Below are 288,358 nucleotides of genomic sequence, written 5' to 3'. Positions count from 1 at the left end.
TCACTGCTGCCACCAGTACCACCACCAATACCACATGTGCATATGCGTCACATTTGCCCAATCTTGGTGCCCAGGTGTGCAAATTGAGTCAGTGTATCTACAGTTGCACACATGGACCCAAAAGAGGCCCCAGCCTTATTCAGTCTCGTCAAATATCCTGGCCTTACAAAATGGATCCTAAACAGAATTCCTCCTTTTGGGGTCAGCCCGAGAAAAAAAACCTGACATTGTCATTGACTTCCACTTGGCAGATATAAATAAGAATGAGAGATGCCAATCCCCTCCCTTTTATCCCTCATCCCTTTGCTCCCTCTCTTCCCAGCTTGCTCCTTCTACTGCATGAGGTTAATAAATGATTATTTTCATGAAAGCAAACCTGCTGAAAGCTTCAAAAATCTCGCAAGAAATTGTTATTGTGATTCAATCTTTCAAACTTTGCTGTGTTAATAATCCCCTTAGACTTATAAAGAGCTTATTGGAACCAGCATTGGAATTAATTGAATTTGTAGTCTCACCAAACAGAGACAGCAACTCTATTATTAGTATTAAGATAATTATGGTAGGTTTTGATATTTTCACATTCTTTATATTAAAGGGGCAGTGTCAAGTTAAACACAAAGCAGCCTCAAGTCTATTCTTATGTCCTCATTCATAGCTCTTCCTGTGGCTCAATCAAAAGCAGCATATAAACAATATATTTATTTGATGTCTGTATCTTTGTTATTAATGGCTCTAAATTAGAACAATAAAGTCTTCTCATTCCCCAGTTTATTTTTAGACATTCTTGTTCCCAATTAGAATTCTGTTCTTTATGGAAGGCTTACTTTTTGTGTCCTAGTTCATTTTTTATTTAGGAATATTTTCCAACTCAGCTTCCTTTCCAGATTCTAAGTCCTTACATAGTTTGGCTTCAGAATCTAGTATAGAAAGATCAACTTCTAAATCCCAGGCACAGCTTGCAATGATAGTTCTACTGCGAGATGTTAACAGGATGGACTCAGAACCAGGAGACCCGAGTTCTGGGCCCAGCTCACTAGTAACCAGCTGGGTCATTCCTTAGCATCAGTATTTTTCCTTCATTTAAAAAAAAAAAAGAACCACAACAAAAAGAGGAAGGATGATTTTTAATACCACTATCATCTCTGAACTTTTTCTAAGTCTTTACCTTTTATAATTATAATAACATGACATTATAAAAGACTATAAATACCTCTCTCACAAGTGAATCATAAATAGTTCCTGTTTTTTCAAATTTATTGTACTCCTTTTTATTGCTTTATAAGGATGAGAAAGACTTTTTTCCCACAATTACTTGTTGTCTAGCATAAGGTATTTTTGGTAAAGATTTTTGCCTTAGAATCTGAATTTGTGCATGTGTGTTTGATGTGTGGGATATGTGTGTTTATAACGGGTATGTATTTGTATGTATGTTGGAGGAGATGGTTATAGTGAGGAGTACTATTTCTGGGCATTTTGTTTAACCACTACTGTTCTGAGATTCAACAGGTTAAAAAAATATTGAGGAGATACACTTATATGCTTTGAGAATCAAAACTATGTCCCATTCTTGATGGCGCTCCTAGATGATAAATAATCATATAAACAAGCCAGTCTTATCAATCACTTCAATCGTGGACTCTTCAGTGAACAGCTTTGGCAGTAGGTGTTATATCTAAGTCATAGTTCCTTACCCTCGAGACGTTGAGGAAATACAGAATCGTAGAATTTTAGGGTTGAAAGAGTTATCAAAGTTCTTCTGGTCCAACCTTTATCCCATGAAATCGTTACAAAGATTCAATGCTTTAACTCAAAAGAGATAATCTTATAGTGGAAAATCCAGGCATTCTGCACAAGGCAGGGGAGATTTGAAGAAGAGCCATTTATTCCCTCATTCCATCATTCAACCACATCTGTGCTGTGCTTAGTGAGGTTTGTAAAAATAAGAAAATAATATCCACACCATAACCCCACTGAACTTAAAAGATGGGGCTGATATGCATTGATGAAACACATTCCCCTACATTTCTGTTCCTCAAAAAGCCAAAGAAAATCATTTTCTACTCTAGGCTGATCTTTTGTGAAGACCAGGGTGAAGAGGCAAAGGGGACTGTGTGGTTTGAAATAAACCACCCCCTGGCTTAGTAATTCCACGTAGTTGCCCTCCCTCTAGTGGTCAAAGTAGAGATGGCAGCTCTTGTTTCAGCCTTAAGAGTCTGCATGGAAGAAGGAATAGGGGTTACCCAACCCCCAAAGTTTTGCCTGTCTGTTTCAGAACCTCAGTGCTAAGTTATAGAACAAGTTGCCTTACAAAGACTCCTTCTTAATTAGAACATCTTGCTTGTTTATAATGATCATGGCACTTACAAAAGACCATATGTCTTTGAGACGCTGCTTGGCAAGACTTTTCCAATGTTTACCAAATCTATTTTGTATCCCATGCTAATAATAGTCCAGTGGGTCCCCAGGCAGAGCCATGGAGACTGAGCACTTCTTGTTTCTTCTATTACTCAGTATTCCGCCTTCAGAATGTGAAGGACCTCTTAGTTCCTGTGAAAGGACTAAAACAGAGCTCAAAGTTTCCCAAATGCTGTTATTTTGGGAAACATTTATTTCAAGGGCTAAATTGTAATCTTTTGACAAATCAACATTGAGCAATGCTCTGCACTTTGTTACACTCATACTTTAAACTATTCCTTTAAAAAGAAACTTTAAAGTAAGCGGCAAACCGTTTTCCTATAGTATCCATAATATAATTCTATTCTCTAGAGGCAGGCATTTTAGTTCAGGAAGGAACAGTAGAAGTACACTCCGATTTTAGAGGGTAGAACTGATGCCCAGTGTTGGTGATAACTGGGTCAAGGTCACACAGCTAGACTCTCCCCACTGTAACACCCTGACCACACTGTATGATTAAAAATAAATTGGGAGCAAGTGGCTGCACCGCTTACATTATCTATCACCAACATAAACACAACAAACAATTAAGCAATTTGTTTTATTTTGTTTTTGTAGCAATAAATACTATGCTCAGTTTATTTTTTCACTCCTTAGGCCTGATTTCGGTCATTCAGAAGACTCAGCTCCTGTTATTCATTTTGGCACAAAGTTATATGTCCATTTATATAGGGATCGGGGAACTAACTGGTCAGGTTAGGTACTGTGCCTCATCCAAGATCTGCTTAATTTCTATGAGTCTTTGAAAGTCCATCAGATATGTGCAGAATGCACGTTTGATGCTAAAGTTCTCTTCCAATAGCTAAGTTGTTACGAACATACAATGAAGCCTTCAGAATTTTTCTTTTCTTAATTGTGATAGCTCTATAGCTCTAGGTGGCATAATCTTTCATTGTAACATATTCTATGTACTTAGAATGACTGTTACCAATTGTCATTACAATAATATTACTATTATTATTTCTATATACTTGGGAAATTATGGCAATATAGCAACTGTTTGTATAGAGCTTTGAAATAGCTCATAGAGATGAGAAGTGATCATTGAAAATAACTAGCACATATTGACTAGTATGTGCCAAACAGTGTTCCAAATGCCTTATCTCTAACTCATTTATTTCATACAATAAACCTATGATGTAACTACCATTGATATCCCCACTCAACAGAAATGTTCACTTTCATCAAGGTATCTCCAAGATTTTAAGCACATTATCTCACTAAATGTGAAAATATTCTTGTGAGACTAGTAAATGCTTTATTTTCCATTTTCTTTATAATACCTATATTATATTCCTTTTGACACTGTACCTTGTCAATTTTTTAATATCTGTTGATGCCTTAAGTTCCGTGGGGGCAGGGTCCGTGCTTTATTTCTTTGGATTTTCTTGTTATAAATAACTTTATTAGGTGCAGTGGGTGAATTTTCTGAATAGAATTTGTTTCTTTACATCTAAATTTACTACTGAAGTTTTATTAATCAATTGGAAGAGTTTGTGCCATAAAGCTCCCTTATTTCCCAAAGAGGAAAGCAGAATTTCATTGAAAGTTTATGAAACAGCAATTAAATTTAACTCCAAGAGTATAGAACTCTTTCCTTCAGCTATAAAAGTAGTTTGAAATTAGTGAGCACTGAGGGGAAAGAAGTTGGAGAAAGTTCTTCTCTGATGTGACTGTGTATTCTTTGGAGACAAAAAAAAGTCACAATACATGTGCTGGTGCCAGAAAATTTAACAAGAGTGAACAGTGGTGAGTCAGCACCTAAGGAGCAGAGCTGTAACACTAGGAAATTTGAATTGAAGCCAAACGTAGAGGCATGATCTGTGTCTCGGATTTCAGAGAACACGAAGGCAACCTTTCCCAGGACACAAAATACTTTGCATAAAATAACAGGCCACACACACCACGAGGTTATTGTTATTTTTTAATCAATTTGCCAAAACTTCAACTTATGTTTACCCCAAAGCACAGGCCTACACCTATAAACACACTTGTTCTTTATACTTGTGATTCTGGTGGTTTACATATAGTGTCTTGGGAAGAGGGGGAAACTATTTTGCATTGTTCAGCTGGGTGTCTATGTAATTTCAAAATCCAGTTGAAAAATGGGGGAAAAAATTTAGTCTAGTAAACAGATCATTTTATTCCAACGTGTATTTATTTGTGCCTTCATTCAATAAACTTTTTTGAGCCCCTTCACTAAGAGGGCTCCTGATTGGAACCATCGAGGAAGTAAAGTCCTGACTCTTAAAATGCTTACAGCCTAGGAATACTAGGAGATGACTACCAAGGCACATAGGATAATACACTGCAGTGTGTGGTGATGGCCATGAGGCGTCGTGGGGTGGCTATGGGACTGCAGTGAAGGGTGAGTGTGTCTCCAGCTACAAGAATCCAGAAAGATTTCACAGAGAGGGTGAACTACTAGCTGATCATTGAAGAATGGTTAGAAATTCTAACAGGCTGAACTGGGAGAAGACCTTCTAGGTAGAGTGAATCACTCAAGCAAAGGCACAGAGAGGAGAATGCTTGGTCTAGACAGGAAAAATAGTCACGCTTGAAAGAGAGTAATGAGACGTGAGAATGGAAAAGTAATTTTAGAGTCAGTCTAAATTTTTCAATCCATTTTTACAATGTTCTGTAGCCACAGCTGAAAACTCGTAGGAGTAAAGAGGTAGTGAAAAGCCAGGTCCAGAAAGGATCCGACATGCAACAGGAGTTCAGATCGCTTGGAGAGCTAGTGACACAACAAAGAAAAAAGAAGCTTTCCAAACAAGTTAAATTAAAGTTCTGAGACGTTAATACAAACAAGGCAATTAGGACAAATGCTGCTTAAGAGCTTGTCTCTGTCTCTTGAGACGTAGCAAGAAGACTCAGCTAATGATACCAAGCTAATGATACCAAGCTGAACTCTAAAGAATTGGATGTGGGCATTTTAAATGGGGAACCTCCGACTCTGGAACTATCTCTATATGACTGTAACTTTATTGGTCCTTGGGTCACAAGGTCAAGACCTAATTTTTCTATCTAGTCCTTTACAGTTATAATGAGGATTCTTGTTATTTAGTAATGTCGTGGTTTAATTTTGAGTGAAGGCACTCAGTGGTTGGCATGATAATGAGAGCATCTTCCACTAATCAAACAAAGAAACACAACAAGGGATTCACTCCTTTCCCAGAAAAAAAGAAAAGTTTGGTTTTCATGTGATTTTTAAATGACTTAATTTAGAAATCAACGACAAAAAACCCTAGTACAATGTGTGAGCACAATGAGACAAACAGAAAATTGAGAGGATCCTTGGTTAATTCCTTGGTTTCAATGCTCTTTTTCCTGAAAAAAATATTACTCTTCCAAACCTAAAGAGTATAAAACATTTAATATAAAGAAGAATAAAAACATGAACAAGATTTTGAGGCCAAAATATCACTTGTACAGCTCAAACCATGACCCATGACACTACTTACTTAAAGTTCATATCAAGTCCAGTCAGCTCTATTGTGTTCTCGAAGGTCCTCTCTGAGCTTCAGAAGGACAGACTGCATCAGTTTGAGATTAAATCCTACACATGGCATTTTGTGACCTTTATTCCTTAATGCCATAGAAGCAATCAAGTTTGGTCTATACATATGCTTCCTCACTGCTGCCTTTGTTTTTGTATTTGTGTTCAGTATCCACATTCATTTATAAAGCTCATAGCTATTGAGCACCCACTATGTGCCAGATACTCAATGTACTTGTTCATTATCTCTCCGTTATTCTTAAAACTCAAAATTCTGCAGATATTCCTATTGACATAATTTGCAATTTAATTTTCAAGCGATCCAAGATACATTTCACATTTTGCTCCAAGTAGTACTTGATTAGGGAATGGATGGAGAGAAAGTGAAGAGACATGTAGAGTAAAAGATAAGAAGGAAGGCTATGCCACCATTTTATACACAAAGATATTACCTTTTTAACAGAATTGCTCAAAAGCACTGAATTTTACCCCCTCTAGCTTTAAGCAAATAATTAATTTGGGGGAGCATCAAAGTATTCATCTTATTATGATTTTTATATTCAAGTAAGCATATTACCAAGGGTAATACTGGGTTAGCCTGAGTTATCTGTCATCAAGATAGGAAAGAATGCACTACCTTTTCTCCATCTACATGGAATGAAGTAAGATAGACATCTAGCAGTGAGCTGCTTCGTTTACTGATCAATGTAGAGGACCACACAAAAGGGAAAATTTCAGGATCAGCTGATTCTCTGCACGGATAAAATAAACTGATGATTCCTCATCTTTCTCCTTCACAATCTCAGAGCTCATATTCATCCTAACCAGGTTTGTTAGTAAATACCGACTCAATGTGTTAACTATTCTTACAGTCCAGTTCTCCTTAGCTCTGCTCAAAACACCTGAACATTCCCAGTATTTTTATATTTGCTTCCAAAAGACAAAATCAAGAATTAGATATAACCAAGGAAAAATGGATAGATTTCACATGGACCAAAAAACTGTGGAGCTATAAATGGCCAGTGATTTTTAAATATATTACTAGTAACTGTTAATAAACAGTTATTGAATGCCTGCCATATATAGCGTTGGGGGAAAAACATATTTATCTTTTTCTTCAGCAGATAAATATTGACAACCAATTATGTTCCAGACTGTGCTGTGCTAGATGCCGGGGAGATGAGAGACAATCTTTATCTTCGAAAGGACTTCAAGCTGATTGGAGACTTGAATACAGACCACATTCCAATTAACATAGAAGAGACTTAGACAATAAATGCCTCAGGACTTCTGAGGAAGTCTCCCAAGGCCCACAAAGCTGAGAACAATTTTGTGCACAAAATGAGACTAGAGCTCAGTTGGTGGGCAAAAGAGACGTTGCTCTGCTCTGCCTCCTTCCACCTGCTCCCCAATGAAACATGCCCATCCTGGAATTTTGTTTTCACCGTAGGACAGATTTCAAGGTTCTTCTCTGATTGTTCCAAACTCTCTGGCAGGGAGAACTGAGCCAAGCACAACTATGCTGAGGGGAGAACAACAGACAAACCGACCAGAGAGTAAAAAATAGACGAGAAAGGCTTTTGGGGACTGCCATCTGCTCACCCACCAGAACCCATGGACTTGCTGACGAAAATGAAGAAGAAATGAGTAAATAAGCAAATCTTAATGGTTTATAAACCTATATCCTAGGAATAGGCATTTATGCAGTCTGGGATTGCCACAAAAGTCAAAATACAAGTTGCAAAACCATAAAAAAAAATACAAATTACAAAACATAAGGATACAGATTGAAATCCCAGTACAAACTTTTCAACCGTTAGCAAAGCAAAAATAAATGAAAGAATTATGAAAAAGAGAAAAAAAAAAAGACATTAACAAAGTAAATGTTCAATAGTAGAAGAAATATGAAATGGAAATTTTAGGAGGATGCACAGGGAAATCTGTGGGCAGATCTAAACCTCAACCCACATCCCTCCCAACCTCTCTGAGAAAACTATGAGAAAAAGAATAATGCTTGTGAAGATAGGTAGAAGAGTAAGGACATTTCAGATTTAAAGGGTCCAATCTACCATGAAGATTTTGAATGAAGAGCAAAGTTCAGATCAAAAATAGAAATAAGCTGCAAAACTGGGCCGTCACTGTTGACTCAACTATACTTTTTAAAATGTTAAAAATAGCAAAGAGAAGGATGTAGTCTCAAACATGTTTTTAAAAACTGGAAGCAAATGCCAACTGAATTCAAAGAGACAAATTCCAACAAAAAAAAAGGACAACATAATCCACAGATTCAAATGTAGTTGATTAGAAAAAATAAGGTTGTTGAGGCATAGAGTACTTTTGAAAACCCTTAGCAGTAGTGAAAACTATACAGATGGCAGGCCACCGGAGGGCAATAATATTCTGGCAGTGGTAAAGAGAATTGCAGGTACTTGAAGGAACATACATAGAGTAGAGGGATCTATAATACATCTTCAGCCTTATAACTCCAATTCTTATGGAGGGATAGCTTTTTCAAGTTGATTAATAGTCTCTCCCCCCCCACACACACACACACAAACCCTGATACTCAACTTCCCATTCCTTTGAGTAAATTCACTTGTCTTGCCCATTCCCACTTCTATGCCAAATGTTTTCTGATAATGACATTGTATTCTAGTTAGCCATAATGTTCCTGCAAAATTAATTGATTAGTTCCTTAAAAACAGCTAGGTCCAGAGGATTGGTACCTGGGACAGATATGTTTTGATAAAGTGAGAGAAGGAGAAAAAGGGGAAAATGTGAAGTGTTGTCCACACCCACAGTATCAGTCGTTGCTTTTCTTAGCCCTGTTCAGAGGAATTCACAGAGGTCTGATTGCCCCAGGTCTGGCCTTGTTTGGGTCCTGAGCCAGTCCTGACAAGGAGAGGAAGCATCTTAGTTGGGGGATCCCCTCCAGCAGGGAAACCGCTAGAATCAGTTACTCTGCTGTAGAGTATCCACCCAAACAAGCTTCTGATCCAAGAGCAATAGGAAGGATTTGAAAATAGTGATGCTTGTCTCTCTGAAACCTTATATTCCCACTTGTTCTGAGCCTAACCAAGAATGGCAAAACAGAACACCTTCCCAGGCACAAAGGACCCTCGCTGACACAATGGCTCAAAGCCTTTCCACATTAGGCTTTGAATCCATGTCTCTCTACCTTTCCCCCGTGGATTTTCATATATCTCTTCCTCCATGCTCCTACCCCTCTCCTTGCATGCTTCAGTCCTGCATAACCCTCTCTCAAATACACATGCCCAGTTGGGTATCTTCCTCTACCTCTGACATGATACTCACTGAGCTCAGGTGTAGTGTCTACTCTATAGCCATGTCACTCTGTTAAACTGGTCTATGGACAGTGATCATATGATTATTTTTATTGCTGTGAACCCACGTGCCTCCTGGCATAATCAGCTTCTGAGCAATAATTTGCTTGTGCTGGTTTCCTTCTTTGAGGTTTATCTCCTGACCCATCAGTTGTTCCCATAGCATTCACATGCTCAGAATATGCCCCTGTTTGTCTGACAGTGGCTACACCAAACATGTCCTTACAGACTTGGAGATACCCCAGCTCTTGCCCCAAGGAGACCTTCTTCTCATATGGACATTCCTTCTTTACCATCTCCCTAAATGGCCCTCCCTCATCTGCTTTATGAAGCCTCAAATCCTTTGCCCAAGACTAGACTCTTCAAAGAAAAGTGACAGGAAAGAATTCAGATATTCACAAGAATAGAAACACATTGGCTGAAATTCACATGAAGTCTCTGATCAGGTCATCATCATCCTCTGAGAGCAGGTTGTGGGGAAAGGAAGGTGAGACGATGGAAGTCCTGTGTACATCAAGAGTGGGATGGATAATTTGCCCCTTGCCTAGCATGGAATCGTACTCACTCCTACACTTGATCGCAGATATCAGGGCAACGTGACACAGAGGCACAAGCCCCAGACTGGCTTGGGTTCTAGTCTCAGCTCTGAACTAACTATGTGATTTCACCTCTGTCAGCCTCTGTTTCCCAATCTGTGAAACAAGGGCTTAGAAAAGATGATCTCTAAGGTCTTTTCCATCATTAAAAAATCTGCAATTCTGTTGATTTTTTAGGGGAAGAGGTAAGAGATTTGCATAAAGCCTTTGAGGTCACTGTGGAGGGGGAATGCACCCTTTAATACATGAAGATAGCAATTTTTCTTATTTTCTTTGTTATTTATTTATTTGTTTTTATTTTTTTAATTTATTAAAGGATGCCCTATTCACATTTCCTGGAAGACATGAGAGAGTCTTCAAACATGGAAGATTCTCACATGGACACCCTCTTCCTTAAGTAGAATTGTTCTATGTAAACCCATAAGGCAGAACTGAAACCAATGGGTAGAAGACAGGTTTCAGTTTAATATAGGACAAATGTTTTATTCATTTTGGGGATGGTCCATATATGGAATCAACTGAAAAAACGCCACAAACGCGTTGCTTTCTCCCAAGGAAATCTCTGAGCATGGGAGTGTTTGACTCTGCAAGTATTATTTGCTGATTGCTCTTGCACTGACTTTCTTGGATAAAGGATCCTTCCCAATGCTTCTTACTGCTGCCTGCCCCAGCCAACATCCTGTCCAACAGAAGAGCTTTTTAGCTCTCAGATCAAAGCCTCCCTGTGTGCAAAGTGCCCATTGTTCATTAGTGAAATGTGACTTGCACCTGCTCCACTGAGGTGTACCGCTTTCACTGTGTCCCTCTCGGTTTCCAGCAGCCTGTAGCAAGATCACAGGGCCAGTCACTTTGGTGACGAAGGAAGCCATGCTCTGCCAGTCAAAAGCTGGACCAGCTGTGCTGGTCCTGTGTGAACCAGGTGCCTACTGCTTCCCCAGGAGCCTGCTGCCAACGCTTGGCAGCAGGGTGGACCAGCAGCTGCTCCTGCAGCTTCAGTCTTGTCTCTCTCTCTCCTCCGTCTGAGAACCCAAGTGCCGTCCCCTGGGAGGCCCATTACAAAGAGGAGGAAAGAGAACTTTGAAAGCAGGAGATGCAAGGGTGATGATTACAGAAGGTTGACCTAGGGCACAAAAAGCAGGAAAAACAGTCGATGTGCGAACTAAGACAAATTTCAACTGGACTAAGCTTCCCGTATTCTGAACGGCGTCATCCGCAAGATTAGGAGAAATTCATAACAGAGTAGTAGAGACCACAGTGAGAAAATAGTTTATTAATAATATCATTGATATTGTTATTTATTGATCATAGATTTTAAATTCGTGCCAACATTGATCCAAATAAAACGTTAATAATGATAAAAACTAACAGCCTCAATTTAGATTATCAGGCAGTACCCTTCCCCCTGCAAGGATGCTCATTTTCACAAAGTTTCTTGAATTAATATGGACAACAGCAGCAGAGAAAAAGATTACCCTTTTGGCTAATTGGTTAGCCAATTGGTTCCTATGAGCTTTCCTGGTTATAGGTTCACTCTGTTTCATGACTCAGGAAACACTATTAGACTATAACTAAATTGTGTGGATTTGGGTCTTGAATTGTATGTCATGTGTCCTTTTTCTAGAAGATATTGAAACACCACTAAGCCACCCATCCAGTTCTCTGTGCCCCTTAAATCCTACCATCTCTTCATTAGATCTAAATGGTATTACTCAACTAGGTGGAGCAGGAGTGAACAACCCGTTTGCCAAGTGAGTTACTTTCTCCCCCGAAAGCCTCTTCCTTGCACATTGCCCTTGGAGATGTGGCAAAGGGCTCGTTCTCAAGCAGTAAATCCCAGTTAGGAGGAGGTGGGGGTGGAGGAGTGGGGGTGAGGATGGAGGCAAGTGTAAATGACACTGTTGTGCAGTGACTCATCCCTTCACTGACTTCATCCACTTCTGTGTTTGCAGCCAGTTGGACAGCTGTGTCGGCCATGTGAAGTCAGAGAATTTTTTTGTTCCAAAGACAGGAAGATGGGGGTGGGGGGTGCAGATAAAACAGTGAATGCATGTGTGTGGAGCCATAATTGCTGCATGACTTCAGCTTCTCTGACCAGCTAATAGTCACCGTATTAGTCACCAGTCCTCAAAGGACAAGACGGGCCTGGGTAGATTCAACTCAAAGTGACACAGGCCTGGCAATCACGTCTGAGGTCCAGGAAAGTGTTCTCACTGTATTGTAGTGAGGTGAGGGGTAAATGCCTACAGCTAAAGGATATGGTTGTCACCCGGAAACTGAGGAAAATCAGGCTATTACAAAAATAGATAAGACAAGGACCTTGCCCTCAAGATGTCCACAATTTAGGGGGAGGGACACCTATGATTAGCCAGAAGTGTAAGCGATGATCTCAAATCACAGAGAAGGAAGTAACTCAGAATTACTATAAACGTGGGAGTGCATCTAACTCATCAAAATCTTGTTTTCATTTCCTTTTGGTATATACCCAGAAGTGGAATTTCTGGATCATATGGTAGATCTATTTTTAATTTTTGGGGGGACCTCCATCTTGTTTTCCATAGTGGTTGGACCAATTTACATTTCCAGCAACAATGTCTAAGGGTTCCCTTTTTACCACAGCCTCGCCAGAGCCTGTTGTCTCTTTTCTTCTTGAGGATAGCTATTCTAACAGATGTGAGGTGATATCTCACTGTGGTTTTGATTTGCATTTCCCTGATGATTAGTGATGTTGAGCCATAGAGATCTAATGCACAATATCATGAATATAGACAATAATATTGTACTATAATTATGTAATGTGATAAACCATCGCTACCTTGGCAGTCATATTACACTATATAAGTGTATCAAAGTAACACCTTAAGGTTGTTCACCTTAAACTTACACAATGTTACAAGTCAAATTTATTCAATAAAAACAAAATTTTTTTTAATAAAAAGATAAAGATTTGCTAGAGGCTTGCAAAACAATGCAAATGGGGCCACGGCCAACGTATTCTTTCCAATGTCAGTTGGACCCTCGGCTCCACCTGTATGCTCTTCCTTGTCACCCAGCAACTCTCTCCCATTTCCCACAAAGACTATTCCAAACCTCCAGCATTTCCTTCAAACCTGCAGCCCAAGCCTCAACCCTCTAATACAAGGGTCAGCAAACTATGGCTCACAGAACAAATTCAGCCCACCACCTCTCTTGTAAATAAAGTTTTGTTGGAACACAGAATTCATTTCAGGTAATGTCTGTGGCTGCTTTCCTGCTTGAATGGCAGAGTGAAGTAGTTATGACAGAGACCACAACACCTGCAAAGTATAATCTACTGGCTCTCTGGCCTTTCAGAAAAATAGTTTGCTGACCCCGGCTCTAATGCATAGCAGAAAACAATGTCTCTTACTTCACCAAGAAAATGTGAAGGTGGAGCCAGCCCTGATGCCTAGTGGTTAAAGTCTGGTGGCCTGGGTTTGGTTCCCCAGCACAGAACCACACCACTCATCAGTCAGTAGCCAGGCTGTGGTGGCAGCTCACAAAAAAGAACTAGAAAGACCTACAAGTAGAATATACAGCTATGTACTGGGGCTCTGGGGAGGAAAAAAAAAAGAGAGAGGAAGATTGGTCACAGAGGTTAGCTCAGGGCGAATCTTTCCCAGCAAAAAAAAAAGAAAAAGAAATCTCAAAGGTTAAAAAAAAAAGAAAATGTGAAGGTGAATTCCTTCAAGCTTTTGACCCAACACGACCTATAGTTGTTCCTGTTCCCATCCAGGCCCCCCCACTCAGTGGATGCAGGTCCCTCCTCTCCTGGTCAAGACCAATCTGCCCACTCTGGCCCTTGATTCCATCCACTCTTCTTCTTCAAGTGTTTGCTTTCGTGTCTTTAATCTAAAATCAGCTTCAGCCCACTTTTCATTCTCTCTCCTCTCTCAGGGTGAGACCCTGTCTTCTCTGATAGATCTTCCAGGTTATCTCTATGCTCTTCCTTCCTGTAGTTTTTGGCTTGTAGTATCAATGGATTGGCAAGCTCTGCACTTAGATATCCTATGAGAACCACCAAAGTATCATGTTCAAAACTAAATCAACATCTTTCTCTTGAAAACTTCTTCTCACTTGGACCTCCCTACCTCTGCTGCTGACACCACCATCCACCTAGAAATCTGCAAGTCAACTTTGACTCTCCCCTTTCCCTCATACCATGCATACAGTACGACAAAGATGCTATTGAAGCTACCTTCTAAATTTGCCCACCCTCAACTAAATGTCCCTACTGCCTGCCCTAGTCAGTCCCCTCTTCTCTCACCTACACAACTACAATAGCCTCTTAACCAGGGGTCCTCCTGTCTCATTCTGCACCAGTCCACCTCCACACAGTTACTTGAAGGCTCCCGTTTGTGCAAATCGCACCATTTATCGTTCCTGTTTAAAGTCAAGAATTCTTCACAATGTGATCTATAGCTCTCTTGGCAACCTTATCTCCCATATGTTTGCCCTGCCCTAGGCCTGTGACACAACCTAATCTCACCATGGTTCCTTTTTGAACCTACCAGTTCATGAAGATGAATCACAACACTAGGTTTTAGAACTCTGGACCTGAGCCCCTTTAAATGATCCCTACCCAGCTTTGCTCCAATGTCATCTTCTCCTGGTGTTATGTTTTTCGCTCTGTAACTTCAACTTGGATTCTACTCTAGCCTTCTGAGCTTGGTATTTTTAGTTCATCTTTCTGGTGAATCAACACTTCCTTCTAACAGTCTTTGACTTAGGTTGATGTTCCAGACCTTAGAACCTTTGTTTGCTTTGGGCATGAACATCACACACCAACTCTCAAAAACTCTTACGATCCAGTTCTAAGTTGTAACTCAACCAACACCTAACAAGACTAGCCCCAACACACAGAAATGAGACATTAATACACTGTCTTCAATACGCCCCCTCATTACCAAATTATTTATAGTTCCCTTAATGCTCCCATGGTATTTTATGCCAATGCTCTGTCTAGAATGATATTTTAACTCTTGTTCACTTGGATAAACAATACTAGATCTTTCATATTCATTCAAGTGTCCCCTCACTCATATAACCTGCAGATTAATGGAAAGTATTGATCAGAGGAGAAATACTGGAGAAATCCAGGATGTAGGAAGGGAAGGCACCAATGTGTTAAATTAATAAATTTGGGAGAAACTACAAGGCAGCCACACCTTGAGATGAGAGAAGGAGAATGAGAACAAGCAGAAAAAGTCGTAACTGTGGAATAGCTTACAAGTTTTTAATTTTAAAAAACTGAAATTAACAAAATACCACAAGGACTCTGGCAAAGCACAGGTAAAGAATGAGGTTAGGGCTAAACTAACATTTTCCCAGTCAATAGGATACAAACCTTAGAGTAATGGCATTGTACCGAGAAAAAAAACAAATGTATATGAATGCAGAGTAACCAGAGGCAGTATGTTTTCCAATTAGCTCTATCTTACAGGAAGATCTAGAGGGAAATTTGTGAGGTGTTAGGAACATAGACAATATGGAAATAGAAAAGAATAAGACATACATAAAAGAGTTAATTTAAGATTATTTATTCAAAATATCTTTCAGATATACATAACTTCTCTGGCTGACTTTGTCCAAGTGGTGCTAAGTAAAAAATCATGAAGCTGCATATCCTCAATCTCTCATCTGGTCTTTCAGGCATCATAGCTTGAAAGAAATCTCCAGCTATCAGGAACCTGGACTGAGAAAAAAGGGAATGTTTGGTCTTTGGTTTCTTGCTCACAGTAATCCAGGCAGACTACTGCTTAGAGTGGCCCTCTCTCCCGTGGCATCTCCTTAAGGTTGAGCCCAGGAATGGAAAGGAAGGATGGGAAAAGATGAATTAGAACCAAGAAGTCACGTCTTCCCTAAAGACTCCCCACCCAGGATGAGTTCACTGCCCCTCCTCAATGCTCCAAAAGCATCCTGTCATTATTCCTTTATAGCACTTTGCACATTTTCTTGGTACTATCTGTTTATATACACATACCCATTTCCTTCAAGGATAGCATACTATAATAGTTTAGGATAGGATTGGATAAGATAGAATAGGGTGCAATGCAAACAAGAGTTTGTTTGCAAAAACAAACTCTGAGATTTCAGCAGCTTAGCACAAGTTTTTTTCTCAGTCATACAAAGTCTGATGCAAGTTGGTAGGAATTTCCTCCATCTGGCAATCATGGGCCCAGGCTCCCTCCACCGAGTGACACTGTCAGGTCAACACAACATTCCCGGGTCATGGCAGCATGGGAAGAGAGAGAGGAAGTAGTGTACTGTCTCTTAAATATTAGTTCCAGGATTTGTATTCACATCATTTGCATTCACATCTCCTGGCTGGGACTAGTTATATAGCCCCATCTCCTGCAAGGGGCTGAGCGATATAACCTCCTGTGTGTTCAAGAAGCAGAGAAGAATTCAATACAATAAGCACTGGGAGTTCCTACCCCTCTAATCTCCTTGTGACCCCAATACCTGGAAGATGGGCAAATGTGTGCTGGGTACTGAACAAAGTTTTGCTGAACTGCGTTGACACTCCCTGATAAACTTAAGGGAAGTCTTCACTGAAGATGAGATCAGGAAGTGTGGAAAAGGCCCCTTCAAAATCATAACCCCAGGAAAGGGGTCTAAAACAAAAGAAGAACCAGGAGAGAGAGCGTTGTTGAGGAATCCAAATGAATGAATTAAGAATAGTCAATAGCATCACATGCCACAGAGGAAATAAATAAGAACATGACTGAAAACAGGCTATTAGATTTGACAATTAGGTCATTAATGGCTTTTCTCTGGTGCAGGCCAAATCTCATTATGGTGAGTTTTAAGAGGGAATCCAAATCATTTCAGTGAGCTAGAGTTTCAGAGTATGAATGTTGCTCGAAACAGATGGCTGTTTGAGATGTGTGGATGTTTTGTTTCTCTGAGATTTTTAACCCTAATAAAATTTCTTGCCATGCGATAGTAATAATAAGCATAGCTACCATTCATCATGCACTTGCTATGTGTCCAGCACTCTGCTAAGTACTTTACTCACATTATTGCTAATATTTAACAACAATCCTAGAAAAAAACTACTGTTATATTCTGGTCCCACAGTTAGTACACACTGCAGTGAGGATTGGGGCTCAGTTCTGCTTGGTTCCAAAGTTTGTGCTCTTTCAACTACGTCACAATCTTGTTCCCCAAAACATGCAGTAGTTAAAGCTGCAGATATTAGATCTGGGGGACTTCTTAAAGAATAAAATAATATGTCAAGGTGGAATGGCTCTCTCATGTTGAATTAGACTATCCTTTATCTCCAGCCTCAGAATCATTCCATAGTGAGGCATAGCAACTGTTACAGATATTCTGAATTATCATGCTGAAATTGCCCTCACTTAAAGAGATAAATTATATAATGTATAGGGTATCCAAATTTTCTATAGTTCTTTCCTGTTTTGCTTACTTTTTGGCACCTCAGCCTTCCTTTCACTTACGTAAGTAATAATTTGGCAACCACACATTATTTTTGACACTGGCTAATCCTCAGATGCTTTCTCTTTCACACAAAATTGTTAACAGAGTGCTATATTTGGATAATGACATTTTCACAGTAAATTAACAACAAAGTAAAATGTATACTTCTCAAATGTTGTAGGGAAAACAGCGTCAAGTGTATAATGGCTTAATTGCAGTTGGATTGAGAGAATATCTTTGGGAAATTCTCTTTGAGTCAGTAGGGAACTGGTAAGGAAGACTTGGAAATGCTGTCCTGGCCATACCAATCAGCAAACAATTCAACCAGAGTTCATTTAAAGCTCCCAGAGAAGATAATGCTTTTCTCACCCTTGGTTAGTATAGTCCTACAGTTCTATGGTGCTTGATTCTTTAACGATCATAAAATGACCTGCCAAGTAGCCTTTTTAAATTCATATCTGCTATTGAATCAGTACCTAGTTGGTCTATCTAGAGTATGACTTAAGAACATGGTGTTCCATAGACTCTTTCATATACGGCTTTTTATTTTCTTAAAAAATTCACTGGACTTTCTGGATGAGAAACATTGAGACACATCTTACACCTTGGCCTATTAGATCAGAAATGTATGCAGTTTCACATTTATGAATTTCGTTGTAATATTTATTCTAAGCTTCACCAGGAATTTCAAGTTTGTATATTAATTTCTCAGAAACTAAACAATTATTAAAGGTAAGAATATTTCAGGTGGATCTTTAAGGATGAGTATTTGAAAATAAAGGTTAAGCAGAGTGGAATATTATAGTATGTTTCAATTATTAGTTTATCAAATCTTTGTTGAATGAACACCTGAAGTGGACTGAGTGCAATAAGATAGATGCTCCTTACCCTCAATGTGTCATAACATAGCAGAAAAAGTGTAACATAGCATAGCAAAGCAGAAAAAAAACCACAGCATAACTAATGAATGGATGTGCACAAGAAATATGCAAAGTAATATATCCACAGGTGCAAAGTAATATAAATGTCTGTCCTAAACTTCTGTATACTATTCAGCATCTAATTTACAGAGTAAATAAATTCAGGTATCTCAACGTAAATAGTTCCCTTTTAACAGATTCGTTGCACGTTTTCCTTAAACAGCAAACTCTCTTACATATCTCTACTATGATCCTCTAGAGGCTTGATCTCCCATTCTGTTCCATACTTCTTTTCCCTTCCACTGCTGACCCTTACCCTAGTCCTAGCCCCCTACTTTCAGTAGATGGACTTGACTTTTACTGCACAGAGAAAACAAAAACCATCTTCCTGTATCAAATCAGCTTTTCCTTCTTCTCTTTGTACAATGAAGGGAGTATCTTACCTCCAATCAAGGTTTATTCCTTGCAAAGATATTCTGGATCTTACCCCCTTCACAGCTTTTAGACTTGACCCCTTGGGGTTCCCCTCTTTCACCTTGGACTTAAATCTGCAATTAAAAACATTTAATGCTTATTGCTAGTCTTTTCACCAGTTTCCCCAAGCCATCCTTTAGTTGACGGAAGTTCATCTTCTAATCATTTCCTCAAAAAGGAACTTATATGAATAACATTTCCTGGGTTCTTGCACATTCAAAACTGGTTTTCTGTAGTCTTTCGAATATGAAAGACATCTTGGCGGTATACAAAATCTCTGGCTCATTCTTTCTTCTCTTGCATACCTTGTAAAGGTTATTCCCCTGTCTTCTGGGATTGATTTGTATCCTTAGAAAAGTCTGATGCCTGCCCAAATTCATTCCACCACAAGTGAAGATATTTTTACCTGCTCACCCAAAATTTCTTTCTTTATTCTAACCACTTTAGGATATGTCTTGATGTTGCCTTTTCTAGATCAATTTTCCTGGTACATGGTAAGCCCTCAAAATATATAGATTCATACCTTATTTTATTTTTAGAAATTTTCCCTTGAATTGTAGTTTTAAATATTTGCTCTGTTCTTTTGTTTTGGCTTTCTTCTTGGGAGACTCCATATGTATATATTTGCTTGTGTTTTTTTTCTGTAATTGTGTCCCTAACCCTTTTTATCTCTGTATTTCTTGTTCATTTCAGTCACTTTTCTCATATCTATCTACTTTGTCCCCTACTGTGCTTTCAATGGTATCTATTCTTCTTGTGTTCTATCTAATTTAGTCTTTACTTCTGAAAAAAATTTGTCTTTTTCTTGTATTTCTTTCATGATTTCTGCCAAATCTCATTTCACTTCCTCCTATAATTCATTCATCATCTCCTGTTGTCCAGTCCTGAGTACTTACATTTCTGCTCAGTATACCTTCATTAATTACACTTATTACTCGACTAAGTTTTTTTTTAATACTCGGAATGTTAAATTACAATTTTCACCTGCTTTTTGGCAATAGTTTTCTGGTGCGTTTCATTCGGCTATAGGAAAATTTTTTAATTCTTTTCCTCTGTACAGACGCTCTTCCAACTACTTTTTTTGTTACTCATATTTGAATGAGTTTAGTTTTCCTGGACCAGCTATTTTCAAAGGTTACTAGTGGGTAGAAAGGAAGGACTGAGAGCTCCAGTCTGCCAAGCTTTATAGCTCATGGGCTTCCTCTGTTCCAGCCTGTTGCAACAGACTATTTCCTTTTAAAATGATGTCTCAATTCAACCACATTCCCTTTGCCTTTAAGGTTCAGAATGGCTTCTACTGATGTGATCCTCTAGTTTCTTCACCAGCCACTGCCACATGGGACACATCTCTTATCTTCCAAGGTAGCAGCCCCACTTTTTTTGGTGCATTTTGGCTTGTACTTTCTGTAGTCTGCCACCAGTGTGATCTTTGGGCCCTTCCCACCTCCCCACCCAATGCCACATCCTGTTTCATCTCATCTAGGGCGAACAACATCCCAGTTTGCCCAGCGTTGAGGAGGTTCCTAGGATATGGGACTTTCAGTGCTAAAGCTAGGGAAGGTCCAGGCAACCTGGGACAATTTGGACACCCTGAATTCATCCTTGCTCACTGCATTTGCCATTCAGAAGGGGATCCTTCCCTTCTGGAAGTGAATACTTACTATGTTTACTGAAGTTCACCACAGCTGACGCCCTCCTCATCATCCTTCTTATAGCCCATCACCATTTGCCGTGCAGCTTCTTGCCTTCTTCCATTGGTCTCGGTTGCTTTTGGCAGCATGTATACCTAATTTGTAGACAAAGAGATATCTGGGTCTCCTGGTTTCACTGAAAATGAAATTTAAGAATTTTTTTTTCATTAAGCTTCTTGCTCTGTATAATTTCCAAGAGAAAGAGTGGAAAAAAATCAAACTAAGCCTCTACTGTGTTTACTTGGAGCTCAAAAGATGTTTTCTATTGTCTGCATAGAGTTCCAGGTTGAAGAGCCCCACTTCTGTGATAACTGAATTTCTTGACTAAGTGAACTCTGCAGTTAAGACTGTGATGTTCAGAATAAGCAGATCATGTAAGCCATACCCCATCCAGAATGATGAGCCCACAAGATGAATTTGTAATGTGTATGTTACACATTACGAAAATACATTAAGGCACACAAAAGCACATTATAAGCATCAAGTGCTATGAGGATAAAAAGTAATAATAAAAATAGTATAGGAAACACTGATAACTAAGAAATCATAATGGGACTTAAATAACAGCCTATATAGAGCATAGGCAGAACACAGAACTAGGTTTTGAATAAGCCCTTTTGAATAAGAAATTACTGTTTCTTGATTATGGCCAAATTCATAGATACAAGTATAAAAAGTAGGCAGAATGAGTGCTTCTAGATGCAAATTGTTGTGCCAGATGCAGTTGCATGGGTTATTTTATTTAATCCTAACAACTCATCAAGATAAGTGTAATGATATTGAGTGTCAGAAAAGTTAAATGGCCAAGATCATTCAGCTAGCAAATGCCGGAGCTAGAATTCAAACTTGGGCATCTCTGGGACCAATGCCCATACTCTTCTTCCTACACCTCTTTTCAACCAAAGACAGGAATTAATGGAAGTTTAATGCATGGAAGAGAAACCTGGAGGGAGACAGTAACTTAAAGCAGGGGGAATAGGGAGGGCAGTCTTTGAGTTCTAACCAGATGTGGCAAAAGCTCTAGTGTAAATAGCATAACTGCAGCAAGAATACAAAGGGAGCAAGAAAGTCAGCAACCATATTTATTAAGATCTTTAGTGCAATTACTTCAACAAGCTGGAGAGACATTTAAGACTTGAGCAACTCAGTGCATCTGGTTTCATCCCCTGATAGAAGCCCATTTTGACGAAGTGGGAATTAAATTCACAAATCTAAGAAACTAGAATAGTTTATCAAATTTCTTCCTGCTGTTATGAAAAATAATGTTGTGATAGGGAATGAGATTAAATCTCTCAAAAATCAAATGTAGGTTAAAAAAAGAGAGAATGGCAGGCTAACTGGTCTACCAGAGGGAACAGAAGTATCAGGTATAATTCTCAGAAAACGATTTGCAGAAAGAAAGTCTGATTCTTCATGTCACTGAAAAGCTATTAAAATTAGATAAGTTCCAAGCATTTGAAAACTGTTAGCTTATAGCCCTTTCCGAAATTATAGACAAAATGCATCCAAAGACTCAGGTGGCCAGGATGACATCATTGGAATCATTTTCATCTTCAGTCAACCCTCATAGAGACCCCACTGGGAGCAAACCCCTGTGCATGTTTGACCTTGGCTTCTGCATAGTACCCCCATGAATAAGAAGAAATTTGGGATTGCAAGCCTTCGGCTGATAGTAGAAAAGTGCACCATGTAGGAAGCTAAGTTACTTGTGGGGTAGAGGTAGCCTTGACCAGAATTTCTTTGCAATGTAAATCTTAATTTCATTAATTTTCAGCTATTCCAGTAAGTTATTCAATAAGGAAATTAAATATTAACCTTTATCTCCAGGTACATTTGGATTCCTTTAATCTTTCTCTAGCTACTCCAGATCATATTGACCTCTTCTTTCTCTGAAAACTATTCCTGTGGCTGATATAATATAATTTGACTCTTAATACTTTTTTTGTGATTGTTTTTTTAGGTAAACTTTGACTCAAACTAGAGGATAAGTTATTTAAGCATTAGATCCAAACATCATGATAAGCCAGAGCAAATACTTAACATATATTAATTCATTGATCATAAGGGAAGGGAAATTTCAATGGGAGGATCGAAGGGAAGGAGATAATGAAATGCAAAGCATGAAGCATACTGGGGAAGGGGAAGCCTTCATGAAGCATCACAGCATTGGATTTTGGGCAGCCAATGATTTATAAGAAATATTGAACACCTAGGAGAAGGAAGGGCAGAAGTACCGATAGATAGAGGAAGGCATGAGAAAGTTGACTGGTGTGTCTAGCTATTTGTATACACTTAACTAAACACTGAATTGAAGGTCATTCTCTTCAGTAGAACATGCAGCTTCAGAAGGAAGATACACAGATATCAAAGAAAGAAAAGCACATTCCTCTATCCAGAATGCTCAACCATAGCAATCAATGTGGTGACAGTTGCCAAAGCCAACTTATTTTTTTATTCCGGAAAGGAATATGAGAATATACCAAAGACAAAAGTAATTTGTCCAAGAAAATAAAAATCAAGGCCTGGTTATATCTTAGGCCACAGAATTGAATGTGTGGTCTTTTTTTCATTGAGGTTACTCCATCCTCAACCTTAATTGTTGCCTCTAGTTTCCAGGTTTAAGAAAGAAAATTAGCATTTACAAATGGTAGAGTGGGGACTTCATATAATACATATATAAAGCCATTCTCCATTTTAATGATTTCCTTAAGTACAAAGCATTATTAACACTTTTGTTAAATGAGCAAATATGTTAAGGAATAGACAAGTCAGACTAGGTGCTGACTGAGATCCCTCCCTTTGGAACACTGACAAGTCTGCCACACCCTTAACAACTGGGACCTATTAAGAATAAATAAGGCTGCTTAAACAATCACAAAGGTTCCAGAGACAACCAAGAGCTAGGGCAAGGTTGAACAATAAGATTCGTCTTCTATACAGGGCCATTCCTTCAAGACTGGGAGAGATAGCTGTTTCACCTAATATGTAGAAAAAAATACAGAGTGTCAAGCAAAATGAGGAAAGAAGCAATATGTTCCAAACAAAAGAACAAGATAAAACCTCAAAAAAAACCTTAATGGAATGGAGATAAGTAATTTACCTGATAAAGAGTTCAAATTAACGGTCATAAAGATGCTCACCAAACTCAGGAGAAGAATGGATGAACACAGTGAGAACTTTAACAAAGAGATAGAAAATACAAGAAAGTACCAAACAGAAGTCACAGAGGTGAAGAACACAATAACTGAACTGAAAAATACACTAGAGGGATTCAACAGCACACTAGATGAAGCAGAAGAAAGGATCAGTGAACTCCAAGACAGGGCAGTGGAACTCACCCAAAAAGAGCAGCAAAAAGAAAAGGAATTTTAGGGCCAGCCCTGTGGCACCGTGGTTAGATGCACGTGCTCGGCTTTGGCAGCCCAGAGTTCACAGGTTCAGATCCTGGGTGTGCACCGATGCACCACTTGTCAAGCCATGCTGTGGTGGTGTCCCATATAAAGTAAAGGAAGATGGGCACAGATGTTAGCCCAGGGCAAATCTTCCTCAGCAAAAAAGAGGAGGATTGGCATCAGATGTTAGCTCAGGGCTGATCTTCCTCACAAAAAAAAAAGAAAAAGAAAAAGAATTTTAAAAATTTAAGACAGCTTAAGGGACCTATGGGACAACCTCAAGTGGAATAACACTCAATTTCTAGGGGTCCCAGAAGGACAAGAGACATAGAAAGGGGTAAAAAAATTATTTAAAGAAATAATGGTGGAAAACTTCCCTAACCTAGGGAAGGAAACAGACATCCAGATCCAGGAAGCCCATAGAGTTTCAAATAAGAAGAACTCAAAGAGATCCACACCAAGACACATTATAATTAAAATGTCAAAAGTTTAACATAAAGAGAGAATCTTAAAAGCAGCAAGAGAAAAATAACTTGTTACATACAAGGGAACTCCCATAGTATATGAGAAGATTTCTCAGCAGAAACTTTGCAGGCCAGAAGGAAGTGACGTGATATATTCAAAGTGCTGAAAGGAAAAAACTTGTAATCAAGAATACTCTACCTGGCAAAATTGTCTAGAATTGAAGAAGAATTAAAGACTTTTCCAGACAAGCAACATCTAAAGGAGTTTATCACCACTAAACCAGCCTTATAAGAAATGTTAAAGGGACTTCTTTAAGCTGAAAAGAAAGGGTACTAATTAATAAGAAGAAAACGTGAAAGTAAAAATCTCATTGCTGGATCGGCCCCGTGGCTTAGCAGTTAAGTGTGTGCGCTCCGCTACTGGCGGCCTGGGTTCAGATCCCGGGTGTGCACTGACGCACTGCTTCCCCGGCCATACTGAGGCCACGTCCCACATACAGCAACTAGAAGGATGTGCAACTATGACATACAACTATCTACTGGGGCTTTGGGGAAAAAAAAAGGAGGAGAATTGGCAATAGATGTTAGCTCAGAGCCAGTCTTCCTCAGCAAAAAGAGGAGGATTGGCATGGATGTTAGCTCAGGGCCGATCTTCCTCACAAAAAAAAAAAAGTCTCACTGGTAAAGATATATATACAGTAAAAGTAGTGGATTCATCACTTATAAAGCTAGTATGAAGGTTAAAAGACAAAAGTAGTAAAAATAACTATAACTACAATCACTAGTTAAGGGATACACAAAATAAAAAGATGTGAAACGTGACAGCAAAAACATAAAACATAAGAGGGGAGTAAAAATGTAGAGTTTTAAAATGTGATCAAAATTAAGTTGCTATCAACTTAAAATAAACTCTTATCGATAAATAGGCTGTTATATGTGAGCCTCATGGTAACCATAAGGCAAAAACCTATAGTAGATACACACAAGATAATGAGAAAAGAATCTAAGCATAACACTAAAGAAAGTCATCAAACCACAAGGGAAGAGAGCAAGAGGAGAAGAAAGGAACAGAGAGGAATGACAAAGCAGCCAGAAAACAATTAACAAAATGGCACTAAGTACATATCTATCAATAATTACTTTAAATGTAAATGGACTAAATAAATGGAAAGATATTCTGTTCTCATGGATCGAAAAAATTAATACTGTTAAAATGTCTATAATACCCAAAGCAATCTACAGATTCAATACAATCTCTATCAAAATTCCAATGGCATTTTTCACAGAAATAGAACAAACAATCCTAAAATTTCTATGGAACCACAAAAGGCTCTGAATAGCCAAAGCAATCTTGAGAAAGAAGAACAAAGCTGGAGGCATCACGCTTCCTGATTTGAAACTATATTACGAAGCTATGTAATCAAAGCAGTATGGTAGTGCCATAAAAACAGACACATGGATCAATGGAACAGAATAGGAAAGCCCAGAATTAAACCCACATATATATGGTCAATTAATTTACAACAAAAGAGGCAAGAATATACAATAGGGAAAGGACAGTCTCTTCAATAAATGGTGTCAAGAAAACTGGACAGCCACCTGCAAAAGAATGAAACTAGACTACTATCTTACACCATACACAAAAACTAACTCAAAATGAATTAAAGACATGAATGTAATCATAAAACTCCTAGAAAAAAGATAGGTGGTAAGCTCCTTGACATTGGTCTCAGCAATGATTTTTTGGATCTGACTCCAAAAGCAAGGGCAACAAAAGCAAAAATAACAAGTGGTACCACATTAAACTAAAAAGTCTCTGCACAGCAAAAGAAACCATCAACAAAATGAAAAGTCAACCTGCTGAATGAGAGAAAATATTTGCAAATCATATATCCAATAAGGGGTGTAAAGACCTCATACAACTCAACAGCAAAAAAAAAAAATCCAATTAAAAAAAGGGCAGAGGAACTGAATAGACATTTTTCCAAAGAAGACATGCAAATGGCCAACGGGCACATGAAACGATGCTGAACATCACTAATCATCAGAGAAATGCAAATCAAAACCATGATGATCGGGCCAGCCCCGTGGCTTAGCGGTTAAGTGCCCACGCTCCGCTGCTGGCGGACCAGGTTCAGATCCCGGGCGCACACCGACACACTGCTTCTCCGGCCATGCTGAGGCCGCGTCCCACATACAGCAACTAGAAGGATGTGCAGCTACGACATACAACTATCTACTGGGGCTTTGGGGGAAAAAATAAATAAATAAAAATTATAAAAAAAAAAAAAAACCATGATGAGATATCACCTCACACCTATAGCATGCCTATTTTCAAAAATATGAGAAATAACACGTGCTGGCAAGGACGTGGAGAAAAGGTAACGCTTGTATAGTGCTGGTGGGAACATAAAGAGGTGCAGCTACTATGAAAAACGGTATGAAGTTTCCTCAAAAACTTAAAAATAGAATGACCATATGATCCAACATTTCACTTCTGGGTATTTATCCAAAGAAAACAAAAACATTAATTCAAAAAGATATATGCACCCCTATGTTCATCACAGCATTATCTATAATAGTCAAGATACGCAAACAGCCTAAGTGTCCATTGATGGATGAATGCATAAAGAAGATGTGGCGCATATATATATATAAAGGAATACTAGTAAGCCACAAAAAAGAATGAAATCTTGCCATTTGCAACAACATGGATGGACCTTGAGGGTATTACGCTAAGTGAAATAAGTCAGAGAGATAAAGTTAAATACCATATGTTTTCACTTACATGTGGAATCTAAAAAAACAAAACAAATGACCAAATAAAACAAAAGTCATAGATACAGAGAACAGAATGATGGTTGCCAGAGGGAAGGGGGTTGAGGGGGTGGGCAAAATGAGTGAAGAGGGTCAAAAGGTACAAAATTCCAGTTATAGAATAAATAGTCATGGAAGTGTAACATACAGCATGGTGACTACAGTCAATAATATCGTAGTGTGTATTTGAAAATTGCCAAGAGAGTAAATCTTAAAGATTCTCATCACAAGAAAAAAAAATTTTTTCTAACTTTGTGTGGTGACAGATAGTAACTAGACATATTGTGGTGAACTTTTCTCAGTGCATACAAATATTGAATCATTATGTTGTACACCTGAAACTAATGTAATATTATATATCAATTATACCTCAGTAAAAATAAATAAACTAGATTGTGGTGATGCTGCACACTCTGTGAATATACTGAAAACCACAACTGTAAATGGATGCATATTATAGTATGTGTATTATATCTCAATTAAAAGAAGGACTTATGCCACTCAGTGATGCCATATGTAGGTATATATTCTATGGAGAAATTCTCACAAGGAGACATGTACAAGAATGTTTATTTTTGCATTGTCTGGGAAAAATTTTTAAAATTAAATATCCATCTAGAAGAGAATGATAAATTGCGATCTTTTTATACAATTGAATACTCTATAACAGTTTAAATGCACTAGATGAGGTATATTAATGCATATTGAGTGAGAAGTTAGAGAATCATAGAATATATTATTTAATAAAATAGAAAACAGGTAAAGCAATGCTATAAATTATTTATGGACACACATATAGTATAAGCATAAAATATTCACAGGAATTAAAACTCCAAGTTCGGGATACTTGTTACCTCTGCAGATGGCAGGAGAGGAATGGGATCAGGTTAGTTATAAGGGCTTCAACTATATTAGTAAGAATTTAACTTGGAAGGGAGAAGGCAGGAAAGGAGAGAGGGACAGATGGAGGGAGGAAGGGAGGGAGGGAGGGAGGAAAGGAAGGAGGGAGGGAGGAAGATAGACCCGAAGCAAATAAGGAAAAATTTTACTATATAAATGAGCTGGGTGGTAATACATGACTGTTTGTTATATTATTGTCTCTACTTTTCTCTATGTGTGAAATATACTATAATAAAATGAAAGATATGCTAATCTTTAAATATATATTTATGTATATATCGATAGATACAGATATAAGAAAACATGATCAGATTTAATTTGACTGTAACTCACTGGCAATTCTAAGTGTAAAGACCAGAGAAATTAGAGCTGAAAGTGGCTTACTAGTCCACTGATGTATCTTGCTCATTAATTTTCTATGAGATCTCTAGAGAGATCTCCTTTTTATCTTAAGATGACTTTTTTTACTGTTTGAAAAATCAATTTATAATTATTCTCAATATTTGGAAATTACAACAAATATAAATAATGCAATATGAAATTGTACATAATCATACTGCTGAGAGAGAACCGCTGGATATATATTCTGGGTATATATTCTTTCAGTCTTTTCTTTATGCAGACATATATCTTCTTATATAAAATTAGGACCATGTTACTCACATGTAAATTAGATTGTCACTTGTCTGCTGAAAACCTCCAATGGCTTTCTAGTACCCTTGTATAAAAGCTAACCTCTTTACCTAACCTTGGCCTCAGAGACCTTATATGATCTAGGTCTGCTTGCCTCATCTCTTCCCACTCTCATCCCTGCAAATTCTATTTAAACCTCACTAGCCTTCTTGTTGGACCAACCTTGCTTCCAACATAGTACCTTGGTACAAGCTCTTCTCTCTTCCTGGGATGCTCTCCCTCACGTGATTGTTGAGTTATTGTTCATCAAATATTCATTCACCTTCCTCTCCTACTCTGGATGGAATATGCATCCTTGTCCCATTGATATTGGGCTTGTCAGCATGATTTGCTTTGGTCAATGGAATATTAGCAAACATGACACAAATAATGGTTTGCAATATGCTTGCGTAGCGGGATTTGCTCTCTTGTGCCTCTGTCATCACCATGAGAGGAAGACGCCCCAGCTGACCTGCTAGTCCAAGAAGAATGAGACTCACACGACACAGGTCTGGGCATAATTTTCGACTTGATGCCAAGCCCAGTCAAGCTCAGACTGAATCAGCTAAACCCTGTCTACCTACCTCAGAGAGAATAAATTATGAGAGAGTAATTATTTTAATTTATCTTAAACCACTGAGTTTTGAGGTGGTTTGTGACTCAGTATTACTATGGCAATGGCAATTGTTCGTGGATATACCCCGTATCCTTGCAGAGTTTATTCTTCCACGTCATTCAGATCTTGATTCACGTTTTGAATCACTTTGAATCACTTTCTATCCCCTTGACTGCTTTACATTTATCCACAGTATTGATCATAACGCCATATCATATACGTGTTTGTTTGCTGCTTGTCTACCCCACTAGAATGTAAGCTCATGAGAGCAGAGACTTTAAATTGTTCACTGCTGTCTCTCCAATGCCTCGAGTGCTGCCTTGCACATTGTACAAGCTCCATAAATAACTGTTGAGTGAGTGAGTGAACATTTGGACCTCCAGCTTTTTTAAAACTTAATATCATATCATAAGTTTGTTTCCAATTATTCCCATTTCCAGATCATTAGACGTTTAGTTTGCTTACTTTTGCTACTATAAATAACATTATGATAAATATCCTAGTACACAAATCTTTCTCTCAGTATATCTATCCCTCATTATTTTCTTAGAATAAGTGTCTAAATGAAAGGTTTTGAGCAAATTTGGGATTCTAAATGCATTTGAACAAATTTTTCCCTCTAAAGTTTGCACAGATTTTTACATTGACCTATAATGAGAGAAAGATCTACTACACTTTTGCCAAAAGTCAGTTTTATAATTTTTTAATCAATCAGGGAGTTGAAAATGGTATGCCATTGTTTAATTTGCATTCCTTGTATTATTGGTGAGATTAAACATTTTTACATATATGACACATTGTTATTAATTCTTTGAGAAATAGATATTCATGTCTTTCGCCCAATTTTTCTATTAGTATGTTAAATTTTTTCTCATTGATTCCTCAGAACTCTTTATATCTTAAAGCTATTAAGCTTTGTGGATTGTCTCAAACATAGCAAATATTTTTTCCAACTGTTCATTTTTTTTCAACTTTAAGCCCTTGAAGCACAGGACATATGATATTGGCTTTTGTAGTCAGGAAGAACTGAATTTGAACCTCAGTTCTGCCTCTTCCTAACAGTATAATCTTGAGCAAATTACTTATCCTCACAAAGCTTCAGTTTCTCATCTGCAAAATGTGAGGAATAATACCTGCTGTTTGGATTGATATGAAAATTAAGATAGATAATATATGTCTAGTCAGTTAAGTTTCTTTGGTTTTAAGCAACATAAACTAACTCTGACTTATTTAAGCAAAACAATTGATGTATTGGAAAGATACTGAGATAGTGCACCAAATTACTGAGGATGTGAACAACTAGGCCTTAGAAAGGCACAAACCATAGGCAGCCCCAGGGGTCAACAGCAGGACCCCTTTCAAGGACTGCCCAGCTAAAGTCCAGTCATCACATGGATCCAGTTGCTTTTTGTCCCTACTATCTACACTCAACATTCAAATTCCTGGTTGAGAGAATTTGACTGGCTTCGTCTAGATCATATGTCCTCCTCCATAATCAGGGAGTGGGCTTGATTACAGAAAGAGGAGGTGGTAAATGCGGGAAGCACACAGCCCCTCCCAAATAGCAAAAAAGAGGGGAAGGAGGGAAAGAAGGTGAGAGAAGGATGGGGAGAGGGAGAGAAGAGGAAGGAAGGAAGGAAGGCGGGAAGGAAGGCGGGAAGGCGAGAAGGCAGGAAGGCAGGAAGGAAGGAAGGAAGGAGGGAGGGAGGGAGGGAGGGAGGGAGAGAGGGAAGCTACTCCTGTAAAGTGCTAAGCCCTGTATCTGCCCCTATAGTAATCTTGTAAAAATAGTCTTCATTTGTAATACTATGCAACATTCTTTTCTGGATTTTATACATATTTAGAAAAAAGAGATTCCATTGAAGTCAGAATCTTAAATAAGTTTCTTATGGTAAGTTATCTTTTGCTCTTATTGAACTCATTCCCAAGAGAGCCAGCCCTTGAATCAAGCTGAAAATCTTCTCAGCACTCCAAGGGTTTAATACTTAGTGGTGTCCATAAAGAAGCACCAGTCCTCTTCCTTGACTCCGCTTTCCTAGGAGATACTATGCATGTTTAATTGCATTCTTGAATAGAACAGAATCCTGAATGGAACAAGTATTTGAAGATGTCTTTTCAGAAGATCCAATATTTCAAAGCCAAAATAGAAATGCCAGAATATCAAGTTTTCCAATTTTATAATGTAACCACGAAGGAAAATCCTCCGAAGATATTATCCTGGAAGGAATTTAACTCTTCCAAGACTAATTTTCTGTCTTTAAAACGGGTTTAATAGTGTTACCTCTCATGATTACTCTGAAGATTAAAACAAGATGAAAATATGATTAAAATTGTAAGCACTTTATAGTAGAAATCCATATTCCCCTGTTTCTTTTCCCTTTGAGCCAATTGAAAGCACTATGGAAACTTTACCTGATTTTATTTACATATATATGTATATATAAATATATAAATATATAATATATAATGAATAGGAAGTATAATAATAAAGACCATAATGAAAGTATTTAAAAGGAGGCCTACAAAACATCCTGCTAGGATCCCAGCATGATGTCATTCCTCACAGCAATCCTTCAAGTTCCATTTGCAGATGAAGAAAGTAAAGCTCAGAAAGTTGAAGCAAGGGGCAAGTCACAATTCAAACTTAGCTCTGCCTCCAGGCCTCATGCTGTTTCCACCGCCCCACATTACCTCCCAGGAAGATATAATGAATCATAGAGAAATCATTACAGAACTAGACAGCACAGTAAACAACTGCCCAAGATGTGATTTCTTCAGGCAGTGCTCTGAAAGAACATGAAGCAACCAACAGGTCGTTTAAGTATTTAACCCCAGCACCTGACTTAGTTCACAGGAGATGTTCGATATGATCATATGGAATAAATCTTGTCTGCAGTTCTAGGGGAAGACTTCACAGAGGAGGAGGGATTCCAAATACCATCAGACACTTCTAGAAAAAGGATTTGAAAAAACCAACAAATTTTAGGTTGGTGAAATTCTTCCATTTCTCCTTCCTCCATCCATCCACCCAGCAATTCAGATTGTTATTTTTGTTGTCAACACAGAGGAAGAAAAATAAGAAAGAGTAAGAGAAGGAGGAAGAAGAAAAGGAGGAGGAAGAAGAGGAGGAGGAGGAGAAAGAAGGACCTCCCAATCTATTATCTACAAGGACCTACAAGTCTATCATCGGTAGTTTTCACGACTGGTATCCTTTGAGCTTTGATTTTCTCTCCAATGAGTCACAGTATTTGAAGTCAACCTTGCAAAGAATCTGATATGGCAAAGATAAAATGGAAACTACAGGTTGCCAAGTTTTAAAATTTTGTAGACATCAAATTATTTGTATGACATAAACATGTTGGAAAATCCTCCAAGGAGATTGATCCTAAAGTATGTCTGATTTGGATACATTCATAGCCCTGAAAGATATTTCCTCAAATTCTCTGGATTAGAGCTAAAGAAGCATATGTTACACATGCCTAACTTTTTTTTTAAATATTTGGATATGAATTTTTTTCAAGCAAGATTTGGAAATACAGTCAATCAGATTCTTACAGGGAACACCAAAAGGCTTCAAAATGCACATAGCAACTCTCCTCTCTCTCCAAGGCACACCACCCAGCTAAATTCTGAATGAGAGAGAGCTCCAACAGGATTGGCATCAGCCCCACCCATCCCTGGAGGAGTCTTGTTATTAAATTATTTTTCAAAGTCTCATCTTCCCCTAGTCTTCAGAGGCAGTACAGCTGGGAGTCATTAGCTGTAATCAGTGGGCAGCCAACAAAAAGAGGAAGCAGTGGGGGAATGCTCTGTCTTTCTGTAGCAGCCATCTGGGCAGAGGGAATTTAGTTTTAAACCCTAGGGGGTGGAGGAAGTTATTGGGATCTTGTTATATTTGGACTTGACTTCAGACCCTAAACAAAAGATCTTTTTTTCCCCTGAGCTTTGCTTTCTGGAAATAGGAGTAAAGGATAGCAGGAGTAAGCTAGTGGCCATCTCACAGGACTTTATGGTCAAAGCAGACAGACAGTTTGAATACAAAAGCCAAACACTAGCCGGTTGGGAGCCTTTCTGGCTCAGAGTGTTTGAAAGAAAGGAGAAGTTCATCCTACCGTGAGCAATCTCGTTTTCTCTTCCCTTCCTCCCCATGTTCACAAAGAAAAGCACACTCCTTCCACTCAAAAAAAAAAGCACACTTTCTTGTCTTTTAAGTTCTCCATAGAGAGAGACCACTTTTGACTTGTTTCAAAATAAGGGAAGAATCATGTTTTTTATTTCATCCCTTCTCTCTCTTTTCTGACGATGTTGGTGATATAGTGTAATAAGTAAAGAGCAAGAACACACTTTGAGGACAGAAACCTGGATTTGATCCTACTACTAACTGACTGTGTGGCCTTAGCAAATTAAGCCAGCTCTGGGCCTCAGCTCCCTCACCTATAAAACAAGGATAATAATAGATATCTCACAGAGTTGCTAGGAGAATTAGTGAGGATGTGTGTCAAGAACCTAGCATACTCCCTGGAACATAGCAGGCAACCAACAATTGGTTGCTATTCTTGTTTATGTTATTTATGCCACACTTTTAATAAAAGTGGCAAAATTCACCAAATCAGTTCATAGGATTTAACAGAGTTAGTTAAACATGGTTCATACCTCCAAATCAGAGGTCTCTAACTTGGGGATCTGTCGGACCAAACATCACCTATAGATGTGTGTTTTGGTCTCACAGGTTTTTAATTTTTTTTAATTTATTTTGACCATCTTAAAATGCAGATTTCACATTAAAATACATATTTCCAGCTTCTCTTGAAAAACTGAAAATTTAGCCACCCTGGGCCAGCATTCCTAAATGGCAACAGAGGGTGAGGACTGAATAGAAACTGTTCCTTTCAAATAGGATATGTGCTCTTCAATTTGCCACCATCCCCTCCCTCTTGATTGTAGAATTCTGACCCTGCTCCACCAACTTACCCGGCCTGACCCTTTTGGCATTTGAATCTGGCATACCTTCACTAACCCTCTGCCTCTGAGTGCAGATGGTTGAGAATAAGAGATACGTAAAGGTGCTTCATGCTGGAGTTAGTAGTCGTAGGGCGTGAAGTGAAAAGAAAATCATGCGGCATCTTGATTAGGGGATTAGTAAAACAAGAGGCACCAGACCGAGCAACAACTCCAGGAACTTGGAGACTTGTCACTTAACTTCAAGTCTCAAGTTCCTAACATATAAAAGGCAGCTAATATTTACTCCGACATTTCACAAGGTGGATATGAGGATCAAATAATATACTGCATGTGAGCACACCAGAAAATGCTATGTGTAAACATAAGGTAGATTATCAAACAGAATGCACACAATATTTAAAGGAAGAAAATTATTTACTGGCCCATCTCTAATATTATATCTTCCTTGGAAAGCAGACAACTAAAAGGGATCCTCGAGATAATTTAATCTAGCCCTCAACTTTACAGACGAGTAATCTGAAATACAAGAAGCTTATGATACAGTCAAGACAAAACATGAAAAGAATGCTCACTGAAGGGACCCCTAAAACTATGTGAGCCTCTATTAAGTCCAGGGGTGGAAATAGCAAGTCACTTGGAGCATATATTTTTTTAGGAACTGTTCTTGCCTTGGATTTCAAACTGTAAAAGTAATAGTCACCTCCTTGCTCTAAGGAAAGGATGTAACAGGACATCCATACCATAAACAGTCACAGAAGATGTATCTCCCCTTGACTGCTGAGCTCTATGGATGGGATGAGACAATTCACAGAAAGAAACTATGACTCTTCTGAGGAGGGAAAACTCAACCGAAACTCCCTGAGAGGCACAATTAGGATATCTGTCAGGAATGACCAGAATGTCCTTTACTGAATGTCCACTGGCAAGAAAGGGAAGTCCCAAAGGTGAGCTCACCAGGAGAGAAGGGGCGTAGGGTCAAAGCAAAGGTCTGAGACTTCTGGTAAGTACGAGGTGAGGCTGAAAAGACTTCCATGTCATTTTAGATCTTAAAAATGGATACTGAGACAGGATTAGATATGCAAGAGATTTCTTGGGGGAAATGAAGAAGATCCTCAAGAATAATGGGGGAAGGAACAAGAGAAGGTGAGGAAAGTCTTCAGACCATGATGCAGGACTGACCCCTGTGAAGGAAGAGAGGGGAACAAACAGGATTAAGTTCTGAGGAAGTCTCAGCCAGGCCAATGGGGTGTACCCATGCCAAAGTTGCCTGTTAGAAGCATCTCTGTTAGGCAGGCATGTCCCAGTTCTAGTACCCCCTCCCCACCCCCACCTCCATCAATCTAAAGGTGGGACAGGAGAGGCTATCAATAAGCTTTTCTTCCCACAGCGTGTTTTCTTGAAGGGAGGTTTGAGCAGGTCACCTCTATGGCTGCCAAAGACAATCTGGCTGAATGTCATGCTACCATGCTTGGGGACCCACAACTTCCTATGCCTACATAGGCATCTGGGCCTGCAAGAGGATTCTTCCTGAACGCAGACGTGTCCACCAAGCTTGACAAAACCAATGTTCAACAGGGGACTAACTGGAATTTTCAGTCCTCTCTCTCTGCCTTTCTTGTAGAAACAAGACTTGCCTTTTTCAGACTGATTAAACCCTTTGATTTTTAAACAATTAGGGAAGGGGGCTGTTGGGGAATTTCAAGAGGGAGATAACAGATTTCCTGCTGATAATAGTAGGTATGGAGAGTGGGGGAGAGAGTAAATCAAGCAATGAATTAGAAAAATATCATGTGATGTTGTATTTGTACCTTGACTGGTGAAGTGAGTTATATTGATTAAATATAAATATAGGAAGTGTTAAATAACAACAGAGGGTTTTGATAGAGTCAACCAATAACAGAGATCTCTAACAGCAGATATGATAACTTATACTTGTATAGGATTTTACAGACTACAACGACTTTTACATATATTACATTTATTAATCCCTAAGACAACCAAGAAGAGGAGACAGAATAGTTTGTCTCCATTTTAAGAATAATAAAATTGGGCCGGCCCTGTGGCTTAGCGGTTAAGTGAGTGCGCTCCGCTGCTGGCGGCCCGGGTTCAGATCCCGGGCACGCACCGACGCACTGCTTCTCCGGCCATGCTGAGGCCGTGTCCCACATACGGCAACTAGAAGGACGTGCAGCTATGACGTACAACTGTCTACTGGGGCTTTGGGGGAAAAATAAATAAATAAAATTATAAAAAAAAAAAAAAAGAATAATAAAATGGAATTCATTGGAGATTAACAAACTTATCCGAACTCCATTACCTGTAAGTAGCAAAGTTCATCCTGGAATCCTTTTTTGTTTCCAAACTCTCCTTTCTATTCTTTCGACTCCCTAGGTTGACTCCCTAGGTTGCCAAATCAATGCACTTGATAATAAATTCATAGGATGTTAAAGGAGGGAAAGATCTCATTTGACTGGAGGGCAGGGAAGGCTTTCCAGAGCAGGAGTGATGGCCTCTGCTTCTTGAGTGATGGGTGGCATTCAGAGAGATAGAGAGGAATGGAATGATGTTCCAGACAGGGAAAACATGGGACATTGTGCAGGGAGAACAAATAAAACAGCTTGATGGGCACAGAGGAACAGTAGAAAATTGGGAATGGCGAGTTGGGACTGGGCTGGGAACTCTATCCAGAAAGAAGTGGAAAGTATCAGGGTTTGAAGGAGTGGTGATACCATCAAAGCCGTTGGGAAGAGCACTGTGACCAGATCCCCATTCCTGGCAATTCAAAGGGGGAGAGATGGACCTAAGGGTTGTGGAATTAGTTTAGGCAAGCTAACAAAAGGACTGAGAAATGACTATAATAGTAATGAATACAGAAGAGTTGAGTGTTAAGGAAGTAGAGAACGAGCAAATTCCCACCACAGAGATGATTTCCAGAGAGAGGGACTCAAGAGACAGGATCAAAATACAGATAAGAAACCACTTTAAACAGTTTTTATTTTAAGGATTCTATATTTGGACCAATCCTGAAGCAAATGAGGTTAAGAAGTGTTTATGCTAGAAGATTTGCATGTAGAACACTGTTTTCCTCTTCTTGGTTTCAGGGCAGCCAGACAGAAGAAATTAAGTGTAATTAAATATAAAAAGTATCAATTAGCACTGATTCTCCCATCTACAGAGAGAAATGACCAGTTGGGAATGAGTGATCTAATCCTCTCTCAAGCCTCAGAAGGAGGCGGAAACCAGACATCCATCTAACCACATGGGAAGACATCATAGAAAAATAAAAGGTCCGCGATACACAAACAGATTTTTTTTTTCCAAAGTAGGCCATGTTCAGCTGGTCGTTATAAGCTCTAAAGGAATAATATTTGGTGTCCTGTTACAATTATACTCACACAAATCTGACATCCTTAGGTGAAACAGAATCTCAGCCTTGAGTGATATTTCAACCCATCACTGAATATTTAAAACCTTTATATCTCCAACAAAAATAAGCATGATAACCTGGCAGAATGAACACGTTTAGTGTCAATTCCCCCTTTCATTGTTTTTACCAACTAGCTTCAAACCAACCATTTCTCCATTCTCAAAATGACTTCCCATTTCGGTACTGAATGGGATATTCCTAGATTATAATTTTCTGTTCCTTCTGCAATCATCCACAATGGAGCCCCTGACACCTTTGCCATTCTGCCTGTCCCATTTCTCTCTGCTCGTTGTTCAATGAGAATCACATTTATGTACCACCAATCAATGGTTTCAAGGCATCTTCTAATTGGCACAGTTTCCCTCCACTTTCCCCAGTCCTTAACATCCACCCTCCCCAACAAATGTATACTTATATATACCCAGCCTTTCAGGAATATTCTGAATATAGGGCAGATGCTTTACCAAAGAGTTATATTGAGTGTAACAACATAAAACAATTAATTCAGTGCTTCGTATAATAACTTGATAAATCTCCCTCATTCAAGCACACCCAGACCCTACCCACCCACCCCGACTCCTGAGCGTATCTGATTTTATTCAGGTGCCTAGATATCGCCAGTCTGAATTACCCTCCATCCTTCCAGGAATAACCTTCCCTTTAATAGCTAGACAAAGCTCCCAGACCACGCATGGCAAGGGGTCTAGAGCTTCCCTCAGGATCTGCCTCTGCCTCCCCTGAATCAGTCCACTCTGCAGTCTGCCACCCCCAGCTCCTCTATCCTGGGTTCTGTGACAGACATCCTCTCACCAGCCACTTCTCCGAGCACACACTGGACATCATGGTTTGTCTGCATTTCCCGAAGCATCTCTAACTATAAGAAAATTGACAAGAAATTTTTCAGGAGCCAAGTTCCCCCATAGGCCACACACAGCCTTGCTCCACATTCCTGAAATTCTCCCTCTTCCTCTGTCCTCCTCACATACCCGCTTCCCTCTCCATTCACAGACCCTATCTCATTTGACTTTATCTACACAAAGCAATAAAGCATTATCTTTGTCTCATCCTGATTCCTCCTCAACATGCCCAGGAAGTCTTGTTTTTCTTGATCAAAAGGCCTTATTGGGGCTTTTCCCAAAGCAATAGAATCATTCTCTTGGGAATAATATATTATGCCATTTCCCTAGAAGATAGAAACAGTAACACATTTTTCAGTTGTTAGTAATTTTGTCGTGCTCTATCCACAATGGCTAAATATGTGGAAAGTCTTTTAATTAGGGCACCACTCCCTAACTCACACTGCAGTGTCCCGGGTATGCTCTCCTGCAGTCCGGAAAGATGTGGGACCCAGCAGAAGTCAAGAACCCTTCTAAGTGTGGGCTGACTTCACTCTGAAACCCATTCACAAGACCACCAACATCAATGATTTCCCCAAGGCAAGGGAAATTTATTTCCTGGCCAAGCCATCTTTGATTACTCTCCCATAGGTACCCTGTTCTAACCCTTTGCCAGATAGTAGAACATTGCTCCCACCTCCTGTGTTGGCCTTGTTCACCAAACAATCCACACGCACCTTTCCTTCAATTCTCCCACAACACCTGGCCACGAGCTTACTATTTACTCCAGTGTGACCTTTATTTGCAATCTGAAAAGCTCCGAAAAATTTTTGTATCTCCACTTTCCAGAGGACTCTCTGGGATGATCCTTGCCATCTGAACTTATCAGTCCTCATCTTCTAACCTGTCAGGTTCCATCTTTCTTCACCTAGAGCCCTGTGTTAGTTTCCCAGGGCTGCCAATGCAAACTACCACAAACTTGGTGGCTTAAAACAACAGGAATTTATTCTCTCACAGTTCTGGGGGCTAGGAGTCCAAAATCAAGATGTCAGCAGGACTGCACTCCGCTGAAGGCTCTTGGGAGAGAATCCTTCCTTGCCTCTTCCAGCGTCTGATGGCTCCAGGTGTTCCATGATTTTCATAATTCCAATCCCTGCATCCATCTTCACAGGGTCTTCTACTTTTGTCTCAACTCTACCTCTGCCTTTTCTCTTATAAGGATGCTTATTGTTGGATTTAGTGCCCAACCAGATAACCCACAATGATCTCATCTCAAAATCCTTAACTTTTACACCTGCAAATATTCTATTTCCAAATAAGGTCACATTAACAGGTTTCAGGTAGACGTATCTTTTGAGGGGGAGGAAGAACCATTCAGCCCACTGCAAGCCCCACACTTCTAAGAGCCCTGGCCTGACCCCTGGCTGTTAAGGACATCCTTCCCACAGCCTCCCCAGAGCCCCTAGGCTAAGGAAGGAGAGTCACGGTTTGCCCACTGTGCACTGCACAGGCTTGAGGGAACCCAATTCCCTTTACCCTGGGGCAGGTGAATACTATCTCTCCACAAAGAGAAATGCCGCTAGAGATCTAGTTTCTCATGCTAGAATTCTATGGGAGTGTAAGGTAGGGAATGTAATCAATCTCACTTGACTTTTTCATCTCCCCCAGCAGAATGGAAATTTTAGCTTTCTCTTCTCTCAGCTTCCCTGGAATTTGCACATAATACTGCACAGCATTTTCCAAACCAAGATCTGCAGGACAAGAGATATTGCGGAATATTCCACAAGTAGATGCTCTGACAGAGTGATCACACACACAAGCTTATTAGTGGCTGAGAAGCCTATGGTAAAGTAAGTAGGCTTTAGTACTTTAGTAAAGAAACCTGGTTAACATCATTTAACCCAATGTTTCCGAAACTCTCTTGATCTTAAAGACTTTTTTTTTAACAGAGTATCTTTTAAGATCTCATGGAATGCTAATGTCCTGTAGCACACAATTGGGAAATGTTTTTTTAAAATATTGAGTGTCATGAAATTAAAAGCAACAGTTATTGTCTTCTCATTCCTAACATTAGAATACACAGCTGTATTTTAATTCATCTTGGTATTATAGATCTAAAATTAAAGTCTTCATCTGACCAATTTTGGTTTTTCTACTTAGAGCCCAGCACCCTGAATTAGCTAGCATCTGTAGAGGATGAAGCACCAAACCAACACAGAATAACCCTCAAGATATTTTTGAAGGCAGTGACCCATCTTCTCTTCATCTTCTTTCTCCAGCCCCCTCCTAATACTGGTACCCGGTACGTAAAGGCCCTAACTGGCTGTCTACCAACTAAGAACGAAGCAGTGAGTTGTGATGCTCCCTCCTGCACTAATGTAATTTATATGTGAGAGGAATAAGCCGTAATTATTTTTCCTTTTGCAGACATAGTAGGATAAGATTTCAGTGAATATTTATGTGTTTTTAATATAAACAAGAAAAGTTATAAGTTACAAAATACATAACTTGCAAGAAAGTTTTCAATGAGTCATTTCAAATCATAGAACTTGATAGCTTTAAGCACAGATACCACACATTGTTCAAAAATAGGCATTATCTATGTGCTAATGAACCTGATTATAGGTTCCCCCTCCACTTCCTGAGAAGGCAGCCTGGGATGCTGGGACGGACACTGACCCAGATGTCAGAAGACCCAGGTTTCAATTCCACTTGGATGACCACAGACAAATCTTTCTGAACTCGGAGTTTCTTTCTGGAGTTTTCAAATACACAAAAAGGCCATGCTAATACAATCAATCCTCATTACTCAAGGATTTCATATTTGCAAACTCACCTACTTACTAATATTTGTTTGTAACCCCAAAATCAATACCCATGGTGCTTTCACAGTCATTCTCGCCCATCACAGAGTGGCAAAAAATTTGAGTTGCCCAACATGCATGTTCCCAGCTGAGACTGAACAAGGCGACACTCTGCCTTCTGGTTTCAGCTCTCATACTATAAACAAGTGTCCTTTTTGTGGTTTATTTAGTGCAACATTTTCACACTTTTCGTGCTTCTTGTTGGTGATTTCACTGTTTAAAATGATCCCCAAGTGTAGTGCTGACATGCTGTCTGTGTTCTTAAGTGCAAGAAGGCTGCGATGTGACTTAAACACGTGTGATGGATAAGCTTCATTCAGACATGAGTCATAGTAGTGTCGGCCATGAGTTCAATGTAAATGAATCAATAATATATATTAAATATAGTGTCTTTAAACAGGAACACACAGAAAACAAGGCACACAGGGACTTAACCCTGTATTTGCTTAGGAGCAATGGTTCAGTATTTACTAATTCAGTGTTCACAGTGACTTTATAGAATATAACTACCATGAATAACGAGAATCAACTATATATCTCCAGCCTCATAAAGCAGTTGTGATGCTTAAATGAGAAAATATATTTTTTCAGCAATATTTAACAACTATTTCTGAATGCCTGTTACACACCAGGCTCTGTGAAGACACCGTGGACAAATCTCTGAGATACCCTAGACAGGGTCCCTGTCCCACCAAGGGCCAATATAGGGGAACACTTGGAAGATGTTAATGCTTTAAACAACGTGTTATCATATTAAGTTAACTTTTATGTTAATATTAGCAAGTTTTCCTAATACTAAGGTCATTTAAAAATCCTTTGCCTTCAAAATGTAGGCTTTGTTTTTGTAGAACCAGAAATAGATTTGGAAAATTAATGTTTTTGCAAACCCCCTCCTAATTTTTTTTTTTTTTTTGTGAGGAAGATCAGCCCTGAGCTAACATCCGTGCTAATCCTCCTCTTTTTGCTGAGGAAGACCGGCTCTGAGCTAACATCTATTGCCAATCCTCCTCCTTTTTTTTCCCCAAAGCCCCAGTAGATAGCTGTATGTCATAGTTGCACATCCTCCTAGTTTCTGTATGTGGGACGTGGCCTCAGCATGGCCGGAGAAGCAGTGCCTTGTTGTGTGTCCGGATCTGAACCAGGGCCGCCAGTAGTGGAGCGTGCACACTTAACCCCTAAGCCACGGGGCCGGCCCCCACCTCCTAATTTAAACTATAAAGGTGAAGAAAGAAAACAAACAAAACATTTCAAGAAAATCTTAGTTATTAGATTTGAGCTTACAAAACCTTTATATTACAATAGTTACTAAGCACAAAATCTACAGAGCATTTTATAAAGAGAATAAAATCAAAATTCCCACCAGTCTTTAGAAAACTGAATTTGCACCAGGGAGAAAATGGATGAATAACAAAGGAATACTGGGTTACTGAAGGGTCACTTGGTCCTGGGTGCCCAGGAGGCTAATCAAATCCATAAAATAAGGACAATCTGATCAGAGTAGAGAGTTAGAAGCTACAAGAAGGTACAAAAGTAAAACTAAGACATTCACCTGGAATTAATTCCCTACTTCACACTATTCAAACTATAGTCACTGAAGCATGAGAGGAATAGCAGCAGCCAAGACAAACTAACCCAACCCAACCCTAAAATTTTATACCTGCATGGCCATTTGATTCTGTGCTCAGATAACACAATAATTTTATAAACCTCATTGTACATCCTTTAATGAATACAAGGCAGTAAGAATATGAATCCAAATGCCAGTAAGAGTATCTTAACTGCTGCTCCATTTTGGGGGGCCAGTTTCACCAATGAGACCATCAGCTCTTTGGAGAATGTGGCTAAAATGCTCCTGGTGTTAGACGGCCATATTGAATGGTTAGGCAGCTTCTCTCCATCTGTCTTCCTCAACGCCACTATCAACTGATTGAAAAGACTTAAGGTTTTGAAAACCTAATATGCCTCACTCCCCTGGGTGGGTGTGTTGCTATGTAACAAAGAACATGCCAGTTCATCTTCCCCGAGCACTAGGCACAGCTGGAAGGAAAGAAAAGGAAACCCATTTTAAAACATTTTAAAGCTACTCTCTATTCCAGACTATGAGACTGCTCTGTTTAGGATCTAAAATATGCTTACTTTAACCCATCTTTGTTGACACAGCCACAAACTTCAGCAAATACTGGAACCAGACTCAACTAGATTTCTTATAAACTTTCATATGTGAGCAAAATCCCCCTTTGATTTTGCCTAATGTTCATCTGCTATAATTTGTACCAAGTTCTAAAAAGGAAATCTTCTAGCATTCTCTATTCTGTATTTTACGGTAAAAAAAAAAAAAAAAATGCCAATTGGACAACACTTATCCATTTCAAGCTATAGTAAATTTTGTCTCTTCATTCTCTCAAAAGCTTTTTTCTGATCGTCATCATTTGTCTTTATATTTTATAAGCAGTCCTTCTAACCCATGGAACCCTCTCTGACTCCCAAAGTAATGAGGATAATTGGACTTGGACTTGTAGGAAAAAAAAACAAAAACAGAAGCCAAAGCTTCAGGTTAAGGGGGGTGGGCAGTTGTTGAGTTGGGGTAGACCATTGTTTTTCTCAAAGAACCCTAGATGTGTTCACAACCAGCTGACTGTCCACTGGGAGAAACGTGCTGGCCTGTGTGCAAAGCCAGGGGCTCCTGTCCTCTGGCCTTTGTCATCAGACCTTTTCTCTGACCTGGCGTCATGTGGAAAGCCAGGAACCCTGTCCAGAGAGATCTGAGCCTCTTTTTCCTCATGCAATAACTGGCTATGTAACCTTGGCCAATCTCTGGTAACTTCTCTGAGTTTCAGAATCTTCGTCAGGAAAATCTGAGTAATACCTTCTCTGCCTGAAAGCTTGGAAGTAGACCCTTCTCATTTTAGAGCTAAGCTCTTTAACCACGTCTTCAAGGTCCTAAACAGTCTGGTCTCAATGTGAACATCCCTAATACTCCTTTCCTCTCCCCACTTTTCCTCCCCCCCCCCCAGCTGCACTGCATGCAGCCCTGTCTCCAGCAGGCTGGCAGACTCCCAGACCCCCAAATATGCCCCCCATACTAACTCAACACCATGTCTCTGTTCCAGCTTCCCTTTCTTTCTAGATTAACCTCCTTCTACCTATAACATTCAGACCCAGTTTCCAAGGCACCTACTCCATCATGCCTTCTTTGATTTCCTCCAGTAACAAATTCTTTCTCCCTCCTGTCAACTCCTTCCTTACGGAACATCTCACATTGATTGTGGTATTAGAGTTATTTACATACAGCCTCATCTTCTCTATTAGATGTAGGCAGAAACCTCAGTTTACCCATATTTCTGTTTTCCTCTCCTCTACACCCCAAGGCCCAGACAGAGTCTCAACTTTTAATAGTCATTAAATATTTATTAGATTAATAAAGAAAGCTTGTAAATTTATTTCACTCTGCCAGTCTCTCTTCGTATATAAGTGGACATAGAAAGGGGAGATCATATTTGCTAACTAGCTTGAGACTATCTAAAGAAAAAGGAAAGCAAATATTCATTATAAAACTAACAGTATTATATGATAAGTTTAAGCCACAAATACAGGGACATCAAAATTTTATGGTCTCTTCCAGCCCCTTGATTCTAGTTATAAAAACTTTTGGGAAAAGCAGTGTGTGTGTCTTGCAGCTGGCCTCCCACGCTCATCCTTTAGTGCGCCAGTTCTTTGGCATGTCCCCTGGGCCAAGCTCAACCAGCATGGAGCATGCGGCTCTCCACCTAGAAGAGCTGAGACAACCTTAGCCTCTTTCGGTACCTGGAACTCCAAATTCTCTCTGGCATTATGATGAAGCACATTCACTTCTACAAGTCATGGGAGAAAGGAAAGAGACCTTAAACATGTGGTGAAATATAAACCTTGAAGTCATATGGGGGAACTCATAAATTTTAATGTGCCTCTTTTGTAAGATGACACTTTCCTACACAATAAGGAACAAGGTTGCAAAAGATATGTTTTCCTTTCTTAGAAACCAAACAACTTTCATCTTAAAAAGTCACAAAAGACTCCTCAAGTTTTACAAATCAGTTTCCTTGCAAATATGTGATGAAATATCCAAGAAACAAGGGCTTCAGGAAGGAGTGGGATCAGAGGATCTGTGTCTGAAGCCTCGAGCCTGCTGCACATTCATATTCTAGTTCTTCATGCAAAAGGCACAGCCCACGAGGCCCCCACGAGGCCCTCTCTGATCTGGCCCCAGTTACCCCCACATTCTTGAACACCTGATATGTTGAGCAGCTCACCAGTGTCTGTACATATTGGGCATCATCTCAGCTTTAGGCTTTTGCTCAGGCTTGACACCCTCCTTCCTCTTCTCTGCTAGATGAAGCCCTTTGAGTTTCTACTTTCTGAGTCCATCCCTGAGTGAAGTACTTGTCCCTGTATCTGTATCATATGTGACTTTATTTAGTACTTGGATGTCACGCTTAGTTAGGTGGGTACCTACGTGGCTCTTCCCACTTCCATGGTATAAAATTGTCACCTCCAACTATCTATGCAGCCCAAGACTAAGAATTTCACAAGCCCCTTTTCATCTAGGTGGGGCCATATATGCAGCTTTCCTCACTGTACATGAACTGAGTGACATTTGTCTCTTTCGGGCCAAGCTGGTTAAGAAATGACTGTGCCTTCTTCTCCCTCTGTTTCGCCGTCCACCAGCTGGAGGCAGAGGATTCCCAGGCCTGGCAGGGTCACAAGACGGAAGTAACCTGAGTCCTTGAGTCACTGTGTGGAGGAAAGCCTCCCACCACCTAGGAACACCCTCATTAGATTGTTACATAAGCAAGAAATAAACTTCTATTGCGTTAAGCCATTGACATTTGGGACTTTATTTATTACAGTAGCTTTACCCTAACTAATACAGATTAATGATCAAAAATGTATATTTTATTTAATTAAAAAATTCTGTGTAACAAACAATGCTTAGTCCCTCTAAGGTCTAAATCATAAAAGAGAAGGAAGGGAAGGAGGGGAGGGAGGAAAAGCAGGGAAGGGAAAAGGAAGGGAATGGAAGGGAAGAAAGGAAGGAGAGAGGAAGAAAAAAGATGTATACCATGAAACATTGTCATCAAACTGCCACGTCAAATGTAAGCTGCCTATATGCTCAACGTCAACTGAGTACACTACAACCAGGTCACTTGTTAATTTTGCTGCTGTATCCATAGAGCCTAAACATTCTCTGAGACAGCAGACAATCAATAACTGTGCTGAGTTAATTAGTAAATAAAATTATGAATTAATACCATGTCTTTGCTTCCTTATAAAATGACCCCAAGAATTCACATCTCCCTAAGCTTACAGATTATGGTATTTAATCAAGTATGAAATAATTTCTCTCCTCCAAAAGTTTAAAAAACAACACATAAGACTATAATATGCATCTGAATGCCTATGATGTGCCTGCCACGTGCCCCATGGAATCCAGGATCTTGGAAGCCTTCTTCTAAAATAACAGTGTATTGCTTGTCATTAAAGAGCTGATGCTTAATAGTTGGCTCTGAACTGGCTAAAAGGCAGCATTTTTCTCCCTTCCTTATCCTAATCTCCAAAAAAAACTTACTTATTATTATAAGAATTTTTAGAAAAACCTTCAGAAGATATTTCTGGGGAGGGAGATCAGGGGAAAGGAGAAATTTCTAAACCAGAAAATAAAATCCAACCTTAATATCAAGCAAAGGGAAAAGAGACCACATGTGGTGATGAGACCAATTTAATCTACATCCTATCATCCAATGGCCAATTATTGCAGTATATATATATAATGCTAAATTTTGCCCAGTCCCGCTAATCAGACAGCAGCTCACTGTGTCTGTTTATCTCTAAGCCATTACCCAGTTGTACAGTAAATCTGCATTTCCAGAGATGGTCTAAAATAGAAACCCATGCTGGCTAAATTTGTTTTGGGACATATCAGGCAACAGCTAGAAATTGTTAAATGACCAACTTGTATTCCACCAAGGCAATGAATGAATTGATTAGGGAAAAGCTAAAAATTGAATAGTATTTTCTGGAGTAGGCTAAGGTTAGTGCTGCCAGTGAAAATATGTAACTACCCAAGAGAACAGCTATCAATCAGAGCTGATTTTCAAATAGAAATGTGGAAAAAATGAAATTAAATGGGGAAGGGGAATGTCTTATTTTCCCCTCTATATGCCCCTTTGCAACTAGGTCAATAATATAATTAAGTCCTCAGGAATACACGCAAACTCTTACTAAAATTATGATAGGAAATAACAAGATTTCCCACCGGCCAGAGGTTATTTCTCAGTTGAGACAACCTTTGATGAGAAGATGGGCACATATATCCTGAAAGGGGCTGACACTTAATGGACCAATATTGTGTGATTGATTGGTTTCTAATATGGAGTGTGTGGTGCTGCCTCTGAAAAGAGGGCTCTCTTGAGACAAGCCTAGCTATTGTTTGGCTGCTCTCATGTTAGCGAGTGCCCTGCGGTAACCCTCGTGCTCTGAAATACTCATATTGGTTATTTCAAAGTTGGGTGCAGAATTGTGCTTTCCCGTGTCTGTCACTAATGACTTGCAGCTGTTGCTAATCTGTGCCTCTGATTTCCTTTGATTACTATGTGTATTGATGCCTGTGGTAAATAGGCATCTGCCAGGTGCCAGCACAATCAGGGGAAAAATATAAAAAGTTCCCTGTTTCAAATTCAATGTGACATTGTGCAAGTTGAGAGGCAGCCATTTAACTATTCAGAGGAAACAGCTTCCTGGGGCACCTCCGGCCTCCTGGCCAGGGGCATTCCTCCCATTCTCCCTCCTCCCCCGATGCTGCTGACTTTCTTTAGGATTGTTTTCAGCCATGAGAAGAGGGTTTCCATATCACATGACATCAGCAGAGGGAAATATCTAAGATATGTGGTACAACCCAAGTTTCTGGAGAGCGAGGGTCTCACGCCTTGGCCCATTAAGCTTTAAAGGACCTCAACTGCCCCATAGAGTTCCCAGAAGCTTCTCCTGTGATTTTCCTTCTGAGGAGCACATCTGACTCAGGAAGGGCTGGGCAGTATCACCTTCTCCTTCAGGAGAACCAGGTGATAATCTGGAAGAAAACAGAGCAAGATGGAGACTTTTCCATGATTGCAAAAGCAATCATGATCAAAAACCAACACCCGCAGGTTCAATGGAAAGTAGCTTCTCTCGAGCACATTTTTTTGTTCAGTTTTTGGTTTTTGGTTCTTAAGGAAGCTATAGACAGAGGTATAATTTATCCGTTTCTTACTCTTACACAGCAAATTTGTGCAATATGGAAGAAAGAAATGAGCTCTGGGTCCCCAGGCAGGGTTCTCCCTCATGGCTTCCTCGACCCTCCTTTCTCCAGCAGTAAGAGCGAAGTCCTTCTGGACAGCAGCAGACGCTGACTCTTCCCATTCAGCAATAGGAAATACTCTACTTGTCACTGGCATCTCCTTCCACCTGTATATCATGACGACAACAATGCTTTAGCCACACTTTGACAGGTTTGACCTTGTTTCCTGTTTTAAAAAGAAAAATCCTCAGTTGTTGATGCCTATCCATTATTCTGCCATTGCTAGGAAATAGAGCAAGAGTCAGGTCTACTTTGTAGTTAGTTCTTAAGTTGCAAAGTTAGGCACCCCAAGGAAGGGACCAAAGAATGAAGGATGACCAAATGAATTCTAGAATATTGGAAGAAAAGTCCATGAGATCCCAAGATATGTTGACATTAAATAAGTCATTTGAAATTTACAAAAACCTGATATGAAAATGAGCATCTGATGGATTTTTTTATAATTTTATTTATTTTTCCCCCAAAGCCCCAGTAGATAGTTGTATGTCATAGCTGCACATTCTTCTAGTTGCTGTATGTGGGACGCAGCCTCAGCATGGCTGGAGAAGCAGTGCGTCGGTGCGCACCCGGGATCCGAACCCAGGCCGCCAGCAGTGGAGCGCGCACACTTAACCGCTAAGCCATGGGGCCGGCCCTGATGGATTTTTTTAATCCTCGCTTGGACAATTTTAAAACCCAGACTATGGCTGGGACATTGATTTAAAAGCAGATCTCAAGAATGTTTGCTCTTCTTCCATCAAACTGGAACAAAGTGTCCACTCTCGACATTTAACTCCTATGGCTTCAAAAATCAATCAGAAAAACAGTATGCCCTAACAGTAGATAAAAGCAGTTAGAACATAAATGAAAGAGGACCTCATATCTAAGTCAGAAGAAATAATTATAAGTAAATGCCCCTTAGCCCAATGATTAAAAGAAACAGATGCATCATGTAATGATCTGGACATTGATTATAGGATTCAGAAAGAACCTCTGAGTCAAGCAAAGTACAAGATTAATAATAAGGGGACATAGGATAATAAATTAGCAAAATTGTGAGTCAATATTCTTGGAAAGAGGTATTATATCATTCCCTGGGTATCCAGACAACAAATACTTCAAAAATATTTTAGTACACTGCATTTTATTTATTTAAAGACAAGAGTAAAACAAAAAAATTCCCAGATCCAAACTAGAAGTAAGTCAACATCTAAAAGAGTCTTGATAGATTGAAAAAGGAAAAGACTTTCCTGAGATACAGAAAATGCTACCAACGGGACTAGTTGAAGTAAAGACATCAAAATATTTGACTGTGCCGCTGCCCTTTTAACCAAAGGTTCATGAAGTATGCAAAAGCACCTCTGTTCTCATGGATGGTCAGAGAACAGATGGAATGAGACGAGGTGTAGAGTTAACAATTGTCTAGAAAACCTGTAGGGAAAGGCTGGCTAGGGACATATATTACTCTATTAACACCAACCCACACAGCCACCTCCCCCATCCCCACTCCCCAAAGGAATGCAGTGTCAGGAACAACACACTCTCCGCCTCACAAACAAACTGCATGGCAGACAAATCCTTGGTATCCCAGCTCCTTGACATGACCTCTTATAATTACCAGTCATCTTAGTAGTTGGCTTTAAATTGCTGTCAACACATCTGAATACAGTATATTCCGGAGAGACTTGTAACAGGAGACGTCTTGTTGGAGCTCTGGCAGGGGTCTGGATCCCGCTCAGACAATGAGGTTGAGCAGAATCCTGCAGTGGCAGCAAGAGCTAACTGCAGCCAAATGAAGTAACCAGCTGGATCTTTCATCCAGCAACCTCCCTGCTCCATCCTCAACAAAAAGCTTGCCCAGTGACTTGAAGGAGTCAGAGAAGTCACAAAAGAAATCCACTAAATGTGAACTCAAAGTTGTCACCCTGAGTGTCACTTTCGTCACTGGGTGAAGTTATATACAGATCTAATGTATATAACGTTAGATCTATTGATTAACGTTACCAGTCTCACATTTAATTCAGGTCATTGGAATGACAATTGCCTCTTTTCCGAATATTTACACAGGAGTTTTGTGCCTGGATTCCCGAAGAGTGATGCAAGAGGAGTTACATTGTGAGCCGCTCTCCAAATTAAAATAAAATAACAAATAAAAAGAATTTTGAAAAAATTCTGAATATTGTGTGCTCCCTTTTAAAGATTCCTAAAATGCTTAAGCACATTATGGACTCTGAGGAGTCCTAAAGTTCAATAAAATTTAATACAGTTTAATCTAGAATTTTCTAAATATATTTGATGGAAAATTCCTTTATACAGGTATTATACTAAATACCTGTAAATATAACAGAAAAAGTATTTCATCGCCATGCTATTTTAATATATTCATTTGTCTATATCAAAACAGAACATTTTGTTATTTACAAATTGGCAAATGTAGGGAGTACTTCTATGATAGATTTTCATCTATATAATTTGGTCCACAAACTGGCCATAATACTTAATTAATAAACTTTGGCAATAATCAAGATGAAACAAAAATTACTGCTCAGTTGAAATCCTGTGGCATGATGAGTCAGTTTGGGTCTTTATTTCTTAATTGCTTATTATATGTTTTGTGAAATATTTCATTTGTATTAATGAACGTGGGCAATGTTATGATTTTTGCCACAAAAGAAAATTGTGATCTCAGGGAAATTCTAAAAGTGTTTCATAATAACATTCAGTCCTATGCCCCCACCCCCAAAATCTCTATGTAAGTAGCTAGTCAAATGAATTTTAAAGACCTTCCATGTGAAAAGCATGCAATAGAGACTGAGGGTCCTTGCTCCTTGTTTTGGAGTTTTTAAATTCAATAGATGAGGCAAGATAACTATGCTAATAATTAAAGGCGTAATGCTGTAAATGCCTTAATAAAAGAGGACTAGCTCTCAATTACAACTGGGAATAGCAGGCAAAGCTTCATGAAGTGGATGTCATTTGAGTAGAGCCCTGGAATGAGTTGATCATTAATAAGCAGAGATGAAGGAAGAAAGAGAAGAGTATTGCATGACTGAGGAGAAACACTGGGAAATGAAAGAGACAAGTTGCATTCAGATTATTTTTCACGGTCTTGAATACTAGGTAGGACACTGAAATGTGAAAGTAAATTTAGTAAACAATGAAGGGTCAGTGAAGGTTTTTGAGAAAAGAAGCACCCCCTAAAAGAGCTACACCCTGGGAGTAGCATGTGGAATGGATGAGAGGAGCAATCTAGAGCAATGGTTCTCAAAGTGTGGTCCTCAGGGCAGCAGCAGCAGCAGCAGCTGGGGCCATGTCAGAAATGCACATTCTCGGGCCCCACTCCAGACCTACTGAATCAGAAACTCTGAAAGTGGGTCCAGGAATCTGTGTTTTAACAAGTCCTTAAGGAGATTCTGATGCAAGCTCAAGTTTGAGAACCACTGGTCTAAAGATAAGAAAATCAATTAGAAGATAATTTTAATCATCCAGATAACTGGTAATGAAGAGTTAATCCAGGTAAAATGTTCATAGCAAGAAGGTAAAAGATAGAACAGATGGGGAAAAAGCAGCTGATTTCACCAAAACATCAGTGATCTGAAGGATGCAGATCACCACGTCTCTTCAAATGCTGTCCCAAATTTCCCAGACAGGTGATCACAGTTTCCTTCTTTCCCCCAGTTGTGTAACTGATATTGTAGAAGCACAACTGAACGACTTCTGAAGACTTACTAGATATAAGGAATGATAGATAGAGAGGATTTAAAATAACTCCACATTTTAAGCCTCAGAGATAGGCAGTTTAAAGATGCCTTTTATAAATAAACAAATAAGAAAAACAAGAGGATATGTGGATGGAAAAACGGATGGATCCACCTGTTTAGTTTTTACTTATTTATACCCCTCTCTAGTGAAAAAAGGATTTACAGAAGCTTACAAAAATGCATACTATACAGTAAGGTAAAATAACGTAAGATAAAATAAAAATAAGAAAGAAAAAAATGAAGCCAGAGAAAAATAACAGTAGAAAAGCAAGATGAAGTCATGAGGGAGAGCCACGACCTTGGCTTTAAGCTTCCTGGTAATCACAACCCAGAAAGATTCACAGGATCTATGAGAGCAAAGCAAATCAGTTACTTAGGAAAAGCCCATTTCTTCTTTGTACTGAAACCAGGAAGAAATATCCACCTTAGACCATCAAAGCGATTTATAATGTAGCAAACAATGTTCTCAATACTTCCCTGGGAGATAAACAATTCGGCTTGAGAACTTCACATGGAACCGTATGTGCCCTTAGAACAACGAAGTGAATGTCTCCTGCAGAAAGTTGAGAATGTGAATCCGAAGCTCAGGGAGAAAATAAGAAATAAAAATACAACGAATTTGGAATTTTCCCACAAGAATGAGATGCCTGGTGGGTAGATGGCAACACAGTAAGAGAAATAGAATTGAAACGATTCTGTTGCCATTAGGGTTTATGCCTATGGTATAGAAAACACTGCCTAAATAAAGACATAATATTGTCACTAAGATTATATATCAACAGGTGTCAAACATGAATTAATACTTAATTGAAAACATAAAAATGTTTCCCTCTTGGAAAAAAATAAATTCATCAAATTTTAAATTTATAAAACAGGTGAATGATTAGCATTCTAAAAGATTCAACATCGCACGTCAACACTGATTTTTATTGACAAGCAATCGCCCTTAGTGAAGTCAATTTATAAAATTTCATCATCACTAATTTTTGAACACATCTATTGATTAGATGTGGCAAACATATTTTAAAACTGTAATCCCAAAAATCTGTTGGAAAACAGTTTCTACAACTGATATCAGATCAACAAACTCTGTTGGTTAGATTAGCTATTCTGTTATGTCATGGAACAGTAGAACTTTCCGGTAAGGCTATTTCAAAAAAGTAAATATATTCCAAAGATCAATGTATAACTGAGGACTGTTTTGGTTGCAATTATTAGAAACTGATTCTAACTTTAAAAATAACATATATATGCATATATATATATATACACACACATACACATATACTTACATTTTATTGGAATGATATGTGAAGTGGCTCACAGATGAAAGGAAATGTTGAAGAGTAGGACCATAAGATCGGGACAGCATTATCTAATGAGAAGACCAGTCAGGGGGCACTACTGTCATCAGAATGAATCAGCCTACACCTTTTCCATCTTATACCACTTGAATCAAGATTCCAAGTCTTAGATATTTATCCAAAGAACACGAAAACAGTAATTCGAAAAGATATATGCACCCCTATGTTCATTGCAGCATTATTCACAATAGCCAAGTCTTGGAAGCAGCCTAAGTGCCCATCAATGGATGAACGGATAAAGAAGATGTGATATATATATATACAATGGAATACTACTCGGCCATAAAAAAAGAAGAAATCATGCCATTTGCGACAACATGGACGGACTTTGAGGGTATTATGCTAAGCGAATCAAATCAGGCGGAGAAAGACAATTACCGACTGTATGACTTCACTCGTATGTGGGAGATAAACAAACAAACACATAGACATAGAGAACAGATTGGTGTTTACCAGAGAGGAGGGGAAAGAGGGAGGATGAAAGGGATAAGGGGCACATATGTTTGGTGATAGATGGAAACTAGCATTTTGGTGGTGAAGATGATGCGGTCTGTACAGAAGTCAAAATATAACGATGCACACCTGAAATTTATGTAATGTTATAAACCAATGTGACCTCAATAAAATAAATTTAAAAATTAAAAAAAAAAAGATTCCCAATCTTAGGACAGAGAGCATTGTTTCACATGTCCATCTTTTGGCTAGAGAAAAGCAGGGTTCCTTGACCAACAGCCCCACTCAAGCTGCACACAGACTTCCTTACAGAGATGTCAAGGTGGCACTATGGCAAAAGATAATGGGCAGGGAAAAATACCAACAACAAATGTCCACCACATGCAACGAGTGTGCATTTCCGGTAGACAAGCAAAAACAAACATGGGCATTGACATATGACATGAATCCAATCATCATCCCGGAAACTGGAGGATTTTCCCATTCACGTCCCTTGAATATCTTAAGAAACCAGGAATTTACTGAAGGTTCTTATCAACTCAGGACTCCTCATCAGATCAGGAGGATTTTTTTTCTAACAAGAATGTGACAGGATCATTTTGTCCTGTTCTTACATTTAATAACAATTAAAATAAAATTAAAAGGAGCTAGGAGTATTGTTGACCTTGTGCTTGAAATAAGCTGACATTATACTAAAATATTAATGCAACCTTAGACAATGTTAATGGAAAATTAAGTCCAAATGACAGAAAGTACAGTCTCAGTGCCTTCTGTACTGTTTAGACAGAGCATTGTTTTGAATTCTGAGTTTTATAATTTAGAAAGGATGCAGCAAATTAAGAGTATGCTCAGAGGACATGACAGGATAGCAAAGAAACTATCAGAATAACAATGAAGGAAAATGGGAACGTTTTGTATACAAAGAAGAGGACTTAGGAAGTAAACGACAGTGGTCTTGAGTGTATACACTGTAATCAAAGAAAAACTAAACACGCTCCCCAAAGATCTAGAATCTAGTTCTCAATCTTTTCCTATTTTGCTGTGTGATCTGGAGCAAGTTGCTTACTGTCTCTGGGTCTCGGTCTTCACATCTTCAAATCTATAAAAGGAGGTGTTGTACTGTGTGTGTACTGTGGCTAATGGCAGAGATTTTAATCAGAGAGGCTCAGATCCAAATCCCACCTTCACCGCTTATTGTTTAAATGATTTTGGTCTGAGTGTCTATAAAATAAAGATAAATAAAGATGAAGTCTCGCTCAGAGTTTATTGTGAGGATTAAATAAAGTCATGTAAATAAGACTCCTGGTATAGTGCCTGATACACAGTAGATCATAAATTCAGAGTATTCCATTACCAATTACCTACAAATGGTCATTGTAACTATTCAATAATATGATTCTACGAAATATTTGGAGTGCCATTATGGGAAAAAAGTGACAAACTTTTCTGCAGTATTGTAGGACTAGTGGGTGAAGGTTATAGGTAAGTAGGTTTTTCTTTCATTAAAGAAATAACTTTCTAATAACTAGAACTAACAAGAGAAAAAGCTGACCTGTAAAGTAGCAAGCTTTCCAACACTGGAAATACGCAAATGGAGTAAGATGACTATCAACTGGGGATACTACAGAACAGCTTCATGTATCTTGTATGAGTATATACGTATATAAGTTTCCCTACTAACCCAAATGTCGATAAATTTCAGCTGAGTGTAGTACCAGTAAACTCATAGTTTGTAATATTAATGTACCACTGCCCTCTAGTGTATAACCTAAGAAGATAAAATCATAGATAGAAAAAAAGAAAGAAATTGCATCAGCACCATGCAAAATTATTTTTATTGGCAAAAAGTTACCGCACTAATCATTGAGTAGAACCTTCTCATTTTCAGATGCGGAAACTGAGAAATAAGCAAAATGATTAGCCCGAAGTCAGCTACAGAGCTGAGACTAGAATGCTGGCCTGCTCACGTTCAGGACAGGGTTTCTCCTGTTCCATCACGGTCCTGGTACTGCAGCGCAGAGCCAAGTCTTCCCCAGATAGCATCACTTATTTGAGCCGAAGTTCCTTGGTTCTAGCCATGTAACAAGTCAAGTTTCCCTTCGCACCATGAGCCCAGTGCATCCTCAATCACAAGTTCAAACCCTTACAACTATTTTGCTGAAAAAACAATGGTTAATGAGGCCTTGTTGACAGGAAAAGTCCGTTATCAGCAAGCTAATGACCACTCGGGCCGCAGTAGGGATGCCAGCCTACAATTAGGTCTGCAGTGATGTACACACAGAAAGGAACTCTAGTTATAATTAAACCTGATCCTTTAGTCCAATTGCTCATTAGGAAAGAAAATAAAACAAAACACAGACCCCACCACAAAACGACCCCAAACTAATACTTTGGTTGAGGGATGAAATTCTAGGCCATTGGTTTATTATTCCATGTCCAAGTATCTGTCTCTGGGTGGGCACTTAAGATTATATTCTTATTCAAAATGCTTTGTAAAGTAAGGGGATTGTCTTTTCATCTTCGTTATTTTAAAAGTCATGGTACATAGATGGCGGATAATCTTTTATTTTCTTCATTTTGCTTACGAGTATTTTCCAATTATTTTTACTATGAACATGTGTAACTTGTGTAATTAAGCATATTAAAAACATAGTAAATCTTGGCAAAATATCTTTAAGTGATGGAAAATACCTAGGGATTAAATACAAGAATACATAAAAGCACAAATCATTCAAAATTAGGAAGCTATACACTCCATTGAACAACAACATGACGTTGTAAAATGTCAGTGTGGTTCTGGATTCTGGAGCCAGACAGACCAGAGTTTGCATGACAGCTTTGCTACTTAATGCCTTTGAGACCTTGGACAAGGATCTAAAATCTTTAAGGAGGGTGATTATGATTAAATGAAAGATCTCATATAAAGATCCTAGCAGATGCAAAAGAAAAATTTTGTGATCCATAATTATAGGCTTCCTCCTCTTCCTCGTATTTCCCTGTATTACCATTCCTTTCTCCTCATAATTCCAAGAATATGTCTAAATTTGGAAAGAGAGATGCCTTACTAAGAAAGACCTACCTATTTAAATCTTTGGACATGAGGTAAGGAAAGTAGTAAGAAGAGGGGGAGAAGAGGAGGTAGGTGTTGACTGGAAAGAGGAGGGAACAGTTTCAACTGAATTTTAACTCTCTGGAGTGTTGAGAAGAAGGTAGTGAAGAAAAAGGAAGAGTGAAGCTAATGAGATTAGAAGACGCTGATTTTCTCCGTTTCTTCCTGTTCAGTCCCTTTCTTTCCTTAAGGCCTCTTTTAGATTTTCCTAAGGAAATAAATGATGCAGGGCTTTCTTATTCCTGTCCATTCACTCTACATCTGCAAGTTCTCCTTGCTCCTTACTAAGCCTGTCTTCTGCTCCTGTGTTTCTGAATCAATCTCACCAGCACCCTCTGGAACCACGTGTCATAAATTTTCTTTTCATTACATCATACTTTCTCACACATTCTTTCAATCTGTTCGTCTTTACTGGTCTCTTAACCATCTGTCTAAAAGCATTTCTTAGGCTTTCTCTATACCTAATATTCAATCCTGCAAGCCCTTAAATTGCCACGTTCTCCTTTCTGGGTAAGAGAAAGGGGAAGCATTGTGAAGAATATGTAATTTAAAAAAAAAAGTGTTCCTATGCTCAAGGGGCTTATAATGTAGTTGTAGAGACAAGAATACTACTTCACTAGCAACAATGGTGATCAATAAAAGGCAGTATATAATTAAGTACTAAATTGTGTTGTCAGGCTCTGAGTTTCTGTAGTTTAGGGGATGCACAAGGGGGAGTTCCCCAAGGTGATGTGGTCAGGGATGACTTGAAGGAGGTATCCAACCAGAATATTGCACATAGCAATTACTCAATAAATGTTTCTGATTTGATTTGAGATGAAATGTTAGCTAAACCTTGAAAATCATTATAAGACCATCAATTTTCCCATTTTTTTGACAATTACCCTCATTCATTGATTTTAAGGTGTATATTATTTCACATTTTAACAACTCTGAAACAAGGATGCGTCTTTTAATCGATATCTCAGCATGTGTCATAAATTAATTGGCAGTGCTTTTTCTTTCTTAGTGGTATATAAAATAATGGGATAGCTTACAACTGATGGCTTCGCAGATTCCATAAAATACAATATTTATTGAGTATCTAGTATATTCCACACTACTATTCTGGACCCTGGTGATATGTGAACAATAAATGTCAAGTTTCTGTCTTGTGGAGCTTGCATTGTGGTGAGGGAGATGGGTAAGAAACAAATGAGCAAATATATGATACATTGAAGCTGGGTACTGTGACAGAGACTGAGAGCAGGAAGCAGACTTAAGCCTAGATCCCGATCTACTGTATTAGAAAAGAAAAAATACTCAGAAGCAAATTTAAAAATTCAGATTTCTGAGCCAGCCCTGATGGCCTAGTGGTTCAAGTTTGGCACGTTTACCACTTCAGTGGCCCTGGTTCGTTTCCTGGTCACACAACCACACCAACCATCTGTCAGTTGCCGTGCTGTGGCAGCAGCTCACATAGACAAAGTAGAAGGACTTACACCTAGGATATATAACCATGCACTGGAGTTTTGGGGAGAAAAAAAAAAAGAGGAAGATTGACAACAGATGTTAGCTCAGGGCAAATCTTTCCCTGCAAAAAAAAAAAAAAAAATTCAGATTTCACGTAAGGAGAAATTACAAATTGGGAGGAATTGGATATAATGTGGTAATATAATATGTGAACTGGATGTGGTGATCAAAGTAGCTGATTAGGGGAAAGACATCAAACTTGGCAACTATCTTCAAAGCCATGGTACAGCCCTACACAGCCTGTCTTATTCAACAATTTTGTCAATGATTTGGGCAAATAAGAAATTACGTTCATATCCAATTTGCAGATGATAAATCTTGGAAGGATACAAGTGCATTGTATACAATACAAGTACATTGGATAATGGAGTTAAGACAAAAAGATCATGACAGAAAAAAACAACGAACTGAACTAATCTAATAAAAATAACGATGAAGTCCTGCTTTTAAATTAAAATTTTCATTTGCAAAAGAATAGAATAGAAGATATATGGTGAAACAATAGTATATGTAAAAAGATTTGGGGATTTTAGTTGCTGACAAAATCTACGAAAATAGTATGTTTTCGTATATACACGAAGGAGCGTGGCTGTGTTCCAACAAAACTTTATTTACAAAAACAGGGGGCAAGTCCGGTGGCGCAGCAGTTAAGTGTGCGCACTCTGTTTCAGCGGCCGGAGGGTTCGCAGGTTCCGATCCCCAGCGCGCACCGACACACCACTTATCAAGCCATGCTGTGGCAGCATCGCGTATAAAATGGAGGAAGATGGGCATGGATGTTAGCCCAGGGCCAGTCTTCCTCAGCAAAATGAGGAGGATTGGCATGGGTGTTAACTCAGGGCTGATCTTTCTCACAAAAAAAAAAAACAGGTCACAGGCTAATTGGCCCTGCATTGCAGTTTGCCAATCCCCAGACTGGATAGCTGCTCCTAAGAGCTCTAGAACTCTAGGATTTTTAGGAAGGCTACAAAAGCAAACAAACAAGAAAAGAGAGCAGGAATGTTTATGGTGTGTAGTGAGCAGAGATGAACCCATTTACAAATTTTTGCTCCAAGACCTAAAATTTTAACTCATCCCAACACAATATGGCCTTCCAGATAGATTCAGAGAATCCTGCACTAAAAAGAACAGGCCTTTTCACAGCCACAGGTAGGAGGTGAGCAGGTGATTAGTGAGGTCTGTATCCTCAGCCCTGGCTTGTTACGCTGTGGTCAATTACACAGCTGGTTACAAGTGTGTGTTTGCACCTGTTCAAGACTTCAAATGTGCTGATCTCATATTAATTAAACAACTCCTCAGAAGCAGGTTAAAAACAAATTAGACCCTGCCATCCTGTGCCTGTTCCCGCCTTCCCTCGGTGGCCCTTCATCTATAAGGGATCATCTGCAGAGGGTAAGGAGCAGTGTTTCTTTGTAATTAGGGAGGGGCTCGTTATCCCCCATTAATTAATGCTGCCACCACTTAGTGAAATTAGTTGTTGGTACATAGTACAGATTAGTGACTAATTAATAAGGGTTGATTAGCTAAGCTCCCTTACAAGGTAGAACAGACAACAGCCACCTTCCACATGGACCATTGATTGATTGATTGGAATGGGGACATCAAGAGTCTAAAATGAAAGACAGGCATGATGATGACTATCCTCATCTTTCTAAATGGGTTAGGAGACGGCAGTCCATAGCTAACCAGCACATCTTCCAAATGTAACATTTTCAAACGACTTGAGTTGTCAAGGATCTCTGGCTTAGAATTAGTGAAAAAGGGAGGGAACTAGAACTGTGAGAGATGAATATGGGAGTTTGTCTCAGGAAGGTAGAAAAACTGACCCTGTACAGGTAGGATACACAATATACTATAGAACACTGGAAGTGAATACTTACCTATTTCAATATTCCTGCTGATATTTTCAAATGTAATTTCTATTAAGAGCATGAAATAGTGGGTAGAAACAGGGGACTGAGATTTGGGATTTGATCGGTTTCAGATCAAGCAAAATGTTCGTGTTTCTATTATAGCAGTTATCATGGCATGTCATCATTACCTGTTTATATATACATCACTTTGTATATGTTTATAATACGTCATTACCTGTTTATATATACATCACTTACACAAGCACAGCATTGGAGCTGAGTCAATAGATTGATAACTTGCACACAAGACACTTTCCTATATTAATAACTACATAAATTACCATGATTAATCTTTAATTTTTGAAATTCTATGATCCTGGAAAGCAGATGGTTTGTAGCAGGTCTGCGTCCATTCTCTCCCTTTACCAGGGGCATCCCCAGAAAATAAAAAGAAAAATATATATTCATTGATCACTTACTATGTGCCAGCATCCTGCTAGGCACAGCAGCTTACTTTCTCTTGGGTAGAGCTTACATGGTAAAGTTAGTGTGAAAAAAATTCCAGACTTACATGTATACAGTTGCAAAGAGCAACTGAACTTCAACTACTGTAAATACTGAGATTTAAAATTGTCTATTCCTCCAGACTTTCAGTCACCCAGGCTTCAATGTGGATTTTTTTCTCCATTAGATGTCGTTATTATCTTTTAATTCTTTCTCTCTTCTTTCCTTTCTTTCTTCATATTTAATACTTTAGTAACATGCATATTATTTTATTGTTCTTTGCCTATCAATTTGATGATTTTTTTTAATTTATAATATTCAGTGTTGACAAGGGTGTGAGGATAAGGGTACACTAATACATTGCTGGAGGAGACGTATATTGCAGAACAATTTGAAAATGTGTTGAACCAGCATTTCTACTCCTAGGAACTTAGCCTTAAAAAGCACTCCCATCTATGCAAAGTTGATGAGTGAAAAGATGTAACTAGCACAAACTTCCTTCAGTACAAAGATGGTTAAATAAACCATGGATCATTTGTACAATGGAAAACTATGCAACTCTTGAACACAATGATGTACAATTAGATGTGTTCATATAAAAAGATGTCCAGGGGCTGGCCCCGTGGTACAAGCGGTTAAGTGCGCGTGCTCCACTGCGGCGGGCCGGGGTTCACCGGTCCGGATCCCAGGCGTGCACCTACGCACAGCTTGTCAGGCCATGCTGCGGTGGCGTCCCATATAAAGTGAAGGAAGATGGGCACGGATGTTAGCCCTGGGCCAGTCTTCCTCAGCAAAAAGAGGAGGATTGGCAGATGTTAGCACAGGGCTGATATTCCTAAATAAAAATAAAAATAAAAAATTTTAAAAATTAAAAAAAAATAAAAAGATGTCCAAGACATGTAGCTAAGTGAAAAAGCAAATTGCAAAAGAATGTTATTTCATTGTAATACCAATAAGGACAGTAAATATAGCAATAACAAATAAAACATTAATATATGTTCAAGGAAAAGAAAACAAGCTATAGAAAAATATCTCAAATGATTGAGCATGATCATCTTTGGGGAATGGTGGTACGAAGGACTTCTACTTTCTATGTTATTTATTAAATAAGTTAATATTTGTAAATTCTTAGAATACAGATTAAACATAATAGGTGGTCTATAAGGTTTACTGAATAAAACAAAAATATAAAAAATATATAATATTGTATTATGCTGTACTAAAAACAAAAATTAAAAAATGAAAACTTTGTTAGATCTCATACTTCTTTGTGTGGAAGACTGCCTCTTTTGAATGACCACTTTGAATCTTGCTAGAAATCCTAAATCATTGTTTTTAGCTTATCTTTCCAGTAGAAACACCACCAAAGGATTAAGAAGGTTTTGCACACCTATACCTTACTCAAGAAATGGTAGAACTCCGAGAAATGTTGTGAAAGGCAATGTTTAATTTGTTGTCCTAGGATGTTTGCTACTCCTCTGCTTAGGAGTCATTTTGGAAATAGGGCAAAAACACTTAGCTTGTCCTCACTCAAACATTCTTTCATGAACTTCTCTAGGCCAGAGACAAGGGTGGCTTGGCTAGGTGGATGACTGTGGGCATGAGGAAAGTGGATGGATTGTAGAACTATTTAGGAGGTTAAAAATAGCAGGACTTATGTAACTTTGCCGTTCAGAAGTAATCCTAGAGCCCTTGGGAAGCACAGTCTGCCAAAATAGCAACAACTGGACTTTGGCTACAGTTTTTGAAAAAGTAATAAGAAGGAGAGGGGAGGGGAAGGATGAGGAGGAGGCTCTAACAGCCAGTGACATCTTCAGGCAAACACAGCAGTGCTAGACACGCTTTCTCTCTGCATATAGAGACCAAACAAATGCTTCAAGATTTAAAAGTATCATTTTAAAAAAAGTAGAGAAAAATTGATGATATCCACCAACTCAATGTATCTATTTTTCAACGCTAGGAGATACTGACTAGAATACCTGGGTAACCCAGGGCTACTACAGCAAGATTCCTTGGGTCTGTCGCTGAGGGCAAGGCAAGTTTAGCACTTCTGTTGGCACTCCTGCAGCCAAGAAATTCCTTCTCTTTTTTTTCCAGGAAAAGAGATAAAGAGAAGCCAAGAAGTTAAGGGCAGAGAGCAGAAGAAATTTGTAGGAGAAATCCCAGAAGGTTTTCCTACCATTTTCAAATTTAAGTTGCCGTTGTTAACAGAGTAAAAAAATAGCATAAAAATCCACTGAGGAAAACATTCAGTGGAGCCCTAGGGAAGCTGGGACAAAGAAGTGGTTATCATCTCTAAGCTTCCAGGTTCTATGAAGGCAACTGATTTCATTGAGAAGTCTCAATACATGCGATATAATCATGAAAGTGCTTGACCTGTAATGGGAGTTTTACTAGATTTCTTAATGGTCAAAGTAAATGTTTTGTAACATCTCTCTAAAGTTTTGCAGGCTAAAATTGTAGCAGTATGGCCTTTGGCAATGGCCCAAATTTTTAAAGTGTGAGAACCTCTTCAACGTCAAAATACAGTTTTACAGATCCCTCACAAGAAGTAGTTCTGCCCTGAGTGTTCATTTATTTGAAAATATGTGACACACTCTAAGAGAATGTGTGCCAAATGCATGGATAGTACTCAAAAAATATTACTGAATGAATGAAAAAGATAGCATACATATACAATATTTAATCTACCGACAGTGCTTGTAAGGATTGGCTCCCAATCTACAGATTGGGCCATTCTCCTTGTAGTGGAAATTGAGGGCCTCCTTTGCCCATTTGTCTAGGTGTTAGAGCAAAACGGAAGCTATTAATCAAAAAGAGTTTAAGCCTTACCTGGGATCCACTCAAGTCCAAATGGAAACTGGGGAGCTTTCCATGTGGCATGTGTCCTATTAGGCTCCTCAACTTTCCCAAACTGTCAAACCCACTCTCTGCTCAGCTGTTAAGCATGTGGGTCTGCACTTAGCCAGCAACATGGTTCATCTGTTCTTCAGCTATCACCCTGTTAGCAAATTTCAAATATACAATACAGTATTGTATTAAGCACCGATGCTTAATTTTATCAAAAACTAGTTGAGAGATTTAATATTTATAAAGGACTACAGGGAAGTCTCTCTTTTCCTCTAATATAAGATTTATGCTCAGATCATTGATATCATTTATACACGGAATATAAAATAGTCAAACTCATAGAAGTAGAGAGTAGAATGATGGTTGCCACGAGCTGGGAGGAGGGAAAATGGGAAGGTCTTGGTGAAAGGTACAAAGCTTCAGTTATGCCACGTGAATGAGTTCTGGAGATCTAACATACAGCATGGTGACTATAGTTAACAATACTGTATGGTATATTTGAAATTTGCTAACAGGGTAGATTTTAAGTACTCTCACCACACACACACACAAAGATGAAGAAGAAGAAAATGGTAATTGTGTGAGGTGATGGATATGTTCATTAGCTTGGTTGTGGTGATGATTTCACAATGTATACATATATCAAAACACCAAGTTGTATACCTTTAATATATGCAATTTCTATTTGTCAGTGAACAATGTCTTCAATAATACCCTCACAGTTAACGTGTCACTGAGGTACACTGGGTTCTCTCTACAAGGGCCAAGGGAGCAGTTCATCTCAGGACCTGGAAAAGTTTTACTTCTTCTAAACAATTGCTTTTTCTCTTTAAAGATAAAATTTCTGTGAGTGATGGTATTTTCCTAATGTGTTAAGAAAACTCAGAGCCAATTTTGTGAATCTGCATTACCTCCGTACACATTTCGTGTACTCACTTCTCCCTAGTTTTTAATGTATTTTTTTCAGATCTTCTTTTTCATTAGTTCCAATTTCCAATGATGAGGTGAGTGACAGAACTGGTGACTAGACCCGCAGCTGAGAACAAGTCTCTAAGAAGAGCTTTTGGTGGGGACCACGATGTAGTCTATACAAAAATATAACAACGTACACCTGGATTTATAGTTTATCCAAAAAACACAAAAACACTTATTTGAAAAGATATATGCACCCCTATGTTCATTTCAGCATTATTCACAATACCAAGACTCGGAAACAACCTATGTGCCCATTGATGGATGAATGGATAAAGATGTGGTATATATATACAACGGAATAATACTCAGCCATAAAAAATAGCTTTTCTTTTTTTAACCAATTATTGAACTGTCTCAAAAGTGATCTCCAGCCCCCTTGCTGGACCAAGCACGGGAGGAACGTTGAACTTCGAGGTGGAGATGTTAACACTGCTTCTGCTGAATTGGTCGCTTTCAGGGAGCTCTTCCTGGAAGTGAGTGGCTGCAATACCTAGTGAGCCTCTGAACATCAAAATTTAAAGGTAAAAGACAAGCTAGGGAAATATCTGCAACATGTATAATAAAAATTCTTAATATAAAGAGATCCTATATGTCAATAAAAGAAGAAAACCATTTTGATTTTTTAATTAGCAAAAGGATATGACTAAGATTTAAGTTCTATTAGGGCAGGATTGGCAAGTATGTTTTTTAAAATAATATTCACTGCTGTCAGTATGTGGTGAAATGAGCACCTCATCTACTGCTACTATGAGTCTAAATCGGTTCAAACTCTCCAGAAAGCTATTTGTCAACACATATAAAAATCCCAAAGTTGTTTTAACCCTTCACCAATATTTTAATTTCTGGGAATTTATTCTGAGAAAATAATTGAAATACACACAAAAATATCAATCTCTCTAATCCTTGTAATGTTGTAACTTGGAAACAACTAATTGTTAAACATAGGGCATTGGCTAAATAATTATGTACATACGATATAATGTTATGAAAATATTTATAATTGTGACCGTGAATATTTAAGCATATGGAAAATTGTGTATTACAAAACAAGCTTAAAAGGACAAATATATACATATATGTTGATTTCCACTTTCTTTAAAATACGTGGATATGTATATGTTTACTTGGATAATAGCATATGTTTTTAAATTTTTTCCCATAAGAACTCATATTTCTCATATAATAAGACAAATTAGTTTTTTTAAAAAGTCCTCTCTTCTTTGAGGTTTGCAAGCTCTTCTTCACAGTTTGCAAGCTATTTGAATACATTCCATTGGAACAAAAAGAACTGGAATTAATATGTGCTCTAAATTGAAACTCTTCCTCCACCTCTGCGGTTAAGCAACCCTAACAATTCCAACGCACCATGGAGTCATTGGTGAGATCCGCATAGCCAGGTCCCTCCTGGGCTCACTCTACCCTAAGCTCCCTTACCCACCCTTGTTAACTCAATCACTGACACCTAGGAAATGCTTCTTGCTTAGCTTAGAAATTTAACCATTTAATGTGTGGGTTATTTCCACGTGAAATTTTAGTATGGCTCTGTGCATATTTTCTACCAGATGACAGTACACGCCCCCAAGTTATTTTTTCAGAACTGTGCTTGGTCAAAACTTTTGAGGCCTGTGAATTAAGCAGGAAATCCAGATATCTGTATTCCAATAAGATAGTTGAAGATACTAATCATCCTTCAAAAACTATGTCTTCAGGTCCTCTCTGAAACCTTGTTTTTCAGAGCCTTTCTACCTATCCTTGAATTTGTCATCACTATTCTCTACATCTCTATATATGCAAATAACATTGCCTTGATAATTACCATGAATCAAATCCCTTCCATCTCGCTACTGTAATTCTCTCTTAGACGCCAGTATCCTCATAATGTTGGATGCCTGCCTAAGAGGAAAATGTCAGGAGTTGAAAGATGGGCAATCCTGAGCAAGACAATCTCACTCTATAGCTGTGATACTGTGATTTATAATAAGAAATATATATTTGGTCTTCATCCCATTTCTGGCACAGAGCTCCCAAAACCCTTGGAATTTCCTAAGCATTGAGAGTGATAAAGGTGTCTTTTGTTATGTTAATGAGGTGGCTTTTGGAAAGTGCCTATGGATGAGGGCTGGTTGCCAATGGAGCCAACCTTGGAATTAGAGGATTGGAACTTTCAGTCCCATCCCCCGACCTCCTGGGGAGCAGAGAGCGGCTGGAGGCTGAGATCAATTGCCAATGGCCAACGATTTAATTAACCATGCCTATGTAATGAAGCCTCCATAAAAACCCAAAAGGGTTCGGGGAGCTTCCAGATTGGTGAATACATGGAGATGGGGGGAGAATGATGTGCTCAGAGAAGATGTGGAAGCTCCACACCCTTCAACATACCTTGCCCTATGCATCTCTTCATCTGACTGTTCCAGAGTTAGATCCCTTTACAACAAACTGGTGATCTAGCAAGTAAAATGTTTCTCTGAGTTCTGTGAGCTGTTCTAGCAAATTAATTGAACCCAAGGAGGGTGTCATGGTAACCTTTCATTTAGAGCCAGTCAGTCAGAAGCACAAGTAACAATTTGGACTTGCCATTGGCATCCTGAGTTGGAAGGGGTCATTGGAACGTCCAATCTACAGCCAGTTAGTCAGAAACACAGGTAATAGCCTGCCCTTGTGACTGACTGGCATCTGAGGTATGTGGGCTGGAGGGGCAATCTTGTAGAACTAAACCCTTAACCTGTGGAATCTGATGCTATCTCTGAGTAGATAGTGTCAGAATTGAGTTGAATTTTTGGGACACCATGCTGGTGCCGGAGAATTGCTTGTTGGTTTAGGGAACTCCCCTCCAACATTAGAGTTGGTACCAGAATCTATTAACTCTGTAACTTTGATCTAAAATACCATGAACCAAGAGGTATTTCATGAATCTTCCTTCCAACTGATAATTACAACCTCCATGACAGAGAATATATGTATCCAGTGCTGGATCAAGGAACCATAAAATTTGCCAGAATTTCTGTATCATGTAATCCCCTCTCTGTGGAGAGGAATTAATTCATATTCCTGAGTTTCCACTCATTATTTCATTTATTAAACATTAAAATGTGTGTATGATATGAGATCCCCACTCAAAAATGAATAAGAGCTAACATCATACAAAATGGTGAATGACTGAAAGCTTTCCACCTACGATCAGGAACAATGCAAGGATGTCTGCTTTCGCCACTTCTCGTCAACATGTACTGGAGATTCTATTCAATGTAACCAGAAAAAAATAAAGATGAAAGTCTTCCAGTTCGAAAGGAAGAAATAAAACTGTCTTCATTTGTAGATTATATGACTGTCTAGTAAAAAATTCTATGGAGTCCACCCGAAAAGGCTAATAGAATTAATAAGTTGAGTTTAACAAGGTTGCAAGGTCAATATACAAAAATTGTCAATATACTAGCAACAAACAATCAGAAATGGAAGTTTTTTAAAACATCATTTATAATACCATCTAAAAAATATTAAATACTTAAAAATAAATCTGACAAAACATGTGCAAGGCCAATACGCTGAAAACCACAAAACATTGCTGAGAAAAACTAAAGACTTAAATAAATGAAGAGAGACACTATGTTCATAGATGAGAGACATCAATATAGCTATGATGTCAATTCTCCTCAAATTGAGTTACAGATTCAATGTGATCCCAATCACAATCCCAGGAGGCTTTTTCTTAGACGTCGACAAGCTGATTCAGAAGTGTATATGAAAATTCAAAACAACTTTGGGAAAGAAAGAGACAGACGGCTTATACTGTCTGACTTCAAAACCTTTTTTAAAGCTATGTTAATCAAGACAGTGTAGAATTGGCATAAAAATAGATAAATCAACAAATGGATTAGAATAGAGCATAAACCCAAATATCTATGATTTTTGACAAACGTGCCAAGGCAATTCAAAAAAGAAAGATAATCTTTTTAATAAATGGTACTGGAACAACTGGATATCGATACGTATAAAAATGACCCTCAATTCTTACTTCATATTACATACAAAAATTAACTCAAAATGGATCATAAACCTAAATTTAAGAGCTAAAACTATAAAACTTCCAGAAGAAAATAGGAAAAAATCTTCATGACCTTAGTTTGGCAAAGATTTCTTAAATAGGACACAAAAAGAAAAAGAATCAATAAATTGGGTTTCACCCAAAGACACTTTTGATGAGGAAAAATTAAGCAACAGATTGGAAGAAGATCTTTACAAAGCATCTATCTGCCAGAAAACTGGTATCTGGAATATATAAAAAACTCTTACAACAACATAATTTTTTAAAAACAGGCAAAATATTTGAACAGATGCTTCACCAAAGAAGATATACAGATGGCAAATAATCACATGAAAAGATGTTCAACAACGTTAGTCACTAGGGCAATTAGTCTGAAGTAAAACCACAATGAGATACCACTACATATCCGTTAGAATGGCTAGAATTTAAAAGACTGATCTTACTGAGTGTTTTCCAGAATATGGAGCAACAGGAAATCTCATACACTACTAGTGGAAATATAAAATGGTTCCACCTCTTTGGAAAACAGTTTCTAAGATAGTAAACATATGCCTGCCATATGACCCAGCCATTCCACTCCTAGGTATCTGTCCAAGAGAAACAAAAGCACATCCACACAAAGACACACAAGAATGTTCATAGCAGCTGTGCTTGCAATAGCCAAAAACTGGAAACAAGCTAAATGTCCATCAATAGGTAAACAGATAAAAATTATGGTATATTCTTACAATGGAATACTACTCAGCAATAAAAAGGAATGCACTATGGATACACACAACTACATGGACTGATCTCAAAATAATTATTCTGAGTGAAAGAAGCCAGAAAAAATAAGATTCCAATTACATAAAATTCTCAAAAATGCAAACTAATCTATGGTAACAGAAAGCAATAGTTGCCTGGGGTGGGAGAGGGGCATAAGGAAATTTTTGCAAGTGATAACCATATTCATTTATTTGGTTTTGGTGATGGTTTCACAGATAATATATATAAATATAGTGAAACCATCACCAAAATCTAGTATATGTGTGTGTGTGTGTGTATATATATATGTATACTTATATGCATATATGTATACATAACTCATCAAATTGTATACTTTAAATAGGTGTGGTTTATTGTTTGTCAATTATACCTCAAAGAAGCTGTAAAAATAATTATAAAATTAAATAAAATCTATGGAGAAAAAATGAGTAAGAAATGTGTCCCTGCTCTTCAGTGAGACTACAGATAATAATTTTTCAATGTGGTACACCTAAAATTAAAAGTCCTTTTGCCCAGTGAGGGGAGCAACCTGACTGATGAACAGAGAACTGAACTGAGCCAGAGCAATTCCACATCTCTCATAAAGTGGGTATGTGATTTGGGTCTTAATTTTCACTCCTTCTCACAGCTATCTATGGGTGTTGACCCTCTGGATGCTTTTCTTTTCTTTTCTACATTTTTTTATGTTCCAAGCTCTCTATAATAGTCATATAATTCTTTCATAATAAAAATATTATTTTAAAAATAAATACTTAATGAAAAGAACTAATTTAAAAGATCTTATAAATGCTATAAACATTGTAAGTGTCAAATGCTTAACAATAGTTGAATACCAGGAGGAAATATGTGCCTGAATATTGATGTGGCTATATAGAAAGACTGAAGAAGAAACCATGCTAATCTAGAGAAAAGGGAATGAAGGAGAGCTTAGCAAATAATTAATTTTCTTCAATAATATTCTCAATTCAGCTTTGATATTATCTCCCACAAATCCTTTCCTTCTCCTAATATGGCATCATTAGTGGAGAATGAAGGTCATTCTGCTGCACCAGAGAAAGCCAAAGCAACCTCTTGCAGTTTGCCCAAAAAAATCCAGGGTGCACAAGAGTTAGTCAAGCAACTGCAGTCTTTGCTATTTGTGCACTATTTTAATGGGCACTGAGGCATGGCAAGGACAATCTGACCTTGACAGCAGCGACAGGCAAGCTGTAAAAGCAAGCAGCAGTGTACTGCTGCTCCACAGCTCTGAAATGCATGAAAAATCTTCATTAACCTCTTGGAATAATATCACCCTTTGGAGACACTGCTGCCTTTTTGCTATACTTTCACTACCCAAGTGCTGCCTGCCGACACAGCACAAACTTAATGACTCTGAATCAATTCACCTTTGAAGAGAGTTCCAGTTTCACGAGAGGCCACAGATCCGTCAAGGGAAAGAGAGACGCCTTCAGAGAGGGAAATGTGCGCTTTCCACTTTGGCATGCCCCCAACACATGGAGTTGCAGATCCTGGACCCCTAAAGGTGGTTGGGATCCAGTCCCGGCCCCTGGCTCTGGGGATTCCTCTCCCCTGCATCTGCATATTCCTAGCTACCATCCATCCAGATATATGTGCGAGAGAGGGGAGCACCACTACTGGCCTCAAGGTAACTAAAAGGCCAACTGGAATTTTGAAGACACAGAATTCTTTTCTCTTTCAAAGAAACATTAAAAGTTAGCCACACCCTCAACAAGTCATTTCATCAACCTGTTTGTCTCACTACTTCTAAAATGGAAAAAAAAGATTGTACACTTCAAAGTGCTAGAGATTAGGGAATCAACATCCCCTCCTACCTCACTTCCACTCCTCACAACTCTCACCCCGTGAACAAAGTTCACCAGCCCAAATGGCAATCAGAAGACCAGCTGCATTAATGGCTGATATTTCATCTTCTTTAAAAACACAATGAGGGGCCGGCCTCGTGGCTTAGCGGTTAAGTGCGCACTACGCTGCTGGCCGGGGTTTGGATCCCAGGCGCGCACCGACGCACCGCTTCTCCTGCCATGCTGAGGCGGCGTCCCACATACAGCAACTAAAAGGATGTGCAACTATGACATACAACTATCTACTGGGGCTTTGGGGGAAAAAATAAATAAATAAAATCTTTAAAAAAATAAAAAATAAAAACACAATGAAAGCAGAGCTCTAAGGCGAAAACTGTACTTCCTTCTTGCATCTTCTCCTTGAAATGCAGACACGTAGGCACCCAGACCTGCAATCGAGGTCGCCCTTATGTATATCCTGTCAGGTGCTGGTGAAGAAGCTGGGCCGGATGGCGAATCTGCTGATGCAGGTCCTGCTCAGCCCACTTACTTCACGGGGAATGGAGGTGCCAATCCCCTTCGCCATTCTTACAGATTTATAAGACAAGTAGAAAAAGAGTATAGTCATGCTTCGCACAATGACGTTTGGTCAATGATGGATCGCATATACGACAGTGGTTCCAAAAGATTATAATGGAGCTAAAAAATTCCTATCGCGTAGTGACACCGTAGCTGTCATAATGTCATAGCACAATGCATTATTCATGTGTTTGTGGCGATGCTGGTGTAAACAAACCTACTGCGCTACCAGTAGTATAAAGATATAGTACCTACAAATATGTACAGTACATAATACTTGATAATGATAAGAAACGACTATGTTACTGGTTTATGTTTTTACTATACTATACTTTTTATTGTTATTTTAGAGTGCACTCTACTTATTAAAAAAGTTTAGTGTAAAACAGTATGCCGTGTTATGCCAGCAGCAGCCTCATATATCTCTGTTTACCACAGCTCTTCATTGCACCATCTTCTCTTGTGCTTGATTTAATCTTACATTGTTTTGTTCATTATGGCCCCTAAGTGTACAAAATCCACTGCCAATGTTGCCAGTGAGAGGCCACGTTGAGTGATTGACCTGGAAATGAAATTAAAAGTGATTAAGGACTATGAAGATGGAAAATCAGTGATGGTTATTGATCGCCAGTCAGGCATATTTCATTCCACCATAGCTATGATCTTGAAGAACAAGAACAAAATAATGGAAGCTGTTAAAAGTTTTGCTTTCTTGAAGGCAACAAGACTAAGAAAAATTCGAAAAGCGCCTATATCAGACATGGAGAAACTTCCAATGACCTAGATTAAAGACCAGACACAGAAGCGTGTCCCTCTCAGCACCATGACGATCACGGCCAAAACAAAAAGTTTGTTTGCAATGTTGAAAGAAAAGGCTGGACTCAACATCAATACTGAATTTACTGCTAGCTCTGGGTGGTTTGAATGATTCAAGAATCATTATTCATTACATAATGTGAAAGTGAGTGGTGAGTCTGCGAGAGCTGATGTGAAAGCAGCTGAAGAATTTTTGGAAACTCCAGATAAGCTGATTGTGGAGGAAATTACTTGCCAGAGCAAATATTCAATATGGATGAAAACTCCCTATTCTGGAAACAGATCCCTGAAAGGAATTTCATCCATAAAGAAGCCAAGTCAATGCCAGGTTTCAAGGCTCTTAAGGACAGGATAACAGTCTTGCTTCAGGGCAATGTTGCAGGCTGCAAATTGAAGCCCTTTGTGATCTGGCACAGTGAGAACCCCAGGGCCTTCAAGCATATCAGTAAGCACACATTGCCAGTGTACTACAGGAGCGATAAGAAGTCACGGATGACCCAGCTCCTCTTCCAAGATGCCCTCCTGAATTGCCATGACAGCGAAATGGAGAAGTACTGTTTGGAGAATAACATACCTTTCAAGACTTGCTTATTGTTGATAATGCTCCCAAATATCCTCCTTTTATTGGTGATCTTCATCACAATATCAAAGTGATGTTTCTCCCTCCAAACACTACCTCTTTGATCCAACCAATGGATCAAGGTGTTACAGCAGCTCTTAAGGCCTAATACCTGAGGAGGACTTTTGCCCAGGCTATTGCTGCAACTGAAGAAGACACTGAGAGGACACTGATGCAATTCTGGAAGGATTACAACATCTATGACTGCATCAAGAAACTTGCTTGGGCTTGGGGTGATGTCAACAGGAGTGTATGAATGGCATCTGGAAGAAGACACTCAAGAAGTTTTTCCATGACTTCAAAGGATTTGCACAGGATGAGGAGATTGTAAAAATCCATAAGGCTGTGGTTGAGATGGCAAACAACTTGAACCTGGGTGAGGATGACATTGAGGAGCTCCTAAAGGCAGTTCCTGAGGAATTGACTAACGAGGAGTTGTTAGAACTGGAACAGAAATGCATAGCTGAAGAAACGGCAAGAGAAAAGGAAACTACAGGAGAAGAAAAAGAAGAATCCTCAAGAAAATTCACAGTGAAGGGTTTAGCAGGAGCTTTTGCAGACCTCAACAAGCTCCTTAAACAGTTTCAAAACATGGACTTCAACACCAAAAGGTTTTCATTAAGAGAGAGGAATGTTCATGGTACATTATCTACTTAGAAGCAAATCCATGATGAAAAAAAGAAACAAACCAAGCAAACCGCCATGAACATATTTCTGAAAACAGTGACACCTCCTCAAGAAGAGCCTCAGGCAGGTCCTTCAGGAGGTATTCCAGAAGAAGGCATTGTTATCACAGGAGATGACAGCTCCTGCGTGTTATTGCCCCTGAAGAACTTCCAGTGGGACAAGATGTGGAGACAGAAGACAGTGATATTGATGACCCTGACCCTGTCTAGGCCTAGGCCAATGTGTATGTTTGTGTCCTAGTTTTTAACAAAAAAGTTTAAAAAGTAAAAAAAAAAAATTTTAATTTTAAAAATAAAAAAACATTTATAGAATAAGGATATAAAGAAGGAAAATATTTTTGTATAGCTGTACAATGTGTTTGTGTTTTAAGCTAAGGGTTATTAAAAAAGAGTCAAAAAGTTTTTTAAAAACTTAATTTTATAAAGTAAAAAAGTTACAGTAAACTAAGGTTAATTTATTATTGAAGAAAGAAAAATGTTTTTTAATAAATTTAGTGTGCCTAAGTGTACAGTGTTGATAAAGTCTACAGTAGTGTACAGTAATGTCCTAGGCCTTCACATCACTCATCACTCACTCACTGACTCATCCAGAGCAAATTCCAGTCCTGCAAGCTCCATTCATGGTAAGTACTCTATACAGGTGTACCATTTTTTATCTTTTACACTATATTTTTATTGTACCTTTTCTATGTTTAGATAAACAAATAGTTACCATTGGGTTACAGTTGCCTACAGTATTCAGTACAGTAACATGCTGTACAGGTGTGTAGCCTATGAGCAGTAGGCTACACCATATGGCCTAGGTGTGTAGTAGGCTATACTATCTAGATTTGTGTAAGTACACTCTATGATGCTCACAAAGATTAAATCACCTAACGATGCATTTCTCAGAACATATGCCCGTTGTTAAGTGACGCATGACTGTAAAGTTGGATTCTTGCTTTGGGGCATAATAAAGAATACACTTTCAGCAAGTGTTAATAGAGAACATCAAGTTGGGGAGATCCTAGCGGAGGGAGAATTCTCAACTCTCCTCAGTTTCTGATAGGAGATGGGCTCAGGCTGGTGACAATGGTATTCTACTTGTCCAAGGAGAGACCCTGACAGATTGCAGGAAGGCCTTCCACCGTGAAGTTCTGAAAAATTGCTTCATGTGGCTGTAAAAACTAACATTAGTTATCCACATCACCTGGCTCTACCATCCAGTTCTAAGTGCATTTATTTACAACCCCATTGGCACCATCTTGCTTTATTGTCCAGTGACATTACAATAATAGATGGGCAGTCACGTCAGCTGTAACATGACCAGTCCATGCACTTGCCCAAACAGGTATCTATGAGGTCTAAAAAAAATTTAGCACAGTAGACCTAGCCCCTTTTATATTATGCCCATTGTACAGATGAATAAATCAAGGCAGAGGGTGGTTACACAACCCCCAACATCTCAGCTAGTATGTTGTAGAGCCAAAAATTGAACCCAAGTGATAGAGCTCCAGAGTTCATATCAATGACTGCACTGTGCTGTATTGGAAAACTATGTATAAATGTGTCTAGGGAAAACTACCCTACTCAAACCAAAACAAAGAGGGGGCTTTGCTCTGGTTAGAAAAAGAAAATTAGCCTCCACTCAGATTGTCACCTAAAGCTACAGGCTTAGAATTAACAAAAGGCTAAGCCATCATCTTGCCCAATCTCCAGTCCAGAGCATAAATCCTTTCTATAAACTGCCGACAGCACATACATCTCCTAGTACTGCCACAGATACCACAACCAATGAGATAGTATTTATTGAGCATAGACTCTGTGCATGACTCTCCATATCACCTTTAGTCCCTATCAGGTGAGAAGCACAGAATCCCCATCTTCAGATAAAAAATTTAAGGCTGAAAAGGTAAGCAATTTGTAGGATTGCACAACTTGTAACTAGCAGAGTTAAGACTGCCTATTGGAAAGGGGTCTAGGAGTCAAGGTTGGGGCGCAAGCCCTTGCCAGGGAGGGGCAGGGGTGCACCGGGCAGGACACAGCTGTGGTCTGAGCCCCACGGTGTGGCACGTGTGCTCAGCAGGGTTGCTGCTGATGTTCTCTGTGCCATCAGTTGATTTCTTTCTGTGAGCGGCCTTGTTGTCCCCTCTCTTCAGTTAATCTGCTTATTTTATCTTGCATTTACTCAACAGATATTTAATCAGCACCCAGTATGAGCCAGAGACTGATGTAGGCACTGAGAATAAAGCAATGAGGAAAACAGAAATTCTTCCTCTCATAGAGCTTATATTCTGCAGAGGCAAGAGACGAAATTTTTGAGAAAGACAGAGAGTGGGGTTGGGGAGAGAAACATATATAGAGAGAAAGATCTATATCTAAATATCTCTATCTAGACATCTATTATCTACATAGATGGATGGATGAATAGATAGACAATTGATAGATGAATAGATAGACAGACAGACAGAGAGGGAGAGGGGAAGCTTTGGCGGTAAGTATTATGATAAGACAATAAAGCAGAGAAAGAGGGATTGAGAGTGTAAGAGTATAGAGAGGGGGCTGGAATTTTTATCAGAGGGTGAGGGAAGGCTTTGCTAATAGAGCGATCTGTAAGCAGAGATTTCAAGTAGATATTTCGTGTACTTTGGGGTCCTTATATCAGGGAGGAGATGAGGTCAATATGTCTCATCTTAACATCCCCAGAGAAATGCCTACATGTCTTCATTCTTTCATCTTGGAGTATCTTAGACAGTGGTTTTGTTATGCTAGATTCTGTGGAAGACACAAAGATGAAGAACAACAACTAGCTGTCTTGAGTCGGGTTCTCTGGGAAATAGACACTGAGACTGAGATTTGTGTGCAGGAAGGAGTTTTATTGGAGAGTGCTCTGGGAACAACATTGTAAGAGAGTCAAGGAAGCAGCATTGGGCAGAGGGATGTGTTGACTGGTCTTATAAGGAGCTCGGGAGCCAGGATGGCCCTACAGAGGCCAGAAGGACAGGTCTTTGGACTCCTGCATCATCCAGTCACTGGATACAGGCTGTCGCCAAGGTCAGAGGGAACCATGGCTAGACTACTCCCTTCAGCTGAGGGCAACTGAAAGCTAGGGACTCCACAGGCAATAGCAGCCACACTCCCAGCCACTGCAGAAATCAGTGAATGAGTGCCTTGGTCCCGGAGGGAAGTCTGGGCGGCGCACCAGAGCATGCACCGCGCTAACTTTGCCCAATGCTTTCTCAGGAGGCGGTATCTTAGATGATTCAGAACACCTCGGGTCGAAGTGCCTTGGTAAATTTTTTTTCAATTAAATCCTATGACTGTTGGCAAGTTACCTAATCTCTCTGTGCCTGGGTTCCCTTGTCTGTAAAATTAAGGTGTTCATGGTGTCTATTTTCTAGGGTGGTTCTGAAGATTAGATGAATTAGTGTATGTAAAATGCTTAGAGAAGCACCCTGGTAAGCATTAAACAAACGCTAAGTAGGATATAAATTTTCTCTTTGACCCCCAAAACACTGCCTGTACATAATACTATTTCCATTTTAACAAACGAGTTTAGATAACTCAGTAGAGGGACCATATGTGCACTTGCCTGCTCAGCCTTTCTCTTCGCTGCCTTGCAAATCATGTGGTCTGGATGAAGCTGGCCCCACCCCTCAAGCCCCAGGGATGGGCACGTGACTTGGGCCTGGCCAATCAGAGCAGCACATCCCCAGCCTCAGATCCTGGAATGAACGTCCAACCTAAATTGAGACAAGGAAACTCTCTGTAGGGGCTTCTGCTGGACCTTCGTAAAAGCATCCTCTTTTTCCCTGAAAATTCTGGCTCCAAGGATCACATAAAAATTCTGAAGTGTCTAGGAATCATCTTTTTTAAATTTTGGAGAGAGCTGGCCTAAAAGTGAAGCCAACCACAAAGAAACAAAGCCGACAGGTCAGAAACAGATTCCTAATGACTGTGATTAAGTTCCTGGATCCTGCCATGCCTGAAATCAGAATCCTGGGTTTTGTAAGAACAGAAATCAAGAAATTCTTTTTTCTAGTTGGATTTGAGTAGGATTTTTTTCACAGGCAATACTTGCCTAGGTCAGCACAGCTGAGAGCACAACCCCAAGAGAAAAATCGGTAGTACTCTCCCCATCCTCCTTCACTCTCCCTCAGGCTGTGTCTGGTTTATTTCCTAACCCTGAGAAGATCATCCTTAATGTTCCTTTCCAACTTCTTTCAGCTGTATAACAACGTAGGTGTTTTGGAGGGAGTTGGCCTGAACTGGTTTCTCTCCTTAGCCTACATCCTTAATTCTCCCGACCTCATCCACACATTACTCAGGAGTTCTTAAACTTGAGCATGCATCACAGTCACCTGGAGGGCTTATTAAAACACAGATTGCTGAGTTCCACACCCAGAGTTTCTGATTCAGTTGGTCTGGGGTGGGGCACGAGAACTGAATTTCTAACAAGTTCCCAAGTGCATCACTTGGATGCTGCTGGTTCTGGACGACACTTTTCAGGACCCACTGCCTTACTTGACGGAGCTTCCTCATTCCACACTGAAGTGAAGAAATCAATAAATACTCAAATCCATTTTTCATCTATAAAGATTATCTGCCAAATGACCCCAATGTGTATATGATGACTCACAGCTGCCTGCCTGTTTGACACATATAAAGACAGAAAGCCAGCTGGATGCTTGTTGTGAAAAGCTTGGTTACCATGGGATTTTATGAGATATCACCCTGAGAAGCCCAAGCTAGGCTCTTTACTGGTATAGGAATCAAAACAGCAATTCTAAAGGGGGTTGAAGATGGAGGTTAGATTTTGATTTTAAAGAAAACGCATGAATTGAAATTCCTTTCCCAAACACTGTATCATGTTGCTGTGTGAAAAAAACAACTTGGCATATGATTTTCAAAAGTCATTAAACATACAAAATACTATTCTCCTTTTAACATACATAACTGTCAGCCAACATGGAAACCAGTGGATGCAGATTCCCTTTCTTCAGGAATTGGAGAAGTTGTGCAAACTCTCGTGAGTTGATTTTCTTAACTTCTCTACTTACAAGCCAGTTGCTAATTTCAAGATATCTCTTTTCCATACCCTTACATATTTTTTCCCAACTCTATTTCTCCATCTTTATAGTCTAGATTTTACCCAGTAAGTCCAGAAAAATCACTCCTTATTCTCTCTGTTTCAATCGTGAGAGAAGAAATGGCCAAATTTTATAAGTAAAAGCTAGTATAGATCTACTCAAACAGAAGAAACCTACACATTTTTAGCTTGACTGAGATAAAAAAAAATCAGTGCCACCAACATCCAAACTCTTGGAGTCCTTCGAGCTTTACAAAAGTCTTCTTCACGTTTCTCTAACACTGCATTTACTCAAACGTCTGAATAACCAAAAATTATTTCTGTTGAATTTTTTATCTCCTTTATACTTTTGAATATTCAAGCAGTATTCTTTTTACTTGTTTCAATTACAAATTTTATTATTTAACTTACATCATGAGTTTAATATATTTTGGAGAGTTGATGTGGAAACCTATCCTTGATTCACAATTTTATAAATAAAGGAGCATGTTTTTTGGCTCCATAAAGATCTACAAGGCAATCCATTTCTTGCTCAAGGACTAAATGAATTTCTGTAATCCCTTAAGCATGTAACATGTATTTAACAGAGGCCCTTGATGAACACATCTTGGCCAACTCACAGATTAGCAAGTTGAACTATGCAATTATTTACTTTACAAAATTCTTTGTAAAGAAAAATCTTTACAAGATTCTTTGCTTTTCAAAAAGACTAACATAGTTTCCTTTAAACTGTTGCAGATAAAAGCACATTTTGACTTACACACATTTTCATGCACACAGCTGTTGCTGAAAGCAAATGTAAAAATGAAATAGAAATGAAGGGTAAGTTAGTTTATCACTCTTATTTTAGGCCTGTAGACTCTGCCTGATTAAATTGACTCCCATTTCCTAACAGAAAGGCTCAAAGCATATGCCTTTCTATTTAGATATTAGACTGAATGTTAGCAGACTCTGCTACATGTCCTCGCCACAGCTCAATACGCGGCCAGGTGAAACCTACAGCTAGAGATGTTTGGTGATGCCTTACACATAGGGTTACCAACAGCAAGAATGAAAATGCCTGAAGAACAAACTATTCATTTCCAAGTATCTCTTCTCTAGCTCATCCTTAGAGGCCAAAGCTGTATCTCAGGAAGCTCTGCCTCACTGGAGAAATATTCTAAAATTAGAGCTCATTCCTGCCCCATCCCTCAACTAGGGTCCATGATTCTAACCCTAATTCTAGATATTAAGGATGGGGCCTATAAATGGAATTTAAACATTCTCTCTGTTTTATGCCTTACATGATCTTATCTGTTCATATGCCTTAACTATCGTTTAAAATCAAAATCCAGTCGTGTTTCTAGAAAAGAATGGTATTTGTCATTTAAAGGTGTGTGCTCGCCCCCGTTCCCCGTGCTCAGGCAACCTGCCTCCATGGAAATAAGTGAAGAATCCCATAACTCACTCACTATCTGAGAAGACTGCTAGGCAGCAGGATGTGCATCTTCCTCACCCAGATGCCACTGTGCCCAAAGTCGTGCCATCATTGATAGAGTGACTGTGTATTTATTGGTGCCTACTATGCGGCAGGTGTTTGCTAGGCTCGTGGCACGAAGATAACCAACTTGGTCCCTACCCTCGAGGGCCTCAGAGTCTATTAGAGGGATCCTTTCTTTGGGGTTAATTGTAGTTCCTTCTCTGTAGCCCTTGCAATGTGCAACTACTCATGGTTACAATTAATAAGACAGCATGCTATGAATTTGTCCATCAGATCTTTCCTCCCAATCCTAAAGTATCTGTGAGAGAAGACAACTTGCAAAGAAAACAATTCTCACAGACCTCTGGAAATAAATACAATGACTCATAGACCCCAGTTTGAGAAAAACTCAACTCTATCACCTTAAAGACTCACTGCGACATTGTCCCGTGACCAAGAGCTTTTCATCCACCGTTACTTCAACGAAGCACTAGATGGCACCAGAAAACTGCTGCATCAGAGTAACTGCGCCAGCATCCTTGGCTTACAATGTCTCCTTGCTCATCAAGGAGTCTTAGCATTTCACATATAGTGCCTCAAATTCACCCTCATAGGTATCATTTTCCTCAGAGAAGAGCTAAGGAAACAAACATAAACACTTCCTAACAAAAGAAGCAGCTACCATTGTCACTGTCAACAGTCTGATCTAATCCAAGGGGCCAGTAACGTGGCTTCGAGGCAACTTCATGGTTTTCCAAGCAACTCTGAGTTGTCATTTCCTCATATACTAATTAGAGTCAGAATTTCGTCTAGCTCCCTGAGGGGAATGTGAGAACCAAACGCCAGAGAGGACTTGAAAGGCTTTTGTAAACTGTGACGGGTTATTTATTAATTGCCATTAGCACACATTACCCCCTGAGATCAGAGCTTGTCCTGGGTCCGCACGGACTGAAGAGGGACAAGGAGTTTCTCTGCAGAAGGCGTGGGGTGCTCTGCCCGGGAATGCAGTGTTTCCATAGACCGTGGCCAACACACTCAATAGCACACAGTGAGGGAACAGAAGTCTTATTCAGTTTCTTTCTGGACACAGATTTGCTCTCCCTGCTCTCTGTTTAAAGTATCACCCCTAACTCAAATGCAGTCAGGCAGAAGCCCCGGCACACTCATTCCCTGTCCTCTCCGCAAACACCACGTGAAACCAAAGCCTAACTAAAATAGTGAAGTAAGTGAAAAGAGTCTCTAAAGTCCCCTTTTTCTTCCATACCCTGATTTTAACTTTTCCTCCCCAGATAATCCTGTGCCATCACTTTTACCCCGGGTGTTCCAGTCAGGCAGGGAAATGAACAAAAAAAGGAATAGATGGCTTAACATGTTACCTCTTCCAGAAACATCTATATTTTAAATGAGAATGGTAACAAAAGGACGATGTTTCATCCAAAGGAATAAACCTCTAGTGGTCAAACGGGAGGCATTGTGGAGAAAGATGTTGTAAGTTACTATCTCTTCCCACCAGAAAAGCTCTCTCTCATAGCTTTTAAGGGAAGGCCCAGCCAGATTTTCCTCCTTATGCCCCTCAACTTTTTCCCTCTGGTCTATGCAGCTGACCACACTCTGAAATGTACTTACTGTGCTCTTTCCTTCCCTCTATGCCCATCAGGAACCACACTATTAAATTTAGAGGATCTTTCTTTCTGACCCTAAACTCAGTGTTGAGGTTCTCCTCCCTCCCTATACACACATACTCAACAGAAATTAAGCTAGCTACCACGTAAGCAGCAGAACTTGGCAATAATACTTTAACTCTTTATACTACTTTATAATTAACATAGTGTTTCCATCCAACAGGTAGAAGGAGGAAAATGAGATGTGTGGTAAATTGTCTGAGGTCACTGGGATAACTGGCAGCAGGATTCAGACCTAAATGCAGACCCCTGACTCTTGGCAGCCCAAGGACTATTCTGGAAGCTATGGAATGGAGCCTGAAGAACAGAATGATGCTGCCATGAAATGCCCTAAAGCCCCACACCTCCACCTCCACACCCATAGACTTCCCATGGGGACCAATGACAAATCATATCCACAGCCATTATTGGTGACCTCACTATTACTGGGAGTGGGGAGGAGAAGGAAGATAGAAGTACTGTCTCAGCCCCTTGTCACTGTGATGTCTTTCAGATACCCTTGAATACATACAACAAATTCCACCGTGAGCTGAATATGACCCAGAGCACCATTCACTTATCCAGATTCAACTTTGGGCCTTGGATACCTTGAAAAACCATGAGATAGGCAAGGAAAGATGCTCTCTAGAAAGCAAAGAAATCAGGGCAGTGAAACCATGTTCTTGATTCCAGATTTCTTAATCCTCCCTGAGGATGGCCCTTGTGGAAAGTGCATTCCAGGCTGTTGTGAAAGAAGGGAACCACCACATACTTTTTGCATTTTTACTGAAATTCCCTATCATAACTTAACTGTACACCCACCAACACCCTTTCTTCCCGTTAGACCGTTCCCATTAGGGCTTCCTCTTTGGCCCACAACAGAGCTGCCCTGCTCTGCACTCCTTCCCCACTGGGAAGAGTCTTCATTCCCTGCCCTAAAACAGGAATGAAGCCCCCAGACAGCTTTCAGTCCTGAATGTTTCTACATGGAGAAGGAGGCTAATGGGGATTAAGATGAATGGAAGAGAGCTATTGAGAAGGGCCCCCCATCTTCTGAGGGTGCAGTCCTGTCAGTGGCCTCTCTAAAAACTCTTTTCAACATCCATACGAAGTGGTTTCATCTGAGAGCTGGGAAAGGGGCCGTGGCTCTCCAGGACACCCCACTCCCCACACTGCCTCCATGTTATATCCCATACCTAGAGATGATTTCCACAGAAGTCCTCCAAGGGCAGGAACAGAAACAAGGCCTGAAGCTCCTTCAGTCATCCTAAGAACATTCAGGAAGACTCGTCAGCACAAATGCGAGGCTGTGGTCACTACTGCCCTGGGACTTATCAACAACTGTGGTTAGTGGTTTCTCTCTGCATGGCATAGCGCTGCCCTAGCACATCCTTGCTTCCAAAGGCCTGGTGGATACTGGATATACATATACACACCTGTGTATATGTGCGTACATATATTTATATACATTTCTGTGTGTCTATGCAGATATATATATATACATACAAACACAATCCTTCATGAATGTGACTAAATGGGACTACAAAGGAAAAAAATAACAATACCCTACACTTCTATAAAACTTTCCACCTTCATCAAACACTTGTGCATCTATTACTATATTGTTCATTTCTAACTCATGAGGTCAACTTGGCAGATGTTATTAATAGCCCTATTTGACAGCTGAGGAAATTAAAATTCCAATACACTGTACTGGTTTGAATCAAACTAGACTCCAGATTTAATGATTTATCCATGTCACCCCGCACCCAACAGATATTGCTTAATAATTGTACAATATATATATTGTGCAGTTTGGTATATAAACTTTCAATGTTTTATAAATCCATCTTAAGAATTATTTTGCTGATAATCAACCCCGCCCCCCGCAAATCACTTTTTATGTCCACAGTAATTAAATTTAAAGTAGATCAGCAAAAATCATTTCGACGCTACTTATCTTATTTGGTCTATTATTCTCAACCCTACCGCATATTAGGAATCAGTTGAGGATCTTTTTAAAAATATCAATGCCTGGCCTTCACCTCTGACCGAGTGAAGCAGACTGTCTTGGGGTGGACAGAGCAAAGTAATTTTTTGAAGCTCCATGCAGGATTTTAATGTGCAACCATGGACTTAGATGGTATGGGAGTACACAAGGTCATCCAACGTACCACCTATTGCCAGATCATTTTGCACATTTTGTGTGTGCACATGTCCCATTTCTATAATCCAAATGTGTTCAAGTTCACCAGCTATTCAGGGGTCACCCTTTTCACTAATATTCAAATAAAATGACTTGAGCTACCAACTAACTTATGGTGAGAAATCCAATCACTTCCCTGATATTTTTGAGGAGTCCGGGGCACATGTTCTCCTGGTTCATCTCACTCCAGATTCCTGCTATTGCTGACTTCTCAGTCCTGCTTACCATCTTGCTTCCTGCAGATGCTGACCTGTTTCCTCATCTCATCCCCTCCGCTTTGGCCACCACCTGCCATCTCCTTTCAACACTCAAAGCAACTCTATCACCACTACTTCATGGAAAAAACTTTCACTAAAAACTTAGGTTTAACAGAAGGAGACTATAGCCCCTAAAGAAAAACTTCCCAAGGGATATTAGGCATCATTGTTCTTAAAGTTTCTCAGTTCTGCTGCAGAGGATTCCCACTGGCTGGTTTTTTCCCTTAGTCATCAACAACTTTCTATGTTGCTGTATCCAACTAGACTTTTCTACCATCCTTCCTCCCCATAGTCCCAGGGGTCCTCACCACCATTCTCCCAAGCTACAACTCAAGAAAGCTCACATTCCCTCAATTTTATCACATAAAATGGTTTAGCACTTTTGTTTCATCTTCTCTAGATCATTCCAAGAGGCATAACCTTTTTTTCCCCAAAAGGATCCATCCAGTCTTTTCCTAAACAAAAGATTCATCACCTTTAGCATCTGGTGGAAGCTTTGAAGTTAGTGTTTTTCTTTTACTTGTCATAGACTAAGTTCATAGACTGTGATCCCTTTCCCTCACCACTTTATTATATATATTTATTCATGTATTTATATACGTATATGTGTTGAGGCAGGAAATCTTTGGCTGTCATGTGGAAGAGTGGTTAGAACCTAAGAGAATAGGGGACATGTTGATAGGCAAGTTTTGGAGAGTCCAGAGAGAAGAAATAGCTCTAAAGCATAAGGAGGCAACCTGAAGGAATTAGGCAATCCCAAGCAGGAGCCAGAAAAGGCTAATTGGTGGGCCAAAGGTGAAGTGGTTGAGTGCTGAGCCATCAGAGAATGTCCCAAGGCCAGTTTCATTTAAGGCACCTAAGGTCTTGCCTCAAACAGTCACAGATATTTACCAAGGATCCTCCATGACCTCTACATGGTGACAGGCTCTGTGAGAGAGAGCAAGGCTACATTCCTAGGACAGCTATGCAGTGCCAGATACTGAGCTGGGTATTTTTATCACAACAAGGCTTTAAGACAAGGAATGAAGGAATTCTTTGGGCAAGATGCCTTCTGGACATCCCATATACCCCCAAATTGCAAAATCTTCCTAATCAGTTTTTGTTAGGAGAAGGAAGGCAATCTCCTACTCATGACCTTCAGGATGTCAACCAGCAAACCTGGCAAATCTGAATGTTATGTATTAGCATTGGTTGCACTGTTGGGCAGAGTACACAACCAAATCAGAATGATTTCAGGAACAGGGTATCTTGCCATGAGGGATGATCTAGGATTTGGGAGCCACAAGAGAACTCAAGAAGTCATCTAATTTACCTCTTCATGACGCTGATACAGAAATCTGGGTTCAAGGGGTTAGATATTACTTACTGGATGCTCTTGGCTTCTTAGTGGCACATCTGAGGCCATTTGGTCTCCTGGCTTCCTCTCGAGGGACCTTTTGTGAACTCAAAACCTGTCATAAGATATACCCTTAATTAATCTCCACTTTTCTTACTAGTAGAAGAAGCCTTAAGATGTGAAGTGGACATATATCAATAACAAAACCATGATGGAGAAGAAATGTATTTCCTGGCACAAGTGCCGTTTCTTTTCTGGCTACACTGCCCACTTCTTTCCTTCTCCCTACTACCACACCCACCCATCCAAGCTCACCCCAGCCCAATATATATGGCAATGCCCCAAGACAGAGTATCTCTTCATACAACTGCCCATGAAAACTGCCTAGATAAACAGTGTTTCACTCTGACCCCAGAATGAATTAATAACAAAATTCAGAGCCCTGAACAAAATATGGCCTTAGTTTTGTTGACTTAAGAGATTTTATCCCAGCACATTTTCTAAACTTTATTTATCACCTCTAGATCTGCTACTTGCCCTGCTAAAGAAGTGAAATCAATGCCAACCTTGTCTACTAAACTATGAGCTTATAAAATTCCCAGCATTGTGTTAAAATTCCAGGCAATCCTTAAAGGAAGGCTTTCTCAACCACAAAAAAATGCATAGACTTTCCATGCTGGTGCATAGTGAACAGGATAGCAAACTAAGCAGGAGTCAGAAGGCTAACATATAGTTCCAGCTCTTTTGCTGACTGACACAAGACACCACCCCAGTGGCCTTGCTTTCCCTTACCTGAAATCAAGAACTTTCGACTAACCATCCCTTAAATTCCTCCATCCACAACTCTCTATGATTCCATATAATCATCTGGATATCCTCTGTGATGTGACGAAGAGTGATGTGACTTACACTGGGTCATCCAGAAGGATACACATGCTTCCATGGACCACCTTGGCAAAGCATTTTAAGAAACTGAATGTTGGTAAGAAAAATTAATGTTAAAAAAAGTAGGGTCATCCTGCTAGGAATTTACTGGATCCTGCTTTACTTCAAAGAAAAGCCTCAGAAGCCCAGTGGCCATGGCCATTATTGAGGTTGTGGAATTCTTTCCTCACAGCCCAAGTGTTGTACAACAGAGTTGCCCTGTACAACAGAGCCTTTTCTGATAATGGCTCAGAGGGCACTCACCCTATCCAACCACCCACACTCTGTTTTGCTTGGAGCTTTCTTTATAAAAACTTAACTACAGTCCAGCCCAGCTTATCTTAGATGAATGTACCAGGCATGGCTCCTCCTGGTACAAAGCCAGGGAAATAAGGAGACAAACAACTCATGGCTACTTTATTTATGTCTTTCTCAGCAAGGAAGAAGAGGCAGAGGAGAAGGCTCAAATAGGAAGAGGTCATTGGAAATACTGAATGGAAGAGCCAAAGGAGAAAAAAAGTACCAATAATTTGTGGCTATCATTAAATCAGGGATAGGTAGTCAGTTGGGAAGGACCTAAGCAGTGGCCTCTCTACTACTCGTATGTTAGATTACTTGTAGAAGCTGATGGGGAAGTTGTATGATTTGCCTAACAAAGTATACGTTTCTCAAGTACTTGCATTCAAGAGTCCTTAATACTCAACGCATAAGTTGATGCATTGCACTATGGCAGCCTTCCAATTTAACATTCAGAGCCTCAATTTCAACTATGACAAAAATGTTGAAATCAGTGTAGCCTTGAAGGCAGTGAACACATCAAATGATAGAAGATTTAGGATGCATTCTCTCTATAGCAAAGCTCAAAGGCGGCAGAGGAGGTGGAAGCTCTACTATGCTTTTCCCTTTCTCCCTTTCATCACGGAACTTGAGCATACCAAGTGTTACGGACTGAACGTTTGTGTCCCCCCAAAATTTATATGTTGAAGCCTTAACCCCCCCGCTCAGTGTGATACTATTTGGAGATGGGGCATTTGGGAGATAATTAGGTTTAGACAAAGGCATGAGGGTGGGGCTCCCATGATGGGATTAATTTCCTTATAATAAGAGGAAGAGAGATAGATCAGAGCTCTCTCAAAGAAGAGATCACGTGAGATGACAATAGCCTACAAGACAAGAGAAGAGGCCTCAGAATGAAACTTACCTTGCCAGCACCTTGATTTTGGACTTCCCAGCCTCCAGAACTGTGAGAAATAAATTTCTATCATTTAAGCCACCCAGTCAGTCTATGGAATCTTATTATGGCAGCTTGAGCAGACTAATACACCAAGACTCAAAAGTACGGTCCTTCAATTTGATTCTTTACCAAGGACTTAGGTGTGTGTGCCTGGGATGTCTTGAAGCCTGAGTTTAATCAACAAAGCAGGTCAAATAAATCCCCAGGCTTGTAGGTTACTAGAGTTTTCCAGATAAACAGACCTCCACTGCCTCTTCATTCCTCTCTAATTTCCAACATGGAGTTTTTGTCACAGACCACAAGGCATGCCTGAGCTCCTCTGACTAATCTGACCATGTGGCTTTTCCCTCATGATCTGCAGCACGTCATGGAGCACCGTGTTACATGTCATTGTGGACTTTTCACATTTTTGTTTTGTTTTATTTTGTTTTTTTAATTTCTCTTCTCCTTGAAGATCAATTATAAGCGCCTAAAGTGCAGAAATCACATCTCACTTGTTTTCAGTCTCTGCAAAGCCTGGTACGATACTTAGCATATAATAGGGAATCTATATGTATTTGATTTATTGGTCAAATAAAGAGCAACAATTTTTGTGGTTGGGTAATCAGCAACAATTTATTACAGGCCCTGCTTGTGTCAAGGAGAGGCCTGCCATCTTTTACAGAGAGTTTTTGCTCTTTCTCAGCCTCACACCTAAAAGCAATAATTGCTCTTATTTGTCTAGCACTTCATAGCTCGCTAAGTGCCTTCAAAAAGATTATTCCTGCAGGTTTCCTCCCACACATTGGCAAGCATGATCCTGAGATGGGAGCCTCTCAGCGTGGATGGAATCATAAAGCCCACCTCGTCAAATACTACCTAGCTCTCTCCAATCCTACATGTTTGAGACCACCAAATCTAGCAAAATTTCAATGGTTGAAGTAAAAGAGCACTGGTTTAAAAGTTCTATTTACTCACAGGTAGGAGTCATAAGGAGAATCTCTATACCTGAGCTAGATGAAAAAAAATAATTTTAAAAAGCAGACATGATCCAGCTTCCTCATATTCAAAACTCCTCCTTGACTGAGGGCTGGCTGGAGCCCTTTGTTCCCAGGAAGGTGCCAGATGCAGAATCCATCCCTGGATGTGACCCTACACACAGCTAAAGTGAAAGTCTCTTGGAGACTGATAAATAGTTTTACCTATTTCTTGCATGAACAATAAAACCACACAGCCTTTATGGGAAAAATAAGTTATAGAAGGGTAACATTGTATCCTTAGCCAGAGGGGTTATGCAAAAGAGGAAAGAGGTTGTCAAAATTCCTTTGTCCAAACCTACAAACAAATCTTCAATTTGTTACACCCAATGAGTCTTTTCACTATGCAAGCCACCCCCAAACTGGACGGTCAGGAATGGCACTTTTTTTTTAATGGAATCAATAGAACAGATTATTTCAGTCGAAGAACAGAGCACTTCACATTTAGTAAATGAGAGAATTGCTTCATGAAACTTTCGAAATTTTATATATAAAACTGTACTGGGTCTTCCTGTCAAATATATTTCTAACTACAGTGGTGGCCAAAAAGTTTGACTATTTTGGTCTAGCAGTAGGAAGATTATTGGTGAAGCAGTACTGTTTGCACTTTCTCCTTTCCTGGTATTAGCACAATGAAAGAACAGCACTGTTTGTTTTCTGATAGAGCAGTACTCACCCCATGAGCAACTGAGCAGGGTGGTGTAAGCCTTGGATTCTGTCCTATGAATCATGGCTGCATCATTGCTGAGTGGATAGGCCTTGGGCAAGTTACTTCATCTCTCAGAGTCTCAGTTTCTTCATCATTATAGGAATACTACCTATTTCATTCAGGAGTCTTGAGGACTCAATATGATATTGCCTACAAAGTACCTAGCACAGCGCCCGGTGGATAAAGATATTCAATAAATGTGGCTTCCTGCCCTGTCCACACTCCCCACCTCCCACCACCCCTTCTGTAGGGCTTGTGCAGTCGCCTCTGCATTTTCCCGCTTTTCTTAGGAGATGCGTTGTTGACCCTAAAAATGCTACCTCACAATCCAACCAAGTCATCTCCAGAAGCAGTCACTGAATCAAAATGGGGTGAGCATGTAATTTACTCAAGTTTTTGGAAACACGTATCTCAAAGAATATACGAAATAAGACCTGAAGAAGAACGATTATTTGTCTTGGCTTACTCAGGGTAGTGGCCTAAGAGAAATGTTTTCTTGGGTGAATGGTTTCAGGACCTTCAGCGTCTCTGAAAAACATCAGTTTCATATTTTACCCAATAAAAATGACTTCTGTATCTCCTTCATCCGACTCCACATTCCTTGTGATCAGGGGGTTTCCACAGCACCCAGCAGGGACTCTCAATAAATATTAACTAAGAAAAGACAGACCAGAAAAAATGACTCTTCTTTTCTGGCGTAGCCATTTAATTCTGAATGGTCAGAGGCCTTGGTGTTTCACCCTTGCCTGTGGAAACCCACCCGTTTCAGACTCGCAGCCAAGGTTCAACTTCTCTAACTGTGAAAGAGCACTGTCCCAAATTCCAACACCTTGAGAGCAGCCAGTTAATCATAGGCGGCCGCTTGCTGTGTTGCTCATCCTGGCAGTCTGTGGAGCAACATTTCCTCTCAGAACATTCTAGTTCCTCGTCAGCAACAATACTGTCGATTCTTAATGTCACTGTCTTTCTCTTGCTCTCTTCATATCAATTCTTTCCTAACACCTTTCCCATGTCTCTTGTCAGAATATTTCTACTTGTCTATGCATTACCTGCTATTTTGTTTATACCTTTCCCAGATCACTTACTATGTCCTGACACGTGTAACAATTACTGGAAAAAGATGTTGTCCTCCCCCATAGATGGTGAGCACCTTGAGAGCAGAGACTGTTTTTTCTCATTTGTTTTCACCCCTTCCCTGACCTTCATCCATAATGCAATGCCTGGCCCATCATGAGCATTCAACATAGGCTGTTAAATTGGCTTGATCAGAGTTCTCCTTGCCATTTCAGTTGTTGATTTGTGCCTAAAACCAAGTCCCAGGGACTTCTTTCTTTGCCATAATATCAGGAGAGAGCATTTTAATAGACAGGAATGAAATAGAAGAACCAGAGAAGAAAGGAAGCTAGAGAGAAGACAGAAAATCTTTCATCAATACCATGCATAGCTGTACCTCATTTCTCTCTGTGCTGCACCCCCGCCTGTTTGCCTGGAGCTGCACTGCCCCTTCAACTCTGAGTGGGGACTGGTTTCACCTGAAAAGCAGCTCACTCACACTGGAGCTTTCAAAGGTTTCCTGAATCTCTATTGAGAATGACACCGCGTTTCAATGCGTAATCCTTTTTACCATAATCTCAAAGCATTTTCTAACTAAAGAACCAATCTTGATTAAATCACATCTTCAAGTTGCCATCCACCCACAATTCCTTCCATTCAGGCCTTTGGAGGCAGGCTGAGCTGAGACCCTGAAGAAGGGGAGGGTGTCTGCAATGTCGTGACTACCCACACTGCTATCCCCATGCATCTCCTCTTTTGGTCACTCGCAGGCAGGCTGGGCAGCTGCTACTGTCACCATTTTAATGCCTAGTGTTGTCCGGGAAGCAATGCTGGGAGCCTAATTGCAGAGGCTGGAACAATGTTTCTGGTATGTTCCCACGGTCGGAACAATGACAGGGCTCCTTTCAGTTCTCTTTCTTCCTCACAGGTTTGGAGAATGCTCTTTGTGAGGCCTGGCTGAGTCACAGATGGACACAGTGCTCTGGACGGCTCCCCTCATGTCCCTCACCACCTAGATGCCCAAGGTATTTGCATATGGTGAATTCCCCTGTCAGGCTTTTTACAAAAGCAAAAGAAAGCCATTTTCTCCCTTCAGGGCTGCCAGTGCCTTTGACCATTAGAATCTGTTCCATTAGCAAGAGCAGCTGGAGGAGATTAGACTGAAAGACCAGTTTTCCTCAACAGTGATTCCCAGTGGTTATCTGAAGAGGCTGAGTAGCCAGGGGACTGTGGCTGCACCTGAATCCAATCTGGCCAGAGCTCTGCACTTCTCCTCAGACACACTAGGACCCAAGGCTATTAACTGGTTACAGACGCTTGCAGAGACCCCACCCTGACTTGAGCAACTAGGAAACTGTCTAGGGACTGTCACCTCTACTAGGGTTCTCCTCATCCAATATGTCTGGAAAAATACACAATACAGCTGAGACTTTCACATACAAGTCCTCAAAAACAAAGGCACAGGGATGTTTATTCACCCATCACAGTTTATGGCCCCACCAGGCACCCAGCTGCTGAAATAGAAGCCCAGAAGTCATTCTGGTTGCTTCACTCTTCCCCAAATCCAGTAGGTTAATTCTATCTAAATGGCTCCCTTTCTCTTTCCCTCTTCTCCATCCTGTTGTCGTTGTGTTACACCCAGCTGATTGTATTGGGTTTATTGCTTTTCTCCCTGCTTCTCCCAGAACCTCCTTCCACAAAGCTATTGGAGTAATTTTTTTGACATTCAAGTCCGGTTTCATCACTCTCTTGCTCAAAATTCTTCAGCAATGCCCCATTCATCTTGGAGATAAAAACTAACTCCTTCAGGTGGCTTCAGGATTTGGTCCTTCCCTACCTGTTCATCCACCCTTGTATCACACCTTCTCCCTAGAGTCCAGTGACTCCAAATGGCTTTGGGCTCAGCGTACCTTGCTATAGCCTCTTGCATATCTCCAAGGGTGTGCCTTTCCCTAGAATGCATCTATTCTCTGGTTTGTTCCCAGTTTTCAAGACCACCAAATATTCAATTGAGTTGTCTAATTTTCTTCTACTCCCCATGCCCCAACCAGGACATGTTAGTCTATTCGTATCTACATTCTGTTTCTTTAATTGGCCAAGGTCAGCAAGAGTTTGAGGAGGAGTTCATTTTCCCCACTCCACCACCCCAAAGCAGGAAAACCATACGGGGTGCCCTAGGGGGTGGAATCTGAGAGTGAAGATGACCAAGTGGCAGGCAGAACAAAAGGGCAGAAGGAACTGGGTCCTCGGTAACTTTGAGTGAGTGAGTTAGAATTGGGTTTTCCATCTCTTGCAACCCAGCAAACCTTATCTGATATAGCAGAAATTAACAGTATTTTCTTTGAAAGAAGCAGCTTTCCTTAGAACAAATGATAAAATAATATAAAACCAAGAATGTTCAGTAAATGCATTCAATAGAGTTAAGAAGCTTGAATTCTAAATGAAAATTTGCATGCAACTTCTTGGGTCCCTACTTTCTCATGCCTTATTCTTCTATCTATAAATTGAGTCTATTCCTAACGACTCCTTTCTTAATTTATAACGCAATTAATAGTAATAAAGTCTGGAAAGATGTCTTAGTGTGTTCGGGCTGCTATTACAAAATACCACAGACTGGGTGACTTATAAACAACACAAATTTATTTCTCACTATTCTGGAGCTAGAAGTCCAAGATCGGGGTGCCAGCATGATAGGGTTCTGGTGAAAGCTCTCTTCTAGGTTGCAGACTGCCAACTTCTCTCTGTGTCCTCCCATGGTGGAAGGGAGAAAGCTAGCTCTCTGGGGTCACTTTTATAAGGGCACTAATTCCATTCATAAGGGCTCTGCCCTTATGACCTAACCACCTCCCAAAGGCCCCACCTCCTAATACCATTACCTTGGGTGTTAGGTTTCTAATCTGTGAATTTCAACATATGAATTCAGACCATAGCAAAAGAGTTCTGCTGTTCCTTCACATACACGTTAAGTCATTAAAAAAAGTTTATTGATCACGTACTATGTGTTTGGCAGTGGGTGTCATATACATAGAAAAACCTGAGAATCTTCTAGGCTAGTGTTTGGCAACCTATAGTTCACAGGCCAAATCTGGCCCCCACCTTGTCTTTGTAAATAAAGTTTTATTGGAACACAGCTGCAGCCATTTGTTTACATACTGTCTATGGCTGCTTTCGCACTACAACAGCAGGGTTGCGTAGTTGCCACAGAGACCATAGGGCCTGCAAAGCCTAAAATATTTGCTATCTGGCACTTTACAGAGAACGTTTGCCGACTTCTGCTCTAGGCTATTCACCACAGCTAAAAGTTCTGGTTACAATAAACCTCCCTTCTGTAAAGAGCTGTAGTGAAGTATACTTCACCAACTTTTGTGTAACACAGTCCCAAATACCAAATTACACTCCTTAAAATAAGCATGAGGAAGAAAAGAATTAAAAATAGAGATGCCCTATGATCCAGCCATCCCACTACTGGGAATCTATCCAATGCACCTGAAATCAACAATCCAAAGAGGCTTATGCACCCCTATGTTCATTGCAGCATTATTCACCACAGCCAAGAAGTGGAAGCAACCTAAGTGTCCCTCGACTGATGATTGGATCAAGAAAATGTGGTATATGTATACAATGGAATACTACTCAGCCATAAAAAAAGACAAAATCGTCCCATTTACAACAACATGGATGGGCCTGGAGCGTATTATGTTAAGTGAAATAAGCCAGAAAGAGAAAGACAAACACTGTATGATCTCACTCATATGTGGAATATAAACCAACACATGGACAGAGAAAACTGGACTGTGGTTACCAGGGCAGTGGGGGTGGGAGGTGGGCACAAGGGGTGAAGGGAGTCATATATGTGGTGATGGACAAACAAAAATGTACAACCCAAAATTTCACAATGTTAGAAACCATTAAAACATCAATTAAAAAAAAAAAAAAAGCATGAGGAAGAAAGAAAAAAATGTTTTTAAACATACATTCAGTTGAATGCACTTTGAGTTTCCAGAATTACTGGTACCACAAATGGGATGCAAGCCCTGTGAACCATCATTAGGACCCTCCTTGAGAGATGGGCAAAAACCACCCCAGCTGGTGTCAGTGAAAAACCAAATGCAGACAATGTGACTCATTAACAAAGAAGAGAGGTTTGTTGGTTTTTCTCCCCCATCCTTTCCTCTGGCACAGTTTACTTCTCGGAACAATGATCTGATCTGAAGAAACTATAGCCTAGGACTAGAAGAGAAAAATAAACGCCTGCCAATTTCTAAGTATTAACGCAAAAGCTGAAATCTAGAAATTAGGTCCCTGGTCTTATTTTTTCTATATTGGTCTACAGTGACCCATAGGTAAGCTTCTAGCCTAAGTAACCCTAATTCCATTGTGCACTAGAGGCCTTCGCAAAGCTCTTTTCAGCTACCAGAGGAGTTAACCCATAATGACTCACATCATTGTATGGTGGAGTGGAAATGGCATAGGCTATTGAATCCAACAGATACCTGTCAGAATTTGTTTGCCACTTATCATGAATACAATATAGAAAAATGTGTTTTTCTTCTCTGAACCGTGGTTTCCTTGACAGTATGCAGAATGCTGATTCCTATTTTCTCAAGTTGTTAGAGAAGTGAATGCGCTCACACGCAAAAGCATCTAACACGGTTGCAGGTACAGAGCTGTTTTTTGATAATATGGCTTTCTTTCCTCTTCCCTTCATCCTTCTAGACCTAAGAAAATGAAAAGCATACCTAGTCTGAGCAAGAGAATTACAATCTCCTACTATTTTGAGTCTTTCCTGTATTAAAGGAAAAACAAAAGTTAAAAATTGAGAGATATAAAGAGATTTAACTGGGGGCCGGCCCAGTGGCGTAGCGGTTAAGTGCGCGCACTCTGCTTGGGTGGCCTGGGGTTTGTAGGTTCGGATCCCAGGAGTGCACCGATGCACCGCTTATCAAGCCATGTTGTGGCGGTGTCCCATGTAAAGTAAAGGAAGATGGGCACAGATGTTAGCCCAGGGCCAATCTTCCTCAGCAAGACAAGAAGGATTGGCATCGGATGTTAGCTCAGGGCTGAACTTCCTCACATGAAAAAAAAGAGAGAGATTTAACTGTGTTCTGGGACTTTCTCTTCCCCATTACCTCAACTCCCAACTCCAAGATTAAAGATGAGAATAGGTTTCTATTTCTAAATGAACAGGATGCTGCAGGCATCAATCAGTAGTAACCACTAATGGAAACTTGGCCACTAGTATCCTCTCTGAGGCTGTCTGACACATTTGGATCTAATTGGCAATCTGCTTTAGAGCAGCCAAAAAATATAGTGTCATACACACCATGAATCAAAGCAGAGGCAAACTTGCTAGCGGCCACCAGGCTTTGATTGCCAAAATTAGGCAGGCAGGCCTGTGGGTTTTGTTTGGGGACAGGTAAATGCTCACTACCTTGTTTAGAGAAAACCTCTAGAAGACCCTGATTTAGCTAGCTTGGACCCAGAACATGAAGGAACAAGAAAAAGCATTCAGGGTAGCTGGCAGCTTGGGTGGTCAGAAGGGGAGACCAACTTATTTTCATCCTGCCACCAAGTATGTTGGAAATTAATTAATATTCTCTTCTGGGCTTCAATATAATGAGTGACTTAGGCTTTCCGGTAAGAAATATACCTCAGCCCTAAACTCAGAAATGTCAACAATACCTAAAAACACTCTTAAATCCATTATTTGTAGGAGAAAACAAAATTTCTCCTTTTAATAAAAACCAACAAAAAGAATGCTTCTTTCTAATTCCAACATTACACGGAAATATCTACCCACTAGAATTTAAATGATAAATGTTCCCATTGAACACTGTTACTCTTTTCAGTGTCACAGCCGCATGAAAATTATGGAAACCTCTTTCCAGAAAAACACATACACAGCACAATTTTGTGTTCAGTTAGTATTGAGAGAATTCCTGAGTACCTCGCCGGGATGCCATTGGTCTCTATACTTCTTAGGCTAAAGATTTCTGTATTAAATCTATTAAATGGAATGACAAAACCATTTACTAAATGATAGTTTACCTCTATAGGTCTGTCATTGCTTCTGTCTAATTTATGCCCCTCATAGCCCAAGGCCCATCCCTACAAGGACCTCCAGCTCACCAGTCAAAGACTACTACTTTCATCTGGTATCCTCCCGCTCTCAGAACCCCTTGGAATATCTTCTATACAGAACTAGGAGTGCTATGGCCCAAACTCCTAAATAATCTTAACATGAAATGATAAAAAGAAGACAGCGGAAAACATTCAGATATGGGAACCATCCATTTACTCAGCAAATATTTATCGTGCATCTATTATGCAAAAGACACTATTTCAAGACACTAAAGTACCAAGTTTACAAAACAGCTATGATATCTGCCTTCACAGAACTTATACCTAGGTTCAAAATTTGGCCCTGCATTTACCGTGTCAACTATTCTGAACTTTGTAAGACTCAGTTTTCTCATTAAAAATGATTATAATTTACACCTTGTAAATAGCAGTAAATATTGTTTTAAATCGTGGGGCCAAAGCACCTAGCACATAGCGGACATTCAAATGTTATCCATTATTATTACTATCATCACTACTATGGGAAAAATAAGATTACGTGGCAAGCATTAATTCCTCAGATTATGTATCACTGTTGACAGGTCTTACGATATCCTTACTCTTACTTGATTCATACATATTACCAAAGAATTCCTTAAGCATTGGAAAGAATGCCAGAGAGGAAGTTTGGGCTCAATTCTACAGTTCTGAACCTTTTCTGCCAACATCGGTTGGGTTACTATTTCTAGAATGTGCTTTCACTATTAGTCACGATCACTGTTGAATTACTCCTTGGTTACAATGGTTCTCTCAGCATGAATGCCACTTTACTTCTCTTTAAAGGCTGCCATCTTCCCTCTTCTAAGACATCAATGGCTTAGCCCCATATTTGCTAAAGAAAATCCCTTTTAATCAAGTTGCCAGTTGCAGATTCTCTGCTTCCATCTCTCCATCACTGAACTATCCTATGTCACAAGGTAGCTTTCATCACATAGGTGACTCCACACTACACCACATCACCTGCTAAACTTTCTTGAAACCAAGAAACAGAAAGTCTATAGTTCCCAAAGACCTGAAATCCAACTGCCAGGAAATATACAATATCTTGATTACAGGAAGTAAGTTTGTCTGATATTCAATGCCAGATATCACATTTGGAGTGTGTTCCATTTTAAAAAATACTTCTGGAGTATTCAAATAAATCCTGAGGAGGGGCTGGCCCCGTGGCGTAGTGGTTAAGTTTGCACGCTCTGCTTTGGCAGCTCAGGGTTTGTGGGTTTGGATCCAGGGCGTAGACTTACACACCACTCATGAAAACATGCTGTGGTGGCATACCACGTACAAAATAGAGGGAGACTGGCACAGATGTTAGCTCAGGGACAAGCTTCCTCAAGCAAAGGGCCCATCTTCCAAATAAATAAATAAATAAATAAAAATAAATCCTGAGGAACTAATAAAACTAATTCCAATTCCCTCCCATAAGAAGTCCTGGGCTCCTTCGACTGTCGAAAAGACTAAGGTTACAACATAAAATGAGAAGCGAGGGACCAGAGAAAGATAATCGTGACAAGAGTTACCACAGAGGGATTCAGTGAGAGATTGGACTAGCTAACAAAGGAACCACAAATTTAGGATTCTAGAAATAGAAAACCATGAAATCCCATTGTTCTATAAGGGCAGAGAAACAGCACCTTGAAGTCAGAAATGTCTCTGAATTTTAGTCCTCAAGGGAAACGTTAAAATGGAAATGTCAAAAATTTTCTAAGCAAATATTGGAAGAAAATAAACCAGTAGACCATCTGTAAAACATAAGGGATGAACATTGAAATGTGATCTGAATTTTCAAAGAGATGATCCATTTTAGAGAAGGAGTGACAAAAATCTATCCTGTGTTGTGTCAGTTATCAATTTATTTGCCTCTAAGCTCCAAATCCATCCTTCATTGCCTGTTCTGTAAAAATGAATAGGGGCCCTTTAAATATTTCTTCTTGCCAGCTGGCACAATGTTAAGATTTGTCAGTGGAGGGAGATGGAGGGACATTGGAGGAGAAAAGGTCTTTTTCTCTTCATGGTTCTGGTATGCTCCTCTTGCCAGGCTCCTACAGCTCCTGATTTCTCCAACACTGGGTACCTGCAACACATGGCTTCTACATTATCCAACTCTTACAATGAACAGTTCCTTCAATGGATGGCTTCCCCAGCACCTGGCTTCTGCAGCATAAGGCAGCCAACAGCACTCAGTGGCCAGTAGCTCCCCCAGCACCCCCTCAGTTGGTTTTGCAGTGAACTGCATGACATGGCACTTCTCTGTAGATGGCTTCCCCAGCACTTCAGAGGACATATCTCCAGCAAGTTCCACAAATGCAACATTACATGACTTCTCAGTATCCAGTGAGCCACACCTATGCCCACTACAATGAAGTCTGTATCTCAGTCCTGAGGGAGAAGGAATGTTCTCCCTCAGGTGCTAAATCTCAGTCCTAGATGTAATGACTGCTCCTTATATCTGTGATTCCTGAATTCTTCAGAGTTCTCTTTACTTCTTGCTACCCAGTCCCCCCATTACTCTAACTCCCTGTTATGGATAGAAATTCTTTATGTCAAATTTTCCTTATTCTAATTACTGCATGGCTGTGTTTTCTGATTGGATCTTGACTTATACACCTGGGTACCATCTGTGAATTCACTCTGGTGCACAAAGGCTATTGTTTTAAGGAAGTAAGGTGCTATTTCTCCAGGTTTGGTACCACAGAACTAGCGTGTCAGAAATTATAAGAATCTTTGCAATCAAGATAGAAAATTAGAGCCACAATTTTGTTACGCCATTTCTGTGCCAACTCAAGGAAAATTGATCACTCACTCATTTGTACCATCACTCCACCTACGATACACTCTATTATTGTGCTTAGGACACCGTATTAAATTATTTGATTACATGTTTATCTCCTCATTTAGATCATATTCAGGGCATAACTCATATTTTGTCTTTGTATCCCATACATCCAGTAAAGTGCTTAGTACAAGGTAGGAGCATGAATAACTTGTCTAAGGTAAAACAGCTAGCTAATTTTAGAAACAATGTATTTTGTTTTTCTTTCCAAGGCCACATTAACATCTATCCTTTAAATTTTAAAGCAATTGGATACTCTATAATTATTAAAATAGCTCTGGGATTGATGACATATTAAGCTTTCTCTATTATTAATACTGGACTCTTCCTCCAGATTGGTTGGGGTTTATCCTTCCCTATGAATACTATTACCAAAATTTCCCTGGTTATCTGCTAGAAACCATATTCCTCCTTGATCAGACGTGGTATTTATCTTAGTGTGAAAACTCTAAATATTTAATAATACTATGTATGAGGGGAAAGGGGGTAGGAGAACTCTCTGTAATGTCTGCTCAATATAATAAATAAAAGAAACTCTAAAGATTTAAAAATTATAGCAGTTAGCAAAAAAACGAAAGCTGCAATATTAATATCAAAGTTAAATTCAAGACAGAAAAGTATTAAAAGGGACAGAGAAAGAAATTTTGTTTATTATTATTATTATTTTTTTTTTTTTTGGTGAGGAAGATTGGCCCTGGGCTAACATCTGTGCCCATCTTCCTCTACTTTATATGTGGGACACCTACCACAGCATGGCTTGATAAACGGTGCATAGGTCCATGCCCAGAATCCAAACCTGCGGAACCCTGGGCCACCAAAGTGGAGCATGTGAACTTAACCACTATGCCACCGGGCCGGCCCCTGCAATTTTATTTTTGTATAAGGTAGGATGTAAATATAGGTGTAAGAGTCATGAACATTTTTGCACCAAAGGACATAGTATATGTGTGTGTTTAATTATATAAAACAGAACTCCATTTCAGAATGGTAGGTCTGGAGAAATATAAGTATCTCTTCTCTTTCTATGAGACTCCATTATAATTATAGTAGTAATTTTCTGAAGTATAAGCCTTCTAAAATAAAGAATAATGAGAGGGGGCCATCAGTAAATAAGAGAGTTCAATAAATTGCTAAACAACAGAATACGGATGGAAAAGCATTGATCGATGGATGAAGCAGAGCAAAGAAAGTAACCACTTAGTGTATAAACAAAGGAAGAAGGTGCTACTGCAATCAAGGGAATTAATTTGTTTGACAGAACCCAAAAGAGGATCTGGACTCAGGAGCAGCACATACAATATAGATGGGGAGCGAGAATTAGATTTGAAAATAGGAGAACTTATTGAAGGTCTCTATAAGGAATAGCCAACTATAGCTTCCATCTGGCTCCCCCTCTTCTGCCAGCATTTACCCCTAGGCCAAAATAGATGATTGATAGAGATAGAGAGATGATAGATGATAGATAGATAGATGGATGGATAGATAGATAGATCGATAGATACATAGATAGATAGATAGATTCTTCTCTAAAGAAAGCCAATAAAATGTCTATCTGGGGAGAACCAGGTCAACTAGTGTGGATATTGACACGTTAGAGAAATCTCCCCTAATTGTAGCACTCAGAGGCTACAGTATAAAGATCAATTCCCTGACAACTCAACTCAGAGAAGCCTCTCAAGTCAACAGAAGTCAATGCCTATACACAGAGCTCCTGATCATTCAATTCCCTCATTCTAAATATGAACAGACAACCAAGAAACATCAAACATTTGAGAGAAGCCACAGCACAGAAGAAATAAACTATGGAGAACTTTTTTTAAAGTAAAATTCTAATTAGTATCCTTAGAGAGATTAGAATAGATATTGCATCCATAACAGGATACTATGGAAAAGGAGAATATGAAAATAAAAAGGAACTCTTGGAGATTAAAAATGTGATTGCTAAGATACACAGTCTTAGGACATAGGACATAGGACAATTGAAAGGTAACAATAGGGCCGGCCCCGTGGCTTGGTGGTTAAGTGCTCGCGCTCCGCTGCTGGTGGCCCTTCGGATCCCAGGCGTGCACCGAAACACTGCTTCTCCGGCCATGCTGAGGCCGCATCCCACATACAGCAGCTAGAAGGATGTGCAGCTATGACATACAATTATCTACTGGGGCTTTGGAGGAAAAAATAAATAAATAAAATTATTAAAAAAAAAAAGGTAACAATAGAGGAAGTCTCCCATAAAGGAGAACAAAAAGACAAAGAGATGGAAAACATGAGAGGAAAGGTGAAACAGGTAGGATCAAAACAGAGGATTTAATATATAATAGGAGTTTTAGAAAGAGAAAATGGAGGCAAAGAAATAACAGAAGGAAATTTCCCAGGGCTTAAGAAGAAAACATGTCTTCACATTGAAAAGATTTACCAACTAACAAGAAGGATGAAGGAAAAGGACTCATAGAAATAAAGATTACTGTGAAAGTTAAAAACAGAAGAAAGCAAATCCCCTACAAACTAACTAGATATTGGAAGATATGGAATTAATGTCCTTCAAATTCTGAGGGAAAATCATCTGCAATCTAAAATTGACTACTCAGCCAAACTCCCTGTTAAATGTGAGGGAAGACTAAAAAATATTTCAGACGAACAAGGACTCAAAAATTTGCCTCCCACACATTTTAGTTGAGGATTTACTCCAGCAAAACAAGGGGATAAACCAAGAAAAAGAAGACATGGGATCCATGAAACAGTAGATCAGAATCAGAAGTAAGAAGAGACTCTCAGCATGACAGCTATGGAGCTGGCGGCCTGGAGGTACAAGTTGAGGCAGGAAGAAGGGGGGATCTGAGAAGGAAGTCACTGGGTGAAGGAGGAACACCACTGAATAGACAGAATTTGAGAAAGGAAGTACCTGAATATATGATAAAATTCACGAGTGCAATAAAAAAGATATAAAATACACTCAACAAAAAGCAAAGGGTTGTACAACAAAGTCATGTACCAATATAAAGGAAATTAACCAACTAGAACAGCACCTCAATGGATTCCGAAACAAAGAATAGAATAAGTTTCAAGCAAAATATAGACTGATTACAACTCTTAAAAATGATAATGATCTAATGATAGATAAATGTTTCTTTTATCAATTAGGGAAAGAAAAGGCAATTAGAAACTCCAAGATAAACAAAAATTATTCATCAAAGACATGTAAAAATGTAGCATTTTTAAACAATTTAGCAATTAGTAACATTTTTAACAATTAGTAAGAAAAAACAATCCACTTGGACATTCTCCTTTAAGTGATTCTCTTATTAAGGAAATATAATCATACCACACAGCTTGACTCTATAATGAAAATAAATATTCATAAAAATAAAAATATTTACTAGGTTTCAAAATTTAGAATCAATCTATTGGAAATGTAAGCATGAAGAATGATATTGAAAATAATTATCTATCTTGAAATGTATTAATAATAAAAAACTAATATTTAGAGAGCATTTACTATGTATCAGATATTAAACTTAGAACCAGCTTCTATTTCTATTTTATAGATAGACAAATAAGGCACAGTGAGGTTACATAACTTGCCCAAGGTCACACAGATAGTAATGGGTGGATCAAACCTAAAGATGGTCTGGCTTTAGAGGCAGAGTTCTTAGCCTCTTTTGTTTTTACTAAAAACATTAAAAGTACCACTGATAGATTTTACAAATTAAAATGGGGACAGCATGGGGTAAAGGTAGAGGAAAGGATAAGGATGTTAATAACTTTATTTTACAAAGTAAGGAGTCAAGAGATACTTTTTACAGTTGATGAAAGGAGAAATGGAGGTTTTAATTCTTAAGGTTGGAAAGGTAACCAAGAAAGAATTAAAAGTAATGAAGTAACAATATTGGGAAGATGTGGGGAGGGTAGGAAGGAGTTTGTACAAGTGAGTTAAATCCTCATAACTAGAGGAAAGGAATCAATTGATATTGTGGTTATATAAAAATGAAATTCCCAAACAAGAATCTGTGGTGTATACGTACTATTTAGACATACAGAGGCACCAACAGATGAACTCAAAACCAAACTGTTTAAAAGAGATTGCCTGGGGAGTGGAGTAAGATGGAGAGAAGAGGTCAGAGTCTCTGTTTTATTGTACACCATCATAAATTTTTAATTTTATGTTAACAATATGTGCTAACAATATGTTAAAATATGAATGTTATTTTGATTGAAACAAAATAATTTTTAAAACACGTAAGCAAAAACCACTAGAAATACAAGGGAATTGATAAAACTGAGAGCATAGAGGGAACTAATACCTTCCTCTCATGTAGATAAAGTAGACTAATAGTAAACAAAGATAAAATGGAATTGTATAATAGAATTAATAAGTATGATTTGATATTTATATATCAAACTCGGTACCCTTTGGAAGAAGAAGGTGTTTCCTGTCCAAAATGGTGACACAGGAGGCTCCTGAATTCGCCTCCTTCCACAGACACACCAAATGTACAGCTACACACACAGCAATTCCCTCTGAAAGAAATTCAGAAACTAACTGAGTGACTCCTATACACCAGGCAAACAACAAAATACCCACATCAAAACGGATAGGAAAGGCTGAGACACACTTTCACCATAAACCTTACCCCTGGCACAGTGACATACAATTGGGAGGGAATGCACAACTCCCAGCTTCTCCCTGAGGAGTGAGAGTTTGGACCCAACATCTAGTGCCCAACTCTCAGGACTTCCACCTGAGGGATGGCCCCCAAAACACCTCGCTCTGAAAGCCAATGGGGCTTGCATCTACAAGACCCCCTTAAGGGGGTTGTTCTTAAGGGGCTTGTGAAAAATCCCAGGGCTTAGCACAGAGGGAGCAAATAGAAATATCCATCATCCAGTTTCCATTAAAGAGGCCTATTTGCATAGTTTAAAAGCTGCTGCCTGAGTGTCAGGCTTCTAATTTAGCACATATCTAGGAGATGAATGCAATCCTCCCTGGAGACCAGAGACTGGGGAAGCCATCAAACACCATCTCCACGTTCTCCCTGTAGCCCACTCCAACTTGCCAATATCTCCCTAGAAGAACCTTATACCGACATCTGGCACACTAGTTTTTGTGGCTGCCACCCAGGGGATGCATCCCCAGATTGCCTGGCTCTGGTGGCCAGCAGGGCTTGTGTTTGCCAGTCCCACAGTACTATAGGAAACAAAAAACAGTTCTTAATTGGCTATCACTGCAGAGATCAGTACAGAAAGAGCAGACAGAAATGCCTATCTCCCAGGCTTTCCTTAGAAGAGATCTATTTGCATACTTTAAAAGCTGCTGGCTAAGGATCTGGCTTTCAATCAGCCTACACCTAGGTACTTGCTACAATCTTCTCCTTTGGGACACTAACAGATCTTGGCACAACCTCAACTACTGGGAGCCTCTGAGAAAAAAGAAGGCAACTTGGACAATCACAAAGGTTTGAGAGATAATCAAGAGCTCAGACTGGGCTGATTGATAAGGTTCATCTTCTACATGAGACCACTCCATCAAGACTGGGAGAAGTGGCTGTTTTATCTAATGCATAGAGACCAACACAGAGAGTCAAAGAAAATGAAGAAAGAGAGGAATATGTTCCAAACAGAAGAACAAGTTAAAACCACAGAAAAAGACCTTAATGAAATGGAGATTTATGAGGGATAAAGAGTTTAAAATAATGGACATAAAAATGCTCACCAAGGTCAGGAGAACAATGCATGAACAAAGTGAAAATTTCAGAAAAGAGATAGATAATATAAGAAAGTACCAAATAGAAATCACAAAGCTGAAGAATACAATAACTGAATTGAAAAACTCAACAGATGGGTTCAACATCAGACTAGATCAAGAGCAAGAAAGGATCAGCAAACTCGAAGACAAGGCAGTGGAATTCAACCAATCAGACAAGCACAAAGCAAAAAGAATGAAAAGGAGTGAAGATGGCTTAAGGGACTTATGGGATACCATCAAGAGGATCAATATACACCTATAGAGATCTCAGAAGGAGAAGAGAGAGAGAATAAGATAGAAAGCTTATTTAAAGAATTAATGGCTGAAAACTTCACTAACCTTGGGAAAGAAACAGATATTCAGATCCAGGAAGCCTAGAGATTCTAAATAAGATAAATCCAAAATCTTACACACACTGAGACACGTTATGATTAAACTGTCAAAAATTAAGGACAAGAAGAAAATCTTAAAAGCAGCAAGAGAAAAATAACTTGTTACATACAACCCCCCCGCCCTCCCCCCCCCCCCCCGCCAAGTAAGACCATCAGCAGATTTTTCAGCAGAAACTTTGCAGGACATAAGGGAGTGGCAGATATATTCAAAGTGCTGAAAGAAAAAAACTGGCAACCAAGAACAAATTTGTCCAGAATTGAAACAGAGTTAAAGAGTTTTCCAGAAAATCAAAAGCTGAAGGAAATCATCATTACTAGATGAGCCTTACAAGAAATGTTAAAGAGATTTCTTTAAACTGAAAGGAAGGTCACCAATTAGTAAAAGGAAAAGATAGGAAAGTATAAATCTCACTGGTAAAGGTAAATATACAGGTAAATTCAGAATACTCTAATGTTGTAACAGTGGTGGATAAATCACTTATAACTCTAATATGAAGGTTAAAAGACAAAATTATTAAAAATAAATAAAACTGGAATCATTTGTTAATGGATACACAGTGTAAAAAGATGTAAATTCTGATATCAAAAGCATAAAATGTATGTGGGGGGAGGTGTAAAAATGTCAAGCTCTACCATGTGTTTGAAGTTAAGTTGTTAGCAGCTTAAAATAGACTGTTATAAATATAAGATGTTTTATGCAAGCTTCCTGGTAACCACAAAACAAAAATCTATAGTAGATACACAAAGATAAAGAGAAGGAATTTAAGCATACCACTATAGAAAAATCATCAAATCACAAAGGAGGAGAGCAAGAAAAGAAGAAAGGAATAAAGGAATTAAAAAATAGCCATAAAACAGTGAACAAAAGGGCAATAGTAAGTCCATACATATCAATATTTACTTTAAATGTAAATCGACTAATTTCTCCAATCAAAACACATGGAGTGGCTGAATGGTTAAAAACAAAAAACAAGAGACATCTATATGCTATGTAGAAGAGACTCATTTCAGCTTTAAGAACACACACACACCCAAAGTAAAGGGATGGGAAAAGATATTCCGTGCAAATGGAAACCAAAAGAAAACAGGAGTAACTATAGTTATATCAGACAAAATAGACTTGAATACAAAGACTGTAATAAGAGAAAGAAGATCATTATATATTGATAAAGAGGTCAAGCCAAAAGAAAGGATATAACATTTGTAAATATTTATGCAGCCAACATAGGAGCACCTAAATACATAAAGCAAATATTAACAAACCTGAAGGCAGAAATTAGACAGCAATACAATAATAGTATGAGATTTCAATACCCCATTTTCAACAATGGACATATCATCCAGACAGAAAATCAATAAGAAAACATTGGACTTAAACTACATATTAGACCAAATAGACATAGTAGACACATACAGAATATTCTATCCAACAGCAGCAGAATACATATTCTTCTCAAGTCCACATGGAACATTCTCCAGAACAGATCATATGTTAGGCCACAAAACAATTCTTAATAAATTTAAGAAGAATGAAATCATATCAAGCATCTTTTCTCATAACAATGGTGTGAAACTGGATATCAATTACCAAGGAAAACTGGAAAATTCACAACTATGTGGAGATTAAACAACACGCTACTGAACAACAAATGGGTCAAAGAAAAAACAAAAGAGAAATCAAAAAATATCTTGAGATAAATGAAAATGAAAATACAACATACCAAAACTTATGAGATGCAACAAAAGCAGTTCTTAGAGAGAAGTTCATAGTGATAAACACCTATATTAAGAGAAAAAGAAACATCTCAAATAAATGACCTAACTTTACACCTCAACAAACTAGAAAAAGAAGAACAAACTATGCCCTAAGTTAGTGGAAGGAAGGACATAACAAAGATCAAGGCAGAAATAAATGAAATAGACAATAGAAAAGATCAATAAAATTAAGAGCTGGGTTTTTTAAAAGAAAAACAAAATAGATGAACATTTAGCTATACTTACCAAGAAACAAAGAGAAAGAACACTAATAAATAAAATTAGAAATGAAAGAGGAGAAATTATAACTGATACCACACAAATACAAAAGATCATAAGAGACAACTAATGAACAACTATACACTGACAAATTGGACAACCTAGAAGAAAAGGATAAATTTCAAGAAAAATAAAGCCACTAAAATTGAATCATGAAGAAATAGAAAATCTGAATAGACCAATAATGAGTAAGGAGATTAAATCAGTAGTCAAAAACCTCCCAACAAACAAATTTCCAGGACCAGATGGCTTCTCTGGTAAATTCTACCAAATATTTAAAGAAGCATTAACACCAAACCTCCTCAAACTCTTCCAAAAAACTGAAGAAGAGAGAACTCTTCCAAACTCACTTTATGAGGCCAGAATTGCCTTGCTACCAAAACTAGACAAGGACACTACAAGAAAAGAAAATTACAGGTCAATATCCCTGATGAACATAGATGCAAAAATCCTCACTGAAATATTAGCAAACTGAATTTAATACATTAAAAGGATCATACACCATGATCAACTGGGATTTATTTCAAGGATGCAAGAATGGTTCAATATCCACAAATCAATCTATGTGATACACCACATTAACAAAATGAAAGATAAAAACTATATGATCACCTCAATAGATGTAGAAAAAGCATTTGACAAAATTCAACATGCATTCATGATAAAATCTCTCAACAAAGTGGGTAAGGAGGGAACATACTCAACATAATAAAGGTCATATATGACATAGCCACAGCTATCATTATATTCAATGGTGAAAAGCTGAAAACTTTTTCTCTAAGATCAAGACAAGATAACATAGTACTAGAAGTCCTAGCCAGAGCAACTACGCAAGAAAAAGAAATAAAAGGGATTAAAATTAGAAAGGATGCTGTAAAACTGTCTCTATTTGCAAATGACATGATAGCATTTATAGAATACCCTAAAGAAAGACTCCACCAAAAAAAACTGTTAGAACTAGTCAACATATTCAATAAAGTTGTAAGATACAAAATCAACATACAGAAATCAGTTGCATTTCTATACACTAACAATGAAATATATGAAAAAGAAATAAAGAAAACAATCCCATTCACGATAGCATCAAAAGGGATACAATACCTAGGTATTAATTTAATCAAGGACATGAAAGATCTGTCCACTGAAAACTATAAGACATTGATAAAAGAAATTGAAGAAAACACAAATAAATGGAAAGATATTCCATGTTTATGCATTCTAAGAGTTAATATTTTTAAAATGTCCATAATACCTACAGCAATCTACAGATTCAATGCAATCTCCATTAAAATTCTAATGGCATTTTTCAGACAAACAGAAAAAAACAATCCTAAAATTTGTATGGAATCACAAAAGACTCCAAATAGGCAAAACAATCTTGAGAAAGAAGAACAAAACTGGAGGCATCACACTTCCTGATTTCAAACTATATTATAGAGCTACAGTAAATCAAAACAGTATGGTGTTAGCATAAAAACAGACACACAGATCAATGGAACAGAATAAAGAGCCCAGAAATAAACCCATGCATATATGGTCAATTAATTTATGACAGAGGAGCCAAGAATATATGATGAAGAAAGGATAATCTCTTCAGTAAATGGTGCTGCTAGGAAAACTGGACAGCCACGTGCTGAAGAATGAAACTGGACCATTATCTTACACCATAATCAACTCAAAATGGATTTAAAAGTTGGATATAAGATTGAGACTATAAAACTCCTAGAAGAAACATAGGCAGTAAGCTCCTTTTGTGTGTGTGTGTGTGTGTGAGGAGGACTAGCCCTGAGCTAACATCTGATGCCAATCCTCCCCTTTTTTCTTGACGAAGATTGGCCCTGAGCTAACATCCGTGCCCATCTTCCTCCACTTTATATGGGCACGCCGCCACAGCAGGGCTTAACAAGCAGTGCGTCAGTGCATGCCCGGGATCTGAACCGGCGAACCCCGGGCCACCGCAGCGGAGTGCACGCACCCAACGACTTGCACCACCAGGCCAGCCCCTAGTAAGCTCCTTGACATTGGTCTTGGCAATGGTTTTTTTGAATTTGACACCAAAAGCAAAGGCAACAAAAACAAAAATAAACAAGTGGGACTACATCAAACCAAAAATCTCCTGCACAATAAAGGAAACTATCAACAAGATGAAAAGGCAGACTACAAAATGGGAGAAAATATTTGCAAATCATGTATCGGATAAGGAGTTAATACCCAAAATATATACAGAGCTCATACAACTGAGCCAAAAAACAAACAATCTGATTAAAAAATGGGCAGGGGAACTAAATAGACATTTTTCCAAAGAAGACATACAGATGGCAAACAGGTACGTTAAAAGATGCGCAACGTTGCTAATCATCAGGGAAATACAAACCAAAACCGCTATGGGATATCATCTCACACCTGTTAGAATGGCTATGATCAAAAAGACAAGAAATAAGTGTTGGCGAGGATGTGGAGTAAAGGAACCCTTGTGCACTTTGGTGGGAATGTAAATTGGTGCAGCCGCTATGGAAAATGGTGTGGAGGTTCTTCAAAAATTTAAAATAGAACCATCATATTGACGTGGTCGAAACCTTGTCTACGACTTGTTTTACAACTTCTAATTCTTTCCATGAGACTTCATTCAGGCTCGCATTACTCAATTGCCTCTGGCTAGGAGCGAAGAAATTTACCTCAGGAGGTGATCGAGGACTTTAATCTCCTGACTATGTGTCCCTTGAGGCATACTGTACCTTGGAATGCAAGGACACATCTCATTCATCCGCCCCCACGCCCTAATCTTTGAGGCTAACCAGACCACCTAATACTTTCTCTTTTGACATTTCTATAGAACAGTAAAATAGCTAAAAATAGTATATAATGGCCCTGCACAGACCCTTGCACTGCAACTCTTTACTGCCCATGGGTCCTGTCCCCATGCTGAACACAAAATAAAGGTGCACAAATGAACGAGCGGCTCATGTCTGAAAATTCTTTTTAGACTTGTTGACTCAGCAGCCCCACATCAATATGATCCAGCAATCCCATTTCTGGGTATATCCAAAGGAAATGAAAACAGGATCTTGAAGAGATATCTGCATTCTCACGTTTATTGCAGCATTATTTATAATAGCCAAGATATGGAAAGAACCTGTGTTCATCAACGGGTGAATGGATAAAGAAGATGTGGCATATATATATATATATAATGGTATATTATTCAGCCATGATAAAGAAGGAAATCCAGTCATTTGCAACAACGTGGATGGACCTTAAAGGCACTGTACTAAGCAAAATAAGTCAGATGGAGAAAGACAAATACTGCATGGTATAACTTATACCATGTAATCTAAAAAACAAGTCAAACTCATAGAAGCAGGTAGTAGAGAAATGATTGCCAGAGGGCTGGGGGTGGAGGACATAGGGAGAGGTTGGTAAAAAGGTACAAACTCTGCTATATGATGAATAAGGTCTGAGGATCTAATGTAAAATATGGTGACTATGGTTGATAACACTGTGTGATATCATTGCAATTTACTAAGAGAGTAGGACATAAATTTTCTTGCCCCCCAAAAAAGATAAATACATGAGGTGATAGATGTGTTAATTAACTAGATGAGGAAAATCCTTTCACAATGTCTATGTGAAGCAGGATACCTGAGGGGTACTCTAGATATTAAACCAATTTGTTGTTTTTCCTGGTTAACTTGAGGGGTGACTCAGGGGTCTCAAGGATTTGTGAGCTTGTTTTGCAGGAGAAAGAAAATGCCTTTGGGGACATTGCATCACCGGATGGCCAGCCCTCAGCAGCCGTTGAAGTGCAGAAGTCAGATTGCCCGGGGGCTTATCCAGAGTGACCCCTTTGTTTCCCTGAAGCCCCTCCTGCCAAGCCCCTTAGCTCTATAAAACCCTGCTGCTTTCTGTTCTTGGGGATGTGGCTTTGAGTGAACCCAGACTCCCACCTATTCATTTTGGCCAATTCGAATAAATCTTTCTCTATCTCCAAGCATGTCTCCGTGTTTGGCTTGCTGGGCATGGGGCACAAGAACTTGAGATTAAGATATTCGGTATCATATGTATATCAAATCCCCACAACATACACTTAAAAATCTTACAATTTTATTTGTCAATTATACCTCGATAAATCTGAAATAAAAATAAATAAATACACTTGTACCCTTAGAGAAAATACTTGTTTATGGAATATCTTCTAATTTTTTCCCACAAAGAAATTCTCAGTAAATTCCCCAAAGCAGAAATTGTACAGGCTGCATGACTCCAATGCAAAACAAAACAAAACAAACACAATCTGTCATAGTTTTAAAGAAAAAGAAAATACACTTGGAAACCAGAGCCTATCTAACCCAAACCATTACAAGCGGAAGTAGAAATCTATATGGTGATTATTTTGTAGAAAAGACCAACAATGACAACATTATTTATTAAAATTTTTTGGATGCTATCAAAGTTATATTGAAAGGAAAAGTCATAGTTTTAAATGCTTTTATAACTAAACAAGAAAGAATGAAAATAAAGAAGCATTCAACCCAAGAAGTAAAAAAGACAATTTAAAAAAATTTTAAAAACCAGGAGAAAAAAATTAATAAATATTAAAAACAAATTAATGAATTAGAAAGCAAATTGAAATAATAAATCCAACAGCTCATTGTTTGAAGAGACCAAGAACAGACAAATACCTGGCTATTAAGAAACAACTGAGAATAAACCAGATAAAAACATCATTCCAAGAATCAAAGATTGTTTTTAATTATAAAAGTCTTCTCTATACAACCCAATTCTTCACCCTCTCAATACAATAAGAGTATTAACAGAATTGATAGAGGAACATTGGCATATACCAATATCAATGGAAGGACTTAGGAATACTGTCCAAGCATTTCTCCCAAGTTTCACTTTTCCTCCCTGAGCATCAGTTGATCAGCACACAATCTATAGGGGGCTGAATTCTCCTTCCACTATTTGTTTTAGGGAAGGCCATATGATCTCTGATCATTATACGCAGTTATTCCTTTTTCCCCTCCTAAGATAATGAGTATTGATTCACAGAAGTCCAAATTGGCCAGAATTCAGTCTCTCATCCCTGGTGTCTGTGTTCAGCTGCATTAAGCAGGGCTCCAACGGCTACCATGTCAGATGTACAGAGAGCACATGGTTTCTGTGAGCAAAGGGCAAAAGAATATTCTAATAAGAATGGGTTAGTTATCAATTATAAAATAGAATCCCTGAGTTAAGTGGTATCACTACAAGCTTTAGTTTTTCACATGCAAGATGGAAGGATATAGCATAAGATTACATCAGTTTATCTTATTAGCAGACAGAGTGGCAGCTAAGTAAGGGGATAGACACACCTTCTGCACTTTCAAAAGGAATTTCTTTCCAAGTAAATGAAAACAACATGGTCAATTTAACTTCCTCAAAGCACTTTCGGAACTCAGCTCCATTTCCGGTCTTTGTTAAGTTAGTTAAGTACTTCAGTGCTCCTGGCTTTCCCCCCCAAAAAAGGTAGCTGGGTTGAAAGAACTAATTAAACATCAGTGAATTCATTAATATAAGAAACTCTCCTGTGCCCCCTATTTTTATAAGAATTAGCTAAACTTATAAAACCAAGTAGAACTACATCTCCTACACAGTTTTTCTGCATTTGATCTGGCTGATCTTGCATTATGCCCTATGAGTAATTTTAATGTATTTTCTGCTTTGTTCCAGAAATGATTTAATGGTAAGTCCTATGAGTAAGGCTCATATTAACAAAACCCTTTCTAAGCTGGCTCTGGGTAAAGACTGATAGCAATTGTACGGAGGCTTTAAGATTTAATACGGTAATATGTTCAAGTAAGAAAATAATATAACGGAAAACTTTCAAAAAGCACTTATTCTGTAGATGATATAATCACTAAAGTGCTATTGACCTTTTGGTATATAACATCTTTCTCATTTGCTTTTTTTTTTTTTTTCTTTTTCTTTTTCCGCAGACACTTTTCTAGACTAGGCCTTCATTAGATAATATCTGGACAATTGCAGTAGTCCTCTAACGAGTCCTGCTGCTTCTAGCTTTCCCCCTTACAATTCAACCAATATACTGCTGTTAGATTAACCTGCTAAAATGTACCTTTGCAGATATCACCCCTCAAGCTCAGAACCAGTAAATGGCCCCCACTGTAACAAGAACCCACCAGCTCGTGAGCCTGGCAGTCAAGGGTCTCTCTTGCCTCGTTCTTTTCTGGCTCGCCTCTGCCCTACAAATGGTTTGTTTCAGCTTAATTAGGCTATTTATTGCTCCCCAAGCCACCTTGCTCTCATCATGCCCCCTCTCTGTAATGCCCTTGTCCCCTCTTTGCAATCACAATCCTAATAATCTTTCCTTTCAAAGCCCTGATCCAATACCAACTCTGCACACTCCTAACCAAAAAGTTTCAGCAATGTCTATCTTCCTCCCAAAGCTCATAATACAAATTTCTGCCACTCACCTGGCATTTATCAGGCATGACCTGATACGGTTATTCATCTTTCTTTAGCCCAACGTGTTCTTTCTCCTAAACCAAACTAAGCCACTTTGGGCAACTAACTGCCACATATTTGTTGTACAAAGAAGACACTGAATACATGCTTCATAATTAGAATGGTAACCTAATAGACTTGCCTTCTTCACTGTATTCAGCTATAGGCCTATAGCTGCTCAAATAAACTTAGGTGCACCCCAGGGGTACACTGTGGGTACTGGAGAAAACAAGATAAAGATGAAGCATCTTTAAGTTAATTTCACTTAGGTAATTTAAAATATTATCTTGAAAATTAAATCAAAATAATATGGAGTAGATTATAATTTTTAAATGAATTTTAAAGACACAATTTGAAAATAAAACTAGAGATGTCAAATAAGTTTTTAATCCTTAGCAGTTCGCTTTGGGCAGTGCTTCCATGTCATCTTCTCTTCCTTCTAGGCATGAATTCATGTTCCTACACCACTTGAGGATATTTATGTGGAAGCATTCGAGAAATGCCCTGCAGATTATGAATCGGTAATAGGGAAAGAATACACTCATTTCCTTTTTTTTTCCATCATTTCCATTTTCAGATGCAATCAACACGCATTTTTGTTTTCATTAAAATGGGTAACAGAAATTAAGCCTGAAGATTTTTTTCAAGTCTTTGTTTTACTTCCTTGATTAGGATATATTTGTGACATCAGATATAAATACTAGAAGTGAGATTTAGTATGACCACTCTAAAAATCACTTAAATGTTAAAAGCCCTAAGCGGAAACATTTTATCACAAATGGGAGCAATCAGTTGCAAGAATAGCTTATTGTGGGTTTCAAGTAATTCATGGAAAAATAAACACATTTTAGTTCAAAAATCAAAATAGTTTTTGAAGTATTCTTTGAATATTTAACTTTTACTTATTAATTTACTGTTTTTGAAATCCAGAAGTAGCCTTGTGTTCTACTTTTGAAAATAAAATTTATTCATTAAGCCTAAATGAAAACTTCTTTGTACCTAAGTAGATGTGCCTATCCATCCACTTATCTATCCACTACTCATTCACACACACAATGTATATATAAACTATCCTATATATCATCCATTAACAACATATACATATGTACCTTAAATTTAATTCAATTCACAGAACATGCAATGTGAACTGGAAACATAGAGAAAAATTAATTAATAACAAGCAACTGAATGTTAAAAAGAATCCTCAGACTGACACACTTAGAATAAATAGTCTATTGTGTGCTTCAAATAAGGATACTGAGGTTCTGATGTTTTTAATAGAATAGAGGAAACATGAACCTGGAAATTCCCCAAGTAACTTTTGTTGTAAGTCTTTTCAGCCATCAAGAGCTGCAAACAAACCATGAAGTTCAGCCATTGTTCTTTGAATTTGCTTATTTTAAATAAGCTGGTAATATATTTCATATGTTTCTGGAATTATCCATAATTTAGTGCCTGGAAGCTTCTTCTGGCAATTACCAGTTCCTTGTCTAATAAGAATTTCCCTTGTGCCAACTATTCTTGTGTATATGGGGTGCACAGTGGGTGCTGGAGACCTTTTTCATCTCACATAAAAGGTTAGATTTGAACTGGACCTAGAAAACAATCACTAACAATTTTCTAGATGAGGAAACTGAGGCCAAGATAAATTGTAACTTGTCCAAAGCCACAAGGGTCTAGTTGAGCTCTTATAGCTCCCCCTAGTCTTCTATTTCTAGTCAGAAGAATGGCCATTTTAGTTTAAAGCATCTAAAACATCTGGTCAGAGTCTGTATTCCTGCACTGGGGCAGGAAAGAGGGCGAGGTGATGACCGTGATCTTTGGTGCAGGCTTCTCAACAATAGGCAGCAATTGGTTAACTCGAATTCATTGCTTTCGGTCTGACTTGAGTGGAAACACCATCCTGTTCTTTAAACCAGCTCTTGAAAGGAGTTACCCTTCCTGAATCCAACACAAGAGTCAATCCAATTCTGAGTCTTCTGAAGGTTTGTTGAGAAAGATAAGATCAGGTTTTCTTCTAAGTCCATTTGGGAAAGTCTGTCTCATGTAAAGACCACGTGGGCCTCGCATGGACACCAGCCAGAGCAGGGTTGCTGCTAACACCTTGGCCATGCCAGGCTCAACTGAAACTTGAGATCAACAGTTCCCTTGTAGGAAGCTAGATGTTTCTCTTAATGCTTCCTGGAGTTCGTGATTTCTTCTAGCTGATAGTATCACAATATACTACCGATATATCTGCAAACTGTTTGGCTTCACAGGGCAGGGAAACAGAACCTCGAAAAGTTAAATTTCCTATTGAAAACGACAAACATAAACATGCTCCCATTGCCACTTTAAAATTTAAAATAATGGAAGTCAGACAGGTGCAGTAGAAGAGGAAGTCAAAGAGATCTGAAGTATGAGAAGGACTCGATGTGGCTTGAAGATGGAGGGGGCCACATCAAGGCATGAGAAGGAAGTGGATTCTGACAACCACCAGTGAGCTTAGAAGAGAGCCCTGAGGCTCGAAGGAGAACACACCTGACCAACACCTTCATCTTTAGCCCGGTGAGACCCCAAGCAGAGAACCCGGCTACATCATACCAACCTTCTGATGTACAGAAACTGAGGCTATTAAATGTATTGTTTTAAGCCACTTTTTAAAAAAATGAAAATAATGCAAAGAGGTCCTGGGCTGTCTCATGCAAGATGTGGGTTCAAACCCTAGCTTTGCCACTCACTCACTGCATGACTTTGTGCCACATCCCCTAGCCCCTGAGTCGCATCTCTCATCTGTCAACTGGGGGAGGAGCATATTAACATCCACTTCCTAGAGCAGTGTGCAGAGCAAAAGGATGTCTCTCTGAAACTCCTTTGCACACATTAAGGCATCTCATAAATGTATGTTTTTACAGTAAACCTCCCCCCAAAAATCATTGTGTTGATAAGAATTCTGCATTTCTCTCTCCACATATCCTCCATTTTAATTGAGCATGAAATGAGCTAAATGTTTTGTGAAATATTTGTGAAAAAGCGACATAAAGGAACTTTTAAAATCTAAAAAGACAATATATTTACTGAGGAGGTCATTCCTTCCTCAACACACATTCACAAGCTTGAAATGTATTTTGGGACACCCCCCCCCCCTTAGGCCCCTCTTCTCCTTTGGGAACAGTGTCTGGCTGAAAACTGGTCACCGCCGCTCACAGCTATAGCACACGGTACAGTGGCTCCCTCTCCTCTCATCTCCTAACAAACAACACTTAGAAGATCTTCAACATTCTTGATCTCACCCGATCCTCCTAAGCCTGAGCTAAGATGGATGAAATGACACTGTATGACAAATGGCTGGCCCAGGACCACATCACCAGTCAAGAGCCAAGAAGGCCTGGAACTGAAGCCATCCCATTGCAGAGCTAGGTGTCTCTCCCTCGACCCCACACCACCTGGAGAGGTCACTGAAAGCTTTTTCCGTGCCCAGGGTGACACAAGATTTGCCAACCTTCTCCCCACACTCCGTTCACGTGCTCTTATGATGCCAAAGTCCCAGGGCCAGGCTGGAATTCGGGACACACCACGCAGGGCGGTGTGTGGATTTCTGGACTTGTTTTGCTTTTAAACAAACTGGCTTGGCTTCAAAAAATAAGTCCATGTTGATCAATAATCAGAAGTCTCACAACTCACCTCGAGAAAACCTTCATGTTCTTTTTATTTGAATGTATTCAATAGCATCAATGTTAACCACTTATCCACTCCTCCAAAAAGAAAATATACCCCTGGAATCATGCCAGATCATTAAAGAACCACAAGATAAAATGGCTAACATTAGACTTAATATCCTTCTCATCAAGAGCCTGAATTCTAGCTTTAACACACAAAAAAAGGAAAGCTGATAAAATTGCACTGATAAAATTGAAAAACATAAAGGCAGACAATGAATTCAAAGCACAACTTCTTTATACACCTCAGAAAGTCATTAAGTTCATTATTTAGAGCCTCATTTCTTGCTTTTGAAACTGCCAGTCGATTGATTTATTTAATGAAAGGCCACAAATACAAATTAGTGTACAAGTTAGTAATGCTAATAGGAAAGGGTTTGATCTGAGTTCATCACTTTGAGTCTTGATTGTAAACATTAAAAGGAACCTGTGAGAACGTACTTTGTATTTGTGGGGAAGACGAACACTGGTTTCTGGAGTAAGTATATGGATCCAGGTATAATTCTTGCTGCAATATTAGCAAGTTGGATACACATCACCTAGTTATTTCTCTAATGAATCACTTTCCATCTCCTGCCCTTTTCCTCTAGCTGAACCCCAGGGAGTGACTGGGGTTGATCTCAGGGGGTGACCATCTGCCTTAGGCAAAAAGAATGCTGGCATTCTTTTTCTGGCTGCCACTCATCAGTAGTATGAACCCTAGCAAGGCAAGAACACAAAACCATTGCTTTCTCTATGAAAGGGATCTAATATCTGCTCCATTTATCTCATAGGATTATTCTAAAAAACTCTTTAAAAAGTATATGTAAAAATATACAAACAAAACATAGTATAATTGCTACTAAATTATTTGAAGAAATTCATTTCTTTCTCATAATATAGAGTTGGATACTACCTTTAGAGTCTAAAGAAAAACTAGATTATCTAACAAATGAAAATAATTGAATTACAGAAAAACCTAATTATAATTCTCCAAATTCACTAGGCTCATAATTTACATAGCAATGAGTTTGCTGGTTAGGGCATTGATTAAAATCACTGCTGTATAAAATGGTTCATTCGATAATTCTTTGGGAATGCAAATTCAAGTTCAGCAAACAATAAGTATGCTTCAAAAATGAAATAATGTTGACATTCTAGGAGATGATTAAGCAAATTAAGAAACCACATAACCCTAAAATGTTTTTAAATGATCTTATTGATTTCCTCAAAACTGAATGATTAGAAAATGAAATTTGAATTATAAGTCAATTGTTAACCTTTATACTCAGGTATCACATTAAAAGCACGTAACATTCAATAAAGAGGCATCAACACCAGTACAGGAATGGGATCTTTCAGGTTCGCAGAAACAGAAGTTCTAGTTGTTAGCCAACTTCTGGCACCCAACTTTAGGAGAGTCTTGCCTTGAATGCTAATCAAATGGAAATGACCTTAAGTTAACACTCTAATGTACATCCTTTCTTTAAATATCATAACCAGGAAACATATTCCTCTAACAGACTTTTGGAAGGTCAGAACTGACCTTAGAGAGCACAGAGTCCAACCCTTATTTTACAGAACTAGTGGCTTTGAAGCCTGGCAGCATTTTTTACTAGAATGAGCAAAGATCTAAATTATTGGTTCTTTCTCCAGATAACGATCAACGCCTGTGCACTGGCAGTGTGAAATATCACACACACAGCAAGAAAGTCGGCAACAAGTGAAGGCATTACACTTGCTTCCATTTCTTTTAAGAAACAAGGCAACAAGAGTTACTTCCATACATAGTATTGCAGATTTGGGTACTTTTTGTCAATTCTGAAGCCCAGATTTAATAGCGACTTGGTTGGCTCCTGGATGAAAACATTGAACGCATCTAGAAACGTGCAGCACAACAAAAGTTAACACACTTGATTTCCTGCTCCACATTTATTGGGGATAGAGAGACTACAACAGCTATTTTCCTCTCAAATAATTGGAAAAATATAATACAACAGCAATTTCTTAAATACATAACAAAACTTTCTGGATCATGATTTCAACATGAGATGTAATAGCCTATTAGATATCAATTGTGACAGCTTTATAAAATGTCATTCATCTAAGGCATTCTGAAATTGTCTTTAAAGCTACACATATGTACATGATTCTATATACACAAAGGCATCCATTCCTGAACAGAAAGTCTTTTAGAAGCACTGTGTAGGGAAGGCTAGAGTAATACATATTTAGATTCTGAAGAATGTTTAAGAGACAGTTTGGGGTTGTAAGAAACAGTGATTTACATTCAAATGAACACGTAGATTTTCAAACCTGGATAGGTAAAATTTTTTGATGCAGGCTACAAGAAAATTCACACTGTGAATTACTCCCTTTCCAAAGGCCTCTTTCAAAATAGAGATTTCAAGTCCAAAGCAAACATCCATGGCATGAACAAATAAGATGCCTAAGATTCTAAAATTTGCTTCCATATGGCTCCTCATCTCCCTACCTATTAACGAGAGAAAAATTCCTAGAAGGGGCAATGGCTAGATGCTGTGCCATTACATCCAATAGTGTTTCTGGATGGCGGGTTATTACACCCAGATTACAATTTGGTGAATGATTTCTTATTTCTATTTCGAGTGGACTATACTACTCCAAACGGAAAAAGATTTTTGCCACAACATCCAAACATTATCACGTAGACCTATATTTCTTCCTAGTACGGAAAGAGAATCACTAGGAAAGGATAAAGCTGACAAACAGAGGAAGGAGATAGATTAAACTCTTTCACTGCCCAATTATTCAAAACGAAAACATCAGTTTCTGTTATCAAATTGGTCAGCTCTCTCCTTTATAAACAAAATCTCCAGATCGGCTTGCGTCTCGCCCTCCGATGCACCAGAGATATATCTGGGTTTAACCTACCAACCTGTTCCTGTTGATTCAGACAATCTCACACAGGCCAATTCGTTTAGCTATTTAAGGAAGAAGTCACCATTTTTCAGGCACTTTGCAACATTTAAAAATTTAAATTATTTAAGTTATTTAAAATCTGTTTGACAAACAACCCTCATTCCCTATCCCCCACAAAAAAAGTAGCTAATTCTATTACCGTATGTCTGTGAGAAGACAAGTTCCTTCAGTTTTGCCAAGGAAATAGCAGAGATGTTTTCCTCCACCTTTACTCCAAATTCAGGAGCTCTGCCTCTGATAACACAGTATTTTAGGTTACTTGAAATCAGTCCCTGTTGGAAGATTCTTTGTGAAACCAAGCTTGGAGAGTTTACTAGTGGACAAGCACATTGCCACTACTGACATTCTTGAGAAAAAAATTCAATTTCACTTGAGTTCGTGTGATCCCCTGAGCAGTTAAAAATGCCCTTGACTCTAAGGAGGCAGTGTAAGACAAAGCAAATTATTCAAATATATGTACATTTATATTCACCCTAATATGAAATACATTGATAGAAGAAGGTATTGATTTTTTTTTTAAGAAGTGTTTAGAGTTTCGAAGGAAAATAAAGACACTTAACATTGAGAAATTCCTAATAAATGATTAAAAATGTTTTTGGTTGGTTGTCATTCAAAAGTTTTCCCAGAGTTCTCATCTATGTTCTGTACAAACTGTAAATAAAAATGTACATGACCACTAATGTACTATATATATATATCAGATATCAATATGTACGTGTGAATTAAAGTTCCTTAAATACACACATCCCCACTTAGGATACCTTCCCTGACATAGGTAAAGCATCATTCTTTAATAGTAGGTCCAGGATAGCAGCAATTTAATAATCTAGTTACCCAGTTGCCTCAGAAAATATCATAGGTCCTGATAGTTCCTGATGTGTATCCCTGGCTTCAAGGAGGGCTCTCTATCAACATTTCTATGTTACCATGAAGCACCAAGCTACACCGCTAATGGCAATTATGTAATCCTGTCATTGGAGAAAAAGTTATTGTCTTTTCAAAACTCGTTTCTTCAAAATCTGACTAAAGGTATACGGAAAAGTAAGTCACAACGAGGTGATACAAATCCAAACTACTTAAGATATATAAAGCATTTACATTTTACTTCTTACATATTGTTTGTCGTTGTTTTATCAGTGCCTTGTTCATACAGCAAGTATTCAGATCACCCTAACAGATCCTGAAAGAGCAAGACCAAACTTCACTGAGAGCTGCTCTAAATTGTGTTTTTACAAATCTGAGACAGCTATATCGTACTAAGTATTGTTTTAAAAGTGATGCTTATGAATCTATACTTTTGGGTAAGTTATGAACTTGCAACCAAAATTGACATATATAATATGCAAAAAATCTTTAGGTTGATTTATAATAAACCATATTAGTCACAGAAGGAAGGACAGAATGGCTTTTACGTAAACATTTATTTTGTGTGTCCTGCTGGGTATATCCATGCATGCCCAATGGATAGAAATTCTAGATAGGCAGCAAGTTACATGGATTCTAGATATACATATGGACTTTCCTACTCACTCGGTGTGTACTTTCATGTCCAATTCTAAATCTGTTTGGTGTATGAACACAGAGCTCAAGAAAGGTCCCTGTTATCTATGATGAAGTTTTGAACCTCTGCCACTCTACCCATACTTCATATAAAACAATCTTGTAGACCACAGCTCCTGGCTGTAAGAGAAGAGTTTATCACCTTAAAAAAGTTACATTTGTCAAGGGAGAGATACTAAATCAGACCATATTGTTTTATATGCTGCAACCCTTTTACTGGAAGGGACAACTCCCTCTGCACAGCAGTTTCTCCTGCTTGAAGCTGAGATCACACAAGAAGAAAACCATTGTGTTTCTGCCAAGTCACTGTGGGAATGTTGGGAAAGCACACCCGGTAGCTGGCAGCAGCAGAACCACCATATTGACGCCTAAGATAAGCAGCCTGCTTTATAGCTCTTATGAGAATTTTCCCTTAGACAGTCTTATCTTTCACCTCCTACACGGGAGTTTTCCCCCATGTTTCTCATGGTGGTCAAATCAACACAGAACAGATTTGGCTTCTCAGTTATCATGTATGTTGCCAACCATGGCAACGCATGTATTATGTTGAATATTCACTCAGGCTCCTTGAATTTGGCTGGAAGTTGAACAGTCCAGTGAGATCCTTCAGACGACAAAATGATGAGGTGTTAGTTCCTCCCCAGCATCCCCAAAGCTTCCCAACATGCTCCCGAGACACAGCCTGGACTGTAGAACCCGGTTCTCTTTACACGGGAACACACACACTAGGGCTTGGCCTTTTCTGATGCCGAAGGCAGGCAGGTAAGTTCGAAGTCTGGACACAGAGGCACTTCCAAAGTTTGGCAAAGAGAAGGAGGCAAGTTCAGTCAGTGGGGTTTTATCACTGTGCTGTCTCATATAACCCAGACATGTGGCACATGGACACAAACAGAGATCTTTATGTTGTGGATGGGTCATGCTTTTTCTTCTTGCCCCGACAGGACTTGCAGACACAACAGATTATACACGGGGAAGCCAGGAGCAGCAACGGTGAAGTCACCAAGGCAATGATGCCCAATCCCACAAGAATCCCGACCACCTGGAAATTCAGAGGAAAAGCCTATTTCAGCAGTTAAATCTTCCTATATGTATACTAAGCCATCAGCTATAGACTGAATGTTTGGTCCCTCCAAAATTCATGTGTTGAAACCCTAATCCCCAATATGATGATGTTTGGAAATGGGGGCTTTGGGAGGTAATTAGGACATGAGGGAGACCACATGATGGGATTAGTGCCCTTCTAAGAAGAGACACCAGAGAGCTTGCTTCCTCTCTCTCTGCTCTCTGCCATGTGAGAATGCCATTTGTAAACCAAGAAGACAGTCCTCACTAGAACCCAACCATACTGGCACCCTGATCTTGGACTTCCAGTCTCCAGAACTGTGAGAAATAAATTTCTGTTTTTTAAGCCACCCAGTCTATGATAATTTATTATAGCAGCCTGAACTGACCAAGACACCATCTCAGGCACTTAAAACAGTTACAATTATGGGACCTTTTAGCCAGTGCCCAGCAATGGTCTGAAGTGGATATAAACCAGGGAGATACTAAGGACCAAATCAAAGAAGAGAAGAACAAACTGAATGCTAACTCAGGCTCTGGTGCAGCTCAGCATAACCATGAATTGTTGGTGTTGGCTCTCTCTCTACCTGAGTTTCCTCAACAGTCTCATAGGGATGTTAATAATGATTACTAGGCTATTAACACCGACTCCCTCAAAAGGAACACGGCCTTTAATAAATATGAAACACTATTAAAAATAAACCAGGAGTTCCTTTGAACCTGCCACATAAACATACAATGGCATGTACAGAGGGATCTAAGCCCCAGCAGGGGCTCAAAGGATTTTAGAGCCTTGCCTTTCACAGCAAATAAGCCTTAAAAGGCTTTAGGAAAGTCATTCTACCATTTTTTCAGGAGGAAAGAACATCTGCCTTCATTCTGCAGGTCACTGTTAATTACTTGGCTGCTCTGGTGCCTTGCCACCACCCCCAACCCCACACTTATCCCCAAGGGGATGGTGCTCATGAATTAACTTCAGGCAGTTGCTCCATTACTCTTCCCTAGCCCTGCCCCAGAACTCCCCAGAACCTCCCAGGCTGCGATGGGTAGGTAGGGAATAGAGTGGGGAGGATGAATAGGTGGGCTTTTTAAGCCATCATAAGTCTGGTTTATCTCATGCTCCTTCTAAGGTCAGGGTACCTGTGTTCGGTTCCACATCACTGAGGCTCTCGAGTGGCCGAGCTTATTCCTACACGGCCCTTTGTCATAATGTCTGAGGAAAATGTCATTCTGAAAAACAAAGAGAGAGGTTTTGGTAAACATGCAGTTTTGATTTGAGAGATGGATACTAACCACATCAGATCACCTTAGTGGAAGCAAAGGCTCTGTCTAGTGATATTACTGATGGCCCCTAGGAATTCCCAGCCCGTAATCTTTAGACTATATCTCAGTAGTTTTATAAATCAGAGTGAAAACAGATCATAATCAACGAGACTCTTGATTGAGTCTAAAAAAGATTAATGACCTGACCAATTATCTTCAAAAGGTAGCTCTAGAGGAGGTGCAATATAGAATGAGAGGACCATATGCGAGGCAGCTAAAAGGGTGTTGTAGTAAGCAGGTGAGATAAAATGCCAGTGGCTGAGATGGAGAAGAGGAAAACACAGTGGTGAGATATTAAGAAGGTAACTAACTAGATAGGGAAGCAGGGAGAAGAAATCACAGAGGAGGGGAAAGCCACTGGGTAGAAGGCAGTGACTTGGCTGAGAGAAACGACAACACAGAGATGGAGTTTGTTAGGAAGATGATGACCACAGTTTAGACACGTTGAACTTGACAGAAACTTGAGACACTCAAGCAGTACTGTTCAAAAGGCAGCTGGATTTTGGAAAAGAGACTAGAGAATCAGTGTACTTGGGGTGGAAGAAACCACAGAGGTAGATGAGATTACCCAGGGAGAGAGTATAGACTGAGAAGCAAACAGGCTGTTGAACACAGACATTTACGAATGGGTCAAGGGAGAGCCTGGAAAGGAAACTGAGAAGTGGCCAGAAACATACAAGATAAACCAGAAGAGATGATATCACTGAAACAGAGGTGGTGAAGATGTCAAAGGCAGCAGAGAATCTAGGTAAGATGAGAACTGAAGGATCCATTGGATTTTACCCAAAAGAAATCACTCAAAGCCTTGGAAGAATATGGTTAGGGTCTGACTAGGTGGCAATCTGAGTACACCACAATGATTGGAGGTAAGTAAGTGTCAACAGCTAGAGGTTTTTTCCTCAAAAAAGCATAATCCTTGGCTTCTCAAGGAAGGAGAAAAATAGAATGGTAGAAAGGGGAAAATGTAGGCTTGAGAAAAGTGTTCCTCATTTTTAAATGGGACATAGTTGAATGCATGGATATGTCAGTGAGTAGAGAGTGAAGAGTGGGAGTTGAAGTCACAGGAGAGAGAAGAGATAACTGAAAGGGACACATCTCTGAGGTTCCCAAAGCAGAAGATTAAGAATACCCCATCCTCTGAAACAGGAGAGATGAGGATCAAGGCAGGAACAAACTCAATGCCACAGCAAAACTCAAAATCGCTCTGTTTGGTGTCTGTCTCAGGCTTGGCTTTTGGACAATCACCCTTCTCCTAGACCCATGCTCTAAAACTTTCCTATAAACAAAGATCAACACCACGATCTGGCACAGAACACTTGTCTACAGAAAAACATCATTACCAACAAGCCAATGCCCCTGGGTAAAACTGAGAGAATGAGATCTCTAAAAACAATGACCAAAAATGATGCTGTGTATCCAGCCATTTAACATCTGTACCGTTTCATCTCGAGTACCAGAACAGTACAAGTGACAGAACAATGTGTTCTTTGCAACACCATACCCCAAACATATTGTGGCCAAAGGATATAGAGATCTGGTGCACATATTTACTCCCTTACATTGTGGCTTCCTAAAGAGAACCTCATGGGCTCAACCTCATCGTGGATATGAACACAATTAATATTTTGGTTAAACCTGATGGAAAACAGAAAAGATTTCTTTCATTTGTAAAGCATGAGGGGTGTACAATCAGTCAAATCCTCATCCAGAATATCACTCATGTGGAATCATGAGAGGTCTCAAATATCAAACATAATTGTAATTAAAGGGCTTATGATAAATAAAATTTTTTAAAAAGAATGAAAACATTTCTTTCAACCTGAGCTGTTGAGCTTCCAGAGTCTAAAATGTCAATTTTCTTCTCCCCAATTTATACCTCTTCTTGAAACACTGATATCAAGTTGATTAAGATTCTTACTCATAGATATCACCCTAAACAACCTATCTCATTTTCAGGTAAAAATCAGGCATGTGGTGCCCAGCACACATCCCACGTTAACTGCACGCTCATTCTCTGAGCTAAACGACAATAAAGCACGACACAAATTGTTTATTGAATTGAAGCAAACTAAGCAACTAAAATGAAAAGCTCAGAAAAGAATGGCCACTCAACCATGACTGAGGGCTTACACTGATATGGACATATTTTACAGGTCCAAATTGCCAAAATAGGGGATATCTATAAACAACTTATGCTACCCCAAACTTCAAAACGTTAGAATTGAAAACCATAGAATTCTCACCAATCCTTCACACCACCTTTTAACTCTGAGGTTACCATCAGCCTTAGCACAGGACTGAATGAAAGTGCACCTGAACTTGAGCAGATATGCTTCCTGAATGGTGAAGGAAAAGAATAATTAGACCAGACCCCTTTATCTGGGACAGGGACCCTCACAATACAGTTGCAATACCACTGTCATGCCAATGAACGAGATAATTATTTAAGAGATACCATTGAGTTGAATGGCCTTTTTCTTAAATCCAAAAAGAGGAAAACAACCTAATGGTGATAGGCAGAATAACTGCTCCCCTAAAGATGCCCATGGCCTATTCTCCAGCACTTGTGAATATGTTACCTTACATGGCAAAAGGGATTTTGCAAGTGTGATTAAATTAAGACTCTGAGATGGAGATTATCCTGTATTATCCAGATGGGCCTGATCTAATCACATGGGTCCTTAAAGGCAGAGAAGCTTTCCCGGCTGTGGTTGGAGGGAATGACTCCAGAAGCTATGACTATGGAATAAGGGTCAGAGAGATGTGATGTTGCTGCATTTGAAGATGGAGAAAGGGGCCACAAGCCAAGGAATGTAGGCAGCCTCCAGAAGCTGGAAAAGGCAAAGAAATGGATTCTCCCCTAGAGTCTCCAGAAAGAAAGCAGCCCTGAGGATACCTTGATCTTAACCCAGTGAGACCCATGTCAGACTTCTAATGTACAGAACCAAAGATAATAAATTTGTGTTGTTTTAAGCCACAAGTTTATGGTAAATTGTTATAATAGCAATATAAAACTAATACCCTAATAGTCTTTTACACAACAGAATGAGACAATGTCCGAAAAGCAGAATATGTCCTAAAACAAAAGTCTGCCTTTACAGCTAAGGTGACACACCTAAGGTAATCAAATAGAGATTTTAGGGATATCTAAAGTAGCAGGCTCGGAAAGTCTCATTAAGAAAAATAAATTTCTTTTGCAGGATAAAAATAGGCTCAATGTTTTAAAAGGAAAGCCTGTAGGATACTGGCTGTTGCACAGATCCAGTATGGAGAAGACTCTTCCAAGTGGAACTTACGTCCAGGTTCTGGAGACAGTACCAGCAGAACGTGTGCTTACAGTTCTTGCACATCATCTGAGCACAGCCTTCGTTGCGTTCGATATAAACCCGGCAAACCGGGCATTGCTTAATGGGGGCTTCTGCATCTGTCCCAAAGAGGGCCCTACAAATAAAATGAATGAGAAATTACAGGGTGAGGATTAAGAATGCTGCCTGATTTTTTAAAAAGCTGGGACCACAAGGATGTACACTAACCAGAGCTATAGGAAGAGCGGGCTGAATATAATTAACCAAATAGTTAAATAAGACCCTTCTAGACTCAATTTTATGGTTAACTGAATTCCCAGGGCTCCTGATGGATAGGGGGTGAATTCTTTATTATCTTTGCTTAATTCACTTCTGAGGAAAAGGGTGAGAGTAAAAAACAGAAGAGACACAGATTATTAGTTGTTCAGATAATTCAAAATAAAAAAGAACCTTAATTTATTTATCTTTGGCTTTGAGTGAATAATCTAATTGCATTTTCCACAGCTGATTTAATTCATTGTTTTGCCAAATTATTATTTCATTCCCTGAGCACACACTGTCTGAATAAAAAATGCAAGAAGTCTGCTGTACAGCAAAAAACTAGCTTAGGATCTAAGGGGCGTAGATAATCTAATGATCTGTTCAAATATAGTCATGCGCCAAATAATGACATTTCTGTCAATCACAGATCACCTATACAACGGTGTTTCCACAAGATTAGTGCCAGGTAGCCTAGGTGTGTAGTAGGCTATAACATCTAAGTTTGTGTAAGTACACACTATGATGTTTGCACAACGACAAAATTGCCTAACAACATATTTCTCAGAACGTATTCCCTTCGTTAAGTGAAGCACGACTGTCAACAAATAGAGGAGGTTGGGGGAGTCAGTAATCAATACTTGAAAATAAATGCCCAATATCATCGAAAAGACCTGCTCCAAACAGATGAATAGGCCAGCACAGGCTCACAGCCTAAAGGAGCATAGAAAATAAGTGGAACAAATTGGGGTGGGAGGGAGGGCTACGTGAGCCATAGCACTGGGTTGCACTTTGGCTACTGTTCATCAAAACCACCACCCAGCACACAGAGACTCATGCCTGCAGAGTGTTGTCAAATCTACGATCGGATTTGGTCACAATAACCTTATATAGCAGTGGGACAGTTACTATTTTAATCCCCCCTTTTTATTTCAAAAGGAGAAACAGACTCATAGAGGCTGAGTGACTTGCATGAAGTCACACAGATACCAAGTGGCAATGTCAGAACTCAATCCTCTCTCCTCTGGGATCTTTACATTGTCCTGTGATACCCGAGGACCTTACTGCCACGGCAGTGAAAATGTGGGAGGTACTAGCTAAGAGAGCACGTGCCTGCCATGTGTATTAGATCCTTTTTTTTTCTCTTGATTCGTTTGGTCTGAGATTCAAGCACAGTCTCATAGCCAGGTAGCATTACTGTTCCTGAAAAATGGTTCTACAGACTCTGAGGGCGCTGGTGATTAAGCCAGTTGGACTATAACACTGGTAGTTCTGTTCCTGCTGATGCAGAACAGCCATAGCCTCAAGCAAAGCAAGGGATCAAACACAAAGGTCTCTCACTCTGGCACTGCTGCTGCCATAAAAAACCTCCATACTGAAAGGTATAGAGTTAATTGCGTCTCATCATAACAAAATCTCAACCTTGGCACCATCTTTTCAGAGGATAAAAATATTGAGAGAGAAGCTCTTTTCCTCTAGTACCTATAAATTTATCACTGTACTACACTTAAGCGCTATTGTTCCTATTGCTGTGTTCTCTCTGACATGATTGGCACACCTCACAAGCTGGCAATTTAGTCAGGTAAGAAAATAATTTCTGCACCACTTTGCAAGCAGGAAGAACGAGGTACATCAATGGCAGGCAAATGGTACCTAAGCAAATGGCTGTGGACAAGCCCTGACTTCCTACCAAGAACCAGTGGACTATGCACCTCTCTACATAAAGAGAAATCAAAACTCATAGAAAGTCTAACTTCAGCAGTATCTGGAAGATTCTTTGGGGGTCAATAACTAAAATTCTTTTAGAAATGCTTTTTGATTATTCTTTGAAAGTTCTTCAGGGAAATAACTAATCTCTAAATTCCATCACAAGATAACTTCTTCTCCATGCAACATATTTGGGGTTTCTAAGAAAACTAGCGAATAATTCCAATTCCTTTCTTACCCATGCTCTGTTGGCAGGACGACAGATTGACTATCTCTACAGGAGACCTCTGCATGCCAAGCATCCTTGCAGCACGAGCAGAACTTCAGGTGGCAAGAAGGGCACTCCACCAGCACAGGCTGTCCTGGGTCACTTGATGCAATGGGGCACACTGTCTGACAGTCTGCGACAGGACACCACGTTCGGTAGGGGTCCAGGTGAACTTCTAGAGCACAAAGAAAGAAAATGTGATGGTCTATCTTTCTTTCATTCAAGCTTGAGACTGTCTCCCCTTCATTTATTCTTTTATACGCTAACATTAATGGAAGCTTACTACAACCAACGGTGGTGATTTCTACTGCTGGTCTTCATCAAGTATCCAAACTTACAAGGTCACTCAGCCGTGCCACGTTTCCCAAAGTAGGTACTAAGGGTAGGCTACCATGCCCTTATGAACAGATAAGGAGTGTTCTCACCAACCAAAATTTGCAACTATTTTGGACTATTTCTCACCTGTCAGCACTCATAATAGTGCTGACAAAAATAGTACTGACAAAAAATAGACAAAAGTCTCAAGTCCCTTCTACAATTATTTTGGGTACTGTCTTGAAGGAAAATTTGGCATGAAGGACCTACCACAGCAAAAGAAAAAACATTCACAAAAGATTTTGTCCTTTCAGGCAGTGAGAAATAGATAGTGAGGTTTCTTCTGTTGTTTAGAGGGAAATTAAAGATCAAGGAAGAGGGCCGGCCCCGTGGCTTAGTGGTTAAGTGCGGGCGCTCTGCTACTGACGGCCCGGGTTCGGATCCCGGGCGCGCACCGACGCACCACTTCTCCGGCCATGCTGAGGCCGCGTCCCACATACAGCAACTAGAAGGATGTACAACCATGACATACAACTATCTACTGTGGCATTGAGGGGGAAAAAAAAAGGAGGAGGATTGGCAATAGATGTTAGCTCAGAGACGGTCTTCCTCAGCAAAAAGAGGAGGATTAGCATGGATGTTAGCTCAGAGCTGATCTTCCTCACAAAAAAAAATATATATATCAAGGAAGAATCAAAATAGTTTAGGGACCAAACAGTGTCTGGCATGGTTTGGCGAAGAAGTCAGATTAGCTGTCAATAAATATTCTAGTTAGGGACAATTTACAAAAGACCCACATGCTCTAAACACAAAAGGTAGGAACTTTCACGGACCATAAAATGATAGTCAGTCATACACCACATTGGCTAGATCCATGTGACATACAGCAAAGAAGATAGGGTCGGGGAGTGGACAACTGTCTTTCTATTCAAGTGTTTACAAATCTTGTTCAGCTTTCCATTTTCTATTCAAGAACAGACTCTGTGTTCTTGTCACATAATATGACCTTTAAAGGAACATATCATGTGAAAAATGATGTTATCTGAGGGGTAGAGTAGCCCTTTTTTCTCTGAACCAATGTATTTTGCAAATTTTGAACTGATGAGATTCTAGCCTTAAATCTCCTAAGGCTTGTGATTCTTGGAAATTTCTACGCAGGAGGCAAATAAACCCAAAGGGTGATGCAAAAAGGAAATGAAGGTATTTAGTATGAGCTTAGTTTTAAAGGTAATAATTTTACAAATTCAATATCAGGAGAAAAAAGTCTGAAATGTTCCAGGAAATACGGTCTCCATTAGTCTCTTACTTAGAAAATGCAACCACTGGATCTATGCTTGTTATAGGTTTTCATTCATAAAGAGCATCCTTAAACATATCGTCTTATCTAATCATTTGGGGGGGGTAGGGGGTGGGTAATGATGGGCCAAATATAATCAGAAAAGGGAAGCATATGACTCATAGACCCTCAGACCCCAAGAGAGATGGACCCTCTAAGATCCCTAAAAAGTTGGGAAGGCTGGTTAGAAAGTCAAGGGGACAGTGACACACACATGCCCCAAAGTCTTGACCTTTTATTTCCACCATTTATATTTCTTCTGAATTCTTATAACTGCTTCATAAATACTAAGCCCAAAGATAAGAAGGCTGGTATGCTACTTAGAGCCAAGGACTCCATCAAATATCTACTTACTATCCATTCTACATCACAGGTGTTTTAAAAGTTTGATGATAAAGAAGGAAAAGGAAAGGAAAGACACATATTCTAGTTAAAATTTATGGCATCACTACTGATCACCTTAAAAAGATGCATGGATGCAACTTGTCCTCATAACTCGAATCAATTAAAATTATTTGGTAGATGTTCTGACTTGCTTGTTTCTACCAACCTACTATTTCAGGTATCTGGGATGGCACAATAGATGCAGAAACAATAAATATGGGAGCAACTATAGATTTTGATGAACTCCTATAAAGAAAGGACCTTAGTATGCAGTGCAGCTAGAACACACAGTCCAATACAAAAGCAAGCGAAGAGTCTGAGCCACAGAAAACAGTGATCTGAATTTTTCTCCACTATGACAGTACATAAATGACCATGCATAGGAGAGTGGAGGAAGGCACAGAAAGGAGACATTATAGCTTCCTATTTATTTTTTTCATTAGAAGGCTTATTCTTTAGGGATAGCTTATAGAACTTAACTAACACCAAAAGTGGAGTTACTACAAGATAGATTTTGACTCTATCCAGAAATGAAATTGGCTACTCTAGCCAACTCTACAGTATCTACTCAATAACTATCCCAACCCATTTCAACCCTTCTTGCTGAGAACACTTGTCTATCTCTACAGAGGCAGAGTATTCCAGAGATTTGCTTTCTCAGCCTTCCTTGCAGCTAAGGCTTGGGCATGTCACATAATTCTGGCCAATGGGAGGTAAGAGAAGGTCCACCAAGGGGCTTCTGGGACAAGATCTCCTCCTTGATACCGGGAAGAGTCACCCTTCAGTATGCCTGCCTCTGAACACAGCTGTATGGAGTTATGATGCTTGGGCCATGACAACAATCCTGGAACTCTGAGTGAAAGCTAAGTGAGTTAGACAAGTTGAGCTGCTAAATCAACCAAACCTGCGACAGCCTACCCTTGGACTTCCTGTGTGAGAGGTAATTCAAGGCCCTTGCTGTGTAAGCCACTTTTAGTCAGGCACTCTGTTCCTTGCAGCTGAAAGCATCTTAACTGATAAGTAATAGTGAGCAAATACCTAGTTCAAACAAGGATAGTTCCTCCCATGTGGCAGATATTTTATAAAGGGGATTAAAGCTTCATGTCCAAGAGGACCTTGAAAGTTTCTTCCAACCCAATGATTTTATCATTCTATTCTAAACCCATGAGGTACATGGAAACGTATGTATGTAAATAGAAATAAAATATATACTGTATACATTAGCCTATAGAAAACCTTATCTACCATAATAAAAATTTATTTTTATTATTTATTAACTTTTTTAAAAAGTTAACACACTCTGCCAGATTGATAAGGTTTTTATGTAGGTTAGTAGACAAATAATGTACAATTCATATAGTTGAACACAAGGGAACTTTTTAAAAAATAAGGTAAATCAATGTGACAATATGGAAAGATCTCTAAGATATATTGCTAAGTCAAAAAAGTAGATTGAAGAAGAGTAAAAATGAACTATGTTTATAAAAGTATGTATATATAGAAATATGTTTTAACATCTCCAGAAGAATATCTAAGAAACATAACAACAGTTACCCTTAAGTAAAGGGAAGAGAGGTTGGGGGAAGAGGCAAAGATTCGCTTTATTACTAAACTTGAATTTAAAAAAACAGGACCAATACAACTTTTATAATTTTTAAAAGGTAGTTTAAAAAGGCTACTTTCAATCTGGCATATGAACAACAGACTAATAAAATAATTCTGGAACTAAGCTGTCCCCTGGAAAATTGTTTACTTTTTATAACATTGAAATATACCCAAAATTCCTCTGTTTCACCTTCTTCTCCATATATACAATTCTCATTCTATGCTTTTCCTTCCCTCTAAAAATCCCCTCTCATCTTTACGACGTCATAGCCTATTTATCCATTCTTAAAGGACCTACTTCTACGTGCTTGTCTTAATTTTGGTGTCACAGAATCCTCATCTTGTTCATTGCTGTTCTCTAGTCATTTCTAGAGAAAGATAGCCTTTCTCTCTTTAGATTGTAGGCATGGGCTATTTCTTATTCTATTTGTGTGCTCCAATTTACCTGACACAGTGATGGGATGTTACCTATTAATTTAAACCAGTAATTCTTGGGTTTTTCAAAAGCATAGATATACTCCTCTGCAAACAATTAACTTATAATAATACCATCTTGAATTGCCTTGCACTGGAATTTATTTTCCATTCTCTTCTAGTACACTCATCAACAGAGGTGCATAGCACACTAAAATCGTCCAATATCAGTCCTGGTGTTGAAAGTATGTTACGATCTATATTAGACCATACATCTCCACCCACGTCAGTCAGGGGCTCTCTACATTTGGAAAGATGTTGACACGGCAAAACACGAAACTTTACATATAGCACTTCCAAAATTATAACTTCCCCTTTATCCACACAGAGGGTCAGGGGAGAAAACAAAGATCAGATATCTACCAATTTAAACCAATTACTTCTCTCAAACAGAGCACCCTTCTCCCATCAGCCCCCTTTTTACATAATTTAAATTTAAAAAAAGCACTGCTAGTTAGAATCTGACACAATTAAAGCCTAGAGAAATGTCCATCAATACGAGGCACTCAGAGGAGCAACACAATATCATTTGTTTATGTAAATGTTGGCTTCTGGGTTCAGATTTTTGTTGTTGCTGAGGAAGATTCGCCTGAGCTAACATCTGTGCCAGTCTTCCTCTTTTTTGTATGTGGACGCCACCACAGCACGGCCGCTGACTAGTGGTGTAGGTCCATGCCTGGGAACCAAACCCAGGCCACCAGAGCGGAGCATGCTGAACTTTACCGCGAGGCCACAGGGCTGGCCCCCCGGCACAGATGCTTTTTACACAGGTTCTTGAGATTGTCCTACGGCTTTTCAATACTGCTCTGGTTATGTAAGATACTTGCCAAAGCTGTGCCATCGTCTTCCTGAGAAACCATTGACGCAGAGTAAATAACTTTTCTGGGGAAAAGAGACAAACCTAGCCAAATTCCAGAAAGTCCTCCCAGCTTTATATTTCTACGTTAAAGTAAGGAGCAGAGTAAGTTAACAAGGAGTTAAGGTGGAACATTCAAAAGTATAGTGACTCAATTTCTCTTACTGGAGATAGAGACAAGACTAAAGAGATTTACCCCTTGTCGTCAAATGACCACACACAGGTCTTCTACAGAAATTCATGAAGGACATTTTTGAATGAGAAGAAAAGATATATTGGTGCCTCTGGGCCTAAAGGCACAGAGAATACTTACATGTTTTTCTCTCTGCCTTCTCTATTTTTGATTCATGACAGAGACACTTCAGCTCAAGTGTCCACTTTCTACTCTTTCAACTGGGTTAGAATGGCTAGAGATAAGCCTTTGGGATTGTTACATTTGTGAGAACCAGATAACGTTGAGCAAACACTAGTTCTGCTTTTGATAGTTATTTATAGCTCTACATTTTTAGAAATCACATTTAAGTCTATAGGTTAGAACTATGTATAAGTAGCCAATCTACACATGATTTTGATCTGAAAGAGTCAAATTTACAAGGAACTAAGTGAGCAGAGGGAAGAGTCATAGGAGATAAAATGGTAACAATAGTCAAGGCCTGATCACAGATTATGAGGATAAAGCCAAAGCATGATGAGAAGCCATTGGAGGGGAGAGCCATTTTGATCAGCAGGGTGCCATGAGATGATTGCCATTTTTAGAAGATTACCCTGGCTATTGTAGGAAAAACAGATGGTATTGGAACAAAGTAGCAGCAGAGAGATGGATTAGGAGGCTATTGTAGTGGTCTAACCCAAGATATGCACTGGATTATAGGTTAGAAATAGAAGCACTAAAAATTTGGAGCATATTTTGAAGGTGAAACTATCAAGATTTCCTAGTAGAGATGCAGCTGGATGCAGTCATCCCAGTTGACAACCACTGACCTAGAAAGATGCCTGGAACATGGTATTCATTGAATAAATGAATGAAGCCACATAACAGAAGTGTAAGAAATAGTATCTGTAGATCAATTCCCTATGGTAATAAAAGATAATGATAGCATATATGGCAAGGTTCCATACTGTTCAGTCCTGCATTCAGATATTTCTGAAGAACAGAAACAACTGTCCAGAGAGATTTTTGCACAGGGCATATTGGGGTCTCTTGGAGAAGGGCTTCCTCCATTGGAACAGGGATCCAGACATACAAGTCTGGCCAGTTACACTGAAAAGGTATCTGAGCACAGCACGGCATCTGCCCTTCAGATTACCCTTCAGCCCAGCTCCTAGAAGAGCAGCTACAAATAAAAGTTAATAGAAGCTAAAAGACTTATTTTTTAAAAATTATTATAATTCCAATATGCCATTCAGAGCACAATTTTGCTTTATATACCTCAAGTAACAGAGTGTACCACAAGTGGGGCCAAGAGGCCAGATCAGTAGAAAACGAAAAAACGCTGAAGGGGCATCAGACATTGGCAACCCTGGCAGCTAACAGGACTTTCCAGAACCCAAGCCAAAGAGGAACAGATTGATGGACACCAGGTGGTAGCCACATCGCGATCACATGAGCAAGAGCCATCTTCTCCACTCTCTCCTCCACACCATCCATCTGAGAGGAGTTTGAGGGGAAAGGGGGTCCCACAGGGTTATTGGCAGACGTTTTAAAACATTTATTATTATTATTATTATTATTATTATTATTATTATTATTATTATTATTATGAATTCAATTCTATCTCCTGGTTTTTGGCCCAGGAAACACAGTAATTATGGAGATAAACAAAAAGCACAATTATCCAAAATGTTTAAGGTTTATTTTCTTCTCCCTTCAAATTTCTTTTCCAAAGTTGGAAAAAAATAAACTAATGCATATTCAACTATTTCTTCTGCATAGGCAGTAACGAAAGTGTCACGCAGCTTTGAGATGAAAAGTTGAGAAAACCAGAAAAAGAGAAACCAGGGATCTGTGTAAATCAGCCCCCAACTAATAGTGTCCCCAACACTTTAATATGAACATGATTTAGGAGTGACTGATTGTAACATACTTACATCAGAGACAGACAAATTCATACTTGAACTGGAATTTACTTATGAAAATGAGAATTGATTACTGAAGTCAAGCCCCATGACTATTTGACCTTAAGACTCTGCTTGTTCATATAAATTTTGCAAGGCAGGAAACGCCATTTAAAACTATTTTCTACTTCTGACAATTATTGGGAAATAGAAATATTGTAAGAGTATAAAACTGCCACGAGACCTAAAGACCATGTTTGACTCCAGTGATTGTTTTCAGTTTTCAAAAACTGAACTCAAGAACCTTGGTTTTCCCACCTGGAACTATCAGCATTAGATATGTAGAGTTTGCTTTTTATTCTCTTGTATATTCTCTCAACTGACACGAGTATTTTTCTGCCATTCTCTACCATTGTGAGGCTGTGCCAAAAAAGACATCACATGAATTTTTATTATTGAAGGAAACACCATGCACCCAACCTAATTTAATTATCAACTGAAATAAATCAAATTGTTTCAACTTTTATGACCCATTGCATTTTTAGTTATGCCAAAGTGAACTTGCTTTCTGATATCTCAAAGAACAAAGGTCTTCCGCACATAGTTAAAATGCAATTAAACTAATCTGATCGGAATTAACACCTGCTACAGTAAATGTACTCAAACAGAGGTGGCCATTGGCAGAGGGGTTGCTTTCAAGATAGTTGAAGAGAACCACAGAATTTCAAATTTGGAAACAACTCTCCAGGTTATCTAGTCTAACACTGTTATATTAAGACCTACAGAAGTTAGGAGTTTGCATAATTCATGGTTAATAAGTATATAATGGGATCAGGCCTTTTTACTCCTAGAACACCATTCTCTATGTAGAAACATAGTCATATTATTAAATAGATTTTAAGTCCCTCTATCATCATGGGAACCTTTTCTCTTTAAAGCAGCAACTTTGAATGCTCCATTTCAGCAAGTCAGGATCTCTTTGGAGGTGGTCAGAGAAGGTGGATTCATGGTTAGAGTAAGAGTGTACTGTGAGGGAAACTGATATGACGGGTGGTGTAAGGAATTAGCATTGATTATCAAGTTTCTACACAACTCTCTAGAATCTAGGACAATAAGGATGGAAACATGCTGGAAAAAAATTGGATTAAGATGAAAAGAAAGCAAAAATGATATTATTGTAGTATATATTCAGTCCAAGGTATGATCTGGATCCTGGAAGATGCTTTCTTGGTATAGTTTAGAAAACAGGGGAGAAGATTTGGTGGTGGTAGTGATGAGTAACAACAACAACAACAATAATAATGGCAGTAATAATTTATTGAATGCACACTGTGACAGACACACTACAAACTCATTTATTCTCTACTAGAGCCTTAGGATAATCATTCCATTATTTACCCATTTTACAGATGAGGAAATGGAAGAGTACAGGGAAAGGGAAACACTTAACATTGTGCCTCTCATTCAGGTCTTCTTTAGAAATCTCACCCTACCTGCTAATAAATGTCTTTTCTTGCAGATACTTTAGTTTTTCAGAGGAAAGCTGAAACACCTAGGGGGTGTTGTTTTAGATTTAAAACTGATCAACAAGAAAGAACTGGATGGTAAAGTAGAGGAAGCGTGAAGTGGAGAAAGTGTTATCATGTGAAAGCACAGAATAGCTTAGGAAGGAAACCCTAGACTTAGTCACACATTTACCACAAAACACCAGAAAAGCAGGCTCAAAAAGAAAACACACACACACAGAGATGATAAGAATGGGGCTTGTGAGCAGAAACTATGAAAAGGAAGATGACTAATGAGAGATGGAGGTGTTAAAAAATAAAACTGAACTGACAATAAGGTGATGAAGTATCACCCAGTCTTACAAAGAAAAAACACTAAAAGAAACCAAATAACTATACAAGGAGCTCTGGTGAGATAAAACCTGAATGATCAGACACAAAAGATGGGGTGGGAGCATTTTATCAAGGACAAATAAAAGGCAAGATAAAACTCGCAGAGCCATCTCATAAACGTTAAGACTCAAAATGAAAAAAGGCTTGTGAAAAACGCTGAGAACAAAAGGGCTTTCAAAGAAAGATGGAACCATAGCTCGAAGCAGCATCTGGAACTGCACCTGGGACATAACAGATACTCAGTACATAAATAAGTACATACTGAATACACGAGTGAATGCAGTAGGATTAACAGATAACAACAGGAGAACAAATTCCTTTTTTACTTCACTTTTTTATGAAGGAGAACACTATGGCTCTTAAACCATTTGTAAGAGTTTCTAATCACTATATGATAATACAAATATCCAAGAACAGCCACGTGAACCTACCAAGGAACTGAAGCAACTTGCAGTTACAATAAGTAAAACAGGGTCACACAAAATAGGAAAAGTGCTGAAAGACTAGAAATGGATAATCTTAACCCAATTTTTTAAAAAACTATTTTGAAAAAGTAGATTCTAGAAATAAGAGGCAATCAAAAATCTAGCATTAATCATCAGGCATGTGCTTTGAGAACCAGTAGAAAGTAAAGCAGTAATCACGAACACATGCCCAACTTAGCATTTCCTTTTCTCTGTTAATACTGGAAGACAGACACAGAAAAGGAAAGCCACAAACACAGTAGTAGCCAATGGAAAAGTCACAGATGGATGGAAAGTAGATTCACAGAATAACCAGTCAATGCCAAATGGTACTTCTCTGCTTTCTGTAAACAGAGTGATGATTTGGGCCCATTTCTATTCAAAAGGTTTTTTCCCTACAAAGACTTGGATGAAAACAAAGACATAAAAGGCAAGCTAATCATATACGTAACATAAAGCAGAGGACAATTAAAACACTGGATGACAAACTAAAAACTAAGAAGAGAACTTGGTAGGCAATAAGAATTGGACAAAACAAAGGATAATTTTTATAACTAAGATAGAGGGCTGCCACTAATCTGATTCTACATTTTTTCAGAGGAACAACAATCTCTACAATTCTATCTCAGAGCCCAAGCCGACGAGTTTTACTTTCCACCAGTTAGTCATTTAATCCATTCACAATACTAGTATTTAATGCATCCCAAGATCCCCTTCTAAAGAGTTCCACATAAAATATTTTCTTGGCATAGACCTCAAAGTCACCTAGCTGGTAAACCTTGAAGTAAATATGTAGTCTATTATGTAAATATGAGGTATACAGTTTAGATAAATATTATTCCAATCAGTAAATTCCATTATGTAGCACTGTATTAACTTAAACTTACTCTTACTTGGAATGTCTATTTGCAAAAAATAATTATTTGTAATGGATGATAATAAAGAATTGCATAATTACAAATTCCAAAATCACCTAAGATTAAAATGTCTCTGGGCTTCAGTTTCTTTTTTATAAAATGAGGGAGTTGAACCAAATGGTCACAAGATTTAACATACTTCCCAATTTAACACACTTCCCTACATTACAATAGTAAAAATATATAATTAAATGTAAATTTAAATTACAGAGATTTACATTTTGGCAGTTCCTCAAAAACTAAACAGAGAACTACCACATGACCCAGCAATTCGACTTCTGGTTATATATCCAAAAGAAGTGAAAGCAGGGACTCGAACAGATACTTGTACCCCAATGTTTGTTGCAGCATTATTCACAATAGCCAAAAGGTAGAAACAGCCCAAGTATCCATCATCAAAGAAATGGATAAACCAAATGTGGTATATATACATGCAATGGAATATTATTCAGCCAGAAAAAGCAATGAAGTTTTGATACATGCTACAACATGGATGAACCTTCAAAACATTATACTAACTGAAATAAGCCAGAAACAAAAGGAAAATATTGTACAATTCCACTTACATGAAATATCTAGACTATGCAAAGTCACAGAACAGAAAGTAGATTAGAAGTTACCAGGGGCTGGGAGAAGAGGGGAATGGCAAGTTATTATTTAATGGTTACAGAGTTCCTTCTTGGAGTGATAAAAGTTTTGGAAATAGATGGTAGTGATGGTTGCACATTGTGAATGTTCTTAAATGCCACTGAATTGTACACCTAAAATGGATGAAATGGTAAATTTTATGTTTATGTTTCTTTATATATTTTACCCCAATAAAAAATTATAGAATTTAAACATTTTTATAGATGAGGAAGCTTAGACATAGTCTATGTGATCCTAGGCAAGTCTCAACCTCTCCAATTTGCAGTTTCTTTATCTATAAAATAAGAACAAAAAAATCAATTGTCAATTCACGGGATCTATAGTGGGGAATCTGCCTAGAACTTGGGGGAAAAAATAAATTCCACGTATGAGTAAAATTATTTGATCAGTTTATAATGCATCAAAGCAGAGATATGCAAGACCACCTATAAAAAAGACTGGCTCCAAGGCCTGCCCAACTTGATTGTAACCAGAGTGAATATATTATCACATCTAATGAAGAAAAAAGTCAATCAGAAGTAAGGCTGAGCACTGCGAGAACCTCAAAAAGTCCCAGTCACAAAGCAGAGCATGGTGACATCTATCCAAGCGCTATCTGGGGAAGAGTGCGAGTCTGGGCCAATGATTTTCCATTTGTACCTCACCTATGGCAAGGCTAGCCACACTGTAAAGATGGATGTGACACTTAAATGCATATCACTAAGTGAAAGAAGCCAATCTGAAAAGGCTACATATTGTATGATTCTAACCATATGACATTAAGGAAAAGGCAAGACTATGGAGACAGTAAAAAGATCAGTGGTTGCCAGGGGTTAGGGAGGAGAAAGGGATGCGTAGGTGGAGCACAGAGGATTTTTGGGGCAGTGAAACTGCTCTGTATGATAGTATAACGGTAGATACACGTCATTATAAATATGTCCAAACTCATGGACTGTACAATACCAAAAAAAAAAAATATGGATGTAGCCAATTAACTTCAAGTGTTCTAATCCCATTGATAACAAGATGTTCATAATATCTATCTCAATATGAGGATATTTCCTAGAGAATGTTATGATTAATCTTGGAAAAAAATGAATAGGACAAGAAACTTAAATATATGCTAATGTAAAAGGTGCTACTCTTAAGTTATTAGTATTTTTATTACTAACAACTGTTAATATTTTGAACACTGAGACACAGGAAGTACTGAAGGAAGTGCTTTACATGTATTGATTCATTTAATCCTCATCCCAACCCCATGGGATAGGGTCCACTATTATCCTCATTTTACAGATGAGGACATTGAGGTACAGAAATTAAGTAACTTGCCCAAGGGCACACAGCTAGAAAGTGGTAGAGCCAGCATTCTCATCCAGGCTCTGAGCAACTATTTTTAAAATACACTAAAAATTTATACTCATCAGTGAGAACAAACTCACAGAAAGTTTTAATTCCAGATACTATCAGAATTTGTCTAATTAATTACAAAAAGACATTTTAGCTAATAAGTATGTCCGTAAAATGTAAACAATGAGAAATTCGGGGCTGATGGGGCAGCAGCGGGGCGGGTGGGGAGGAGGTTGGTGGTCATGGGAGAGGAGAGGCGGAGAATACTACAAACGGCTGAGTCCCGGTTACTGAGTAGGGCTGGTGAGACTGACAAGTCTAAGAGATTGAACGTTTAAGAAGAAGCCTGAGGGCCGGCCGGTGGCTTAGCGGTTAAGTGCGCGCGCTCCGCTACTGGCGGCCCGCATTCAGATCCCGGGCACACACCCACGCACCGCTTCTCCGGCCATGCTGAGGCCCCGTCCCACATACAGCAACTAGAAGGATGTGCAACTACGACATACAACTATCTACTGGGGCTTTGGGGAAAAAAAAAAGGAGGAGGATTGGCAATAGATGTTAGCTCAGAGCCGGTCTTCCTCAGCAAAAAAAAAAAGAGGAGGATTAGCACGGATGTTAGCTCAGGGCTGATCTCCCTCACAAAAAAAAAAAAAAAAAAAAAAAGCAGCAGCCTGAAAATCCAACCTAACTCTTTGACTTTCTCCAGATAAAAGCCCTCAAATCATGGCCCTGATTACCAGCCACATCCATCCCTGGAGTGAATACTTGGAATGTCTATGTTCCAACAGTTACTTATTCTTATAAAGGAGGATATTGGGATAAAGAGGATATCAGGAGAATGGCAGGGTAGCTGTTTGATACCATTATCATCTCTGGCTCTCACATCCAATAAATCAGCATCTGGTATTATAATGCTCAATCTAATTAGCTCACGTGGACGGATTAGGGAGAGCCAATATAAACTTACTCCGTCATGAATTTCTCTAGTTAGCTCAGAATCCACACAGGACAGATGCACCAGGCTGTCTTCCTCCATTAAACCTAAAGTCCATCTGACTCTGCTGGTTCTGATTCCCTGTTCACCACAACATTCTAACTATTTCCTAGCCTCCTACCTGCATCTTCCTATAGGGCAAAAATGTAATTCAAGTAATCTAGACCAGGAATGTTTTAGTAAATTCTACCTTAATATATCAGTCTTATAAATTTAGTTAAATGAGCGACCCATAAAAGAAGCATCTGCTTTTGGCTTGCTGAAAAAAAACAAGCCTATGAGACTGGACCAAACCTTGGGCCTAGGTAGTGAATATCATCCTGCATCCCCTGCAAGTATTCCTACTCTTCCTCCCTTCATGCTCTGCGTGGTTTTCTTTCTTTTTTCATGTAAGAATTATCTGTCAGGGTAATTGCAAAAATTAAATGAGATAAAGGTGATTGTGTTTACCACACTTACTGGCACAGGAAAGATAAATGTTCATTTTTCCCCCTACACTTACCTCTAGACTTTATTAACCCTGATTAAAAAGTTAGCAATCAGGGGCCGGGCTGGTGGTGCAAGCGGTTAAGCGCGCACACTCCACCCCAGCGGACCGGGGTTCGCAGGCTTGGATCCCAGGTGCGTACCAACACACCGCTTGTCAAGCCGTGCTGTGGCAGGGTCCCATATAAAGTGGAGGAAGATGGGCATGCATATTAGTCCAGGGCCAATCTTCCTCAGCAAAAAAAGAGGAGGATTGGCATCGGATGTTAGCTCAGGGCTGATCTTCCTCACACACACACACAAAAAAGTTAGCAATCAGAAAACTGTATGTTCACCCTAGATTAGAGTTTATTTTATACAGTCGACGAGACCACTCCAGTCTGATGATTTCTAGGGCAAACAACTTTCTTCTACTTCTTAGACATGGAAAAATAGACCATTTAGTTCAAGAACATATTAGGGTGTGACAGGAGGGAAAGGGCTCCTAAGAAAGAGCTATGAGAAACCAAAAGGAGTAAAAAAATAATTCCTACAGATAAAAAAGCAGTTTTAATAGAAAAGCTATATAACTTACTCGAAGGCCAAAGTCAGAAAGAAAATTAGTCTAACACATTGTAAACCACATTAGAATGATACACTGAGCCATTACTATGATTACAAATGTAGTATCAAAAGAACAAATGGCGAATATTATAAGGAGCAGTAAAAATGTTTGGGCTGATTGTCTTGAAGTGACCTTCAAGAGTGGGCAAATTGGTGGTAAAATCCATTTTGAAGGTCACTTTCTTTTGTCATATTGTTATTGTGAAACTACCCAATTTTTGCAGAACTTCTCTCACTTGAGCCAAATTAAGAATACAAAACAACTAACATAAAGAAAGTTCTATTTCCTGTTAGTCTGCATTTTTTCTGGCTGTGGCTGAGAAAGCTGAAATTTTATGTTGCAATGACTGTTTTCCCCTTTCAGAGTACCCTGGTGGCTTTGCTGACAGCCCACAGCTGCCTTAATCTTTCCTGCAGGTGAGTATACAGATGACACATATAAACCACATTCACCATCAGGATGAAAAGAACAGTGTATACATACCTCGTTCAAATTTTAACCGCTGATAAAGCTGAAACTGATCCACAGGTACCAAACAGGCAATCTGAAACCAGAATTAGAAAGATGAGATTTCAGTCATCACAGAGCCTCGAATTACCAGCCTTTTATGACCTCTCCTTCTTGTTTGGCTTACTGAATCCTCTCCATACCAGTTGTTTGCAAATTTCTTTTTCTCTACACTGTTCATGCAGTAACACAAGCAGCAATTCCCAAACCATCCCCAATCCTCTGCCGCGGCTGGGAGCCGCTGCTCATGGCACCATTCATAGAACTCACTGATCACCTTCCATTCTTTTATTAGCGACTACTAAGGCCAGACAACCCAATTTTTGGACTTCCCAAATCATTTGTGTATATGTACAAAAGATGCTCCTTTTCTCTCTACACTCATTTAAGAAACTGTAAAATGATTAGGTTCTAGCTTTAGAACCCTTAAAAGTAAAGTCAGGCAGATAGTGCCTCAGGAATTATGAAAATTTCATTAGTCACCTAGGGAATAATACCTTCTAAGTATTATTAAAATCATTTCTTCTGACCAAAAATAACTTCTTCGGGTCCTTGGTTATCACTCACTGCCATCCATGTCCTGGGAGAAAAGAAATACCTAAAATATTTCTTGTGGCTAGACTCCCATTTCCACTTCAGACAGTAATATGAACCAAAGGTTTACTAGTAAACAACAATGATTCATACCTAACCAAATGACATTTCAGATTAATCATTTTTAAATTACATTTCAAAGGCAGATGCAGGAGAAGCTAACTGCTCTTAAACTGGCATTCTAAAAATAGTAATTCCGTTGACGTCAACATATAAGTATATTGATGTTGCTTAAAAGATTTATAACTGAGAAAATCAAAGGATCTGATATTAGGCTTCCAGACATTCAACAAGTTGATACAGGACACAGTCTTAGCCTTGGCAATTACAACTCTAAAGCATTACATATTTTTTGGTATAAAATATATCTAGATGAAAGTTCTTGCAACTGATAGAAGGAAGTCTGCTTTGAGAAAACCGGAGTAAAAAAATGAGGCAGCTAAAACCGTACTTAACAAATACAATATACTTTAAAAGGTATTCAAAATCTACCCCTCCCTCTCACAAAAAAATACACGTTTATTTTGCAAATGAATTAAACTAAATTAGCTAAAATGTACGAAGAACCACAAAACAGGCAAGTTCAGCCTTCTCTATTCCGAGAAAAATATGGTAAAACATAAATTTAATTTAATTATAACATTTTACTCCAGCTGGGGAGAAAATGATGCATTTTCATCTGGCACCTTAAATAAAAGCTCCTTAGCAATCATTGTAAAACATTATAGTTAATTTTATATGATATGTATTTTATGATAATTTTTTTAAAGTATGGTTAGACTTTTATTATACTGAAAGCAAGTTTTGTTTCATCTGTTATAATGATACCCGGACATCTTTCCTGAAAGACAATGGTGTCTCAAATAAAATGCAGAGTTGGAGAGAAAAGGTCCAGGCAAGTGAAGGGATGGGAGCATTAAGGAATCAGAGTTCGGTTCCTGACTTAGTCATTGATTCATTGTAGATGGACAACAAAAGATCTAATACTACTCAACTTGTGGGCCATGGTGACTTGGGAGGTGATACCATCTGGGCCCGAGAGATCTCAGTGATATTCTATAAGTCTATTTTTAACACTCTTCCCCGCAAAAAGCCATTTGAGGTCTTTGATTCTGTGGGACAGTCCTGTACCCTACTTGCCCCCATCTAAACTAGTTTCTGGGCTGAAGACCTTTTCCAACCCCTCAAGGTCAATCTCTAAAAATTCTGATTTTTTTCAATGACAAGTAATTTATATAACAGCTAAGTCAAATGCAGTTTACAGAAGACAAAGCAAACAGGAGATAAGATATTTTAGACACAGATGAAAAGCTAATGAGAAAAATGACAGAAATTAATGCAGTAAAAAGTCAACAACAGTAGAGATGGATGTTTAATTTTAAATTAGAAAGATAAATTTCATCAGAGGACACATCGCCAACAGGGAAGTCAGAGGTCTCTAATTTTTTTTTTGTCTCTTACTCCACTTTGAATCTCCTATTTATTATTTTATAGGTCAAAGGTTTATACGGAATTAAGCCTTAATAAGGTAAATCAATTTTTCTATTGAAATTTGTGATCACAAAAGGTTCTGTCACTTCTGACTCTGTTTGATCCTTTTGGAGTAAAGATAACCCCCAGAACACATCATTCTCTTCCCCAGCCCCCACCACATAGACTTGCATCTTCTGTGTATACTTGACATCTACTATGAGTAAAGCACTGACTGGAAGCTTGGGGACACATGTGAGGACAGGAGACACAGAAGCTGCCTCCAAGGAACTTAAATTACTCAGAAGGCAAGAAATACATATAATTTTTTTTTTAAATATCTATTCCTCCATCTTATCATTTGTTGGATTTCATAGATGAGACTAATTTTCTGAGATGTTTCTATTACACCTTTGGCTTTAGACGAGAAAAAGCTGGACCTGGTAAAAAAGATAATCCAAAGTGTTAAATTCCTGGTTCCACGGCCATTTGGAGCTAAGGCACTATCGCTCAAGATCTTCTACAATTTTAAAATTGAAATAAATGTGTTAGGATGCTTATTGAAGGCTCAATGAGGCCACAGGTTAAAGGGCTACACCTTTCTAAAAAAAACAAAACAAAACACAAGGACTCTAAAATTGATTACAAAACTGAAAATCCTAGAGAATAATAGAAGAGATTATAAAGAGGTGTCTTGTGGTATACAATTATCCTCTTCCTGCCAACAAAAAAATTCAAAATTATACCAGAACATTCCTTTTTAACTTTATTTTGAAACAATTTTAGACTTACAAAAGTTACAAAAATCGCTCCTAAATCCCATTCTCCCATCTTCTCCTAATGTCAACACCTTATATAACCATAGTTAATTATAGAAATAATAAAATTTACATTGATACAAAATAATTAAACAATCTGCAAGCCTTATTCAAATTTCACAAATTGTTGTACTAATAACTGTTTTTTAGTCCAAGATCCAATTTGGGAGACCACCTAGCATTTAGTTATCATGTCTCCTTAGCCTTCTCCAATCTGTGGCAGTTCCTCGGTGTCTTTGCCTTTCACGACATTGACATGTTTGAAGAGTCCAGGCTGTTTATTTTGTACAATGTTCTCCAATTTGGGTTTGCCTGATGCTTTCTCATAATTAGGTCGAGGCTGTACATTTTTGCTAAGAATATCCCAGAAGTGATGTTGGGCCATGAGGAAGTACATGAGGACAACCTGTTCCATTACTGGTGATATTAACTTTTTAACTTGGCTAAGGTGGTATCTGTCAGATTTCTCCACCTTTTGTAATCAACAAGTATCTTGTAGGGAGATATTTTGGGATTCTGCAAATATCCTGTTTCCCATCATACCTTTGTCCACTAATTTTTGTATCTATCGATAATTCTTGCCTACAGTAATTATTACTGTGGTATTTGCTTAATGATGATTTTCTATTTCCATCATTCATTCTGTATTTGTTAATCAGAATTCTACTGCAAGGAAGAGCTGTCCTTTCTCCCCCATTTATTTGTTTATTCATTTATTTATTTAGGTCAGTGTGGACTATTGATATTTATTTTATTCAGTGGGTTCTAATCCATTACTAACCAAATCTATATTCAAGCAGTAGAAACAAAAATTTCTAAATATCTTCTCAACTGTCAAGAGACAACTTCCCTCAGATCAACTACTAAAAAATCCTCAACTTGATTTAAAGTGCTTTTTTGCTATTTCTCATTTGAAATTTGTACTAATCTACCTTTTAAACAAAAATTTCTCTCTCCTTCTATCCAAGCATAAAAGACTACTTTTCCTCCTCACCATCATTCTAGAAATTCTTTCCAAAAAGAAAAAAAAGTTTAATTCAAAGAGAAAATAAATTCAGTTTCATTTTAATAGAACAAGAGCAATAATACCAGAACAACAAAAACAAAAAGCTACTAAGTGCTGAAAGTCTGCTTTTCCATCCCACTCCACCTATAGCAGAGCATAACCAGGAGATCCAGAATATCCGTATATGTGGGGATGCTGTACTGTTATACATAACAGTTAACTGGATATATCTAACATCCACAACTGAGAAGAAATGAAAAGTGAGGCACATCCTTGTCTACCACTGTTAACTATGACCATATTTGAGTAGGCATCACCACCTACATTGACAATAGCCCTACAGAAACCAAACAAAAAAAGAGGGTAGAGAGTGGAGGCCTGCTTGCCAGAAAAGCATTCATGATGAAAGTGATGTGTGTTCCCACAATATTGATAAATACGATACACGCTGTCTTTTCGTTAGCAAAATTAAATGGTTAAAACATAGAAGCTAGGGATTGGCTTCATGTAAGCACGACCTATCAAGGTCTGGAAAGCCAGGGCAGGAGGAAAAATAATAAAAAGGCCTAGACTTTACTTAGGTTTGGCCCTTTAAACCATACTTCTGCTACAGTTGCTTTTAAAAATTAAAGAAACAGGCTGAACAAAGAATACAACAGATCACTATATTTGGAGAGGGAATTGACCACTGGTAGATCATCACAGCATGTCAAGATTTTGGCAATTTCTGAGGTACTATGACTTGCAAAAATCCTGGCAAAAGAAATAGTACTAGCCTTACTTACTTAAGTGTCTTATCATACTAATACAGAAACTAAGAATGTTTCCTATGTCAACCCAGAAAATAAGAACTGCACTTTCTAACAGAAAAAGAAAAAAGCCACATTCACTCATTCACCTAAGAGTAACAAACCAAGCTCAAGTCTCCTTACCTCACACCAGACATCAAAAGCTGGTTGAAAAAACAAGAGGGCATCATGGTCTGAGAGCCAGAAGGCAGAGCCCAGTGGTGAAGTGAAAGATGGCAGAGACCCGGAATCCCAGGGCCAGGAATCCTTTCCACAGTTCCCTGCAGAGGGCTTTTCTTGTTCTTCTTTTTTCACCTGTTCTACAGAGGCCTCACTACATCTTCCCACATCATCCCCTGCCTTTCTCCCTCGGCTCGTCTATGGGTAAAAGGGATACGTCCATGTGCACATCCATGTGACACATTCAACCCATCACTGCTTAGTCTTCTTATATTTGCCTTTAGTTAAAGAATCAGCTTAGAAACATTATTCTCCACATACACGCATTTTTAAAACAAAGTTTTAAATATGTTCTAAAACAATATTCAGCTGGGAACCTCAGAAATATCTACTAACTCTGTCATAGGAGATTCCTTTATCCTTCGCCACTGCAAAGTTTTACTCTTCTCCAGCCAACACACACTGCAGCCAAAGGTTATTACAGACACACTCAGTCCCTTCCCATTCAGATCCTTAAACCATAGCAACAGGAATATGGCCACTAGCCTGGGCATCCTCATCCTTCCTCTGCCCCAGCTTCACACTGTGCTAATGGGAAGAAAGAGCGTTAAAAGAAGAGATGGCAAGTGGAGGCAATGTAAAGGGTGATTTGGGGGGAACATTTGGATCTCCAGCAGCCTTTACCTTTCAAAGCCACCTTTTGCAATATGAGTAAAAACTGTGTTTATTTTGCAAATGTAGCTTCAAATTCCTTAGCACCCCCCCACCACCACTCTATCCTAGTCCTCCACAGTGCCCCACCCTAAGTCCCTTCCTATAGAAATTCTGGAGCCCTACTTCTCGGCAAGAGCAGCTGCACCCATCCTTCCTCTGGTGCACGCTGTGGCACTGGCAGTAAAATGAGGCTGGTCATTTCAGTGCCCCAGGACTTGGACGGAGAACGACTGAGTGAAAAGCTGTTCCCTGCCCTCCACTGCCAGCTGGCCCTGGGAAGAAGTTCAATTTCTCAGGCCACGTAATGGTAGGTATGTGACACTCAATTTCCACACGGCCCAGACAAATGGTCCAGGCTTTCCCAGCAAGTGATGGTATGCCACTTCCCTAACACTGTAAGGGAACTGTTTAAATTCATCATCACCTTTTTAACAGTGCTACTAACTTCACATAAAGGCCTTGGCTGAAGCAATGCTATCAGAACAAACAATCCATGTGCTGCCTTTCATAATTCCACGTTGGACAAGATTCCTGGATCAAGTACATTAGACAAGCCCTGCAGAGCAACAGCTGAAAGTACCAGATGACGCAAGAAAGGAAAGTTTTCCTTTTCCCTGGCTCCCAGTGGGTGCACCTCTAGCCACAGGTCCTCCAGAGTCACCACCTCCGTCAGCTTCCAGGACACTGAAGGGAAGCTGCCTTTTTTACTGTTTCCTACATTAAGCAAACAGTACTTGAATTGAGCATTAAATGCTTTGCTAATGAAGCTATCCCTAATAAGTAAAAGTTAAGAGGCAGAGCCACAGCTGAGCCAACTTGGAAGCACTAAGAAGGCAGGCAAGACCTAAAGCCTGCAGGAGACAGACACATGGAGCACAGCCAACCATGGGAGCTAGACCTACGCAGAAAAGCATTCAGAGGAAAGAGCTTAATTCCTGGTGTTCTTTGAAGATGAAGAAATATTATGCTTACATGCATTTTATAAGACAATGAACGATGAGGAACTATATATTGTAATATAAATAGCAGCAGCACAAAGGGAACTTGAGCCTTAACCAGAATTACTTTTATCATGCAAAGTATATTTATGTGTTACCTGTATAATTAAACTTTTTTTAAAAGGGGGAAGAAGTCGTCATAGAGAAGAATCCAGTCAAGCATAATGTGGAAAAGCCCCATTGTGACGTACTCAATAATATCTAGATTAAGAGCTATATATTAGAACAATAGCTAGATAGGAGGAAAGTTTGACATAAAGCAAGTCAGAGGGCAGATGGTCCAGTCAAGTTCATGTGTACGTGGCATTTGCTTTGAAAGGAGTCCCATATAAACTGATGATGCTACCAATATCTCCAATATAATCTTCTATTCATTTCTCAATTCAAAATGAGAAACAATCACCACCACCGTCACCACATTTTTTTACTCTGAAAAAAAAAATAGTGGCAAGTTGGTTGAGAACACTTGATTACTGTCCATACACGGCCATCTTCAGTCAGGGTCTTCGCAAGACCAATGAGAACAGAAGTTCCCTTTAATGTCCTGGAGTGTCTTCTTACCGATCTAATGGGAAACAGACTTTGGAGAATTTAAGAAATACCGTAGTTTAGTTTGGAATACACTTTTGGTCTGTTGTTTCAAATATCCTTTTGTAATTTTTAAGAGTCATTATAGGTTTGTTTTGGTATTAATACAGCCTAAAAGTAAAATTGTTTTTAGAGTCAAACTGCGTAAATGGAATCAGAACTAAGAAAGTGTGAATGAGAATGTGCACGATGAGAAGAGGGTAAGGATTCAAAAGGAGAGAAGAACTTCAGGGGAATATGAAAAGAAAATGTCTACACTAAGAAAATCAGAAAAGTTAAACTGTTCTAGAGAACTGTGAGACAACTATGGCCTGTCTTCACTCACTTGTCTGAACACATTAGCCCTAACGTTTGATATCAAAATGTCCATGGCTAATGGCTACCATTCATTTAAAAGTCTAGAAAAATACGATGCAATTGAACTTTCTGCAATGATGGAAATGTTTTGTTCTATGCTGTCCAGTCTGGGAGCCACTAGCCACATGTGGCTACTGAGCACTTGAAATGCGATTAGTGCAACCAAAGGAATGAATTTTTAATTTTATTTAATTTTAATTAATTTAAATGTAAATAGCCATATGTAGCTAGTGGCTTCCAGATTTGACAGTACAGGTCTGGAATATATAGGACTGTGATTAATTTCAAAGGCTTGTTTTGAAACTTCACCAAACTATTCATTTCATTTATGTTTAAAAGATTTTGGATACATGAATTAAATAAGATTTCATACCAGACACAGCTCTTGCTGTCTGCCCCATCTCACGCTCTTCGCTTTTATAATTACCTGACTTGTTAATCAGTTTAATGTCTCTCTGCTGGATCAGAAGCTCCATGCCGATAGCACTGGGCCTGTCTTACTCAACTCTGTATCCTGGTCTAGAATATGGCCCAGCGCATTGTGCACTTTTTTTTAATTGAGATATAATTGACATACAACATTGTATTAGTTTTAGGTGTACAACATAATGATTTCATATATATATGATGGTGCACTCCTAATAAACACTTTGTGACTGATCAGACATCAGAAAAGCGAGTCAAAAAGGAAGCATCTTTCCTGAAAGGATTATGCATAGAAAGATGCTCCTGAATACCTGAATCTCATTTTAAAAACCATTTTCAAGTTATATAGATCAACAGTGTTCTTGGTAGCTAACATACTCTTTCCCCACCTTAATTTCCTTCTACTCACTACTCACACAAAAGTAAACAATATTTCTAACCATAGGATTTACATATTCAACATTACTTTTTTATCAAAAAAAATTCATTTTATGATTTTCTTAAAATGAATACTTCTAAATCATTATGTATTCCTTTTATTCTTCCCTAAAAAACACTTCAAGCTTGCTTGTAGCACTAAATGATATTCCATAAGCTGAATATAGGACACCCAGACACAGATTTGTTAGAAATGGTCTGTAAAATTTTTCTGACTGCTTTCCTTTCAAAGCAAAGAATATATATGTAAAAGCATATATATTTGTAAACAAAGCATGTGTGTGTATATATACATACACACACACATACACAAGCTATTGAGCTTCTAACTATCAATCCTTTATAATGCATTCTATCTACCTAGCTCTACTCTTAAAGTCATGTAATTATGGTGGTCAGAAAGAACCGGATTAGAATTCTAGCTCTTCTGCTTTTTAGACATGCACTCTTGGGTAAATTACTTAAACCCTCTGGACCTCAATTTCATAAGTCTGTTGAAAGGATTAGATGCTATACTGGCTGTAAAAACAATCGGAAGAGTGCCTGGCACACAGCACGTGTGCCATGTTTGCTGATTGAATAACTTATTTCATGTCTTTCTTGGGACCTCTTCCAGAGGCTTACGAGCTCCCTAAGAATGGACAAGAGTTGGTTATCTTCTGATTTAAAGCAAGCAGGATCTGAAGATTAAAAGAAGATTTAAGGGCAAGCTACTGATTGGGGATTGAAGAAACAAATAAGAGAGATATATCATAGTCTTAAGAAAACGGGAGAAGAGCTCATTTAAAAAAGACATTTCTGATGCCTAATAAAGATCAAATGAAAGGCCTTTCTCTACTCTTTGGAAATGGTTCATCTCAGGCTAGAATCACAACAGTTTATAATGGCTATAAGTGTGGCTAATCTGTCATCTGTTTATCTTTAAAGTATTAAAGATCATAAGACCACCCACTATTCAACCCCCAAACCTCACATTTGGTAAATTAAATTTCTAGCACCTTTGCCTATTCTAGAGCGTCTTCAACACTCAGATAGCATTTATAAATAGAACTGAGGTAAATAACAACTTTAACAGTTTGTATAAAGAAGCCAAAGGTATGTAGCAATAAAGTACTCCTTTAAAAAATTACCCTCTGTATTTTGTTTCTAGACTCCCTGGGAGAGAAGTACATAAAGAGTCAAGCTCCTAGGAAACAATATCAACAGGAAAGAGGGGAAGATGATGGCATTCATCATACCTCAGCTTCCTGCAGGGTCCCGTGGTTTAGGCACACCATGTCAGGACAAGTGATAGGAGACCCACATCCTTCTCGGATTGCCAGCTGCATGTACTGTTTCAGGCACTAGAAAGTTAAGAAGAAAAAAGACAATTATCCTCTGTATTACAGTAGCACAAAAGTTACATAATCACCACTGCCTCTTCTTCCTTAATTGGCAGTCTTGGGGCTCTTGTACTCAGGAAATATAAGTGATCACAAGCGTGAATACTAAGAGCCATCACTTTGGAAAGAATGTAGAGACAGGAGATTAATTATGTATGACTTCATCCTAAGAATATTGAGTTTATTCAGGGCAACAAGTCAAATTCCTGTGTGCTCACACATTTTATCCACCATAGACTGGGAAAAGAAGAAACATTCTTTTGCACTAATGGCAAAGCCTTCTTTTTACTTTTTTTTTTTTTTTTTAACATATGTGACTTCCCAGTTCCATTTTTACTTAGTGGTCCTCTCCCTCAAATTTTGCCCAAAAGTAGAATTCTGTGATTTCTCATGCTGAGCTAGCCAAATGGAATCCAAATAAGATTAAGGCACTGACTTATCTAGGAACACTCTTAACAGCAAATATACCTGAAAAAGATAATGTCAGAGACAATTTGGGAGAAGGAGACCTTCCCAAAATGAAAGGCCTTAGTGGATGAGGTGGTTGGGTAGAATGTGGGGAAAGAAGAAACTAGATAGGGAAAAAGAAACCCAGACAGGAGAGGAAGATAACAGAGGACAAACTTGGTCTACCCATTGCCTGTTGCACCTGGATCTTAGGCAGTGGGTGGAGATGTGAGTGAGACTGAGAAGGTAGGAGAGAGACTGACAGCATTATGGAGACCTCCAACTCCTCCCTTCTCCCTTCCAACCCACCCCCTTCACAGGAAAGTAAAGGCCATAGTTCCAGAAGATAAAACTCTTAAGAAATCCAAAAGTTGGCTTCTTAATTTGTACTAATTTGCTCATAATTGGTGAGCTCTTTTCTGTATGCATGATGAAAAAGAGTCAAGCTCAAATGTTTGAGGAGGACACCCCAAAAATACATAAGCTAGTCAATGAATTAATGACTCTTATGAAGTGATGATTATTTATAATTGGGTTCAAATTTTTCAAATGTATACATTTGTATATCAACCTGCTACATTAAAAATATTGCTGTTGCACCAACCTTTTATAAAAGCTCAACAACTAAATAAAATCTATGGTCAGAATACCAATGACATAATTGTGAAATCTATTCCTTTCATTAATCATCTTTATTCATTTTCCCCATCAGAAAAATACAACTAATATCACAATTGTATTATTTCAGAAAAACCATCATTTATCCAATGGAAATTACTGTTACAATGGACTAATAACTCAACAACTAGGGCAAACCATTTAAGCCAGATTTGTATCTATTTGAGTACTTAATAATTCCCTTCTCCAAGGAGTCACTTTTTTTTCTATGATGTTCATCACAGGAAAAAAAAGAAAAAAACAGAAAATTACCTAAATATCCAACATAGAGGAAGACGTAAATAAATTATGCTAAATTCACGCAATGGAATGCTGAAGAATCATGAAAAATATTTTCAAACGATGTGTAAAGACATGGGAAATGCTCATGATTTAGTATGCCTGAGGGAATAAAACATGATTTCATATGAATTGGAGAATGAAAGATATGTGGGAGCAGGGTCTTCTTAAGTCACTCTTCCACTTCAGTTAACTGCAATACAGATATATTTTAACTTGCACTTTCTAGTTCAAGAGAGGGTACTTGCTCTAGGAGTTACTGTACCAAACGGTCTCCAGCACTGGGAAGAACAGTAAGTAGAAGAGAGCAGCAGCAAGGAAATGTGGAGAAGAATCTCAATGCGCAGGCAAAACTTGAGAGGAACAGCTCACAAAAAGGAGTGTCACACCAAGGGACAAATGAGTGAATGATGTGAAGAAGTGTCTATCCTGCTCTGTTCCTGAGGACCTCTCAGCCTTCCATCTGCCACACACATCCTAGTGTTACTGCCTTGATCTCCCAGCTGCCACTTGAAATTTAAGGAGAAAGACTCTGAAATGTGTGGTCTCCAGGCTCAAGGGGAAGGTATCTGAGGAAAAGAAAGTGAACCGTGCAATGAAGGTCAAATCCTAATATCTGAGCTCTAGCCCCAGTGCTACTCTGTCAGGTGACAACGGGAAAATTAAACTATGATCCAGACTTGCTTCCCTTAACTTTTAAAATAGGGACAATAATTATGGGGACAATTTCTGCTATGGTTACCTCACAGTTTAAAACACTCACAGACACAAACACAAACCTGGAATTTTGTATAAGGAAGCTCTTTGAACATTAGCAAATTGCAGAATATTTGGTCATATTTCTACTCCTTGTCACCTGGCCTTAGATTTTTCTATCTAAACTTTGTGGGGAAATGTTAATCCTTTGACATTCTGGGATTATCCTTTTTCTCCACTACCTTCAGGGGACCAGTTAAACCACTTGTGGTAGAGAAGCTCCATAAACAGAGCAGATATTTGTAACTGAACATCACACACACCTCGATTCAAACCTCTCCTTAGAACTATTTGCATCTATAGAAAAAGCTTAGTTAAATAGGAACTAAAGAGACGATGTGAGTCTTTACAGTCAAAAAAATTCATTTCAACTTATATTGCAAATGCGTAAAGTTGAAATTTCTAAGCTTTCTCAAGAGTTTATAATGAATGTTCTATTTCTAATGTAATGTCCTTAGGTACACCGCTACCACAATACACAAACCCAATGAATTTTGAAGCTTTCCACAAGGACTCGCCTGGCCACGATATGATGTGACCCATGATTTTAGGAGAGAAGTTAGAGATGTATACACTGACTACGGGGTGTAAGTCTATAGACCCCATATGCCCTCCCCCTCTTTTTTTAATTCTAAGAAACAATGGTTCAAGATAGAGTAAGTACAAGTTGCTAAGGAATGGTACAGCACAGGCACTTGACACTCCATCACTATGGGCAGGTACTTCTATTCAAAGACAAAGAGGGAAGACAACCAACTCTAGTTATTGCTTCTTATTGAATTTCAAGTACCTTAGGTTCATTATATGTCTTCCATTAGCTTTCACTAAAGATTTAATCTCAAACCCTCCCTCTCTTCTTCAATACCTCTGGCTAAAGCACAAAAGAACTGAAAACATTCACATGAAACCTGGTACATGTTATACAAATCGAACATAAGTAAACGGTTAAGAATTCTGCAAGGAACTGGCATCTAGCTTGTAAATAAAGACAGAGAAATACAGAGAGAAAAAAGAAAACAACCATCATTTAGTCACATTAAAAAAAATACATTCCATTAAACAATAGCATTAAACAGATGTCTAAATATGCAATTTTCATAATAGCTAACAAATTCTAAGGGAGATGTTTCAAATAGAACATTTCAAAAATCCTGATGACCCAAGAAAGAAAAAAATTACTTTTTCTTTTGAATAGTCAACATTTCATGCAATTAGTTTGGGAGAACACAGAAATATTTTTAGGCCATGGAGGGTCATGTATAATAAAAAGGATTGTTCCTCAAAATCACTCCACTGCCCTCAAGGATTCAGATGGGATATAACCAAGGATTTAACCATCAAATACCTGGGAAACCAGATGACTTGTATTGTCTCTTCTAACCCTGAGAGCCTATGAATTATGTACAATGGAATATTCCCAGAAAAGGGTTTCTCCTAGACCCCTTTCAGGCATGTTATTTTCCAGTGTATCAAAGGGCTTTCTTCACAGGGTTCTCATCTATTAGGTGGACAAGGCAAAAGGGCTACAACATTCAGACAAAACTGCTACGTATCCACCTAAGAATGACATATGTATATATATATGTACATATATATATATACGTATATATATATATATATATATATATTTACTATACTGTTGCTCATTTCCCATCACTAGATTATACCTTTCTTAAGGGTTTTCTCTAAGGAAAAAAAAGCATTATAATGAATCATTGACGGGACTGGATTCTTATGATCAAGGTAGAAGTACAAGTTCTAAAGTCCCCTCTGCATCTTGGGCAAGTCATTAATCTCTCTCATTACAGCACTCTCAATGATAAAATGGGATAATACCACCTGCCTAGACTAACCTCAGAGAAATGAAGAGTCCTCCATGACGGTAAATACGCAAAAGTACTCTGAAAAGTGAAAAGAGGTATGCAAATGTAAAGTATAACTGGAGAATGTAGTAGATGTTTCTGAACTACAGGCAGGCATGCAGAAATGAAAGTTCTCAAAGCCATGTGACCCCTGGAGATCAGTCTCCTGAGGGTGGGGAGGGGAGGTAAGAGGAGAACAGGTATTGTTAAGAGAAAGGAGGTAATGGATGCAATTAGTTGAAAGTTTAAATTGATCCCCAGGATCTCGGCTGCTTCTGGGTGCAAGTGCTGGGGTTCCGAGGTCAAAGAAGACTGGCAGCCCACCTGGTTTGAAGCTGGGTTGGTGAACTCTTGACCTAGGGTTTCTCATCCTTAGCTCAGCCATGGGTGGGAAGAAAGGTGATGAGGGGGAGAGCACTTAAAGGCCAAAATCCAGACAGGCTTTGAGTGCCTGTTTTGCTTTTTATCATTCCTGGTACAGTGCTGTAGGGTATTTAACAAACAGACTTTTAATAAAATGTAGACTAACACCTCTCTGCCTCAGTATGCAATTACATCACAGTGTCTCAAGTGTGTTCTAAACAGCATCTCATATTGAGGCCAATATTCTAGTTACTCCAGTTTGGACTAGGATCTCTACACATGATCCAAGAATAAAGCCTTCTTTGTTGGATGCTGTTGAGTTAAATTATTAGTACAACTCAAGATAGAATCTCTCCCAATTCAAAAGCCTTTTAACACACCAAAAGCATCCTGGTTTGGAAACGTACAATGATTTGAAAAAATTCAAAGAAATCAACAATCTATAGGTAGGCAGTAAGTTGTTTCCTGGTGTAGTACGATCCTAAAACATTTTCTTACAAAACCCCTTTCAGAAACCTTGGCTTTTCACAAATACGGTACCACTAGTGATGGGATCATCTTCACATCCCTTTGTCAACCGCATAGGACATCAGAGGATTCACCGGAAAACCTGGCACCGGATGATTAAAAAGAAGCCCCAAGTCAAACAACAAGCCATAAGTATGATTCAAAAGAGACATTAGTTTTACAATTCTCTTCCTTATGCTTCTCTTATTTGAGAAGGCCTTCCTTGCCTTGCCCCCGAGTCTGGTATGATGCCCAGGCCATCCATTCTCACAGCACCCTGACACCTGGCTAGCACACTACTTTTCAAACTGGGTACAAAGGTGTATTCTTGGGAGCCTCTGAGTTCTTCATAGCAAGGCTTTTTCCATTTTATGTTTGTTTAATGATATTAATAAAAGCATGCTTTGGACCATCTCAGGGAACACCCCATTTCCATTCAATTTCAGCGCTCACACTTGAGTTTGTGGTGCAGTCCTGCTTTGCCAGGCAGGAATGTTGTCACTATCACAGACAGATGAAAAAATAATGGAAGTATCTGGGCCCAGTGAAAGCTGTACAAGTCAAGATTTTTAGTGATTCCAATACAGAAAAGTGGCAAGATCATTGAATTACAACTTGTTCATTGGAACACGCCAAACTCAGTCTAACTATAAAACGTGATTTAGTGGAAACTAAACATCACCTATCACATTTTGTTGTTGTTAGTGCTGTGGCATCGATTCTGACCCCTGGAGACCCTGTGTACAGCAGAGAAAACCCTGCCTAGTCTTTTCGCGCCATCCTCTCACCTTCCGTCGCTATATGAGACAATGCTCCCCTGCTATTCATAGGGTTTTCACGGCCAATTTTTTCAGAAGTGGGTGGCCAGGTCCTTCTTCCTAGTCTGTCTTAATCTGGAAGCTCTGCTGAAACCTGTCCACCATGGGTGACCCTGCTGGTATTTGAAACACTGGTGGCATAGCTTTCAGCATCACAGCAACACGCGGCCACCACAGTATGACAACCAGGCCACAACAGTGACAGCGCTGAATCTTAATCACTGGACCACAACTTAAATTTTATTAGTCTATAATTTTAGTTAATATTCAGCTTATACATTTATTCTGATGTTCTTGTTGTTTAAGTGATACAAGTCTAAATGTGTTTGTACCTTGTAATATGTTTGTATAAGTTTAAGTGAGACCATAATAAAAGTGATTTAAAAATAACTCAGTATTGGGGTTCCAATTATTTTCCCCTTCAAAAGGAATCCCTACAAATCCATCAAAAGGAGGAGAACACTGTGATTCTCAGTGGCAGTGGGGCTGGTGGTATGGCATTTTCCCTTGGGGATATATCAGAATATCAGATTATCTCAAAGAGAATTTTATAAACTATACAGCAGCCCCCTCTCCCCCATTTCTCCAGAAGACTTGGGTTTTCTTCCCTACTTGCCAATATTCCCCTCACCACCTTAGGTAACACCAGACATTAACAACTGAAGTATGTTGTACATGTCAACAACGCAGCGCTTAGCACTCTACGTTGCAGGTGACTGTGAACTTGCTGGTCTCCCCAGTGTCCCTGGAGTTCCATCAAGGTCTGGATCATATCTAATTCCTCTTCATATCCTCTAAACATCTGTCATAGGATCTGGCACACAGTAGATACTCAGACTTTCGTGGGAGCTGGAAGCCTGAATCTATCACTTATCAGCTTTGTGGCAAAAATTCCTTCAGCTTCAATCACTGAAACATATAAACCCACCCCACCTGCATTCCTCCTCCCTTCTTCCCTCCGTCGACACGTAGGAGCCAACTCCACCTTGCAGGGCCAACTCCACTAATTTCTAGTTCCCACTCCTTCCTCCCTTTCAAGCAAGTTACCCAATTATCTATTTTCTTTCTTATGGCCTGAGTTTTTCGCTATCTATTGGGTCCTTCTTCAGCAGTTAAACCTGTCCAAAAATATCCTAATTAAAGAAAAATAATAATAAAACATCAAAGAAAAACAGCCCTCCCTTACCCCTCTTCCTGGCTGTATGCTGCCTTTTTCATTGCTCTCCTCTCTACAGTCAAATGTTTGAAAGAACTGTCTGCTCTCACTTCCTTCACTTCTTTACCAACTCCCTCACAGTTCCTCCCCTACAACTTAACTGAAGTGGCTGTCTAAAGTCACCAGTGACCTCCACATCACTGAATCCAATACACATCCTCATCCTTCCTGACCTCTCCGTGGTATAAGACACAGTTAACCACTCTTACTTTCCTGAAACTTTCTTTCCCTTGCCTTCAGAATTCTACCCTTCTCCGATTTTCATTCTTCCTCTCTGGCCATTCCTTCTCAGTCTCTTTCGTTTTCCTCTACTCAATATTTAAATGCTGGAATTTCAGGATGGGATCTAAACTCTCTTCTCTCTTTACACTTTCTTTTTGGTCACCTCACTAACTAGATATAACCAATTGTGTTTGTCCACTGTCTATTTGCTCTCAGGTGCATTCCCCACTTCCCTGCTCTGCTCTTAATGCAGAGAATATATTTCCCAGGTTCCTGGGAGACTTGGCCAATGGTAGGCATTATTGAAAAAACGGAGGGTGGGAGGAGGGAAAGAGCAATTCTCCTCCCCTACTCTTTGCTTCCTGTAATGATCTCTGACAATGGCTGTACTTCCTGTTCCTACTGGACAGAACCCTTCCCCATGGTCCCAGCCTCCACAATGGCTCTAACCTTCACCAGATAGCCCCAACTTCTGGGTTCTAGTAATACCTTTTCTTCCTCTTTCCCGTCCCCCCCCCCCCCGGCACCCAGGGTGGTAGTGTCTTCCTATTGCTGCTAATATCCAGGTTTTCACTGCCCTACTTGGCTTCTCAGTCCTCTATCACCTTTATAACCAATCACCTGTACTAAACTTCCTTTGTTGAAAGACCTGGAATGATTTCTGTTTTCCCAGCTGAATCTCAATCAGTAAGTCAAATAATCCCAAGTTTATTTTTTCAGGCCAGGCCTCTTCTTATCCACTTCAAACCTGTACATCAAACTGGGTACTTAACATACTCACCCTCGAATGGCTTATAGGGACCTCACACTCAACAAATACAAAACTGAATTCATGATCCTTTCCCCCAAATCCAGTCCTTGTCCTGTGTTTTCTATCTCTGTGAACGGCATTTCCATCCATCCAGTTGTACAACCCAGAAACCTAGGAGTCATCTATGACACTTCTTTCTCTCTTACCCCTATATCCAACATACACCTACTAGACATCTTCACCCGGCTGTCTAATCATGACCTCAGACTTAACCCGACTTAACAGAGCTTTTGAATCCACCTTCCCCAACATACCAACATATCTGCTTCTCCACATTCCCAGTCTTCCCCATCTCAGTAAATGGAACCAATTACCAAGTTGCTTAGCCAAAAAAAGACCCAAATCGCTGTCATCCTTGATTCCTCTTTTCCTCAAACTCCACAACCAAAACATGTCCCAAATCTAACCACTTCTCACCACTCCCACTGCAATTCACGTCACCAACTCCTCTTTCAAGGATCCTTGCAATAGCTTCCTCGTTGGTCTCTTGGCTTCTACTCCACACAGCAGCCAGGGTGCTTTTTATACATCTTTTTAAAATATAAATCATATATTATTGCCCTGCCCCAAACCCTCCAATGAATGTGCATCTCATTTAGATTGCCTGTCAAAGTCCTTACCATGGCTCACAGGGTCCTACATGTTCTAACTCCTAGCTGCTGCTCTGAGTTTATTTCCACCACACTCCTTCCTTGCTCTGGGAATACGAGCCTTCTCACTGCTTCTTTGACACGTCAAACTTGCTCCTGTCGTAAGGCCTTTCTTGGTTTGTCCCCTTTCCTTTCCCTGGAAGACTCTTCACCCAGATGGCTCACTCTCATTTCATTCAGGGCTCTGCTCAATGTTACCTCTTCAGATAGGACTTCCCTGGCTAAAACGGCCAACCTGCCCTCCCCTATCAGGCCTCTTTTACCCTGCTTCATTTTTTTCATAGCACTTACCACTATCTAATATTATTTACTTGTGTATTGTCTTGTTGACCCACCAGAAGGTCAGCTAGAAGCACAGGGACTTTGTCTTGTTCTCTGATGGATCCCAGTAGAAGGTACTACAAAACTTATTATTGCATGACTTAATAAATCCCCAAGTTCTATCAATCCCATTTCCTAAATATTGATTAGGACCATTCACCTCTCTCAATCTCTTTTGCCACGACGCTAGGCCACTTGTCATTACTTCATACCCGGGCTTCTGCCTTAGTCCATTCACTGGTCTTCTTCTATCTGTTTTTGCCTCTTTCTAATTAATTCTCCGCACTGCAGGCAAAAGGAACTTTAAAAAAACCCAAATCTGATCCTTTCTCTCACCTGCTTAAAACCCATCGATGATTGCAAGCACTCTATTTCTCCTTTGTAGTACTTACTATAATTAGGATTTAAAAATTAGGTGTATATAATTATGTACCCCTCATTCCCCAAGTCTCACTCTCTCCACTCATTCCACCTGTCAATATTACCAGAAATTTCAGCCTTCAGATTTTGATTAAAATCTTGTCTCTAGGATGCTCCTGTCACCATTCACAAGTAACTATGGCAGAAGGATATTAATACTAGTTAGTCAGATAGGCCAGTTGCTCTGTAGTATAGGGCAGAGCCCTGAAGAAAAGGATATAAGACAGATATGTTTTTATGGACAAGAAACACTGGAAACTGTGGGACACTTCTGGGAAGGGCAGCTGTGATATAGTGATTTATAATAAGAAATACATATTTGGTCTTTGTTCTTGTAACTAGCATAGAGCTTCTAAAACCCTTGGACTTTCCTAAGTGGTGAGAGACAAAGGTGTCTTTTGTTATGTTAATGAGGTCACTTTTGGAATGCCCCTAGGTCTTCAAAGGATGGTCTGGTTGCCAGGGGAACCAACTCTGTGATTGGTGAGTTGGAATTTTCAGTCCCACTCCTCCACCTTTAGGGAGGAGAGAGGGGCTGGAGTTGAATCAGTCACCAATGGACAATGATTTAATCCATCATGCCTATGTACAAAAGCCTCTATAAAAACCCAAAAGGATCGGGTTCAGAGAGCTTCCTGGTTGGTGAACACATAGGGATTTGGGGAGAGTGGTGTGCTCTGGGAAGGCATGGAAGCTCTGTGCCCTTTCCCCATACCTTGCCCTACGTCTCTCTTCCATCTGGCTGTTCCTGAGTCATATCCTTTTATAATAACCAGTAATCTAGTAAGTAAAATCTTTCTCTGAGTTCTGTGAGCTGCTCTAGCAAATTAATTGAACTCACGGAGAAGGATGCAGGAACCTCTGATTTACAGCCAGTCTGTTAGCAGTACAGTTAACAACCTGGGCTTGAGACTGCTATCTGAAGTCTAAGGAGGGGTTGTGGGAACCTCCAATCTGTAACCAGTTGGTCAGAAGCACAGGTAACAACCTGGACTTGTGACTGGCGTCCAAAGGTGTGGGGCAGCCTTGTAGGACTGAACGCTTAACCTGCAGAATATGGTGCTATCTCTGGGTAGATAGCGTCAGAATTGAGTTGACCGGGCCAGCCCAGTGGCGTAAGCCGTTAAGTGCGCGCACTCTGGGCGGCAGCCCAGGGTTCCCCGGTTCGGATCCCGGGCGGGCACCGATGCACCGCTTGTTAAGCCGTGCTGTGGCGGCGTCCCATATAAAGTGGAGGAAGATGGGCATGGATGTTAGCCCAGGGCCAGTCTTCCTCAGCAAAAAAGAGGAGGATTGGCATCGGATGTTAGCTCAGGGCTAGTCTTCCTCACAAAAAAAAAAAAAAAACAAAAGAATTGAGTTGAATTCTCAGACACCCTGCTGGTGTCCAAGAATTGCTTGGTAGTACGTGGGGAAGCTCTTCTCCACATATACACATCCTGGAATAGGGTACAGGAACCCAAAAGAACAGCCTTAAGGGGAAGCCCTGGGCAGAAGGAAGAAGGGTGTTTCAATAGGATGGTAGTGAACTTCAAGATAACATTCACTTGCCTTACTATTCAACTATCTTATTGACAATCCTTCTCAAACTTTAATGTCCATTAGAATCACACAAGGATCCTGTTAAAAACGCAGATTCTGATTCAGCAGATACAGGCTGGGGCCTGAGATTCTGGCCTCCTTATGAGCTCCCAGGACTTCTAACGCTGGCACACAGAGCACACTTTTTTTTGTTTTTTTTTTTGTGAGGAAGATCAGCCGTGAGCTAACATCCATGCCAATCCTCCTCTTTTTGCTGAGAAAGACCAGCACTGAGCTAACATCTATTGCCAATCCTTCTCCTTTTTTTCCCCAAAGCCCCAGTAGATAGTTGTATGTCATAGCTGCACATCCTTCTAGTTGCTGTATGTGGGACGCGGCCTCAGCATGGCCAGAGAAGCAGTGCATCGGTGCGCGCCTGGGATCCGAACCGGGGCCGCCAGTAGCGGAGCGCACGCACTTAACCGCTAAGCCACGGGGCCGGCCCCCACAGAGCACACTTTTGAGTAGCAAGGTCTAGGACAAAGATTCACTACCTTGGATGTTTAATAGAATCATCTGAGGAGCTTTCCAAAAGTCCAATGTCCAGACCATACCACAGACCAATTAATTCAGAATGTCTAAGAGAAGGACAAGCACCAGCAGTTTATACACATGTATGTGTATATGTACCAGTGTGCGTATTTTATATATATGTAAACAGTTTTATTGAGATATAATTTATATGCTATACAATTTGCCCATTTAAAGGGTACAATTCAATGGTTTTTAGTATATTCAGAGTTGTGCAACTATCGCACATCGATTTTAGAATGTTTCATAATTTCGAAAGAAACCCCATGCCACTCTCCATTATCCCCCCAAATCTCCCTCATGCCCCCAGGTCTAGGCAACCACCAGTCTACTTTCTGTCTCTATGGATTTGCCTATTCTGGACATTTCATATAAATTGAATCATACAATATGTGGTCCTTTGTGACTGGCTTCTTTCACTAAGTATAAAGTTTTCAAGGTTGATCCCTGTTCTACCATGTATCAGTATTTCTTTTTATTGTTTAATAATATTCCATTGTATGGATATAACATTTTATTTTTCCATTCATCTGTTGATGGACATTTGGCTTATTTCCATTTTTTGCTGTTATGAATAATGCTCCTATGAATATCTGTCTACAAGTTTTTGCATAGATATATATTTTCATTTCTCTTGGGTATATACTTAGGAGTGGATGTGGTATATGATAACTCTATGTTTGTCTTTTGAAGAACTGCTAGACTATTTTCCAAAGCAGCTGTATCATTTTACACTCCCACCAGCAGTGTATGAGGGTTCCAGTTTCTTCAAATCCTCACCAGAACGTGTTAGTGTCTGTCTTTTTTATTTTAGCCATCCTAATGTGTGTGAAGTGGTATCTCCTTGTGGTTACAATTTGCATTTCCCTGATGGCTAATGATTTTGAACATCTTTTCATGTCCTTATTAGTAATTTATACATCTTTGGAGAAACAGCTATTCAGATCCTTTGCTCATTTTTAATTGGATTGTGTTTTCATTATTGAGTTGTGAGAGTTCTTTACATAGTCTACATATGTCCCTTATCAGATATGATTTGCAAATATTTTCTCCCATTCTGTGGGTTATCATTTCACTCTTTTGATTGAGTCCATTGAAGTTTATAAAGATTTTTAATTTTGATAAAGTCTAATTTACTTTTTTTCTTTTGTTGTTCATGCTTTGCCTATCCCAAGGTCATGAAATTTTTTCTATTTCCTATATTTCCTTCTAAGAGTTTTATAGTTTTAGCTCTTACAGTTAGGTCTATAATCCATTTTGAGTTAATGTTTGTCCATAGTGTGTGGAAGCAGTCCAACTTCACTCTTTTGCAAATGGATACACAGTTGTCCCAGCACCATTTATTGAAAAATTATTCTTTCCCCTTTGAATTGCCTTGGCACTCTTGATAAAAATCAATTGACAATAAACATGAGAATTTATTTCTGGACTCTCGATTCTATCCCATTGATCTGTCTATTCTCATGACAGTAACATACAGCTTTGATTACTATAGCACTGTAGTAAGTTTGAAATCGGGAAGTGAGTTCTCCAACTTTGTTTTCCTTTTTCAAGACTGTTTTGGGGGCTGGCCCCATGGCTTAGCGGTTAAGTGCGCGCGCTCCGCTGCTGGCGGCCCGGGTTCGGATCCCGGGCACGCACAGACGCACTGCTTCTCCGGCCATGCTGAGGCCGTGTCCCACATACAGCAACTAGAAGGATGTACAGCTATGACATACAACTATCTACTGGGGCTTTGGGGGGATGAAAAAAAAAAATGAGGAGGATAGGCAATAGATGTTAGCTCAGAGCTGGTCCTCCTCAGCAAAAAGAGGAGGATTAGCACGAATGTTAGCTCAGGGCTGATCTTCCTCACAAAAAAAAAAGATTGTTTTGGCTATTCTAGGTCCCTCAAATTTCCATATGAATTTTAGGATCAATTTCTGCAAAGAAGATGGTTGGGATTTTGATAGGAATTATGTTGAATCTGTAGATCCATTTGGGAAATACTGCCATTTTAACAACATTAAGCCTTCTAATCCGTGAATATGGGGTATTTTTCTATTTAGTTTTTTTGAATCTCTTTTAACAATGTTTTGTAGTTTTCAGAGTATCAGCTTTGTACTTCGTTTGTTAAATTTCTTCCTAAGTATTTTATTCCTTTTGATATTATTGTAAATGAAATTGTTGTCTTAATGCCATTATCACGTTGTTCTTTGCTAGTGTATAGAAATACAATTGATTTTTGTATATTTATCTTACATTCTGCACCCTTGTTGAACTGGCATCAGTATTTTTAAACTCTCAAAGTGATTCCAATGTGCAACCAAATCTAAAAACTACTAGTTCAACACCTTCCATGCCCTCAAGTCTAATCAAGGAAGATGTGTCCATCATCATTGCCTTTAAGTCATTTTGTAATATTCAGAGGCATGATCTTCATAAGAAGTAAGGACTCCTTTCTAACCAACATCTCCAGAGAGAATACAAGCATTTGGTTAGTTCCAGAAGAAATAGTAAAGGAAGCTTAAGGGGGAAATTATATACAAATACAAAATTTAAAGCTCTGATTGAGAACCTTTAAATACTTTAACTCAAAATAGTGCTGTTACTATTTCTAGAAAAGGGTACTAGGATCCACCTTGTAAGTTTGAGAACAGTCATTCAATATGGGAGATTAAATCTGGGCCCCAATCAAAAATACCTCCAGTTCCCACCAAGCAAGAGTGACCAAACACTTCTATCTTTATCTCAAGTGATCATGAAACAACTAATTAAGAAACTCATAGACAGAAATAGCTCTGAAGAGAAATCCATTGGAAATGCTGCAGCCTGGTCCAGTCCTCACAATGAAGCCAATTGAATCTGCTAAACTGGACGAAGATTTCAATCAGAGCAGGGAGCAGCACTGGCATCAGAAAGATTTGCTTCCAACACAAGTAATTAAATAACTCTCTGACCTTTCAGAAGCTTTCCCTTTTATCCCACCTGTGCTGCATTTCTGAACAGAGGGAGGTCCCAATTCTTATATTAGTTCCAAAGAGATCCATCTGTGCCAGGTGCTATCTTATGACACAGTATGCCCAAAAAAGCAACCGATGGTTCCAGGAGAGAGAAAACAAGAAGGCTTGCCAAGTTTACATCCTTCCATTTCCTCTAAAGAAACATCAGACCTCAGAACTGCCAGCCCTCAGCTGGCCCCGGGGCCCCAGCCAACAGGCCCAGGACAGGCAGTGAGAATAAGTACACCCTGGATTAAACATCGGTAGATTCCAGTGAACTCATTTATCAGTGTCTTCCTCCTCCTCCTGTGCACCTAAAGAGTCCATCTTTAAACTCTCATGAAGCCCTTCTGACTCTGTCAGAATGCACATAAGGTCTCAACAACACAGAAAGAAACAAACCCCAAGTTAATAAAGGGTCAAGAAACTCCTTCAGCCATGATGTAGGGCTATGCGGGTTATCTGCATAAAATATAACCTTTCAACCAATCTAAGAAAACACTTTGGAGAATGTAATACTTACATTCTACTAGAGAATTCACAGTAAGTATTAAAACTACACCATACAAAAGACAGAAGGATAAATGGATGGATAGATGTGTGATAAAGCAAATAGAGTAAAAAGTTAATGTTAGAATCGAAGAGGTCATAGGAATATAGATATTCATTGCTAAAATTCTTTCACCTTTGTTGTACATTTGAAAAGTTTCATAACAAACTTGTACAATTTTTTTAACTAAAAACAAACAAACAAAAAAGATTACACCATTCACCAAACCTCAGACTTTAACGTTCCTTAAAGCAGGAATCATCTGTATTATATTTTATATAAAACCCCAATTTCTATATTAGTATTTACACCAGAGTTTGAATAATAAATAATAGTGAAATAAAATCTTTTTAATTAAAACTAATGGTAGCAATATTAATGATTATCTAAATTTTTGAAATTTCAAAAGAATATTTTACACTGTATAAATGAGAGAACAAAGCTAATTCATCACCCACATTTTTTCCTACAAAATATAACCTATAAAGCCAGCATGCAAAATAGCTCACATCAATGACCCAGAAGTTTGACAATACTGATGTTGTTAGCTTCCCCAAGAGGATCTTGTTTCTCTCCAGGGAGTGATGGTTAGGAACTAAGTACTATCAGTTTAGAATAGACCTAAGCCTTAAGCAAACTTCCTCCCTGGCTACATTTACAAAAGAGAAGTTATTAGATTTAAGAAATATGAACTCTGAAAAAGTAGAAAAAGTTGGACAATGAGTAAGAGTGACTAGCTTCAATATGAACAATCTTGTTTTATTCAAAATTAATTTGAAATGATTTATTCAATTACTCCATAGCAAAATCAGGATATCTTTCTACTTATAATGCAGATGGTAACAAAATTACACCTATTCCTCACCTCATCATTTTCCCCCAAGGGTTGATTCTGCAAAAATGTGAAGGTTTGCGACATTTTCTAAAAAGCGAATTTCTAGAAATCAGGGGATTTTATATGTGGTGCTTACTTTTTTTCATTTTAATTGCTGTAATTTGAACCAGTCCTCCTTTTCTTTCTCTTAGTAAATCCATAGGCTTACATATCTGAGACTACTCTTAACTCTCTTGTTAAAATCTAATCCAGTTACTATCCTTGAACTGCCCCTTTCCAAATGTTTTGAGTTAGCACCATATTCTAGCAAATGAGACTATCAAGGCAAAGATCATAAGTTAAGCCATATGACCAGTTGTTTCAGAAATGTGTGTTAGTGGGCACAAAAGACAAAGAGGGACCATATGTATTTCAAAGCACACGACAGTGAGCAATTCATATGTGCTTCACCAGTGGAGTGCTCTGCAAATACCCTAGACCAGTGCATCAGAATCCCCTGGACGATGAACTGAAACACAGATTGTTGGGCCCCATTCCCAGAGTTTCTGATTCAGTAGGTCTAGGATGGGGCTCAAGAATGTATAATTCTAACAAGTTCACAGCTGCTGCTGGTTTGAAGACCACACTTTGAGAACCACTTGCCTAGAACTAAAATACTCATTATATGAGAGGCAGGGGAAAGGAGATGATGGGAATGAGAATACTTGTCAAGCTTCTATGATAGCTATGGTATGCATCTTTTTTTTTTTTTTTGAGGAAGATTAGCCCTGAGCTAACATCTATTGGCAATCCTCCACTTTTTGCTGAGGAAGATTCGCCCTGGGCTAACATCCGTGCTCATCTTCCTCTACTTTATGTGGGATGCCACCACAGCATGGCTTGACAAGCGATGCATCAGTCCGCGCCCAGGATCCGAACCAGCAAACCCCAGGCCACAGAAGCAGAGTGCGCACACTTAACTGCTACACCACCAGACTGGCCCCTACGGTATGCATCTTAAAATTATCTCATTTAATCTTCATAGCAACTCTGAGACTGGTATTATCCTCATTTTACACAAAGCAGTTCAGTAACTTACCCTAAGTTCCCATGACTAGTAAATATAGGAGGTGAGATTCAAACAATGTCTAATTGAGACACAGCCCTTGCTTACTTTCCCACTACCTCACAATGATTTCCATGTTATTAGAACTAATATATGAGAAAATATTGGAATCTTTATAACGTGAGAACACTTTTTTTCCTTCTGACAGTTATTAACACCGTAAACCATAAAGTTTTTCAAAGACTAGACACCATTCCATATTAAAACAATCTGTATTTAACACTACCTGGGAAAAGCAGATATTACGGCTATAAAATATTTTTTTCCAGTTACAGTAAAGATCTCTGTGCTTTAGAGTTACCCATTCATTAATACCCTCAGTCCACAGAATCATTTAGACACAAGCGCCAGACTGAAGTCCTCTTGGGAACACCAGTAATTTCCACAAACATGATGCATGGGGGTGGGTACAAGAAAACCAGTCTTTGAACCAGGAGGTCTGGGCTTGAACCTTAAGTTTCAACATCTGAATATACACCAAGTACACTGGGAGCCTCCAGGTGTGTAAACCAGACTTCTTCATCTCTCAGCCCTTGGTTTCCTAAAATAGCTCGCCTGAAGTCACACAGTGGAAAGTTCATAGCACATCATTCAATCCCTTCAATCTAGGGCTATGGCCACAAGTGTGTTCAGACTACATACTCTCTAGTTTCTAGAAAACTCCTTGGGTTTTTTAATCAGTTGCTCCTTACATCTTCTTCGTACTAACTAAACTTTTACGTATATAAAAACCAGTTTTGCACTATATAGGCCATTGTCAAGCTTTGCAAACCACAGATAGGATTGTAAACACCTAATATGGGGCTCATCCATTGTCCATGCTAACAAATAAAATTTAGGAAGCACATGCTATGTGCTAGGCAGTCCATTATGCATTTTCACAGAGGTTGTTCTTATTTCATCCAAACCACCCTATGATCCAGGAATTAAGAGTATGGATCGCGGGCAAGTTACATAACTCTGCACTAGTTTCTTTATCTGTAAACTGGAAGGTAAGGGTAAGTGGAGATAAAAAGATAACACTCTTGCATAATACATACTACATGGTAGGTACTCAAACTACCAGGTCCTTGCTTGTCCTTCCTTGATTTTTCTTTTATAGATGAACAAACGGAGGGTCAAAGAGATTGAATGAAAACCCTACATTCACTTGGCTAATAACGCACAAACACTTTCCAGAAGGGTCCAACCAAAAGGACTTCCTTACTGGAGGTGGAAATGATTCAAAATCTTTGAGGCTTTCGGTTAACACAGAGCTATTTATTTCCGTGGAAATGAGGCACTGACTGCGTCTAGCCTGATTCCAGAAGGTGCCGTACATATCTGGAATCCACCACATTACCAATCCTTGATGAAATAAATGTTCAGAAAATAGGGTTTTAGAGTTAACTGAATTTTCTAGTTACCTCACAACCATTTTTGGCTTCCACTTGTCTAAATCTTTAGAAGTTCCTTTTCCTACTTAGTAACATCTTGTCACTGAACATAGACTTTTTTGTGATAATGCATCTCCCACCACATTATAACCACCATTATGAGAATTATTTTTCCATTCATTCATGTCTCCTGTGTGTAATACATTTTTCTTGATATGGCTCATTTTTCTAACTTGATAGTATTGTGAATACCAAAGTGTAAAATCAGCTGAGACCATAGTGGCACTGGGCAGACCATATATTTTTTAAAGTTAGATTCACGAGATGAGTTTGTTTTGCTACAATTTGCTTCCTCCTTAAAAGAAGCATTAAACAACGAGACATGTTCTTTTGGCATAGCAGATTAGAGAAGATGAAAAACTTGAAAATATTCAGAATGTCAAAGAAGGGGGTTTTCCTACACATTAGTGGGAGTGCTGAACTGGCCCAAAAGTTTGGGAAGGCAATTTGGCAACACATCCTGATTTAAAAGTGCTCATACCTTTTGATTAGGCAATTCCACTTCTGGAAATTTATCCTAGAGAGATTTATTTCCACATTTACATAAGTACAAAAATTTTCATTTATAATAGCAAAAACTAGCCCATTATTAGGAGGGGCCTAGTTAAATAAATTCTGACACAGCCATACCATAGAACACTTAAACACTTAAAAAGGAAGGTAGGTCTGGATATTCTTACATACAAACATGTCCACAATACACTACACTAAATTTGTGAAACTCAAGTAAAAGAAAAGTACCTATAGATAAAGATTTCATTTCTGTATTGTGATGTGTATGAATATGTATCCATCTATGCATTTATGTTTTTTTACACGCAGAGAAGGAGTCTAGATGGGGGTACACATGAACTGTTCATATAACCAATGTTTTGGAGGTTTTCAGTTTGTTTTATTTTGTTTTAAAATCAGCTTGTATTACATTTATAATTAAAAATTAGTCTTTAAAGAGCAAGAAAAAATGAAGTAGGAGGGAGGGAAACAAGTAAGTGATATACTTCTAATTAAATTCTCTATCCCCATCAGCATACATGAAATTGTTCACCAAAATCTTGGCAGTTGCTTGAAGTCTCAGCCTAGGACTAGAAGCCATTCTGGGTTGGCAGCTGAAGGGAAGAGAGAATTCAGCCATGTAGACTTTCTTCTGATTGTTCTGTTGAGTGCCTTCATTTGTCTTTTGGCTTTCTATTTCTACAGATAAACAGAGGAACTAAAATCCTACACATCCTACCCTTAAATTACTGCAAACTTTGTGGAAGTAGCTGAAGTTAACTCGAGTACCTATCTAGTTCTGCACAGTAGTCCCTGCCTGTCCCTAGTCCTTTTGGAACTGGCAATTAGGTAAACGATTTGTTTGGGATGGCTGAGTGGTCCTCAAAACGTGAACACACTCACCCAAAAAATTGTTACACTAGTAAACAAGTAACTACAGTATATCTACTTCATGATCTTTAAAATAGGGATATTTTTTAATGATCGATTTGGGTCACTATATGGATGAAATGAGTTAAAGCACTTAGAACAATGCTTCACACCAAATAAGTTCAATAAACGCTAGCTGTTATTATTATGACGACAACAATGACAATTCATGACGCCTAATTGCTTTCCTGTGTTTCTGCCCTCAGCGAACTTCAAGTCTAGGTAGGAAGATATAATGGATCTATGTCACAGAACTAGAAAATAAGGCAATAAAGATATTTGTATAAAATCTTCTATTTAATTTGATTTTAAATGCTAAATGCTTTCAGAGAAGAGATGATCATTTTACACTAGAGTAGCCAATGCCACCAGCGTAAGAACCATGTTTGAATTTTTCACCCATAAATCCCCCCCAATCTAGTATTCTGCTCGTCAAAACAAATATTTATTGAATAATGAATGGAGGTATGCTTTGACCAGGCAACGAGACATCATTAGGAATTGAGTCAGTGGAGTTAAAAAGAAAGAAAAGAGGAGGATTCTAGGAAGAAGGAAAGACATGGAGGTATAAGATACTTCACTTAAGAGGTAGCAGAAGGTGGTCTGGATAGGCACTGTGTAACAGTTCATAGAGGAACTTGAATGTTAGCACTACGGAATATGATCCAAATAGGAGCACATGACTCCTTAATAATGGGAGTGACATTTTAACTACCATTTTGACTAGCAATATTTTAAGAAATCTGACGTTAGTATCCAACTGGATAGGAACGAGGAGAAACTGGGGGCATGAAAATCATTTAGATACTCCAGACCTCAAAACTGCAATCTACCATAATAAATATAGCATATGTTGATGAGGGTGTTCTCCGAGCACTCACCACCCCCCTTCCCTCATACTACTCCAGTTTTGCCCACTTTCAGCCCATTCTCCACCCTACACCAAAGCCATCCTCCTCCCTACCCCGCTCCCAAAGCCTCCCAGTGGCTCCATAACGCTCTTTAACATGGCATACAAGACCCTTCATCTAGTCTTTGCTTGCCTCTCCAGCCTCATGTCCAAGCATACCCACACTTCCAACAATATGCTCCAGGGATGTCTTTCAGTTTCGTTCCTCAGCTGGCCACTCTTCCTCTGTTCTGTGCCTTCATGTGTGGCTGCCCGTCCTCCCTGTAGCACTCTTCCTATCCAGAGTCCCACCAATACTGCCATCAAGCAATCACCTATTCATATTTTGGTCTCAGCCCCTCAGGAAAACTTCCCTGATTCCCTCAAAGTCTAGTTTAGGCAGGATCCCATATGTTCCCATAGCACACTGTACTTCCTCTATCAGAGGGTCTGCTTCCCACCTGAAAGCCAGACAGGTGATGCCTTATGTACACAATTAGCATAGTGACTGGTACACAGTAGTACCAAATAGAAGAGTAGAATCAGGACTAAGATGGGAATGGACTCAAAGGAAACTGGAATAAAGGTGCAACTTCAAAAGATTAAACTTTGGTGACTCAGTAGATGTAAAGGAAAGTTCTCTCATTGTTCGCCCACTTTTGCCTGCTCTCTGGTCATGGTTTGCATGTTTGGCCAGCCTTTCACATTCTGATATGTGATTTGAAGAATTCAACTTTGGCAAAGTATGCTTTAAAGGGGGGGGGGGGGGTTCCACAACATATAAGCACAGATTACCAATCTCCAATCTTTTTATAACTTTATTTATGAAAAAAGAAATTAAATTTTGTTCCATATTATAGTACCACCCCCTACCCCAAAACCATATGCTTTTCTCAGAGAATATAGAAAAGCCTGAAGTACTTGTTCAACCTATGATCAAAGTCAAGAATGTTGTGCAAATGAAGCTTGTTCCAAAAGAATTATGTCAACCGTAGGGGAAGAAGCGGGGAATAAAGTACTATATATTAATATTCCCACAATGGATGGAGCACGGTGTGAGAATTTTTAATGAATAATGTCCTTGCCCTCTAACAAAAAGACAACCTTCATTCAAATAATACAGAGCTAGTGAGTAGAATAAAAATTAGATTTCAACCAATTTTGTTCTAGAGAGCAGAAGTAGTACTAACAGGTAGAATTTATATAGAAACAGGTTTTAAATGGATATAGAAGAAAGATAGTTTAGGACTAGAATTTTCAATAATTGAACAGCCAGTGTTATGGTATGTTCCAATCCTGGAGGTTCTCAAGCAAAATCTGGATGATGACACTAAAACCAGCAGAGCTACACATGCTAGCTGTATTCCAGGCACAGTAGGAAGTGCTATACCTAGATATCTACTGCAGTCTTCTCTATAACCTTATGAGATGATTTATTATTATCCCTATGTTAGATAAAAGAAAATGGAAACAGACCACCCAAAGACATTAACGGCTACCACCTGTTGGTCCAAGCCACTATCATCTCTGGCCTGGATTACCGTATTTACCTTCTAACTAGTGTCCTTGCTTCCCTTGCCCCTGCGGTTCATTCTCTATGCAGCAGCCAGGGTGACCGTGATGGTTAATTTTATGTGTCAACTTCACAGGGTGCCCAGATATTTGGTAAAACATTATTTCTAGGTGTGTCTGTGAGGTGCTTCTAGATGAGATTAGCATTTGAATCAGTAGACTGAGTAAAGCAGATTACTTCCTTGAATGTGGTGAGCCTCATCTGATCAGTTGAGGGCCTGAATAGAACAAAAAGACAAAGGAATGACTGCATGAGCTGGAACATCGGTCTTCTGCCCTCAGGCTGCAACTGGAACTTACATTCTTGGGCCTTTGGACTCAGTTTGGAACTACATCATGGGTTCTCCTGAGTCTCCAGCTTGCAGACAGCAGATCATGAGATTTTGCCTCCATAACTGCATGAGCCAATTTCTTATAATAAATCTCTTCATATACACAGGTATATAAATATACATATATCTTATTGGTTCTTTTTCTCTGGAGAATGCTTACTAATACTAATCCATTTAAAACATCGTTAGATCATGTCAATCTTTGCGTCAAAACACTCCAAAGGCTTCTGTTCTCACATCAGCCTAAGGCCAAAATCTTTACCATGGATAGTCTGCAAGGTCCTACATACTAACACCACTACCTCTCTGACCTCATCTCCTACTGCTCCCCCTATACACACACACAAACACACACACATACACACACACACACACACACACCACACAGGCCTCCTTGCTGTATCTGAACATACCAAGCACACTCTCAGCTTAAGACCTCCACACTGCTTCCCTCTGCCTAAAACTCTCTTCTCCCAGATATCTATACAGCTTGTTCCCTGTGTTCTTCACATCTCTGCTTAAATAGTATCTTATCAGTGTGACTTCCCTGACCATCTAACATAAAGCAGAAACCCCCTCTCCTATAGCACTCTCTATCCCCCTCACCCTGCTGTGTTTATCCTCATCTGACTTCTGTATTTACTTGTTAGTGTCTGTGCCTTGCACTAAAATCTGAGCTATCTGAAAACCAGGCCTTGATCCAATTGTTCACCACTATATCCTGACCATCAGAACTATACATAGCACCATAAATATTTGTTGAATAAATGAAGCCCAGGCAACCAGATTTGAGACTCATTCTCTTCAATGCCAAACCATACTGGCATCCAAGAAAAGGACTTCCTTCATCAGGAGGGTAGAGAGACTAGAAGATCTAAGGTCCCTTCCAATTCTAGGACTATGATGCTATGACAAAGTCATTAGGCCTTAAGAGTATGGTTTTCTTTTGCTGCTCTCTCCTCTCACATTTTACCACTTTCCTTGAATAATAAGTGGTGAGCCTTAGGCATGGATGAGATCATAGGTCCAGGAAGCCAGCTCCTCTTTGAGTCATCTCTAATCCATTTCTCATGCTGTTACAAATTTCTCCAATGCTATCTGACCTGCAGCAGCTCATTTGTTAGTGGAAAAATATAGTAGCAAAATTTGTGTTTTAAACCAGTGACTTGACTGATAAATACAAAAGCCATCATATTATTATCATTGAAACTCTTAACAAGTATAAGCAGCAAGCATATTGAACTCATTTACATATAAACAAAGACAAAAAATAAATTCACTGTTGATCACTCAAGATAAAGTTAAGGGAAAGCATAAAACTAACCTTCCAATCCAGTATATTTTAGTACCAGAAACCAAAAGAATAAGAGAGGGATTTGAACCGGCAGAATTTACTTCTGTCCATTTACTTCTGTATTAGAAGACATGGGAATCCAGAGAACGGGAGAATCTGAAAGCTTCAGGAAAGGTTGGCCAGTCACATGACCAGAAGAGGAGAAAGAAAATTGTTCTGTGACACTGCTGGAGTAAGATGCTTCATTATTTCTTGCAGTTCTAGAGAGTTCTCAATAAAAGATACTTAAAATGATACTAGACTAAACATATCAAGCCAATAAGTAATTATATTATTATATTCTTATTGAGGGTAAACAGCTCTGAAATAAATGGTAGTTTGAGACACTCTTCCATCTGAATCTTTTACATCCACCAGAAATGTGCTCACCTATTCACTTTCAAAGGTGTATTTCTTTTTTTTCCCTCTAAATCCTACTTCTAGATCTTCAGTTGAAATATCCAACCATAAGCCACATTTTGGGTAAATCCAACAGAGAAATTTCTCTCTCTCTATCCTAATTGCTAATCTGTGGGTGTCTCAGAATAGTAGTGAGGTTGAAATCACCTATATAACCCCCTTTTTATAAAAGGCTAATGAGGAAGCCAGTCAACTCTTTATAGGATTTCCTTTCTCTACAACATTTCTGAAAAACGGAACAGCTCAGATACTGATAGAACTTAGGAAAGAAAGGAATAACACAATGCCAGCTTACTAGAGGCTTGGCGCTGCACCGTTGCTTTACTAGAATTCTCATTTGATGCCTCCTACAACACTCTGCTATGGGTATTGTCATCCCCTACCTCCCTCCATCCTACAGGTGAGGAAACCAAGGTTCAGAGAAGTCAAAGACCCTGCCTAAAATCATACACCATTAAATGCCAAAGCCTGAATTCAAGCCTGGTCTTCCTATCTCTGTATCTGCACTCTTCACCACCATGCGACAGTGGAAGGGAAGAATGGGGGTGGGAGTGAAAAAATGGCATTCCTTTCTCCTAATGTAGATATCAGTTAGAATCCAGAAAAGAACCATTGAAGGTTCTTTGCTTCATCTGAAAGTTACCAACCCGTGAGTGTGCACACGTACACCCAAGACACACAAGCATGTACACACACACACATACACACATGCTGCAAACCTTCCCAAACTGTAACTGTCCCCTAGGCCATATGTGGGCTTTTCTTAAAGGTCACCCAACAGGCTCCAAGGAAAAGAAGGGCTTGGTCTAAAAAGTTTTATATTTCCTTTCACTTTTTTAAACATTGGAAAATCCATTTGGCTCAGAGAAATGAATAGTAAAAGGAGTTCTAACTACTTAGAGCCAACAAAATGTAATGGAAAAAAGGCAAGAATATGGCTGAACTTTATTTTCTTTTTGCTCAGCACATCCTGTCTTTAATCTGAAAGGTAAATAGGCCATGCCAAACATACCAACTCTCTTCAGGTGAAATAATCTAGGTTATAAAAACAAGCAACAACTGTGTTTTCATTATTCCTTAATTCGTGGCTGACAGAAATAGCTTCCAAAATAAATCAAAGAGGCAAATATTGCTCACAAGGGAGCAAACCCACAAATTTTCCCTCCTTTGATAACTGACTTTTGTGAATTTTTTTTCTTTCACTTAAACTATAATTGCATGGTATTATCTGAAAGAGTGTGTTGCAAAAGCCAGAAAAAGAAAATCTGAATTTTCATATTTGGGTTATTTAAATCCACAGGCAAGAAAGAGAGTGTGAGAGACTTTTTGCATATGATTCATTAGTAGACTAACATCCTTGAGATATTTAACCTTCAACTACAAGAACAACTAATTTTGCAACACCTCTCTCCGTAACCCCAAAATATCAACTTCTTTGGTTCCATAATACACCTATGATCTATGACTTTAGTCATGCTAGTGAAAGCTATGCCCTTTTTTGTCCTGTATATTCAGCTTCCCTTGCTTTATACTACACTTTCTTCTGCATATCAAAGCTGAGAAAATAATCTAACAGAAACCAACTTCACAAATCAAACATGTTAAGTTTCCTTTAACAAGAAACTAGATATACTGATGGATTATTTGAAGCAACATCCAACACATTCCTTTCTCTGGATCTCATTTAAATTAAGAATTACCTACATGGAAAAATTTAAAGCAGTATTCTTCAGAGCACTGGTTGTGGGGAAGTTAATAGGTATTCCACTGGAAAAGGTGGCCTGGTCAAATGGAAATGCCTCTTCGGAGAAGTTAAACAGGGTCCCCTTATCTTCCTTTTAACCACAAGATTTCACAGAGCCTCTAAAATGTAAATATGCATTACATCCCTCCAAGAGAGGAAGAGAGAACAGACCAGTTTCCAAGCTAATTTGACTCTGGAACACTTTTTTCAAGGATCATCTCTGTTTCACAGAGCTGGAGGTCCATGGAACACATTTGGGCATGCGGGAGGGTGGGGAGCATGGCACCTATTTAAAGGCCAGGACTCCCTAAAGATAGGGAATGAGCTGGCTAACATCCAATGGTCAAGTCAGACACTCCACATCTGTCCATTCTGCACACCCGGAGCACACTGATCTTGGAAACAAAACAGTTGAAGCTCACAGCAAAGTGGTCAAAGATACTTCTTAGGGAAGATAGGACAAGGATAGAATGTATGAAAAGCTGTAATAAATGGATGAAAATATACCAGTATACCACCACTTCTAGCAGAGGACCGCTACATTTGAACATTCCCCTGATGGGGGAGAGGAGAGAACTATCTCAAAACCATTTTAAATATATGGTACGCACAAGAAGTCTTTCCCAGCCAATAATCGGGACACATCATCCAATTATAATGAAAACTGGAAATCAGTAGTATATGACATATTAAAAAATGTCACAAATTCCTTTCCAGCCTTGAAAATACAAAACGCATCTGATATCTTTAATTTGAATGCAAATTAAAATCTGGGGGATTAGACACATTTTTAAATAGTCATTTAAAAAGAAGAACTAAGAGCTCTAAGAAAAAAAGTTAGAATAGTATTTCAGGTGAGTCTTACATCAATTGCAAACTTACAGACACTAATGTAATCAAAACACACAGCGTACTCTTTTGGCAGATCATAGGGAATGGGGTATCAGGAAGCCAGGGAAGGTTAATGTTTATAGACGTGAAAAGTTCCCAAGTTGGAGGGATTCCGAAAATAACAGGCCATTTGACTTTCTGCTTTTGAGCACTTCCCAACAATGAGGAAGTATGAACCTAGATGACAGAATAATCTAATTGTACTAACTCCTACCCCCAAATTGCTGAAGCAGAAAGGAGAACCAGTCATGCTGCTTTGGAATGGAACTAAGATCTATTGAAACAATAATATGTCACTGTCAGCTCCTTGTGAACATGAAATAATAGGAAATACAACCTCCGTGTACTCTACCCAACACTGACACACAAATCTGAATTCCACACTATTAAATCTCATTGCAAAATCTGAATTCTATACCCTGCTTGTAAACATCAGTAACCCTCAGACAAAAATTTCCATCCTGGCTTTCACCAAATGTTGCTTCTGACTCATTTGTTTCAAGGATTAGCAAAGGTCCGAAACATATGTGAGAAAGTCAGAGAAATCACTGTTTTGAAGCACGGCATCAAGAAATAAAGTAAGACCAAAGGAAACTGAAGCTGCCCCTGGATGACAAGGCCATTTCCTCATCTCCTATAAAGCAACGCTGACAAGATGACGAAGAACCAGCACAAATATCACCCAGTGAGGCCTCCTCCTGACCCCCCTACTCTAATGCAACATCCCCTGGCCCTGCACTCCTAACCTCTTGCTCTGTTTTTTTACTAAGCCCTTATTACCCAGTATAATATGACTTTCCTATTTATTATGTTTATTTCGCAACTTCCTTCGATAGAAGATAAGCTCCTAAGAACAAGGATCTCTGCTGGGTTTTATTTCTTTAACTGATAAATCCTGGTACCTGGAACAATTCCTGGGACACAGTTGCTGCTCACTAGATATTTGCTGAATGAATGGAGAAATACTATTCTTTGCGATATTTGGATCCTAGAGTTCAAAACATGAGGAAAAGATTTTAGTCACTTTCCTTTTTACCTAAAAGTCATTCCAAGTCTCTCTCCCAATCTTAATGAAAAAAAAATTTTTTAAGAAAATTGATATAAACTAGCTTGAAAATGTGTCATGTTGATTAAATTAACTAACAAAATGAGATGGAATAAAATTTATTTCACCTTAACTTCTTATCTGCTAAAAAAAGTAAGCTCTGTAAACATGGCTCTTTATAAACAATTCCACTTCCTAAGCGATTCCTTTCTCCTTACTCTCCGTAATTTAAACACTGATCACTGCAACTAAACTATTCAATTTCCTGTACAAGTCAAGACATTAAACCCACATTTGTCTGGTGATTATTGTACTTATTGTATAATAACTACTAACATTCTGCCCATACAAAGCCTACCAAAGCAAAGATAAATGGTAAATATTGTAATTTAGGCACCAGGCCCTCCCCTCTACCATGCCGAGATGCCCAGCACTCTTCCTGGCTGACTCTTAATCCATCCTTAGTTTAAAAGCGTAGTTGATTAAATACATACAAGAGAGAGGCAGGTACCATAAATAGAGGAAGGATCATCTACTTCTGGGCCTATGAATACAGACCCAGAGTAGCTATATCTTACCACTTTTTCATTGTTTCATGAAAAATTTATAAAATTTGTCATTTGCAATTTCCCAGTTGGGGATTCAAACAAAAATGTGTTGAGGCCAGACTTAGCCCATAGGCATCAGTTTGCACTCTCTTGTTTAAAGCCTCAGCTCAGAGATCACTGCCACCAGGAAGCCCCCTCCCTCCTCCACCCCCAGCGTGGTGAGCCACCCACTCGGGGGTGTGCCACCTCTAGCCATCCCTGCCTCACCAAACTCTCGTACAGTTCTTTCAACATGTTCATCTTCCCCATGGGAAGTATCTTATTCATCTTTATATTCCCAACACGCAGCAGAGTGCCAGGCACATAGTAGGAGCTCAAAAAATGATTGAATAAATGAAAATTTGAATAAGACCACCTGGGTTCACACTTCCAGTAGTCACTTGAACTCATCAATCTGTTTCCTATCTTTACACCTTAACCAACGGACCTTCAGGGAAACGTGCAATAAAGGTCATGGGCATCGATACCAAGAGTCAGACTAAAAGAGACAAGCCCACCTCTGGAGATTTGTAGGGTTTTCTTTATCATGAGGAATAAGCAGCATTCAGCACATTGTGAAAACAGAAAACAAAAAAAAAAAGGAGACACAACAAAGTAAAACAGTTGTATGCCATGTGCTTTGCAGGAGATGAGCAAGTATATGAAAGAAAATTCAGTAAATTGCTACCTGATTTCTTCATCATTCAAAGTACCTGATGAGCTTCTTACAGATGGTAGTTAACTAAGGCATGTTAAAAATGTCTCTATTTTGTTCCTTACCTGGAACTTTAAGACTCTGCTTATTCAACCAATAATTAAATTTCACACACAGATTACACTTTGCCTAAAAACAAGTAAATATCAGATTTACCATTCAAGATACTATTTGGAAACAGATCCAAATGTGGAATTGTTCTCCAAAGCAGGATCATACTGTAGCAAACCTTGGCTTCTCAGTAAGCCACAGAAATGTATCCTGTACTTTTATAATTCTTCCCTTTGTATGCTCTCATGATGAAAGCTTCAAGGAAAACTTACAGCTGTGCAAAAGATGCACTGGCATTCCTGTAGTGTGGTCATCTTGTCCAGAGACTGTTCACACAGACAGAGTTTGCAAGTGACGAGGGGGGCCAGCGCCAGGTCTTCCGGTGTCGGGTTTTCGGCGGTCATGGTGAGATAGTGGAGCCTACCAACTGAGCCCATCAGCCTGTCTTCAGCCTTCTTCAGTCTCCTCAATCCCTACAGAAAGGTCCAAAGCAGAAAATATTATATCCTTTGATACAGCCATTGTTTAACCAACACGTTTGGGTGCCAGCCGAGCAAATCCTCACCCTCAAAGATCTCTAAGCATACAGCAAATGCATTTCTGAGAAGCACTGGCTAGAGAGCGTGCCACCTTGGCAAGGTGTTCCTGGAGTCCTGATATTTAAGGTGACTTCACTGTTCTGATTCCTATCATGTAAACTATGGGAATTAAAAGACCATTATGAACAAACACGCTCTTTAGGAGGCACATCGTTATAATCAATTCAACAGATTCAAAAAATACTTAAAAATAGGATGTCACTCAAAAAGTTAAACAAAGAATTACCATAATTATCCAGCAATTCCAATTCTAGGTGTATATCCCAAAGAATTGAAAACAGTGACTCAAACAGATATTTGCACACCAACATTCATAGTAGCATTATTCACAATAGCCAAAAGTAGAAACCATCCAAATGTGTGTCAATGGATGAATGGATAAGCAAAATGTGGTATGATGATTATTTTCTTCATTTTATTGATGAATTGAGGTCCTGAGAAGTTAAGCAATCTGCCAAAGTTCTCAGAGCTTGTGTATGGCAGAGCAAAACTCAAAACCTCCAACTTCGAGGCCAAGCCCAGTGCCTGGTCCATTACACCAGAGCTGCCTCACAAGGAGATATTACATGGAAGGATGGAGCAGGGAGAGAGAGAAAAAAAAAAGAGAGAGAGAGATGAAGTTCATGACTACAGCAATCCTTAAAGTCATGGAAGTTGCACAGAAATAACATTTATCTCCACACATAGCCTGACTATAAGAAAGGATATTTCAATACTGAAAAATAAAAGTTGTAACTAAAACCCTTCCACTAGGTTGTTTTTATTCAGAATATTTATCTTTAAGAGGTAAAAGTAATTGTGAAAATAATCTTCCTGCATATCATATTCTATATCACATTAAGAAGTTTCACGTTCTGATTAAATAAAAGCAAAATCCTAACGTTCTTAGAATCTTAAAAGAGTATGGCCAATTTTAATAAATTCTCGCATAGAAATAATTGTAAATATCCTCTACCCCTACAAGAACCAGACTATTTTCCTCCCAATTTTTAGGCAAAAGAAATTAGTTTACATGCTCAGCATTGGCTGCAGAGTCCCACAATGGCTTAAGTCTTGTGGTACCAAAGTACTAAACAAGTCAGGGAAAAACAAGTTGGATTAGACAGAATGAAAAAACAAATCTGAGATCTAACAGCACATTCTTAACGTCATACCAGAAAGAGTCAACAGTTACTAACTGTAGTAACCCAAATTGTTGAAGGTTTTTCACCTACTCCCTGAGTACTAGAAGACTTGATTAAAAATAAACAGAAAGCTAACCAACGACTGGCTTCCAACATATTATTTCTTGAGAAAGGTCCAACAAGGTTTAAGACACAGTGTCCACCTTATTCAATTAAGTACTGATGAGCTATCACCTAAGCGCAAATTCAGTTCATATCAACCTACATTAAATTCAGAATTTTGAAGTTTAAAAAAAAATCCCTCTTGGGGGCCGGCCTGGTGGCGCAAGCATTTAAGTGTGCGTGCTCCGCTGCGGCTGCCTGGGGTTCACCGGTTCGGATCCCGGGCACGCACTGATGCACTGCTTGTCAAGCCACGCTGTGGTGGCGTCCCACATAAAGCAGAGGAAGATGGGCACGGATGTTAGCCCAGGGCCAGTCTTCCTCAGAAAAAAGAGGAGGATTGGCATCAGATGTTAGCCCAGGGCTGATCTTCCTCACAAAAAAAAAAAAAAAAAAATCCCTCTTTAGGGTCAATTATGGGTAAAAATGAATGATTCTACCTCTCCCATCTTCCCAGTTTATGAAACAACTAACACCTATTTGTTCCTTCAAGACGCCCCAGTTCACAGCACACACAGTCTCATCAACCTCCTCCAACTACCGTCCACTCATCTCTATGTTCTCAACACTGCTCATACAATATACGCTAAATGATCTTCCTCCATGAAAAGAGAAATCCTAAGTCAAACAAGAAGGAGAAATGTAGCCAGTAAATGCTTCCTGAATAAGAAAAACGGGAAATGACACAGGCCAGAGCCATCCCACACCACAAATGTCAATTACACTTAAGAGCCCATTTGGAGGAAGCTGCTGTGAACAGATAAATCTCGTTGTTCGAACTTAGCAAGAGATCCAGGTACTTTTCAAGAAAGTTAATGAATTCTCACAGTCTCAACCTATATGATTTTTTAGAAGAAGACATTAAACGGGCCAAATTTTTAATGTACTCGAAAAATGAAGACATAATTGAATATCTCAGAACACATTTCTTAGAAATGGTCTTTTGAAGGCAGAACTAGAAACTGGGTTAATCAAGGCCATTTGGAACAAAATCTTGTCTCTTGCCATATACATACGTTTTTACTCCGTAGTTTGTGAGTTACATGCTTATAGGCCATGAAATCAAAGTTATAAAAATATAAATACATGCATCACCTCCAAAAGTTTCCTCCTGCCCTCTTTACTTATCATTATTTTGTGTGTGTCATAAGAACACTTAACATAAGATCTACTCTCTTAGCAAATTTTTAAGTATACAATACAGCATTCTTAACTATAAGCATTATGTTGTTCCACAGGTATATATTTGTCTCTAAACTCGAGTTGTATACATTAAATATGTACAGCTTTTTATCTGTCAATCATACCTCAATAAAGTGGCTTAATATATATAAACTTAAAATATATTTTATATATAAAAATATTTTTATGACATAAATAACTTTTACAAAGCAGAGACCTATTTGGTTAAAAAAAAAATTCCAAGGGGCCAGCCCAGTGGTGTAGCAGTTAAGTTCGTGCATTCCACTTTGGCAGCCTGGGGTTCTCCGGTTTGGATCCTGGGCACAGACCTACACACCGCTCATCAAGCCATGCTGTGGTGGCATCCCATATAGAAGCGCTACAACTCTACAACTATGATACACACAACTATGCACTAGGGCTTTGGGGAGAAAAAAGTAAAAGATAAGACTGGCAACAGATGTTAGCGTAGGGCCAATCTTCCTCAAAAAATAAAAATTCCAAGCATTCCAATCTCCGCAGTACTTGAGACTCAGTGAGATAGAGGAAAGAAGTTACATATTTCTTCTCTTTGAGATGTGAACAATCCAAAATGATCCTTCAAAAAGGAGTGATTTATTTTTCTGTGTACACTAATACCAATTCCCTAAAGTGACGGCTTTCAAACATTTTTAAAGCAATGGAATTTTATGAAAACAAAATCTTAAGTAAAACGCCACCATATAAAAGAGAGAAGGTAGATGAGTGCTGGTTGAAACACTACTGAGAGACCCAGGCCAGGTCTGTTGACCTTTCCCTCAGCAGCCTCCCAGGCACCATCACAGAAGCCGAAGGCTTCACCACGCACAGTTTGAAAACCAGCCCTTTGGTTTTTCACTCTGGGCAAAATTAATAATGAATGTTTTAAAAAATGAATGACACTTAGTGAGCATTTCATTAAAAAAGATTATCAAAGAAAAAATCTTTTAATCATTGATTCGTTAGAAATCAAGCTCTTCAAGCAATAATCAGGAGAATCCTGAAGTTCTCCAGTGAATTCTCCCACACTTGAGATGTATGTGAAAGGCTCGAAGGTGTCCTAGTGTTTCTTCACTTATGTCTTATTAAGATTCACTGGTCTCCACAACAGAAAACGACTCATAGTAGATACTCACTCCCCATCCAAACTACTAGTAAATGGCACAGAGCTCAGAGCGGGTGCCCACAGGAAGACTGACCACACACTCGCAGCTCCTCTTGACGCTTTTATGGGGCCCCATTTTCATAGGTACACTGACAACTCACATCCACTCCTCTCCAGGTTTCAAGAAAAATCTTCCTTCCAGAGAGCCGATAACTCATTCTTACTGGCTTGCTCAACTTGTTTTGCCTCATACCTCACATTTTACCTAAAATAAGAAAGTGATTTGAATGTTCCACCCTACTGCTTGATTTAAAACAGTAACAATTATAATTACTTTTACAGTTATTACAAATTTGACTGAGACTCTGATTGGGTGTCAAGAACCCAATGGGAGAATTTTGGCAGAGAACGCAAGGGGCACGTTTGAAAGAAGAGAAAGCTCACAGCTGCCTTCAGGTTTAAACTTTCTAAAGTTGGTGGCAGGCTTGGGGGTGAGGGCAGACTTCACCCAAATTATAGGAGTATCACTTGCTTAAACATAGCTGACCACATAACAGGACAGATTGGCTGGGGCATGCAAGGAAGGAAAGCCCCTCTAAAACATCTGATTTTGCACTAAATTACCAGGAAAGGGGAATCAGCAGCTTGACCTACCCTCTGGGTATCCCTTGCACTATAAAGTGTTCATTATACGAGAAGCAAGTACTATCTGATAGGAAAGAATGGAAAAGTCACTTTCCCTCATGTGTTTTCATTAGAATTGCCAAAGAAAGGAACACTTCAGAAGCTGGGCTGGAAGCACAGAATGTATAAGGAATTTTCATATTCTGCTGGCGGCCTGAAAAAGCAATTTGCTCCAAAAATGCAGACAGTGGGAGAGCCAACATTCAAAGTATTTTTAACTAGTGTAGTTTATGCCTGTTTCACTACTCAAAATCACAGCACTTATTCCACTGCACAAAAAGATAATGTGATTGGAAAGGATAATGTTTTACTGGGATACTTATCCAGTTATTTAGGAATTTTTACACCATGCTGCAAAAAGTTTAAAATTTAGATAAATTGATAAAGCCCAATTAAGAGACTAAGAGAAATAGAAAGCTACCAAAATTAATCAACTGATGCAACAGAATATTAATGTATGTAAAATTCCAGTTGATCTGTGCTGAGGTCTTAATTCCAGGCTATGGTGTGAAAGTCTAAGAGTTACTCAAGAACAAGAGACAAAACAGAAGAGGAGACACATGAATATTCTAAAAACGTTTACATGCCCGTGCAAGACCCTGAGTCATCCCTGTGAGGTAGCTGGAATAAAAGATATGAATGCATGACTACGAGATGGAGCTAACAAAGGGAAGGGTTTTCAGGAAGGGTAGGTGGTGGGGAAGATAGAGCTGAAGTGTTGTCTTGAATCATGGAGACACATTCTCAGGAAGCCAATACTCCAATAGAGCAGAAAGAAACAGCAATCCAAAGGTCCCATCTCTGCCTTGTTAGGAAAGCTCTGCCAATACCAACTAAGAAGGACATGTCAGGCAACCAGCTTCCACTCAACACAATTTGAAAATTAGTATTGTTTTGACCTTGGCACTTTTGCCCAATACAGTGATTTATTTAGCTGCTGGTTCATGTTCTTAATAGAAACTATTAGTGACTCAAATGGTACTGAGTCTAGCCAAGTGCTGACCATCATCAGCCATTAGCCATTTGCTGAAGTTCTACCCTCCATACAGTCTGGAATGGAAGGTAGACTAGCTGGCCAGTAGAGTAGCAAGGGCAATGGGTGCTGATGTTAAGTGAGCAAGACTATGGCAGACCTCCATACTGGCCAGTGTTGTGGCTCAACTCCCTGCTTACATCTTCGACCTACTCTCTGGTTATTCAGGAACTAGAGGAACCAGTGCACATCTAGTAATATCAGAAAAACAGTTCTAATACACACCCTGAGAGGGCATGAACAAATTGGAACAGGCAGCCTGGCTACTAATCAGAGAAATGCAATTACTCAGGTATAATTTATATCTATTTAATTATTTTTTAAAAGAATAATGCTCAAGGCCAATGAGTAGATACATGGCATCACATATAGGATACTTTGTCATTATTTGAAAAAAATAAAATAGATTAGAAACTATTCTCTAGTATGAACAAACCCAAGGAACACTTAATTCTTAGATGCGATGGAAGTAAATATTCACCTACTCGGGCTTTGTGAGGTGGCAGCATTGTTGTGAAACACTGTTTATCATTGTGCCTCATGTGATAGGAAGGGGAAATTCTGTTGTCTTCCCCACTGTTTCACAGCTTCATTCAGAAGAAATCAAGAAATGAAAAAATACTTCAGTCTGTAATTCCCTAGGTTTAACATCTTCATCTCAACAGTTTCCAGGATGGCAATAAGACTATAATTTTGTAACTTGAAGACCATTATCTTCTAAAAACGAAGCTGATATGCAAATATATCCCTATTAACTTTTTTTGTGGGTGAAAAGGACACTATTAGGAGGAGCATCTTAAATATTAGCAAGAACTGTTTTCTAGACAGTCTCTCTGCTATTTGAAATTAGGTTATGAATAAAGTCTGTTACAACTATTATAACAAGATCTAATTTTTTCCAGCTTTATTGAGATATAATTGACACACAACATTATATAAGTTTAAGGTGTACAACATAATGATTTGATATATACATATTTTTCAAAATGATTACCATAATAAAGTTAGTTAACATCCATCACCTCATACGGAAACAATTTTTTTTATGGTGAGAATAATAAGATCTAACTTTTATATTTTTTCCTACAAAATATATAGGAGAAATATTTGAAAAGCACATGACATTGTGATAAGTTAACTCGAAACCCTATAGAGTCAGAGCATCTGGGATGTCAAGTTTTAACATTTATAAAATGCCGATCCTTTTTCTAAAAGCACATTTCTTTTTTCTCGCCTTCTTTCCATGTTCTAATACCACTACAAGGTAAGGCCCAAGAGGAGGAAATTCATTCCAGCTTTCCTAACAATAAAAACTTATCAAAGACAGCAGGAGTGAATATGAGAATAACAGCTCAATGATATTTTTGGCATTGTAATTTTACATGCATCATAGTGGCTCCCTCCTGAACACCACCACTGCGCCCTGCTCACCCCTTTTTTAATCAGTGGTTCCCTTGCCTCCCACAATTATTCATACAGCACTGCTGAATAATTTTCTTCCCCCTGCCTGGCATAAGAACAAAGCTCAGAAGCAGGAAGGAACGCCACTTAAAGGCAGATCAGACAATGATGTAATTAACAGATGAAGGAGAAGTGTTATTTCAGAAAGCCTCATAGAGCAAGAGATGGGCTGATTTCCTGAGTCATGAGATTACCAGGAAACTACAGTCACTAAAGCAGGAATATCTAAATCAAAATTTTTTCTCCAAATGAATAAAAGCATGTGTAAATACTACTCTCTCCTGTGCAAGTTAAAAGTCTCGTATAGAAATTAAAACTAGTTTGGAAGAGGAATTTCCTCCATCCCACACTAAGTAAGGTGCAAGGTGTATATTTTTATACATTTTTGCCAAATCAGTTTCTTAAGGAATCAATAATACAGGAAACCAAGTCATCCCACAAAAAAACAAATTCCATACATATTAGGTGCTAGGGATGTAAAAGTGATTAAACTCAGTCCCCACTTATAAAGAGTAAACTAGTTGAGGAGGTTGCCAACAGAGAGTTTCATATAATCATACACAGGACAGTTTGTGGGTTTGTAGCTTCAGCCACAAGTCCGGCAAAGAGAGAAATGAGATGTCTTGTTCTATCTTCCCAAGAAAGACAAAGAACCAGTTGACTAAATGTCTGGGACTCAAACTCATGACTGCACAGGAATTAGAAACCAATGAGACACGGCTTTCAACGTATGTTCTTTAATAGATACTACAAGCCATGTGATCAGAAGTATCTCCAGCTATGAATAAGAGAAGCGTATTTCACTTAGGTTGTTGGGTGTTCAATTCAAGGAAGGGATCCGATCATAGATAAGAAGTTTCTCCTTCTGTGTTGCAAAGGCACTGATCACTCTTACACTCTTTAGTATATAGTTTTCCATTTTTTAATCGATACTACAGTACAATGCAGTGGGTTTAGAAGTACTCATCGACCTAGTAAACAGCAAATGTCAAAGTTAATAAAAATAAAACTTTAGGATGAGACGTATCACATACACCTAAAAGTGAAAAAAACAAATTAAAATTAAAATAATTAAATAAATTAACTTAGGTGCTGTTATGCATCTTCAAGTTATTCAACGCTCAGATGACATCAGGGAAACATTACAAAAAAAAAAAGATCAAAATGACAAACATCAAAGTATTTTTCATACTCAGGTAAAACAACACAAATTAAGAATTTACCACTCTAGTCCAAAGTCACTTCCAAGCTTATGTGAATTTCTTCAAGACAGAGGCCACATCTTATACATCTTGATATCTCAGCATCTAGTATACACCTGGCAAACAGCAGTCACTCAACACTACAATGGATAACTTCTCTGAATGTACATGGAGGAAGAAAATATTAAAGGCCTGGTTCTCATCTCTATTCACTTCCAGCAATTCAAAAGCTGAAAATATTGATAAGCTAACGAACTTGTATAAATTAAGGCGGCCGTCCCTGAAAATGAGTCTCAGTACTCAGGAGCAGTGGCTGCAGATACCTACTCCCCAAAGCTCAAAGTGGAAAGCGTGACTCGTATAGCAGCTTGGCCCCTTTCCCATATCCAAAACAATCAGTTGCACAAAGTAGGTTTAGTCCCCAAACTGTCTGGACTTTGTTCCTCCACCAACATCTGGGTTCAGCGTGATTCCTGACCTCTACTTCAAACTGGCGATTTCAAACACTAAGAATCTCACTCAACAAGAAAGTAATGGCATAAGTCAAGGCCAGGGGAAACACAGAAGCCAGAAGTAGCAGAAACACTAGAGAGAAATGATTCTGATGCCCTCAGAAATGTTTCTAAACATCAAAAATATTCAAACTACTTTTCAAAAAGGAAAATTTAAATATACTTTCTCAGATTAAAAGTATTCATATTGTTGAAGAGAAGGATAGTTTCCAGGAAGCTAAATGGTCTTCCTATGTAGTAAGTTTCCTTCTGTCTAGATAGAGCATAACTTTTCTCTCTGCTATAGAGTTTGGCTCTGAAAACCTGGTTCATAATCTGGGAGATCCAAAAACTAATTATTATTTAAAAAAAGACATGTCTTGAACCGACCTAGTTTAAAAGTCTGGATGCCTTTAAATTGCCAATGAACTGAAACCATTCATGAGAATGGGGCTTTTGAATGCTGAGAATGTTCTCCGGAGCTCAGCACAAAGATATTTGGCATGGAAGACTGTAAATATTTGTAAAACTCTGGGTAAATGGACAGTGTTTGACCACACTCAAACCTCACTTCCAGCACAGTAGTGTAGGAGCAAGTTATCTAGGGTGATTGGTTTGGAGGGTTTTTTTGGTTGAGTCTTTTTCTGTTTGTTTTAAATAAAAAGCCAAGGAATCTGATCCTGGCACTTGACAGCTTTTTTACATTCTCTGTCTGTTTTTACCTTGTATTGTTTACTCATCAAGACAGTTTCAATTAGTCAGAGGCTACTTTAGAAAAAGAAGGTTTTTTCTTCTCTCCCATTTTTCTTAGTTTATGCCCACAACAAAGAATAAAATACCAATCACAGGTGTGCAAGAGTAAGGCAGGAGTAGTGTGAAAACACAGCCTTGGATTCCATAATACAATTCTCCCCATGTGGCTTTGTGGATTTGCTATAGATATCTTTCTTTTTCTCGCCCCTCTCCTCCTCAAGATAGTTTTGGAAATACTTAAGAGTCTGCAACCCATGAAAAGGACCAGGGCTGGGAAGGGAGGACAGAGTAAGGGGAAGAAGGGACCAGCAGAGTAAAGAGAGGTGAAAGGGACTGGGGACCAAGAGGTTCATCTCAGTGAAAGCTGCAGCAGGCAGATACTTGAATTAGCCAGCAACTCAGGGAAGACTGGCTGGGTTCCTTTTGCTTCTTACCCACACCCTAAAAACTGAGTCATCTCAAAGTTCATTTATTTTGCTTCTGGGCCTGGACTCCCCCAATCTGCTGCTTCAGAAATGTTAGATACATTGTTCTTAAATTCAAACCTCACACTGTTCAAATAAATATCCAGAAATGTCAAATTAGAAGAACAACGATAGTCCTATTAGGAGCACTAGCTAATGTTTTGATAAGGTACCAGGGGCAGAAAGAAAGAAGAAAGTGACAGGCTGTAGCGGAAGCATGAGGGCAGAGAACATTTTCCCAGAAAGGGGAACTCATTTCTGAGAAATCTGAATGTGAGACACATATGCATCAGGAGTAGACATACAGCAGAATCCCTGAAACTAATAAGACAAGCAAACGGTATCCTGGAAGGGGTAAGCCCAAGATACTTTCCCTCTGCTGAGACAGGAATCAGTTTCATTTTAACTTAAACGTGAGAATACCAGTATAGGATGAAAGTTTTACTCTATTTTATCAGCAATAACCTGACAAAATAATCAGTATAATGTATGGCCAAGATCCCATGGATAATATAACATCTTATTTATATCTATCTATGTCAACTTATTGCAGTGCATTTCCAAATAACAGAAGGTCAACATCTGAGATTATGCCAACTTTTGGTCTCCCCTTAAGACACACCGAGGTTTAATCTAATCTTGAATTTTACAATACATTCCGTAGAGACCGTTTTATCAGAAATTAAGCTAGTTTCTTTTTACCTTTACAAAGATACCTATTTTTACAAGTTAACAGGTGTTTAAGGCATTCAAAATAGATTCAGTTCTGTATAGTTTAAGCATTGAAGGCAGAAAATAAAGCTAAAAACCATGGTATCATAGTCTTCTGACCTTTTTTCTTTTCTTAGTCCGACATCATTGCTGTCTTCCAGTGCCTGCAGCGTTTAAAAAGCTCGCTAAACCTACCTGGCAGGAGAGCTACGTTCCTCCCGCCGCCGCCAGGCTTCTCAGCAGCCTCCCTCGCGCGCACCGCCAGCCGGGGCTGCTCGCACGCCGGGGAGGAGGAGCTGCTTCATTCTCTGCCTCTTCCTCCGTGCTCCGCGGCTGACAGCTTTCCACTCTGCAGGACTACCACAGGACTTGGGCTCCCAGACCTAGTGGGTCGGAGGAGGAGGAGTACCTATAACCGCCTCCTTGCCTTGGGAACAGCTGCGATGCCCGGGAACCCTGCAGAGCGTGGAGCGCAGCTCGCCAGCAGCAGTGCTGCGAGCCGCGCGTTTATTTATACAGGAAGCTCAGGCGCGGCACTTCCTACTTCCCATCTGGGTCGCGCTTCAACTGCAGGTGATGGTCTTAACCCTGTCCGGACCCGGCCGCCAGCCCTCCTGCCCTCGCTCCACTTGTCAGGACCTCTCTCGTGTCCTTCTGAGACAGCTGCAGCAGAAATCCCGAGCAAGGTGTCCGGCAGCAGCCTCTAGTGTCCTCCATGCTGCCCAGACGTGGACATTTCGCCTCCCGGCTTTCAGAGTTTGCTGCTTCTTTGCACGTGTCCTCCCCGGGCACCTTTCCTCTCCCTCCTTCCCAGCTCTTTAAATCTCTTTCTTCCACTTCTAACAGCTCAGACCTGCCTTCCCACTTTGCCAGAAAGCTGTTTTTATAGAAACACTCCCCATGCACCTCTCATCAAAAACCCCTCGTAACTGATTTATCCTTTTGCATCTAACAAATTAGAACACAAGCAAATCAGAGCAGGACAGTCTTAATTTACCCCATATAACATAGGCACACCTTTATGAAATAATGATTTTCCTTGAAGTGCTTTGTCAACAAATTATGTGGGGAAAAGCTTAGTAACCTAACAGGTTGTACTCAGTTAAAGAAAATCTAACACAGTAATTCAAAAGCTGTGGGGTACTGTGATGTAAGCCTTCCTCACTCCAAAACCCTGGACACTTCATTTGTGTGATGTTTATAACAGTTTATATACCTACTCACACTCTCCACACACCCCACAGGTCACAATCACAGTCCCAAATCTGTTGAACATTGCAATTTAGAAATGTGGCTACTCTGATACAGGGATCTTGCTGTGATCACTCGGCAACCTCACTCTACTTTTGCCACTGCAGTCAGGAATGTGCTTCCTAAAAGGAAGGGACTCACAAGCCCTTTGTGGAAGGGATCGGAGCGTGCCAGTGAAGTAGCAGCAGTAGGCACCGTTCCAGATGACACAAGCAAACTGCTTCTCAGCTCTCCATGTTGAAGAAAAGCTTTAGGTCAAAGCCAAGTGCTGAAGAACACAGTGTATCTATGTGTGTGATGGTAAGACAAGCAGGATGATCGGTCCACTAGTGGGAGAGGAAGGGAAGGAAGGTGGACAAGGGAGATGAGACAGTAAGAGAACATACAGTGGGGACCTCAAGTAATAGAATCAGAGGATATTTGAGCTTAAAAAGTCCAAATGCCTGATTTTAAAGATAAGGAAATTGATGTCCAGGGAGATTTAAGTGGTTGGCTTGAAACAGATAGGAGCAGAGCTGGCATGAGACCTAAATCTGTTAGATGAAAAAGGTACATGTTAATGAAAACCACCCCATGGATGTCTAATTTCAAATTTATCAATAGCTTAGGTTCTGAGATAATCAACCTCAAGGTATTTTCTTGGTGTAGTGACCATTGTTGATGGACAAGAATCAGGAAAGATAAACAAAGCACCTTCCAAGAGTTTAGTTTATTCATTAGTGCTGATGCAAAACTTGGGCACTTTAAGCCAAAGTTCAACAAAGAATCTACTTTTTAAATTACCATGCAATTAAGTTATAATCTGCTGTCAACAGGATAAGGGAAGAAGCTGCTGCCAACATGAATGAAAACATGGATTAAGCAATAATCATGCTGCCTGTTGTTGCAAACGGCAGGGGGCAAGAAAAAATATATTGTATAATTACATAACATCGGCATTGATTATTTTCAACCATGCAAGTTTATAAAAATTGCATTCAAATTTTAGTAGGACTGAATAAACATGTAGAACACTATAGTATTATATGAACAACTCTTTCATATCTGGAATAAGATACATAGGCATAAATTTAACCAAGGCAGTGAAAGATCTGTACGCTGAAACTATAAGACACTGATGAAAGAAACTGAAGAAAACATAAATAAATGGAGAGATATTCTATGCTCATGGATTGGAAGAATTAATATTGCTAAAATGTCCATATTACCCAATGCTATCTACAGGTTCATTGCAATCCCTATCAAAATCCCAATGGCATTATTCACAGAAATAGAACAAATAATCCTAAAATTAGTACGGAACCACAAAAGATCCCAAATAACCAAAGCAATCTTGAGAAAGAACAAAGCTGGAGGCATCACACTTCTTGATTTCAAACTATGTTACAAAACTATCATAATCAAAACTCTCTGAGATCCGCCTAACGAGTCCACAGGGCGCATTCATTCATTCTCTCGAGCATTTATTGATCTTCTCCCAGAAAAGCTGCTACATGCTAGGAAGACAGAGATAAGTTGGCTGCAGGCCCTGTCCTTAAAGAGCTCTCAGTCCAGGGAGGGAGTCAGGCAAGGAAATCAATTATCAGGGTACTCTGATGAGTGATATGATAGACTTAAACATGATGTGCTATGGGAGCACAGAGAAAAATAATTTAACTAAAGGAAAGGGGTTGATGAAAAGAAGCAAGGAAGACTTCCCTGAGAAAGTGACTTAAAGCTGAGTCTTCAAGTAGTCTACTGGGGAAGGTGAAGAAAGGTGAACCAGTCAGAGCAACAGCCAGTGCAAAGGCCTAGAGACATGAGACTTGAGGTGATGCTTTTCATAATTCAGACAGAGTGGATGCATTCAGAACAAAAGAATAAGGGCCTGAACTAGCAGCAGTGACAACTGGCATGAAAAGAAGGGAACAATGGATAGAAATTTCATAAACAAAACTGATAGGACTTGATATCTGATTGGATGTGAGGGATGAGGAGAGAGAAGAACCCAGGCTGCTGATGCCATCAACTGAGAGTAGGAATAAAGGAGGAGCAGTCTTAAGGAAAATGCTAATGATCACCCTTAAATCCTGCAGAATCTGAAGTGTCTCCGGGATGTGCTGGAAGACTTGTCCAGTAGGCCATCAACAGAGCGAGATCTGGGGTGGAGAGTCTTTTAGGAATTACCATCATTTTGATGATGGCCATGGATGAGAGTACCAAGAGCTGAGATCACCCACAGAAGGTAGCATGCTGTAGAGGGAAGAAGAGGTTTTGGACCCACACAAACTCTATCACCCACTCATTATTATGTAACCTTAAACAAGTTTTAACATACCCAAAATTCAGTTTTCTCATCTATAAAATAGGAATGATGATATTTATCTCATAGGTTGTTGCGAGAGTCAATAAGAGGTTTGTAAATTAGCTAGCACAGTGTCTGCTGGCACTATATAAGCCTTGGGGGTGGGGCAGTAAATGTCACCCCTGGAATTGTGCAGTCACAACCGGGGTTGTGTACAGTCAGCTGTACAGCATGGCCCTGTCCTGGTGCACAGTAGGAACTCAGTCAGTGTTATCTATCTAAGAAGGAAAGGAAAAGGGAAGTGAAAAGAAAGGGATCAGAAAAGAGAACCCGAAGGAACACCAGTATTTAAAGGGTTGGTAAAAGAGGAGCCCTCAATAAGCCTAAGAAGGAATTGCTTCTTTTAGACTGCAAAAATACATGTAATATTTGACATCTCAGACTGAGAAGTAAAGTCCAGCCACCACAATCTACAAAAATATTTTTTATCTTTCTAAGAAATAATAGACTTACTATTACAAATTGTTCACTGGAGATTGCAGTCATGTTGACTTTCATCACAGAGGAGAATCATTTCCTAATCTAAATTACAGCCCTTCCTCAAGAAAAGCCACACAAAATCTTGACATTACTGGTAAATAATCCAAACTGTAGGAATTGTATTAACTTGTAACATACCTAAAGTTATATAAAAGAAAAACCAAAATAAATCCAAAGCACACAAAGTTTTCCCTGCATATGAGGCCAAAAAATAAATATAGAAATATAATTACTAGATTACTATATACTTATGTGTAAGATAATTATATAATAATATATACCATAGTATATAATATGTAATAAATCATAGATATGTACTATAAAATGCATTGTAGTCCTACATAAGAAGAGAATCAACAAGTAGAATTTCTTCTTTGGAAAAATTATTCTCTTTAATTAATACACAGAAAAACCAAGATTCGTTTTTGTGCTATTGAAATTACTCTTCTAATCTACCTTAGTATGTAAGTTAGTAACACATACCCTAGACTTGACATCTTAATTACATCCTGTGTTAAAACATAAAATTTTTTTAATGATTTGTTCAGTTTCAAGAAATCAGATGAAAGAAAACAAGTATTGGGAAACCAGCTTCTGCAATAGGTGCAATTCTCTCTCCACAAGAAAACATTTAAGGCAAAGGTCATAGTGTTCTGCCACTGACAATTTGGTCATTTCTCATTTCCAAACAGCTACAATTTCATTTGCATTTTTCCGTTGCATCTAATGCTGCTTATCTTATACATTCAATGCAACATATGTTCAGGGTAACGAGTATAGAACTAAGAGTAAGACAATACAAAATAAGACTAAGAACATTACAAAATAATGTGATAAAACTATGCCAGAGATACACTTTGGGTGGCATGGCAGTCAAACTATGTGGAAAGGCAAAATATGACCCAGAGAAGTGTAAATCAAAACCAAAATGAGATACCACCTCACACCCGTGAGAATGGCTATTATATTAAAAAAAACAAGAAATAAGTGTTGGCGAGGATGTGGAGAAAAGGGAATGCTCATACACTGTTGGTCGGAATGTAAATTCATGCAGCCATTTTGGAAAACAGTATGGAGACGCCTCAAAAAATTAAGAATAGAACTACCATGTAATCCAGCTATTCCACTTCTGGATATTTATTCAAAGAATACAAAAACACTAATTCAAAAAGATATATGCACCCCTATGTTCGTTGCAGCCTTATTTACAATAGCCAAGATATGGAAACAACCTAAGTACTCATCAATGAATGATTGAATAGAGAAGATGTATATATAGAGTAGTAGAATAGAGTAGTATTCTATTGTATAGAATACTATACAATAGAATACTACTCAGCCATAAAAAAGATGAAATCTTGCCATTTGTGACAACATGGACAGAAATTGAGGGTATTATGCTAAGTGAAATAAGTCAGACAGAGAAAGACAAATGCCATATGATTTCACTCATATGTGGAATATAAAAAACAAAACAATTGAACAAAACAAAACAAAAACAAACTCATAGAAGCAGACAACAGATTGGTGGTTACTATAGGGGAAAGGGGGTGAGGGGAGGGCGAAATAGGTAAAGGGGGTCAATTATATGGTGACGGATGGTAACTATACTTTTGGTGGTGAGCACACTGTAGTATATGCACATGTCAAAATATAATGTTATATACCCGAAACCTACACAATGTTATAAACCAATGTTACCTCAATTAAAATATATATGACCCAGAAATGATCATCCGGTTACCTCAGACTTGATAACAAAAGTTTTCAAAAAGCTGGAGAAATGTCATTTGGTTCTATTTCATACATATAAGAGCATCTCACAGAGCTGGGCCCTAACAAGAAAAACCTGACAAGAATAATCGCAAACTGCCATTGCCATTATGCCACTTGAGGGCCCATCGTGACCCGAGGTGGAGAGCTGAATGAGAGAGCAAGACTCCAAAGGATTCAGTTGTTCACTCTTAACATCCCACACATAACACCACTAGCAAGCTAGGGTTATGGGCCAATGAGAAAATGGAATTCAGCAACTCTTGTTCGTCACTTAACTCTAGAAAAAATGACTACATTAGCCTTGAATCAGGGTTCTCCACTAGAAAGTCAGATGAAATAGTCTTGAGAATCCTTATGTTTGCAAATTTTGCATTAATCCTTCTGCTAATATTATCATCTCCTCCAAATTTCCTGCATATCAGACAATCAATAAAAAAAAAATCCCCAAATACTGTTCTCTAAGTTGTCATCCCAGCCAACGTTCTAATAGGTTTACAGGAAATGAAAGACTCAGTACTGTGCATCCATATCCCACATAGATACAAAGGACTCAGCTGAAATGTAAGTCAAACTATTTCTTGGCTTAAATCATTAGGAATTAAGATTCTTGGAATTAAGATTCCACTCTACAGGGGCCAAATTGCTTATAGATGGGAATATTATAGATGTTAATTTTCCAGTGGGATTTTATTTTGAAAGGCAACTTCAAAACCTAAGTTTTCTCTATAACACAGATGGCTGATTCCTGTCTTTTTCCCACCTTCTCCCTCTTCCTGCAAAATAGTGAATCATAAAGTCCCCAGTAAAACCAGAAGCCAGACAGACCCAACAAATACTGTCATCTGCAATAGATCAAAGAAACCAAAATTAAGGGCATGGAACCCAGGGCTAGATGAATGCTGGAGAAATGCAAGTATCTTAGGAGGGAGGGATCCTATTCCATATCCTACAAAAGAAAAAAATCCCCTATACTGAGAAAATCTATTGCCCTTCCATATCTACCACTTTTCACCTAAAGTCCTCTAAATCCTTCTCCTCAGGTCTTACGAAGGGTGGCTATTCTTTCAATATAACCCCCCACAGCACATGCCACAGTATGGCCCTCACGAGGAGCACGTCAGGGACTTTGCTAGGTACTAACAGTTGTAGCAAAAACCATAGACTGTGCAACATGCTTGCATGGCCAACAAAATGAAATCTCAGAGATCCATCTTATAAATCAGTGTTCCTTAAGTGGATCCTTCTCATTCCCCTTGGCTCTGGAGAAGAATTATATTCAGATTAAACATATGAAGATCAGTTTAAATAAGCAGTAATTGCAGTCATGTGACATGTCTTTGCAGAGTACCTTTGTCCAAGGGCCTCATAATAATCTTCAAACTCATATGATGCCTGGCCCACATAACTATACTTATCTCATGGAAGTCACTGTGTCACTAGTTGCAAGTAACTAATGATCTTGTAAGGCCAGTAATAAAGACAATAATTTACTGCCCAGAGTCCTCTCTATTCAGATACATAGGCCTTTCCGTCCTCCTCTAATTCAGTTCTTTTTATTCTTCACTACGGCGCCTACAGAGCACTCTATTTATACATCTATTTCCCTTAGTAGTCTTTGAGAAGAGTGTCATAATATTTTGTTTTCACTTCTACTCACATCAGCCCCTCACTCACCCAGGTACCAAAGTTAACAGCCTATGGTGTCTTCTAAGCATTTTTCTCTGTGCTCATTTAATCATACTGATGTACGCTAACACACACACACATCATTTATTTTAGCTCTGTAACTTATCTATTCATATTCTTTGTCCATTTTGCTTTAAAATAGTTTATATTTTTCCTGTCTGTTTATAAGAGCTCTTTGTAAATTACAGACATTAACACTTTGCCTGCAATATATTTTACAAATACTATTTCCAGACATAGCTGATGTCTATTGATTTATTTATGTCACTATTGCCATAAAATGGTTTTTGATTGTACATATTCTGATATGCCTTCCTTCTCTTATATAGCTTCTGTGGTTTCCAGTCTTGATTAAGAAAGTTTCCCAAGCTTCAGATTGTACATGTGTGCTTTCCTAGATATACTTGTGAGATGTTTATTGTTTTATTTTTTTATTTTGTCTTTAATCCATCAAGAAATTATCTTGATATATGATGGGTGCTGTTATATTTTAACCAGATACAGAACTACCTATACCAGAAGAATTTATTAAGTAATCCAAGATTTTTCCACTGAATTGGATGCGACATGTATTAAATATTAAGTTTTCTGTATTTTGAATTATCTGTTCTTAATGATCTATTTCTGAATCTACTCTGTTCCAATGATCTATTTGTTGATTGCTAGGCCAACACTATCTTGATTATAGTGACTTTACAGTATTCTTATTTTTCATACTTTTCTTAGCTATAATACGGTATCTCTTTATCACTATAAAACTTTATGATCATTTTATGCAATTTTTAAAAACTTGTGTTGCTATTCTATTTTTGAACTGCAGGAAATTTATGTATGTTTGTATGATTTTATTATTTAAGGGAATAATTCCTTCATTCTTAATATTCATTGCTTAAATAGAGAAAAGTTTTCAATTTATACACTTATCTTGCATCCAGCCATGTCCCCAAATATTTTATTAGTTCTACTAGAGTGGCTGTTTTGTTTTCTTGTTTTTTAATTTAGTCTCATATTTGGGGATGTATACACAGCCATACCTGCAAAAAAAAAAGGATTTTTTTATCTCTTCTATTCCAGCAAACATATCAGCAAAATAATTTGTTGTCATACTGCATTTTCTAGAACATTAAAGATAATGATAGGGGCCAGCCTCGTGGCGTAGTGGTTAAGTGCGCGCACTCCGCTGCTGGCGGCCCGGGTTCGGATCCCCGGCACGCACTGATGCAGGACTTGTCAAGCCATGCTGTGTCAGCGTCCCATATAAAGTGGAGGAAGATAGGCATGGATGTTAGCCCAGGGCCAGTCTTCCTCAGCAAAAAGAGGAGGATTGGCATGGATGTTAGCTCAGGGCTGATCTTCCTTACCAAAATAAAAATAATAAATAAAAATTAAAAAAGATAATGATAAATAAAAATGCTGGTCATAGGCATTCTAATCTAGATCCTTATTTAATTGGTTTAGTATTTTACCATTTATAATGAAATTTGTTGTTAGTTTTTCACAAATAGTCTTTATTACGTTTAAGTAGCTTCCTTCTATCCCTCCTTAAGAGTTTTATTAGGAATAGTACTCAACTTTACCAAATGGCTTCTCAGCAACTACTGATATGATCATATGTTACTTATCTTTTAAAATTTTAATATAATGGATTAGGTGGCTGGACTTTCTAATATTGAACTAAATTTACATTCCTGGAATAATTTCATATTGTATTGTATTATATTGGTATCAAAGGTATGCTGGCTTCATAAAGTGACTTGGGGAGGTACGTATCTTTTTCTATGATCTGGAAAAGTTTAAATAACATTGCAATTATCTGACTTTCAAAGACAGAATGACCATAAAATTTCTCATTTAAACCAGGACACTTTGAGAATGAAAAAAACACGCTAATAAACAATTAAAATTATACAATTTTTAAAATAGACATTAATTGACTAAATAATCGGTTTTATTATATTGGTAGATTGAGAAAATAGTTCAATTCAAAAACTGTTTTAAAAAATAAAACAACATGTTTGTATTCATTAAAGCAATTTTTTAAAACTTCTTTATAATGATTTATCTTAGTATTAAAAGTATGACAAAGAACAGCCAGCCTGGTGGCATAGTGGTTAAATTCAGGAGCTCTGCTTCAACAGCCCCAGGTTCGCAGGCTCGGATCCCAGGTGTGAACCTATGCACCGCTTATCAAGCCATGCTGTGGTAGGCATCCCACACATAAAATAGGGGAAGATGGGCATGGAGGTTAGCCCAGGGCAAATCTTCTCAGCAAAATGAGGAGGATTGGCAACAGATGCTAGGTCGGGGCTAATCTTCCTCACCAAAAAAAAAAAATAGATCTTATATATATATGTATATATATGACAAGGAAAATTATTCTTGGCACGTATCCAGGTACTTTAATCAGTTTGCCACTGATACCAAGGCACTGCTATTTTTAAGAAGGATGTTATATTTTCAATACGATTTCTTTTATTTTTTTATAAAAGTTCCTGCAATCTTCTTTAAAGGTACATTTCATAGTTAATAAATTTGAAATTTTTGACCCCTTCAATTGACTCTTTTCTGCAGATCACAATATTTTTAATTGAGAAGATACATTCTCTTCAGTGCTCAAATACCTAGTAAGCTCAGAAAATTCTATTAAATGAAGTATATTCTTAATTCTCCTATTTTTATATTGAAATATATAAATATTTAAGCCAAAGTATTTTAAAAGACAATGTTTGCTTTTAATACCTTTGAGAAATATTTATGCAAAAAACTTATCAAATAAATTGTATCTACTTATGCTTCTTTTTACTGTTTCACCAAAGTTAGATACTTTGAAATCACAGACCTTCTAAAATTCAATCTATTTTGAATTTTGGTAAAAAATACAAATTTATCCTATTAAAAATAGTATTTTCATCAAAAGATCCTTCCCATAAGTCCAGATATTCCCAGTACAACTATAAAAGTTCAAAATTAAATCCTGTATCCTGTGTTAGTTATCACTTAATTTGCTCAGTTCCTACTTTGTATATGTAAGATTAAATTCTAGTGCCTTTCTGTTTGCAAGCTTTGTTTTCCATAACTGCAATTTGTAAAACTTCAAAAGCTGAATATTTTGCTTGCTCCATTAACTGAATATTTTGCTTAAAAATTTCCAACTGATTTCAAACAAAATATAACCCAAATTTACAGGACTCCTTTGCAAAAAAAATAGTCAATACTATTGATAGGCACTGATTTACAAAGCAGTTCTTCAAGGACTCAAAACATTTCTAAAATCTGATTGATAATGGACTGCAAAGAGAGAAAACACATAACTGCATGCTGAGGGATTTTTTATATTCACCATCAGCTTCATCACAAAAAACACTGTAGTTCAACTACTTAATATATGTAGAAACATATTTGTAAAATTGGGTAATTATTTCTATTTCTACTGCAGTTTGTTTGAAAGAAAGAAATCATTTTCAGTGGTTGCCTGGGGCGGCATGTGAAAGTGGGATTGACTGCAAAGGGTGCTAGATAACTTTTGAGGGTAACAGAAGTGTTCTAAAACTGGATGGTAGTGACGGTTGTACAACTTTATACATTTACTAAAAGTCTTCCATACAAAGTGGAGGAAGATTGGTACAGATGTTAGCTCAGAGTTAATCTTCCTCAAACAAACAAAAAAAAAATGAAGATTGGCAGCAGATGTTAGCTCAGGGAGAATCTTCCTCAGCAAAAAAAAAAAAAAAAAAAAGTCTTCCAATAGCACACTTAAAATGGGTGAAATTTCTGGTATATAAATTTTACCTCAATAAAGCTGTTAAAAAAAATAAATAATTTTGGGCCAGCCCAGCAGCAGAGTGGTTAAGTTTGCATGCTTCGCTTTGGTGGCAGCATCCCACATACAAAACAGAGGAAGACTGGCAGAGATGTTAGCTCAGGGACAATCCTCCTCAAGCAAAAAGAGGAAGATTGGCAACAGATGTTAGCTCAGAGCCAATCTTCCTCACCAAAAAATAAATAAATAATAATTTAATTTTTGATGATATATTTTTTAAACAAATTTACAGCAGAATTCACAATAATATTAAGTATTTAAATTTCAGTAGAATGATTGTTCTAAAAGCTTGACTTTGAGTCCATGAATTATATGAAAATGATTAAAATATTCAGGTAAAAAATTTCACTGAATTTCTATTTGAAGATTCTGGTAATATTTATATAAAGTTAGCATAATCTAACTGTATGCAAATTCCTCTTCTGCTAATAGAGCCAACAGATTAACGGCTACTACCTCACTTTTCACATATGCAGAAGAAAACCTAAAACTGAAAATGGGTGAAATAGATTTAGAAGAGCCATTTGATCTAAATGAAAGGTCATGCTTCACAGCATAAATGTAACGACACCTTCTGTGGCTGCCTGTGTTAACCATGGTCTTTGGGCAAAGTATTCTCAAAGTAATGACAAACTTTTGAAGTAGATAATTGATGCCACTTCGGTAGATGTGTGAATTATACATTCATCACCTTCTTTCTTGAGAAACAGAAATTCAGTACTTAATTTTCATTGAACTTGTACTTTCAACTACTCCTTTTCTGCCAAAGGAGATTATTCCAAAATAAACTTTAAAGTTATGAAACAATAAAATAATAGCTAAATTAAATGGCATAAATCTTTACACCATACAAAAGTGAAAAACCACTGTACCCAGCACATTCAGACTTCCCACACTTCCAAGTGACCTCGCCAACAGGCAGCCTGGCAGCTTCATGCTTTTGGCGGGCCACAGCGGGGGCCACGGCACAACCAACCGGTATACCAAGCAGCTGACAGGAGTAGCAGCACCAAGGACCTCTCCCACCACCATCCAGGCTGGAATGAGTTAGTTATCCCTAGCCACCAAGGTAGGAACATGTTTCATTTTATCAACAAGTGCTTTGCATGCTGCTCTGTAAAGAACGGTGTAAGTGAACTTGCATTTGGGGAGAAGTGGGAAAAAACACAGCATTATACTTATCATCTTTCACACTTAAGCACGTGTTAAAGTAAAATGCTCTTCACAACACATGCATCTCACACACTATTAGAGGAGTCCGTAGTAAGGTCTGACATCATAAGGTGGAAGACTACTATCCCATCTTACTTTAGTGCATTTTAAAATCATAATACTTCCTTAACAATAAAAGTCCAGAATCAATGTCAAATGGGACATGACAACAGGCACAAACTGGGACTTCTATAGTAATTGATCCGTTTGAATTTTCTGCATGAGTCAATATTGGTCATTTATATTTTACTTATAAAATTATCCATTTCTTCCGTATTTCCAAATTTGTTTTTATCGAGTGTTACACATAGTCTCCATGTATAATTCTTATAATTCTTTTCAGCTGTCCTGCTTCTGTGGTGTGTCTGTTTCCTCATTTCTAATCATGTATATTTTTACTCTTTTTCCAGTTTTTTGTCTTATTTAACTTTTCTATGTTTTTCTTATTCCATTAGTTCCAAGTTTTAACTTTATTGGTTGCTCTTTTTTTTTTTTTCCAGAAGGGAGCAGGTGTTTTGCTGGTCTTTTCTTCATAACTAAAAAAAATATTCACTGTTTTAAATTTTCTTCTAAATAAAGTTTTGGATATATACTATACCCTAAAGATTTGGGTATAAAGCATACTTTTTTTTTTTGCTTTCTAATGAACCTATCATTTCTCTTTGATTTGCTCTTTGATCAAAGGTTTATTTGGGAGAGTGTTTCTTAATTTCCACGTTTGTTTTTTTGGTCATTTTTTTGTGCGTGAGGAAGATTAGCTCTGAGCTAACATCTGCTGCCAATCCTCCTCTTTTTGCTGAGGAAGACTGGCCCTGGGCTAACATCTGTGCTCATCTTCCTCTACTTTATATGTCGGACGCCTGCCACAGCATGGCTTGATGAGCGGTGCATAGGTCCGTGCCCAGGATCCGAATCTGCAAACCCTGGGCTGCTGAAGTGGGGCATGCGAACTTAACCACTATGCCACCAGGCCAGCCCCTGGTCATATTTTTAATATTGATTTCCAAATTAATTGGGTTATGATTAGGGAGTGTGATCTAAAAAATCTTTACTTTTTATATTTGTTATAGTTTTACTTTGTTTTTAGCCAAGTAGGTTAATAATTCTATTATTTCTAGTAATTGAGGTTTCAAAAATTGCACATCTCCAAAGAAATGCTCCCTGAAAGCTGTCTTGGTGATGTGACCAGGGAACCTGCCCTGCTCAGCTGAAGGCTAATTCACAGTAACAAGTGCTCATGTTTCAGTCTCCCACTGCAAAATGCTTTCTAACTGGCAAATCTGGAACCATTACACCTCTGAGTTGAAAACAAGGCAATTAATTATTTTTAATAGCCAGATGATTATATCACCTTAGAATTTAACCAAAACAAACAAACCATGCAATACTTCTGAATGGTGCCCAGCAAACACCCAGTTTAAGTTTTCGTTTTCCAACCCAGTGTCTCAATTCCTCCCCAGCATTAGTAAGCATCAGTAGGCAGCAGGCAAAGCTGCTGCCCGCCTACAAATCCAAGAGAAAAGCACTTGTCTTGCATGTCAAGAGTGCCTCAGCATGATTCCCTGAAACCTTGAGTTGAAAGGGGCTAGAACTACTTTAAATGCAAGTAACTGCTAAAATATTTAGTCCCACCAAAGCTTTGAAGATTTTGTACTCAAATCAAATCAGTCTTGTGATCTAAGACGCAGACAATGAGCACACTTTAGAGAGGAAGTCTTGTTTAAAATCACCAAGGAACTTCCAAAGTCTTACAAAAGAATTAGCAAAGATACACTTGGAGGCAGGGCATTGTTTTCTTAAAGTTTCTTCTGAAGGTTCATAAAGTAAAGTGGAAGCTTTCTCAGGTCTGGTGAGTTTGAGATTATATTCTGGAGCACCCACTGTGTGCCAGGCACAGTACTTGGTACTAATCTTCACAAAAGTAGTCATTATAGAAAATAACCTAAGTTTATCTAATACAAACTCTTTGTAAGTATCATATTTTTTAAGTGGTTAGTAATTGATACACCAGGAAAGGGTCATTGAAGCACAGATTCATCTATAAAGTTGTCTCACAATAGAGACCATTTAGGGTTAAATTAAGACTCCAATATTTTTACTTCTAAGTCAGGAAGAATCCCCTAAAACATCTAAGATTTCAGTTTGTGATTTCAGCAAACTTGTGTTTTAAACGCAGACCAATATACCCATCCATTTACTTTGAAGTAATTGTTACATAAAAATCAATTAAATAACTCATTTAATGAATGACCTCATGAGATCTAACCCTATGTGGTGTTATACAATTGATCAGTGCATCACAGAGGTAATTCTGGCTAATAATCTAAACAATTTTTTTAATTGGCACAAAATTCCAAGTAACATATAACCTGCCTACGATTGTAGAGTCATCTTCCGCCCTTTACACTTTGCATCTAAATTCCAGCCATATTCAACTATTCTCAGGCACCCAAATTTCTCATTCACAAATTCCTCTGGTTCTCCATTCGCCCAGGCCATTCTTCCCCACCTTTTCCACCCGAAAAATAGCTTCTCGTTCCCCAAAATGTCACTCAAGCTATGTCTTTTCTGGGACCCCCCTCCCTTTCTTCCTCTCCCCTATGGTTAGATGGCCTCCTTTGGTCTTCCTCCCTTAGTTCAATGCTCTTACCTTATCATAGCACTCATTCCTTCATTCAGCAAACACTTATTAAGCTCCTATTATTCACCAGGTTCTTTATTAGGTGCTGGGAATACAAAGGTAAATAAAACATAAGACTTCAAGCAGTGTAGCAAAAGACAGAGGTGTGTAAACCAGTCAGAACAGTGCTGTGCCACCCGGATCTAGGAAGACAGCTTGTGAGCCCCACCCTGCAGGACGGGAGAGTTTAAGGGTAGTCGTGTGAGAAGCCAACAGGGAGGAGGCTGGGCAAAAGGAATTTCACAAGCAAAGGTAGAGAGCTGAATAACAAGCAAGCTTATTGATGGCAGAAAACAAAATTTCTCCAACCAAAGCATTCCACTTAACGAAAAAAAAAAAACTTTAAAACTACTCATTTATAAACATTTTCAAACTATAATAAAAGCAAAAGATAATCATAGAAAGTCCACTCTAACTTTATTCCTAATTGTAATTAATATCCAGTGCTTTCTTAAAACCAATGAGGCTCATTAGTGGTATGTTAAAACTTTCAAATTTTACCTAAAGACAGAAAGGGTATTTTATGACTGCTCCAATAAGCATCAGTGAATAAAGATAAATAGTTCAGTCATGTCAGACATTAACACAGCAAACTGAGAAAAGGGGTGAGGAGGAGGGACCCATTCACCTCCCCATGTAAAGGTGAGAACAAATAAAGACAAATGATAGAGACTTTGGTGCAAGGCTTCTAGACCATTCTACAGGGTTTAGGGGGTCCTTGTCAAGCATCTGTCTTCCTTTCCTATGACCTAATGTGCATATACATGCTGAAACTCTCCTCAGTGGTTATGTGGAAAATCACCAACCCAAAATTATATCCTCTGTGACCAACAGAGACAAAACTTTTCAGAGTAACCAATGTTATGACATATTGTTACTTAAATTCTGAAAAAAAAAAAAATTCCAACCTGCAATTTTTAATCACACTCCCACAGGACCTTGGACAACACAGATGTTGCAGTACCTACCTATGGTTACCAAAATTGGAGACGAGGAAGCAGAAATCAGATACCATCATCCTCAAAAGAACACTGTAAACTTGGGTGACTGCCTGCCCAGTTCATTCTGAACATTTCAGTTTAACAGTTCAGATTGTTCAAGATGTTCCTTTGATATCACATCAGCTTATGCCTCTTATCAGAAAGCATGATAACAATAAACACCCCAAACGAGCAGGATGGAGGCATTGTGATCCACACCATGCCCTGAATTACACTATGCTTTATGTTATGCTGCACTCAAAAAGTCACATGGAGGATGAAATGACAAAGCAGTGAACACTATTACCCATTTCCTGCAAGGATTGAATAAAGGCATTGAGCACAATACTCTGGGTTTAGAATAAATAAATCTTTAAGTGGATTACTCCCTGCTCCTTATAAACTATTTTGTTATAGAGGAAGGACAGTTCTAACCCCTGAAAACTAATCAAAACCTGTGTTACTACAGCAATGGAACCTCATTTGAGTGCTTTCACAAACATCAACTCATTGAATACTCACAACAACCTTTCAGTTGAACTTTTATCATTCCCCTTGTACAGATGAGGAAACTGAGCACTGAAAAATGAACTGCCTTTCCTGGGGTCAAAGAGGCAGTTACCGGAACTACATGGATTAGAACCTAATAACCAAATCAAGTGACTTTGTGTTAGAGCACCCTTGCTTCCCAAAATAAAGTTATAGGTGAAACCAAGCTCCCCTTGTTCTCATATCAGGACCTTTTACGGAAAGAGGACAAAAATAGAAAGTTGATGTAAAACTTTTAATTTTATTTTTAAATATCTACTTAGGGCAAAAGGCCAGGTGTTGTGCCAAAACAAAATAGACAATATTCCTACCTTAGCAAAAGCCGAATCTCGACCAAGAAGAAAAATATAAAACATACATTGGGAAGAGAGTTCAACAACTCTGAGTACATTAATTCTCAGCACTAGCCTTCTGCAAGCAGGAAGGGGCAAGTTTCCTGGAAGAGTGAACAGTCAAAGAGTATGACTCAAAGACTATTTTAGTACAAGATCCTGTTTCAACCTTGTTGTCCAAGTGTTTGCTGAGAATGTAAAGTTGTCTGGGTCCAAGTTAGGAAAGAGGATGAAGTCATCTGCTAAAGCCACGTACACAGGAGCCCTGTGAAGGCACGCTGCGATGATATAGCACAGCCGTCCCATTAGAGGCCAGTGCACACATTCCCGTTACCTGTGCAGTCATGATGCCTCCTCCCAGGGAGGTAAGTTTAGGGATTCAGCTAAACAAATGGGTGAATGCTGTAAAATTCATTGTTAATTTACTGCCGGCTAATCGAGAGGAAAGAACAACTCAAAGAACTACAAACAAGAAAAAATAGTTAATAAATAGTTTACATACTGGCATTGACTAACTAATGACAATATCTATCTATCAAATGCTGCAGCCAGTCATTCTTTACCCCCTACTCCTCCTCCCCAGACTCCCCTATCTTTCCTATGGGAGTCACTAAGGACATCAAGCTTACTACTCTCTACTCTACCCTACCCTTCCTTTTGTGCCAGCTAGTACTTCTCCTGTATCTTTCAATACCTGGAGCCCACATCCATCACCCACCTGCACACTTCCTTGGTTTCTCCCTACCTCCTTCAGAGTGAGAGAAAATGGAGGTTCAGGGAGCATCGAACTTGAGAGAAGTTCCAGAGAGTTAGTATTCAAGAAGGTAATGAATTCAGGGCTTTTGACACAGAAGAATCCAGACTCCAATTTTAAGGGCAAGGAAAATTTCAAGATCATAACTACCATTTCAGCTATGTTATAAAACACATGATCATTTATAGTTTGGCTAGAAACCTAAAACAGCAAGCATAATATTGTTTCCACAGTAAAATGAGTTCCAAGTTCTAAACAACTGACCTGCAGACAAACCTTTGGAACACTAAATATTCATAAGTTTGGGCCACTTACAAAAAAAAAATGTAACAATAAATTTGTCCCCTTGAGTTTCTTTCTCTTTACAGCTATAGAAGAAAATAGAAAGTCAACATGTATATAACTGGGTGCTGAGATTTGACCTCCTTCCTTAGAAGCTGCTTCAATTGAGAAAGGAGTTGGTGACCACCATTTGTTCCTAAGAGTCCTAGGTGAATTTATTCTTCCCACTACGCCCAATGAGAGTAACTGGACCCACTTCTGGATAACTAGTCACTATTGGGGAAAGGACTCTAAACATTATCATAAAGAGATAGTAAGGACAACAGGTTGGGGGAGGGTTTTATTCACTTTATATCAGCAAAGAGAGTCAGTGGAACTTTGCTGCTGTAGCCCAAGGCAAAAGTTGAACTCCAAGGAGGCAGGTGGTTTCTTCTGAGCAGATACTATAAGTGTACTTCTATACATGTGTATGTGTGTGTGTGTGTGTGTGTGTGTGTGTGTGTGTGTGTAAAGACAACTGAGCTGCAAGAAATGAGACTGGGGGGACAATGATGATGTACTTCAAAAGGGGAAAATCATTGACACGACAACATATTCGCCAAGCCTGCCCTAGTCTTGTTTTCTCTTCAAAGAACTATAATTATGGCTCAAACCTGGAAGGGAACTTTTTTTTTTTCTTTTTTTTTTATTGTGGTAACATTGGTTTATAAAATTATATAAATTCTGGGTGTACATCATTATATTTCGATTTCCATGTAGATTACATCACCACCCAAAGACTAATTACAATCCACCACCATACACATGTGCTTAATCACCCCTTTCATCCTCCTCCCTCCCCACTTCCCCTCTGGTAACCACCAAACCAATCTCTGTCTCTGTGTATTTGTTTGTTGTTGTTTTTGTCTTCTATTTATGAATAAGGTCATACAGTATTTGACTTTCTCCCTCTGATTTATTTCGCTTAGCATAATACCCTCAAGATCCATCCATGTTGTCACAAATGGCCATATTTCATCCTTTATTATGACTAAGCAGTATTCCATTGTGTATATATACCACATCTTCTTTATCCATTTATCCCTTGACGGGCACCTAGGTTGCTTCCAAGTCTTGGCTATTGTGAATAATGCTTCAATGAACATAGGGGTGCATATATCTTTACAAATTCATGTTTTCATGTTTTTTGGATAAATACCCAGCAGTGGAATAGCTGGATCATATGGTAGTTCTATTCTTAATTTTTTGAGGCATCACCATACTGTTTTCCATAGTGGCTGCACCAGTTTGCACTCCCACCAGCAGTTTATGAGAGTTCTATAAGGGAACTCTTAGACTTCTCCATGTAACAACCAGAGCACCTAGAATGGGCTGTAGTCAAACCAGACAAGAGTCAGACATTCCTACCAGTAAAGGATGGTGCCTCCAAATCCCATGACAGCCATGCTTGGATGATGTAATTCTGCCTCCTTGGCTAAAGCTGATGGATGTCTGTCTGAAGCAGAGCCACTCAGATTTTCTCTACCAGGAATTTGGAATTTGGATTTAGGGACAGCTAATCTCTGTGCCTGGTTGAAGCTGTACAGCAGCCATATTCCATCATCCATATGAGGTGCAGAAAAAGCCAGAGAGAGAACGATAAAGCAGATGTGCAAGAAAGGAGGTAAGATAAGAGTCAGAGAAAGAGAACGATGGTTTTCCACTTCTCAGCTCCAGTTCCTTCCAGAAGCCACCTGCACTTTATCTTTGAGTTCCTCAAGACATGCCTTGTCCTTATAACAAATTTTCCTTTTTTGTTAAAGCTAGTTCAAATTTATTTCAGTTATTTGAAATCAGAAACACTTTGATTAACCCACATTTCCATAAAGTAAATCAGCATCATGCTACGAAAAGAACATAGACTTTTGCACATGCCAATGCTGGGTTCAAATCTTGGCTCCACTGAATATAAGCTGTCTTGTCTAGAGAAAGTTTCCTAGCCTCTCTGAGCCTTGGTCTCCTCACCTATAAATGCAGATAATAACTGTCATGTATAATTGTTGTGAAAATCAGAAAAACATACATAGAGCCTCTAGTACATAGTAAGCACAAATTAAATGATAACTTCTAGTAGAATTCATTGGAGCTGTAGTCATGGGGGCAGTAGTGGTATCGCCATGGATATTTCAATAGTTTGTGTTATATACAAAAAGCAGAACTTATGAATACAGAAAGATGTTTTTCTTCAATTCTTTACTTTACAAAATAATTCAATTCAAGTTTCTTTCCTGAGATACTCTAGTATGTACAAAGCATGGCTTGCTTTTAAAATACTTTTTAATTTATCATCTACCACAGATTACTTCTGGATTTATGGGGAAAGTCCTAGGGAAATCCCAGTAGCAACTCTAACCATAGCATCACTTCCTTACCAATTCATCTTCCTCCTCCATCAGCTTACACACTAGAGCAACGGTTCTAATCCTTATGGAAATCATAGACCCTTTTAAGAATATGATAAAACTATGAGCTCTCCCTTCAGAATATTGACATATATACATACATACAAAATTTTGCACATTTTCCAGTGTGCATGGTCCTGCTGAATCTCATCCATGAATCCCCAAGGATTGAACAGTCTAATAAATTCCTTTACTTAGCGTTGCTTTAAATAAGTCTACATGTCAGAATGTACCCCTAGGTACAACCCACATACAAGAGAGAACCTGCATTAAGCTCCCCACACCCAAGCTAATACCCTTAATGAAATGCAATATAGCAGGTCTCCACTTATCTGGGAGGGGGACTTGGATATTCCCAAGGTAGTCTGTACAAACTCTACCACAGCACTTACGCTGCTAGATTTTAAGTACTGGTTTACTTGCATGTCTCCCATACTAAACTGTGAATGAGAGCAGAAAATGTGGCTTTCATTTCTAGGATTATGCTTCATATAGTAAATATTCAATAAATGGTATATAGATAAGCATATATTTTATAAATACAAATTATGATTTATGCCCAACTTTCACTCAAGAAATAGAAAATTCAAGACATTGTGCAGGCAATAAAAGGATTTTGATCCACTTCAGAACATCCCCCAAATATAACTCAATCCACAACAACCCTATCAGGACTGAAGGAAATCTCTGCTTGGTCAACTCTAAAGGATTAAATTTTTTGGCAATGGAGCTCTATAAAATGCACAACTTCTGGTCTTATTTGATTCTCTTCTGCTCTAAGACATTTCTAAAATATACACCACCATAGACACAAACGTGAGCACACGCATGTACACACCACAAATAAGTGTCAGATTTTCATGGAATTGTCTTATACAACAATCAGCCAAAATATATTCACTTGTTGCTTCTTATATACGTGGAGGATAGTGGTAGAAATTAGGAGAATGAGAGTATAGAGGCACTTCAAGGCACATATACTGCCTTCAATAAGCTTTTGAATAGTTAACCGAAAGCAACCCTGAAATAAGTTATAGATAGATAGATAGGGCAAACCCTAGTCTTATCTCTATATTATTACTGCCTTAACTGATTCATAGATAATCTAGATCCCACCTTTTTACTCAAACATAGCCTTTCATTCATTCATTTAAAAATTATTAAATAAATCCTTATCATGTGCCAGGCACTGTGCTAGACTCTAGTGATTCAAAGGTAAACAAGAAAGCCAGGGTGCCTGATCATACAAAGAAAGACTTGTCTTTCCTTTCTAACAGCAAAGACAATTTTTTAAAAGCTTTAATAAAGTGTGATGAGTGCTGTGCTAAGAGATGCACAGGTGCTGTGCAAGCACTTAGCTGGAGCCCAAATTTAGCCTAATCTAGAAGAACAGCTTCCAAGTGTGGTTGCCATACCAGCAGCACCAGTGTTGCCTGGTGGGTTTAACAAGCTTTCCAGGTGATTCTGACTCACACCCCAACCCACAGCAGTTAAATTGGATCACTGATATTTTAAAACATTCCCAGCTGATTCTACTGTGGAGCCAAGGGTCCCACTGGTCCACAGGATGAGGAAAGACCTCTCTATGGAAGTGACATTTAAGCTGAGACCTGGATGAATGGGAGCCAGGAAATAAATAGGAAAAAGGCATTTCAGGGCAGAGAAAACTACAAGTTTAAAGAGTAGAGGACAGAAAAAACATGGCGTGTTCAAGGAATTTAAAGAATTCAATAGGGCTGGATTATAGAGAGGCTGGGGAACAGTGCCTTGAGATTAGGGTGAAGAGGTAGAATAGATGATAGAGAAGGAATTTGTAAGCTTGAGAGTTGAACTAAAAGACAATGGGAAGCCTTTTTAAGCAACTTGACATCACCAGATCTTTATTTTTTATTTATTTTTTCCCCCCAAAGCCCCAATAGATAGTTGTACATCATAGCTGCACATCCTTCTAGTTGCTGTATGTGGGACGCGGCCTCAGCATGGCCGGAGAAGCGGTGCGTCGGTGCGCGCCCCGGATCCGAACCCTTGCGGCCAGCAGCGGAACGCGCGCACTTAACCGCTAAGCCACAGGGCCGGCCAGAGCTTTGTTTTTTAAATATCACCCTGGCTGCAGTGTGTAAATAGGCTGAACAGAAGCAAAATTTAATGCAGGTACTTCTAGGTAAGAATCTGTTTCAGTAGTCTAGGTGAGAAATGATGCTGGTGGTAGCAACGGGTCGGAGAAAAGTAAACAGCTTTACACATCACTTAAGAGATAGAATTGATAGGACTAGGGGATTAGTAGGATGTTGGAGATGTGGGAGGTCAAGAACTCAATGTTGACTTCCATGTTTCTGATAAGAGCAATTCAGTGGATAAACACAAGTTCAGATTTAAGCACATTGAATTCAAGGTGGGATATACAAGTGAAAATGTCTAGGAGGCTCTTTGACAAGAAGTCGGTGAAAATGCTGATTTAGGAGTAATCTGCTTATTTATGGTTATTGAAGCCATGAACGTGAATGATATAACCCACAGAGTAATTCAAGTTTGAGGCGAAGAAAGCTTAGAACCTAACCCTTTAGGAACACTAAGAAAGAGGAGAAAGAGATAGGAAAGGATGAAAAAGAAATGGCCAGAGAGGTAAGAGAAAACTCTGAGAAACAAAGGGAAGACTACAGAATCAAATGCTGGTAAAAGTTCAAGCAAGGTAAAGAACAAACGGGTCCATCGGATCAAATGATTAGAGGTCAATGTCTACCTCAACAAGAAGAGTTTCAGAAAGTGGAAGAGATGAATGACAGCTTGGAACGGGCTGAAAAATAAGCTGGAGGTAAGAAAATGGAGATAGCAAGTAGCATGGTCAATAAATTTGACTATAAAGATGAATAGAGAGATTGGTCCCTAGAGAGGGACGTGGAATTAATTGAATACTTTTTTAATGCATGTTTAAGAGCAAATGTAAAAGACAGAAAGAGGGAAGATACTGGAGAGTGATGGGATAAATTTTAGTATAAGGCCATTGAAAAGATGGGAAGGGACTGGACCATGAGTCCAAGAGGAGGGACACGGAGGGACACCTCTTCCTTAGGTAAAGACTCACCCCCAGGTGAGGCAATGGGGCACACACATCTGCATACACTTTCATTTTGTGTTTTCATCAGGAGAGTGATTACAAACCCTGGAATATTTGCAAATACTATTGTTACACTTATGGGAGTTGCTGAGAATGGGCCTTATTTGGAGCATTTCAGTGCATCAATGAGCTCTAGTGTACATTCTCAGACAAGTCCCTGAGAACATAAGAGCTGCTGCCCTGGTCAGACCAACTGTATGGTGATCAACTTGTCCCAATTTGCCCAGGACTTTCTCTGTTTTAGCACTAAAATTCCTGTGTCTGTCCTGGGAAATGCCCTCAGTCCCAGTAAACTGGAACCATTGATCACACTAGATCTGGCTCAAACACAACCTCTTTGAATGTTGGCAAGATGCTACTTTTCCATAATAAGTCAAAATAAGGTTGCAAAATACATGATCAAACATAACATTTATATTGTTAACCCAAACTAAATCTTAGAGTTTGCTGCTTACAGGGTAAAGTAGTACTCCTTTTCACTCCTTTCATGGACCCTGTAAGAGATGATGCTAATGAAATAATTGGTTTGTTCTATTTCCAATATCATTCTATAAGAACCTGGAATGTCACGGGGTGCAAGCCCAGCTTATGGATCTGCTAAAATTTGTTGCCTTTTAAGAAACCTAAATGATTATTCAATGAAAAGTACAGAAAAAAATTGAATCTGCAACAGAATGAAAATATTTTATTCAGCCTTTAACAATTCAAAATTTTGTCTGTTTTGCTAACTAGATAGACTCTGGAGACATAAATTAACATTAGATGCACAAATACTCAAATATGAGAATGAGTCAGCATTTTCATTAGAGTATATAACATAATCTAGAAGGAAACTAAGGTTAAGCTACCAATAAACCTAATGATTGTTGGGGGATAGGGAGGAACTGGAGCATTTTAAATAAAAGAGCAGAATTAAATTAGTAGAGTTCAATTTAAAAATAAATTAGCTAAAATAAGATGCTTTTTACAAATATGAAGTGCTAAACGGCACTCAAAACAAATTTCACCACAAAATATCAATCTCAAAAGGAGAAAATATTATGTACAGAAGTTAGTGCTCTTCAGAAGTACTAATGTACTGATATTTCTGAAGTACAGTAGAAATATCTTTCTATTTCTTTTTTCCCAGCTTTATTGAGATATAATTGACATATAATATTGTGTAAGTTTAAGGTGTAAAATGTGTTGATTTGATACACTTATATATTGCAAAATAATTACCACATAGCTTTGGCTAACACCTCTATCACCTTATACTTTCTTAACAACTTTCAAGTATATAATACAGTATTGTTAACTATAATCACCATACTCTACATTAGATCCCCCAAATTTATTCCTCTTATAACCAAGAGTTTGTATGCTTTCACCAACACCTCCCCATTCCCCCCACCCTCCAGCCCCTGGTAACCACCACTCTTTGTTTCTATGAGTTCAGCTATTTTTGTGTGTGTGTGAGGAAGATTAGCCCTGAGCAAACATCCATTGCCAATCCTCTTCTTTTTGCTGAGGAAGATTGACCCTGGGCTAACATCTATGCCCATCTTCCTCTACTTTATATGGGATGCCACCACAGCATGGCTTGACAAGCGGTGCATCGGCCCACACCCAGGATCCGAAACTGCGAACCCCGGGCCCCCAAAGGGGAGCGCGCGAACTTAAATGCTATGCCACCAGGCCAACCCCCGAGTTCAGGTATTTTTGATTCCACATATAAGTGATACCATACAGCATTTGTCTTTCTCTGACTTATTTCACTTACCGTAATGCCCTCAAGATCCATCCATGTTGTCACAAATAGCAGGATTTCCTTCTTCCTCATGAATGAATAATATTTCATTGTATTTATATACCACGTCATCTCCATTCGGTCATCCATTGATGGACACTTAGGTTGTTTCCATATCTTGGCTATTGTGAATAATGATGCAATGAACATGGGAGTGCAAATATCTCTTTGATATCTTGTTTTCAGTTCCTTTGTATATACATAGCCAGGAGTAGGATTGCTGGATCATATGGTAGTTTTATTTTCAATTTTTTGAAGAATTTTCATACTGTTTTCCATAGTGGCAGCACCAATTTACATTGCCACCACCAATCACAAGGGTTCCCTTTGCTCCACATTCCCAATAATACTTGTTATCTCTTGCCTTTTTGATAAGAGCCATTCTAACAGGTGTGAGGTGATATCTCTTTGTGGTTTTGATTTGATTAGTGATCTTGAGCACCTTTTCATGTACCTGTCAGCCATTTGGATGTCTTCTTTGGAAAAATGTCTATTCAGTTCCTCTGCCCATTTTTTAATTGGATTGTTTGTTTTTGCTCAGTTATACAAGTTGTTTATATATTTTGGATATTCACCTCTTATCAGATATATGATGTACAAATATTTTCTCCCATTCCATAGGTTGCCTTTTCATCTTTATTGTTTCTTTTGCTGTGCAGAAGCTTTCTAGTTTGATGTAATCCCACTTATTAATTTTTGCTTTTGTTGCTTGTGTTTTTGGCGTCATTTCCAAAAAATAATTGCCAAGACCAATGTCAAGGAGCTTTTCCTCGACATGTTTTCTTGTAGGAGTTTTATGATTTCAGATCTTGTGTTTAAGTCTTTAATCCATTTTGAGTTAATTTTTGTGAGAGGTGTAACATAAGGGTCCAATTTCATTCTTCTGCATGTGGTTATCCAGTTTTCCCAATTCCATTTATTGAAGAGACTATCCTTTCCCCATTGAGTATTCTTGGCTCCCTTGTCAAATATTAGTTGACCATATACGTGAGGGTTTATTTCTGGGCTTTCTATTCTGTTCCATTGGTCTATGTGTCTATTTTTATGCCAGTACCATACTGTTTTGATTACTACAGCTTTGTAGCATAGTTATAAATCAAGAAGTGTAATGCCTCCAGCTGTGTGCTTCTTTCTCAGAATTGCTTTGGCTAGTCAAGGTATTCTGTGGTTCCATACAAATTTTAGGCTTGTTTTTTCTATTTCTCTGGAAAATGCCATTGGAATTTTGATCGAGATTTGCATTGAATCTATAGATAGCTTTGAATAGTATGGACATTTTAATATTAATTCGTCTGATCCATGAACACAGGATATCTTCCATTTATCTATGTCTTTTTTAATTTCTTTCATGAAAGTCATAGTTTTCAGTGTAAACATCTTTCACCTCCTTGGTTAAATTTATTCGTATTTTATTGTTTTTGATGCTATTGTGAATGGGATTGTTTTTCTTTATTTCTTTTCATAGATAGTCTGTTGTTAGTGTATAGAAGTGCAACTGATTTCTATATGTTGATTTTTGTATCCTGCAACTGTACTGAATTTGTTGATTAGTTCTAACAGTTTTTGATGGACTTTTTAGGATTTTCTAAATATAAGATCACATCATCTGCAAACAAAGACAATTTTACTTCTTCCTATCCAATTTGTATGCCTTTAATTTAATTATTTATTTGCCTGATTGATCTGGCCAAGACTTCCAGTACTATGTTGAATAGGAGTGGTAATAGTGGGCATCTTTGTCTTGCTCCTGAACTTGGAGGAAAAGCTTTCAGCTTTTCACTGTTGAGTATGATATTAGCTGTGGTGTTGTCATATATGGCCTTTATTATGTTGAAGTAATATATATTCTTCTATACCTAATTTGTTAAGAGTTTTTATCATGGGAGGATGTTGTATTTTGTCAAATGCTTTTTCTGTATCTACTGAGATGATTATGATTTTTTCTTGCATTTTATTACTTGAGTATCATATTGATTGATTTGCATATATTGAACCATCCTTTCATCCCAGGGATAAATACCACTTGATCATGGTGTATGATTCTTTTAATGTGCTGTTAAACTCAGTTTGCTAATATTTTGTTGAGGATTTTTGCATTTATATTCATCAGGGATTTTGGCCTGTAGTTTTCTTTTCTTATAGTGTCCTTGTCTGGCTTTGATATCAGGGTAACACTGGACTCATAAAATGAACTTGGGAGTGTTCCTTCCTCTTCAATTTTTGGAAAAGTTTGAGAAGAACTGGTGTTAATTCTTCTTTAAATGTTTGGTAGAATTCACCAGTGAAATCATCTGGTCTTGGGCTTGTCTTTGTTGGCAGTTTTTTGATTACTGATTTAATCTCCTTACTCGTAATTGGTCTATTCATATTTTCTATTTCTTCATTATTCAGTCTTGGCACACTGTATGTTTCTAGGAATTTATCCATTTCTTCCAGGTTACTCAATTTTTTTGCATATAATTGTTCATCGCAATCTCTTATGATCCTTTGTGTTTCTGTATTATCAGTTGTAATGCCTCCTCTTTCATTTCTAAGTCTTTTTTTCTTAGTCTAGATAAAGGTTTGTCAATTTTGTTTAGTTTTTCAAAAAACCAGCTCAGTTTCATTGATCTTTTTTATTGTTCTTCTGGTCTCTATTTATTTCTGCTCTGATCTTTATTTCCTTCCTTCTACTAAATTTGTGCTTAGTTTGTTCTTCTTTTTCTAGTTCCTTGAGGTATAAAGTTGGGTTGTTTATTTGAGATCTTTCTTTTTTCTTAATGTAGGCATTGATCATTATAAAATTCCCTCCTAGAACTGCTTTTGCTGCATCCCATAGGTTTGGGTATGTTGTGTGTCCATTTTCATTTGTTTCAACATTTTTTTAATTTCCATTTTGATTTTTCTTTGACCCATTGGTGTTCAGGAGTGTGTTGTTTAATTTCCACGTATTTGTGAATTTTCCATCTTTCCTTCTGTTATTGATTTCTAGTTTCATACCAAAAAGACACTTGGAACGATTTCAATCACCTTAAATTTGCTAAGACTTATTTTGTGACCTATCATATGATTGATCCTGGAGAATGTTCCATGCGCACTTGAGAAGAATGTGTATTCCATCTGTTGGATGCAACATTCTATATATGTTTGTTAGGTGCATTCAGTCTAAAGTATGGTTCAAGTCCAACATTTCCTTGTTGATTTTCTGTCTCACTGATCTATCCATCATTGAAAGTGGGATATTGAAGTCCTCTACTATTATTGTATTGTTGTCTATTTCTCCCTTCTGATCTGTTGGTATTTGCTAAATATATTTAGGTGTTCTTACATTGGGTGCATATTTTATTTATGATTGTTATAACTTCTTGATGAATGACTTCTTTATCATTATATAATGTGTCCAAACTTGTATGTTTTTGCTCCAACTATGTCCTGGAACTCCTCCTCCAGAAATCTGGACTTCCACAGAGGCTCTCTCATCCTTGGGTGATTAAGACAGTGTTTTCCAGGATCACCTGGACTATGGCTGAGAGGGGCTAGAGCTGGTTCATGGGCCACTGCAGTATCCACAGCCAGGACCAAGGTCTGTATGCCTATTACCCAATGCACAGGGTGGCAAGACTCATTCCCGGTCCCTTGGTATATGGTGCTGAATCCCACAGCTCCACAGAGGCACTTTTGTCTGTTAGTATATTTCTAACATACTGATTTCTAATGTAATAATACATCTGTATCAGTTGATGTTCGTTATTTCTAAAATACTAAGATGCTTAGGTGGAAACTACTATCAAAAGAATGAAACACAATATGTTAACTTTCTTCATTATTCACAATCAAATTGATTGCACACTCCTTGGTTATTTGCTTCTCTTCACTCTTGAATTCCTGCTGAAATTTTTCTTCTAAATAACCCAAAAGAAACTGGAGGAGGGGGAATTTTGACATCATATCCGTATCTGAAATTTTTCTTACCAGAGGACAAAAACTGATCTTGCTACTGACAAACACAAAGTCAGGAATATCAGACATTGATCTACAAATCACAATCTTTATTGTATGCACTCTAAAATAAAATTAGAGGTTAGCAGTCTAAAACTTTGAAAAAATGACTGGAACTAAAAGAACACTACAAAAAAGGGGGAAATCATTGTCAAATAGGTATAATTGATAGCCTGAGAAATTAGGTGGGATTTTATCCCCCATCAATTCTCCTCAGATACCCAAACATTAACTGTATTAACGGAAAATAAAGATCTAAAGCTGCACTTGTTCTCCCTCAACCCAGCTCAGCAACAGCTCAGCTTTAAAGGCATATATTTACCTCCCAGCACTCTGTTGCTAAGCTCTTTGTAATCTCCAGGAGAAGTATGGTTGAATTTGGTGGAAGGAAAGGAAGTGTGGAAGGTTCGAGTTTCACTATTTCCTCAGAAATAAAGCCATATTGTGCAGCCTTCATGGATATTGTCATTATTTTAGTGCTTTTTCCATTCTCAGAACAGGTTAATTTCCATAACATTATCGTTCTAATCCCCAAAATTATTTTCAAGAGCTAAAATATGAATTGTTTCAAATTAGTTCTCTTTTGGATTATCCCTGGTTCTGTTCCATTCCTTAATAGAGCTACAGAAATAGAACAAGTGCCTCAGTGATATCAGAAACCACAATTCTTAAAACAGAGCAGTTACTTGGACCAGACAGAGCACAAGTTAAGACAGCGGTTCTCAACTCAGGTCACACATTAGAATCACCTAAGGGTGCTTTTTAAGAACAACACTTTCCTGGCTCTTTTGCCAAACAGATGAAATTAGAATCTCCAGGGGAGAGGCCCAGACAATAATATTTTTAAATAGATTCCCCAGATGATTTTAATGCACACTCAAGATTCACTACGTAAGAATTAGGTTTGGCTGCACATAACAGAAAAAAAATAGCAATGTCTTAAGACAGAAGGTTTTTTTTTCTCTTTCATATTAAAAGTTATTTTTTTGAAAATCTGCGCATAATAATGCATGTATTGCAGCTCCTTCAGTCATCTAGGACCTGAGCTTATTCTGTTTTCCTGTTCCACAATACTGTGTTGGGCTTCTGTTTTCAAGATCACTTCCTGGTCCAAGACGACTGCTGGAACTCCAGCCATCATATTCAAGACTAAAAGAATGAGAAAAGAAGAAAAGAGCAAAAAAATGTGTGCCCTCCTTTTCAATAGCCCTTCTGGAATTTCCCAAACACTTATCTCTTATCAGCTGTAACTTATCATGTGGCCACACTTGGCTGCAATGGAAGCTGGAAAGTGTAGTTTTTAACTGGGCTAAGTGTAGTTTCTCTGTTGCTAAAGGAGAAGCTGAAAACGGAATTCAGGAAGGCAACTAGTAGTCTCTGCCACAGATGAATAAATCAGCAACATAACTCAGGCTCTCTCCATTCCATCTGCTCTCCTTTGCTTGAATCACTTCATCGTTGTATAATGTCCCAAATTGTTACTGGCCTTAGAAAACAAGTAGGACAGGAAACATGAAGTCCTAAAACTCAACACCATTATCTTCTGCCATGGTTGAATAAACTGAAAACACCAAACCACATGCACTAGCAGGATCTGTTGTCTAAAGGGTCACAATGAACTCAGTTAACTTCAAAGACTGGGCTCAGGATCAAAGGATATGCATTCAGTGCACAATACCCATACCCCTTCTGGGCAAGGTGCGCATCAAGCCAGGTCTTTTTTAACAAACCCTAGGCTAAGAATAGAGACTGAGATTCTTCCACATCACGCTGAGTAGCAGGTATACAAAGAGGTAGTCACTCTTCCAATATAAATCACCCAATTTTCTTATATATATTTGACCCTGAGGCCATTCTTATAGCCTTTGTGCGAGATCAAGCAACTAAAGCAAGATGCTTTTCAATAACAGGCAGAGCCATCTTGCACGGAAAGTAGGTTACCACAAACTTCCTGTTGTAGTGTCCCACTACCTACTTTATGCAGCTTGCCCTGAAAATCCTCTCACTCCCACCATACCCGTTTAGGCACCCAGTGGCCTCCTGCTGCCAACAGTTTAGGGTCCTAATCATAGCATTCTCATCACAAAGCAACTGATTCCAAATCCCCCAGAAGTTGCCTATGTCTCAGATCATCCTAGGGAAGGTACACTATTGCCTCACAGCAATGATGGTAGTGTTAGTAAGATAAATTAAAGACCGTAACCAACGATGGTCCCTTCTAGTTAATGCCTGGTGAAAATGTGTATCTATCTAAGACTCTCTTGAGGAGTGTTATGGGCTGAATCATGTCCCCCCAAAATTTGTATGTTGACGTCCTAATCCCCAGTACCTCAGAATGCAAGTGTATTTGAAGATAGGGTCTTTAAAGAGGTAATTAAGTTAAAATAAGGTCGAGTGAGTCCTAATCCAATAATACTGGTGTCCTGATAAGAAAAGGAGATTAGGACACAGAGATGTGCCAAGGGAGACCATGTGAAGACACAGGAAGACGACGGCCAACTATAAGCCAAAGAGAGAGGCTTCAAAAGAAATCAACCCTGCTGACACTTTGATTTTGGACTTCTAGTTTTCAGAACTGAGAAAATAAATTTTTGTTGTTTAAGGCATCCAGTCTGTGGTACTTTTTCATGACAGCTCTAGCAAATGAATATAAGGAGTAACTATATTTCAAACAGCACTAATTTTAGGATTGGTGTTAAGCCCCACTGAAATCATACCAGTTCAAGTTATCTCCTTTGCTGCAGGTAATCCTAGACCCAATCAATGGCAAAATTCTTGTTTCTAATGGATATCAAAAATAATAATAATAAATCTATAATTTGAACAAAAGAAAGTAGTATTAGATTATCACACAAAGCATAAAATAGGCATTTGTGAGTCCATACTGACATAAATAAATGGCGGAGAATTGACCAATCTCCCATACAGAAGAATTTCAAATAAATGATGTAAATACTCCACCCTCAAGGAAGTGGAGCATAACTTCCTGATTCTTATGTTGGATGACACATAGTGACTTCCTTCTAAAGAGTACTGTACGGAAGGGGGAGCACAGAGTCACCTTACAGTGACAAACACTACCTCAGCCAGGTGATCAAGGCCAACATCAACAGTGACAAGACATTTCAGTAGTATGTACCCTTGATATGATGTGATGAGAATGACACTTTACTTCTGTGATCCTCCTCCTGAAAACCCACAGTACCAGTCTAATCATGAGAAAAACATCAGATAAATTCCAAATCCCAATTGAGGGACAGTCTAAAAACATCTGACTGGTATTATTCTTCAAAACTGTCAAGATCATCAAAAACAAAGTAAGTCTGAGAAACTTAACCAAGAGGAGCCTAAGGAGAGATGATGACTAAATGTAATGTGGTATCTTGGATGGGATCCTGGAACAAAGAAAGGACATTAGGTAAAAACAAGGAAGTCTAAATAAAGTACGGACTTTAGTTAATTTAAAAAATGATGATAATAATCTATAGACAAATGTGCCCTATGGAATTTCTTTTTTTTTTTTTTGTGAGGAAGATCAGCCCTGAGCTAACATCCATGCTAATCCTCCTCTTTTTGCTGAGGAAGACTGGCTCTGAGCTAACATCTATTGCCAATCCTCATCCTTTTTTTTCCCCCCCCAAAGCCCCAGTAGACAGTTGTACGTCATAGTTGCACATCCTTCTAGATGTGGGACACGGCCTCAGCATGGCCGGAGAAGCAGTGCCTCGGTGCGCACCCGGGATCCGAACCCCGGGCTGCCAGTAGTGGAGCGCGCATACTTAACCGCTAAGCCACGGGGCCGGCCCTGCCCTATGGAATTTCAACAAGTCTCCTTTCTTCACCATTGCAAAGACTGTCAGAAATTGCTGAAGTCCTAGCTGGCTGCAAAACAGCTGGAGGAAGTACGTTCATGCAGCTGGAAAGCAGAGTTCATTGTAGTGCACGTGCCAGAACGGAAATAAGCCCCATACAGTTATCTGAGGCAACTTGTAGTGGGTGTCAGTGCTGAAATTAAAAGGCAGCATACAACAAAAAGGGAGGTCATCTGAAGAAGGCCAACTGGCCACCCCTGCAGTAACAATATCTTGGTGGATTCACCTCTGCCCAGGGTCAGCTCTCGGCCTTACAGGTTCAGCAACTATTTCATCAATATCTTGAAGTTAATCAAACTCATGGATGCTGACTCATACTAAGTAAACATCAGTGAGAGTGATACAGAAAACCAGAATGCCACATTGTCAGGCTAACCCAACACAATGGGCTTGGTGGAGTGGGGCCTGAAAATCTGTGTTGCTAACAAGCTCCCAGGTGATGCTAATCCACAGACCACACTTTGAACAGCAAGAGTCTAGACAAGCTACACGGGAAACCAAAGTATCAAGTTTATTGGTGAGTTGAACATGAATTAGATCATAGGAGAGGTTGACCACTTAACTGTTTAATGCCATCAGGCTTTGGTTGCCTGATGCATCCATCTCCATAATAGAGATAAACCCACTACTAGCACTCAGGGGTTGCATTATCCTTGGCAGTTCACCTTTTCCCCTGGACGGGGCTCACATGAGTACTGCCAATATGCAGCTCCAGAGACGACTCTTATCTACCCTTCCACACAATCTCCTCCCACCTCCAGTGGGAGTAACAGGTTCTTTATATATGCAAAGAATACCTTCAATTAGTTTATGAGCTCATTTGCAGACTGAGGAGTCATTCCCTCCAAGGTGACCTGATAAAAGTCTGCACTGACCTAATGTGTACACATTTCCTCGATTAGCTCTCTAAAGAAATTATTTCCCTTAGTCTTAATGGAAAAGGAGAAATCTACCCTTACACTGTTGCCCCAGTAGAAAAGATTCTCCTTCCTAGACTACTTATGGACCCCTGGTTGAGTGCCAAGCACATGTTAGGTACTGGGGATGCAGCAGTGAACAAAAGCAGACGAGACTCCAGCCCTCATGCAAGGTGGTCATCTGAGAAAAGTCGCACACTTTCCGTCTTTAGAATAGCTACATAAAACATTTAATCTTATAAACTTCTACTCTCTCAGTCAGCTTCAACTTTTTCAGGGGCTTGGTTTAACAGCCTTGAGAACACAGGCACCCTAGGCTGCCCTACAACCTGCTCAACCAGTCAACTGTGTTCTACAGCACTTTTCCCTGGTTTCATCATCTGACCTGTTACACTCATGTGGCTGTGCAAAAACCCAAAAATAACTCCCATAAATTTCTGCCAGGTCAAATCAAAGCATATTAAAAATTAGACGACTATCTAGAAACCCCATAACAATCAAAGGAGAGCAAGTAATGAATTTACATACAATACATGAATAAGCATGTTTCTAGCAGATTGGTTTAGCAGGAAATAATGATTCCATTTCATTCATTCAGCCACTTTCACACGGGTGTGCTAAGGAAAAACACTGTTCGGTGGGTAGTTCTTAAAGTCCAGCATGCAGAAGAGTCATCTGGAAAGTCTGTTTGGAATGCAAATTCCAGGGCCTCACTCCCCCTACCCCTACCCTTACCCAGCCTTCTACTATCAGAGAGTAGGATTCAGCAGACTGAGACTGGGGCTTATAAATTTGCATTTTTAATACACACTCCAACTGATTTTGAGAAACACTGACTTAAGTCTGATTCTCTCTCTCTCTCCCTCTCTCTCAGTGGTTTCCAACCCTGATTCACATTAGTTTTCTGGAAGGAGCTTTGAAAAAAAAAAAAAGTCATCACATCTGTACACAAAGACCCCAAAACAATCAAATCAGATCAGGCATTGGTGTTTTTTCAAGCTTCACGGGTGATTGAGTGTTTAGTGTTTCTGGGTGCTACTATTTGTCTGGGTTATCAGACATCAGATTCCAAGACCCTCCCTGAAGATTCTGATTCAGTAGGACTGTCTGGGGCAAGACTCTAGAGTCTATGTGTCAACAAGTGCCCCGGGTGATTCTGACCACGGGGTTTGAGAAATGTGTCTATCTTACTTAGCTGAGTCAGAAACTCCCACCCCCAGCAAGGCTGCTCCAATGGACCTTTTGACCCAGTTTTGGAGCCCCCATTCCACGCATTCAGCTCCAATCTGACCTGGGTTTTCCCAAAGAGAGAGAGAGAGGGCACTCACCTTACTTAATGCTGCATAGCAATGAAAGCCCACTGCTTTACATGCCAGTGACGTCTGTAGCCTCACTTCTATTACTAATATACCAGAATATTTCTCCCCCTTACTTAGCACTATGCACCAGGCACATGGTCTGATCAGTTCCTAATATATTAACTAATTTAATCTTAACAAGAATGTTATGAATAGGAGCTCTTATAGATAAGGAAACCAAGGCACAGAGGTTAAGCAAATTGCCTAAGTTACCTAAAGTCATCTAGAGGATGAATTTGAACCCAAACATAAGGGACCAAGGTCCACCATTCTCTTATCCACTATAATGGTGCTCACCAAACAAAAGTTGAAGAGCCTGCCTACACATCGCTCACCCAGAAAAAGAACACAGAAAGGATCAAGGAAGCTGATGTTTATTGAATCCCTACTATGTGTTGCAAGTGCTGGGCTGGGGCTTTATATATATTATTTCACTAAATCCAAGAGTCAGATATAATCCCTATTGTCAAGGACACACTATACTGCCTCACTCAGTAACGGGGAGAATTAACAGTTGTAGAGCATTATGCAAAAAACAAATAAAGCAGCCAAAGTAACCTTCCAAGTGGATTTGGCAGGCTGGATGCTGAAGGAAGAGCCAGTTGTGGGGTTGCATGTTGGGGCGAGAGGAAGCTGAGTGGAGAGTGACGGGGGCTGGCCGTGGACAGAATCTTGAAGGAGATGGAGCTGTGGAGATCTTTGACTCACTGAATGGACAGGGCTTCCTGAGGTCTTGGGAAGGGACAGGAGTTTCATTCAGACATACTGCTTCTCAGGGCAAATCTCAACAAGTCAGGACAAATGGCCGAGGTCTACCCACTTTGAGGAATGACATGACATGACACCACCTTGAAAGAAAAGCTGATGTCGCCAACTTCTGCGGGGAAACACAACAGCAATTCCTCTTGTCCTGCCTTAGGTTTCTCCCTAAGGAATAGTAAGGAAGGACAAAGGGGTTGCAAACCCCACGCCTTTAACTCCAAGGACTTAAGTATTTGGCAATTGGCCAAGAGAAAATGCCTATGTCTTTAAGGAAAAGAACAGTGGCTGCTAATTTTCATCTGTTTAGAGAAACCACACATTGCCAATCCCACTCAACCCATCTGTCTGAGAAGAGCCACCAGAAACTTTGCCTGGCCTCCAGGGTTCTCTAGATCCAATGCTGTTTGCCAGGTCACAGGGCACACACTGAAGTCCCAGCGGAGCTGGAACTCGACACTGAACAGCTGACCAGAAAGGGTCTAAAAGAAACCAGGGGCTAGATACACAGACAAGTTCCAGAGAGGTTGAAAAGGGGAGGTCTGGGGGGCTGGCAAAGAACCTGCCCTGGCAGCACAGCACCCAGCATTTACAGCTCTGATCCTAGCATATGAGCTATTTGGTCTTTTCATGTGGGCTACGGACAGCTCTGCACTCAAAGGCACTCACTGGAACTGAAACGTAGGCAAAATCCTGCAGGTGACTCCCACTCTTAACTGAAGCAGGGATGGAAATGCTAGAAGTTATAGGAGAGATGTGTTCCCACACAAGACCAAGAACAGGCAAGTTAAGGATGTAAGGGTGACAGAATCACAGGAGTGAGGAGCGTAAAGAAGAAAGGAAAGTGTAATAAAGCCAAAAAGATGGTCTAATAAACAAGAAGAAACACATGCAATGACTTTCACTGAAGGCAATAAAAAACAAGCAAACATTTAAACCATTCTAAAAGTCGTTCCTTTTTTATTGCACTCCAACCATGATGGATCAGCAAATTTGCAAAACAAGCATTACCGAAAAGACAAAAGAAAAAAAGCCAGATTGAAGCCGATTGAAGAGTTTATTATTTTTCAAACCTTCCACTATGTATTTTATTTCCCCTGGGCATGCGGGACTGAGTTGACCATATACCTCAGGCAAACCAGAATTAATGGTCCAAGTTTTTTTACTTCCTCTATCCAAGAAATAATAGCTGACAGCATTTATACTTTTACATTGTTTTGAGGCAGGCTGCACTCACACCTCCCACCTTTCATAGGTTCCACTTAAAATCCTTACCTATCGTTTTCCCTTTGTACATTATAAAGGCATAATCTCCCTTATGTGCTACACTGATAATGACTTCTCTGTTGGCAAAGGATGCAATACCTGCTTGCAACCCACTGAACCTTCAAAGCAAGCACCACCACCCAATGTTTAGTACATTCTCAGGCATATCAAATGAAAAACAAGCCTATTGTTTCTGAGAATTATTTGATGTACGTCCATGAGCAATAAACCTGGTGAATTTAAAAAAAAAAAGTTTTGAAAACACCTGTTGGCTTAAGGAAATTAACCTTTTTTCCCAAATTGGACGAATCCCTATGAGAGCAAACAGCCCTTGGTATTTTACAGATCTCTTTGTCTACATCTCTCAACTAACTATAACCCTCATTGGGCAGAGACTTTGTCTAGTTTTCTTCCCACTGTGCCCAATACGTTGCATGGAACACAACACTCAATAAACATTCATTAGAAGAATGGAAGTTGCCTAAGGTAAAAACAAACATATGCATGTTGTCTTGGCCTAAAACCATAAAAAGATAAAAGATATGCATTTGATTAGGCTCTCAAGCAAACACCTACATGTCTTTCTACATTTACAGTCTTCTGGCAATTATGCACCTTATCTAGTCGAAAGGAAGTCACATAAGAGAGCTGCCTCACTTAATGACACTCATCTGGGAAGCCCTGAAGTGTGGTAGTCGAGTTCCAGTTGAGCATCACTGTGCCATCATGTTCTAGCCTTGATTTCCTAGGGAATTTCTTGACCTAAGACTCATTTTACTCATCTGTATAATGGGATTACCTTAAAAGCTCCCTAATGAGAACGAAATATGCTGATAATGGCTAACATTTATTGGGTACTTATTATTTGCTAGAAACTGTACTAAATTCTTTATATGTATATTTTCTACATTTATATACTATATACATATATAATCTCATTTAATCCTCACACCACCCTATGATTATTCTCTCCATTCTACAGATGAGGACATTTATCTACTTGGCCCAGGTCACACAGGTAGTGAGTACCAAAACCAGGCCTGCTTAATACAGGCTGAAGTTTCTAATCATTTTATTTTTCCTTATTGCTTCTTTTTCTCCACTTATAAAGATTTCAGTACTGTGCCAGGAGTGTGTCCACGTCAGGGCCTTTGCGCTTGCTGCTTCCCCTGCCAGGAGCCTTCCTCTCCCATTACCCAGAGAGCCTCGTCCTTTACCTGCCTCCTTCAGGTCGACACTTAAATGTCATCATCTCAATCACACTTTTTAAAAAACCGCAATCCCTTTATTTTTCTCCCTAGCACATATCCCCTTCTGATGATGCACTATGTTTTTACTTATTCATTTGCTTTATTATCTGTCTCCCCTCCCCGGGCCCTGAGAATGTCAGCTCCATGAGGGCCAGAATTTTTGTCTCTTCAGTTCAGGGTTGTTTTCCCAGCCGGTAGAAGAGTGGACCCTCATTTACCTGTTGAATGAATGAATTGACTGTGGCCTATGGAATCCTCCTAAGTTGAACATTTTGAAAATCTTAATTTAAAAACGTATCATATTTATTTCACAGGGCCAGCTTTAGGAGTGACCTAAACAGTAGTTTAAGAGAGAGAGAAAATTCACTTGTTCAAAATGTCACAATAAGTAAACATCTACCTTCACAAATTCATTCTTTGGGGATGCACTTCCGAAAACCTTTAAACTGCAAAAGCGTGTGTTACAGTGGGCTTGCTGAGGTGAACCGAGCTGGTGAGGTGGAAAGCCGGTGGAAGCTCAATTCAGGCTACAGGTTTCTGTGCCAACATGCCCAGCAAGTTATTTAACCTTCTTATACGTATATATCCTAATCTATAAAAAGTTGATACTTCTAACAGTGCTTAACTGTATAAACATGTTGTGAGAGTGACATTGGTTACATGAGGATTAAATGAGGTTATGTATAAGTGAAGCATTTGGTAAACCGTTAAAATGCAATATATGCACTAACTAAAAGTAAACTCATGGACGGGGTAACATAATAGACGTTTCTCTCAATGCTACCACCAAAACATCTAGTAAAAATTAAGTGAAATTTAAAGAATAGGAGGGAGGGGGGAGGGAGGAGGGCGAAAGGGATAATTCGGCACATGTGTGTGGTGATGGGTTGTAATTAGTATTTGGGTGGTGAACATGATGTAATCTATGCAGAAATAGAAGTATAATGATGTACACCTGAAATTTATACAACGTCATAAACCAATGTTACTGCAATAAACAAAAAATTAAAAAATAAATAAATAAAAATAAAGAATAGGAGGGAAAGTCAAATTTGATAGAAAGTATGAACTTAAAATGTCACTTAAAAAATGAATGCTAGGTTACTGAGCTTTGAATTTTTAAGCTTTACAAAGCAAATTTGTAATAAAACCTACAGAAAATAGTGTGGTGTGGCTGCCAGCGGGCACAGTTTAAGAATTTCTAGAGAGGGGAAGAAAGTTTTTAACACAGCACATTCTATCCGAGCACAGCACAACGCTGAGAAGCCACCCAGAAAAACTCAACGGAAACGACCATTTATTTAACTTCAATGAAGAAGCATGACTTCCTTGTTGATAAGGAAAAAAATTAGTGAAAAATCAAAATTCTCTTGCCGCCTTTTTTATCCATTTATAAAAGTTTAAACGACTTCTTTCCTTGGGATGTTAAAAGTGTACGATCTTCTAGAGGCCAATCAACCTTATTTAAAGGGTATGGTGTGACTGACAGATGTTCCACAGTCCTTCAATCCTTATGATCTGCATTACAAGTCAGAGCATTTGAGGACAGAAGAGGTATGAGAGCCTGGTCCAACCCCCACATTTTATATAGAAAGAAACTGACACATAGGCAGCTTAAATGCCTTTCCCAGCTCTCAGATTCATTCATTAAAAAATAGACACCAGAGTCTATTTCATTTAATGTGGAAATTATTTTTTTAAGGAAAAAATAATTTTCCTCCTTAGCCCAAAGGAACTAAATACACTGGATTAATGAGTTAAATAAATAGCCCAGGTCACCTTCTCAGGGTCTTTGTTCAGAGGCTTCCAAAGCTCCTTAATATTTCAGTCGGGGTTTTTCATACAAGGGAGAATAACAGCCTTTTTTTCCCTCTCAAGTTGAAAATCCTGAGGCTTATTATTTTAACATATATTCAAGTTATAATTGTGTGCCTCTCTTGGGGTAGTTGCTAGACTCTGTAAGAGATTCATCCAAAATAATATTTTCTTACCTTTATTGTGACTATACGTAAAAACACCCTCATTTTTAAGAGGCAAACTTTGACCCTTTTTTGGAGAGAAGGTCCTGCCTCCAACTGAACGCATCATCGCTTTAATCTTCAAGTTATTCAGTGATCAGCATCACATATATTGGAAGAGATGCCAATAAATTCAAAGGGAGATGATTTAAGAATAATACAACAACCTACATGAAGCAAATAATAAAACTAACATCCAGACTAATAATTCCCAAGTGTTTGGGTATCATTTTCAATTAAGAGTTTTCCTATTAACTCCAAGGAAAACCAGTGCTTTGTATCAGCTATCCAGGCAGAAACTCACACATAGGATGAGGCTTCAGAGAAGCCTAAAACAGCCCTAAATATCACAATTACACCTGCCAACTAATAGAGCCTACTATGTGCTAAGCATTCTACTATCTGTTATCCCAACTACCCCAAACAACAACCCAGCCAATTGGAATTATCATCCCCATTTTTGAGATGAGAAAACTAAGTCTCGAAGAGGTCAGTCATTTCCCCAAGATCACCTAGCTAAAAGGTGCCAGGATTTATACCCTAATCTTTCTATTGCTCAAGCCAGAATTCCTTCTACAGAAATACCATGTGACTTTTCCCCCACTAGCCTGAAATTCACACCATTGTTTGCTCCCCTTAAACATCTTCAGAAAATGTCTCTATTTTATCTGAGACAGAGACACACTCTTCAGCTAATGCATTCACTCAGATGAGCATGTCTGATTAACAATCACTGTTATCCAACAGAAAGTAGACTCTGTGAGAAGAGGCCAGAGGATAGGGAGGTTTCTCTTGTGCCAAACAAAGCAGGGAAAATTAAGGATTGGGGGGTTGCCTGGCCTCTGACAGAATGACAGTGATATCCAGATGGCAAGGCACCCCACCAGAAGTATCGTTCTCATATTTTCAACTGTTAGAATGAATTACAGAAAATTTCAACCCAAACCATTCTATGAAAAGAGCTCTTCTGAAAATACATCTGGGAAAATCCACAAGTAAATACATCCAAGCCTGTGGATATGAAGGACTCAAAGAACTTGATGCTGCTACTCCTTAAGAATAGTTAAGGGACATTCAGAAATTCCTGGTTGATTTTTAACATTTAGGTCTGAGGAGCTCATTCATTTAACCAATATATTCAAGCACATATTATGTGCCTGTTCCCAGACATGATTTCCATCTACCAAGTCCCCAGGCTTCATCAGGGAAGCCGGAAATGTCTTCATCCTTAGCCTGAATGGTTCATGGACTGTCTTTGACAAGGAATTTTTGCTGTTTTGGTTCTAGCTGGGCGAGAAGTTGCTCTGTGACTTCAGAGTTAGGGGAAGCAGAGTCTTTAAGACCAGGGAGGGCCTATGAGGCTGGAACTAAGTTGTTTCAGGGCTGAAAGGAGCTCTCTCTCTCTTAATCAGAGCAAGGAGTAGCGTGGGCGGGAGAAGCATCTAACGCTCTTTGCTCAGATCATAAAATATCCCTTTATGGGTGCTTCCTGCTTCTCTTTTAAGAGTAAAAAGGGAGGGCTGGCCCAGCGGCTTAGCAGTTAAGTGCGCGCGCTCCGCCGCTGGCGGCCCAGGGTTCAGATCCCGGGCGCGCACTGACGCACCGCTTCTCCGGCCATGCTGAGGCCACGTCGCACATACAGCAACTAGAAGGATGTGCAGCTATGACATACAACAATCTACTGGGGCTCTGGGGCGAAAATAAATAAATAAAATCTTTTAAAAAAAAAAAGAGTAAAAAGGGAAAAAATATAAGTGGGGTGTAAGCATGCTGAAAAGAAAACAGATAACTTGTATGTTCAAAGAATATATTTTAAATATCTCTGTTTTCCAAAGATTCTGATTACATACAGGTTTTTCAGGAACATGTCATTATATGAAAGCAGGATATGCTTATTTGGCTAACTATGGAGTAAAAGGAAAGTTATTAGGGAGGGTAAAGTTTACATGGAAAATCATCCCCGAAGCAACGACATACCCAGCAAATTTAACCTCGAGTAAATCATCTAACACCACCCTTCCCTACATGACAAAACTATTTTTAGTTATAACTGTAAAAGGAAACAAACAATAACAATGGCCAGAAAAGAACTGTAGGGAAGGATATGTTTATTTTACTTAACTCAATATATGTAATCATGCCAAAAAATAAAAAGACTAAAAAAGAAAAGAAAGATTACCCTTCAGAAAAGGGAGAAAAGTAATGGACCAATACCCTTTAATTAACGTATTTTTGGAATAAAGAGGGAAAAACATATCTATATATTGGCCCACCTTTATATATGAATAACGAATATTAATTTATCTATAGAGAACGAATAATATTACAGTAACTGAATAAGCTAATGTCAATAAAAATGAAACGTCTGAAAAAGTTACAACTTAGGTTAACTACTAAATCATACTGATGTAATATTGTATTTCTTGTTCCTTTAGTTTTAAAACAAACAAGAATTTTTTAAAAATTTTAATTATAAAGATGTTATTCCATTTCAATAAAATATTACATGTAAACTAAAATTTACACTTACAAATAAAAATTGTACCCCTTGCAATTTGCACTGTTTCACTGTTTCAAATTTTAAACACAAATAAAAACTCCAAATGGTCACAAAGAGTGACAGAATTGAAGTAAGTAGATTTCTTCATCTGTACAATCACTGTGCTATCATTGTTTATGTCGAATCTACGATTTAAACACAGAAATGCGTAGTTCCACAGGGATCAGAGATTCAAACACTGAAGGGAGCGCAAACAATTCTGAACTTTTAGGAACTTACGTAATGGATGTGTGTGGATCATTCACATTGGGGGAAGCCAGATGCCATGATGAACAGCCCTGTGGAGAGGCCCACGTGGCTATGAACTGAGGCTACCAACCAACAGCCATTGGGGAACTGAAGACTGAGCTGGGAAATGGATCTTACCCCCAGGCAAGCCTTCAAATGACTGTAGCCACAGCCCAACATCTTCACTGCAACCTCATGAGAGAAGCTGAGCCAGAACCATGAACCTACGTCGCTCCCAGATACTGATCCTGAGAAACTGTGTGAGATAAGAAACACTCATTATTTAAAAAGAAAAGTGAATGCGTGTCGTTCAGTGTTTTAGTAGGAATTCTCCAAATTAATTTCCACATAAAAACAATGTTTATTAAAGAATAAGTAACACAAATGTGCTAATTTATAGCTTACATATATATTATTAAAACTCAACCGTAACCACAGCAATTATTTAGAACTTAGGCCACCAAAAGAGCTTCTTCAGGGAAGAGCATTTCACCACTGATGTTTGTTTAGAATTGTCTTCACAGGGCGCTATTAAAGAGCAGACCAACTTTTAGTCGGTTTTATAATTATACCCAGACAACGCACCCATCATCGTGTTCTCCCAAGGCAGGCTACTCCTACTGTCCCACTCTTGGTGGGCCATGGCCAAGGAAAAAGGAGTTTTAAGTCAATTCTTGAATAAGATAAGAAATATAGACTCACTAAGTAGAGAGTAAAGAATTATAAGAGGTAGAAGAACATAACGTAGTTGCTACATCTGCAGCTTAAGTGTTAAGATTGCGGTTTAAATGTAGATTCCTTTGCAGTATTTTGGTACTCTTGAGAGGGAGGTATAACTTAAATATTGTCATACATTTAAATACAGTCATTTAAATACGTTCTGAGAAACGCATTGTTAGGTGATTTCATCATGTGAGAACATCATAGAGTGTGCTTGCACAAACCTAGATGGTATAGCCTACTACACACCTAGGCTATATGGTACTAATCTTAAGGGACCAGGGTCGTATATGCAGTCCGTCACTTTCTGAAACATTGTTATGCAGTGCATGGCTGTAGTTATATCTTTAAATATGCAAAAAATCTGTTTGAGCCATTTTTATGTACAAAATTTTTATATATGTATCAACTGCCACCATAAGAGGAATAACTTATTCCCATTTTCTTGAAAAGGACACAAAAGTAAACTTGTGCCTCAATAGAGGCTGCAAATAGATACCCCTTACTCTATAGTGTCACACTGGCAATCTTTTCTTAATTCCAGTAGACAGAACCATGTGGCTGTTCACATCCCAAAGAATAGCCAATCCACTTGCAAAACCACAAGAAACCTGACGTCTGCTGGCAGCTGAATCACACCACATTGTTTGCAATGACAACTGCTGTCCAGAGTGACTTCAAATGTGATGTGCAATCTGGTGCTGAGCGAAGATTGGGGTACTGGAATCAAACACAAGGCTGGAAAATGAGACAACTCACAGACTTAACCAGCAGTCTTGTAAACCCCAAATATTTTGCATGGACCTGTTTTCTATACAGGTATTTGACTTAATTAAATTCAATCCATGTCAACCTGAGTAATAGTTACATCTGTGCCAGATCCTGTGCTAGACAGTTGTGGGGCTGGGGGGCTGAGAGTTGAGGGGGTAGGGTGAGTATGAATAAAACAATCCCTGTTTCAAAATGCTCACAGTCCAAAAGCAGAGACTGCAGGAACTCTGAGATACAGGTACCAATAGAACAGTGGTCCAGATACAAAGAAAACGCAGAGGAAAGAGCAATCGCCATCTGGAGGCTCAGGGAAGGTGATAAAGAGCCAAGTTTAAAGGACAAACAGGAGTTCACCAGGCAGGAGGCAAGGAAATTACCTCTGGTGTATCAGTACTAGTGAATGTCACGTCAAATTACCTTACCCACGAGTACCTTTAATACTGAAGACAATATCCACCACTCATTTCAACCAAACAACCACAAAGAAATTTGTGATGTCTATTTCTCTTTGCACACATAACAAAATATGTATGAATACATTTATGAATAAATGACCCATTTACTGAGGACTTACCTAGTGCTAGACATCACAATGATACATTAGTCCCACAATATGCCCTAAACATTATATATTATCTTTCCAGATCAAAACCCCCTAGTTAGATCAAGGTCCCTTGGCTAGTCAATGGCTGAGAAAGATTTTGAACCAGGTTTATCTAATGCCAATGGTTCTAGTCTTAATCACCACTCCAAACGTTCTCTTTATAAATCATCTACACATCTAAACCAATCCCTTGTTTCTCTAGTGAAAAAAATCTCCACACTGACACAGCTGGGTTCTCTTTTTGTTATGCTATGGAGCTAGAGCTAACAGTTTCCTTCTCATAATTGCTTACGCCAGAGCCTCTCATTTCAGCATTTCCCACATCATAAAGCAAATGTTGGAGCTATACGGGTAAGTGGAAAGATGTTTGGTTTGCAGGACTTAGAGCTACGTTGGAGCTTTTGTGGCTTGGGGATTCCCCACTTCCAAAGCGCCCCCCCCCTCCAGTTTTCTGAGTAGCAAAAGGAAGAGAAACTCGACAGCTGAAGTGACTGAAGAAGGAACTTGAAGTCGTTTAATACTTCTGTGTGCTTCATTCTAGTTAAGGTTTTTCTGATGAATACAGTATGAAAAGATACAGCACTAAATGGACCCAAAGGACTGAACCCAAAGAAAATGTCCTTCCAAAGCTCAGAGGGCATCCAAATATTCCCAAATTTAAAAAAAAAAAAAATGGTTGTATGGAGGAAAAAATGGGAAGAAAGTGGGGTAGGGGAAACAGTCTATATAAAACAAAGACCCACTGAAATGCTAAGGTCAAAGATGGAGAATCCCACCTCTTCCTCTGAGCTGATTAACACTAACCCCCAGCTTCTCAGCCCTCATCCTCACTACTTATAAAAGAAAACAGTACATGGTGGTCCACTTAATTTCTCCCCATCATCAGAAACAAGCCCCTAAACAACTAAATCTAGGATCTTAGAATGTGGCACAATTTTCTTGCTTTAAAGGAAATTATACCAAATTGTGGTTGGAGAAAAAAACTGGTTCAGCATTCTTTTAAAAGTTCAGAACAGTCTAAATTATGGGTTTGGACACACAAGAAGAAGAAAGTTTTGTTTTGTTTTAACCTGATTTTAAACTGAATTAGTTGAGGCCATTGCAAAGATGAACTACGTAATTAGAGCAATCTACTCAATTAATATAGCTACACTAAAGAAATACAGTCAGAGTTAAGGACAGAGACTTAACTTTTTTCCTTCTTTCTCCACTAACGTCATTTTTCTCTTTAATAACAGGAAAAGGAAATACAAATACTAGATTGTATATTTAATGTGCAAAAAATACCTGACATTAAATCATTTTAAAATTATATTTCTTACAAAATATAAATTTTACCACTTCTTGTAAAATAAATTTATCCTTTTTATGGGGGAGGGGGAATTGTTCCTGAAAGGGTTACTAAATGTATTTATTTAACATAGGTTTCACACACATAAATAAATCAATCGCATTCACAGTACATAACAGGCAGGGGTCTATAGTGCCATAAGAATCATTCCTTTTAGAATGTCCTAATTTTTAAAAATAATTTTTAAGCAACTATATCTTGCTTATTAAACATTTTTAAAAGCCATACTTAATGGAATTACTATTCCCACTTAATTTTTAGGAAGGAAAAGAATCACAAAGTTTACTGAAAAGCAGGGAAGGAATACAAAAAGCAAATTTACACTAGACAAAAGAGTCTTTTTATTACGTCATAATAAAAATTGGATATAATTGAGCAAGTTTTAGAAACAAGAAAGCCATGATGTCCGTGAGTTTGAACTTAAACTTAGAACGTCTCTCCAATGCCCAATCTAACATCAAGATAATGTGAGAATACAGTTTCAAAATACAAAGAGAACATATATTTTTTTTAAGTGAGTTGTTTTACTGTTTTTTTTGAAATCAAAACACAAAAAGCAATGCCAGTAAGCCCAGGACATGGTGAATATAACTTTAGGGAACAAATTACTAACTTGTTTAACAAGGAACCAGTTTTCAGAGTTCATGAAAGAAAGCCAGGTCTAGTGACGCATATTTAATCACTCAAGGAAGGTGATTAAAGTAAAAAGATTCCACTGGTACATTAAGTATTAAAATGCAACATGAAGAACACAGCTCCTTAAAGTCTTGACAATAAATATTAACTCATTCCTCATACAAATTATGTGTAAGACCAGGGTGTTTATAAGACCAGAAGCAATGCTGCTGTTCAAACAATAAGCAGGCAATATTGTTCCTACTGGATTAAAAGAATGAGAAAGCTTAAGAAGGGAATTTTCAAACGCATGTAAAATGTGGTAAGCTACTGGAAGTTGGGACATGGAAAATTTGAAAGTAGTGAAGGTAATTCACTTACCAGGAAATGATATAAAAATAATCAACTCATTCAATGAAAACATAATGCAGAATTAGGTCAGCAACACTGAAGACATAATACAGAACTAGGTCAACAACACAGACCTAGAAACCTCTTTCCTGTCTCCCCACTCCACATGTACTTCAGTCAATGCTGGCTACATCGTCACCAGCCAACCCACTGTTGAAAAGAACAACATTTAAGTGAAAGGATCTCCCCCACCCCCCGTGAGAGTATCAAAGTATGTAAACCGACGCAGAAGCCTTTTCAGAGTCAAGAGCCATCGGAACTTAGAGCTGGAAGTGGACGTGTCAGTACAGCTGAACAGGACGTTAACTGTTTCCACAAAGAACTTCTGTTTTACATTGCTTGACCCCAAGTCAGCCTTGGGAACTTCTTCCACATCTCTATAACCAGAAAATCTGCAAAGGAGGGAGAGGGGGAGGCTGCAAAACCCAGCTCTCCCCATTCCCTCTCAAGATTCCAGGTGGGCTGGGTGGGTGAGGGAGGCGTCCTGTCTGCTCCTTCAGACTGGCAAGAGCAAAGCCGGCTCCTCTGCCCTTCTCCTCTCAATTTCAGGTTCCTCTTCTCTCCCTCCTTCTCCTGGGTGTCCAGGACTTAGATGGTGTCTGAATAAGGCTGTGATACGTATACTCCAAAATCTCTGCCTTACTCAACTCTCCACTCCAATTCCTATTTGCTTAGTTCAGCTGGAGGTGCTGGAGAATGATCTGATGACACTAACTCACATTAAATTGTGAATAATTGACAAGTTTTCTCCCCACCTCAACTCCCCACTCTCTCTCACTGTTAAACCTAGTCAGTCTCCTGGTCCCTGCATTTTAGGCGGTCTGGAGAAGGAACCTGGGGATAGGTTGGGGGTGGCGAGTTGTTTGTTTTTCTGTTGCCCCATCAATCACACCACTCGCTGGCCTTGGGAAATGACAAGGAAGCAGCCAGGCGACAACTTGGAACTTCTTGAAGGGCAGGAGGAATTCACGCCTGCTCTCCTTTCTCCCCTGCCAGCCAAGGAGGGCAAGCCCAGACCACCTCATCCCATCTCCTCTCTAGTCTTCTAATTTTAACAAAGGACTGATGTTCCGACACATGCTATAACACGGAGGAACTCTGTGCACATTACGCTAGGTGAGAGAAGCCAGACGTGAGAGGACAAATACTGTAGGATTCCATTTATATGAGGTACCTAGAGTAAGCAAATTCATACTGAAAGTAGAATAGAGGTTACCAGGAGCTGGGGGGAGGAGGGAATGAAGAGTTTCTATTGGGGATGATGAAAAAGTTATGGAAATAGATAATAGTGATGATCACACAACATTGTGAATATACATAATGTCACTGAATTGTACACTTAAAAATGGTCAATTTTGTTATATATATTTAACCACAATTTAAAAATTACAATAAAAAACAAACAAACAAAAATTAGCAAAGGGAGAGGAATCTCACGCCTACCTCCCCAACTCACCCATCCCTCATTGAAACCGGTTTTAGTCCTGGAACTTCAGTGTCTGTGCGTCTTCTCTGGTTCCACTAGAGTTGGACACATTTGTCAACCCAAGGCGGTCTGGCTCCCAGAGCAGCCCATGGAGGGACACAGAGAGGCTCGACTGTCTCCTGATACAGTGTTCCAGGACAGAGCTGCAGAGGGAACTCAAGTGATGGCTCCTTCTTGCATTTTTCCTCTTCTGCCCAGCAGCAGACCCCATTCTCGTCCCCCATGCTCCTCTAGTCCATCCCTGAACCAAACTCCCCAGGCTTTGATCCTGCATTCACTATTTTCAGGTAAGGCTTGATGTGACCCAGGCAAATCCATTCCCAACCCTGAGTGGACTCCACTGGACCCTTGGGAGCCGGGGTGGGATTCATCGAATAATTGGGCTAGCTGCTGGGGAAAAAAATACGAAGTGGAGTTATCCCTCCTCCCTTCTTCACATGTGCTTAGCATATTTGTAATGCAATGTTTATTCATTCATTAGATATCAGCCGCTAATTATTATACCACACAACTGTGTTGTATAATAGTTAAGAGCACATGTCTGAAGACAAACTTCCATGCACTAATGTGTAACCCCACACAGTCCCCTCAACTCCAAGTGCCTCAGTTTTCTCATCCATCGAGACAAGAGTCATGTCTATCTCACAGGATTGTGAAAATTAAATGTGTTACCCATAAAAGGGTTAGGAAAAATACCCACCACATATCAGGCACTCAAAGTAAGTTGTTGTTCTTATTGTTATCTGAATTGGTTTATCACCACCAATTTTCATTGCTCATTGCCGATGTGTGATGTTTTTTATTCCCAATGTTTGACACTTTTGTCCCACAAAAGTAGAGAAATGTGGTGCAAGGTGACCATACTTTTTATTTTCTAATTTTCTCTACAGTTTCTTCATCATTTGCACTACAGTGGCTAAAATACCAGCCAGCCATTTGGCACATGCTAATCCAACCAAAGTTCTCCACTTCACTAGAATACTCCAGAAAGATACTTTATTTTTTAAACCTGTAGGATCCAAAAATGTAAGCAGAATAGAGCTAAGGGGTGTAGACAGAGAAATAGTTCTGTGGCAATGTCTGAAACTCTGGCTAGCTATTCCCGTCTCTCCCCTCTTAGACTTCCCAATTATGTGAGCCCACAAATTCCCTTTTTTGCATAAGCTAGTTTGAGTGTGGAGTGTCAGTCACTTGCAACCAAGAGAATTATGACTGATAACATCAACAATGATCTCACTAAAAACAACAGTGAAAATATTTTTGATATCCATTTGAGCTCTTCCCCCAACATTATTTTTGCCATATTTTTAATGAAGAGTAATAAAATTAATTTTTGGATAAATGCCTGAGGAAATGGTTGCACTCCTTAAATAAATGAAGATTCTCTAAGGAACAGCAAAAATGGGTTTAGAAAGCAACATACTGAACTCAAGTCAGTGTGTTCATCAAAGACTTTATGAAGTGTTTAAAGTGAGAGCTCCATCTTACAGGCACTTCTGCCCTTCCCCAACATGAATCCTCCCCTCAACCACACTGCACAAAGGATAAGGGTTCATGCTGCCTCCATTCACACCTAGAAAAGACTGCTGCCCACCTGGGCAATTCTTGTTGTCTCTTGAAAGACATTAGGTCTTACCTCCTCAGTGAGGTCTTCTCCTGTCTATAGCCTGAACTCCTGGGCTCCCATGGCACTCCTCTTACCATTTATGATTTTATGATCATTTATTTCCGCGTCTGTTTTACTCACTAGTCCTTAAAATGCTCGAGGGAATAAAATTCCCCATTAATTTCACCAATCACAAACCTGGCACTCAATACAGGGTTGACGAATGAATGGGTTGAATTTTCCTGACACTGACTTCCTTAGGCTTCCACTTTTGGTTTCCTTGCAGACTGGACCAGTTGTTCACCCACCTGCCCATGTTCTCTGGAGTGAAACCCGTGAGGATCCTTGCCTTACCCTGCTGCTCTTTGACCCAGCCTCTGTGTCCTTTCGTCCCCTACTCTAACTTCTGCTCCAAAGGCTCAGTTCAGACATTACGAGTCATGAAGAAATTGTCTAGAGATGAAAGTTCCCTTTGGGATCTCCTTAATTTTGATTTCACCATCACAGATGGGGAACTATGAAATGTAGAGAAACTTGCAAGACCTAAAACGAGTTATCAGCAGCTACTAACTGTAGATGACTGTATACTTGAAGCATGAGCATACAAAGACACACCTGCAGACATAAGACATGCAAACACGTGCACAGTTGAACAGACACATACTCTCACAAACACAAAGACATGTAAAAGATTACTGAAAATTTTACAAATTTAGAAACATGCTAAGAATCACTTCTTTATATCTATGTAAGACAGAAGTTGTATGATTCCACCAACCAAATTATTTTCCTTCCAACAGAGATGAATGTTGCTAACATTTCATTTTTCCATGTAAAGAGTATACCATTTAACGATATGTTTATTTTAGAACTCAGTCAAGAATGTCAGAGCATTCTTTAGGAATTAAAAAACCATATAGCAACAATATTCAATAAAACACCAGATCACTAAACAGTCTGACCTCAATTACATGAGGGCAAATGAGGCTTATAGCTACCTGACAAATATCTATCTCAGGTGTTTTCATAACATCATAAATAAACTAATTAGACTTAATTTAAAAACTCAAGTGGTTTTTGGCCTCTCACTTTTTATCTAGTCTGAATCCTAACAGGAAAGTCAACAAAATACAAACATCTGACTCTCATTTTTGCTTCAAGGGAAGTTTGAGGTTAGGCAGCAGTGCTTGTATGAGCATTTTCTAGCAGCTGACAAAGAGCTATCTGTTTCTAATGTAAAATGAGCCATTATAAAGAACATGATCAGGGCCCCAAAACAGGGAACTACCTAACTCCCCCATCACTCCTGAATCAAGTTTTAACAGCGTCACAGGCTTCATGATTTGAGTCTAAAGTAATCGCTAGACACCACAGCTGCATGCAAATGTAAATTTAAGACTAAATCAAAGTTAAGTGTAAAAGTCAGGATTAGAGAATTCAAACTTGAGAAAGATTTAGGAGTCATTTTAGTTCAACTCCATCACTTTACTAAGGAACAGGCCCAGAAAGACGATAGGATTTACCCAAAGTCACAGAGGTGGGGACAGAACTACAGGCTCCAGACCAGATTCAGGTCAAATGTTTTCTCTCACAGTTCATACTGCTTCCCTGAAGACTGAAGTACTTGCCTTAATTATCAACCCTTACTTATCAACACTTGTGACAAGAACAATGGGTGCCATATCTATCTAAAACAATAACATTAGGTTCATCTCTAAAGGAGGAAAAACGCAATAATTGTTTTAATTGGCTGTATAGCACTCCCTCCCTACCCCCACTAAGAGAAAACAAAACCTCAATTAGTGAGGGCAGATTGCAACCCAATCTTTATCTAACCTTAAGGCATTCCTAAAGATTAAAAAAAAAAAAAAAAAAGTCTGAAGTAAAACAAAAGTAGATTATCATAATCTCCAGCACGGAGGAAGGGGAGGAAAAAACACACCAAAACATTTGTATTGAATTTGCTCATGTTCTTGGAATATCAAAACCATCTGATATGGATTTATCTAAGTTTTTCTAAACCATTCACTATTGAAATTAATAACATCAATCTGGTACAGGATGTGTTTCCTTGTGTAAATTAAAGCAGGATTCTTAATTACAGTCTAAAGCGCCCTCTAGTGTTCCTACATAAAAAATTCAAGATGAGGTGCCATCCTTCCTAATAATAATGGCTAGGGTCCCTTTTGGCCCTGCCATCCTGTTTAACATTTGCCTGGATATTTTCACTTTAATGAAAATATTAATAGTTGCATTAAAAGAAGCTGGGATTGGTATAATATCCCTCCACTTTGTATTTCCAAGTTTCTTCTACGATCTTGTCCAGTTCTGTGTGAGGCACATGGGCAGTGCTATGGACTGAATGGTTGTGTGTCCCCAAAAGTCATATATCGAAGCCCTAATTCCCAATGTGATGATATTCGGAGGAGGGGTTTTGGGAAGGTAATTAGGTTTAGATGACGTCATGAGGGTAGATTGATCTCTCTCTCTCCTTACACACATCCAGGAAAGGCCATGTGAGGATATAGCAAGAATCTGGCCATCTGCAAATCAAGAAGAGGGTTCTCACTAGACACTGAATCTGCCAACACCTTGGTCTTGGACTTCCCAGCCTCCAGATCTGTGAGAAATAAATTTCTGTTGTTTAATCCACCCAGTCTGTAGTATTTTGTTATAGCAGCCCAAGCTAAGACAAGCAGTGAACAGAGATGTCACTCTAACATGCAGTTAAATCTGAAAGATGACCAGCAATGACCCATCTCTATTTTCTCCAATCCTTTCCAAACACAATGGCACTAAAACTTCCTTTGCAGGACAGCAGGACACTTGCTTACAAAGGGAAATGCACTCAAACAGGAGCTGTCAGGACAGCTAAGCCCTCCAGCCTCTCTGAGAGCTGCTGCCCTGTGCCCTGTGGATTTACCAGTTGGGTGTGCCATGCCACGCTCAGGCCTTACAAGATGCATGGAACGGCCACAGCACGGCCGGTGGGGTCAGTGGGAAAGGTGGGGAATTATGGGTTAGGGGTATGTGAAATATTTTCAGGGAAAAGAAGCCAAGAACACTGCCTTAGAGCATATAGAGACCAATCTGGACACTCTTGCCATAATGATTTGGTCACTTCTTTTTTTTTTTCCTGAGGAAGAGTAGCCCTGAGCTAACATCCGTGGCCAATCTTCCTTTCTTTTTGCTTGAGGAAGATTAGCCCTGAGCTAACATCTGTGCCAGTCTTCCTCTATTTCATATGTGGGTCACCGCCACAGCATGGCTTGACGAGCGGTGTAGGTCTGTGCCCAGGATCTGAACCTGCAAACCTGGGCTGCCAAAGTAGAGAGCATGGAACTCTAACCACTCAGCCACAGGGCCGGCTCTTGGTTATTTCTTGTATGACGTGTATCTACGACTGCTAATCGTGTTATTGTTTGGTGATGTTTTGTCTTGCAGTAAGCCCTTTCAACAGCAATAAGCTCAAAAATGGAAGTTTATATTTAGTAAAATCTTAAGTGCTGAATTTCTGATTCTCAAGTAAGTTAATGATGAATGTGAAATTGCACAAAATGTCATCATTTGCAACCCCCACAGCCATCAGGGACAAGATGATATCAATAACTGAGGGAAAATGGAAAAACACATCTGCTGAAGAGGCATCATAATGGACATCAAAAATTAGTAGCTATTTTGAGCACCCTGTACTTGTAGTTTATGATTTATCATATGGAGCTGTAGAAGGTGCTTACATAACAGATCCAGTGATTGTTCTTCTAAATTGCCTTTGCCAATTTTTTATTTCAAGTGTTTATATCCATGTACAAACGTGAAGCAAAAGCTATAATGTGTTGGTAGTGAAAGCAGAAGAATTTTATACACAGTTCAGTGTTGCTAATTTTATATCCATGTTACCAAGGCTTCACCTAGAAAGATCAATTAATTCCAACAATGGTTTGATTTTTTAATCTAATTCATAGAATCAAGGTAAAGCTTTCGGAAATTTAGTCTAAGATGAAACATCTAACATTGCTGTCAATCTCTTTGTAAATTTAATTTAAAGGTTCAACATTAAAAATAAAAGTACTTGTTTTTGAAGTGATAATATAAATAATTTTGGTGGAGCATGGTATCCATGGTAAAAACAATATTTTACTAATTTTAAAATTAAGATATGGAGCAGAACTATAATTGGAATTGGCTACAGTGTAAATGTAAGTCATAATTTCATCCAAAGAAGTTGCATTACTCTACCAACTGAAATAGAAACCGGATTTGTCAAAATTCACAAATTTTGAATATGCTGAGTAACTAAACTACAAAGTTTTTGTGATGAAGCTGATGTCGAATTAAAAAACAAAAACACGTCAGTATGGCAGTACTGACATCTCTCTCTGCTGCCCATCATCAGCTGGAACTACTTAATAAACCAATATGTGTCCTACCAATGGAACGGAATTTTTTTGTAAATGAGTCCTCTAGGTTTGGGGTGCATTTTGTTCAATATCAGTTAGGAATTTTAATCAAAGAATTCAAGGAGCACCAAAAATCTTCAGCTTTTTAAGCTTTTGGAGAATTACAATTATTGAAAAGTAAAACTTGCAGAAAGGAAGACATTGAATCATCTCAACTAAAGAAAGAAGTGAATAAATTAAATGATAAGCACTCAAATCATGTCCACGATTTAATTTTGAAATTCCATAACTGCTCTTTGGAATTAAGTTTTTCAGGAACTGAGAGTCAACCCTTGTCCAGTTCAGGCCAGTTGAGATCACCAACTCATCAATTGGGCCTTTGAGGATGACCTCTTGACATCAGGGAGCTAAAAACTCCACCCTCAGATCATGGTAATGCTGCCATTTTGTGAATGTGCATCCTATGAAGAGCAAGCTTGACTATGCTGGTGCAGATCATCAATTACCTCACTTCTCCTTGCCTCCAAATCATCTATTCCCACACTTCAGGCCACCCCAACCCTTTATCCCATAAATATCCCTAAGTCCTCATTTTCAGGGAAGCGGATTTGAGATTGGTTCTCCCACCTCCTCGCTTGGCTGCCTTCTGATTAAACCCTTTCTCTTTGCAAACTCGTCGTCTTAGTGATTGGCATAATCATGTGGCAGGCAAAACGAACCTGGTTGGGTAACAAAACTTATATAATGCCCACTGGAATGGAACAAAATTAAGAGGGCCTATGATTTTGTAGCATCTCAGTTTGGGGAAACATCAAAAGAATCATATCTGGAGATAAACTTGATGAACTTTGCCCTCTAGAAATATCTATCAAGGAAAGGTCCTCTGAACGGAGGCCAAAAAAACGAAATGGTATCAAGGATTATATTTTAGCCGATTACTTATATATTTTAATACAAAAATGTCACAATTGAGAATATTCTCTATTTAGCAGAATTCAGTTTTCACCCAATAACTCAGTTCTTGTAGAGAGAGTATGTTTCTCAAGTAAAAATATGGTTTATGGAGAAGAATCATTTGAAGGTATCAGCAATTTCAATTTTATTAAAAAAGTACAACTTCAGAAAATGTTTCAAACATTATGAAAAATTAAAAATGTGTCTTAGAAAAAAAAAGTGCACTCTTCAGAAAAATGCCAGTGATGTTTTATTAGAGCCAGATATGACTAAAACACTAAGTATGTGAATATGTAACAAAAATCATTCTACTTATTTTTAATGTTCAAATAGATAGGTTTTATTTTTTATTTTGCTTTCATGTACACGGATATTTTTATTTTTTAGAAAGAATTTTATTTTCAAAAGTTTTAAATAGAATGATTTGGTAGGCCTATCTATATAAGAAATCTAATTTTTCAGTCAATATATAAATAATTTTAAAATTATATAAAATATATATAAATTATATAATATGTATCATTATAGCACCTTTTTTCATTTTTGAAAGTATACTGGTTTGGACAATAAATTACCCTAATAACAGCTACCATTTACCAAGGGCTTATTACGTATCAAACACTGTATTCGAATAGTTTTATCAAGTTAATTTTTACAAACACCCCAAAGAGTAGGAATTATTATCTTCATTTTATCTGATGACAGTGAGTGGCAGAGTGAGGACTAGCACCCAGGCTGTCCCCCCTTTGGCCTGTACTCCCCAGTCACCACGTTCTGCTGCCTCCCTCCCTACATTACAAGACATACTACTGGCCCACCACAGACAGAATGTACTTCTAGTTAATTATCATGAATTTATTTCCATCATGACCTCCGACTCCATCACCCAGGCCAAGGCTGTGCATTTTCAGGATAGCTGGCACATTCAGGAGCCCAGACTACAGCTGCAAACTCTAGCAATTAAGTGCCTCCATGGGACCTTCGAGATTCACCTTTACCCCATGTCTTTCAAGTTGTAGGTGACTTTTGCATGTGTACTCTCCAGTTCTGCAAAATCTTTTATTTTCAATGGTATCCGAGACACTTAAGGGGCAGACTGTAATGCAGAGCTCTTACACTCATGTGAATTAAATGGTATTTGACTTCAGACTTTACCCTCACTAAAATTACAAATTCTTTATAAGTCCCTGGCTATCCTATAATATAGAAGATGCTTCAAAAGAAACAATAAAAGTATGATGATAAGTTTAGTCACTAAATTTAGCACTCGGTACATACTCTGCTCTGTCTTTAAGTGTCACTATTGAGACTGGGAACTCTTAAAATATGATCATGTTTAACCTAAGTACTGGTTTTTCTGATGTTTTTATTACATTTGAATTGTCTCAATCATGTTTTAGATGTACAAAAGCTTTCCCTTTAAAAAGAACAATAACAAAGACATTATTTAGTAGATAATTAACAATATGTGCTACTAGGTAATGAAAATATATCAAGAATCTGTTAAGTGGATTAAACCAAGAATTTTTTTTATCTACTGAGGATAATAGATTAAAATGTTGCCTGAAGAGGTTTGTTTTAGGTTAGGATCCCCCAAAGTGGGGATTTGGTTTGATCTGAGACAAATATTTCTTTTTTATATTTATTTATTTTGTGAGGAAGATGAGCCCTGAGCTAACATCCATGCTAATCCTCCTCTTTTTGCTGAGGCAGACCGGCTCTGAGCTAACATCTATTGCCAATCCTCCTCCTTTTTTTTTTCCCCCAAAGCCCCAGTAGATAGTTGTACATCATAGTTGCACATCCTTCTAGATGCGGTACGTGGGACGCGGCCTCAGCATGGCCGGAGAAGCGGTGCACTGGTGCGCGCCAGGGATCCGAACCCGGGCTGCCAGTAGCGGAGCACGAGCACTTAACTGCTAAGCCACGGGGCCAGCCCCTGAGACAAATATTTCATTGCAAATGGTTTATTAGGAAGGTGCAGGAATTACTAGTAGGGCAGCAGCCGGAAAGGGAAGATGGCTAAGAAAGGCTGGGTTGTTAAGCCATAACTAGAACTTAACTCCACCGGGAAACTCTGAGACAAACCAGCCTTACAATCATCCCACCCAACGGGTGAAGGAGCTGGAGTAATTACATCCTAACTCCCATCAGCCCTTGACTGAGTGCTTCTGGGGCTTGGTGTTAATTCCAGATACTCGCAGTTGGAAGTCCGAAGCCAGTGAAACGATAAAGTTTTAAAGGAAGTGGGCAGGACACTGACAGTATCTGTGACACCCTTCCCAGCTTTCAATATATTCTTACATCAAGTAATTATGCAAATACAAACATGCTAACTGCCTGCCCCCTCTCCATACCAAAACAAAGTCAAAATCTAGCAGTGGTAGTTTAAGGAATTAGAGCCAAGGAAAATAGTTCTAATTTTAAACATCCTTTCCCAAACAAAATATTCCTAGAACACCAAATAATTTAATGTTATTATATGAAAGGGACAAAAATAAAGATTTAATTTAAACTTCTATTAGGCTTTGGGTTGCAAAATATTTTTAGAAAATCCATGAAGTTGGCCCTACCAAAATATAACCAGAATTTCCCAGCCTAATCAGATCCCAAAACAGTGTCAATGAATCATTTATTGATTGAGCTGGAGGTGAATATGAACTAGAAATACAATACAGTTGCATATGTCAATACTTCAAAGAAGGGAAGGACTTGCCCATGGCCCCCTAATCCATCAATTTTTTTAAAGAGAAAAATTGACGTTTTTCATTTGGTTTGTTAGTTGGTTGGTGGGTAACTTATAGACTATGCAACACTATTGTTCTCCAGGAGAGAGTGGAATTTGTTTGATTGTTTTGGAAGCACACTGATGTTACTTAAGTCTCCCAAGCACTCACCATCTGTGTCTGCCCCAAGATCAGGCAGATGAGCATTCTAAGAGCTGCTCAAAGGAATGCTGTTTTCTCTAAATATCAGATGGCAAGCCTACAGTCTGTTGAAGAATTTCTCACCTAGTTTTCACCTCTGATTATCACTCACCAATTTTACATCTAACCCCCCCTTCAAAAACATGACAAGCATTCCTATGGTCACATCCTGGATGGATCTTAACGAGTATTGGAAATAGCACACGCAGCTGTTAGCTTCTCCAAATACACAATCCGAGGCATGTAAATGCATAGTCTGCAATGCTGGCAGTGAAAGACCAGAATAACACTTTTTTTTTTTTCTTAACCAAAGATAAATGCTGGATTATGCCTGAAAAAGGCAAGGTCAGTCTAACTCCTCAGCAGAGAAGAACAGAACCAATGTCATCCGGAGGAAAAGCTTTCTGGGAAGGGTGCTCAGACTTGACTACTCCGAAGACCTTGTAAGGGGAAAACAACTTGGTTTTGTTAAATTTTGGAAAGAAAAACATTGATCTCAACTGTTTTTTAAAATTAAGAACCAGATTTTAAGTAAATACAATAAAAGTCAGTTCTGCTTTTCTCTGGGCAATGGAATTCCAGTGATTTTCATTTTCTTCCTTATGTACTTTATTACTTAATTTTTTGACATGGATATGTACTATTTTTATAACCAAAAATATATATATATATAAATTCTATTGACTTTGAAAAAGTGAAGGAAAGACAAAATAAGTAGAGAAAAGATATAAGAAGAAAGAAAAGGGAAAAAAGAATGTGAACTCCTCATTCATTCATTCAATCATTTGACAAAGAATTCTTTAGTCAGACACCGTGCTAGGACACAATAATTATAGATTGTGGTTGTTAAAGAAACAAATACAGGGCTTAGAGGAAGGGCAGAGAGTACTACATGTAGAGTGGTCAGAGAAAGCCTATTTGAAGTAATACTTAAGCTAACATCCCAAAGAATCAAAGCTAACCCTGTGAAGAATGGTGGGGAAGCAGCACGTGCAAAGGCCCTGATGCAGGAAAACCTCGGTGACTTACAAGATGACAGAGTGGCTGGAATTCAGAAAGAAAGAGGCAGAGTGGAATGGAAGACGAGGGGAGAGGAGGATTAAAGAGATAAGCAAGAACCAATTCCTTCAGGCAACTGAAAGCCCGGATAAGGAATTAGTATTTTAACCTCAATACAATGAAAGCCATTAAAGGATTTTAAGCAGGGGAGAGAGTCATCTGATTTACATTTTAGATTGATCCTTCTCACTGCCCAGTGGATTGGAGGGGGAGACAAATTAAGGAGCTGGTGGTTGTTGTGTTAGTAGCACTCCTGTCACTTTCACCCCTGCATTTGCCTACCACCAAAATCCCTGGAGCCTTAGAGCCTACCCACCTGGCAACACCGCCTCCCAAAAGTCTAATAATCCTATTCATTCGGCTCCCAGACATCCCTGCAATTTTCACCCCTAATGCCCCCACTTTCTAGGGGTCCTGCCACACAGACCTCATCGACCGCCTGCTCTCTAGCTCCCATCTGCACTCCTCTGGGGGATTAACCCCGACTCCCCCATAATCATCATCTTATTTATACCTCTACTTACCTCCTACTTCAAACTCATGCCACCTTCTGTGTTCCCGGCACTAAGTGTCACAGTGTTTTCTTTGCAAATAATTTTATTTCACGGAGTTGTAAAACGCCTGGGGTTGAAAAGGACTTGAGAGAGATTCTGGTTAACCTGCAAGGTTTTATGACAAGGAAACAGGCCTGGTTAGAAGACTTATCCAAGGTCCCAAAGGATAGGATGTCTGACTTCCTAGAGTTCCTTGCATGATTTTACAGCAATTTTGTGAAAAAGAACACTTGCAAAGCGCTTCCTGCTTGACAAAACACTTCTACACACACCATCGTGTAGAATCACTGCAGCCCCCAAGTAATGGATATAAATGGAAGCCAAGAAAGACGGAGTGCTGAGAGTGACTAAGCCAGGCTTGGACCCAGGTCTGCTGGCTCCAAGTGCTGCATCAACTACGAAAACGTCCTATTGTTACACAATGTTAGTCCAGGGGCATCCAAGTTAGAGGTTTCCTCTCTCCGCTCATTATTATTGGTCAATGATATCTTTGTGTGTATTCATTTTACATTCCTTCTGAAGATCAGATTTTTTACTGTGGTTAAGGAGGGACTTTGTCCAATACTGGGAATGGACTGGAATGAGGCGGAGGGCTTCTGAGAGGGAGATAAATTTTAAAGAACAAAGAAAATGAAGAAAAGAGATGTAAACTTTGCCAAGTTTATGATTTGGCCTAGGGCTGGATGGAAATGCCCAATGCCATTAGGGCAAAAAACATTGTCAGAAGACGCTCTCTAAAACTGGTTTTCTTATTTTAAGCAAAAGTTAACACAGCACAATTCCAACATAGTAAAAAAATGTGGATGGTTTCATGGAGTTCATTATTAAAAGATTTGAATTATATAAAAATTGGATTATTTGTACTATATTTTTTCAGCACATTTCAGGTTTAGAGTTTCAAATCCAATGTCAAAAAAATTCTAAGTGACAAAAAAAAAATACGTCCTTCATTGCTTTGCAGGAGGTGGAAGAGATTACTGCTTCAGAGTAAATATATTTTGGAATGCATTGCATCCTGATGCTACAATTAGTTCTATTCTTGTTCTGAAAGTGGAATGGGGTCAGGGGCCCCACATAACTGACACTTAGAGCAGCAGCTGATGCAAGCTGGGCACCAACACTCACCCAGGAGAAATGGCTCACTCTTGCCCTCAGGGCACAACAGAGACAGGTTAACAGGACATTTATGCAAGAATTATTGCTTCCTTGCTCTTTAATTTGCTTTTACTTTGATGAGCTCAAGCTTTTTTTTTTTCCCCCCAAATATCAAACCTATTATTGTTAACATCCCCTTAGGGTATGTAGGTAGAGTTTAAGTGTGCTGTAAAACATCTCAAGTGTGAATGAAAAAAATGTTCACTTACCTCAAAGGCTAAGTACCCTAAGAATACAGCTCATTCCCTTTGTGAATAGTTGCTGAGCTAAGAGAAATCATATGGGTGTCTTAAACTGAAAGACCAGAGTAATGTAATTATTAGAATTTTCCTTTTTTTCCAGTTTTATTGAGAAATAATTGGCATACATCATTGTATAAGTTTAAGGTATACAGCATGATGGGTTGATCTACATATATTGTGAAATGATTACCACAATAGGTTTAGTTAACAACCATCAATTCTTTTCTTAATATATCCATTGGACTTGGAGAAATGGCTATGATAAACCAAGCAAATAACACTACTTGTTTTTAGAAGGCTAAGAAAGAACGTCTAAAATAGCAAGTGTTCGACTGAAAATAATCATGCAAAATGTACATATCTCTCATACCATCAAATCTGAACGTATTTCAGGACATCCTCTGTGTCACCACATTCCATCCAGTTTACACTCCTCACCAATTAAGCCACCTAAGTTGTGACATGGGGATTCTGGCTTAGCTCAGTTGAGCGCTGTGAGCCTGGTGGCATGGAGGAGTCAGTAAAATACCTCACCCTGCATACCTCTCATACCTATTGAAAGACCCCAAGACTGTTGTTCACAAATATACAGAAAGCTTACAGTGCGTTACCTTGGCCTTGGGGGCTTATGCATTGCTCAGAGTTAACTGAAATCTGGAGGCACTGAATCCCCTTTTCTAACACTGCACTCCATTGTAAGTAGCCAATGTTTAAGATCAGGTAAGACGACTAATTGAAGATAAGATTGCACGGCTAAGATCACCCTTGCCAGCTTTTTAAAGCACTGAATGGCGCTTTGTACATGCGACTTTGAGCTCAATAAGAATTCTTATGACTGAGTAATGTTTGTATTCACGTTAAGTTATTTTTATTTGAGTAAATGCACTGAAACTGTCTTTATATTTAAGATTCAGATGAAAGCAGAAAATGAAAATAATGTTTTGGGAATACAAAAGTAACACTAGTCAAAATGTCACTCTTCTGCTTTCTTAAAAATTGAGTTTTACATAAAGAGCACTTTATTTGCCATTGAATCAAAAAAAGGTGCCAGGAGCTCAGTGCAATTCCATAGGCTTATATTTTCAGGCAGTTTCGAGTTCTTAGAAGTATATTTTACAACCAACAAGAATGACAATCTTTATGAGTAACTTTCTCCATCATGAATACCTCCCTAAGAAAAAGAATATCATGACACAATACTAACTATATTAAACTTCAATACAAAAAAAAAAAAATAAGTAAACATGAACAATCCAGAACATTGTCCACATAAATGCAAACAACTGAACAGGCTTTCACAGATCACTTAGTCCCTTTACCAATCCATTAGGATAGCAATGAAATTAATATAACTTATAAGGGCACCTTCCGGCCAGGGACTATGGCTTTATGGCTCTGTGGCCAGCTTACTTTTGGCTCCAAGAAGAGAGAAGTCAAAAGCCAGACCAAGAAACCAGTGACACCACTTCCACCATTAAGACACATGCCAATTGACCCTAAAGCCTTTATCACTTGAGCCTTCCATCCAAATTGACTGCAAATGAAACCTTCTGAAGATCCGATAGCTGAACCTTTCAGTGCAGCCATTGTACTTCCATCAAAAGGAGAGGCTAACGCTGAGCCTGCCACTAATTTCCCAAGGTCTTAGAACTTAGGTAGAGTAAGGCAAATTTGGATAAAGCTGACAAATCTCATGAAAAAGTGTTAAACATCCACATCTCTACGAGAAATTTAAAAAGCTAAACAAAAGAGACACACAGTTCCACTAGATCCTTGGGAAAATTTTCTGAATGCCAAAGAAGAAACAAGTTGTCAAATACAAGAAAAATACATTTAAACATCAGAAAAACAAGGAAAATGCATTTTTAAAAAATCATGGATGGGGGCCGGCCCTGTGGCTTAGTGCTTAGGTGCGCGAGCTCCGCTACTGGTGGCCCGGGTTCGGATCCCGGGCGCGCACTGACGCGCCGCTTCTCCGGCCATGCTGAGGCCGCGTCCCACACACAGCAACTAGAAGGATGTGCAGCTATGACACACAACTATCTACTGGGGCTTTGGGGAAAAAAAAGGAGGAGGATTGGTAATAGATGTTAGCTCAGAGCCAGTCTTCCTCAGCAAAAAGAGGAGGATTAGCACGGATGTTAGCTCAGGGCTGATCTTCCTCACACACACACACAAAAAATCATGGATGGCACCTACAAAAGAAATAGGACTCTGAAAGTACAATATATCGTGTTCTGGGACAGTTCAAGTTTTGGATAATCTAAGCATCATTTATTCCTTCACTTGTTGTATCAAGATATACTTAGATCTGGTTCTTATATTTTAAAATTGTGTTTCAAATCCCTAACCTGAAATAGCCAGCAGCATGTTACTCTGATTTCCTGGAATTACAGATCAACAGAGCTAGAAAGATATTCAAGATGATTTGTTTCAACACCTATTTATAGATGCGTGTCCTGAGATCCAGACAGATGGAGGTCATGCAGTGGCAATATGAAAACTAGGACCCAGAGTCCTTGATTCTTAGTTTAATTTACTGAATCTTAGTTGTGATTTAAAATGACAACAGTTCAGGGCCGGCCCCGTGGCTTAGCGGTTAAGTGCGCATGCTCCGCTACTGGCGGCCAGGTTCGGATCCTGGGCGCGCACTGACACACCGCTTCTCCGGCCATGCTGAGGCCACGTCCCACACTCAGCAACTAGAAGGATGTGCAACTATGACATATAACTATCTACTGGGGCTTTGGGGAAAAAAAAGGAGGAGGATTGGCAATAGATGTTAGCTCAGAGCCGGTCTTCCTCAGCAAAAAGAGGAGGATTAGCATGGATGTTAGCTCAGAGCTGATCTTCCTCACAAAAAATAAATAAATAAAAATAAATAAATAAAATGTCAACAGTTCAAAAAATTTTGAGATTGGTTGCCGCAGTCATTCCATGTATACTTTGCTATCATAGGTGATAAAAAATAACCAAAGTAGAGAATCAAGATAATGACACAGACATCCCCCCCCCAAAAAAAAGACACCCTCAACAAGCAAAAAAAATTCCTATCACTCTTTTTGCCTTAAATTGTCAAATGTGTTGCCTCATTTCCTCATTTCTCTTTAATGCTATAGCCTAAGTTAGAAGCACTTTCTTCCTTAAAAGAAAGACCCTTTAGCAGGTTTATAACCTGAGGTTACAAATAAGCCCTAAATCTTAGTGGCCTAAAACAAAAAGAGTTTTGTCACTCATGCTAAATGTCCATTCTGGTTCAGCAGGGGGCGCTGCACATCATTATCATGCAGAGATAGGCCAACGAAGCAGCTACCAGATCCCCAGAGGGTCTCAGACCCTGGACCCCTTTAGAAGTGACACACAATTCTGCTCACAAATCATTGGTCTAACTGGTCACATGATCCCATCCAACCACATGGGGGTCAGGAAAAGCAATATTGAAGGCAAAAAACTAGAAATATTTGGAGAACAGCATGCCCTATATTTCTGAAACATGAAAAACTGGATATTGACCTTCTCTGATTGAATACACAAGTTTATTAAGTATCTAATTTTTTTTATCATAAGCAGAAAGAAGCTAAAATGTCACTAAGAATCAAGAACCTTCAGCAATAGCCTTTGTTCAACCACCAGATAACCAATGACCCTGGCAAGACACATCAGTTTCCTCATTTGTAAAATAATAGGCAAGAAAGGATAACTTCCAAGGTCCCATCTAGCCTTTATAAGACCTACGATCCTAGCTTACTGAGTTTATGAGTACGTACAGGAGGACTTCTCACTGCTTGCATTAGTAATGCTAAAATCAAAGTATATTCTCTTGAAAACGCAATATTCAAATACAGAAGTATTAATTTTAAACAACCATACAAAAATGGTGATTACTTGGTTGTGTTTCTTTTTTCTCTTTGCTTTGTTTTCTTTCTTTTTTTTCCCCAAATAGTCACAGAAATAGAAAATCTCACTTTGTTCAGGGAATTTGTCATGTAGCTTGCAGAGGGCTTGCTCCAAAGAATCCTATACCAACATCTAGGAATAGTTTCCCTAACTAAAGCAAGAGTTTTCTGTTCATTCTGGACCTGACCATGTTTTACTATGCTTAGATGCACAATCTTTTTATTTATTTCTCTCTGCTTATATTTGTCCCTTTTCTTACTGGGTTGAAAGAATTCTTAATTCTACAAAGCAGTAATGTAGCATTATACTTTTTCCTTACAGGGATCAGCCCATGACATTTTATCTGAAGTAAGTTCATTCTGTTCAACCAGTTGAGGAGATATGAACAGTCATATTTACTTCTGATCATTAAGAATAATCTTAACAGAAAAAAAATTATGTTTTACATAATACGGAAAGAGAACAGTACAAGCTCATTTTTGAGAAAGGAAAGTGTGAAATTAGAAGTACGACTCCCTTTAAAAAGTGAATCCATTTTAATAAAAGGTAGATTATAGAGAAAGTCACTTGAACCCAAAATATTTTACTTGAATCCTATGTTATTAAATATCTTGATCTGTGCTGTTAAGGAAGCTGAATTTACGGCCTAATGAATGAAAAGAGAGCCCAGGTAGGCTACTGGTTAACTAAGGTGGATGGTCTCTACTAAGGTTAAAATTATCTATGCTCTTTCCTCTTCCACAAATGATAGATTCCTCCATGGAGTTTTTTCCAACTATCCAATGTAAAGAAAAGACACTCTCGCTCTCCTGTTGTCTCCATAAGTCATTAAACATGACCAGAGTGGGGAAATGATGCCAAGTCATAAATTGTATATGCTGTTAACCACTTCAGATATATATGAATGTAAAATAAACTCAGCGGGTTTCAAAAAGTTATTCTGCCTAGAGCCAAGTTGTCGTCCCATCGACACCATATAAACTTCAGCGTGGCTTCCAGCATCAGACCCAGCAGCTCCGTCTGCTCCTTCCCTGCTGCAGCTGTTTGCAACTAACTTGAATTATTATCATTAAAGAGCTTCTCACAATTTCTGAACCCAAAACACAGTGCAGAGCATTGTTCATTCATCTACATTATAGGAAAACGGAGATTTGTTTTGAAAATAAAGCTCTACCTAAAGCCCCAAGTCATTAAATCAGAAACTAAATTGCAAGTCGATGGTGGTGAAATATGAGCTCAGAAAGAACTGGAGAAATAGAATCATTATGGCTTAAATTTTCTAACCACCTCTGTTAACCAAGGCATTCTTAAATTAGAAGCACTCTTCTTCCTTCCAAGAAAAATTTTCATCTACACAATTAAGGGATTAGACTAGACTAAATGATTCTTAACCAGAAAAGCACATCAGATTACCTAGGAAACTTTTCCAAACGCACATACCCACCCACACCTTAGATCTACTAAATCAGAAAGTGGCATGTATATTTTGAAAATGTTCCACAAAAGGATTCTGATATACACTTTTAGTTTGTAAACTATAAATCTCTGGAGTCCCTTCCACCTCTAAGCTCTACAATAATAAATGAAGCCAATGAGAAAAGAGCTCTATGGAGTTGAATCAATAAGGCTCTGCAAGCAATAATGATTTATTGATTACATGGTGGCATTGTAGTGACAGAAGAACTACACCTGGTCTCCATCTTGTTGTACAGCTGTTGAGAAGGCTTTAATATTAGATTTGCATTTCACAGATGGCCTCATATACAGAAGGGGAACAGGCTTTGGCCCAAGTTCAAATTATTGCTTCTTCATTAGTAGCTGGGTCACTAATCTTTCACTGGCTACTAAACTTAAGCCTTTTGAGCCTGTTTGTCATATGTAAAATGGGAATAAGAATCCCCCTCTCACCTGCATGCAGTGCCTCAGGCAGAGCTGGACATATAATAGGTGCTGGGAAAATGTGACTGCCAAACCTATCACACTTTTTCCTGCTTCTGTCTCCTCATTTCTCTAAAGAGAAGGCTTTTCCTGTGTTTTAAAGGGCTTTTCTCATTATAAAACCAAAAAACATTTTGATTTAAAGAGAAAACTCTGAAGTCTCAATTATTCATGCCAATGATGGAAAGGTATCATATAGATAGATGAAATATTATACCCAATAATCCACAAAACTCAGTTTATTTATTACTATTTCCTAGACCACTTACCTCACTTTAGTCATTTCTATTTTCAGGTCAAATCCTCCCCTTTTCTAAACAGAAGGCCTTGGGCAGGTCACTTCATCTTGTGGGGCTTAGTTGTGTAATGTAGGAATGCCAGTATCTTCAGTATCTTGTTGTGAGATCCAAATGAGATCATATATATGCAAGTTATTTACTACATATTTAATATTATGCAAATATAAAAGGAGGTTATCATATAGCAAGTCTTAAGAGCCTTTTACCAGCCTTCTCAGATGTGACAAATTCGACTTGCTTTCACCCTAATTTTCTTTCTTCTTTCCAGTAAAGACAAAAACAAAACCAACTAGCTAAATGTGAAGAGGGTATATTTTTTACCTAATAAATAAGTTGATTTGTAACCATAATATCATATACGAGTTTCAACCTCACTAATGGATATCCTATTTGTCTTTCATATATGTATTTACTTTAGTAAATCACGTACTGAGGCTTTTTTTATTTCCCACAACCTCCCTAATGTATTCTAAGAATAGTTCTGTGAAATAATAATTAAACATGCATACTTAAGACTTCATATGTTAAATGTTTTTCAATAATTTGAAAACAATAATAAAAATAAATAGCAAAGGTGTAATTTTCTCAAATGAGAAAATTTTAATACAGGGTGCTATCTAAGCACAGCAGAATAACTGAAGATAATGTAGAGAATATTGTAGCCCAGAAATCCCTAATATATTTTAAGATTTGTCAAATTAGGCTTGGCTAATTTGGGGATGCCTCCTTAGATTCTTATACCTCTTGACATGTGGGGACATACATCTACTTTTTAATTAAAAGAAATAATAAATTTTCACAATAATTTTGCAAAATCCTTTAAAACTGAGGGTGCATGAAACCAGGGTAGACAGTTTTTATGCTGCCAACAGAGGGTGCGGTTCCAGAGTTTCTGCTGACGCCTCTACAAGGCCCCTTCAGGAACTTAACATTTCTGCTGTGTCTGAGTTGACTTTTACCATATCCTAGCAATGAAGATCACTCAGCTGACTTAATGTCTGTTGCCTAAAGCCAAGCTCCCTCGTCTAGCAACAGACCTAGGTTCCACAATTTCCTTCTTTCAACCAATGATTTTACAAGTCCTGATTTGCATCAATCCTGATATGCATCAAGTAGCAAAATCATACATATTAATTTAGTTTACTGCTGTCAGTAGTTTCTACTTTTACTCCTGTTTCAAAAAGTTTGGGGGCTGGCCCGGTGGCATAGTGGTTAAGCTCGAGTGCTCCACTTCAGCAGCCCAGGGTCCACGAGTTCAGATCCTGGGCGCAGACCTACACACTGTTCATCAAGCTATGCTGTGGTGGCATCTCACAGACAAAATAGAGGAAGATTGGCACAGATGTTAGCTCAGCCACAATCTTCCCCAAGCAAAAAGAGCAAGATTGGCAACAGATGTTAGCACAGGGCCACTCTTCCTCATCAAAAAAAAAAAAAAAAATAGGGGCCAGCCTGGTGGCATAGTGGTTAAGTTTGCACGCTCCACTTTCGCGGCCCAGGGTTCACCGGTTCAGATCCCAGGGGCAAACCTACACACCACTCATCAAGCCATGCTGCTGTGGCGGCATCCCATATACAAAATGGAAGAAGACTGGCACAGATATTAGCTCAGTGCAAATCTTCCTCAGCAAAAAGAGGAAGATTGGTAACAGATGTCAGCTCATGGCCAATCTTCCTCACCAAAAAAAAATAAGTTTTACTTATGTGTATTTTGGTAATTTCATTAATGCATACTTTAAGTTTCTGAACTATAACACATTAAGACTAAACTCATAAATGAAAATGTTAAACAACTGAATTATTCCACTAAGTTTGTCACTTTATATTCACTAAGCAACTGAGTTAAATAACAGTAATTAAACAGTTCAACCAAATTAAAACTAATAATTAGATAATTTGCTTATGGTTATTCAACAAGCTAGAAATAATACTAGGAATAAATTATAAAACCGAGAACTAAATTTAATGATAAGTATACAGTATCTATTTTTTAATTGCATAATTTCAGCAGGACATTAAAGAGAAGTCTCAAATAAATGATGAGATATACACCAGATTCATAGATGGAAGGACTCAATACTGTAAATATATAAATTCTCTCCAAACTAATTGACAGATTCAATGTGATTCCAATAAAAAGTAAAACGGAATTTTGGGGTGGGGGGGAAGGTCACAAAATGAATTTAAGGACTTCCAGTCAATAAGGCCAATAGGGCATGAGGGGCTGACTTAAGAAGCCTACTCCACTGCCACCCCATTCCATATCCTTCTCTGCTAATATACATAAAACATAACAAAGTATTTTAAAATACATAGCTGGGCAGAAAGCAAGAAAGGGAAATCTCCCAGAAACAAAAAAGAAAAAAAACCCACAACTGTGATTAGGAATTGAAGACCTCATAGGAATATGAGAATAGGATATTCGCCTTGGAGTGTGAAGTTTATCATCTGGAGCTGGAATTAAGCAACTTACGTAAAGTCAGGAGGAGGAAGGACTAGAAAAACTCCATCCTCTCAGAAGGCAAGCAGTACAAAAGCCCGGCCCAGGCCCTGGGCTAGAGATGGAAAAAAGAATCACCCTCAAGAAATTAGAGACTTAAGCCTGTTCAAGGCACAAGAAAGGAAGTCACAGGATTGGAAACCAGATTCCAAACTGAGGGAACATGCAGCCTTCAACAAAAGAAATGTAAAACTGCCTCATAGGGACACCTTCACAACCCAGGACACATGGAACTCACATGCTGAACTTACAGTCAAAGATGATAAGGCACATGAACAAGCAAACCACCATAAGAGAGAATTAGCAGATGAATCAAAAAGCAGAATTTACTCCAGCCAAAAGTACAGATAACAGAGCACTCTAAGAATTTTAATGTTTTAAAAATATTTGACAAGATCAAGGATGGCACAGAACATATACATCAAGACCAAGACATTATGAGATAAAAGAACAAGGAGATTTCAAAAAGAATCACACAGAGATCTAGAATTAAAAATACTGTTCATTAAAAAAAACACTAGACCATTTTTTTTTTTTTTTGAGGAAGACCGGCCCTGAGCTAACATCTATTGCCAATCCTCCTCCTTTTTTTTCCCCAAAGCCCCAGTAGACAGTTGTATGTCATAGCTGCACATCCTTCTAGTTGCTGTATGTGGGACGCGGCCTCAGCATGGCTGGAGAAGCGGTGCGTCGGTGGGATCCAAACCCGGGCCGCCAGTAGCGGAGCGCGCGCGCTTAACCGCTAAGCCACAGGGCCGGCTAGACCATTTTAAAAACTGTATTGTTGTTTAAAATTTTTCTTCTCATCTTCCCCTGGGGGACAGTCTAGTTCTCCATGTCATTGATGTTGGGCTTGGCCAATGACTTGCTTTGGTCAATGGCTTAAGTAACACGACACCAGTTGTAAGCAGAGGCTTTAGGAAGCATTGCAAGTCTCGGCCAGCCCTCTTGCACACCATGAGAACCTCACACCCCAGACGGGGTCTGCTGTCCTCCTTCAGCCTGGCTCTCAGAATGAGAAGGCACATGGGGTCAACTGAACTTGACCCACCACCTGGAGCAGAGATACTGCACCTAACCTGCATCGGCTGACATGAATTGTGAGCAAGAAAGAGATACTTGTTGTAAGCCACTGAGTTTTTAAAGTTGTTTGTTACACTGTATTATCAAACCAAAAGCTGATCAATGTAGCCAGCTGAAGAGAGAACTAGTGAAATTAAAGATAAATCCAAAGAAAGCCCAGGACATAATACAGAGAAACCAATTTAATGGAAAATATATAAAGTTAAGAGACATGAGGATAGAATAAGAATTTCCAGCACATGCTTGTAATAACTCGGACAGTACAGACTAGAGAAAATGGGGAATGTATTAATTTTCTATAGCGAGGAAACAACTTACCATAAACTTAGTGGCTGCTCTAGGGTCCTAGTCATATGGCCCTCTCACAACATGGCAGCTTGCTTCTTCAAAGCCAGCAGATGAACCTCTCTCCAGTCTTAAATAATGTAACATAATCATGGGAGTAACTATACTCCAGCCAATACTCAATGGAAAGAGATTTACATGGGTGTACACCAGGGGATGGAATCTTGGGAGACATCTTAGAATTTTGCCTACCACAGGGAAAAAACATTAGAAGATATAATATGCCCCAGATCACACCACTTCTAGCACTTCTGCTCTTAACCACTACACTAAAGGAACTGCACATATCATTTAGCAGAGCACTAGTGCAACATGACGTTGCCCTCAGCATCCTAAAGGCACAGCAGGGCTTCCTCTGAGCCATAGAAGACTGACTCATGTCCCCATGCCAGGTCATCACCTTTCTTCCATCTTTTCAGGTCAATCTAATATCCTACCTCTGAATCCAAAATTCAGCTTCTATAGAATAAACTGCACTTGTTCTCTGTCAATGTAAATACTTTACGTGTGACTCACGTATTTTTCAAGTTGTCTTTTCATCTTTTAGGAACACGTTAATAGAAATGCTACTTAGATTGTCCCCTTGTCACTCTTTTACCATTAAAAGACTTTGACTGAATAACATTGCAAATTTTGGGAAGATAATTTGGAAGCTAATAGTTTAAAGCCCTTTTAAAATTCCCAAAAGCTGAAAAGAGAAATCCATTAGCAGTCTTGTTTCTTCTAGAGTTTATTGGCTGATGGGCATCATCTTTATTGTTTTACAGGAACACATATGTTTTTTTAAATTGATCAATGGCAGAATACAAATGGTGAACAATTAATTTTAACTGTTTATTGCTTCAGTGATTCTCTGGAAACAGAAGGGGGAAAATGTCTTATGTTTTTATTACACAAAAGCAACATTTCAGATCATTTCCCCAGCTGTGGAACAGATTGCAAATCTCATCTTAAAATCACCTAATGTATATTTTAATTGATTAAAATTCTCCTAGCATCATTTTAGGAAATGAAAATAGTTATTGTGACATTCCTGTGAATAAGTTTAATTTCTATAATAACCATCTCTGTTCTTCCTTTCTATCGTCTTGTCAATTAGGTATCATTGAAAAACTACAGATGGTTTTGTATGCGTGACTCTTATAATGAACAAGCAAGACTCATGGGGTATGATCAGAAAACGACTTTATCCATTTTCTCCATGGCCTCTTTAAGTTTAGTTTGTGGGGCTGGTTGTTCCCTTGTCCTCAGATGAAATTCAGGACACCTGTCATGACTTTTCTAGTCACTCTTAAATAATGAAGACACTTCAAGTCACTCTAAGTCCAAAAAGTCAATCACAGTTCAGTAATTAACCTGTGCAATCAAATACAGCACTCAAACTCCTCCAACTTCACGTAAAGTTCAACTTCTCCCTCCTTCAGTTATGGCTTAATGAGCACTTTTACTGAACACTTTCCCACTTGTACTGGGAAAGGCAGACAGGGAAAGATTCTTCTCTCTTTAGCCAGATTGCTAATGTAGGTTAACCCACTTTCTGATACCAAAGTAGGGATGAGGTGGGGGAAGAAGAGGCAGCAGGAGAGTTCTTCCTTCACTAATACAGATGTGATATCTAATGCCGATAACCTGTGAGCTTGGTGGGCATTTAAACCTTACTTTTTCTCTTGAGCCAGGGATGAAATGGTACTGAGGGGAATAAGGGATGGAGAGGTGGAAAGCCTCCATTCTACCCCCACCACTGGGGATCTATCACCTACAGACCCCTTTTTGCAGATAGTTATTTATGACTCTTTCCTCAATTTACCCTGCTGGGGTCCAGGTGGCCCTCTTACACATGACCTGAGATGATCCCCAGCTAGCTCACTCTCCAGCATGGTCTCCCTTTGGTCCTTGCGGAACAATCCTGCACTCTGTGCTCTATCAAACAATGCAGTTATGGTTCTTTTGACCCACCATCAGAGGAGCTAGCGAGCCAGTCTCTTGTCCTTTAGATTTCTCAGGCATGAATCTCTGATCCAATATGCCTCCCAATCAGTAGGGGATACACATTAAACACTCCAAATGGTCTACATAAAACCCCTTTCTCTAGACTTGAGTTGAAGGGGCAAATACCTCACACCCCTCCCTCATGGTGGCCAGGAGAGGGATCTCAAACCTGCCACCAATTTTCTAAAAGTCATCTTCTGATCATTATTTTCTTGGCCTCTCCAACCTGTTTTCTCAGCTGGAGGCGGCCAATGAGCTAATTGTAAACAATGGTTCTCCTGTGTTTCCTTTGCCAAGTCCGCATTGTGGTCTTATACCTCAAGTTGGAATGTGGCCTCTATTGTCTTGAGCCACCACTAAAATCGAAAACTAAAAAGCTTCCATTTTAACATCCTGTTACATGTGTACTCGTAGTTCTATCAATTGGTTTTCATCTTTTTCCAGTAGAAAATACATACTTTGGCGGTTCACAAACTCCTGCAAGCAGGGTCCCAACAGTTAAATAATTGCAGAAACCGAGGTTTAGGCACCAACCATGAAGGATGAAATGGCAATGGCTGAGGTAGGGTGTTGGGGTGAGGTGGGGGCCTGGTTAGAAGCATACAGGAACAAGAGTCAAAGACACAGTCCAAGTTCCCAACCTCTATAGCCTACTGCACCCTGGACTGAGGCCATGACCTTTTATTCTCCCAGCCACACTCCTCCTCTATGACAGCACCATGTAGCATGGTCACCATGGGAGTTATCTTCGATTCCTCCCTCTCTCTCACCTGCCATATCCAATCAGTCACCAAGTCCTATTAAGGCTATTTATAAAACATCCCTCCTATCTAACCTCTCCTCTCATCCCTTCTGCCACTGTTTCCCTTTAGGTCCTCATTAACTCTTACCTATGTTTTTTTTTTAAGATAGGGGAGTGGAGCATGCCTATATGCTAATGGAAAAGAGTCAACAGAGAAGAAGAGATGAAAATATTTGAGAGAGAAGACAATTGGTGAAACCAGATCCCTAAAGGAAAAGGAAAGATGGAAACTTGGACTGAGGCGAAAAGATAAATCTTGGACAGGAAAGAAAAACTTCACTACCTAAGATACTGACTCTCATAAAGCTAAATTTATTTAGCTTTTTAATGTTAATATTTTCTTTCTTTTCTGAAATAATATTAGATGGTAGTATTTTTGTTTTATTTTGCTGAGGAAGATTCGCCCTGAGCTAACATCTGTGCCAATCTTCATTTTGTATGTGGGTCACCGCCACAGCATGGCCACCAACAAATGGCGTAAGTCCGCACCCAGGAACTGAACCCAGGCTGCCAAAGTGAAGCATGCTGAACTTAACCCACTAGGCCATGGGGCTGGCCCCTAGATGGTAGTATTTTTAATACTTCCTTGAAAAAAGTTTATAATTTTATTTATTTTTTCCCCCAAAGCCCCAGTAGATAGTTGTATGTCATAGCTGCACATCCCTCTCGTTGCTGTCCGTGAGACGCGACTTCAGCATGGCCGGAGAAGTGGTGCGTGGGTGCGCGCCCGGGATCCGAACGCGGGCCGCCAGCAGCGGAGCGTGCGCACTTAACCGCTAAGCCACGGGGTTGGCCCCTGAAAAAAGTTTAAACTTGGCAAACTTGCAGTCTAAAATTTTTTTTGAAATTTTGCTGTTCTTTCAAATCCAGATCCAATTCCCCAATCTTGAGTATGTGTCTAGCTACTCTTTTCCTATTTTCTTCCTTTCACCTAAAGGAGAAACTCTTTTTTATTGGCTGTTTACATTTTCCTATCTTCTTTACACTCATTAATCATTCCACCACAGTCTTCCTTCTGTCTGCATCTCTCTACTGAAACTGCCTGTTGCTGATGTCACACTAACCTAATTGTCAAACCCCATGGTAACTTTTTTGACCTCATGACACCAATGAGAGTTCTTTTCATCTTAAATTTCCACATTCCCTTTGATTCCCCGATCTTACTCTCTCCTGATCTTTGTTATCGGCTTTTCCTCTATGTCCTCAGGGTTTAACTGACGAAGGCCTCTTCCTGCTCCACACTTTCTGGAGGCCATCTCCTCCACGCCTTCTACCACCATCTGTGTTCTGACAACTCCTATAGAATTATCTTGTGTAATCTGTACCACCCTACGATGTAAATATTACCTTTTCCGGGTGAAGGAAATGAGGCTAAGAAAATTAAAATGTGCAAAGGTCGCATTATTAATGTTAAGGAATGTATTCAACCACAATCTTCTGAATCCAAAGGCCAAAGGACATCAAAGCTACGAAGCTAGAGTAGGTAATCATAAAGCAGGAAGGATCTGAGATTAGGAAAGACAACTGAATACCAAATATCATTGCCAAACAAAAAGTTGCAGTGGAGGTAGTGAGTAACAGATTGGAAATGACTGAAAATCTAATCAAAGTAGATGATATGCTTGAGAAATTCTGCCAATATTCAGAGAAAAGGCAAAAAGATTAAATTTATTAAATAAAAGATGAAATATGGGAGATGAACACATAAGGTATGCATAATTCCAGAAATAAAAATATCAATAAAGAATAATCTGAAAAAAAAATAATTGAATACAGAGATGAAAAAAAGATTTTAAGTCTTCAAATCAAAACTACTCAAAGAGTACCTGGAAAAATTAATAAAACAGATTATCACCATGATATGGCCCGGTAAAAAAATTTTTTTAGCATTAGAGAAAGGAAAACAACGCTTTAAGCATTCAGATAGAAAAACAGATTACCTACAAAAGAATAGCAATCAGACAGACCTCAGACTTCTCCTCTGCAACTCAGATTGCTAAAATTCAAATGAGCATTATCTAGAGAGCACTGAGACAAGGACTGTGACACAAGTATCTTATATAAAGCAAGGAAAACAGAAGAGTATTCTCATCTATACAAAGCTTCCTGAAAACAATTTCCTAAAGATATTCTCAGCTACACATGGCCTCCTAAAAATTACCTGAATATACACTTTAACTTGTTGTGATATGAATTTAAGGATGGAGGAATTGTAACGTTATTAAACTGGTGTAAGCAGCAGAATAACTTAAAGTCTTGGTCAACATGGGGATAAATCTTAAAGAAAATGTCAAAAGTAATTCTTTAAATAGAAAATAAATGATTTCAGCATTTAGTAATAATAATAAATTTGATTTTAATAATCCTGGATTATATAAACAAAAAACTAGGAAATAAAGGAGCTGGAGAAAGAGAGGTAGTAAATTTCTCATCTTACAGAAAGCAAGTTAATAAATACCATTTCTTCCTGGCATTGATTAGGGAAAACAAGCTTATACATACACTAAAAAAGCAAACAAAAACCTTAAAGGCAGTAATAGTTAGATTTTTAAAATATGATCTATAGCTTTCAATCTATCAGAGGAAAAGTGAGCAAAAAAATATAGTCCAGATAGTTAAAATGTTAAATAGCATCAGCAATTCTTATGACATATTGTTAAATTTTTTAAAGTAGATCAAAAGAATGCATAGAAAAAAATCTTAATTCTGTAACAACATTCATACACATATACTCACATGCATAGTTTAAAAAATTGGAAAAGTTATGCCAAAATGTTACACGTGGTTATCTCTGGGTGGTAGGATTAGAGGTGATTCTGATATTCATCTTTATATTCCACTGTATTTTCCAAAACCAAAACACAAAATTAGTCAATTGTCTGACATGCTCCTTAATTTTCTTCATAAACTTAAATATATTTATAAACAAATTTAAATTCGATACTCCAAATACTCTTATCTCTTGCTGCTCACATGGTTTTCCAGAAAACATTTAAATAGTGATAAAGTACTGAAACATGCTAACGGAGAGTGTGATTTCAAAAAGAAAAAAAGTCGGAGTCAAGACTAATTAAATATTATGGGAAAGAAGTATTAAGTGACAAGAACTTTCTTGAAAATTGAAAGCAAAATTTCACGAGGCATTTATACACTCTCCAGGAGGGCGTGAGGGTGGGGCGGCCAGGGTGGCAAACACTCTGCCTGGATTGCTACCTGTTAGGGCTCTAAAGATATTTTCGTAATGTATGTACAGTATTTCAATAAATGGTAGTAAGTTGTAGCATTAGCAAGAATACAGTAGCCCCCCTTAACCACAGGGCATACATTCCAAGACCTCCAGTGGATGCCTGACACTGTGGTAGTACCGAAGCCTGTATATACTGTTTTTTCCTGTACATACATACCTATGATAAAGTTTAATTTAAAAATTATGCACAGTAAGAGATTAACAATAATAAAATAGAAAAATTATAACAATATACTGTAACAAAAGTTACCCATAGATACTACCAACCTCTGCATGTGTTTTTTTTTTCTTTTTTTATTAAGTTGAGAACTTTCACCTTTCACTTAAAGGAAGCACCTTCCTGCTTCTCTTTGGCATATCCAGATTGCCATCATCACTATTCTTGTGCTTTGGGGCCATTATTAAGTAAAATAAGGGTTACTTGAACACAAGCACTGCAATACTGTGACAGTCGATCTGATAACCCAGACAGCTACTAAATGACTAGCAGGCGGGGAATGTAAACAGCTTGGACAAACTGGACAAAGGGATGATTCACGTCCTGGGCAGGATGAAGCGGGACTGTGTGAGATTTCATCACGCTACTCAGAAGGGCAGACAATTTAAAACTTATCAATTGTCTACTTCTGGAATTCCCCATTTAATATTTTGGACCACAGTTAACCACGGGTAACTGGAACCTTGGAAGGTGAAACCGTGGATAAGGGGAACTACCATACTTCCGTAGATTCTATGGTTTAAGATTGGATCCAATCCTTTTAGTGTCTACATATCAAGACAAATTCTTTTACAACCAGTGACAAAAGAAAAATGTCTCAACACTAAGATCTTAGGAAGATAGATCTTTAAGATAGACGATCTTAAAAGACAGAAGCATCAAGAAGTGGGACTTCCAGAGCAGAGCGCAAAAGGGGTAAAGGGGCCCATTTGTACTGTGACGGATGCTAACTAGACTCTTGGTCGGGAACACGATGTAGTCTATACAGAAGGCAAGATATAATGATGTACACCTGAAATTTATACAATGTTATAAATCAATATTACCTCAATAAAAAAATAAGTGGGACTTCCAAAAGGCAAGCCTTAATTAAGTAGGGTTTTGAGGGCCAGAACATCCAACGATTGCTTCCATTATTTCAGATTAAAATCTCTGAGCAGAGGTCTGAAGGGTGATCATTCCTGAATGATCTGCTGATTTAGTAAGTCACACTCTTCACATGCCCCACGACCTTACTCCATTCTCTTTATACTCACCTTTCTTAGTGTATTCCTTTTCTTCTGTCAGCAGTAGAAGCAGTCCCCACCCAAGGTAATGAAAAACGTCGGATGCCAGTTTAGAATAATTCATGGGTTTTGTAAATGACCTACACTGCCTTTAATGTCACACTTTGAGTTTCACTGGAAATCTAGCTGAGATTTGCAACTTACTTTGCTGCCAATACTACATTATTGAACTCATATATAAATTAATTTCAAATGAGCAAAATTCTCATTACTACAAGAACTGGAAAGAATATAAAATTTAATGTCTACTCTCATAGTTTGGATTAAGGCTATGAGTGTTTCAATATTCATCTGTAGAAAGAAATAATCAGAGTCTCAATGACTTCTAAAGTGCCTTCCAATTTTAATACTCTATGACTCTATTATTTCCACATAGTTGAATCACAGGGAAATTAACATAACACGAGGAAATAAGGCAATTTGTGATCCAGGCTTCACTAAGGCTACTCTCTTCATGGCTAAAGGGATTTCTTCGAATACTGAGCTAAAAATGTAACCGCATTCTGCAACCAATGCAAACATGTTCTAATTGATGGGAGGGAAAAAAATTCAATCCAGAGTGCCAGCAATTCCTCTGTGAGCTAGCATGGCAGGGAGAGTGTGGGGTCAGCGAAGCATCAAGTTACAAACCAAATTAAAGGTCTGGAAAAGAGTGGCAGGGTCTAATCATCGACTGACTGAGGCAGCCAGAATTGGATATACCACCCTTAGTGGGGGGACTACTTGACAAAGGCTAAGCACACAGACTAAGGGCTTCAAACATCTTTTATTAAAAAGGCCTTCATTCCAAGTAGATCTTTATAGATATAGTTCCTTGAAGTTTTTAGTTCTGTCATATTAAAATTTCCATGAAAAAGTAATCAAAACCTAATGCTTACAGTGTTCTGCCACAAAGAAAAATATTGTGGGTTTTTGTTCCTATTAAAAACATGTGTTACATCTATATACATAATTATGTAAGTCCCAGACCCAGTGTACACATATAGACACAAAAACCTTAGGAAAATAATATAATTTGGCCTGAGCCAACAACATTCATAACATAATATTGTACTCTGTCCATAACTCTTCATTAAGGCAATGCTTTGAAAAGGTCAGCAAGAAATGAATATTTCTGCATATTTTGTGGCATAGGCTGCAAACACTAGATCTATAGGGATGAATTAAGGTCACTTTTAAAATTCAAACACAATATTTTCTGGACTTGGTTGGCTGAATCGTGTGCATCTGCACTATTTTTCCTAGGGGAAAGTTAATTTTAGAAAGGAGAAAAAGTTTGCCAGGAAAACAATCACATTGGCTCAATACCTAGACAGTGACTCTTTTCTTAAAAGTTCAAAATGCTTTACAGTCTCCTACTTGTCCTTAATATCCTTGAAAGCAGGTACCAAATATCATCCCTATTTCATAACAAGCATCTATCTCACTTCATAAAAAGTTGTATGAAATAATATTATATCTACTTTACAGTATTTTTAAAAATTAGTCCTTCATCTCAATTTTCCAAAAGACAGACAAATGAAAATCTTTATTTTCCCTGGTGGTTACACTCTGATAGTTTGTTAAGTACTTAGAATGGTTCAGGTACATAGACAGATATATATGAAAAGCAGCAGATGTACATCTAACACAAACTGTGAGATGGAGAAACATTTAGTATTTGTGTAAGTTCAAATACAATATAATTTACAGACACTCTTAACCAATTCAGTGTAGAAGAGCTTGGTTCACATAATTAGGAATGTAAACAGGATCTAAGTTAATTTATATGATAATTCCTCCTTCTGGTTCCAAAGTCCATTAGGGTCTTTAGCCTTAAAGAAATCAACATGTAAAAATGCCAGTGGTCACTAACACAAAGTCAGCCAATGCAAGCATAGGGAAGAAAGATTTTCTGATTCCCACGAGAATAGGCCTCAGTCCTTTCTAATCGCCAGAGTACTTGTGAAGTAAAAATGGACGTTTAAAAGCTAACTCTTTAACAAGGGCTCTTAGATGTACGATGTTTCTCTCCACGCTTTATCTGAGTTTCAAATGAGCGTTAACTCTCTCCCTTCCCAAAACTGCCATCTCAGAACCAATGATACCGCACCAAATTCATCAACTTGAAGGGAACCAGCTTTCACTCCGTTTTTATTCTCTATTGACACTACCATTTCCAGGTGATGCTTACCAACAGTTGGGTACCCTCTCTCCCTCCTATGCGGACCTTACAGATACTTTCAAGTGATTATGAGGGGAGAGTTCATCGCAATCACCTGGAGCGCTTTTCAAATACGCAGAAACACGCACACATCCCAGATTTCTGAATCAGGATCTCAACGCCTGAGTAGGAGCTATTGCTTTAGGCTACGATAAAAAGTTCTAGCACCGTAGTCACCCGAAAAACCTTGTAAACTTATCACAGTATTTAATTTTCAGGAAAAATAAACTCCAAAGAACCTCAAACCTATTGTTGGTGCAGATACAAAAGATAAGACGGTACACCTTACCTTGACCAAGGGTTAATATACAACGTCCCCCACCCACCGCCCCGAAAGTCAGGATAGTAACTGAAGGGAGGGGTATGTTTGAAAGAGTGGTATTTCAGCCTGGAAATCATTGCAGACTCTGGGGGAAAACGGTGCGTCGGTGTTAGCGCCACACACCTGGAGCGGGTGGAAGACCTCCTGCCTCTTCCCCACCCTCTCCCCCAGAGCCCGGGGCACGAGGAATAACGGAGGGGTGGGGGTGGAGGGGAGACGGGGGTCCCGCGGGCCGCAGAGGGGAAGCGAGGATGGCGGAGGTCGGAGTCCCTGCGGGCCGCCCGCCCGGGGCTCAGCCCGGCGCCGAGGGGAGCCGGCGAGGGGGCGAGGGAGGAAGAAGGAGGTGACAGCCTGGGGAGGCCGAACCGCCACCCGGGACGGCGGGCCTGGGCGGTGCTTAGGCAAGGGTGGCACCCCGCGCCCCTCCTTACCTTGCGCGCGGGGTCGCAGTAAGGAGCAGGGAGACCCGGCAGGGGCAGGGCACGGGCGAGGGCGTGCGCCCGCTCGGGGTCCGCCGCCAGCTTCGCCACGCAGCCGTTCAGGTATCAGAGGCATTCGGGTCTCCTAGCTACCAGCCCCTCCGCGCGTCTCGAGCCCCCTCCTCCGGCCCTCGCCCCTGCTGCCTGCCTCCTCATCCCCCTCCGGCGGCCCTCCGCCGCGCTCCCCTTCTCCCCCTGCTGTTTATTCCGGAGAGCGGTGGCCCCTCTCCCAAGCCTTCCCTCCCCTAGCGCGTGCACGCACACACCTCCCCCAGGAACGCACTCTCTTGAGGAAGGAGGCAGCGATCGTGGTCCTTGAAATTCTGGGGCTGGGCGATTTCAGAAAAACCCTTTTAAAAGCTTTGATCTGCCCAATGAGCTTCAAGGTAGGCACTGCTCCCATTCATTCCCTGCCTCCGTCTTCATTTATCTTAACCATAACATCATTTAACACTTGATATTCATGTAGATTGTGTTCTGAGAATCGCCTGCCAGTCATTTTAATTTTTCCAAAACAACTGCTTCTATTTTATTGTTTTAAAAACCCAGACGTCCCCACTGTTTCAACTTAGCTTGCCAGGACGTTAGATCGGCCTCGGGAAGGATATGTTCACTGTACAAGACAGGGCAAGTCTCTTGCCAGCACTGTCGATACCTGCCACCTGTCAGGGCCCGGAGTCAGGGCAAGAGAAGTTAACTACACCTGGCTTTGGTTACTGAGCATGCCCGGAGCCTCCTTTCTCACTTCGGAGAGACGCAGCTCTGAAGCCAAAGTTCTGGGAAGGAGCAGGTGGATGTATTCAGAGAGAGTTCTAATGGCGAACGAACTAGCAATGGGCAGACCATACTGAGTAATATAAAAGGTAAGAACGATGCGAAGGGATCCCTGAAAACATCACTGTATCACTAACATGCAGGAGCTGAGAGTCACCTAATCCCTACTGGGAATGTGGAAGATGACTTCTTAAATGGCACTCCATTTATTCATTCATTTACCTATCAATATAATATAGATTTATAGAGTAGGTTAGAAGCAGTGTAGCATTATTCATAATCAATCATGCTATAATTTATAGGATGCTAGGAATTAACTTGAGAAGCAACCAGTTTATTACAGAGCCCTGGTAAATGCAAATACCTATTAAAGAGACTCCATATTAATCTATTATCTTTTCTAAATTTATCAGATAACTTTCTAATCTGAGGTCTGGGGAAAAACAGATGCTTACTAGAATCGTCAGGTTTCCCTACTGGGCAGGAGGTGGGTATCAGAAGATAAACTCATCAAACAAGTTATTGCAACTGAAAGGACCAGCTTAGATGATATAGGAAGGCAGTAGGGGATGGTCAGTACAAAGACTCTGGCCTGCTTATTCATTCCACCGATAATTATTGAATGCTTGCTAGTTCGAGACTCTACTGGGTGCTAGGGATGGAAGAGTTAACAAGAAAGGCAACATCCCCACCCTCACCAAGCTGAAGAGGGGCATAGACAAGTAAACAGGCTGTTAAAAGTAGATGCTCTGATGGAGGATGGCACACACGGAGGGCAGTATATGTGAAGCCCAGAGGAAGTGACTTTTAAACTGAGACCTGAAGAGTGAGTGTAACTTGGCCAGGGAAAGGAGAGTAGGAGGAGAAAGAGTTTTCCTGTAGTGGGGATAGCATGGAGAAAAAGCCAAAGGTAAGAAAGAACATGGCAACTCAAAGAATTTAAAGAAACTCATTATGGCTGGGGGAATTTTTTCTTGGGGGTGGGAGTGGGAGTGGCTGGGAGGAAGAATGGAGAGACAACACTAGAGAGGTAAGCAGAGGCCAGATCATGTAGAGCCTTCTAGGCCATGTTTTCAAAATTGCACTTTATTCTGCAGAAAATGGGGACACTGAAATGTTATAGGCAAGGTAATGATGAGATCAGATTTTTGCTTGAGAAAGACTACGGGCTGCAGGCAGAGAACAAATGAGGGTGGGAGGTGGGGATGAGAGGGAATCAGGGAGAAGGGCTCTGGAAAGAGCACATGATCAGTGATACCAGCGTACAGATCCTCGTGCCTTTGTGGAATCTAAGTTCAGTCCTATGACAAGTCACCAGAGAGACAGTTTTCCTGAAGGGGGTGTGGAGGGAGGAGAGTCAGTGGTGGTAAACAACTGAGAAACAATAGAGATAAATAGAAATTAGAGACAGAAAATGGTTTGTTTGGGGTTTTTCTTTATGAAATATTTTTTATACAGTAACTCTATCTCATATGGTTCAAGGATAAAAAGAATGTTAATTTGTAACTGAGTAGTGGAATAAATTAAAGGAAAATTTGATGCACAGGAGTCACTTTGATACATATTCCAAATTTTCTACTATGTAAGAGCAAACTAGTGTGCTCTTACCCCAGCTCCCCTCTCCTTTGGAGAGAGTTATTTTATTCCTATTATCTTTCATTCTGACCATCTAATTGTCTTATGACCTGCCTCTATTTGAACCCATCTGTCTGAAGTCAAAGTTCATGCCACTGCTACTAGGCCATGCTCTCTAGATTGAATACAATCACTAAGCTCTGTTCTTCCCTTATCCTAATTCACTTTCATCCCAATTCACATCTCCATTCTCTCAAGTCAAAATTCCCAGGGAGGGGACTACTGGCCTTACTTGGGTCAGATGCCCAGTCAAGGAGGACAGGGTGTCAGGGTCATGACCTAAAAACATGCCTACATAAGTTCTTCATGTAACTATATGGACGGTGGCTAGCATAGGATTGAGGATGAGGATGGAAGGGTACTTGAGGAGATTGGGAGGAGGCCAGCTCTTCAGAAAGAGGCAGACAACTTGATGTTTACTACAAAGGTAGACTGTAAATAAGTAATCACAATATAATTTCATAAATACTATAATAAAGATATGAACAAAGTACTAAGGGAACACAGTGCAGGGGAGAGAGGAAGGAGTCGCAACTTCAGAGACCTGTGGAACGCTTCATGGAGAAGACAATGTTTTGAGTCTTAAAAGATTAATCTATGTTTGCCAAACACACTACCTAGTCTGTAGGACCTGCAAGATTATTCCTTGTCTGGTGGACTAGTTTTTCCTTAAGGAAGGGAAAGGATAAGGCGTCAGGGAGAGACCAGTAAGGAGACTTCTATAACAGTTAAGGAGAGGGCTGATATGGCCTGAAAGAAAAGGAGATGTGTATGAGACATTCAGAGGTTTTGAATCCAGAGGACTTGATGGGGGAGTTGCGAAGAAGGAGAGGCCAAAGATGAATTGAAACATTCAAGCTTGAGCAACAAGGTAGACAATAAAGCGATTAAATGAATCAGTAAAAAGAGAGATTTGCTAAAGAATGGGTTTAGCTTTTAATATATTGAATTTCAGATATTGATGGGATATTAAGTGAAGAAATCTAATAGGCAATTGATAAGAGTATTACGCTCAAAGAGAAAGTTGCTAAATGTATTGATTTGGATTTTATTAATCTAGAGGTCATTGATACTATAGGTGTGGATGAGATCACTCAGGAAATCACGTGCAAAGAAAGAACCAAGGGCCTAGGTGGATCCCTGAAAAACACCAACATTTGAGAGGCCAACAGATGCAAGACAGCCAACAAAGGAGGAGAACCAAGAGAAAGCCATGTCATGCAAGTCAAAAGAAAAAGGTTTTGCAAGAAGGGGATGCTAAACAGTGTCAAACGCTGCATAGAAACTAAGTAATATTACAAGAGTATTCAAAAGAAGCCTTTCAATTGCCTATATGGAGATCATTGTTGGTCTTTATGAGAGCAGTTTTAGTGGATTGCTAGAAAAAGAAAGTACACTGCTTTAGATTAGAGTTTCTCAATCTCAGCACTTCTGATGTGTTGATCCAGATAATTCTTTGTTTGGGGGCTGTCCCGTGCATTATAGGATGTTTAAGCAGCATCCTAGGCTTCTATCCACTAGATGCCAGCAGCACCTCCCCCAAGTTGTGAAAACCAAAAATGTCTAAAGACATTATCAAATGTCCCCTGTGAACATAATACCCCCTCCCCGACTTGAGAACCACTGCATTAAATTGAGATGTAAATGGGAGAGAGACAAAACAAATGTATTTTTCCAAAAAAAATTACTAGGAGACAGCATCACCTTTAAAAAATCTTTTTCTTATCCTAATTTGCAAACATCTGTTTACTCTAAATTTAACTTTTTAAATCCAAGCTGCCTATGGGACAGATACCCACCCAAACCTAGTTCCCTTAAATGAAGAATAAGCGCTAAAAAGAAATATTTTATTTATGAAAGTCTAGATTCAAAATAAGATTTATAGAAATATTTTAAGGTTAGACATATCTATTTTCTAAGATAACACTACAATCTTGTGACACTGTTGAGGATTTCCTGCCAACCTGCAGTGGAAAACACTTTTCTGCCTCTGATGTTATGATTCCACCAACAGCGATGGCATTAAATATAATCTAAGCACTGAATGTTAGTCCTATAAGAGGAAAAGCCCCCTTCAACAGAAATGATCTCCTTATTTTAACAGCGAATAAGAGAAATAATACCAAAGCTCTACGCTTCTCTATTTCTTTGATCTTATTCCATGGAACAGTTGAGAAGGATATATTAATGAAATGTGTTACAAATAGTACTTGCTAAAGTTGGAGCAAAATTAGATTCTAGGGCCAAAATTTGGTAACCACTTATCCTTTGTTATCCAACTTGTCTAAGTCTCACACCATTTCCCTCACCTTCTTCTACCACTTACTTTGAATAGTCTTCCCTGGCCATTGTCAGAGCTAGAATATCCAGTTTATCAACCAACTGGATATTGTTGTATTCACATATTTTCAAACCTAATCTCAAATTACTAAACTGTGTACTTTGATTAACTCTTTCTACGAAAATAGAGTGTGATATCTCATATATAGAAGAACCAAATGTGTCACTATATTTATATCTCTTACCAGGTTTAAATAAGAATCTGGTCATCAGCTCATTCAAGCCATGTTAATTTACTGAGTTGATATTGCTGGAATGTCTTTAAATAGCACCCAGACAACAGACTCTTGCCACTGTCCAAGAACCAAAAGGGGATGCATTTCAATTAAACAAATATTTTTAAAGTATTTACTATGTGTCAGGCACTGTGCCAAGTTCTGGGAGATAATAATAAACAGCATGGACATAGTCTCTGCCCATGAAGCTTACAGTCTGGGAAAGATAGAGATGTGTGTGTAAGAGCTAGATATGTGTATAAGAAAGACAGATATATGTGTGCAGTGTATGTAAAAACTTCTCAAGGCAAAAATGAAAAAAAAAATTAAGAATCAGCATTTTAGTATTTCCAAAATAAAACCAACAGATATTTTCAAACACATCCCTTGTTCATCCTAATTGTACTTTATCTGGTTGCAATTATCAGCCTCTTCTGGGCAGAGATAGCAATGCTCACCAACTATTCCATATGTGCCCTCACATTTTCTAGATCCTTTGCAGTTAGGAGGGGTCATATGACTGATCTGGCCACTGGCCAATGAGCAGAATCATAGAAGAGCGGGTATGAGTTCTCATCCAGCTCTCTTCCCCTACCACCGTGAACGCCAAGGACTTGTGTGGAGATGGGGGATCCAGAAGATCAAAGTAGCTGAGACAATGAGTAAACCACATGAACGGAGGCCCTGGGGAGTTGTCTGAGCTGACAGAGAGCTTTATAGAGCGAGAAATAAACTTTTGCTGTTAAACCAAACTGTTGAACTGCTATTAAATAAACTTTTGCTGAAATAACCTGTCCTTTCCTAATACACCATCTTATCATATCAAACAAAAAAGGTTCTGAATCTTCATAACAAAAGTTTATTTTGGTTTCCATTCATTCGGCAAACACTTATTGACCACCTACTATGTGTTAGGCACTCCTTTAGGTGCTAAAAATACCATGATGAACAAGACCAAATCCTCCCAGCTACAAGGAGCTTACGTTTTAGTGGAGAAGACAGACAATATACAAATAAATTTTTCAGGTAGTGATAAATACAACAAAGAGAAATCAAGACCTTGCTTCTTGATCCTGCCCCATTTTCACTGCCTCACCTCTCTCATGTCCTTACCTTCCTTACTCAACTCAGATTCTATGCTCTACCATTATATTCATCGTCCTGCCCATATCCTCAACTCACCCTTCTCTCCTTTCTTCATCCTTGCCTGACAAAATCCCAACCTGGTTAAATCCAAAACTTTGCCATCTTCACACCTCTTCCCAGGTAGCTGAATACGGCTACAGAAAACCAATCATGCTGACTGGTCTCCTTTTGACCTCATGACTAATCTCACTGGGTCCTCCCTGCAGCTTCCTGGCAACCCTCCTACATTCCCCAATCCATTTCTCCCCCACTCTCCTACATGACTAGCTCACATTTCCTCTCTCCTGAAACCTCCAACAGTCCGCTCCCATACTCACTGTCAATGATTTTGCTCCTAATTTCACTGAGAAACTTAAAGGAATAAGAACTTCTTAAACTCCAACTACATTTGCCAACCTCCATCCAGCGTCTGTACCCATATCCCCTGTCTTCCCACCTGTTACTGTGTAGAAACTGCCCACTGTCCTATCGAAGGACAATTCCTTCACTTGAAGACTAGACTCCATCTCCTCTTATGTCCTGTGGTAGACATGGAGATGTGCCACCCAGATGCCCAGCTGCAGAGCCCGCAGTCAGCAGACAGCCCCCATCTGTCAGGTCCCTCAGGATCTGCCACAGCTCTGGAGTCACTTCACCAGAGGTCATGCCCTTCCTGGCGCAGCTTGCGGGCAGTGACTGAGCAAGGCGGGGCTAATAAGAGCCCAGCCAGGCAGGACACTCTGGAGAGCAGTACTCACTCCAGAGCTCCCCTCAGGGTGGGCTGAGGCTTTGTCTCATCAGCTTCACAGTGTGACCTCTTCCTCTGGCCAATCTGGCTTCCTCTCCCTTCCTTTCAGAGGTATTGATCCCTAAGAAACATCTGGTACCCCATATTCTGCTTCAGGATGTGCTTACAGAGAACCAACTTGACATACCTACTTTAGGTCAGCTCCAGCTACTGTCCTTTCCCTCTCTTCCATCATCAATTTTCCCCACTCTACTGATTCATTCCATCATCATATAAACATACAGTAATAGCTCCCTTCTTAAAAGACAAACTCCCTTTATGCTACTAGTCCATTTCTCTGCTCCCCTGAACAGCACAATTCCTAGAAAGAGTGTCTGAATCCATTCCTTGCCTACCTGTCTCTCTACATCCCCACTCCTGGCACCTTCATACTCACCATTCCACAGAAACAGCTCTTGTCACTGTCGCTGATAACATCATTGTTATATCCAGTGGTCAATTCTCAGTTCTCATCTCACTTGACCTTTTAGCAGCTTCTGACCCAGTTGATCATCGTCTCCCTCCTAGACACTTCTGAATCATCTGGCTTCTGAGATACAACTTTCGCTTGATTCTCCTCCCACTTCACTGGCAACAGCTGCTCCTTCTCATCTCCTTTGCGAGTTCCACTTCCTCTCCTGAACCTCTAAACACTAGAGAGCTCCAGGGTACAATCTTGACCCTCTCCTCATCTCTACCGATATTCACTCTGTTAGTGATCTCATCCAGTCTCAGGGCTTTAAATACCATATACATGTTGACAACGGCTAAATTTATATCTTGAGCTAAAGCTTCTTCCCCTGAATGCCAGACTCTCACATCCAACTGCCTATTCTGAATCTCCATTTAGATGCTAACAGGAAGCTTAAACCTAACACGTCCAAAACAAAACAACTGATCCCCTTCCCCAACATCCCTTCCCTGCTCCCACCCAAAAAAGCCCTGCCCCCCACTAACCCCAGAGAACTTCCTCATCTCAGTAAATAGCTACTCTGTTCTGATTACTGAACCAAAAACCCAGAGTCAACATTGACTTCTGTCTCTTACACCCTACATCCAATACTTTAGAGAATTCTTTAGAATATATCCAGTCTGTCTCCACTGCTCTCATTTACTTAAGATCTCTTATCAAATGTCATCTTATTAACAAGATCTCCCTTAATTATCACAAATATGTAAAATAAAATCCCATCCACTCTACTGGTATTTCCTGTCTCCTTTAACCTGCTTTACTTTATCACTATTTGTCATACAATATATTCACTTGTTTATTTGTTCATTGCCTCAACTAGAATGTAAGCATGAAGATGGCAGGGCTTAGTCCCGCTCTCTAGCTCCTAGTGCCAGGCAGAGTAGGTGCTCAATTAATATTTTTGAGTGAAAGAATGGAAAAGGAATAGTGATGGCCTTGGGGGAGAAGCACTTGAGCACAGAAGCAATGATGTGAAGGTGCAAGTGATTTGACGAATTCTGTGGGAAGGGCAGAAAAAAGTTAAGTGGAAAGCCCAAAGGTAGGAATGAGCTTGCCTTTATGGGGGAACATCAAAGGCCTGTGTGGCTGAAACAGGCAATGGTGTCAGACAGATGAGATCAGAGATTGCCAGCAACTATATTACATAGCTCCTTGTAAATCATAAGTATTTTGAATTTTATTCCAAGTATGATGTGAAGCCACCACAAAGTTTTAAGCAAGAGAGTATCCAATCTGATAATTTTTTTAAAAAAGATCACCTTGGCTGCTGTGTGACTATCGGCGGGTATGGGCGGCAATGTGGAAACCAGCCAACCAGTGAGAGGCTGTGTTGAAATACAAGCAAAAAAAGAGAGTGAGCAGGACTTGAGCGCCATCAGTAGAGTGGGAAAGGGTACAAAATTTGAGGGTAGAAATAATAGGATTTGCTTGTTTTGGAAAGAGCACAAATGGAAAAAAACAAGATTCAAAGAAAATGTCTAATTTTTGCCCTGCAATCTGGAGTCTATTCAGGCAAACTTAACTGATCACATTTCCATTAAGTCCACTGAATAAAAGCATCCTTTGGGCCGCTAGTGGTTGAGGAGTTGGGAGAAAATGCAGGGAATCACACACAGAAAGGGGGAGCATTTGAAGGGGGAAAAGCATCGCGTTCAGTTTTTGAAATGTTGAGTTTAAAACACCGTGGAGCCGGCCTAGGACTCTGTGAGAGAGGTCTGGACTGGACAATACCGTTCTAATACACACACACACACACACACACACACTTTCCCCCTACAGGTCAGGAAATCTATCTCTGTCTCTGGTGACGTGAACCTTCAACGTGTTAGGGTCTTTTTCTTCACCGTGCACCTTACAAGCGCTGGGGTCCTCAGAAATGCAGCAGATTCGGAGTCACCACCAGCACGGTCTCTGGGACCTAAACGAGATCGCTCATTTAGTAATCCCCCCACTTCGGTGAAATACTGCAGACAGCGACTTCGAGCTTTGGAA

General features: G+C 39.0%; 1 protein-coding gene across 2 annotated transcripts; it reads right to left on the bottom strand.

The window, feature by feature from the left end:
• Positions 1 to 120,561: 120,561 nt before the first annotated feature.
• On the bottom strand, positions 120,562 to 279,120 carry RNF144B (ring finger protein 144B). Of its 2 annotated transcripts, none has more exons than XM_087438071.1 (8): positions 278,971 to 279,120; positions 185,362 to 185,562; positions 155,576 to 155,680; positions 145,937 to 145,997; positions 131,059 to 131,263; positions 128,847 to 128,991; positions 125,368 to 125,457; positions 120,562 to 124,204 (listed from the first exon to the last, which is right to left on the bottom strand). In XM_087438071.1, the coding sequence occupies exons 2-8, from the start codon at positions 185,524 to 185,526 to the stop codon at positions 124,064 to 124,066; spliced, it is 912 nt and encodes a 303-aa protein (XP_087294197.1). In that variant the 5' UTR covers positions 185,527 to 185,562; positions 278,971 to 279,120; the 3' UTR covers positions 120,562 to 124,063. The 2 variants fall into 2 exon arrangements, with proteins under 2 accessions (XP_087294197.1, XP_004432144.1); XM_004432087.3 differs by lacking the exon at positions 278,971 to 279,120 and adding an exon at positions 196,274 to 196,549.
• Between the last annotated feature and the right edge of the window lie 9,238 nt (positions 279,121 to 288,358).

The sequence above is a fragment of the Ceratotherium simum genome, chromosome 13, assembly GCF_057802395.1.
Source record: "Ceratotherium simum simum isolate JZ-2026a chromosome 13, ASM5780239v1, whole genome shotgun sequence".
Taxonomy (NCBI): Eukaryota; Metazoa; Chordata; class Mammalia; order Perissodactyla; family Rhinocerotidae; genus Ceratotherium; species Ceratotherium simum.
The sequence above is the reverse complement of the archived record's forward strand: the minus strand, read 5'-3'. Positions and strand labels throughout refer to the sequence as shown.

What these genes read in the sequence shown, in the direction of transcription:
- RNF144B (XM_087438071.1), bottom strand. Translation starts at nt 185,526, where the DNA reads ATGGGCTCAGTTGGTAGGCTCCACTATCTCACCATGACCGCCGAAAAC. An exon ending in GGACCCTGCAGGAAGCTGAG is followed by an intron (nt 145,998 to 155,575) that starts GTATGATGAATG and finishes TTCTGGTTTCAG; the next exon opens with ATTGCCTGTTTGGTACCTGT. An exon ending in GTCCTGCCAACAGAGCATGG is followed by an intron (nt 128,992 to 131,058) that starts GTAAGAAAGGAA and finishes TTTTATTTGTAG; the next exon opens with GGCCCTCTTTGGGACAGATG.